Source organism: Camelus ferus, chromosome 34, assembly GCF_009834535.1.
Source record: "Camelus ferus isolate YT-003-E chromosome 34, BCGSAC_Cfer_1.0, whole genome shotgun sequence".
NCBI lineage: Eukaryota > Metazoa > Chordata > Mammalia > Artiodactyla > Camelidae > Camelus > Camelus ferus.
In genome coordinates, this window is record NC_045729.1 from 1,710,522 (window position 1) to 1,998,879 (window position 288,358).

Here is a 288,358-nt window from a genome sequence, read left to right on the forward strand (position 1 = left end):
TATCTGCTTTTAAAATCTTTGGCTAAGTAAGTAAGTATTTAACAAATTCTAGAAGTTGTAGCTCCAGCTAACTTTGAGATGCTTTAAAGGAACCCTGAGTCATCTTAGATATTAAATTAACTAGGATTATTTGGTACGTTAAGTTAATTAGTCATAATTTTAGTAATTGCAAACAAGTCTATTTATCGATTACAGGTGTTCATGCCTTTTGACTCTTTTGTCATTATAGGCAGTTGAACTGCTGTTACAAAGGTGCTTCACCTTTAAGAAGATTCATCGGAAGTCTACAGAAACAGGTTACAACAGTTGTATGTCAGATGATGGCCATGCGAGGATTCCAGCACATACTGCCCTCTGACGCAAAAACAAAAAGCTCTCCCACCCCTGGGGCCCTGAGAATAGGCACTCAGAGATTTTTACTCCCTGATGTGCAGGGTCAACGCCCCTACTCAGCCCTGAAATAGTTTTGTAAGACAGACTGTGCCCACTCTGCACCTCCATGAGATTATGAGAGTAAAACCTGTGGGAGGGGGGTGGATGAGACAGGAGGGAAGGGGGCAGGGCATGGTCATTCAAGGAATGACACAGCAATTAACACAAGGATGGTGGAAGATTCAACTCCCAGGAGGCCTTGAGGCTCAAGACAGCGGGAGATTTGACTTCCAGTAGACCTTGAGCCTCATTATACACTCATTGTTATATATTAACATGATAAATGACACTCCCACAGGTGCCATGAGAGGTTTGAGGCTTACCATAAAAGGTTAAAGAGTGGGTGTGGGGGGGCCAATTCCTGGGAATCCCAGCCCCTTCCCCAAGGTAGTTGGAATGGTCCTCCCATTTGTTGTCATGTGAAGCTACCGAGCCCATAAAAACTGGCCACACCACACCTTACCGCCTCTCGCTCCCTCGTCTTCAGAGACGGCCCACTCTCTGTCTGTGGAACGTGTACCTACTTTTACTTTAACCTAAGCTCCCAATTCCCACACTCGTGGCCTTTGTCTTGCCTTCTGGAACAGCCTGCACTCTATGTAGTATATGTAGCTCTCTAAATAAATCTATCTTTACTCAAAAAAAAAAAAAAAAAAAAGACTGCGCTTTTAAAAAAGAGTCAATCTCTTAAATATACATATTACAGAATTTTCTGGTGAGATGACATGACATCTGACCGTTGATTTCCAATAATCTAGTGTAGTGGGGATGGGGACAGTGGGGTTATAAATGAAACAAGATTGGCCATAAATTGATAAATGTTGGACCCAGGTAGTCAATACATGGGCGCGCATTATTCCACTCTTTCTACTTTGTGTACGTTTGGAAATTGCTATAATAAAAAGTTTGAGTTCAATATTTATCCAATGTTTGGAGAGTGCAGTTGTTCAGAAAAAGGACACACAGGACACAAGACTAAATTGTTTTCTATATTTCACTTGCTTTAGGTCTTTTTTATTTTTTTTCTTAAACGGATTCTGTGAAATTGTGCATTTGAACACGAATATAAAAAGCAGTGTGTATTTATCTACAATCTTTACAGAAGCTTCTGGGTACCTCCTATACACTTCCAATTATAGCAATGAAAGTAAATAATCCCCCCTAATTTGGTCTTAACACTCAGCTGCTGTCACATTAATTGCTACCTTTGTGTAGCTGCTGCCCGCCTGTAGCCAGAGATAACATTTTAAAATACATTACTAGACAAGACAGACATTTTAGTGTCTAAATTCAGACGTTAACTTAGCAAGTTTTCCATTTTTCAGTAATTAAATTTTTTAGGTTAAAGATTTAAAATCCTGTCATTGACTTTGTTCTTTATTACGATCTGGGCATATTTTGCCTTAGAGGACTCTCTAGAACTCACTTTTTCCCCCTTCTTCAATCACCTTTATTTTTAAATATTTTTAGAAATTTGCAACTCTCACATTTTTGAAGTATCTGAAACAACTAAAATTGTCTAATATCTGCCTTGTGTGTGTGTGTGTTTGGCATCAAAAGAAAACGTTTTTATTTTGACTGCATATATTTAGAAATGCTACATGACAAACACTATCTTAAAACAAGGAAGATGAAGAAGAAATTACAAAACAGGAGATGGTGGTTGCAAAATCTCAAAATTTTCTAATCAATGAATTTAGCACTGAACTACTCTTAGGAATTTAGCACAAACTATAAATTAAGGATAAGGTAATAGAAATAATATGTAGTTTGAATGGGGTGTCTTGCTTAAGTTTTTTCAGTTTCTTTTTTTCCCATTTTTTACCATTTTTTTTGTTTGGTTTTGGTTTTTGTTTTTTGTTTTTTGTTTTTGCGCTTAGGTTTTCAAACCAACCAAAATTTATTCAGGTCAATATCCAGCAGTTACTTCTACATTGTAAACAGTAGCCAAATGTACAGAGAATTCTCATTGTCTCGAAAATCTCTACCAGGACAAATTTAGAGGATGCCTTAGGTCATAGTGGGCATTCAATTTCAACCAAAATACAACACTATAGACAGTAGTCCTAGGGGTTTCAATGGGGAAATTAGTTAATTACGAGATCCACGTTTAAATGCGGCTACCATTGGGTTATAACGCTCTACTAGCTGGAGTCGCTGACTGTGGCACCGATGTGGAACCAGGACAAACTAGGGAGAGCTGGGTGGGGGAGTCCTCCCCAGACGCGCGTGTGGTGCGGTGGTTGCGGGGGTCAGAGCCGGGAGCTGGGAGCTGAGTCATCCCTGCAGGTGGCCCCGGAGCCCTGAGCCCTCAAGGGGACTCCCTCCTCCTTGCTAGGAGCCCGATGCCCGATGCCCCCCACCTCCGGCCCCCGAGAGCGGCGGGCGGGGCAGCGGGAGCGCCAGAGCCCCGCGGGAAGGGCCCGGGGTCTCCCTGGACCCGCGGCGCCTGCCTGTGGCGCTGGTTGCCCTCCCTGAGCTCCTGGAGCTTTCTCTCCACCCCCACCGCCGCCATCCAGCTCGCCTGGGCTCTCTTCTCAAGGAAGAGGATCTCCTTCAGGTGACGGGGAGGGTTTTCCTCCAGGTGCTGGCCCAGGGCCTCGGCCATCTCCTCATAGGTGCTGCGGATCTGCTGCGTGGAGGCCACCTGTCCACTGGCGGCGGCCAGCTTCCTCTCCAGCTCTGAGCAGCGCGCTTCCTCCTCGCGCCACTTCTCCTGAAGCTGCGTTAAGTGACCCACGTGGACTCTGGGCAGCATCTGGAGCCTCTGGCGCGGCTACCGGATGTCACTGTGGAGCTGGGCGTTCTCCCACCGCAGACCTGCCTCCCCGGCCGGCAGACTGGCTGTTTGTCCCACGAGCTCTTCACTCATCCACTTTTCTTCCCCTGCTTGTCTGGCTCTTCCTTGAGGCTCCAGCTCAGGACCTGGACGGGACACTCCGATGTCACCCTGGACCCGCATTAGGTCACCTTCTGGACCGAGGGACCGATGGGGGGGGGGGCGCTGTGCTGCCCCTGCTGGCCTCTAGCGCTGCCGTCTTCCCCCCTCCCCCCAGCAATGTCCCAGGGGCCCAGGCGGGGGGGGGGGGCGGGGGGGGAGGCCCTCAGCAGGCGCTCAGCCAGGGACTCCAGCTGGCTGACCTTGTCCTGCAGGGCCCACTCCCTTCGGCGTTTGCCTCCTCCAGGCTTTCTTTCTCCTCCTCCTTCTCCTGGACTCGCTGCTTCCAGGTTGCGATTTCCCGGGCCAGCAGCTCTGGCCTTTCTGGAACAAGAGGCATTCCTTCAGGCCCTCCCTTCCTCTCCGCTGGGGCTGCTCCCCCGTGCTCTCTGGTGCCTGGAGGCTGGGTGTCTCAGCGGTCACTTGGGAGCGCTAAGGAGGTGGGCTCCTCCGAGCCTTTTCTAAAAAGTCCGCAGTGCCCTGAGAGGATGACCTGCTCAGGCTGGTGCTCAGAGCTGACACACACACACACAGTTTGTAAGAGTGGAGGACTGGCCTCCCCGCCGGGCGGCCTGCCGGCTCCCTCAGCCTGGGTCATGGGTCCAGCTGTCTTAGCCTCTTGTCCAGGGGCTTCATTGCTGGAAGAGCACCCCTCGCCTGGAATCTTCTCACTTTGGGAAGTGTGCCATCTCTTTATTATCAAGAGCAGCCCTGCCGCACACACCAGGGTCCCCCAGGGAAAGAGAAAGGTCAGGCTTTCCCAAACCAGCAGCAGAACACCCCACAGGTGCTCCACCATCAGCGGAGAATGCGGGCCTGGGGGCAGGGAGCAGGCCCTCCATGGCTTCCAGGGCCCCACAGCTCTGCCTCTGAGGCCAGGTCCTCTTGGCCACAACTGACCACTCAGAACCCTGCGGGTGTTCCATCTCCAGGTATAAACAGGTCCCTGAAGATGGGGGCTGACCAAATTTGGGCCAAGGGAGGGGAGGCCAGCCAGGTTCCAAGAAATGGTTCCCCCAACTTGGCTCTGGAGTTAGAGTGATGTCCCTTCTCCAGGCACTGGGGGAGAGGGAAGGGCTGATCCCAGCCTGGAGCTGGGCCACTCTGGCCCCCGCCTGGCCCCACAGGAAACCCAGGGGGTCAGAGAAGGGCCAGGCCAGGACCTTATCTGTGCACAAGGCAGGTCGGAGCCAAGTGGGGGGGCCCTGTCCCTGGGTGGGGGCCAGTTCTCCTGAGTGAAGGCAGAACTCATTTTTTTACCCAACACTGTTGAAAAGGTAGCTCCCCAATATTTTAACATTTCTAGTTACAAATTATATATATAATAAATATATCTCCCTATTTAGGGATATAGAATCTTAAGCTATAAGAATATCTTAAGATATTCTTGGGGGAAGGGTAGAGTAGAGTGCATGCTTAGCATGTGTGAGGTTCTAGGTTCAATCCCCAGTACCTCCTCTAAGAATAAATAAATATGTAAACTTAATTACCTCCCCCCCAACACACAAAAAAAGGATAGATAAACTTAAAAAAAAAAAGGATATTCTTACCACCAACCCCACCCCCCACCCCCTCCCCGGATGACCATGTGAAGACATAACTTGAACATGGCTGTCTGCAAACCAGGAAATGGGCTCTCCCCAGATGCCTAATCTGCCGGTACCTTGATCTTGGCTCTCTCAGCCTTCAGAACTGTGAGAAGTAAATTTCTGTTGTTTAAACCTCCCAGTCTATGATAATCTGCAGATGCAGCCTGAACTGAGGCAAGGAGTTTGGTGTTTTATAAGCCTAGAGAGCAATCTTGTGAAGTGATAATAAGTTAGGCAAACTTAGCTCTTAACTAAATTTAAGGACAAAACAGCTAAAGACAAAGTTGAAGTTATTTTGTCCATTTCAAACCATGAAGAAATGGGAGTATCTATCAATTTAAAATGTGTTGTTTCATGCTTCTGGCTCCTCGCTACTAGATAATGCTCCTTCCTCCTCTTAGTTAATAACATGCATATCTAAAATTAAGCCTCTTGTGTTGCCTTGGATTCTGTTACTTTAAATAGGCACCCGCCAGATTATAATTTTTACTTGTTTGAAGATTGTTGGAGTCTGATATTAATTTCTTTCCTGCCAAAAAAATCACAATGGGCAAGCTGGAAGTCAGAAACAATTATTCAGGATAGTACAATTAAATTGGCTTTTCTCCCGGCATCTTTCTTGTTACCTTTAATTATCACTGGAGCCTGAAGTTCAAGGAAATAGTCATAGGAGAAGAATTCTTAAAAAAAAAAAAAAAAAGAGAGAGAGAGAAAGAGAGAGACCATAGTTTTCCTAAAACATATTAGGTACTTTCCACAGTATATTCCAAAAACTATTACGTAACGTAAAACTGCTCCCTAGAAATGATGGAGGGGGTTATACACTTGAAGGGTAACAGATGCTTAGAAGCAACTAAGGTGAATAAACATCCTGAAATTTCTTCCTATGATTTCAAGCCTAATTCAATGATGAGATTATGTCTAAATTGCCAAGCTTAAAATAATTGCCTCATGAATAGTCATATTGATTATGACTGAAAAACACAGAGGGTCTGTGTTCTATTTTTAGTTTAGATGTATGCTCTCTGTTGAGGAAGCTGAGGGATGCATTTAGTCAATTTTCTGAAAGAATAAACTGATGTGTGGATGTGAGGAAAGAGAAAACATTTCCTGACCTCCATAAGCTCTCAGCCACACAAGCCGGAGAGAAAAGACTTATGTATCTGAATTACTTAATACTGCAATACTAAATTGTATGGGGCTAATTACAAGTGCCTCTGAATTCAGAGTGGGAGAGAACAGATGAGTGAGATTTCTGTGATTTAATAAAAAGAGGCAATAGAAATTGTATGTGAGGTCTGGGACTGAGACCTCAGGTTTAAATTCTGGCATGTGGTAAGGGTCTAAAGATGCTGGATCCAAAATATACCCAAATCAAGATCAGTAGTTTTATTTAGTGGGCTCTTCAGTTCCGTGCTTTCAACCGTGATTTTTATGGTTGAAACTGAGGAAGATGACAAATTTATAACATGGAATTGAGTTCATCACTGAATAGCCAAATTAAATGTTTTTGATGACTGCAATTTATACGTACATAAACATATATACTTTGCTACATTTTGACATTTTATAGTTACTTATATTTTAAAAAATTTTTATTGAAGTGTAGTTGATTTACAATGTTAGTTTCAGATGTTATAGTTAACTTATATTCTTTTTTATTTTTTATTCTTTTTAGTTAACTTATATTCTCAAGACTATTTTGGATCTCATGTGCAATATTATAAATCTATAGGACATTTTGATATGTCACTAGAATGCTGCCTGGCATATAGTAGGCACTCAATAAGAATTGTTGAATAATAAATGAATTATCAACATTCATACTCCATTACGCATGCATGTACATAAATGCATATATGAATATATCTATAGTTATTCAAATCAGTCTTAAGAATAAGTCAATAAAACAGTTACAAGTTTGAGTTATTTATATAAGAATAACTATAATTCACAATGTTGGTAGTCTTTTCTTACAGAAAAATACACATATGCACTTAAAAAGGAAAGGTTTTTGAATTACAAAAAAATTGATGCTTTTGTAAAATTTTTTTAGCAATTTATAAATTTCACATTTAGAGTGATGAAAAATAAAGTGGAAGCCTTTCATATTTTTAAGTACAAACATGTATATATGGTTTGTTTTTAATACAAATAGGATCATATTATATATTTTTCTTTCATGATTTTTTTATTCAACTGTATATTAGATAAATTTTTTCCATCAGTGAAGCCTCATTCTTAGCATTATATCACATAGATGTATCAGAATTTATATAACTATTTCCTTTTTATAGAAATAAGGTTGTTTCCATTTTTTTAATATAATGAACAATGTTTCAGGGAATATCATTGTACATGTATCCTTTGCTTGTCTATTTTGTAGGAGAGATTCTGAGAAGCAGACTTGATGAACCAAAATTTACCAGTGTTCTAAGTTTTGATGGCAAATCTGCATCTTAATCACTATTCTTACATTCTCAGTCTTGGTTTAGTGAGAAGGAACCCATCCAAACAAGGAAACTATGCCCTACAGATGACTGCTAAGTTACCTTCCTCATCCTATGGGCCCTGATTCTCAGTGGGGAGCCTGCCCTAGCTGCCAAAGTCTCTGGTGGCTGATCATTGTCGCCTCCTTAAGCAGAGACAGCTCTGGGATTTTCCCCAGATCATAGAATTATATGTTCTTTCCTTCTAGATTTCGAATATGCATTTTTCTTAAATTGGGAGAGATCTATCACCGTCCTTATCTTGGGAGCATACTTTTAGCTGCAAGTAAAAGAAAATAACTCAAACTGGCTGAAACAATACAAGGAACGTATTGGCTCACAGTAACTGACAAATTCGATGCTGGGCAGACCTCTTGTGTGATGTGATCCAGAGTTTAGGATATAATCTGCTTTTCAGGGTTTCTTGTGGCTCTGCCCTCCACGGTACATCGGCTTCATCCTGGGCCTGGCTTTCCTTGTAGGACTATCAACAATTCTGCATACTTCCTTCATTACATCCAAGATGAGAAGAGGGTGTTCCTTCTTCCGACCATTGAATGAAGATCCCGAGCCTCACACTAATTAGACCAGCTTAGGACAACTGTCCGTCTCTGAATGATTAACCCTTAAGAGGGAGGTAGGGTCACAAAGCCTCGTCCTAGAGGTAGCAGTAAGGCCAATCCCACCCAAACATCAGTGCTACACAATACAGGGAGGGGAATGGATTCTGGTTAAACAAACACTCCTTAGGGAGGAACCTCTTTTCCTCTTGCAGCCTGTTTCCCTGCGGAGGGAAGTCTACTACTGTAACACTCATGGTCCCTCCTTTACCCCTTGCTTACTATTCTCCTAAATGGTGGGTAGCTAAGTCTGATACTCACGATCCTCAATTCTCCACTGAACGCAGCTAATCTAATTAAAGGTTGCAAGTGTTGAAGATTCAGCGATTTTCTTCCTACCTGGAGTTACATGAGACTAGGGCACTAGGGTAAATGTAGATGCTCTACAGGCTCAAAAATTCCCTTCTGTGTGTCTGACCTGGGGGAAGATTTTTGAACACAAAATGCAATTTACCAATAGTTGAAAAAAAAATAAGCTTATGACTTTTTAATATAGTTTTGCTATTGCTTCAAGACATAGATAAGGTACAATTAGCTATTATAGGTTTATGTATTTATATTTATACAGAGATCTTGAAAACATATACAGGATTACAGCTTCCCTTCTCTTTCGAATTTGGGGCTGGGTGGGTGTCTATAGTGGGCTTTATACCTTTTTGTCTGGGGTAGCCTGAAGGGTTTGCCTGATCCTTTCTACTGATAGTCTCCAGGCCAAATCACACACATATGTGCACTTTTGCTACAAGTGCCAGAATCCCAATTTAAATTAGCTTAGGTGAAAAAATTCAAACTCATGATGAGAATAGAGGATGCTTGCTCCGTTTGTCGTCTCTGTCCTGAATGTCAGCCTCATTCTTCTCTCTCCCTGCAGGCTGTCTCTCTTCACACAACAGAAGCATGACCACTGCTATCTCCTGAGGTTTTCAGCTTACAGCGTTGGCCTCCTGCAAAGACACCACCTCAAATCCCTGGGTCCCAGGTCCAAGACCACCCGGAAATTGCTTATTGGTCCAGCTCGGGCTGCAAGCCTTTTTCTAGACCAATCAACTGTTTTGGGAGGAGGGAGAGGTGTGTGTGTGTGAAGTTGTATCATATCATTGTAGCTGCTTGGAGAACAATTTGGATGGAATGAAAGGAAGGGCGTTCTCAGAAGTAAGAGGCAATCCTGAGAAAACAAGTACACGTGGATCTACTACACTATTATTGGGGAAAAAGTGTGAAAGAATAGGACTAGATGGTGAACAGGAGCTAATGCTGGGTATTTTATGTGCAGTAAAGGAAGAAAAGAAGGTCTGGAGATTTCATTGAGAGCATAAGGAAACATTCATGTGAAACCTTAGATAAGACAAACAGACATACTCAAAATGCTGACAAATGTTATGACTTATTTACTTTCAAATTCAGTAAAAAAAAATAGATGAAACAAAAATGGCAAAGAGAAAACCTCCCCCAAACAAAAAACTAGGTGATGGGCATATAGGTGTTCATTATTCTAGTCTTTCTGCATGTTTGAAAATGTTCATTATAAAAAGAAAAAAAAAGAACCAAATTCTGAAGTGGATCTCTGAGAAGAATTCGTAAGCGGCACAGAAGGGAAAGATTAATTAACTCAAGTGAAGCGATTGCACAGATTTATAGACATCAGAACTGAAAAAGGCCTTAAGATATCCTGCAATCCAGACTTGTAGACTTTGCTCCTGGTCCTGGTTTGGGTAAGTCACTGAAATTCGGTGGGACTTAAAACATTGCAAAATCAAAGTGCTGGCTTAGCTGATTTCAAATATTCTGTGTTCAACTCACTGAGACCTAGCTAAGACTAGCTATCAGTTATTACAAAGGTAGGTAGAAGAGTCTAAGAGAGTCACCCCCACTGGCCTGGCATTCAAAGCTCTTCATGCTCTGACTTCAACTGAACTACTGTCCTCTACATACGTTTATACCCCAGTCATTTCTTCTGTGTCTGGAATGTTTTCCTTTTCATCTCTTCCTGAGGAACTCGTCTTCCTCTTGCAAGGTCATCTCAAATATTACTACTTTCACGATCTCTTACTGGATTCTCTAAGAAAATTGGACCCTCACTTTGGTATTTTAATTATTTTTGGAAAATATTTTCCTTCCTACTAGGCTGTGCCCTCCTGATGAAGAGGGACCATGTCTATTAGTTTCATATTCTCAAAACATTAGCATCATGACTTACATAAAAGAGATTTTTGATAATATTGGACTTGTTGTAAAAGGTAGAAACAGACTGATGCAAAATTGTGAGTTGGCTGTTTTGCTACCAAGCTCTTACTGGCATAAACTAATCCTTTTTTGAAATTTTTTTTTACCAGTGAGTTATAGTCAGTTTACAATGTTGTGTCAATTTCTGGTGTACAGCACAGTTCTTCAGTCATACATGAATATACATATATTTATTTTCATATTTTTTTGCCTTGTATTGTTTGTTTTATGAAGGGGAGGTAATTAGGTTTCTTCATTAATTTCTGCTTGGAGGAGGTACTGGGGATTGAACCCAGGATCTCTTGGGTGCCGAGCATGTGCTCTACCGCTTGCGCTATACTCTTCCCCCAAACGAACCCTTTTTTGGAAACTAATGCTGAGGAATATGATTACTGATTTTCCAAATAACTTTTTGTTATGGTAAGATTTTCTCAGAAAGCTAAAACCCTGGCAGAAGGAAATACCACTCAAGATTCTCTTTTGTTGGACTTGTGATTATTTGGTTTTGTGCTATTTAGAGGTTAAAGTTGGGATGATTGTTTCCACTGCAGGTTCCCAGTCAGGCAGCTTATGTACAGTGGAATGACAGCGGAATGGAAGGCAATTCTCTAAGTATTTGAGCAATGATCTGCTGCCTCTGAAGGGCTCTCTGGTAAAACCTCCAACAGAGGGCATGATTTACGCTTGGGAAGGCTGAGCCTTGCCAGGGTCTGCTGCCTGCAGGATGCACAGGAATGAGGACCTGACTGTGCACTGTTACCCTAGTGGCACATCATATGGTGACTCTGACTACTGGTAAAATGTGGTCCAATGATCAGCTGGGGCTCTGAATAGTTACTTTAGCAATTCCCTTCTCACTTGGTTGTATGTGTGGATGGCACAGTGGAGGTGAAGGATGGTACAGACAAGGGTTGTCTTAGCATGGCAATGGGCATATGATCTCTCCCCTCCTCAACACAATTTAAATATTTTGGAAGATTTCTTTTAAGTCATTTTTGTTCACTGAGCTAATTCATTTCTATGTCATTATTTTAGAGGAAAACATGTATGCAATGATACATAGTTAATTCCTGTTTATCCTTTCAACTTCTGTTTGATTGCAGCTTAATGTGAAATATACCTACGCAGTGCCATTCTGAAGCGGTAATTAGGAACATACCCAGGTATTTTCAAATTAGACTTTAATCTTGTAATGTGTGACTCTTCTCTTGAAAGCTTTAGGGAAGATTTTAGAGATTTTGTCTATTTTGAGGAAATGTACATAACACAATTGAATGCATTCTGTTTGGGCTTCTTTCTATTTTTTCATCTTAAAAACACTAAATGTAGGGCTTACAAGCTCCTAAGTCAGTTACTTTTCTTTTCTTTTCTTTTTTTCATTGTAGTCAGTTTACAATGTTGTGTCAATTTCTAGTGTACAGTGTAATAGTTCAGTTATACATACATATATTCATTTTCATAATCTTTTTCATTATAGGTTATTACAACATATTGAATATAGTTCTCTGTGCTCTACAGCAGACACTTGTTGTTTATCTGAGGTAAGCCTTCAGCTGAACAGGGACACCGCAAACAGCCCACTCTCTTAGAAAGCACCTAAGTCAGTTACTTTTCAAAGGAACAAAAAGTGAAATGTCCCTTGGCTAGGGCAAACAGTAAATGAGTTTTCTGCTGTGCTTTGTTTTATTAGTCTAGAATCTAACATTCTGTAAGGAGCCACCACCAAAGATGAGGGAAACACGTACACATCCTGTCACTCCCTCTCCTCATTAGTGTAATTGTTTTACACATTTCAGTGCTCTATGAGAAAAAGCAGTAATTGTAGTAATAGCAAATTAGCATATGTTCATAAATATGTTACTAGATATCAGAGTTTCTGAGTTTTCCTAGTAGCATCAACAATTTGTTACTACCTGGATAACCATCCTTCTTTCGTTTACTCAAGAAATATAAATTGAGGGACTAGGTGGGACCAGGGTTCTGTTAGATGCTAGAAATAGGATGAACCAAGAGTGTGACTCCAGCTCGGTGGAGCTCACAATTCAGCTAAGAAGACAGACAAAGAAGAAGTCCTCATAAAAGTTTTGAGGGAAAAGTGCAGGGTGCAATGGGAGATAAAGGTCAATTACCCAGGCTGCGGCTCACTATGACTTTTTTTTTTTTTTTTTGATTCTTGTTACATTTCAAACTTGAAAGTAAGGATGCAAGATATAGTAAATATCTTACAGGAAGCTCATTAGTCAGTCAAATAATTGAGGTTCGTTCTCTCAGTCCATCTGCCTGGAAGGATTGCTTGTGTGTCCACCAGAGGTGTTCAAGATGCACCCTCCTCCCCGCCCCCTTACGCCCAAATCCGGAAAGAAGAGAGTAGGGAGTGGTGTGGAAGGGATGACAACGTGGAGGGGGGGATGGATTCATTTTTTCACCTTTCAAAGGAGTAGGAACTAGTTGGTGAGCTCGTTCTTGAAGAAAGGTCAGAGGAAAGAGAAGCGTAAGAAAGCCTTGTGAAGAGCAGAGTTCAGGGTCTAATTCCTGTTGCCTTATCATCCTCCAGTTGTACCTGCAGGGAGAGCTGATAACGTCAAATGAGTTCAGAGCTGGGGAACTGGAGCGCCTTGGCTTCTTTACGCTGACCTGGAAAATGTCAGGATAAATTACGGAATGGGTTGTTTAGGGGAGGTTGGCAATTGTAGTCCTTTTAGAAGTCTCAAAGCTTTGTGGATATTGAGGGGTTTTGTTTTGGTTTTTGTCCCTCCTCACTATTGAGTTGGCGCCAATTCACTGAGGAAGGATGGCTTGTAAATGGGGCTGAGAGCTGAGGGGAAGGAGTCAAGGACTAGGATCTTACAATGAGATAGGCATCTGCACTTGTTACAGTTCAAAATATGCTGATGGTCCAGACCGTTGTGGGAAATAATTTCAGAGCGGCCGTTAACCTTCCCCCAAACTGCATTTCTTTCTTCCGTCCTTTCTTTTTTCTTTCTTCTTTTTTGTTTAAATTAGGGTAGGTAGCATCCAGTTTAGAAGACAGAATCCCGCTCTGCAGCTAAGCCTCTCGCTGGGTGGCGCAGGCCCGGAGGCGTGTGTGTGGGGTCGCCCCTGCGCCGCAGTCCCGGCCGCCGGGCACGGATCCCGCCCGCGCCCCTCGCTCCCTCCGACCCGCTGGGCGCTCGTGCGCGCGCGCACCGCCGAAACGCGCGCCCCCGCCCCCCGCGAGCGCGCGCCCGCCCTCCCCGCGCTCCCACAGCCCGAGCGCCGCTCAGCTGACCGGCGGGCGCCAGACGCCGCGGCTCCCAGCTCGCGAGCGCAGCTGCGGCGGCGCGGGCCCCTCACGGCGACACTCCCCCCTGCGCGCCCCTCCCCCACGCGGCACCGGGATCCCGACCGGCTGGGCGCGAGCCCGCGGCCGCTGCCCCGGCGCCGAGCGAGGAGCGAGGCTGCGGCGACCAGCGGCGGCTGCGCGGCCATGGGCGCACCCGGGTCGCCCTAGGACGGGCGCGCAGAGACCGGAGCCGGAGCGGCAGCCTCGGCAGCGGGCCCTCCCGGGCGGCGGCGGCGGCGGCGGCGGCGGCTGCTGGAGCAGCGCGGCCGGGATGAGCGGGAGCGGCGCGGCGCCCGGCCCGGGCTCGGGCTCCTCCCCGGCCGCCTGCCGCTTCGCGCACTACTTCGTGCTGTGCGGGATCGACGCGGACAGCGGGCTGGAGCCCGACGAGCTGGCGGGTAAGGCCGGGCTGCGGTGGCGCGGGGCTCCCCTCAGGGACGCGGGGGGCGCTGCGGGGACGCGCGGGAGGCGGGGTGCGGGCTCCAGACAAAGTCAGCTCCTGGCGGCGCCCGCTCTCCGGCCGGCGGGGCTCTCGGGCGGAGATTTAATGACATTGTTATTTATTCTGCGTGCAGGGTGCGCTGCTGAGCCCGCGGGCGGCCGCCGGAGGCTGCCGCCTGGCGGGCGCGGGGTTATTAATAACGGGCGCGGGGGCAGGGGCGGGGGCGGCCCCTGAGGGCACAGCCCCCGCCCGGCGCGCCGGCCCCCTCGCCCGCAGCTGCCGGCGGAGGCGGCCCGTGAGTCACCGGGCGCGTTAACTCCCGGCCTCGCTGCGCTCCCGCCGCTCCCGCCCCCCCCCCACCCTCCGCCCGGGCCGCTAAGTTTCAGCCCCTGCACGTGACGCGGCGCCCCCGGCCCCCTCGGGGAGGGGGCGTCGGAGACCGCGGGGTCCGCGCCCACCCAGGCGGCGGTGGCCGGCTGGGCGGGCGCCGGGCGGGAGGCTGGTTGGACTTCATCCTTGACTGTCGCCGGGCTGCGCCGCCGCCCGCCTCGGGTTCTGCGATGACGGTCGAGTCACCTTTTGGAATCCTGTCGATTTGGCAGTGTCACGGGAGCAGGCGAGGATCTTTGAACGCTCGGGACCGGGCACGACGCTTTGTTGGCGCTGCCTGCGCTGCCCCCGAGTTTAAGTAGTTGGATATTTCCCCTCGGTTGGGTGCGCCGTGTGTTGCTGCCTGGGTTTTCCCGGAGGGGCTTCGGTCCGTGCTCTTGACTCATTTGATGGCGCAGTGCGGGGCTGAGCTGGGGAACCGACGCTGCAAAGAGGGGGCCGCTCAAGGATGGTGGTGGAGGGGGCGGGGGCGGGCGCGCAGTGTCGGGAGGAGGCCCCGAGAAACCTCTGATTTTATTTTTCACGCATTTTCTTTCTCCTTGCCTTCTTGGGATCTGAACCTGGATTTTTTTTTTTTATGGGTGAGACAAGTGACATCTACCGCTTGAACTTTATCTGTGTCACTTGTAAACACTTAGGTCATAGCCTTTCGGAACAGCTTCTTTTGGACATAGCATTCTTTCTTGATTGCACCAATGTGTATTTTTTTTCCCTTTCCTTTTTGGAGGTGGGGCACTGGGAAGAATGTGTTAAATAATAGTCAATAAACAACAACCGTTCAGCTTTAAGATACAGTACCCATCAGCCCACCTCTTAGCTAAGTGAGTATCTTAAGTCAGCCGCACAGCAAAACATTTTCAACAAAACCTGTGAATCTGTTTTTTTTGGAAGAGAGGGATGAGTACTGGGTTTTTCTGTATGTGTAATTATATAATCATACTGTTTTTTTCAGTTAAGATTTCATGTACATAATAAGAATGGCTATGTGAAGGGTCAATGAAGTTAAAAAATGTTTGCAGAGAGATTTGGGAACATTCCTTTTTTGGGATCGGTGAAGGGATTATTTTATTTTTCTAGAATTCCTTTTTCCTTAAACATTTCCCTAACCATTTGTGGCACTGGGTCACTTGGAGACCTTCTGTCAGTGGCGACCGATGACAGGGAAAAGCCTGTATTTTTTTTTTTTTTTCTTTTTCGTCTCATCTATCTGCCTAGTAAAGCTGGAACAACACCTGTAGGTGTGGCCTGGGACTCTTTGGGCATAGTGTAAATGGCTTTAACAAAATTAAACAGTAGAACATTTTTAATGCATTTTTTAGACGCAAACTGGCTTATTTTGCAATGCAGTGTGTGTGTGGGTGATTGTTTGGGACTTCTGCTCATACTTGGTGTTTTGAGGTAACAGTATCGCCTGATAATACTTAATTAAATCATTCATTCATTCATTCAGTAGATAGTTTTGGAAGCCTTTGAATGTAGATTGTGTCCTAGGCACTGGAAACAGCTGTAAACAAAGCAGTCAAAAATCCCTGCCATCATAGAGCTTCCATTCTAGTGTAAACAAGTCATAAAAATATATAGCTTGCCAGAGGTTGAAAAGTGCTGTGAGGAAAAATAAAGCAGGGAAATGCGGGTAGAACAGTGCTGGCAGAATGGTGGGATTGGTGGGGTTATGATTTTAATAAGATGGCTAGGGAAGACCTCACTGATAAGGTAATATTTGAACAGAACCCTAAAGCAGGTGAGGAAGCAAGCCATGTGGATGGTCTCAGGGGACAGCATTGCAGGCGGAGGAAACAGGACATACAAAGCCCTGGGGTGGGAGAGTACCTTGTTTTGCAGGTAACAGCAAGTGAGGGGGAGATTGGCAGATACAATCATTGAGAAAGGGTAGGGGAGATTCTCTGGGGCCTCATAGACAATTGTGAGACTTCTACTGAAAACTGCTGAAAGGTTTTGAGTAACGTAATGATGAGATCTGATATATCCTCTAAAAAGATGGCTGTGGTTGCCAGGTTGACTAGGCTATATTGGGGCGAGAATAGAGAGACCAGATAGGAGGCTCTTTTTCACTATTTGAGGTGAGAGTTGGTGGCTTGAACCAAGGCAGTAGCAGTGGTTAGAAGCTTGATCTATTTTGAAGGGAGAGACAGCAGGACTTGGTGATGGGTTGGATATGGTATTCACATTCAAAGAAAGTGATGGAAGATGACTTCAAGCTTTTCTGTGGAAACAATGATAAGCATCTCAGTTTACTGAAATTGGCAGACTGATGGAGAAGTTGGCTGGAGAAGATGAGTTCAGCTTTGGACGTGTTAAGTTTGAGGTGCCCATTAGACATTCAGATGGAGATAATCAAGTAGGCAAGACATCTCTCAGGGGTGTAAATTGATTTTTAGATACAAATTGGAAGCCATGAAATTGGGTGACATCACCCAGGGAGTGAGTGTAGATAGAAAAGAGAAAAAGGCTCAAGGATTGAGTCCTTGAGAGATTCCAACATTCAGAGGTGGGGAGGATGAGGAGAAAACCCAGGAGATTAACAAGTGTGCTCATTGAGAAGAGAGGAAAACAAGAGAATGTTGTATCATATTTCCAACTAATAGTCTTCTTAACTTTGTCCACAGAGCTACATTTGGGGATCCGGAAACAAGGCTAATGAGTTAGGCAAATTAATCAGAAGGTTGTTTCTGTTTTGACGCATTAATTTCAAAATTAATGATAGTTAAGTTTCTGTTTTACTTCTTTAGAACTGATCTATTTTTATCACAGTTTCTTACCAAGTTGTCACCTTGCCGGTAGGTCTTAATTGTCTTCTGTTAAAGCAATTGGTAGAATTTATGTTTATTGACCTTTTTCTTAACATATGCATATTCCTAGAATTCACACTCTGCAGGTGGTGGGACATTGGTATCAAAATGAGGACACAGACTGTCTGATGAAGTAAGAGACAGACTGAGACCTTATGGGAAATGAGACTTTGTGATAAAGTTACCAGGGCTTTAGAGTGTTTTTTAGATGCTTCTCCAGTAAGGCCCTGCTTTACCAGCAATGGTAGACTTCTTTCATTTCAAATAGGTCTTTGAAGTATATATAAATTTAAAAATATTTTCAAATGGAGGACCTAGAAATTTGACGGAGATGTCTCCACATGCTGATACACCGGTGTTGTCTATTGGCCTTCCTCTACCACATCTTAGCCGTTGTGCTGCTAAGTATGTTCTCCTACTCACTGTGTGTTTTCAAGATGCACTTTATCCATAAACAGAAGTATCCCCATAAACAGAAGTAGCCCTTAAATGTTAAAGCAGAAATATATAAATTTCCTTTAATGTTAAAGATATGAAACGGTTTCAAACTGATTATTTCGTAAAGGAGAAAGGAGATATAAACAGAAGTAAGCCATTGGAATTAGTTGATGTGAATGGATGCCGGTGACATTTTGAAATTTTCCTTTTTGCCTCTCATTTCCTTTAAGCCCTAGTTGTAGGAATTAATATGGATTGATTTACAGCAACAAATCTTTCAGGCAATGGAAAAATAAAGGATGTAATTAGAGCTTTATTTAAGTGACATAAATATGCAAGCTCCCCAAAGGGGAGAGTGATCTTTACCTCCTTCTTTCCTTATAGTCCTTGGTGTTTAATAAGTGGATGAATATAGAGTTTACTGCACAGACCTTTGTTTGGAGATCTTCCTTGGTGCCTCCAGCTATTTATTTTTAGCTTGGATTGGTTTCCAAAAGAGCTTAGAGGCAGTGGAGACCATGGTCTAAAGTCACATGTAAAGCTTGGTTGAGACTGAGGGTGCCATGCCAAGATAGTGCTGGAAGGGGCCGTAGACTTCATTAACAGTGAAGACACCAAAGTCGAGAGATTTAAGGGCCGTCTCAGAGGTCACATTGGACCAACGCAGACACTGGACGAGCCTGGCTGCTCGAGTACTCGATGCTCCATAGTTATTTTACTTAAGCTCAGAAAAAAGATGCACTTGTTTGAGTTCAGCAAGCATTTCGGGCTTGCCCTTAATCTAGACTGAATGTCACAGTCAAGACTGTGCTAAAGCAGGTGTTTCAGAAACCATGGCCAGGTGTCCAGGCGTGGCTGGGGTAGGGGCTGCCCTGACCTGGCCACCTTTGGTAGTGCCTCAGTCGTTAGCTTTGTTGGCATCTCTGGGCTGCAGTAGATGATGTTTGGGAGTTTGGAAGCTCTGGCCTGCTGACTCGGGGGCTGGGGAAGGAATAATACAAGGATCAGCCTCCATTCTGAGGGGCCAGAGAAGTTTCAAGGTCTAGTTGCTGTGGTATAGTGATAATTTGATTTTAAAACTCCGCTGGGGAAAAACTCTTTATAGGGAAATTGGCCTAACAGGGAGGGCAGCTGGGCTCCTGTGGTGACCCCAGGGCTCAGGCATCTGCTTGGTGGGTAAATGCAGAATGTGCCAGCATTAGGGAGCTCAGAAGCCCAGAGAAGGTGGGGAGGATAGACAGTGAGGGGAGGAGGGAAGGATGGAAGTGTCTTTGGAGGAGGAGAAAATAGGAGAAAGGGAAAGAAAGGGGATGGGAAGAGGGAGAGGAGGCCGGAGGATCAGAGTGCACGTAAGTGATGCCCACTGCTGAGGTGTGAGGCCTGATGGTGCTCAGATGCCTGCGTTTATCCCTTGGTTTGTATTTCCACTGCTGGTCACAGATACTATGGGAGTAATAAAAATAAATGTCTGGAATACAGTGCATTGTTAGTCATATTCTCCATGAAACTCCATATGGAAGAAAACACTTTCCTCTTCTATAATTTATCAGCAGGTAGAGGCAGTTCCTACAGGAGGTACTTAAATCAACTATACTTCAGGTTTTTTTAAAAAGGTGCTTTAAGGAGACATGTGCCCCATGTCCAGATCCTTAACCTTTTTTTTTAAGCATTTGTGCTGCTGAAGCGAGAACAAGATCCGTGGGCATTTTTGATTGATAACGACCTAAGTTTTGTTTGTGATAAAGCCATAAGTAGCCATTACACTTTGGATTAATTATTCAATGTTGAATGCTTAGCAGTGTGTCAGGTTGAGGAGTATGTAGCTGACAGTCACTGTTCTGAAGGAATCCACAATGAAGCAGCAGTAATGAAATAGCCAGCATTTATTCAGTACTTTATGTGTGCCGAGCACTGTGCTAAATGGTGCATAATTATTACCTCATTTAATCCTGACAACAACTGTAGGAGGTGGCTCTATTTTCTCTATTTTATAGATGAGGAAACTGAGGCTAGATAGAGGGTTTAAGAACGCTACCTAAGTTCCTATAAGAAGTGAGAAACCTGGGTCAAAAGTCTATGTGACATGACCCATCCATGCCAATAACCACTACATTTGCTGTCTCCTTAGCAGCATACACTGCGTTGTGCAGATGATAAATCTGCAGTGGAGGGACCCTACACGGATAACCTTGTGATCAAATGGGATTATCTTTTAACCCCTCTATACAGGAAAGCTATTAAGAGGGAGATGACTGGTCTTTATGACCTCACGTGGGTTGTCTCTTCTTAATTGGCAACAGTGATGCAGCGGCTTGCTTGCTTTCATTCATTCATCAAAAAATTAGAAGAGTATGTATTTCATGTTACTTTTGCTGTTATTAATGAATATTTATAATGATATTAGTATGTAAATATAAGGCATTTACTACATAAATAAAAGTGCCACGTTCAAAAAAATTTTTAAAGCTTTTTGTTGCTAGGATTTTATCATCTACCTTTCTTAGCATAAATTACTTGTTCTTAGATAAGTTCACAGTGTTTAGAAAGAATGTTGGTTGCTTGTGGAACCATGGCTGGCGGGGCAGTCAGTGCAGTTGTTAGAGCTTCCTGGCCCCTAGGCTCAGACGGAAGGGGTGAGGGTGCTGGCTGAGGTCTCTCCTTAAGGGTATTTATGAATTCCATTCATGAGGGCTCCACCCTCATGACCTAAGCACTTCCCAGAGGCCTCCCATCCAGATACCATCACATTGGGGATTAAATTTCAACATGGGGATTTTAGGGGGGGCACAAATAGTCTCTTCACCCTGGTTGGCAGAGTTATTCACGATCTGCTCTGTGCCTGCCTTTCCTACCTTTCCTGTTACGTTGGTTTTCTTGTGTTTTTTATGTGTGTGTGTGTGTGCGCGTGTAGGTTCTTAAACACAGTGAACTTCTTGTCTCATGGCCTGTTCATCTACTGTTCTCTGCCTTGAATCCTTTTCCCCTAGGCCAGCATCGTCTATTATAACTGTAATATGAAACACATTTGTAGTTTTAAATTTTCTACTAGCCACGTTTAAAAAGGTAAACAAGTGATATTAATTTTAATGATGTGTTTTACTTATATATCTAGGATATTGTTTCAACATATAATCAACATAAAAATTGTTAATGAGATAATTTCACATTTTTTTTCTTCAAAGAAAAAAAATCTTCAAGATCCAGTGTGTATTTTCTGCTTACAGCACATTTCAGTCTGGACTAGCCACATTTCAGGGTTTTGGTGGCCACATGTGACAAGTGGCTACCCTGTTGGCACTGGAGCCCTGCATCTTTGCAAGATTGGCTTTTCCTTGTTCAGATCTTTGTACAAGTGTTACCTCCCCAGAGCGTCTTGCTAGACCACCTTGTATAAAGTAGTGTCCTTCCTCGGGCTGCCTGCCGCCCCCTGCGGTTCGCCCTGCTTTATTTTCCTCACAGCACTTACTGGTACCTGACAGTGTGTTGTAAATGCATTTGCTGGCTTTTCCTTTTTAATGTCAGTCTTCCCCATTAGATTGTTGGCTCCTAGAGAGCAGGACCTTGTCTCTCTTGTTTAGTACTGTACACCCTGCGACTGAAATAGTGCCTGGCCCAAACAGATTGTTTGAATAAATGAAAGATAATTTGAGATGGACAAATATAGGACATTTCCTTTCGTTACCAACAATAAAAGTTAGTATAATTGGTGTATGTGTGGGTTTTCTTTTTTTAATTGAAGTATAGTCAGTTTACAATGTTGCATCAGTTTCTCGTGTACAGCATAATAGTGCAGTCATACATACATCTATTTGTTTTCATATTCCTTCTCATTGTAGGTTCCTGCAGAATATTGAATATAGTTCCCTGTGCTATACAGTATAAACTTGTTTATGTGTGTTGTTTTTAATCTGTGAAGTGGAAAGTAGAGTTCTTTTTTAAAAGGTAGGCTTGAAATTGATGAAGAAGCAATACAATGGATGAATAATTAATTTTAAAAAAGATATATGTCAGCTTTGTGGAAAACTGCTAAAATTTCTTATGTCTATAATGTTTATTAGCCTATTCCTCCCCTCTTGAAATAAGCTATGTAAATAGATAAATAAAATTAATAATCTTTTTTTTTAAACACCAATTTTATGCAAGCAAGCATACAGGTACCAGCAAGGCTTTGATTTTTTTTTTTTTAAGCAGACAACATGTCTTATTTATTTATAAACTAGTGCGATGCCATGGGCACATAAATGGTGGGTAGTGTTCATGAAGTTTCAGAAGGTAGCTTCAGGTGTGGATTTAGAGGAATATCTTAGGAAGTTGCATTCAGTTTCCTTCTTTGTGGGCATCCACAGCAGTTTTGGGCATGGTCAGCCACGACAGTTCTCTTTGTTTTATAAAGTTTAATCCTTTGTATTTTTCCCCATTTGTACTTTGTCTTTATTGTACCTTGTATGATATTCTGTTCTGCCTGAGGCTTGATTTTTTAAGATAGCTCCATATAATAATCTCTTAGCCAGAGATTCCAAAAATTTTCAGTATGAGACTGTCTTCCACATTACTTTTTAAACAGAATACAAAGATAGCTGTTTTAGTGTGAGCAGCTAAGAAATGAGAATTCTAGGAATAGAAATGGAAGTATTTTATGTGCTGCTGAGACAGTACATCATAAGGCTAGAAAACTAGGAAACACTTGCCTTCTCCTTCATTCCTGTGCCTTTCCCAAGAATCGATGATTTTTACTGACTTTACTCTAAATTAAATATTGTGACTATTTTAATTAACATGGATTTCTTGAGTTAATACCTTCTATTTTTCTTTTATAAACTTGTATACATCACTGGTGCATTATTCAAATAATGCTTTTTAAAAACAACTTTCCAAGATATATGCTAGCACTATTACGTCAAAAGTAACTCCAGGAAATCACCTTTATATGATGAAGCTATGAAAATAGCTAACATTTATTGGGTCATGAACTGTGATTGGTGATTTATAAACATTATATTTAATCCTCACAATAACTTTTTAAAAAATGTTATTTATTTGTTTTTTGGGGGGAAGGAGGTAATTAGGTTTATTTATTTATTGTGTTTAGAGGAGGTACTGGGAATTGAACCAAGGACCTTGTGCATGCTAAACACGTGCTCTGCCACTTAAGCTGTACCCTTCCCCAATCGTCACAATAACTTGAAGGTATTACTCTCATCACTTTACAGGTGAAGAGGCTGAGAATCAGTGAGTTGTTACTCAAAGTCACAGAGACAATGAAGGCCAAGGCTGGAATTGCATCCCAGTGACTCTCTCTCACCACTGCCGTGCTGCCCTTCCATGTCCTCCAGACCAGCTGTCCTCAGCTGCTGGGGGGTGACACATTAGTGGGCCTGCCAGTTGTGAGCTGGGTCATAAAGTAATTATTAACAGTGGTTGAAGTACTGAGGTTGTAAATGATACGTATGTTTAAGTAAGTGGAAGTGAATTCAAGGTCTTCCCTCTAATGAGGTCACTCTTACTGCCATTCCTATGTGCTTTTTTTTTGGGTGGGAGAGGAAGAAGCGGCACTGGACGCAGCAAATTAGTAACTGTGGAGAGCCCCGCACGCAGTGGGAAAGCTGCCTCGTTGATGCTCCTGCTGAGCTAGTTCCTGACGAGCTGTCAGTACTTTCAGATTCATATTCTCTTAGGAAGACTGTTGCAAAAGGAGTCTGTTTGCTTCCCTTCCCTGTAGATTAAAAAAACAAATTTGTTCCAAGTCCAAGGACACACTTAGGAGTATGTTTTTACAGCACTCAACGCTGATCTGGATTGTTTCTAAATACTCTTATCAGTTATAAAATGTGATGGTCTTTAGGAAAGAGCTTTTAAACTGTAGAAAACAATAAAAAAATACGAGGTAGAACTGTAATTTTAGGGAATTTAAGTTCAATCCTGCTGTGGACTAGCAGGCCGAATCCTTAGATACAGCTTGTGGACCTCTAGGTTTTAAGCTGTGAAACTTAGTTGAAAGATAGCTTAAGTACTTGGTTTTCTAGATCCCAGAAGCCTTGTGATGAAAATCTATCTGTTTGGCATAATTTTCTCCTGCCCAGACTTAGAGAATCCAGGCTTTGAAGATCATGTTTTGTCACCCTTTCTGTCTTCCTCTTTTCTGCCACCCTCCTACTGTCATTTATTTAACACAGAAAATTATTGTCTAGTTTGAGGGAACATTCATGTAGCAGTGATGTCTAAGTTAAGTTCCCAGGAGCCTGGCCCAAGTTTGCTCATAGACCAGAGTTTTGTACCTTTTTTTCCCCTAGTGCCTTCTTCAGAGATCACCCTTATTTTCACCTTAGGCCTCATGAAACCACCTCCTGTTGCTCTTTTGGTCGTCTTTTCCCCTATAACAACCTGGAGAAGAAGAAATTTTTTTTTAGCAAAAATTTTCAATGTCTTAATTATTGTTAATAATCTCATAGTGAAGAAATTCAAAGGTTCAACTGAGTATTTCTGTTACCTCCATCCCCAGCAGAAGGAGGGAAGGATTTCTTATTTCCCACAGCTTTTTTAGGTTTCATGCTTTCTGTTTCTAGAATCCCTTCAGTTTCCTTCCTTTTCCATCTCTCATAGTCCTTTGGGAAAACAGGGACAATCTGCCAGATCAACAATATTCTTTTTATATATTAAAGTTACATTATTTTTTTCGTCTTGTCGATCAGGACTGAAATAGCAGGGCCAGATTGTCTCCCCCCCGGGCAGATGAGACATGAACTGTTTTGAGGGGAGCGAGCATCCCATGCTCTTATATAACTCTCTGACATGGGAGTCGTCCCTGTCGTAAGAATCAGCACCAGCATATCAGCTGGAATTCCATGAGAATGAGATACTGACTTTAATAAGAATGGTTGGAGCAGTAGGAATTCAGGACTGATTACAGGTTTAAAGCCTGCAGATGGTTCACTTCTGGGACCACAGCGTTTTGTTTTATTTTCTTCACTTTAAGTTTAACGCTAATTTTGAAGGAAATTTAAATGGCTGGGGTAACAAGATAACAGATTGTTTAAAAATGTTTCCCCATCTCCTGTCTCAAGGGTATTCTTTTTCTTAATAAATAAACTTTTGTCCGGATTTCAAAATATTCTGGCTCAGCTCCAGGGAAATGGGCTTTGAGACTTGACTCCGTTTGCTTTGTGTCATTGTTCACGAGAACAATGACTGTGATTTCACAGTTTTTAAAACACAAGCATTGGTATGACTGAGGTGGTTATGCCAAAGTGGGTTATTTTGTTTAGCTGTTCTCACTCCTGTCTGGCAGCGCGTATCTTCCATTGGCAGCCCTGGCTCCAGTTTGATTTTAAATACATACATGGAAGCCGTGTGGGCTCGAATGTAGAATCTTGTGTGTTCCTCATAGGGAAGGGCCGACAGGCCTTGTTTACTGTGAACCCCTTGTAAACCATCTCGTCCCTGGTGGAAAGGGCCAGCGGGGAGAGAGTTAAAGTCTGCGTGTGTGGCAGGTGGAAGGTGGTGGAAAAGAGAAAATTAAAACCACACCTGTTATTCCAAAATCCCCATTTCCTGATCTCCCCCTTACCCTTTTCTGTATGGAACACAGATTTTATGGTTAGAGTGTGAGAAATGGCACAGAGCTATCCAGACGAAGACCCTAGACCCTGGAGCCTCCCCTCCCCCCCCGATTTCACTGTGCTAGAGGGGTCATTTCAGAGCCACCTGTACAAATGTCACCCCTGCTGGAAGTTTAAGAGAATATTCTGTTCACTCTTCCCTGGAATGAAATCTCTAGATAAGAGTCAAAATGTAGCTTTTTGTGAATGTAGCCATAAGACTGAGAAGTGCATATATTTTGTTGAATCATTAGCGGGCAGAGGCCTCGATGTGAAATGTCTGTTGACATGTATGCACATTTAGTATTTATTTCTGTGCCCCAGTGAACTCTGTTGAATAGATCAGGTGACAGCTTTTATGCGAAAGTCAGTCTTTGAGGGACAGCTGAAGCATTGGTGTGTTACGTGTGTTAGAGAGACTGGTGTTTTTTTTCAATCTAGGGGAAAGAAGTAACTTCTTAAATTCCTTACTCTTAAAAATAAATTCTTTCATAAAATTTAGATTTGCTTTGGGACTTAAAGGAAATGCTTGTATTACTTTAGCGAGCATGACTGGATAGTTTTTGAAGGACTTCTGAAATAATGAGATACAGCCTCTTCTCAAGGGTGGGAACTGTTTTGCACCCTGTCCCCCTGGTCCCTGACCTCTGCCTTTTGACCCTGCTGCTTTGTTATGAGATTATGGGCCTTTGAGCTTTTCTCCAGTTGACCCAGGTTTCCTTACACAGCAACATAAAGCTTTAAGCTTCCTTAAAACATGTTCTTAGAATTGAGGAGAACATTCACATTTAATTGTGGGCAGGAGTTTTGTAAATGATTTTTTCTTTAAAAAATCAGTTTTTTCTGTCCAGGGTGTGTGTATATTTTCTAATAGGAACTTTAAAGTTTTGTGGGTGTGTGTATGACTAAACATGTTTTTTCCTTTGGAGTAAAGTGTCACAAAGTAATGGTGCTTACTTAGGGAGAGACTTAAAATTCGAGCTTTCTAGGATAAGGGAACCCAAGAGAGTCCCAACTGTTTGCTCCACATTGTCTCTTTAGGTACGAGAAGTTAAAAGTCTGTATTCAGAGGGTGTTTTGCAAGAGCAACCAACAAATGGAATGTTTTCAGAGAGAGTCAATTCTTTAACCTGCTTATCTTACAATAAACACTTTTTAGACACCTTACCAGCTGCCCAAAATAGAGTGGGAAGAAAATCAGGGGCAGACGAAAGGAGGGGAACACATTTAGTTTTGCTTCTTATTTGTAGTTTTGTTTTTGAAAGAGGGTAAAATTAGTATCAAAAATAAAGTCTCGTGGATTACTTATATATTTTATTATTGTTTTGCATACTGTCTTCAAGTTTATCCAGAAAACTAAGCATTTGCTGTATTTCAGACATTTAGTAGGTACTTTCTGAGGAGTGTCTGTTTTACACTGTCAGAAAGGTTTATAATAATGAAGCTTTTGGACTTTGGTTTACAGGGTACTTTCCCGCTATTGAATATTCCATAAGAAGTGTGCATAAATAAAATAATTGACTCGAAATAATAGAAGGCAATAAATGCTTTTTTAAAAAATATGTGGCTTTTAAACTATAAAAGTATCATATGCTCAGTTTAAAAACTGAAGGATACAAGATTATATTAAAGAAAAAAATCATCTGTTATCCCAAAGGGATGGAATTTAAAATGAAAGTAGAAGTTCTGATTTCTGGTCACTAGTTAGAAGCCAGAGTGACCATTTTCCTGAGGTTAAGTGAGCTGGGCAGTAGTCTGGGAAACACAGTAAGATTTTCTTTTGTCCAAGTAATTGCCACTGATTGAGGATAAGACAGCTGTGGAGATCTCCGTGAAGAACTGTTGGCTGAAAGAGTGAATGAATAAATAAAATGGAGTTGTCTACCTCAGGTGTTTACTTTGAGGGATAGGAGTTAAATGCTTAATACTTGTTACACATGTGTTTCTAAACCCGAATCCTCTAGATGATCAGTAATTAAAGTGAAATGGGAAAAGAAAGAGTAGTTTTGAATCTTAGGAGTTTAACACCAAAATAACATTGAAATTTTTTTTTCTATTATGGAAAAAGGAAAGCATTGGTGACAAATGAGATGGGAAGACAGGAGAGACTGGTAAGCGAAAAAGGCAGTTCAGTGACAAATGAGATAAACTCTTGATCTCCATCTTACTGGGAATCCAATTTATTCATAGTCACATAGGAGAATGGAAATGCATTTAGATGGCATAATAAACCTCTGATGGAAAATCTGATTGTCTCCTGGGAGAGTATTTTAGGGAGGCTGAGTCTAGGAGCCCCAGCAGATCTGACACTTGTCCCTGGCAGCTCCCTTCCTGTGTCCCTCGAGGGGCTGTGTAAACATTCCAGGAGCAGGGCTGGCACTGGCTGCAGAGTGCCAACAGTTTCCCTTTTCATGTGGCGGGGTAGTAAGAACAGGGACAATCTTTTGATTGTCTTGCAGTGTTTTGGCTGTTGGTGTCTTTAGATCCTTTCTGTAAATTGCTTTCCTCCTAAAAGACACTTTCCTCCTAAAAGAGTTTCATTTGTTTAAACCAACCAACCAAAAACCTTATGATACCAAAGAAGGGATGTTTGTCATAGTAACTGGAAAAACTTATACAAGAACAGATGTGCTTTTCATTTCCCTTGAACCTGTCAATTTACTGCCATGAATATAACTTCTGTTAGTCATGACAGTGCATTCTAACAATTCTTTGAGTAAATGAGGCAAAACACTTTTTCCGAAAAAAAAAAAAAAAGTGTTTTAAAGGGGGTGGGCGGGCAGGGAGTGAGGACTCTAGTTAGTTCTTATTTGGAGAGTTATTACTTGCATTTTTGTTTCTGTTTAAGTTTTTTTTTTTATTTTTTTTTTAGCATGGATTGATTGAGATGAATTTTAGTTGCTCTAAGTACTGTGACTAGCAGTGGTTCTTTAAAAAGTTTTTTGAGAATATTAACACGTTCACAAGGGGAAGTAGAGGAGCAAGCCAGGGGGAAGTGGGATTTATTTATGCCTAGGTCTCTGCTCCCATTTTTTGTTTCTAGAGTTGGGTGTATACTTCAGACACTTAAAAGAGATACGTAGACTAGGTTCCTTTAAGCATTTCGTGAAGTAGAGATGAGTTGAACCTGGCTTTTGGACGATTTTTCTGTCAGTTAGAATACTTGTGATTATAGGTGAGAGAGGACCTAAGAAATGAAGGAATTTGGCTGGTTTACATGTAGCAGTTTTCTGGGGCATGGGCTGATCAGGTATAGTTTAAACAGAGCTCTCGCTCCGGTTCACAGCAGTTCTTTACCGTCCATCTCTCCCCAGTGCTGACTTCCGTTCAGTTTGGCTTCCTTCACATTTGCACATCACACTTTCCCTAGAGGAGATTTGACTTTCCTCTTCCACTCGCCACTTATGCCTGAAACAAGAATCTGGATCTTTGCTGTGACCAGGTCACAATTCCACGAGGCCATCCTTGAACCACTGTTGTGGCCAAGGAAAATGGGGTTACACTGGCTGTTCAGAGACCAGTTTGGGATGCAGACCACAGGGCTGCCTCACAATGGAGGGTGGGGGAGTGGGTACTGGAAAGCGGCCTCTCCGAATGCGTGACTGTGAAGACAGGACAGAGCCCCTCCGAGGTCTCGAGCACGGGAATGGCGCGCTCCAGGCTGTGCTCTGGGGATACCACTCTGGATGCGTGGTGTAGGATGAAATCAAACTGGGAAGAGCCTACAAGTGGGGAGACCAAGTAAGAGATTGTTCTCCAAAACAAACGGGAGGGGAAGGGCCTGAATTAGGATAGCGGCAGTGGGAGTAAAGAAGCCAGGATGGGTACAAGAGGTGGATAGACATTGGATGAACTGAACTTAGCAACTTTAGTGTATGTGAGGTCAAAGGGGAGATGGGATGCACAGGACTGAGATTTTCGGCCCAGGCAACAAGAATATATGATAGTGTCACTCAGAAGGAAGGAACACAGGAGGAAATAAGTTTCAGAGGATGGAGGTGAGTTCAGTTTTGAATTTGTGGTAGTGATGGTGCTGATAGGCCTTTTTTTTCCTTTCTAGCAGGAAAGACTAAAACCCCTTTCTCCACATCTTACTGTAATAGTAGTGATTAACTACGTTAAAGCACGTGTGTGCGAGCAGGTAGTGAAACTGGAGCTCGGATTCAAGGCTTCCCAGAATTCAGTGATCTTCCCATAATGCCACACTTACCTCTTTTATAACACATGCAATTCTTTCTCCCCCTTTTCCCTCCCTCTCTCCTTTCCTTTCTCCCTTCCTTTTACTTTTAAGGGAACCAAGAACATGTGCATGTTAATTTAAGTCTGTGTTTTTAAACATGAAATATAAAAATAACCGTAATTAAAAATATGGAAACTGTCCGTTACACAAGCTGAGAAACTTGTTTTTGAATTGGGATAATTTGTTGGGCATTAATTAGGAAATAATTTATGTTTCTTCTGCAGTGCTTCAGCTTGTAGTCAGAGTGCACACTTTTCGTGGCAGGCTTTAGTAGAGCATTTAGCGTGCGTCTGTATGCTTCAGCTATGAGGCAGCGAACCATATGCTCCATAAACTCTTTGGCATTTGTACAGCAAACAACTGCCTAACCAGTCTGACTGTCTGCACGTGCTTGCCGTGGGTTCTCGGCACGCCCACCCAGAAAGCTGAGGTCCTCTGGTACTGCTCCAGGACTGTGCCTGCCCGTTGGCTGAAAACACGTGTACAGTGCACACTGTAGTGGGATGTAACTGTTCAGGAAACAGTTAGCTACTACCTTCATTAACATAATCGATTGAATTAAACCTCAGGCACTTTGGTGAGATTAAACGCCTTAAAGGTGTTGCTGAAACTCTCCTTTAGACATTAAAAGACAGTCCCTAGAATTGTGTCCTTTTTTTTTTTTAACTGACAGCGAATTCTCTCCATTATTTTTAAAATTCATGTGGTATCATTTTTCAGAAGATAAAAAAATATTATTTAAAAAAATGTGTCCCATTCCTTTCCCCAGCGATCCAGTTCCTCTCCCAGGCCACAATCAGTTACCACTTCCTTGTGCGTATGTCAGAGGTACTCTCTGTGTTCCGTGACACGTTTCTTATAAATCTCAGAGCATACTCTTACTTTGATCTTTGATAGAATTCTCTTACCCATGTTACTGCCCTTTTACCTCACTTTATTTCATAATATTAATGATAAAGCTATTGCTCAAGTTGTATTTTTTATTGCATATAGCACGTCAGGTACAAACCCAGTTTGCAGTTGGCAGTCACATTCAGATATGTTAAATGAATCTTCTGAGTTGGCATTGCTAGTGATAGAACCAGAAGAGAGAGTCTCCTGGGTCCAAATTCAGGCCCTTTTCCCTGCAGAGGAACTTAACCATTCTCAAGTGTAGAAGAGTCCACCCCTTTAATCTGATGGAAAGCAGGGCACTTATACTTAAAAAGAGCAATAATAAACCCATTCAACTTAAATCACATTCTGAATGAAAACAAGACAAACTTTGGGCCATTTTACACATGAGAGTTACAGATTTTGTCGGTTACCCGCCTGTTTAAGGAATAGATTATCTACACGTGCGAGCATACCTTACCTTATTGCGCTTCCCTTTACTGCGTTTTTTTACCCTGCGCCCAGCAAGTCTTTCGCTCACTTTGTGTCTCTGTGTCACATTTAGTAATTCTTGAAATATTTCAGACTTTTTCATTATTATTATATGTGTTTTGGTTGATCTGTGATCAGTGATCTTTGATGTTACTATTGTAATTGTTTCCAGGGCGCCACGAACCAAGCCCATATAAGATGGAACTTAATGGATAAATGTTGTGTGTTCTGGCTGCTCTCCCGACTGGCTGTTCCATGTCTCTCTCTCTCCTGGGGCCTCCCTACTTCTTGAGACACAACAATATTGAAATTAGGCCGGTTAAAACCCTATGATGGTCCTTAAGCATTCACGGGAAAGGAAGAGTCACACCTCTCCTGCTTTAAATCAAAAGCTAGGAGTGATTAAGCTTAGTGAGGAAGGCGTGTCAAAAACCGAAAGGCAGAAAGCTAGGCCTGTGGAGCCAAACAGTTGGCCAAGTTGTGAGTACAAAGGAAGAGTTCTTGAGGGAAATTATAAGTGCTGCTCCAGTGAACGCATGATTGGTAAGAAAGCAAAGCAGCCTTATTGCTGACATGGAGAATGTTGTAGTGGTCCGGATAGAAGATCAGACCAGCCACGATGCTCCCTCAGGCCAAAGCCTAACCCAGAGCAAGGCCTAACTCTCTTCAGTTCCATGGAGGCTGAGAGAGGTGAGGAAGCTGCAGGAGGTAAGGTGGAAGCCAACAGGGGTTGGCTCATGGGGCTTAAGGAAAGTAGCTATTTCCATAACACAGAAGTGAAGGAGCAGGTGCTGACGGGCAAGCGTCAGCCGCGTAGCCAGAAGCTCTGGCTCAGCTTGTCGGTGAAGGTGGCCACACTGAACAGCAGATTTGCAGTGTAGAGGAAATGCCCTTCTATTGGAAGAAGATGCCATGTAGGACTTTCATAGTTAGAGAGAAGTCAGTGTCTAGCTTCAAAGGATGGCATGACTCTTGTTAGTGACTAACACAGCTGGTGACTTGAAATTGAAACTAGTACTCATTTACATTCTGAAAGTCCTAGGACTCTTAAGAATTGTGCTAAATTTACTCTGCCTGTGCCCTCTAAATGGAACAACAAAGCCTGGGTGACAGCACATCGGTTTACAGCATAGTTTACTGAATATTTTAAGTCTATTGTTGAGACCTGCTCAGAAAAAAAGATTCCTTTTACAATATTACTGCTCATTGACAATGCACCTGGTCACCCAAGGGCTCTGATGGAGATGGACAGTAAGATTAATGTTGTTTTCATGTCTGCTAACACAGCATCCATTCTGTAGCCCATGGATCAAGGAGTCATTTTGACATTCAAGTCTTCTTTTTTAAGAAATTATTATATATATTATGTGTTATCATTATAAGACTATAGCTGCCATAAGTAGCAGTTCTTCTGCTGGATCTGGATAAAGTCAACTGAAAAACTTTCTGGAGAGGATTCACCATTCTAGACGCCAGTAAGAACATTTGTAATTCATGGAAAGAGATCAGAATATCAACATTCACAGGAGTTTGAAAGAAGTTGATTCCAACGCTCATGGATGACTTGATGTGGTAGAAATAGCAAGAGGACTTGAATTAGAAGTGGAGCCTGAAGATGTGCCTGAACTGCTGCAATCTCATGATGAAACTTGAAGGGATGAGGAGCTGCTTCTTACGGAAGAGCAAAGAAGGTGGTTTCTGGAGATGAAATCTGCTCCTGGGGAAGATGCTGTGAAGACTGTTGAAATGACAACAAAGGAGTTAGAATGTTACATCAACTTAGTTGATAATGCAGCAGGGTTTGAGAGGAGTGACTCCAATTTTGAAAGTATTCCGCTGTGGGTAAAACGTAATCAAACAGCGTTGCACGCTACCAAGAAACTGTTCACGATTCGGCAGACTTCATTGTTGTTTTATTTAAAGAAATTGCCACAGCCACCCCAAGCTTCAGCAACCACAGTCAGCAGTCATCCACATTGAGGGAAGACCCTCCACCGAAGCAGAAAGCAAAAGATTCTGAGGACTCAGATGATGCATACCGTTTTTTTTTAGCAATAAAGTATTTTTATTTTTAAAATTTTCTATCTTTATATACTTTTTAGCGGTTACTTTCCATTTATAGTTATTACAAAATCTTGGCTATATCCCCCATGTTGTATAATACATTCTTAAGCCTATCTTACACCCAGTAGTTTAAACTTCCCACTCCCTTGTCCCTATATTGTTCCCCACCCCCACACTCTGGTTCTCTCTGTATGTGTGAGTCTCCTGCTTTTTTTGATATTCACTAGTTTGTTGTAGTTTTTAGATGCCACATATAAGTGATACCATGCAGTAACTGTCTTTCTCTGTCTTATTTCACTTAGCGTAATGCCCTCTAAGTCCATCCATGTTGCCACAAATGGCAAGATTTCATTCTTATTTATGGCTGAGTAGTAGTTTAGATATAGATATAGATGTAGATACCATATGTTCTTTGTCATTCATCTGTTGATGGGCACTTAGGTTGCTTCCATGTCTTGGCAATTGTAAATAATGCTGCTGTGAACATTGGGGTGCATGTATCTTTTCAAATTAGTGTTTTTGTTTTGGATATATACCCAGCAGTGGAATTGCTGGGTCATATGGTAGTTCTATTTTTAGTTCTTTGAAAAACCTCCGTACTGTTTTCCACAGTGGCTGCACCAATTTACATTCCCACCAACAGTGTACGAGGATTCCCTTTTCTCTGCATCCTCACCAACATTTGTTGTTTGTAGACTTTTTGATGATAGCCATTCTGACAGGTGTGAGGATATCTCCTTGTGCTTTTGGTTTGCATTTCCCTGATGATTAGCAGTATTGGCCATCTTTTGGTGTGTCTGTTGGCCATCTGCATTTCCTCTTTGGAAAAATGTCTTTCAGTTCTTCTGCCCATTTTTAATCAGGTTTTTTTTTTTTTTTTGATGTTGAGTTGTGTGAGCTGTTTATATATGTTGGATATTGATCTCTTGTCCGTCATATCATTTGCAAATCTTTTCTTCCATTCAGTAGGTTTTCTTTTCATTTTGTCTGTGGTTTCCTTTGCTGTGCAAAAGCTTTTAAGTTTAATTAGGTACCATTTATTTATTTTTGCTTTTATTTCCTTTACTTCAGGTGATGGATCTAAAAAAATATTGCTGTGGTTTATGTCAAAGAGTGTTCTATATTTTTCTCCAGGAGTTTTATAGTATTTGGTCTTACCTTTATGTCTTTAATCCATTTTGAGCTTATTTTCGTATATGGTGTTAGAGAGTGTTCTAACTTCATTCTTTTACATGTAGCTGTCCAGTTTTCTCAGTACCACTTATTGAACGGACTGTCTTTTCTCTGTGGTATATATTCTTGCCCCCTTTGTTATAGATTAATTGACCATAAGTGTGTGGGTTTATTTTTGGGTTTTCTATCCTGTTCCATTGATCTATGTCTGTTTTTGTGCCAGTACCATGCTGTTTTGATTACTGTAGCTCTGTAGTATAGCCTGAAGCCAGGGAGCGTGATTCCTCTAGCTCCGTTCTTCTTTCTCAAGGTTGTTTTGACTATTTGGGGTCTTTTGTGTTTCCATCCAAATTTTAAAATTACTGGGTGTAGTTTTGTGAAAAATGCCGTTGGTATTTTGACAGGAATTGCATTGAATCTGTAGATTTACTTGGGTAGTATGGTCATTTTAACAATATTGATTCTTCCAGCAATAAAGTGTTTTTAAATTAAGGAATATACTTTTTAAAATTTAGGCATAATGCTATTGTAAACTTAGTGGACAATATATAGGATAGTGTAGACGTAACTTTTATATATGGTGGGAAACCAAAACATCTGTATGACTCACTTCAATGTGATATTACCTTTATTGCTGCTGGTCTGGAACTGAACCCACAGTATCCCTGAGATACATGCCTGTAATTGACTAAAGGCACCCACTTAAGCAAGGCATATACGTTGGTAAAAAGGGCTCAACAACATGAATGTAAAAGGACTCAACAGATATAGTCCTTTCGGGGGGGGGGGTTAGTTAGGTTTGTTTGTTTGTTTATTTATTTATTTATTTTATGGAGGAACTGGGGGTTGAACCCAGGACCTTGTGCATGCTAGGCATACGCTCTACCACTGAGCTGTACCCTCCCCCCCTTTCTTTTTAATAGGTAGTTGAAAATCATCAACAAGTGTAACTGTACGTGTTGCATTAGTGAAAATTTTACTTAAAAAAAACCTATTATCTAAAGAAGTACAGAGCATATGTTTTGGTTTAATTAACCTTTTTCTTTGGTAAGATACTGTTCTACAAATTATGTGACATCACCTTGACTTTATGGAGTCTTGGTATGCTAAGTGGAAGTTTTGATTGATTATGGTAGTTAAGTAGGAAATTATCCAGTGTAGGGTATGTTTTGTTTTGTCTGCTTAGAAAAACAAACAAACAAGAAAACCTCTTTAGTATGAAAAGTTTCAAATATGTGTAAAAGAGAATAGTATAATGAACCTTCACGTGCCTGTCAACTTACCAGCTCACTGCCATGCTATTTCATCTTCATCTGCCTCCCTCTTTACTCCTACCTACCACTACAGAATTACTTTGAAACATACCAGATTTTATGTCATTACTACCATAATATTGTAGACTATTCCTCTAAAGATAAGTACTCTTTTATGGACACTTTAATGAGTTTTGATTTTCTGTTTAATCTTCTGATCCCAGTTACAAGCAAATTATGTAAGAATAAACAGTGTGAAATGTCTTATTAACCAAATTCAATAATTAAATCAAGAAGTACATTTTGTATGTGCTTTTAACATTTTTAAAGTTATGTTGACATAGATTTTATGAAAGTAGTTAATTATTAAAAGCATCAGTGTTATTCCAGCTTAGAAATTTAGACCTTTTTTGCTCGTCTTCTTCCACTTTTTTTTTTGAGGTATTATATTGAGGTATAAAATTTACAGTATTATATGTGTTTCAGGTGTATGACATAGTGAGTCACAAGTTTTAAAGATTATGTCCCATTTACAGTTATTATAACATACTGGGCATATATCTTGTGCTGTATAGTAAAAGACTCTTAACACCTTCTTACAAGCAAGCTGTCAGTAGGGCTGCTTAATTGTATTAGTTAACTTACTGTGGAACAAATTATCCTAAAATTTAGCACTGAAAACAAGTGTTGATTGTATTGCACACCTTCTGAGGGTCAAGAATTCCAGGAGCCGCTTAGCTAGGTGGGTCTGGCTCAGGCTTTCTCTTACAAGGTTGCAGTCAAGCTGCTGGCAGGGGCTGCAGTCACCGCAGGGCCCAGGCCAACTGCTTCTAAACTCATTTGTGCGGCTGTTAGCAGGTCTCTTGTTTCTCACCACTTGGGCTTCATGTAGGCTGCCTGTATGTCCTAATTAAACGGCTGCTGGCTTCCCTCAGAGCAAGTGATGAGAGAGAGACAGACAGACAGACAAACGGGTGGAGAGGTGGGTGGCCCATGATGGACTCTGCAGTTTTCTGTAAGATAATTTCAGAAGTGGCATACCATCATTTTTGCCTTGTGTTCCTGGACCCACAGTCCAGGCCTGGGTCTCTGTGCGAGCGGACTTGACAAGGTTGTGCGTGTCGAAGGGCAGAGATCTCTGAGCCGTCTTGCAGGCTGGCTGCCACAGTGATTCTGGCGATAGGAAAGCTTTTAAATCTCTGATATAGGTAGGACTTAAAACCTTCAGCAATGACTTTAAATAGAGTATGTCCAGGCTGCGGTAGTGTGCGGGAATTGGAAGCAGTCTGTATTTGAAGGGAATGATAGTACCTGCTGTTGCCGCGGCAGGGTTTGAGTGTGGGCTCTGAAGCGGGTTGTCTCTGCCAGTGACTTAAATTCTCTTTGCCTCGTAGTATTAGTTCTCTAACTTCTCTTGGGATTTGCTGATCAGGTGCTTTGGAACAGTGCCTGGCACATAGTGCGCACTCGAATGCTATTTGTAATTTTAATTTTTATTGTTAAAGGGAGCTGAGTGAGCTCAGCGCTTCTGTGTCGGGACCGCAGGGCGGGACGCTGGGAGGCGAGTCGGGAGGGGGCGGGGCCGGCGTGCTCGGGAGGGACTGCCCCCCCCCCCCCCCCCGCGCGCCCAGGCGGAGCTGGTCTGTGCTGGTGTCTGCGAACCCTTGGCGATGAGTGTCTACTTCGTTTAGAAAAGAGTGGTTAGCTTTTGTAGCACTTCCTTTGTCCATTTTTGCTTCAGTCATAACACCTGGACTCACGCTTCAGCCTCAGCAGTACGGGACTCACAGATGTTCTTCTCTTTCCTTTAAAATTAAAAAAAAAAATCCCACTTTGAAAGAGAAACAGTGGTGGTATTGCTCTTTAAAAAAAGAAAAGAGAAAGGAAAATGAAAAAAGAAAGAATGTAAAGGGTGATAGTGGAAGGGAACTGAAAAGTGCTTGATAAATTATGTAAGGAAGCATTTGGCTTTGGTCAGAAATTGAGTTGTTAGCCAGCTGCAAGCAAACCCATCTGGCACACTTTTTCATTATTCTTCTGAAATATTCATGGGCTCCAACAGTCCCTGCCTTGTTTCCATTAAATCCTCGCATATTCTCGTCTTCAGTAGCCAATCTGGAGTCGCACTGGGGTCGCCCTGGTTTTGTTTCCTTGTTGCTGTGGATGTAATCAATAAAGAATAGAAATTCAAGGGAAAGTTTGTGTATACTCCAATTCTCTTGAAAAATAAGCTGTGAAACAAATTAAATAATGTAGGACTTGAGCAAAGTAATCACTATGGTTCATTATGCTTAAAAATATCTGTGATACTCTGAGGATCTCTGAATTATGAATCTCTTTTGATCACTGGGCAGTACCCTTCATTTTCATTAAAGAAATTTTATTTTTGATTTAGAGAACATGTGATTAGTATGGCAAACTTAAAAGACTTTATTTCTAAGAGACATTTGCATGTTATTAATTTCTCAGATCTCTTGAAATAATTTAGAGTGCAGATAAGAGAGATGAAAAGGAATCCTTATATTTTAAAGTTAACTTTGTTATTGAGGTATAGTTGATTTTCAGTATTAGTTTCAGGTATACAACATAGTGATTCAGTATTTCTATATATTATTCTCCATTTAAAGTTGTTACAAATTAATGGCTCTATTTCCCTGTGCTGTATACTGTATCTTTGTTGCTTATCTATTTTATACATCATAGTTTGTATCTCTTAATCCCAAACCTTTATCTTGCCCCTTCCCCCTTCTCTCTCCCCACTGGTAACCACTAGTTTGTTCTATCAGTGACTCTGTTTCTGTTTTGTTATATATACTTGTTTGTTTTATTTTTTAGATTCCACAGATAAATTATAATAACATAGAATATGTTTTCATCTGACTAAGCATAATACTCTAGATTCATCCATGTTGTCACAGATGGCAAATTTTCATTCTTTTTTTATGGTTGAGTAATATTTCTGTGTGTGTTTGTGTGTGTGTGACATCATCTTTATTCATTCATGTGTTGATAGGTTTCTTCCATATCTTGGTTATTGTAAATAATGCTACTATGAACACTGGGATGTGTATATCTTTTCAAATTAGTGTTTTTTTGTTTTTTTTTGCTTTTTTGGATATATACCCAGGAATGAAATTGCTGGATCATATAGTAGTTCTGTTTTTAATTTTTTGAGGAACTTCCATAGTTTTCCCACAGTGACTGCACCAGTTTACATTCTTACCAACAGTATACCCTTTTCCCTTTTCTCCACATTCTTTACATTTGTTATCTTTGTCTTTTTTTTGACAACAGCTATTCTGACAGGTGTGGGGTGATGTCTCATTGTGGTTTTAATTTGTATCTCCCTGATGGTTAATAATGTTTGGCATCTTTTCATGTACCTGTTGGCTATCTGTGTCTGGAAAAATGTCAGTTCAGTTATTCTGCCCATTTTTAAATTGCGTTTTGGGGGAGTTGTTAGTTTTTTTGTTTTTTGTCTTTTTGCTATTGTAAGAGGTTTTTTTTAAAAAAAAAATTTGTGTATGTATATATTTTGGACATTAGCCCCTTATCAGATGCATGACTTGTATATATTTTCTCCCATTCAGTAGCTCGCTTTTTTATTTTGTTGATGGTTTCTTTTGCTGTGCAGAAGATTTTTGGTACAGTATAGTCCCACTTACTTTTTGCTGCTTTTGCTTTTGGTGTTATATTAAAAAAAACATTACCAAGACCTATGTCAGGGAGCTTACTGCCTATGTTTTCTTCTGGGAGTTTTATGGTTTCAGGTCTAATGTTCAAGTCTTTAATCCACTTGAGTTACTTTTTGTGTATGGTGTGAGATAGTGATTGAATTTTATGCTTTTGCATGTGGCTGTCCAGTTTTCCCAACATGATTTATTGACAAGACTGTCCTTTCCCCATTGTATATTCTTGGCTCCTTTGCTGTAAGTTAATTGACCCTTGATGTGTGAATTTGTTTCTGTGCACTCTGTTCTGTTCCATTGATCTATATGTCTTTTTAAATGTTGTTCCCATACTGTTTTATTTACTATAGTTTCACAGTATAGTTTGAAATCAAGGTATGTGATGCCTCCAGCTTTGTTCTTCAGTCTCAAGATTGCTTTTGCTATTCAGATTTTTTTTTTTTTGTGGTTCTGTACACATTTTGGAGTTATTTGTTTTATTTCTTTGAAAAATACCATTGGAATTTTGATAGAGATTGCATTGTTGAGTTTGTAGGTTGCTTTAGGTAGTAATCACATTTTAACAGTGTTTATCCTTCCAATCCATAAGCGTGGAATTCATGTCCATTTATGTCATCTTTAGTTTCCTTCATTAATACCTTGAAGTTTTGTGTATACAGGTCTTCCACTTTGTTGTTCTTTTTGATGCAGGTGCAGATGGGATCGTATTCTTTATTTCTCTCTGACAGTTTGTTATTAGTGTGTGGAACTGCAGAAAATTTGGGGTATTGGTTCTGTATCCTTCAACTTTACTGAGTTTGTTTATTAGTTCTAAGAGAATTTTGATGGAGTCCTCAGGGTTTTCTATACATACCTACTTCTTTTTTAAGAAGAAGCTTTGCCACTATTTAGGAATGTCTTCAACATTCAAATACGATTTTCTTCCGTTAGCTACCTGTTTTACATGGGAAAAAATCCTCGTATGTATTTTTAAGGGAGGATGGCAGTTTGTGTTCATACCAACTGCTGAGATTTTACCTAGTTGAGTGATAGAGTAAGATTTTAAAAAGAGTGGGGTCAGTCCTTTCATTTTTGTAGATTAATGTTGTGACAGCAGTGTTGAGAAATAGGGGCTGTGTACATCACAGATTTGTATGGTATGGATTTTAATGTTTGTCTAATCTTCCCTTGGTTTCTCTTCTTTTAGCTTTGCTCCTTTGTCGCTCTGATCTTGCAAGATGAAACATAATGGCTTTATTGGGGTCAATGCTTCCCAGAAACCTGGCTGGCTTTGCTGATCAGTAGGACCCATTTGCCACCTTTTAAACAAAGGATTTGAAGGCCTTGCAGGCTGCCCACCTGTCTTAGGAAGCTTTGTGCAGCTAACGTGCACAAAGAAGTTTCACTTAGAGACAGAAGGAAGCCTCTTCTACATAAGTATTTAGAATTTGTGGGAAAAGTTTCTAGGCAAATACATAAAGTGGCATTTAGTTTTGTGCTATATTCCAAGTCACCTGCTTTTGTTTCCATGCGTTAGGAAGAGATGAGTTGGACAGAATTGGAGGTCTTGTCACTGAAGTAATTCAACTAAAGTTATTGGAGAGCAGCTTTTTTAGAGTAGAAAGGAATTAGTTGCTTTTATCTATTATTTTCATTCATTTTATTTTTCCTGTAAAATTGCTGTTGTTACCTGGATCATGTACAACTACAAGCTATTTATTTCTTTAAAATTGGATTTGTCCTCCAGGGAGTGATTCTGTAGTATAAAGTGTGTGTACTCTTTACCTGGGGATACTTAATTTGCCATTTTTATTTGTTAGGTAGACTTCTGGGCCTAACGAGGTGGGGCTGGCCACATGTGTTAACATTATTTCTAAGCATATCTTTCTGCCTCCCAGACTTGAAGCTACTTGAGGAAAGCAGTTTAGCATAGCAGTTAAGTGCCTGGGTACTGCAGTTTAAAGTGCCCGAGAGTAAATCCCAGCTCTGCCGCTTGCTAGTTTTGCCTCTTAAATTTTCTAAGCTTTACTTTATCATCTCTAAAACAGAGACACATTTAACCAGTAAAGTTGTTGGATTAATGAATGAGCTAATACGCAGTGTCTGGGGTACAAAGGAAATAATAAATATAACCTATTTTTCACCTTTATAATCCCTCAGCACCAAATATAGTGCCATGCACACAATAGATGCTCAGTGTACATTTGTTGAATGGGAAAGTTTCCAGAATGTATAGTCACTGTCAATATAATTGGTGAATACGTTTAAAAGAAAAAAATGCTCACGTGTTTGATATTTGTACCTCATTTTGGCTGTAGTCAGTGCACTGAAGGCAGTATCAGCTCCTGTCACAGGCCTGACACATATTAGAATTAATTGTTGATTTTTCACTTGCCCTTGAAGTGGCACGTTTTTCTGTTTGTCACTTTATGGTATGCTAAACAGATTGGAGCTTTAGGTGTCCTTTTTGAAAACAAACTCTAAATTCAGCAAGTTAGATGATGGCTAATCAGATTTCAAAATGATGATGAGAATTTTTCGTTTGTTTTTGAAGCTGAGCATGTCAGGTGAGCCTCTTTTCATAAAGACAAACTGTTACAGGTATACGGAGCAGAAATTTTTATTTAATTTATTTGCATATACCTGGCATTGGGATATATTTCACGGCTGTTTGTCTTTTGCCATGTGTGGGTAAGGAGTTGGCTTTGGTTGTCTAGTGACTTCAAGGAGCCCTAAGGAGCCTGGAGGAGTAAACAGCAGGATGAATCACGGGAGAGAAGGGCCAGAAGCGTCAGATCATGAAGGGCCTTATATCATTAAAAGGACTTCTAACCCTGAGATAAAGAGCCATGGCAGGGTTTGAACAGAAGAGAGACCTCTGACTTAGTTTTAAAAGGATCATTCTGGGAGCTGTAGGAAGACTGTAGATTCAAGGCTGAAAGCAGGGAGCTCTGTTGGAAAGCCTGATCTAGTTAAGGGATGGTGGCAGCTCAGGATACTTGGGGAGATATGATCAGTTTCTGGGTATACTGGGAAGATTAAAGCAATAGGATTTCATTACCAAATGGTGGGGTATGAAAGAAGGGGAGGAATCCAGAACAATGCCAAAGGTTTTGACTGGAGCAGCTTGAAAAGTGGAGCTGCTGCCAGCTTCAGTGGGGAAGACTGGGTTGCATAGGTTGAAGGAGGCACGGTGCAGATCAGGAATTCATTTCTGGACATAATGAGTTTGAGATGCTTATTAGATATCTTGGTCAAGTGTGCTGTTAAATGTATAAGTTTGGAGTTAGAAAAGACTGAGCTGGAATTATAAATTATGCATGCATTTAAATCCTCGAGACTGGACAAGGTTTCCAAGGGAGAGAATTGTAGACAGAGAAGAAAGGGGGAGAAGATAGCTCACAGGGCGAGACTGGATCAGTAAGCACATTTAGAACATTTTAGGGAAGAATCATGAGTAGCTTTTAAAGGATAGAATAGTAAATAAGGATGGCAGCTGTAGTCAGAGTATCTCTTTTTTCTTTCCCAGTTTCCTCTTACAAAATTCTTAAAATTCTTCCTTTGGTAGTAAGCGCAAGGTCAGAGTGAACACACAGCTGACCCTCTTCCTAGTGGATTAACATCTTTTGATTGTGTTCTTTTCACTATTTCATTGATGTTCTTAACTCCTTGATTAAACTTCAAGTATTTAATTGCTCAACAGATATTAATAAATCCTGTCAGAGTCTTACATTTCCATTATACTTTCATTAAGCTGAGCAGTGAAACAGAATGTAGGTGGAGTATCGTCGCTGCTGACTGCTAACAAAATATAGGCAGGATATCCTCACTGCTGTAATTAATATATTAACATTATAAATTTTGAAAATGACCAGTTGTTGGACATAGTAGGTTTAGAATTTTTTTCTTGTGCTTTAACTCCTTGCCTGAGATAATGCCAAAGTATTTGTGTTTTAACAAGTTTGTATGCTTAAGTAGTACATCCCACTGAATGATAGAAAGTAGCTGATCTAGCTGACGGAAAATTCTTACCGATACTTTCAGTTAGTTGAATGGAGCCGATTCTGAGCTATAATGTGGCTTAGGAGACCATATCCTTTCTTCTCTCTTCCGTTCGGTGGCCCAGCTCTTGAGCTTGCCTTTGGCTTTGTTGAGGAGAAGTGGCTTACAGTTTGCCATCAGTTCATTTCCTCTACTAGTGAAAAGGTTCAGTGAGAGCAACTTGGAGACCGGATCATCTTCCCTTCCCTCAGCAATAAGGATTGTCTGTCGTTACTGGGATGGTAGAGAGTTTGCTTTTCATTTTTCACCTGTCATTAAAACTTCTTTTGCAAATGACATATTTACCACTGAATGAGGCACGGGTGGTGATGGGATGACTGATATGTGAAAGGACGGGTATATTTGTTTTTTCCTCCACACAGAAAATGCTTCAACAGTGCTGGTTAAGTTGGCAGTTGAGTCTTAAATCACTCCGAATGAGGGATGAAATTATGTTAGTTGCATTTGTTAATAAAAATCAATGTCAAACTATATTCATGGGGTTTCTAGTTTAAAGAACCAGAGTTTCAAGTCCTAAAATGAACTTTCAATTGCTAAATGGATGTGTAGTCAATTCTTTGTCATTAGATTGATTGGTTTGGGGGTTTTATTACTGTAATTAAGACAGTCCTTTCGGGGGAGGGAAACAAAGGGGAGTTGATTGAGAGAACTGTGCAAAATGTGTTTTTCTCAATCAGTCCGGATATTTTTCTTGCTTTATTTGTGGAGTCATCGGTTCAGAGAAGTTTTAATAAAATGCCCAATTTTCTTTGCAAAGTCAGAATAAACCTTGAGAGTAAAAGCTTGTGACACTCGGATACAGATTAAAGACTAGGAAAGGGAGTTGTTTGGATCTAGCATGTAAAATTAGGAGTTCTCGGGAAAACTTTCTGTTTGACCCTGGAGGTCTGTAAGTCTCCATAGATCTAAGAGCTGGGGTTCAGTTTTCTTATTTTGCTGTTCCTTCAGTTTCAGTGCAGTCATCTTTGACGAGAACTCATGTCACTGTGAAGCACTAACATTGCAAGTGCCTTTTGTTCCAAGCCCAGGAAAGAGAAAAAAAAGGAGGGACAGGGGAGCTCTGATGCATACTGATACATCATACACGAGGAAATTTAGAACTGCCCTCTGTGAGCAACTGCTGAAAATAACAGTAAAACTTTGCGATAAACTTCCATATTACTTTAGAATGGGCTCAGTGTCTGAGGATGGCCGGAGTCACATTATCGTGACAGCGAGCTCCTAAGACTGGTCTGTGTGGTTGGTTTTGCTTGGTGGGGGTGGTGGACCCAAGAGCAGCTTCCCCTGCGCTGCTGCGCTGCGGTGGAAGTGGTGAGCATCTCTCAGGTTGCACAGTGTTCCCACCAACAGCTCTTTTCTCATTTCTCCTTTTCCCTGTCCTCTGAAAGACCTGAAGGGGAGTAGACAGGTTGGGAGGGTTTTTTTTGCTTTTATCATTTCTTCCATTACTAAACTTCCTTATTTACCCTAAGCCTTGAATTTGTACTTCTACTTTTTGCCTTAAAAAAAATGAATATAATTGTATTTTTAAGCTGATTGTGAATTTATTATACATGATTTTGTAGAAAACTCAAGCAGTACTGGAAAATTTAAAGGAAGTAAAAATGAACAGCAGCTCAACTACTGAGAGGTAACTACTAATACAGTTTATGGGACTTCAAATCACTACTTTCTATACGTGAAGATACAACATATAATAAGTAATTTATATTTATTTAATATTAATATGTATGATTTAAATGTTTTATTTAATATATTTTAATAATTACAATATGATTTCACAATATACAAACACAATCTTAACCTTTTAAAACTCAATAATATGTTTCGGAGGTGATTTTTTGTTTTTGGAGGTGATTTCATTTTTTGGGCCGGGCCTGAGGTTCTACGTTTGGAGCTACAATATCCTTTTAATAGCAGAATATCATGTACTTTATGTTGCAACCTTATTTATTTACATATTGTCTTCCAGTAGGTTCTCAGTTATTTTGAAATCTTTATTTATAAACAGTATTGCACAGAACTTCCTAATAGGAAGATCTCTGCGCACATTTTAAATTATTTGTTCAGGTCACATTCCTGAGGCGGACCTGCTGGGTCCAGCGGCATACGTATTTTATTTTTTAAAGCATGTTGCCAAACTGCCCTCCATGAAGGCTGTACTGGCTGACTCTACCAGTATTCTTGAAGGAATATAACTGATTTTGACACTTTTTTTTTATCCTCCACTGTTTATTTTGTTGAATAAAACACACCCCACTGAAAGTTTCAGAATCCCTTTATTCTGTAAATGGTAGCTTTCTTCATAGTGTCCTGCAAAGCTGCTCGAATTTCCAGGTGTCATAAAGTTCCCTTCTGAAAATTGAGTGGCCTCACAGAAGCCAATATGACCAAAAAGATTAAAAAAAAAACCACAGATACCATAATTAAAGTAGGATTTGCCTTTTAAAATAATTTTAATAATCTTAGCAATCACTTTAATACTGTGAATCTTCATTCACAATTTTACTTAAAAATTCTAATTTCTTTTCTTAGAATCAAGGGGAAAAGGCAGTGCCTTTTAAGTGTAACAAGGAGACTTGGTTATCATTGCTGATGGGAATGGATGGTCCATTTTAACTCATTTCTGAACTTTCTTACTGAAGCCACAGTTAGAAAATGAGCTTGGTTTTCTGTTCTGTGCTCATCGGGCCTGGACTGAAAGGCACAAGTGTTCAGCTGCGCCCAATAATATATTCTCTGCATGAGGAGATTACAGTGTTGACCTTTGGAAAAATACGTAGCCATTAATTAATTAAATTGGTCCCCTTGAAGGCACTCTTGCTGAGAAGGTCTATCCTTTTACCCAAAGAAGAAAGAGGTTTGATTAATTTGCAGATTCTACTACAGCATATTATATAGTATTTGGGGAAATGTCAGGCTCTCATGAATTTTAAAAAAAATTATTATATGGGAAATTCACTTACTTGTTAATTGAATTAGTTTCCAGAAGGATGTGAAAACCTCAGAGGGTCTTGTAATGGGAATCAGGTTTGTTAAGAGACAGTATGTCATGTAAGGAAAAAAACCCGGACTCAGACTCAGGTACTCTGGGTTTTACTCCTGTTGGGAGACTCACTTGCCTGCTCTAGGCCTCTGTTTTCTTAGCTGAACAGAGTTGGTTCAGCTGCTCTTGGCAGACTTTAATGCACATGCCTGTCCCCGGGGGACAGAGACTGGTTAAGTAGGTCTGGGCCAGGCCTGAGGTTCTGCGTTTGGAATGAGCTCCTGGGTGATACCAGTGCTGCTGGCCCAAGTACCACAGTTTGAATGCCCAGGAATTAGATGATATCTGTGTTTCCTTCTAGCTCCAAAAGTCTGATTCTAACTGAAGCTGTACTAGACATTAAGCTTAATATCTTAACATTTAAAATATTTTTTAATATTGTTAGGTTTAAGTGAAAGATTAAGTGTCTTTACAAACTTTTAAGTTTGCTAGCTAGAAATTTTCTTTTGATCTTTTGTAAGATTTGTTTCAAACTATTGTTTAAAGTATCCAATATTCATTCCCTCCCTTACAAAGTTTGGGGGCGGGGAATAGACAAAATAAGAATAGCAAAATATTGAATGTTGAAGCTGGGTGATGGGTACATAAGGGTTCGTTATACTTTTCCCTTGTGCTCTATCCTTCGATGAATGTTTGAAAATGTATTTAAGAAAAAAAAAGAGGTCAACTAATCTTCGCCAAAGGAGGCAAGAATATACAATGAAATAAAGACGGTCTCTTCAGCAAATGGTGTTGGGAAGACTGGACAGCAGGATGTAAAGCAGTGAAGCTAGAACACTCCCTTACACCATACACAAAAATAAACTCAAAATGGATCAAAGATTTAAACATAAGACAAGATACAATAAACCTCCTAGAGGAAAATATAGGCAAAACAGTATCTGGCATACATCTCAAAAATGTTCTCCTAGAACGGTCTACTCAAGCAATAGAAATAAAAGCAAGAATAAACAAATGGGACCTAATGAAACTCACAAGCTTCTGCACAGCAAAGGAAACCATAAGTAAAACAAAACGACAACCTACCGAATGGGAGAAAAGTTTTGCAAATGAAACCGACAAAGGCTTGATCTCCAGAGTATATGAGCAGCTAATACAACTTAATAAGAAAAAAATAAACAGCCCAATCCAAAAATGGACAGAAGACCTAAACAAGCAATTCTCCAAGGAAGACATACAAATGATCAATAGGCACATGAAAAAATGCTCAATATCACCAATTATCAGAGAAATGCAAATCAAAACTACAATGAGGTATCACTTCACACCAGTCAGAATAGCCATCATTCAAAAATCCACAAATGACAAATGCTGGAGAGGCTGTGGGGAAAAGGGAACCCTCCTTCACTGCTGGTGGGAATGCAATTTGGTGCAGCCACTGTGGAAAACAGTATGGAGATTCCTCAAAAGACTAGGAATAGACTTACCATATGACCCAGGAATCCTGCTCCTGGGCATATATCCAGAAGGAAACCTACTTCAGGATGACACCTGCACCCCAGTGTTCATAGCAGCATTATTTACAATAGCCAAGACATGGAGACAGCCTAAATGTCCATCAACAGATGACTGGGTAAAGAAGATGTGGTATATTTATACAATGGAATACTACTCAGCCATAAAAACCGACAACATAATGCCATTTGCAGCAACATGGATGCTCCTGGAGAATGTCATTCTAAGTGAAGTAAGCCAGAAAGAGAAAGAAAAATACCATGTGAGATCGCTCATATGTGGAATCTAAAAAAAACAAACACAAAGCATAAATACAAAACAGAAATAGACTCACAGACATAGAATACAAACTTGTGGTTGCCAAGGGGGCGGGGGGTGGGAAGAGATAGACTGGGATTTCAAAATTGTAGAATAGATAAACAAAATTATACTGTATAGCACAGGGAAATATATACAAGATCTTATGGTAGCTCACAGAGAAAAAAATGTGACAATATATATATGTTCATGTATAACTGAAAAATTGTGCTCTACACTGGAATTTGACACAAAATTGTAAAATGATTATAAATCAATAAAAAATGTTAAAAAGAAAAAAGAAAGAAAAGTAAAGCACAAAAATAAATGAGTTTGCCAGGGTCAGACTGACGTTATATATGTGTACGTACGTATAGCTTCAGGCGCTGGTTCCTCAGTGCTGACTGGTTTGATGGGAAGCAGCGTGGCAGTGACCTGAGAGCAACCTCTGAAGGAAAGAGGCACAGTGGCTAATGAAGCACGTTTGCTGGAAAGAGAAGCTCAGAGCTGCCATTCTCTGTGTGCGAGTCTCAGGCTGTTTGTTTCTGTTAAACATTGCAAATGTGTCTCTGCCAACTAAACTTGAATGTGTTAGTGTGATATTTTTGGAAATTCACATTGCAAACTGTAAACTCAAAATAGATTTTGGTTGCTGTTGTTGAATGTGTCAATCAAATATTGACATTTTTAATAGGATGAAAGATACTTAAATTAGTATACAGGAAGTACACATTCAATAAATGTTTTCCCCTATTCCAGGGGCTTTTAAGATGTGGGGTTGTAATGTTGCTTTTAAATCTAGAATGGTTTTATACTCTGAGCAATAAAAACTTGATTTCCACAAAGTGTGTATTTTTCAGGGAGGAGTTGAAAATGAAATGAAGAAAGAATATAAGAGAGCTTTGTTTTCGTAATTATTTGGGGAAACGATCAGAAAGTGGTTTTAGAATGATACCCTGTTTAGGAAGTAACGTTTTGATATGGGATAAACAAATTAACTCTAATATAAAGCTAACTTATCTAGGTTTGTTACTATGTAGGTCATATATATAATTTATAATTTGAGAGTAAATATTTTAAAAGCACAAATTAATGCTAAGCTATTAACAAAAACTGTAAAACAAAAATAAAAGGTTTTAGAAGTATAAACGCCAGCCACAACCATTGTCAGCATTTCACTATATTTCCTTTCTGGTTTTAATGTGATTTTGTATAGTTTTTCTCCTACATAAAACATCCTTTTATCTTGTTTTTTCACTGAACATTGTAAAATATGCACTTTTCATTATTACATAGTTTTTTATACATACAACCTGAGTAAAGTAACTGTGTCAGGTCTGGCTGAAGACCTTCGTGGCCCCCAATGGGGAGTCTAGAAGGATCTTTCTGTGTCGATTTGTTTTTAGGCTAGGTCTAGGTTGTCTGTTATGGTGAGTGAAATGGAGACAGGAAGTCATATTCTGTTGGAGAGATCTAGGCAGTTGCAGGGTCCATTTGATATTTGAGTTTTGAACTGACTGAGATTCTTACATTCATCCCCGAAAGAAAGTAGTCCAGACCAGTGACAGCTCCGATGCCAGGATTCAGGACTTTGGAGACTTGTGAGGGAAGTCACACTTCTAACTCAGGATAATTAGGATGTGATACTGGTAGTTCTTGTCAGTCCAGGGAGTTCAAGTCTCAGCAAAAGGACAAAGCAAAACAAAAAATACGTATATACATACATGGATTAAGTGAGCTAATACAAATAAAGTGCTAAGATCAGTTCTTACCTCATAGAGTGTAAATGTTAGGTATTGTGAAAAGAACTGAAGAGACTTCAAGTCGACTTCTACGTTTAATATTAAAAGTAGTAGGTGCTTTTTAACAAGAAAGTGTGGATGTCTTTGAACACTGAATAAGCTGAACCAAGTTGAAAATAATGATTAAACCTGTTTCTGCCTCTCCTTCACTTTCATGGTTTACCCATTTTACGGAGGACCTTCCTCGGTTTTACCTATTTCTCTAATTTAAAAGCCTTTTTTAGATGCCTGGATTAAAATGGGAGGTGAATCTTGGCTGATTATTAGGAGCACGGGGAATTAGTTAATACCCTCACTGGTAACTGAGAGTAGCAACTTAAATTTCAGGTCCCAGGCTTGTGTTCCTCTAAGGTTTAAAGTTTTCAGAAGTAAATGTACTTGTTCTTTTAACGAAATTTCATCACGTCTGAATAGGATTTGAACCTGACACATTTCCTTTATCAAAGTAATTGCTTTTAAAGGTGTGTATTCTGTTTTCAAAATTCAGTAATTTTTCAATTCTGACACATTCAATTTGTGGTTTATTTTGATTTCCAGATCTTTAGCAGTGTTAATTTTCAAACCTGAAAGTCTTAAACTATATTGAGATCATGGACCTCATTGAAAATGTAATAAAATGTTTGAACCTTCTTTCTAGAAAAAGGTTTGTATGTTCAAAATGTTGTATACAATGTGAGACTTTACACAGATATTCTGAAACTTACCCATATATTGTTTTAAAATTAAAAACTGTTGCTCCTTCTTAGCTGTATTACTAGTCTGTTTCCATTTAGTTAGTGTCTCATTTCATTGTATTCAATTTCATTAAAATTGAAGTACAATTTTATAGTGTTTATTTGCATAACACAGAAGTTCTAGACCCTCTGCTTGGAATCAGTAATAAAATTGAGGAGGAGCAGTGGTGCTAACTGGGTTTTTGGAGGGTGCAGAATTCAAAGCAATGACTGCTGATAAGGCAGACACAGCTTGCTTGTCTTATACACTATATATGTGTATATGCACACACACTTTGTTTTACTTTTTAAAATGTAGTGTAAGAGATTCTAAATAAAAGTTGACATAATTTTGTATGGGACATTTTTAAAAGATATTTTCTTAAGTGATGGTTTTTAATTTTTTTTTTTAGTAGGACTTGGAATGCTATATAGCAGTATATATTGTAAATTTTGGGGGAACCAGAAAATATTCCAAGACATTTAAGTAATCTGGGCTTCCTTCAGTGGATCTGGTTTCCTTAAAGAAATGCTAATAGCTCCGTCGAACCTTAGGATGACTGAGGCTATAAAATTTTCTTTAGTTCTTTTCTGCCCTGGTGTGTACCGCTTAGTGGTTTTATAGGTGCTGTCACAACCTTCTCCCTTGGTGATCTAGTCCAGTATCGTGACTTTAATATGATCCTATATTAGCACTCTATTGATTAAATTGATTAAATGTTTAGTTTGTGTCTCTAGCTCAGACTTTCATCCTGAAATCCAGACTTAGCTGCCTTTTAAATGTCCCCATTTTGAATTAGCATCTCAAAATCAATATGTCCAAAACTAGAATTCTGTTATTTCCCCTAAAATGTAATTTTCCCCTCTCAGTTAATGATAAGTCAAACCATCTCTCAAAAGCCCTGGAGTCATTCTTGATTCCTCTTTCTCTCATACTCCACACTCTGTTTAGTCCATCAGTAACTGTTGCCTCAGTCTTCAAAATATATCCAGAATTGAACCACATTTCACTAACTCCACTGCTGCCGCCTTGGTTAGAGATACTGTCATCTCTTGCCTGGATTACAGTTTCTGCAGTCTTTTGCTTCTTCCTTTGCCCAGTCTAATGTATACTTAAAATTGTTTTCCCTGCAAATTCTTATTTTGAAAAATATCAAATCTACAGAAAATTTGAAAGAATAGTACAATAAACACCCATTAATCCTTCCTGCTGGATTCACTTGTTGGTAACATTTTGCTACATTTGCATATTATCTGATACGTGTTCTCTCTTTCTCTCCATATATATATAGCAAAAACATATACTTTCAAATTATATGTTTTTGCTATACAATTTGAAAGTAAGTTACATGTATTATGACAGTTCATCAGTTCATATGATTCTTTCAACATATAACCCCTGAGAACAAAGATATAATCCTGTAACTGCAATCCTAATATCACACCTAAGAAAATTAATGTTAATTCAGTATCATCTAATGTCTAAGAAATGTCTTTTATGCCTTTCCCTTCTGTAGTAGGCTGAATAATAGCCCTCTAAAATATCAGATCCTAATTCCTGGAACCTAAATGTTACCTTATTTGGAAAAAGTCTTTTTGCAGATTTGATTAAATTCAGGATTTTGAGAGGGAGAGATTATCCTGGATTGTGGACACTTTCACATGTGTCCCTATAAGAGGGAAGCAGAGAGAGATTTCAAACACACACACACACACACACACACGATGTAAAGACAGACAGACACACACACACACACGCACACGATGTGAAGACAGAAGCAGATATTGCAGTGATAACAGCCAATAAGCCGGGGCATGGCAGCGGCCACCAGAAGCAAGGAGCAGATTTTCCTCTCGGGCCCCCAGAGGGAGTGCGGTCCTGCCGCAGCTTGCTTTCAGCCCAGTCATACTGCTGTCTGGATTCCGGCCTACAAGCACCACAAGGCAGAAATCTGTGTGTTTTGCTCACAGATTCATCCTGTGATCTTATGTTCCTAGCAGGTACATAATACTTGTTGAATAAACATGAAAGAGCTTTAGGTCAATGTTTGTAACTTCACTTTACTCCACAATAGAGAGTCTGCCTAAAAAAACAATAACAAAACACCTTATTTTGAAATAACTTCCGACTTGCAGAAGAGTTTCTGAGGCAGTGCAGGGTTTCTGTACACCCTTCACCCAGCTTTCCAGTTGTTAACATCCCGCATAACATGGTACATTTATTAAAACTTAAGAAATTAACATTAGGATAATGCTACTAACTAAACTCTACTTGTATTTCACTGATTTTTTCCACTACTCTCCTCTTTCTGTTCCTCTGGCCACTCCAGGAAGCACGCATTGCATTTGGTATGTCTCTTTAGTGCGCTCTAATCTATGGAGAGACTGATTAGAAAAGACTGTACTCTTTCCCAGGAATACTACCTGTACAAATTACCGTAAAACACTGCAACTTATGCATCATTTGAACAAGTGGCTATTTTGAGGGATAGAAAGATAGTAAAACTCAGGAGCACCAGAATATGTAGCCACAGGGCATCGTTGAACTCAAGGCAAGAGGATTGTGCGATTTGACAGTATTTTCTGTGTTCGATGCAGAGTATATATATATATATGTGTGTGTTTAGTGCATTCTCTTCTGCCATCAAAACTTCCCACCCCATCCATGTTATCATTTGAAGAGGTGAATCCTAGAATGGCACTTAACCATTTGTAACTTTTTAATAGGTAAATTTGACTCAATATATTTAACTTCTTTCATATAATCTGCCTGCGTCACTCTTTGAGGGTAATTAATTCTGTTGTACAGTAAAGGTATATTGAATATCTATTCTGTGTAATGCACTGCGTTAAGTCTTGGGAAAATGAGTGCAAAGAATAAATTTTTTACCATTCAGAAGCTTGAGTTCTAATATAGGTAATATATAACTAATAATAATAACTGGTTTGACAGTGTAGAGGAAATTATTTTTGCTGGGTAAGGAAGAAATAGGGGAGGGTCATATTTGAACTTGCCCTTAATTAAAACACGCTTAGATTTTTAAAAACAGCTTAATTGAGATGTAATTCACATAGCCTACATATACCAAACATACTATTTAAAGCAAACAATTCAGTGGCTTTTTAGTATATTCACAGAGTTATGAAGCTGTAAGCACAAATCAGCTTTAGAACATTTTCATGATCCTAAAAAGAAACCCCGTATCTGTGTTGACTCCCTGTTTTCCCCTCCTCTCAGCTCCTGGCAACTGCAAATCTACTTTCTATCTCTATGGATTTGCCTATTTGGACATTTCATATAAATGAAATTATACAATATATATCTGACTTCTAGCATAATATTTTCAAAGTTTATCATGTTATAGTACATATCAATACTTCATTCCTTTATATTGCCAAATATTACTCCATTGTACTGGAAATGCTGTATTTTTTTTTTTTTTCTGTTCATCAGTTAATGGATATTTGGCTGTGTCTCCTTTCTGGCTACTATGAATAATGCTGCTGTGAATATCATGTGGACGTATATTTTCAGTAATCTTGGGTTGATGAGACTGGGGATGGAATTGCTGGGTTGAGGAGCTGTCAGACTATTTTCTAAGGCAGCTGTACCATTTTACATTCCCACCAGCAGTGTATGAGGATTCCAGTTTCTCCACATCCTAGCCAACATGTGTTCCTGGTTTTTAATTTTTTTTTTACTTTAGCCTAATCCTACTGAGTGTGAAGTAGCATCTCGTTGAGGTTTCGATTTGCATTTTCCTAATGATGAATGATGCTGAGTATCTTTTCATATGCTTATTGGCCATTTGTAGATCTTCTTTTGAGGTATATAATTTTAATAGATGAAGAAAGGAGAAGGGAAGGGAGCATTTCAGCCTAAGAAAATAGGGACAAAGGGCTGAGAAATCAGTAAAACCAGAGAGTAGGGTCTCTAGAGGAAGAGAGTGAGAGAGGACTGGAAAATTCAGAGATGCTTGGGTCTCTAAGTTTATTTTCTGATGAGTCAGGTCACACTGTCCTCTGCTTGTCTTAAGCTTACATTGCTCGAATTTCAAGGATATTCCTTCTTTTGTAAATGTCAGAGAGTGTTGTGGCTAGCTCATTTGATTGACTCATCCAACCTTAAATAAATTATTGAGAGCCTACTTCAGTCCAGTCATTCCAGGCCTCAGTTAGTGAGAGGGGGTGCATCACTGAGCAAAAACAGGCAAGGTCCTTGCTTTTCATGGAGTTTACTTTCTAGCAGGGGTGATTTTTGTAATCAATAAAAAACTGCCTGTTAGAGACTGCCTTTATCCAGCGTTTCTAGGCTCGGTAAACAAATCCAGGTCTGCTGTGTTCATGCTGGTGCTGATTTTGTTGGCTTGGGTCACAGCCCCTTTCAGCTTTCACCTTTTCAGACCTAAGTTTTCATCTTTAATCATCCCTTATGCAGCAGCATCCTGAAATCCCTGTCGGCTTCCTTGTTTCTCTTTTTGGGACTATTGCAGTTGAAATTTTTTTCAGCTGTAGTTGATACCAATTAATCAGAAAGTCTGTTGAAATATAAAGGAAAATTACATGAATATCTTAAATATTTTCTCTTAAAACATACATATGTGTATTTCATAAATGTTTTGTTGTAGGACCAAAGGCCTTCTTTTGAATAAGGATCTGCTGACTATAATTTTTTGTGCTGTTTCTTACATAAACCCCACATGTAATGAATCATCTATGATTTTTAATTTCTATTTCTTTACAGTAGAGTGAGAATTCAAAACCATTTCAAAGAAATCTGAATGTGAAATCCTACTAGATTTTAATGATTTTACACTCTAGACCAGTATTTCTTTACCTAATTAGACAGCTTTGTTATATTTTAGTAACTTACCTATGTACATATTCAGCTTCATTTTCATAGGAATTACCAGTCTTTTCACAGTCATACTTCCAGGTTTACTTAATAATTAAATTTTGAGTTCAGTATCATGCACAACTGCAGAAAACAGATTGGAATGGCTGTGGCAAGCACATTCAGGTACAGAAGGCAGACGTGCTACTGGCCATGAGCGTTTTTGGTTGCTGTGAACATCACCATTGTGCTTTACAGGAGAAACAGTGTTAGTTCAGTTGAGGTAACTGATTAAGGAGAATTGGTTAAGATGGCTGCTTCCATATGCCCCAAGTTAAGTGCTCTTCAGTGCTGTCTTCAAGCACTCTGTAGAGACCTTTTATAAACTTCATTCACTGCTCTAGAGTCATCTACTTGTTCATTTTATGGGATTTCATAGTCATTGAGGGCAAGGGTATACCCTCTTGTTATATTTACAGTTCCTAGTATATTCTTGACATGTAATTATATATTCACTTTAAAAAAAAATTGACTGCAAGCTCAGTATAACCAATAATATGACAAGGCTGTCAAAAAAAAAAAAAAGTTGTGTGACTCCTAGGTTGCATTAGTTGTATGTAGTGTTCAGAATAGGTCCACTTTGTTCATATTGTTTTGAACTAGGGTGATAGATTTTAAGATACGTATTGACTAACTTGAGCACGTTCCTCAAAATGTTAATTCAGTGAGACTGAGACCATGTCTATTTCACTCTGTTTCTCTGGTACCTACAACATAGGATATTAATGCCTGGCAAACCACAGGTATTCAGTGCCTTTTAAAATTTTTTAAATTACCGAATCCAGGGAATAGAGAATAGATTGGTGATGTTTCTTTATTGTTTTTTGAGGGATGGTAAGATGAATAGGGTGTGCTTCCTTAGAAGAGAAATTACTGAATATATCAACCAGTTCTTAAAATTTGAGGCTTGATCATGCAGCAGAAAATATGGACCTCAGTAGATCTACAGACCTGAGCTAGGATTAGAGAGTGTAAGGTATAGGAAAGCAGATTGCATCTTAAAAACTTTTTTCTAAGTATCAGGACTTAAAAAAAAAAAGAATGTATTACTTCATGTGATCACTGGAACAGAAGTTTAACAACTTACTTCAGGGATGTAAAAAAATAAATTTTGTGTGAAATGTGTTTATCTGGACCTAATACAGGCCCTGTGATCTTGTTTCAAGTCTTCTATGGCATTAATTTCCTTTATCAGTCATTTGTCTTCTAAGTTAAATAGGTCTTATGGTCTTAAGGAGAAACAAATGACTTGTTTCCCCATTTAATTTTTAAGTTTTTACTGTGTCTTATTACAGTAAAAAGAATTTTTAGTGGTGTTCATGTCATCCAGAAATCGTGATGGATTGGCATCTGAAAATCAGATTTTGAATAGTCCCAGTTGTCGGCTTTATTAGTGTTACAGATGGTTGTGTGAATTAATCTGGCATCAGATTGCCTGGTGATACCATAACGTTTGTTAATTTGATGGGTGCAGTAGTCAGTGCGCTTCTCCATATAATATGTGATGAATCTGCATATTAAATGAGTAAGTTCTCTGAGATAGTACTACAGAAGTCTGGATTTTTTTTTCTTTTGAACTTGCATATTTTAGAAAGTAGTAAAGCAATGAATGGAAATACAAATTTCTGTGAGGGAGAACTAGTTTGGCAGGAGAAAGACAGTACATTTTATGTCAAATGAAGAATCTGAAGTGGTAGTGATAGCCATCTACCCAGATCGAAATGTGGATTTTTTTTTTCATTTTTGCAGCCTCATAGCACTGATAACACTTAGCAGAGTATCTTCTTCATATAAACTATCCAATAAATATTTGTTAAGAGTTTGGAAAATCCAGGAGAGAAACAAGATGGCGGAGTAGAAGGACGCTTGTAGCTCCCCTTCTCCCACAAATACATCAAAACTCACATCTGCGGACCCACTCAGCCAACCAGAGCACCTGCCAAACTCCAACAGAACATCGCCCTCTTCGAAAGACAAAGACGCCAAAAATCTGGTAGGAAAAAAGAAAGAAGAGAAAGCAAAACAGTGCGGACCGATGCCACGGGGAGGGAGCGGCAAAGGAGGACTGGTGCTCGTTTGCTGGGTCTTCCTTCTCCAACGGAGAGGCTCAGGTCTGCCCCGAGCACCCCTTGACTGACAGAACTGAGTTAAACAGGCACAAAGGGTCCCCGTGACACCCAACCCGAGACGCGAGCCGGCAGTTGGGGCCGGGGCAGGCAGCCTGAGCCGGGCAGAGGACTGGGGCGGCTGCACTGAGACAGCCCTGGGGGACTGTAGGGGGCTGCGCGCCATGGCTGGGAGGGGATACGGAGCAGAACAACCTTGGTCCTCCATAAATTGCAAAAAAAGCAAAGCAACACAGCTGGTGTGCCCTGGGGGGAGGGGTGCCATAGCCTTTGTCTCCTCAGACCCACGGCACCGTTACTGGCACTTCTCGCAAGAAGAGAGGTGGGGAGCAGCCACAGCCGCCATATTCTCTTGTGCACAGTGCCCGGCCGGGGGTTGAATCCGCATCAGGGGCTCCGCAACCTCCTAGGCAGGACTGAGACTTGTTTACAGCTAGAGGCAGATAGGATCTTTCTGCCCCAGTACCTCAGAGAACTCGCGCCACCAAGACAAACGAGCTGAGATTTGGCACAGAGCAGGGGTGGGGCTGTTCCGTGGTCTTCCCCAAGCTCGCCTTTGGAGTGCCGACCTGAGACGGAGTGGGCAGCTGCACAGAGCAGCGGAGCAACTGGCGCCGGGAGAGGTCGGGCAGCAACCCGCCTTACTGGCAGGAACGCAGCACCTGAGCACGGTGCTGGGAGGGGGCTCAATACGCCCACCTGCCTCCCCTGAGTGCAGCATCTGACTGCGGCATCAGGAGGGGGAGTGACCCGCCCATCCACTGGGTAAGAGCTCAGCACCTGACCCAGTGTTGGGAGGCGGGGTGATCTGCTAGCTGACAGCTGCTGGGAGCAGCACAGACGAGGGCACCAACAGAGGGCCTCTGGAAACAGCAAGATGAGTTCACGAAACAGTGCGAAGACACAAAGACCTCTCGATAAAATCATTAAGAGCGCACTGTCTCTGGGAGAACTAAATAACTGATACTCCTTAAGCCACAGTGCCAGAGAGATATGAGCAATATGAAGAAGCAGAGGAACCACTCCCAATTAAAAGATCAAGAGAAATCCCCTGAAAGCACGATCAAGGAAAAAGACATTGATGGCCTACTAGATCAAGATTTCAAAAAAGGAGTAGTCAAAGTACTGAAGGAACTAAAAGAAATAGTGTTTAGAGATATAAAATATGTCAAAAATGAAATAGAAGCTATAAAGAAGAACCAAGTAGAATTAGTAAACTCATTTGCTGAGATGAGAGCTGACCTAAAGGCTGTACAAAGCAGGATAGAAAATGCAGAGGAACGAATAAGTGACCTAGAAGACAGGACAACAGAAAGCACCCAATCAGAACAGCTGAGAGGAAAACAAATAAAAAACAATGAAAACAATATAAGGGACCTATGGGATAATATAAAGTGTGCCAATCTACGCACAATAGGGGTTCCAGAAGGGGACGAAAGAACAAAGGGGATTGAAAAGGTCTTTGAAGAAATCATGACTGAAAACTTCCTAAACCTAAAGGAATCGGACGGATATCCAAGTATAGGAGGCTCAGAGGGTCCCAAAAAGGATGAACCCAAACAGACCCATACCAAGACATAGCATAATCAAGATGGCCAGAGTCAAGGATAAAGAAATGATCCTAAAGGCAGCAAGAGAAAAACAAAGAATGAGTTACAAGGGAGCCGCCATAAGGCTCTCAGCTGATTTCTCTATACAAACTTTACAGGCCAGAAGGGAGTGGCAAGATATATTTAAAGTCCTGAAAGAAAAAAAAGATGCAGCCTAGGATACTCTACCCAGCAAGGCTATCCTTTAGAACAAAAGAAGAGATAAAGAATTTCACAGACAAGCAAAAACTTAAAGAGTTTAGCAACACTAAACCCATGCTAAAAGGAATATTGACAGGTCTACTCTAAGTAGAAAAGAAGCAGGATGCTACAAAAATGAGAAACTCGTAACTGGAAAGGAGATAACTGTCGTGAATTACAAAAAGAATAAACACAAAACTGTAAATGAAGACAACTAAATCATTAAGGGGAGGGGAGGGTATAGCTCAGTGGCAGAGCGTGTGCCCCTCATGCTGTGAGGTCCTGGGTTCAATCCCCACTATACCTCCCTCAAAAAGTATAAATAAATAAATAAACCTAATTACCTCCCCCCATCAAAAATAAACCTAAGAAAAGAAAGAGTGGGAGAGGGAAGCAAGGAAAGCCATTACAGAAAACAGTATGGAGATTCCTCAAAAGATTAGGAATAGACTTACCATTTGACCCAGGAATCCTGCTCCTGGGCTTATATCCAGAAGGAACCCTACTTCAAAGTGACACCTGCACCCCAATGTTCATAGCAGCACTGTTTACAATAGCCAAGACATGGAAACAGCCTAAATGTCCATTGACAGATGACTGAATAAAGAAGCTGTGGTATATTTATACAATGGAATACTATTCAGCCATAAAAACTGACAACATAACACCATTTGCAGCAACATGGATGTTCCTGGAGAATGTCATTCTAAGTGAAGTAAGCCAGAAAGAGAAAGAAAAATACCATAGGAGATCGCTCATATGTGGAATCTAAAAAAACAAAAAACAAAAAAACAAAACATAAATACAAAACAGAAACAGACTCATAGACATAGAATACAAACTTGTGGTTGCAAAGAGGGTGGGAGGTGGGAAGGGACAGACTGGGATTTTAAAATGCAGAATAGATAAACAAGATTATACTGTATAGCACATGGAAATATATACAAGATCTTGTGGTAGCTCATAGCGAAAAAAATGTGACAATGAATATATATATGTTCATGTATAACTGAAAAATTGTGCTCTACACTGGAATGTGATACAACATTGTAAAATGACTATTACTCAATCAAAAAATGTAAAAAAAATTAAAATAATAAATAAATAAATAAAAATTAAAAAGAAATTTAAAAGTTTGGAAAATCCCTTGAGTCTTCAAAAAACCAGTCACACATTTGAGGAATTTTTTCTTGTTCTACAGAAAGTTAATAAACCAAGAATATTTGGGTCCAAATATGAAAGTTATTAAATTATATTGTTAATTTATTCTTATGTAGGGGAGGGTGTAGCTCAAGTGGTAGAGCACATGCTTAGCGTGCACAAGGTCCTGGGTTTGATCCCTAGTACCTTCTCTAAAAATAAATAAACCTAATTACCTCCTCCTCCAAAAATAAAAAAATAGTAATTTATTCTTAACGTCCACAGGGCTTAATTAATGATGCTCTATTCATTTATTCCAAACTTATGATACATAGCTATAAAAATAATTTTCCTTTTTGCCTAACTTCCAAAAAACTTACTTCCTCTGCTTTCTTCAGATGGACTTCTTCCAGTTTTGCTGTAAAGGCAGTTGTGGGGTATTCCTTTTTGAACTGTACCCATTCTCTTGATGTCGACAATAACACTTTTCACATGTATGTGAAAGATTCACATATATTCACATGTATGTGGCCAAAGGAACAAGTCTATGTTTTCTAAAAGGCCTAGAGAACATGTAGCGGGTACCTCTGCTGTTGCCCTTTGTATTGGTCATGTTTACGATTTACTGGAAGATGGTGGTTCCAACTGACAGAACCTTAGATTAGTTCTTGAACATCACATGGAATCTTTTGTTGGGTTTCTTTCACTCAACGAAGTGTCACTGAGATTTATCCATGTTGCTGTGTGCATCGTGGTTTATTGCTTTTTATTACTGAGTTGTTTTCCATTGAATGTGTGTATACGACAGTTTGTATATCCTTTTGCTTGTTGGTGGACATTTGAGTTGTTTCCAGTTTTTTGCTGTTGTGAGTAAAGCTGACATTCTTGTACAAATAATTTTGTGGATATATGCTTTCTTAGGAGTAGAACTGTCAGTGTGTGGGCTAGGTATAAAACTCCCCAACAGTTTTCTAAAGAGGTTTCTTTACCATTTTATACTCCCACTAACAAGGCATGAGTTCCAGTTGGTCAAGATCCTCACCGACACTTGGTATTGGCATTGTAAAGCTTTTAAATTTTGATCATTCTAGTGGGTGTGAGGTGGTGTCTCATTGTGGTTTTAATGTGTCTTTTACCTGGTGACTAAAGATGCTGAGCATTTTTTCATTTGCTTATTGGCTTTTTGTATGTATCATAGTTATTCCCTTGTTCGGATGTTTTGTTCATTCTTTAGAAATGGGTTGTTTGTCTTTTATTACTATTATACTTTATATACCTCAAACTTTTTTCAGTGTGTTGTGTCATGTCTAAAACAAAGTTAGTAGGGATGATATATTATTGTCCTGATTGTGATTTTAAAGCTGATGCTTCAAAGCTTTCCTATCATCATCATCATTTTTTAATTGAAGTATAGTTGATTTACAGTGTTGTTAGCTCCTGGTGTACAGCAAAATCATTCCGTTGTACAAATATATGCATATATATATACACACACACACACTTTCTCATTATAGGCCATCACAAGACGTTGAATATAGTTCCCTGTGCTATACAGTAAGACCCTGTTGTTTAAGTATTTTATATATAGTAGCTTGTATCTGCTAATTCCAAATTCCTAGTTTATCTCTCCCCTCCTTTCCCCTTTGATAACCGTAAGTTTGTTGTCTATGTCTGTGAGTCTTTCTGTTTTGTAAGTAAGTTCATTTGTATCATACTTTAGATTCCACATGTAAGTGATATCGTGTGGTATTTGTCTTCATCTGTCTTTTTAAATTATTGATTATAAGAATTCTTACATATACTGGTGACCAATCCTTTGTCAGATATAAGGACTTCTGGTTTTGAAAATTAGAAAAATATTCAGTTTAAAGGTTTCGAGATCCTTTGGGGATCAAAGTCATTTTATTATTGGCAAAAATTCAATTCCATTTCTAAACCTAGGGTTCTAGAAGAAAATTAGTTAGGGAGTATGTGGGATTTTCTGTTATCTATTGCTGTGTGACAAACTATTCTACCACTGATTTGTTATTTATGACACCCTTGGTCAGCTAGGCAGGTCTCTGTTTCACATGGGGTCATTGATCTGGGTGGATGTCCAGCATGGCTTCTCTCATGTGACTTGGGTGGCTGTAATGGCTAGTGGCCAGGTGGGCCTCTCCCATTTCTGCATGTCAGTTCTCATTTTTATTCAGTAGTTTGGCCCAAGTTGCTTTATGTGATGGCTAGATTCTAAGAGAGAAAAAGCGGGAGCTGTCAGGGCACTTCAGGACTGGGCCCAGAACTGGCACAGTGGCACTTCAGTCACGCTCACAGGACCCGCCCAGATTCAAGATGGGGAAGGTGGAAGAGGCAGCGTGCACACATACAGGGAAGGGGAGAATTTTTGGTGGCCATCTTTTTGGTGACATTTTATTACAGTGGAGATGTTTAGAATTTCCTAATAAAAGATGATTTCATTAAATATATAATTTGTAAGTTATTCCTATATTTATTTTTCAGTATCTTTCTAGTTCTTTTTTTATTCCGTGTGTTTGTTTATCCCTCACTGCATACATTCTGCTACCAGTATTTCTAAGACACAACTCAAAATTGGAGATGATTAAAAAAAAAGGCTCAGTAGTTTTCACTTAAAAGACAACGGGAGGTTTGCTGAGCTGTTACAGTTGTTAATTGGGATTCGTTTCCTTTAATGTGCTAGAAAGGATGTTATGATGTCACTTCACTGATGAACAAAATGAGTCTAATCACATCCTGGGAGCCAAGTATTCTGACCTTATAATCTCTTGTCTTGGAGCCCCTCACATCAGTCTTAGGGTTCAAGATCTAACCCCAGAGAAAATGACAGGGCCAAGTGTGTCCTGTGCACACAGTGAAGGGAGGTAGGATGGCTGTGGTAATCCTGCAGTATTTTTCTTGTTATATACTTTTTCGTTTTCAGAAATTGAGATAAAATTCCCATGGCATAAAGTTAACCATTGGCCATCTTAAAGTGTACGATTTAGTGGCAGTTAGTATATTCACAATGTTACATGTCTCCTCATGTACTTTTTAAAGGAATGGTTTATTTTCAGGGAAATGAAGAAAATAAAATTATGGCAAAACGCACTACATAAGCTGTCCAAATATTAGCTCACAAAGAACGCTTCTTTGGTGGAGTGGATTAAGAGATGCGCTGGGGCCACTGCATTCCCACTGCAGTGCCAGTGTCCGGTCAGCAGCAGCGTGGCCCGAGCATTCTCCTCGCCTCCTGCCAGCCCCCCAGGTCCTCCAGAAGTGCAAGACTAGGTCAGTTTTACCTTGCCCTCCCCCTCCTGGAGATGGCGAGCGGTCTCAGGGAACTGCCACATTGGTCCCCTCATCCCAGGGCTTGGGGGCTTCACAGACCCGTTCCATGTCTGAGAGCAGCTCTTCCCCTGGGAGCAGGGACTGTGGGCCTGCGCTAACCTCTCCTGGTGCCTTTCTATGCCTGCAGAATGACGGCACACAGGTTGTCCTGAGGGCTGAGGCCTCTGCAGTAGACTTGAAATTGTAGGCTACTTACCGGCCCTGCTCCCCCACCCCTCCCAAAGTGGAAAGGTATTTAGCTATTTTTGTCGTTGTTGCTTTACTGGGATCAGGTAAGAACTGAACAGATGTAGTAAGTCATTAGAGATCTAAAGATGTTGTAAAAATTTTGCTATAGTCTCCCTTACATACCTACAATAGTCTCAAGAATTAACTGTCACCCACCTTGACCTAAAAAGGGGTGGAGGGATGGGTGAAGCAGGAGACCTATCCGTGAGGAAAGAGAAATACTTTGGCCAGAAGAACTGATCATTCCAACAGCCATCTTAATGATGAGACTGGCGTAGGCTGGAATACAGCAAGAGGGTTAAAGGGAGAGAACCTCCTTAGGTGGTGGTGTCCCAGCGATTTTTTTTTAAGAATATGTTGGAAAAGCAGTGCTGGGGATTATTGGGCAGACCAGGAATAATGTTTGTAACCTTACTAATTAAAATTTAATACCGGTCATAACTTACTTGATATTTCCTTCATCTATGAAATGGAGACCTGCCTAACTCCCTGAGGAAAGTACATTTAGGGCTGCTGAGTACAACAAATTTCAGTTCCCAATAAGGTCATGATATCTTAATAAGTTTTTGGAAGTAATTTGACCCTGATTTCAGCTTTAATGATCACAGTAGAGCCAGACTCTCATAAGATTTGACTCCAAATGCACAGCATGATGGATGCAGAGGAAGGGAGCTGAGAGGGGTGCATCTGATGTTCCCTGGCGGGAAGTGGGGAGCCGTCCCCTGCGAACGTGTCACTGAACTGGGAGCAGATTTCTAAGTTGGCAGAGGTTGAGGGGAGGATGTCTCGTGTCGAGTGGAAGTATTTGGAAAGGCAGAAATGGGGTAAGAATGAGATGGCAGGTACTTTACCGTAGCTAACGTGGGACAGAAGAGGAAAAGTCACAAGTAGGGCTGGAGAGGTGTCAGGGGCCAGATAGAAGTTCGCAGTATAAGCTAAGGAATTTGGATCTTTATTCAGCCTTAAAGGGCCGCTGAAGGATTTTGAGCAGAGGATTGTAATGATCAGACTAGCACGTTAGACTATTGAGATCATTTTGGCAACAGTGTAGAGGCCAGATTGACAAGGAGGCCAGTTAGGAGTCTCCCAGTGCTCTGGGCAAGAGACCCTGATACCTAAACTAAGGCAACCCTTATGATGAATTGAAAGAGAGACCAACTTCAGTAATGGAATGCTGTGCTGCTGAGTACGGGAGCCACTTGGCCACACTGGCTACTGAGCATTTGAAACTTGACTGTTCCAAAATGCTATGTGCTGCAGGTGCAAATACACAGCAGATCTCAAAGACTTGGTATCTCAGTAAAATGTGAATTGATTAAAAGTTGAAGCAATATTTTGAATACATTGGGTTAAATAAAATATATCATCACAATTAACTTTTTTCCTGTTCTTTTTTTTTTTTTTTTTACTATTTTAAGACTGGCTACTAGAAAATTTTAAATTACATATGTGGCTCGCGTTATATTTTTACTTTTTTCCTTGCTGACTGAATTTATTTCAGTTCAGTTGCTTGCCTAACTTATGCTAGCTGTTTGATTAGAAAGTAGTTGATTTTAATTCATAGTAGGTGTCTGGAAACTGTGATAATGTAAAATTGTTTTCATATATTTAGGAAATAAGGTTGATAAGTTCTGTAAGACTGTATTTTTATTAATAAATTAATTTTATTTTTATTAATAAGACTTTCAACGCAGAGTATCTGCAGGAAGCTGGCTTTTGCAGATGAGGTCAGAATGCATTTTGAAATCCATAGTTGGATAACATTTATTCACTCTTCTGCAAATAAATTATTTCTGCAATGAAGTACCAAAGCTGGTGCATGGATGAGACTGGTCTAGAGAAGAAGTTTATTTGAAAAACATTTTTTGAGACTTTTTAGGTGTTGTCTGAACACTCTAGAATTTTTTTTTTTTTTGCCATGTTCCAATTGACAAAGGCCAAGAAATGTCCTCACAGGTAACAGACACTCCTAGCAAACAGGGATGACTGTTGTATCAAAAACACTGTCTACTGGTGGGTACAGAGTTTCTTTTTGAAGTGATGGAATGTTGTAGAATTAGATAATGGTGATGGTTGTACAAGTCAGTGAATAAACCCCAAACCATGGAATTGTATACTTTAAAAGGGTGAATGTGAGGGTATATGAAATATATCTCAGTAAAGCTGTTATAAAAAAACCCCTCAGTCTTTACATGCGCATCTGTTGCAGTTACTTATTTCCTAGTCATTTAATGAGAATTATGTGAGCAGACACAGAAAAAGCAACCATATGTTCAAAAATTATCTGTGATCAGACAAAAATGGTCTGCCCCTTTTTGGCTTCTGTACCAACCCCACAGATCTGGTGGTATGTTCGGAAGCCTAGCAGCCTTCTTTGGTGGGTACTTGTGAAGTTATTAAGCAGTGTTTATCTAGCTTAAAGGATTGAAAGATTGAGTATACTTCATTCTCATTCATATTCTAGTACAAAATGAATGTGATACACTGAGAGGTGTAGACTGAATCCAGCGCATGAGTAGAAAAAAATAATACTCCAATATTTGATCATTTGATGTTGAGGAATTCTTAAAGGTTTTAGACTAAGTTGGAGTTGGTTTATATCTATTCTGGATCTCAGGCACGTCTCCTGTTTCTTTTTTCTCGGCTCATCCTGTGGAGAACCATGCCATCTAACTCACTAGGTACCCAGAGGACAGCCATGCAGTGCTTTCAGCCACAGAGACTGGCAAAGGATGCATTTACTGTTTCTTTCCCATTTGCTACCATCTGAAGCAAGATTTTCTGGCTAGTCACCGAGCACCGATCATCCCAGAAAGGAAGAACTACACTGGATTTGGTGCATCTCTCTTCTCTCCATATCCTCTTTCCAAGTCAACTCGACAGAAGTGCCAAGGCACAGAAGGAAGCTGAGCCCTGGTTTATCTGTCAGAAGCAGAGCTCCTCGCGTAGATTTGTACACAGCTGCTGCGCTTGTCCTAATCCCTTCCCTGAGCAGCCTTGTTACCGCGGCCTCGCTCCAGGGCCGCTCAGCAACCCTTCTGACACAGGTTTAATGCTGATTAGTCCCCAAACAATTCTAGGGCAGAGCTCCCTGCCAGGATGAAGAGTGAACAGAATTGGTTTGCACACAGGCCAGCTGCAGTTGCTGCGGCTGGAGTCTGCCAAGCGCGGATCCGTTTTCTTGTTTGCCAAGATGAGGTTAAATTAGCACAGCGTGAAGCAAAATGGGTAAAAAAGAGAAGAGAAAAAATTGAAAACTGGCTATGCTAGTTGAGTAGGATGCAGTGAGTGTGGAATTCAGGTGATTTTTAGTTTGAACAGGTAAGGTGGTATACTGTACTAAAAGCTGACTAAAAGTCACTCAAAAGATTCGCTTACTCTAAGTGATGAAGGGCATAGATGGGCTGTATAGTCTTTTAAAGACTATTCAAGTCTAGCATGTTATGAATTACTCATTTCCGAAGAAGTTATTTTCTAAAAAATTTGCAGAGCCATCTCTGGTAGACGGATCCTGCAGCCTGGATGAGGAAGTGAGATGAACTATGTCATGAGAGCCCTGAACCCAAGAGGTCTCTGACTTCCAGAGCCACAGTTTATCGGGTCCTTTCCCCTTCCTTTCGTGCAGAGCCAGCCCAGAGATCCTCTCCTGGGAACCCAGGCTTCTCACCCCAGTCTCAAGGCCAAGTTGAGAGAAGGACCCCCTCCTTCCCCCCACAGGGGCAGAGTAATTAGCTGAGGGTCAGAAGGAGAGATACAGGAAGAGGAAAGAAAAGGCAAATACAGAGAAGCCAGTATGAGACAGAAAGGCACAGTGACGTCTCCTCTGACTCCCAGGCTGTGTGTTTTGCCCCCTAGTCCTGCATCAGCTGAGAATTTGAGAGCTCCCGATCCTCTCCCCGCTCTGACTGTCCCAGATCCCTGTCCTGGGTCATTAGGTATTTTACCCCTGCTAGTTTAGAGCTGGGAGATGGGGAGACTTTACCACCTTATAACATTGTTTCTATGGGAAATGAACTGTCTGAATACAACCATTAATGAGATTAAGGCTATCAAACTGCAGCTTGTGTGGTTAGAGATCCTTCTTTCCCAACTGTGCACTTCTTTTTAAAATTAATTAATTATTTATTTTAAGTTTTTATGTGTGTGTGTGTATATATATATATATATATATATATGTGTGTGTGTGTGTGTGTGTGTGTGTGTGTGTGTGTGTGTATGCTGAAAGAAAACTTTGTGGCAGACAGCAAGTATAAAAGTTGGTTAATTTGAGAGAGCACAGTACATAACGGTGAACAATTAGTAATTTCTGTGTGGCTGGAGTACAGAATACAAAGGATATGGAAAATCCTGCAGAAAGAGTTAAGATATAAGCAGTCAAGATTGTGAAAATTTTGAAGCTTTATTAAGGAATTCGAGATTTAACCTTAGGATAATGAAGCTCTGTTGGAGGGTTTTGAAGAGTAGTAATACCAGATTTGTATTTAGAAAGATTTTTTGGCTGCATCATGGAGTTGGTGAGGGGTAAGCCTGGAGGCAGAACAGTGATGACATTTATAATAGTTCAGGTGGGAGATGGCATTGGATTGGACTAGAGCAGTGACAGTGGAGATGGAGAGAACTGGGTAGGTTTATTGGCTGTGGGTAATAAGAGTCAAAGATGACCCTAGCTGTCCGGCTTGAGCCACTGGGTGGATAGTCACACCACTCACTGAGCTAGAGAAATGACCACTTAGGACTTCAGGAGTGGGTCCCAGGATGGCTGTACCGCTTTGCATTACCACCAGCAGCTTATGAGAGTTCTGTCTCTTTGCGCACTCAGTCAGCATTGGTATAGTCAGTTTTGTCAACCTCAGACATTCTGATAGGCGGGCAGAGGTTGGGGTGCAATTTTCATAGTTGGTCTTTTAGTCCTACCGTCATACTTTTTTACATCTGACTATACAGAAGCATTAGCTTTCTCCTGATATTTCTCTTCAAATTAGCATTAAAAAAAGAATGTTTGCTTTTTCCCATATGAATAACTGTTAAAAAATGTTTAAATAGCTCTTCACTTATTACATTAAAATACAGTTCCTTATCTCTTTGCTTTCTTATTACTAATAGCTTTTAAGCTACATACTATTGGTGTTAAGCTATGTTCCGTTGATATTGTCTCACGTTCGATTGCTTTTGTTTAAGTTTTTTTATTCTCGTTTTCCATTCTTCAAAGTCATTTTTGCTTTTATGTTTGTTTGTGTTTCTTTGTTCATAAAGCTTTTTTTGTTTCTGTTACATTATGTAGTTTTGTACCAATGGCTAGAAGCAGATCGTCATGGCAAGAGCCAAGATGCTACAAATACGACTTCAGGTAAAAATAAAAACAAAATTTGAGGTGTTAGAAATTATTATTTTAATTCACCCCAAGCCTATCACAATTGTTTCGTTATTCAGTTTTTTTAGGCAAAAAAAAAAAAAATAGGTATTATATTTCTGTTCTGTCATTTGCATCTTAATTTTTGTAAAGACCTCATTTACATCAAAGCCTTGAAAAAAATTATTCATTAGTCTTTAAGCTCTCTTGGCAGATATGTCCTATTTTCTTGGGAGAAAAGGCTTAATTGCAGCTTCAGTTTAGTAGGAGGTTACTTGGCAATATTATTTGGAATTAAGTCTACATGTAGTTGTCATGGGAAATATTAATATTTGCACAAACTCATAATCCTTGTTTATTTCAGGATAATGTTTAAAAGGCAGATTTTAAGTTAAGTAAAGGATATTATATAATTTCCATTTCCTGGGAATCCATATTCTTAGGCTGATTCAGTTTTCTTCCTAAGTCCCAGCAGTAAATTACAAGTTAGAGGTTTATAAAATGTGAGTTCAAAATGCAAAGATTAGGTTGTTCCCCTGTCTCACATCTCCGAAAGGCATCTCCAAGATTCTCTTTTTTGACTGGTACTGGTAGAAGTAGCTGCATCCACTCACTGCTAAATCCTTAACAGTGTTATCAGAATTTCTACTTAGTTCTTCTCTAAATTTTCTTCAAAATAATATTTGCCAAGACAGCTGTGTATATAGCAATGATCTTCCCCCCTTTTAAAGCAGCCTAATAAGTGGTGGTGGCGGTGGCAGTGGTGGTGATGATGATGATGGTGGTGGCTCTGTTTTTCTTTTGTTAGATTTATATTTCTGTTTCGTGGGTTTTTGTCTTTGTGAAATCCTTTCTCTGTGGAGGTGGTTTCCCTTCTCTCTCTCCTGGTTGATTCGTTGTGCCTCAGGAGGGTGCGGTGTTCTGTAGTTAACAGAACCATTGTGTTGAAAATGGCACTGTCATGACTTTCCTGACTTACCTTCTGTCCCATTAATAACTTGATATATGAATGAAGATAACGTTACTATTTTAAGCAAACGCAGGCAGGAATTCACTAAAAGGTAAGTGTTGCAGGGAGTTATATCCTGCGTCATGTGCTATTTCTTCTGCCCCTGCAGTATTTCACGTTTCACTTACATTTATGAATGATAGAGTAACCATTTTTGGTATCCGAGGGTGGGCGAAGAGGAGTGTCTTGATGGCTGGGTGTAATCTGAGGATATCCTGCTGCTGTGTCACTAGCACAGTATGCAGCATAAACCTTAGAACCAGGAGAGAATGTCTGTTTTGCTTTTTCCTTTGACTTAAAGTGAAGTGAGAAGTAACCTATTTTTTTTTAACGAAGAAATGAATAATCTAAAAATTCTTAGTATTGCATGAGAATCTAGTATCAACTTAAAGATACCATTTACCTTTCCTGAAATCTACCATGCTGAACTCGGACTCCTTTCATCAGATACAGTGACCCATGGATTGTTTCACATTTTCCATTGACTTTTCAATGTTCATATGTTCATATGCCCTAGAAGCATGGTGCAGAAATTGATAGGCTTTCCTTAGAGGGGGGTGCCTTTGACAGTTTCTCTTCTAGAAGTGGAAGCTCTGTACTCGATCTGATTCTTAGAAGATGAGAGTATGGGGTAGAAAGATAAAGGGATGAAGTGCTTTCCTGAAGAAGTAAGGGGCATCCAAAGGAAAATGATCATTGGCCAAGGACTTAAATTAGAAGTAATAGGTTAGCTGCTGCAGCAAATCTATTTAAATTACGTGCTTTCATTCAGAAAAGCTCCTGTGTATTTTATATTGCAGTCTCCAGCAAGATTTTGCATTGTGACTTTTCCCTTCTTCTGTGATCTGTTAAATTTTGCACTGAAAGGTGTTTTAGTACCCATCCTTTGTATTTTTCCCAGAGATGGGAACTGAGTTAACTAGATGTCAAAGTGTGACTCATGAGTTGCTCTATGATATTTTCACTTGCACAAATACCAGTAAGTGGCATTTATCTCTTAATACAGCAGCTCGTGTTTTGCACTTGATTAGAATTTAAAAAGTAGAAAAAACAGCAGAGAGAATGATATTGCTCCTAAGATCTTCTTCTTTTTATTTAACATTTTTTATTGAGTTATAGTCATTTTACAATGTTGTATCAAATTCCAGGGTAGAGCACAGTTTTTCAGTTATACATGAACATACATGTATTGTCACATTTTTTTTTTCGCTGTGAGCTACCACAAGATCTTGTACTCCTAAGATCTTTCTAATTTCTCAATCTCAGCCTTTTGACACTGAGAATTTAAGATCCAGCCACATTAAAATATTTTATGAAAGTAAGGCATTTGGGGGTAACAGATCTCATGGGAGTTAATTTAGTCAAGGAGATAAGGAACTGAATTGACAGTTATTACTGGATTTTCTTACATATAATCATCAGAAAAAAAAGCCTACTTTTACCTTTCCAGAATTTTAACAGGTGGGGGACGAATTTGACTTAGAATAGCTTGTTTCTTTTCAGAGGTTAGTGTGTTTAATGTGTTCTGTCTACTAAACAAGGCAACTTGATAATGATGTCTCTGGTTCCGTTAATTCTATTATTTGTAAAAGCATGGAGCTGCAGTCACGTTTAACAGAGATTGTTGTGGGAATTCAAGCAAAGTTGCCTCCTTTGGGCACTGCAGCATTGGGTCTACTATCCATGTACAAAATTTGGGGATCTCAAGAAGTACAGTTAGCTGAATTCAGGATGTTTCTTTAGTGAATTAAATGTTTTTAAATAGATTTTTTTAATCACCGCATACTGAAATGAGGACAGTAATTAGGTTACAGCACGGATTGGTTTAGCACACCTTGATTTTTAGTATCATTTGTCTAGCCAGGATTTTAAAGTTCAGATTCTGAAATTTTAAATGCGTATCTCTTATTAACAGTTCCTGTCCGGTTGTCCACTGAAATATAATAGCTCAGACTGTTAGAGATAGAAATGGAATCAGGTTTCAACATTATCAATCAGTTTGTCTACAAAATAAAAATAAAACTATGACGTGCTTTTGAGAACGTTCTAGATATTAACTAATTATTAATTATCTGTTGTAGGTGAAAATTTTGACCAGAGTCCTTTGAGAAGAACATTCAAATCCAAAGTTCTGGCCCACTACCCTCAGAATATAGAATGGAACCCTTTTGATCAAGATGCAGTAAACATGGTATGTGTTTACTCTTTTCCTCTTCAGCCTACTTTTTATTTTACGGTGACAGTAGTGACTATATTTTGAACTTCTACATTATTTCATTTAACTCTTTAAACATTTTTGTAAGGTAATATTATCCTCATTTTACAGATGCAGAAAGTGAAGCTCAGAGAGGCTAAGCAACTTGCTTGTGGTACCCAGAGCTCATAAGTGTACACGACAGACCCTCAAAGCCCATTTTCTTTCCCTGCTATTAAGCTGTGTGGTGAATTTGTGCTAATTAGTACACAGATCCTTTGATAAACAGTGATGTTATTTTGTTTGCCTGGAGAGGAGGAGCCTGGTGGAAGGAGCATGGTTACAGGTTTCATGCTTCAAGGCCTGTTGTATGATGGGGCTGTGCTTTATCATGCTCACAGAGGTGAGAAAGGACCTTCAGTGCATCATTTAGACATTAGTAGGAATTTGTTTATAAGGAATTTGAAATGTAATGAGTTACCAGTGGTGATTGTAAGTCCCTTTAGAGGTTCTTAGAAATGACAGTAGATCATAATTTTCAGGTCATTTAGGAAGGATCGTGCTTAGAAGCCTGAATAATATTTTGTACCTCCATGTACTCTGTGATTACAAAAATGAGGGGGCCTCAAAGTGAGCAGGTCAGAGGTCAGGCATGGCAGGCACAGAAAGGATTAAAGGTGGACTGAGACACTGGTACGTGAGGCTCTTTTTGAGTGTTTTAAAGGTAGAGCCACAAGGCCCCATTATGGTGTGATACTAAGGGAAGAAAATTAATACGCAGTAGACGCCTGCTGGATACTTCCTGTATGTTACTTTCACATCCATGCTTACGTGTGCCCAGTGAGAATTCTTACCCACGTTTTACAGAGGTGAAGGTACTTGCCCAGAGTTGTACAGGAAGTCCCAGAGGTTAAATATGGATCATGTTTACTCTCTAGCTTTTTTCCCAAGTGCATGCTGCCTTCCCCAAGGAGACTATATAATCTGGTTTTGGCCTGTGCCGGAATGATACGAGTCACATTAGACCCTGTGTGATGTTCTGTATCACAGCAAACCCGCTGCAGTCTGGGCATGCTCCAAGGGGGGAGTATCATGGTACTTCCTGTGAGGGCGGATGCCTAAGGCACTTGGCTCTTAGACTTTGATTCTTTGCAGAGCACAGTGTAGTTATTTTTTCTAAACTGTTAGCCAGTGTGCAACAATATACCCCAAATAATCAGAGATGCCGTTTTCCGGGAAGTTAGCCCTGTGGGGCCCAGCCTCGTACTTTGGATACGAAGTAGAACACAGCGGTCAGGTACGTTGGTGAGAGTTGGAGGAGCCGCCAGCAAGCTTCTGACTAAAATAGTCAGCACATAGCAGTGACAAAAAATAATTTATCAGCTGCTTATGCCAGCAAATTAATGGAAAGATATTAAAGAGAAGAGGATCTAAATGAAGCAATGGGAAAATGGAGAAGAATGTAAATAGATTATAAAACTTAATCTTATTTAATTAGTAAGATATTTCAAAGTATAAATTGTCCTGTGAGGAATCAGAATGGTGTGCAAAACTAGATTCTTACTACAATATGAATCCATAGTCATTTGGAACAAAATGCCATATTTGATATATTTTATCTCTTTTAATCATTTGGATGGATTAATAGTAAGCTATCTGTGATAGCTTTTGCCTCTTTCTGCATAACATTCATACTTAAAGCTTCCTTGATCTGTCTTTGATATTTTCTTTACCTGTTGTCTGTGAGTTATTTTGTACGAGCAGAAAGTTTCCCTCCGAGGAATAAACACGCAGGCTTGTGTTTTGACGCTTAAGCACCATACAGCATTTTATTTATTGCTGCAAATCTAAACAGTTTTGCTTAGTACTCCTTGAAAATCTCTGAAAAGCATCCCGTTAAACTAGTCTGCATTTGGGTCATAGATTTACTGCCCTTAATTTCCTCTTTGATTTATTAGTAAGTGCATTTGTATGAAGCTATAATTTATTCCCACCTAAAGGTATAAGGCTTTGTCCTTGCCTTTAGCAAAACCCTATTCCAGTAAGTTACCACCTTCTGTAATGTCAGTCATTCCTCTAACAAAGTGGAACTTTGAATAAGGTTCATTAATTTCACACAAATGAAGTACCCCAAAGCAATGCAATTTGTTAAATAAAAAAAATTCTTGTGTATGAGCGCAATGCACATGTATTAGAACATAGATATGTGACATTAGAAATTGTTTCTGAATTAATTACTTTTACATCTCTTTTGGTTGTGGATTCAGAAATTTTTGTGGGGAAAAAAATGGAAGTATCATAAAACAGAACAGAACAACAATCATAAACTTACCACCCAGAACTAACACATGTCAACATTTGACAAAGTTGCTTCAGATCCATACCTTTCCTCTTAAAATCAACAAAGCATTGCACATGGAGCTGAAGCTCCCCTGTCTCCCTCCACCCCGATTTCAGATTCCTTTAAGGAAATCTGCATATTGGCATCCATGACTGTCTATGTAAGTAAGGTTCTGGTAGAGATCCTTCAGAATGTAGTGAATCTAGGATAACTTGTTAGGAAGAAAATATAGTCAGTATCTTTTTAAGCAAGTTCTGTGAAGTCTAGAGTTTCTAGTTTGGTCATATGTCCTAAATGAAACATCTGATATATGTTATTTCAGGTAATTACAAGCATAATAACTATTATATAGCTCTTTATAATCTATAAAACCCAGAGTTTACAGTTTACTGTTTACTTCGATCACAGAGAAGGGTGGAGTGGAATGATGACCAGAGAGTAAAACATAAAAGATTGGCTGAAAAAAACCTGTTCAGATTCATCTTGCAAAACTCAGAGGAAAAAGAGCACCGTATACTTATTACAAACTAAGCAAGTGTTTGAATTTGAAATGGGTGACCCTCAGTTACATCCACAGAGTTGATATTAGAATGAAAGTAAGCCCTCGTTTTGCCCCAGCTGTAAGTTCGTGCCTCACAGTAAAACCTAGGAAAGGGGCTTCGATCCAGCTGTTCCTGAGAGAGCCTGTTTGTTTTGTTAGCATCGTAGATAGACTGTTACACTGGCATCTCAAACCCAGCATTTCCAAAACTGAACCCACCGTCTTCCCACCAGTCTTGGTCAGAGTGGTGCAGCCATCTTCCTGGCTGCCTAAGCCAAAAATCTAGCATCATCCTTGAAGGTTCCCACCTTCTCTCCCCTCTCCCATAAGCAGTCAGTTATCTGTCTTCTCTCTGCTTCTGCTCACCCACCTTAGGCCAAAGCACCAGGCGCGCCCCCGGACTCCTGCAGTGACTGTCTAACTGGTCTCCTCTCCTGCCCTGTCCGTTCTTCACTCTGGAGCTTCTGCTTCTGCATTTGCCTCACTCCCTAGGGGGCTCTTCCACTTGCCCTCCTCCTGGTGAATTCTTCATGTTGACCCTCTGGGTTTCACTTTAAACATGTCCTCAGAGGGGCCGTCCCTGACCATCGCCCTCCATCCCTCCATCACCCTTCCAACATTCAGTCAGGTCCCCGTAGGTTCTCTTGGCACCTTGTACCTTTGTGTAGCACTATCATATTTGGAATGAATTGATTAATTATGTAGCGTCTCCTGCTATAATGTAAGTACCAGTTAGGACAGGAACACTCTCTCATGCATTGCATATCCCTAGCTTTGCACATGGCAGAGGTTCGAATCATTGATAAATGAGGGAATGTATGCTTGCTTACAGGACTTCCCTGTCCCATCTTTGTGTATTCAGGTGTCACCTCCACTGCACAACCATCTGTAAAGCAGGAATTGTTAGATGTTCTCTCTTCTCTATTCCTGCAGCACCTTGAACACACTCTTTAGCAGTAGTGATCACATTATATTGTAAGTGTTGGCTTATCTCTCTCTCTTTCTATTTGGCTGTGAGCTCCCTAAAATATGGGACTATTTTCTTATTTGTCTTTTGAATTACCAAGATCTAATACAACAAATGATGTAAAATAAATGTTTATTAAAAAAGAAGGAAGGAAGGGTAAACTGAGCAACTCATTGGAAGGTTTTTGAATACCTTTTGTTTGTATAGTAAGAGAGAAGGAATGGGAGTCATAGATAGAACTATAGAAAATAGAAAAAAGAGTTGTTAAAATTCTAGCCAGACTGCCTGAAAGAGCCCAGAGAGGTAATAAGGACATTTGGTCTCTCAAGTCAGGAGTCAGGAGATGTACACAGCGTTATGGGCTCACTTTGCTAGCGTAATCTGATTGCCAGCGACAATCTGATCAGCAGTGACCACTCTAAATTTTTAGCTGTTGTGGGAGAGTCCGATGGGGAGAGGATTGTTAGCAAACAACAGTATTAAGGGATAACAAGATGTCGTTGAATGCCATGGTGAGCACGTCTTGATTTATAGCTTAAGATTATAAAAATAAACTTCAATGCATGCGATTCTCACTTTTAAAAATGAAAAAACAATAGCATTTTCCAATTTATGGTTCCTGGATTAGAAATAGAATTCTTACTTTTTTTGATTTGTAGGAAGAGAATTTAAGAATTCTTACATCTGTTATCTGTAGCATAGAAAGTTATTCTTCATGTTGAGCACAACTTTTGGCAAGCTCTTTCTGTAAATGTTTGAATGCGTGCTAAAGAAAGCTACAGACCCTTAAGGGAATATTTGGCAGGTGTTCAAAAACAGTTTGAGCTGTAATTTTGTGGTTTATGATGTCAGGAACGCCTGTCAATTAAACTAAGTCTTTATGTTGACTTTGGAGGTCACTGTCTCTGTAGTGCCTGCTTGATGTAAAAAGAGAACTAAAGGCTGGGTCAGGAGGTGAGCTCTGTCTGATCCTGTACCTCAAGCTGTAGTTTCTGATTTTCTTGTTCATTCATTCATTCATTCATTCAACAAACACTTAGTGTGCCTTGCACTGTGCTATGCAAGTTTGAGCTTAGCCTGGAGCAAGTCTATTCAAATCATCCTTCCTGCAACCTTCATTGATTATAGGAAGTATGTCAGATGAGTTTTCATTCATAATATCAGCAGAAGATCTTATTGACTTGTTCTGATGAAAGCAGCCTTAATGTGAAGGCATAATTTTGCAAATCCCCTGCCATAGCCTTTTATTCCCAAGATTAGGAAGAAGCAGGTTTTGTCCTTAGCAAATCCAGGCATTCATGGATTTATCATAAGATAAATCTGTATTTTATTCTGCCCAAATATACACAGTAATTTAATTCTTGTCAACATGCATATATAATAACAATTAAGTAAAGCTACCTTCACTCTTTCCGAGTCTCATATTAAGTGATATGAAATATAAAGTCGTTTTCATTGGGTTACTTATGCTGAGCTTCACAGTTTTTGCTTTTCAGCTTTATCAACATTGATTATGGCCCCAAATAGTATATTGTTCCACGTGTGGTCCTCTTGAACGGTTAGGGCTGTTACTAGTCCTTGCATAGTTTGCAATCTAGAGCTCAAACAAAACTAGAGAATCCACTAATGTTTGTCAGTATACATATGTTTACTGTGGTGCAAGATTTTAGTTGCTTCATTCAATACAGACTTTCTAGAGAAGTGACATTTCAATGGCAATTACAGGATGAAAACACCATTTTTTACAGAAAGGTACAGGAAGGTAATATTCACATGGAGACTTGCAGGAAGTAAAGGAGTTTTTTGGTATCTGTAGCCACATGACAGACCATCCCAATGTTACTTAAGTTGTGTGAAACACAGACTGGCAGGTTTTTCCACAAAGGACCAGAGAGTAAATAGTTGAGCGTTGTGGGCCTTACAGTTTCTGTCGCAGTGAAGGGCAAAAGCAGCCATGGCCAGTGCTTAAACGGATGGGCATGATTGGGGGAGGACAGCTCAGTGGTAGAGTGCATGCTTAGCACGCACAAGGTCCTAGGTTCAATTCCTAGTACTTCATCAAATAAATAAACTTAATTACCTCCCCCCTCCAAAAAAAAAAGGATGGGCGTGATTGTGTTCCAATAAAATTTTATTTGCAAAAGCATGTGGCAGATTGGCTTTGGCCTAGGGACTGTAGTCTCTGAATTTAAAACAGCAAAATTATTATTTTGCTTACAGACCTGCAATTTGTGTGAAGTTTACGGGGGAGCCCCACTCTGCTCTGTGAGGTGTCAGGGTGGTGCAGAAGCTGAGGACTGGGAGCTCTGCGGCCCGCTCACGCAGGGCCTGTCTTCTGGGCTAGAAACGTAGCTGGGGCTGCCTCTGTGGTCCCACCACGAGGTGGGTCTAGGACAGCAGCTTCAGGTTAGCCAGACCTCTTACATGCTGGCTCAGGGTTCTCAGGGTGTGTGACCAGAGGGGCACGGGGAGGCTGTATTGCCTTTTTTTATAAAGCCTTGCCTCAAAAGTCACTCACTGTCACTTGCTACTTCTGTTGCATTTTTCTTGACGAGGCCGGGGCTGGGCAGGATCATGGCCCTTAGGTCAAATACAGTTGACTGCCCATTTTATAAATAAAGTCTTACTGGAACAAAGTCATGCTCATTCCTCATGTTGTCAGTGGCTGCTTTCACGCCACAGTGGTAGAGCCGAGCGGAGTAGTTGTGACTAAGACTGGCTGGCCGGAGATGTTTATCACCTGATGCTTCACAAAGCAGACCTGTGGGGCCCGGGTGTAGGCGCTGTGAGCAGGCCCCCAGCTTCTCGGTGGGAGAGTGGCAAGGTTCTGGAAGAGCACGTGACACTAGAAATTTTTTTGAAGCCATTTTTTAAGAAAATACAGCCTTCCACTGGGAATAAACAGTGTGGGTCGAGGAAGCTAGTTCCAGCCAGGAGGAAGAGCGGATTGCAGCAAGAGGTTGATAGGTGTGCTCGCAGAACAGCAGTGTGGCCGGTGGTGCTGGAGCAGAGCTGAAGAGCAGCGGGGGATGCGGGCAGAGAAGTTGCTGGGGCCACGTCAGGGGGTGCCTCCCAGGGACCTTTCAGGGTAACGATTTCAGCTGTTAGCAAAATGAAAGACCACAGGAGGGTTTTGGGAAGAATGGCAAGATCTAACATACATTTTAAGGATGACTTTGGCTACCATACGGGGGAGCAGATACAGGCGACAAGGACAAAGGCAGGGAGACTGGTTAGGAGGATAGTAGTAGTCATCCAGGCGAGAGAAGAATGTGGCTTAGATTAGAGTAGTAAGAGTTGTAAGATAGGAAGAAGTCATTTGCTTCTGAATGTGTTTTTGAAAGTAGAACTGATGATCTTTGTTGATGGACTGGATGATGCGGTGAGAGAGAGGAGCACCAGAGAAAACTCTAAGACTTGGAGCAGCCCTTCTACCTCCTTGGAACCCCTGTGAAAGCCACCACCCTTGCATGCCTGAAGGCTCATGTCTTAAGAGGCACATCTGTTTCTGTAAAAGCCCTTCAGAGGCTTCCCCTTGTCCTCCTCAGACGCCTGGCATGACTCACCGGGGCCCTTCACAGTCTCGTCTCTAATGTCTCCTGCGCTCTCTCTCACGGCCCCCACCACGAATGGGTTTCAGTCCCTCCAGACTGCGTATTCCCTCTTCTGGGCTTTTGCACGTGTCCCCTCTGCCTTCTCCTTATCTCACGAGCACCTGTACTTATCCTCAGGTTTCCACTTGGACGTCCTTTATTTTGCCCCCAGTAGCTCCCTCCTTTCTCATTTATGTCCCCCTGCTGTGTCTTTCCCGCAGCAGCCTGTATTCACTCTGTCACAGCACTTCCCCTACTTTATGATTTTTAATCATCCGTCATCCTTACCGGACTGGAAGCTCCAGGGGAGCGGGAGCTGTGTCTCTCTCACCATTATCCCACCGTCACAGGGCCTCGCTCAGAAAGACACTTAGTAAGTGCTTGTTCACGGTTTGGAGGAAGGACATGTAACTTTTAAAGTGAATTACAGTTTCTTGGTAATCTGGATTTGGGAGAACTTCTAAATTTTACTCCTGATCAACTGTTAAATCTGGAAGAAAAAAAAGAAAAAGAAAAATGTAATATAGTAATGTATGGTAAAATTATTTCTATGCAGAAAGCATATTGTAATACTAAAGGAGAAAGAAATAGTAAGAAAATTAATAATGATTATGAATTACAAGTTCTGTTTTCCTTAGTCCATTTCAAGTTTTCTGTAATTTATTTTATTTCTTTTATTTAAAGTGTTTGAAGGAATCAATTCTAATTTCTTATGCCTTTTAAGTACCTTAAATATAACATTTTTAACTCTTCATGTAATTATGTAATTTTATTGCCAAGTTTGACTCAATCCTGGGTAGTTCCCAAGACCAAAGGCATAATCTCTACTGGAAATAATCTAAAATGTCTTGTTTCTACTCTGCTGCTACAGTCAATAAAAAGTCATTCCAATTTTCAAAGTTTATTTTTCTGATAGAGTATCATATCATTCAAAATAGCAAAAATGATGCTAATTTTATTATTCTGTGTTTAACTTTTTTCCATTTATCAAATGAGCCTTCACCTGTTTACATATTCCTCTGAAACATTATCATTACTCCCAAAATAGTCCTTAAATATGAAATATTTATAAAGTGCCCTTGCATATTTTGTCTTCAAGTCATCGATGCAGCAAATGTCACGGATAAAGAGACTGAGACTTAGAGACGTTAGGTGACTTGCCGGAGGTCCCAGGCCCAGGTGGAGGCTCGCAGACATTTCTTTCTGGTCTGAAGTTGTTTGTGTGCGCGTTCTGAAGCTTGTGCTCTCTTTCCCCTCCAGCTATGCATGCCTAAAGGGCTGTCGTTCAGAACACAAACTGACAATAAAGATCCCCAGTTCCACTCATTTATAATCACCCGGGAAGACGGTTCTCGCACCTACGGTTTCGTTCTCACCTTCTATGAAGAAGTCACAAGCAAGCAGATCTGCACGGCGATGCAGACGCTGTACCAGATGCACAACGCGGAGCACTACAGCAGCGTGTACGCCTCGTCGTCCTGCAGCATGGACTCGCTGGCCAGCAGCGCTGACGAGGGCGACACCACTTCCCTTTTGAAACTCCAGCGATACAACTCCTATGACATCAGCAGAGACACCCTGTATGTTTCCAAAAGTATCTGTTTGATCACACCACTGCCTTTCATGCAGGCCTGCAAGAAATTCCTTATCCAGCTCTACAAGGCCGTTACCTCACAGCAGCCACCACCCCTGCCGCTGGAGAGCTACATCCATAATATTCTCTACGAGGTGCCCCTTCCACCTCCAGGGAGATCGCTGAAGTTTTACGGTGTTTATGAACCCATCATCTGCCAGAGGCCGGGGCCCAGTGAGCTCCCCCTCTCCGATTACCCTCTGCGGGAGGCCTTTGAGCTCCTGGGGCTGGAGAACCTGGTGCAGGTGTTCACCTGTGTTCTCTTAGAGATGCAGATCCTTCTCTACTCACAAGGTAGGTCTGCCCTAGACTTGAGGTCTCCCCACAGCAGGTACTTATGCTCCAGCTACTGTATTTCCACGGGGTATATTATTCAAACCAAGTAATTCGTGGTCAGAAGTCTGTTCTGTTCTGTGTGAAAGGAGTGGGTTTGGGCAGGACCAGAGGCTGAGGGGTTACTTCTCTTTGGGCGGCAGTGGCTGTGGAGGGAAAAGGGAAGGAATATAAAAGCGTTGACTTGGATAACTTGAGTGTGTCTATTTTTTAATGGAAAAAGCCATTTTTTCCCCTGATAATACATAATCATCATAAACGAAACATTTGTTTTTATAGTGAAACTGAGAGAATCCTCTACCTACCAGGAACATGTAGACTTCTTATTTTTTTTACAGATTAGTAAAGGTTCACATCAAAACTCAGCTGATATTGGAAAGGGACACACAGAATGTTGACTCTGCAGCTCCCTAAGGCAGTTGGCTTTGGATCTCTGCCTGCGGGTAATTTCACGTTTAGCGGGAGAAGGGGCACAGACAGGCGTGTGGAACAGGCACGATTCTCCGAGGTCCAGCAGTCCCACTAAAGTTACGTAGTAGGGCTTTTCTGTTTGTTTTTTAATCCCAGAAGGAAATGATCTTTGTGATATTTTTCATTCAAAATTATCCCAAAACACCCTTAAGAAACCAACACAATTTGAGTTTTATTTTACTAGCGCATCCACTGTGACTCACGTTGAGTCTAGACTGGAGTACTGGTTCCAGCCTGAAAACGAGTTTGCAGAGCAGATAGAGATGTCTTAATGGACAGTGGATTGAAGGACAATGTAAAACGGTACCTGTGCACTGATGGGTCGTTTGAGAAATGTGGCGCTGATATTTGGGCTAGTGTTCTGCTACCTTGCGTTTAGGCTGGCAGAATAGTGCGGTCTCCTGACTGCTGCTGTCAGGCTGTGTTACCAGTTTCCTTTTTTTTTTTTTTTTTCTATTTTAAATTATAAATGGGGCTGAGCCAAGCAGGCTATATTTGTACTTCCCCATCTTGTGTGTGTGTTGACACTGTTTGTGTGTTGACAGCCCTTCACGAGGTTGTATTTTCTTCAGTTTATCCTACATAATGTTGTCTGATAATGTGTTCCAGCGTCTCAGTTTTGTTGTTAGGAGTTCTTGTCTAATGACTAATCTAAATTCTTTCCTAAATTCTCACTCACTTTCCCTCGCTTTCTTAGTGCAGGTTATTACCTGCAGGTCGCTCTTTTGTATCTGAAATATTTAACTTTAAGTAATTCTCTTTTCCTTTCCATGTCTTTCTTTCTTGCTTTTTTCCCTGAAGTGGGTAGGGGTCAGAGAGTTGCTGGGAGGGGCAGGGGCCTGGAGGTTAATAACCCTCAGGTGTAACAGCTTATTAGTAAAAATAATTTTAGATCCTACATTTACAAGGGATCTTTCTGGTCATTGAGTTCTGTTTCCTTATGTTCTGCCTAGAGAAGCAATTTGGGCCAGAAAGAATATTGGTGTTTGGAGTGGTAACAGTCATGAGTTCACATCTCTGTTCTGTCACTTACTAACTGTAGCCATGAACAAGTTAGTAATTTTCCTGAGTGTCAGTTCATCTTTCCGGGGGTAACAGATTTTTTCCTTCCTCTCTCACTGATTTATTGTGAAAGTTAAATAAGAAAGCCTGCACACGGTACTTAGGGCACCATTGCTGACTGAATGACAGCCCATGTTGTTGTGATTGTGATTTGCTTTATTAGTCCTACATTAGCCCTCTGTAAGTTAAGCAGATCTTAAGTTGTGAGGGTCCAGCATATTACCGCGTTTAAAGTATAACCTTGTTAAACAGTCAAGGCATTTGTTTCAGGGTTGAGAACGTAATACATGTTCTCTGACACTAAATGTCATGCTTTTTAAAGGAAAAAAACCCCTTCATTATCACACTTCCTGTTTTAAGTAGCACTGTATGTCTCACTGCTTGGTCTGTCCTGAGCTGTTTTATCTTTCTGCTCCGTTTGATTAGCTTATCCCATTTGGTTTATGGAGTCTGTTGAAAAGTTAGAGTTAATTAACATCTACCTACTTATTTCAGTTTCAAGTTAATGAGTATTTATGAGCATGTTTTGTACTCACATGAGTAGTTTTTGGTAACTTGGTCTTATGCCAAGAACAAGAGTGAATCCTGAGATTGCAGAACGCTACATATGTTTTCTTAAGTGTCATACAAAAAAAAAAAAAAAAAAAAGCGCCCCATGAAGTAATTTTCTAACCATTCATGGAAATCACTTTATATTAGGAATTATACTACTAAAATGCCTTATGCACTTTGGATTTTCTCCCCCTACATTTAATCCTCTCATCAGTGAGTTACTACGGGCCATGCTTTTATGAAGGAGGAAATGGAGGCTCAGGGAAGCTTAGTAACATACACAGGATCACACAGCTATTAGGTAATGGGGTAGAGCTGAGAACAGGCTCGGATCAGTCTTTCTCCAGAGCAACCACACGTTAACACACGTGGACAGCACAGTTATCCACATGTTAACTGTAGAGGGCACTGCACTTAACCTCTCCTTCTCTGTCTCAATATTTATTTTTAAATTATAAATTCACCTCTGAAGGTCTTTTGTAAAGGTACCATGTTAAATAATTGTAGAGTATCTGTGTAAATGCAGATTTTAACAGTGACAATATCTCTTCTGTTAGAAAAAGACATTTCATTTAAATGACTGAAATAAGAGAGCTGTTATGTTGATTTGTACTCTGGTGCCCTTCTTCATTTTTCCTGACTGTGTTCAGGGGTTTTAATAACATCTGATATTTCATTTTTTGTTCACTGACGCCATAAAATTTAAAAACATTTGCCTTGAACAATTACCATGAAAACCCAAAGCGAATCAAAATAGTTGAATTTCAGTGATAAAAATGTCCTTCTAAACTGATTAAAAATTCTGGTCCACAGCCCATTTAAAGCGATCCAATCTGTTATTCAGAGAATGTGTACATCACAGTCACTTTGCAGTGGTAACTAGCTAGAAATTTTAAGTAGAGAATGAACCCAAGAGGTAAAGGCTCTTTTCTAGGACCCCAGGTCAGAAAAGAACACTGTTCTTTTGCCGCCGAGAAATACCTGGAGCAAGACAGTGGGAGTATTGGAGTCTGATCATCTGTTCAAAGGAATAGGGGAGGAATAAAAGAGAGGAATTTAAACACCAGCCTCTGACTGTTGGTACCAGTAATTAAAGTCTCAGGAATATTTTGGGGCCTTGCTTACCTCCTTTGTTCACAATGGAAATAAGCAGTTACCCACAGCCCACGCTGCACACCTGCCTGTGGGCCTTCACAGTACTCCTTGCCTTCCTCTCCCTCTGCAAGTTGTGCATGAATTAACCTTGTCAGAAGGCAGGAGCTGCTTGAAGTTTTCTTGAAGAAGTTGGAAACCTAAACACAGGTTGCTAGTCATGCTAACACAGGTTGCTAAACATTCTAACTTGTTGGTTATGGAATTTATAAATTATAAAAGCAAATTTGATATTTTGATGGCAGAAGGTGGGTTCCCATGACCTGACCTATATCCTAAGAGCGTTAGAAATTGAGCAGCTTAGGCCAGTGTTTTTATACTACTAGTTTTATTTTGTGATAAGCAAAAACTTAAATATTAAGACATATTTCTTAACAAGCTTTCATTATATATTCAAGACACGGATCCTTGGTCAGTTATATGAGTGGCACCTCTCTCCTTCCAATTTGTGGCCCTTTGTTTCCTTTTAGGGGTCTTTTGATGAATTAAGATACTCTTAATATTCATAAATTCCAATTTACTGATCTTTTAACTGATGACTGAACTTTCTATTCTATTTAAAAAATCCTTCTCTATTCTGAGTACATAAAAATAGTCTGCATTTTTTTCCTAAATGTTTTAAAGTTACATTTACTATTTAAGGCCTTTGTCTGCAAGAAATTGATTTTTGTTTATGTTGTGAGGAAGAGATCAAATTTAGTATTTTGGAAATATCTGTAACTGGTTGTTCTAGCACGAGGGACTGAATAGACCACTCTCCCTCCCTCTGATCTGCAGGCCATTTCTGTCATGGAAGTTCCTGTATGTGAAGGTCCTTTATATATTTCGGGGCTTTCCATTTCTTCTGCCAATTTTTCTGTCCCTGTAGTAAACCATGCTGTTGTGTGATTATTAAAGCTTTAAAGTAATGGTTTCTTATAGGGCAGTTCTCTTCACCACCTTCTTCTTATTAAAATTTCATTGAATCAAGTTTTGGGACAATTAACATATTTAGAATATTGAGTCTCCCTTTCATGAAAGTGAAATATCTCTGCATTTATAAGGTCTTTCTTTAACGTCTCTCAGTATAGTTTTGTAACAGTAAAGTAGATGGTAATGTGCAAATAATGACGGTTTTGTTAGTTCTCCTCCAGTCCTTGTCACCTTTCTTTCTCTTCCTTGCCATGCAGTACTAACGAGGCTCTCCCGTGCAACAGAGAACGGAGTGGACAACAGCAGGCATCTTTGTCTTTTTCCCGATGTTAAAAGGAATCCTTTTAATGTTTCAGTACTAAGTATAACATTTGCTCCAGTTCTCGGTAAATACCTTGTTACCAGGTTAAAGGAGTTTCCTTTTATTCCTAGTTTGTTCAGAGTTTTAAAAAAATCATGAATGCATGTTGTATTTTATTGAATGCTCTTTTTGCATCAAGTCAGATTGTGTTTTTCTCCTTTTAAATCATTTAATAAGGTGAAAAGTCTTCATTCCTCCCTGTTATTCCTGAGACAAGCCTGAGTTGGTCGTGGTGTATTACTGCCTTCCTGGGATGTTTAGTTTGCTTACATTTTGCTTAGAAGTTCTACATCTATGTTTTTATTGATTTGGCTTATAATTTTTGTTCCTTGTACCTCTTGCCTGGTTTTTGGTATTAAGATTATTCTAGCTTCATAGAATGAATTGGAAAGTATTCTATTTTTTTCTGGGAGATAAAGTAGAAGAGGATTGATTTAAGGTTGTAATTATTTGGTCTGTAACTATTTGAGGTAACTTGTCTGTAAACTGTTTGGCCTTGTTGGGAAGATCTTAAGTACCAGTTCAGTGTCTTTAATGGTTTATTTCGGATTGTTCTTTCTCCTCCCACTTCTCCCTCCCATTCCTCCCCTGTCATCGTTCTCATCACTGTCATCAGCATTAGCTGGAGACAGATATCACATATTTTTTATTATCCCACAGGCCGCCCCCCGGTCTTTGACCATGATCCCTTACAATAGCGAAAGAACCCCAGCAGTTCAACGCTGCTGGCACATTACTTGTCCCGTTCAGTCATTACCGGTTAGTTCAGTGTATCATCCTGTTGTATGAAAATGTCTCCCAGGGCCAGGCCACTGAGGTTTGCAGGCTTCCATTCCCTCTTGTCAGGGTCCAAAAGCAGCAATATATAGCTTCCCCCTTTCAAGGCTTCTGGTATAATTGAGCTGAGAGGCAATGTCATCTTTTGCTCTGAGCCCCTTTCAAGGTGTTAATGTAATATTGGATTTCTCTTATTACATAATCACTTATTCATTTCTTTATCCTTAGCCACTGTTCCTCTTTCTTTCCATTTATACCCAGACTTCCCCTCCTTTGGAAGGGACGTTGGGTCTGGCCGTGGTGCTGGTTCAGATTGCAGGCAGCAATGCCAGTGTAGCAGGTATCTGCCCCTCAGTCCACTAGCATTCATACCGGGCTCAGGTTCCGAAGTACAGAGCTGCTGGGCTGTTCTGCCTCACTGTTCACCCTAGTTTTGCTGGATGGGGTGAAGGCACAGTCCACCCCATCGGGCTCTTAGGAATTCTGAAATAGAGATTTAAAAATAGAGTTTCAGTTTCTTGGGACTCATCCCTGCTCCTGGCACTTGTAACTGTAGTCCTGGTCCTCCGTCAAGTAGGAGAAAGACAGCTGAATTGATGTAGGGAAGAAAATAAAAAGTGTACTGACATACCAGCATCCTTCCTCCTTGGGAAAAAGTGTAATCATGCCAGCATCCATCTCTATTCCCCTTTCCCTGGACCCACCGGAAGAGCAGAAGTATCTGTCTAGTGGGGACCCGCCCTCGGGGCCCCAGTGTTGAGTGTGAGCACACGCTCATGAAGGCGTGTAAGTCAGCCCCGTGTGCCTTTGTGTCACCCATTTGAGACAACAGATGTTTCAACTGCCTCTTGTAATTCTCTATTGAACCATCACTATGAGGATGACAAGCAACGTCGTGTGTCCATCTGATGTGGCATCTCTTCTCCCACTGCCGGACACCATGTGCCATGAGTGTGTTGTGTCCCTTAACCTGAAGATGCGCGACTTGGCGGCCCACAGTGGTAGGGTACCTTCCGTTCCAGGCCTCTGGTAGTATTTTAAGCATTTGCATCTCCTGCCTCGTATGCAAAGCCCAGTGCGAAGGTCTGTTCCTGGTAGGGCCCATTCACAGCCCCCCAGCCGGGGCTGCTGGCATCTCTCCAGGGCAGCCTCCTTGCCTGCTGCATGTCTACAGTAGGGCGTTCCCCCTTGGGGGTCCTCCCCACAGCCGTCTACAGCCTCTGTCTCTCTTGCTGGCAGACAAAACAATTCTTGTTGGCAGTTTGTGCCTCAGAGCGTGTAAAGGTGTTGTGTCTAGATTCAGCCCATCTCCGCATTCCTGCAGCGCCCCCGTCTCCACTCGTTTCATGGACCCAACTGCACTTCACAGGAGTGCACGAAAAAGGAGTCCACTTGGTGGTTACAGTCACTTCCCAAACCTGGAAGGGGGTTCTTCTGTCGGGCATCAACACACTCTATTTTAATGTGGCCCGTAAATTCCCAGGGTGATTTCCATATGACTGCACTCCATACAGGCATGCTGCTAATAGTCCAGTTTTCCACTATCCCTGAGTCCATAAAAACCCAAGCGTATGGTCTTTTCCCATGGTTCAGTGCCTCCCTCACTGCTAGAGCAGCACACAGGTCAGCCCACCGAGCCCATCTGGGTTTACCTTTTTTGATCAGAGTGGTCGCCGTTCACCTTGGAACTGTCATCCATAAACCAAGCAGCTCTTTGTTGGTCAGTTGACAGGAGTCTAGACTGTCCAAGTGACAGTAAATTCTGGCAGCTCCTCACTGAGTTCCAGAGTCAGTCCTCTGGGAAAAGAGGCTCCTGGTGGTATCTCCTCCTTGCCTTCTCCTTGTAACAAGATCTTGTGTAAACAGTGTCCATTTTGTCAGGGAGCTCTTCTGTGCACTGCCTTCTTCATTAGAGTGTCTTTCTGACATCACCCAAGACATCATGGGTTTCTTGGGTTTCAGAGTTATTTTATGTCTTTCAGTGATAGGGGCAGTTTAGACTAACGTCCGATGGCAGGCTAGGAATGGCCTCTAAAATGGAAATTCTCTAGGCCAGCATCCCAGTGGTTGTCACTGAGAGGTGCTCACAGGCTTTTGCTGTAGCCCCAGTCTGTGCGCCACATAGAGCTTTGTACAGTCTGTTGTACAGGCGCCAGCTTCTGGTCTACAACGCAGCGTGGGCTCGAGCAGTCTTACTCCCGTTTAGCGTGTCCAGTTAACATCAAGGGCCGTTGACATGCCTTCTGTTTTACTTCGGGGGGGGGTTCCCCATTTAGACATACTATTTATTCCCATAAACCATTCGGGTAAGCCTGTTTAAACATTCCAGTTTTCACCCAAACTTCCACCTTAATCCAGTCAGTCTTAACATTTCTGATTTTCTCTCAGTCTGTGCGTAGCCTGTGTTAAGACTTCACCAGCAGGTTTTGGTGTCACAGAGCATGAGGCCCCATCCAAGTGAAGGAGTCCAGAAAGCTCTCTTCTCCGCCCCTTGACCATTTTAGCCAGCAGCTGGTTGAGCGAAGAGACCCTGGTCCTTCTGGCAGTCTTTATCTTGATGAATCTGCCTGACCGCTGCCCCAGGTGATTTCAGGTCTGGTTTCTCATAATCATTGCTTTTCCTGTGTCTTAAATTCCTCCAAACTGGGTAAATAGGCCCTTAAATGTAGGGGGACCAGCAGGAGCCCCTTTGATCCACCCAGTCTCAGATAGTGCTGCGTTAAGACCTTTGTTTCATCCCCATCAGTGTCCGTTTTATGCATCCCATTTCTTAATAACCATCCAGATGTCCATCCTGCTAGGATGGGTCCCTTGACACTCTCCTTTCTTTTTCCTCTTTTCCACCCCTATCAATATTTGCTTTATTCACCCAGTTCCTTAATAGCTGTTTAAAAATTTCCACCCTGCCGAGACCAGTCTCTTGACTCTTTCCTCTGCCCCCCCCCACATTTGCTTTTTAATTAATATAATGTCTTTATTAACATCTGTTAAAATTCATGAGGGGAAGCTGAGACTGGCTTCTCTGACTGTAGGGTTACGTGGGTTGCTGATGCAAGAGGGGCCCACGGTACTTACCATGACCTGGGGATTGGCCTCTTTGGTTGTGAATATCCCGATTATCATAATGCCAGCCCCACAAGGCTTGCATATGAACACTGTCAGTGCCTTCACCTGGGGTGTCCCGCTTAACTTTTATAGGGGAAGTCGGGCAGTCCCCCTTCTTAGTGTAAACAGACTTTACAGGAGCTTTTGTCCAGTGCACCAGGCTGGCTGTTCCCTCGGGAACAACCCGCTGTGTGTCTGGATCATGAAGAGCCATCTGTGATTGTCCCGTAGCTGTGGGTCCTGCCACTCTGCAGCATTTAACAGTGGGGATCCTGCTCCTAAATTTCTCTGTTGGTCCTTGTTAGTAAAGCTTCCTCAGAATACCAGTTTACCAAACGAGACAGCTCCTTCATACTGAGCGCCCGGTCTCGGTAGTTTCTTGGTTTTGCCCTTCCCACACGCCACGTGGACTTTGGTGTGCTTTGTTGTCCCCGAATAGTTTTTCCCTTTGGAGGCAGCTCTGAAGCCAGTTGGCCCAGCATCAGAGTCTGACCCAGCACCCTCTTAACTTCATTTTAGCTATTACAGGTAACAGTAATCAAGGGATTGTCTATTTCACTGTTTCTCATTGGTTTGCATTTCTTTACGCATCTATCGAAACAACTCCCCAGGAGTTGGATCCATCAATAAAGTCCATCGATAACTTTTACCTTCAGTAGCTTATCTCAGCATAGCTGCTGCTCTACACCATGGCTGACCGTACAGCCACCAAGGAATCAAAGGTTCCTCATCCCCTGCCCTTTGATCCTTTCTCTTCCTAAACCACATGCTTCTATGAGGCTGGGTCATTCTGTTGAATCCTATGTTTTCTGACACCAAATGAGAGCTTCTTTCCTCCCAGACACCTGTCAGATCTGATACCGACGATTCAGTCCACTCCTGACACTAACTGCCTGGAGTTAACATCGGATTCCACAGGCTTCTGGGCTTGGTTTATGCAAGACTGCCCTCACTTCACACACCAGCCACAAGCAGGGTGCCAGGCTACTTCCCACAGCGCCCTTTCAGGCTCCATGATTCGCTGAAACGACTCACCGAGCTCAGGAAAGCACTGTACCTGTTGTCACCATTTACTATAAAGGAAGCAACTCAGGAACAGTCAAGTGGAAGACACGTTTAGGAGGAGGTATGTGGGGGGGATACAGAGCTCCCATGCCCCTCCAGGCACAGCTCCCTCCCAGCACCTCAGCATGTTCACCAACCTAGAAATGCCTGTTTCTTCTTGTATCAGTTTTTGTTCATTTCTGTTTTCTCTAGGAGTAATTTTCTTAACTTTCAGATTATTGACATAAAGTCTTAATACTTCCTTCTTAATCTCTGCTGTATTTGTCGTTTGTCCCCCTTTTCTTCCCTAATACTTTTATTTGTGCCTTCTCTCTTTTTCTCTTTATTTTTTTTCCATAAAATGTGTCAATTATATTATTCTTTTTAAAGAACTAACTTTTACCTTTGTTTATACTCTATTGTATCCTTTGTTTTCTGTTTTATTAATTTCTGCTTTTGTTTCTTACTTCCTTTGGGCTCATTATTTGACACCCTACCTTCACCCCCAAATATTAGCATTTGAGTCTTGTGTTAGTTGCATCCCACAAGTCTTGGTATCTGATATTTTCATTATTCAGTTCTAAGAATTAAACATTTTTTATTTATTTTGACTATTTGTTTTGCTTTTCTTCCTCTTTTTTTTCTTTTTTGCCTTCTTTTGAAATAATTGAAATGTTTTCTCTCATTTCCTTTTTTTTTTTTCCATTTAATTGGTGTAGATGACATTTGCTCTGTTTCTCTTTCTTAATGGTAAATTTTGAGATTTTTAACATGAACAGTTAGTCGTATTAATCAGAATCTTTAAAATACAGATACTCTAAAAATGCTTTGACGCCAATCACCCCCATCATGGCTTACTTACTACAGTTGGTCAGAATTTTGATGTTCCTAAGATTAGGTATTTTTCTTTTATATGCTTGCTTTGTTTAAACTGACTCATAATTGCCATTTTTTGAAAATTCACTTTTCATTTTGAACCTTAGGTATTTCTTCTGGGATCAGTCTCCTCCTTCCTGAAGTATATCCTTAGAAGTTCCTTAAATGAGGTGGCATTCTCTATTAGATTTTGTTCATCTGACAGTGTTTTTATTTTGTCCTTGTTTTTAAAAGATGGTTTCATTGGATATTAAATTGTAGGTTATAAGTTTTTTCCCTCCACTATCTGTCAGCACATTGTGTTCTACTGTCTTCTGGTTTCTCCTGTAGCCATTGAGAAGTCATCTGTCACAACCTTCCTGATTGTCCTTCCTTGACCAGAAGTCTTTTTTCCGTCTGGCTGTATGTATGATTTTCTGTTTGTCTTTGGTGTCCTGAATTTTGACTGTGATTTATCTAGATGAGAGTTTCTTTATTTGTGCTGCTTGTGATTCATTGTGTTTCCTGAAACTTAGGGTTAATATATTTCACCAGTTTTGGAAAATTCTCAGCCATCTTTCTATATTTTACTTCCATCTGTCTTTTTTTTTTTTTATCCTCCTGAAACTTTAATTAAATGTATTAATCTGTCTTATCAGTCATCTATATCTCTCAACCTTTTTTTCTGTCTCTTTGTCCCTATGCTTTATGCTGGTTGATTTATCTCCCAGCTTATTAATTCTCTTTTTACCCATGTTTAATCCAGTTAACCCTTCCTTTGATGTTTTAATTTCAGTGGTCCTATAAATAGTCTTACTCCTAATTCTTCCTTTAATTTCTTTAAACGTATTAACATACATATTTTATATTCTTTCTCAGATAAATTTAGTATCTCATGAGTTGAGAATTGAGGGTTTATTCCTTCAAGAAGGGTTTGTATTTTCTTTAACCAGGCACCCGAAGTCACTGGCAACACAGGTTTGTTTTAAATTAAAAGTCTCACCTTAGTCTTTCTTTGGGCCACACAGATGGCACGAGAGCCCCAAACATTCCTGAGAACTAGCCAGTAGATACGAGTTTGCAGGGATGCTTTTTTTCTCCCTTCTGCCCAGGATCAGGGCCAGGACAGACAACTTTCTTTCCCTGGCAGTACAGATTTTTTTGTTGTACCATTTTGTTTTTGTTTTTTCGTTTCTTGATCTCTTTTCCCTGAGGTTGTTGCCCTTTTTGGTTCTAGCTTTATACAAGAGGATCTACCATCTGAATTCCAGCCCTTCTTGGACTTTGTTCCTCAACATACACAAAAGTAAAACCGAAGCTCCAGTAAAACGCCCCAGAGACAGCCAGACTCTTCTGCTTTATGACACTGGACTCCTGTTGCCATTTTGTTCCTGGCCTCCCATGACTTCCCTTATTTTCTTTAAATTCATATAATCACATATTGTGTGTTTTACAGTTTTTTTTTTTAATTTAAAAAATTTTTAAATTGAAGTCTAGTCAGTTTACAATTTGTCAATTTCTGGCATACAGCATAATGTTTCAGTCACACATACACATACATATATTCATTTTCATATTCTTTTTCATTATAGGTTACTACAGGATATTGAATATAGTTCCTTTACAGTTATTTTATTTAGCATTTTTAGGTTAGTTTAGGAGCCCTAGTCCACAACACTGCAATAAATAGAACTTTTTAAAAAAGATCACTAAACTAAAATTAAAATGAACAGATTGGTTGTGACAGTTATTGTAGAGTATAACAACTGCTAGGCATGTTACTGTAACTATTAAAAATGTAAAATAGGAAAACAATCCAGATCTTTTTTCTCTTTTACCGACTATATTTAACCACCATTAAGTAATTTCAGTACATAGTATGTACTTAAATACTATGTTTTTGTTTTAACCTCTGTTGAAGCAGTAAGAGATACTGTTTTCACAGGTCCTTATGAGTGTTAGAAAATTATATCTTTATGAATGTATAGATATGCATATATTTATATGGAACTATATTTTTATTTAAAATTATAAATTAAGTAAGACCTGTTAATATAGAAAACAATTCTCAGTGAATATATAGTTCATTACCTATTTTGCAAGCCTATTTGACTTTGAAACATATGTATACTTTTTAAAAACATCATCTTATGTTAAATAAAAAATTCTTCTGAGGGAGAGAGTATAACTCAAGTGGTAGAGTGTATGTTTAGCATACACAGGGTCCTGGGTTCAATCCTCTAAAAGTAAATAATATGGAAGTAAACCCAATTACCTCCCCCTCCAAAAGAAAAATAAAACAAAACAAAAAATAAATTTAAAAAAAAAATCCTTTTCAAGTCAGATTCAAATTATTTGTTCTCATAGATTATCCATTCTGGGATGATTACTCTTTGCACAGATTATTTCCATATATATTAGATTCAGCAAGTTTTAAAATTGTGGTAAGAAAAAAAAACAGATAAAATTTACCATCTTAACTATTGCTTAGTGAAAAGTTCTGTAGCATTAACTATATTCACTGTTGTGCAGCCAATCCCCAGAGCTTTTTCATCTTGCAAAACTGAAACTCTCTACCCAGTAAACCCACTCCTCTCAGCCCCTTCCTGACAACCGCCATTGTGGGTCTAGTTCTATGAATTGACTAGATACCTCATGTAAGCGGAATTAAACGATGTTTATCTTTTCGTGACTGGCTTATTTCACTTAGCATAATGGCCTGAAGGTTCACCCATGTTGTAGCAGGTGTTAGGATTTCCTTCCTTTTTAAGACTCAGTAAAACATTCCATTGTGTACATATACCACATTTTGTTTATCCACTCACGCATTGATGGACAAAAGGTTGCTTCCACCTTTTGACTCCTGTGAATAATGGTACTCCAAACATAGATGTGCAAGTTTGTCTCCAGGACCCTCCTTTCAGTTCTTTTGGGCATGTATGCAGAAGTGGGATTTTAGCAAGTTTTTAGTACCTGACTGCTTCCTGATGCTACCAAACATATGTTGGTTTTCCGTGTTAATAATATAGATCCGCTTTTAATGGCTTCATATTAAATTATATAACTGGCCATAAATCTAGCCCTTTTGTTATATCCTTAGGGTATTACAGACAATGTACTGGTTATACATGACACTTTATACATATGCATCCATGTACATATGTTTTTGTATATTTATGTGATAAATTGCTGAGTTAGATTCTGTGTTTAATTAGGTCTTTAATAGATATTGCCAAGTGGAAAGCCCTACCAATTTACGCTACCTTTATAAAGCAATGCATGAGAATATCGTTTCCTCCACACCTTTGCTATGATTTTCTTTTTTAATCTTTGTCAATCTGATAAGCAAATGTAGCTCACTTTTCACCCATCATTGAGGGTGATTTTTTAAATATTTTTTTTTGGTCAAAATAAAGTTTATTATGAAAACAGGTTGGCATGAGGACAGAAAAGTACATTTAGGTTGGCTCAAGTGAAGTTGTGCAGCTCCTTCAAAGACATTGGTGACATACTCACCGAGGCAAGAGTCAGGTTCTCTGTTGTTAGGGCATCCTTGGCAATACCTGAGATGAATTTCTGGAGCTAAGGAGATGAGCTGAATTATGCCTGGGTCCAAGGCCTCAAAGCCAGCCTAGCTCAGTTAGTAACCAGTCAGTGACTTCTGGCTGCATCAGGATGTTCAGCAGGGCTGTGCTGGACACCGCCGTCCTCACACCTCCACTGGCAGTGCTGCGCGGTGCGTGAACCCCATTAGGCGTGGCCTTTTCCTGGGGCATTGCACCACCAGCCAGCACTGGACCTGCCCCGTGTCACTCAGCCATCTCCTTAGCCTGCAGTGTGTGTCCTATGCCCCCAGACACAGCTCAGCCCCAGGCCCCTTGATTGCCCTGTGGGGCTGACCTGATTCTCCACAGTGATGCTGGTGGACAGGGCCCAAGACCAGGGCATGAGACGCTGGCAGCCAGGCCATCTCACAGTCTGTGCCTGTGCCACTGTCAGGCAAGCTTTTGAGGGTACGTTTTATCGTATAACATAATCAAGTGTAACAGCCTTAGACGTTAACATATTCACTTCTCAGTACACATGTGTTGACCCCTCACTGTGTAGTAGGCCCTGTACCAAGTGCCGGAAATGCTGAGATTTCCAAGTATAGTCATTGCTTTCCAGCAGAAGATGGTTGGTCGGGGAGAGAGGGGAGACACACAAACAGGTAATTATAATAGAATTTTGATAGTTTTAGTGAGATGTGTAATTGCTGTGATGGAAACAGAGACGGGGCACTGTGGAAGCACGTGGAAGGGACTCCACATAAAAAAGCTCTCCGAAGGCACTGTTGCCTAAGGAGAAAGTGGAACTTAGCCAGGTGCTGCAAGGGTAAGGGACATTCTGGGCAGGGAAAACGGTGTACAGAGGCACAGGGACCTGTGAAAACATGTCACATTCAGTGAATGAATTGCAAGCAGATGATTTGGCTGTATTTGCGGTAGTAAGAAAGGGCCAAATTACGAAAAGCCTCATATGCCATGCTGAGGCCTGTCTTAAATGTGAAGGTAACTTATTTTACACAATCATCACTTTGAGTACCAAAGAAAAAGGAATTTTCCTAAACTATTTGAATTTTTAAAAGCGTGCTTAAAAAAGAAAGCTACCTTTTATTTCTTGATTCAGTTAAAAAGAATTGTCTTGTTACTGCTAAGTAACTGCATGATGAAAAAGTGTGTGGCATTTTGGCCAATCTTGAGAAAGCAGGACTGGAAAGGAGCGCAGACACAGAGCTCCCCCAGCAAGTGGGCAGAGTTGTGGCGAAGGGAGAACGGGCCGTGTGGCTCCGTCTTTCAGTGTCTAGTAGAAGAGGGGAAAACATGTAACCTATTTTCACTTCCCATGCAAAGTTTTCCATAATCAAAGCAAGAAAATAGCCCAAGAAGCTAGTTGCCATTACTTAAAGAATTTGTGGGTTTTTTGTTTTCTTTTTTTTTTGAGATGGAACATTTTCCCCATCAACAGTAAATAAGGTAGCCAAGCTGCTAGGGATTTGATTTGATTTGACTGCTTAAGATCCTCTGCCTTTCAGCATGGATCCAATCTGGAGACAGATGAAACCATACAGTAAACAGAGGAATGTAATAGGAAGAATTATTAGGGACAGGAACTATAAAGACATGAAGGAAACTATAAAGGGTACCCTAGGAAGGACAGACTTGGAAGGGGGGCCCGTTTCCCAAGGCTGAGGTTCATATGTCATTGAAGAAAGTGTGGTTGCAGCTCATTGGCTGGTGGAAGTCAGTGGGTTGCCTGGGCCAGAGCAGAGCTGATGCTCGGTCACTGGGCAAGCAGAAGACAAACCTCGCAGGTACACGTGTGCTGTGGCTGGCGAGCAGGCACACAGGAGTTGTCAGGGAGCCGCTGGGACTGAGATCGGAGTGTGCGGTGTGTGTGTGTTGGAGGGCCCAGTCCCTGAGACCGCCCACTCTGGCATGTGGCCGGGGGAGTGTACCCTGAGATGTCTTCCTGTATCCGCCCCACTCATCAGCCGTGCAGCAGGAGCAAGAACACCCCAAACACTGCGCGTTGCCCTCTGCGCTCCACCCCCGGGAACAGGCGCCCCTCCCTCCTGCGGCGTCTCTCCAGCGTCCTCTGCTGGCAGACCTTAACGGTGTGTGCGCTTTAGCAGAGCATGCGTAGGGTCCAGTCCACTTCCTAGACCACCTACGGGGTGAATTTGGACCTCACTGACATAGGATCTGACTGCGTAAAACCCCGAGCCTTTCACCTGCATCTGGCTTGTAATTGAGAAAGAAAAAAGCAGCCTCTGACACCCAGGAGCTTAGCTAGCCCTCACAGCGAGGCCTCCCTGTCGCTGCAGCTGGACGGGCTGCTCACAGCTGAGCCATGCTGTTCTCCTGTGGATCATAAATGGCCTCACAGGTCCATGCACTCCAAGCAGGGTCACGGTGTAGCCCGCAAAGTACCAACCAGCCGCCTCCTAAATTAGTAACTGCCTCCTCACTTCCTTACCAGTTACAGCTTTCTGACCTCCCCATACATCAGATTTATTGAGGTACCCAGTCATAGAATTGCCCTGATTTCTGACAGCATCCAGTCCAAAGCAAATCTTCACTTTCACTACTTGCCCAAAATTATCCAAACAAAGCCCAAATCCTATAATAGGCCCTCTCCAAACCCTCTTGTAAGTCGTCCCACCGTTCCCTGGGTGCAGGCTCTCTCCCTCTGCACTAGTAATAAACCCAGCTTGTTCAAATTCAGGTGTGTTCCTGGGGTTCCTGACCGAAGAGCATTGGCAGGATAAATAATTATCAAGTATTTCTTAATCAAATGAATCTTCTCACTCCTTTTTCTTATGAAATTATTCTCAAGTCAGGTATTTTCAAGTTGGAGGTGGGTAAGGAATTGGAGGAAGACTATCCCCCTACTTTAAATTATTTACTATTATGTGGTTTTTTTCCCCTCCCATTTAGTGTTGCAAAAACTGTAATTCTTTTTTAAAATCTAGTTTTTAGTTTAGTTTTGTTTTTTAAGAAACTGTGTCAGAAACATTGACCTCTTATTAAGGAAGTGATTGTCCTAGAAAATTAATCTTTAATTAACAGTACTACCCCCCTCAAAGAAAACCCTGATAATAGTTTATTTTATGGAATTTTATTTAATTCCATAGAAACCTCCAGTAAAACTAATATCTGTTTTTAAAATTTAGCAAATATAGACAAGAGCAGTCAAGTTATATCTGTGCTGACACATCTACATAGAGTACACACTGTACATTTTGAATACAGTCAAGTCATGAAATATTCAAATGAAATTACGTTTTTCTTTCTTTCTCTTATTTTCAACGAGCTGTGTTCCTTGGAGTGAAACGTGGAATTCGGCTTTCTCGTGGGCTGACGTCGTGTTTTCATTCTCTAGTCAACTTCCATAAAGCTGTGGAAACTTCCTGAGAGTCCTTTCCCACTCTGAAGGACCTGTGTCATATTTCGCCGTTAAAGTCTCTACATTTTTAATATAGAGGAGGGGAAAAAGAATTAAAGTGATTTTTTTTTTTTCTAAACAGTAGTTCTGATCCTTATAAGGTCTACTTATCCGTAGTTGGAATGAGTCATTTGGTAACAATTCTCTGTGTAATGAACAGTATCTATGGCTTAGTAAATAGGTATTTGAGTTTTGTTTATAATGTGCCTGGGCATGCACATAACTAACTGAATACATGGATATCCAGGAAATGTGATTTTTGAGTGAATAGCTTCTTGTTTGAGTAGTTACCCTTTTCTTCTACTGAAAAATTTGGGGTTCTTTAATCTCATGCGGGCAAAATCTAATCAAGTCTGTTGAAGTTGTGGATACCCACCAAAATCATATAGTCTTATCCCACTAATTTATTTATTTATTCAAAACTATTTTTGAGCATCTGTTATGTGCCAAATACTGTGCTAAGTGCTGAGGTTACAACAATAAAAACGAGGCCAGTCCTTGAGTAAAATGGATGGCCACACAGCAGAATCTTAAGGACGCTTCCCTGGATTCGGTCTTTTTATAGAATCTTAAGTATGTGCCCTCCTCCTTTTTTTCATGCATTTTGTTCTAGGACTCTGTTGCAATAAGAAAAGTGTTAACACTCAGTAGCGTCTGTAAATTTTGGTCAGCCCTGGCTATGAGCTAGGCCCTTTGCTTTGTGGGCAAAGTAAGATAAAACAGATAGCATTCTGCCCTCAGGGAGCCCACAGTGGAGGAGAGAGCCCTTGAGGCAAGCGCCCATAACGGGTCCTGTCCTAGTGCAGAGCTGCGGTTGATTCTGACCATGCCGCGGGTTCTAAACCTGGGGCATTGGACAGGTTTCAGGGCTTTCGGGTCAGCTTCCCCATCCTCAGCCCGCTTTGATGAAAGCGCCCCCTCTCCCGCGGCTCGGACACCTGCCTGACCGCTAGCAGAGCGGTAGGTAGCTGATGACCTGCTCTTTTTCACCATCCCTCCTGTCCCTCACCCCCTCAGCTGCACATGTACCAGCTGCCTTGGCCCGGATTCTTCTCTGGGCCTCTGCTGGTCTCATGTGTGTGTCCGTGTCTTCCCCCATGTCCTGTATCCCCGCATCCCCACCTCAGCTCTTTGGGTCAGCTCTTTGCATTCGTGTGACTGAGCCCATCCCCCAAGCCGCCTGGTATTTGTTTTTTAGAAGTGTTCCTGTAAACAGGTTTTCATCTAAAATTCAAGTCTTAATAATGAGTCAAATAAAGAAAATTTTAAGTACACTTGGGCTGTAGATAGCTGATGATTCATGACCAAAATCCCATTGTTAAAAAAAAAAAAATCCCATTGTAGACTATTAAAGGCAGTCATTAACAAATTACAAAACAACACAAGAAAAAAATTTTAATTGACAACATCCTATTTTTGATTGTCAGATGTTCTTTGAGTTTGATGCAAACCAAGTAGCATTGGTTCGTTTCCCTTAACCTTGGGATTAACATATACATACTACTGTATATAATACAGACAAATAACAAGGACCTGCTGTACAGCTCAGGGAACCATATCTGATACCTTGTACTAGCCTATAATGCAAAAGAATCTGAAAAAGAATATATATATGTGTGTATGTGTGTGTGTATATATGTATGTATGTGTAACAGGATCACTTTGCTGTACACCTGAAACTAACACAACATTGTACGTTAACTCTACTTCAATTAAAAAGTTAATTAAAAAATAAGTAAAAATAAAAAATAAAAAGACTCCCCTGACGTCTTTCTCCCTCAGATTTTACTGTATTTGTACACAGTAAATTCTGTGAATTATTACAATTCCACGATACTGTTCTCTTTAATTCTCAAATCCAAAAGAATTCTAAAAACCAAACATTATTTTTGTAACTCATTTATTGGCAAAATCAGAACTGAGCCAAAGTGACCCTATTTAAATTCTCTGGTTATCTGCCCTACTGGGACATTCATATAGTTTGCTGCAGAAATATTGATGTGTTTGACTACTGGGTGCTGGCCTGGATATTTCAAGTATGTGATTTATGCACAATATTATTACCTTTCTAAATTTAAAGAAAAAAAATCTGAATTCTGAAGTATGTCTGCCTGCAGGGGTTTAAACGGGGACTATAGACATACGTATGTAGAAGTTTCCATGGCAGAGTGGTTTAAGAGGGCACTTTATTTGTGATGGATGTTAACCGTACTTGTTGTAATCACTTTGCAGTATGTACGTGTGTCAGATCACCCTGTTGTACACCTAACTAATTCAGTATTATATGTCAATTACATTTCAATAAAACTGGAGGGGGAAAAGAGGGCACTTTAATATTTTGGACAGTTTTGAGTTTTGATAAGTTAGTTATGTAAACAAAATACAACAACAACGAAAAACAACCTTTAATTCTCTGGTAGCTTTCACTTTGTCCCTAGATTTGAGTTGGAGGTTAGGGAGTGTGAGTATCAATGCATGTGTCTGTTGATTCCTCATACCCACAAAGTGAAGGCTAAAATAAATAGAGTCAGTATAACTGTAGGCTGTAGCCTTGAGTATTTATACAAGAAAAAGCCTCTGAATTGAGGATTGTGTAAATATGCATGTATACAAAAAGTGATCAGTAGCAGTATTCTTACACATTTTCAGTGGGAGAAGTGCCAAGAGCAATTTTACTAGTTTTTGTTCCCTTCACTTTTTAAGGGAACGTAAGTTTACATACCAGTGTTTTCAGAAGCAAAGAGTTTGATGGTGAGTTTGATTCCTCACCTACCCATGCCCGCTTACAACCATTCAAATGAAACCATTTAGCTCTTTAATTGTGTGGGGATAGAGCTGACTTCTTTTCTGCGTGGTCATAAACATTTGATTTATTTATGAGCCCAGGAATCGTGTTCTGGAAGTTGATATTCTCAAGCTGAATGCAGTGACTACGTTTTGACTTGGAATCTTCCCCTCTGGTTTTCTTTGTTGTTGTTGTTCTGTGCAGATTATCAGCGCCTGATGACGGTGGCCGAAGGCATCACCACACTTCTGTTCCCATTTCAGTGGCAGCATGTTTATGTGCCCATCCTGCCTGCTTCTCTGCTGCATTTTCTTGACGCTCCTGTCCCTTATCTGATGGGCCTTCAGTCAAAAGAAGGAACTGACCGTTCTAAGCTAGAACTTCCTCAAGAGGTAAAACTTACGATGAATCATGAAAAGTTTGCTGTTTGCCGATTTAGGTCAGGGCTGCTTCTGTTAGATAGCATTGTCACTGTCCAACTGAGTCTCTGGCTGTTCCGAATCTCCAAGTAGGTGTCGGGCAGTGGCTCAGCCGCAGAACGTGATCCTGACTCCTAATGGTTATGGTCATTCATTAAACATGGCTCAGAGCAGGACAGTGGCCAGTTTTCACAGCCATAAATTTGTGAAGATGGAGCGATAGATGAGTATTATCAAGTTGCTTTATTCTCACTACATTTCATTTCTTTTCTCCTATTCATGTTAAAATTTTGCTTTTAAGTGGTACAGCCCAGCTTTAACATCCTTTAAATTCATTGTATTAATTGAGTTGAATTTGATTCTTGACCTCTGAAATGAGAAGTATCCTGTTTCAGCAAGATAGGGATCATGGAAATATTAAATACCTTAGTAGCTTTTGTAAGTAGTGGTAAGGCTAGTTACCAACTTTCTCTAAATGTCAGCTTGGCTAGGTTGTTGAGATAAAAATTCTAACCCTTAGCTTTTAGGCCACCTTAAATTGACTATTTTTTGTTTTGGTTTGGTTTGGTTTTTTGACCTTCGGTAGCCCCGGTTTATTAAAGCACGTGCCTAGCAGTCTTCTCCTGTGCCTTCTGTGTGTTGTTTGTTCAAATGCTGTTTCAGAAGAAAATGAACAGGAATTCCTGAAAGCATTTTGAATCTAATTTTTAGCTGTTGTTGATGGTACTCGGAACCGAAATGTAAAGCCATTGAATGAACTATTGATGAGAGCGCCAGTGGCCTGTTGAAAACGTAGCATGGTTAATTGCACTATAGTATTAACCACTTAATTAGCGCCTTTCTTAATAAAATCTTTCATGCTGTTCTTCACTTTTATTTGTTCTTATTTCCCATAGAGATTCTCATTTTAATAAGTGAATTTAAAATAACACAGTGAGCCACAGCCATTACACCCAGTAAATGATTCCTGTAATCATCCATTGCTTGCTTTATTCTAATGAATATTTCCCTACCAAAATTAACATTTTTGTTCAGGGGTAGATAGCTTGATTCAGATCATATAAAATACACATGCAAACTGTCTTGCTCTTTTTGAGTGTGTGAACATTCTCTGCTTCTGTCTGCCTCCTGCACCTCTTTTTTCTAATACCTCAGCTCTCATGTTTTCTCTTTTATTAATCTGAGTATCTTGTTGGTTCAAAGAAGTAAGTCCTTTAAATTTTCAGGGAAAAAGGAATAGACTAGCCAAATGCATTTTGTTTTAAAGACTTAAACAGTGACATGTTTTAGTTTCCTGTTGAGTATCTGATCTCTATTTGTATGTTAATTAAATGACATTTGCTTGGATGCATAAATATTACCTTCCCATTTTTTACACGAGTAGTGATTGTTGGGAATTTCTGAATGCCACCTTGACGTATTTGCTGTCAGGGAATCTTTCTGTCTCTAGGTCTGTGTGTATCCTCTGACTCTGAAGATAAACAAACTTAAAAATTCTGAAAGCTCTTAGAGCAATGTCTGTGATTTTCTAATTTTTCATTCACTAAATCAACATCGTTTAATAAATATATATACTCATCTGTTCCTAGAGTAGAATAGTACAAAGCAACCTGAATTAGCTGTGAAAACAGCAGTGCTTCTGCACAGAAAGCATACATCGGTGCCTGACTGTCAGAAGAAAAGGCTAACAGCGCGTCACTTTGCTCTGGCGTCATTTTACAATGAGATAATCTACTCCACATAATTTGGGGGAGGAAGTGGTTATAAAAATAGCCATTTAAAAAAAATGACTAGTAATACTCACCCCCACCACTGTCCCTAAAAGCAGTAAAATAAAATAGTAGCTAAAAATAGTGAGAGAGGGTTTCTTAGAATCGTTGTGAAAATGGTAAGTTCATGAAATGATTATTTTAACAAGGCATGATTTTAGTTGTTAGCTAATGTAGCTATAATTAGACTACCATTAGACTTACAATTAACCACCCCCTCACTTGCTCCATGATTGCAAAATGACAGGCACAGGTAGCCGTTTGTTACACGGTTTTGGGAAGGGGGGTGAGCGTGATGGTGGAAGGGTATCGCCCCAAGGACTGGTTGCACAGACTGATACACCTCACCTCCTACCATTCTTGCTCTCTTTACAGCAAATGGTGGATGAAAAAATCAAGAGAGAAAGTGAAACAATTGCTTTTGCTACTTTTTGTCATGTTTTACTCTAAAATGCTATGGAAACATTACGTATTGTCCTCTGGCCTCCCTCTCTGCCAGCTTAGCTTCAGCTGTTGAGAAACCAGAACCCTCCCCAGACGTAGAGAGCTGCCCTGGTCTCACATTCTGGATTCTTCTTCCTCTTACCAGCATTTTTAAGGTTCCACAAATGACCATTTCTCCGAGCCTTATTCATTCATTCAGCAAATGGTTGTCTCACACACCACTGGGAGACGTCTAGATAAAGAAATCACATTTAACAGCTGATTTCTCCTTTCCAAAATAAGACATTTACAAATATCAGTAACACAGCCTGAAAAAAAAAAGTTAGTAAGAGGAATGAAAGAACTAAGAATATATACAGAGGAACTCAAAAAATGCCTCTAGCATAGGGACACGTAAGAAGGCTTCATCGCAGGAGAAATGATTAAGTGTCACATCTTTGCTCCCTTGCTTTTGAGGGAATGTTTGTTTTGCTTTGGAGTGATTACATATTATGAAGGCTTCTGGGCAGTGTTGATCAGTAAAAATACAGAACTCTTTAGTCCTAAAACAACATAAGATTGAGATGTTGAGTATATTTTTCATTCTTGAGCTTTTTAAAATATTTTTTTAATTGAATGATATTAAAAGCAAGAAAGTGCCTTATCAGAATACCCTATTGTATAGAGTTCTTATCTGTTTTAGGAAAAGGGCTTTTGGGGGTTTTCTTCAATAAATTTTTATAACACAAGTTCACAGTTCCTATTTCTACATTTTGATAATCAAAGCCCCAGTTGGGGCCCTTCCAGGCCAACATAGGAGGGCAGGAGAGACTGGTGGGAACAGGACGACAGGCGGGTAGCTGTGGTGCTGGAACACCCGCCTCGCTCTGCATTTTCTGTGCAGCCGTGATGACATGAGCGTAACAAGCTTTGAAATTTCCCCAAATGTATCATTTCCTCTTTTCACAGGGGGAGGAGACGGGTAAGGGGTAGCAGGAAGGCATTAACGAAGGAGGCAGTACCAAATGTAAGTGGTGCGAGGTTGCTGGTTAACATTTAGATGAGCAAGTTAAGGAATTTTTTTCTTCTGTTTTTAAAGATATTGAATCATCCATTTGAATTATGGTGACCTAGTTTCTCCCTTTAAGCCTTTCAATATATTCTAGTTTCTAGCGACTGTGAAAACATATATAAAGATGTGGGTTTAAATAAAGCTGTAAGTAGCACTACTGTCTTCAGCAAGATGTGACTTGCTCTTAACTTTATTTAGAGAAAACCACTGACATTGGCGATGAGGCATAATGGAGGGAAAAAATCCCTTAAAGCTGCTAGAACAGGTGTCAGGAAGTCACCTACCTACTTGGGCCCCAGCTTCTTCATCTGCAGGGTTAAAAGTTTGGATTCAAAGGCTATTTTAGGCTTGAAGAATCACTGCTGATTCTCTGGTTTTGGATGGGGGAGAACCTTGGGTTTTTTCCAAGCTTAACTTGGAACTTTGCTCTATACTTGCTCATCGGCACCGAATCTAAAGAACAGGGATCAAGAGAAGAGTAATGGGCCCCGTTGTCTGCCCTCCTCTGCTCACCTCACCTTGGCCTTCAGGCTCGGAGAGCAGTGTGACTTCTCTCCTTGCTGACCTGGCGGGTACGGCTGGGGAGTGGGGAGACCAGGAACCCGGGGGTGAGGCTTCCTGTTCTGCTGTCTTCACCCCATGCCTTATGCTCAGCTACTAGAGCAGTCAGGGTCAGTTCTGTGCGGTGGGCGACCTTTGCCCTGACAACCTTGTTCCAGTTAAGACGCCATGAACAGTAAAGGTAAAATACTGTTTTTGAGTATATACTATAATCAGGTACCCGAGGGATAATCAGAATTTTATCTAGGTACTTAGTCTCTTGAATTTTCTGTATCTACTTGGAAGATATTTAAAAGTCTTTTTAGGGTGTGGGTGATAGCTCTGTGGTAGAGCACGTGTTTAGCATGCATGGGGTCCTGAGTTTAATCCCCATTATCGCCATTAAAAAAATAAATGAATGAATGAATAAATAAGTAAATTATTAATTAATTAAAAATACAATAAAAATTTAAAAACTATTTTTATTCAAAATCTAGAGAATAAGCAATCTCAAAAAAAGTTTTCTCTTATATCTGCCTCTTCTTTTCTTTGACTCAAAAATATTCAAGTGAACTCTTAATTATCCAAGGGTTAATCATTTTATCGTTCTCAAAGCACTGGCCTCCACCACTGTTCTCTGCTTCCTACTGTTTGTCTAATGACTTCTGAAAGGCTTTTACTGTCTGAGAGGTTGAAGCTGATGGTGGATAAAGTAAAAATGTGTGGCTTTTCTGTGAACTGGACTGCTCTTTGCCAGTTTCATTGAATTTTGAGGTACTATAGCTATTAAGTTTTAGCAGTGATTGTTAATTCTTAATTATAAATGATGCTAGAGCAGCGGAATGGCATAGGAAGTTCAAGCTCGGTGAGCATTTTATTTTACCTCGTGCCTTTGAATCTGCACTTTGACCTTTTAGGAAGGGACTCCATATATTACAGAATCATGTCCAGATTACAATAAACTGATGAGAACCAGGGAAAATTATTCCTATATATTAAATATGTATGTATAATAGATTTCCTCACTTAGGGAGAAATGCTGGCAACAGAGATTTATTTTTAAAGAATATAATACTCTTACCCTTGAGAAGGTTAAGGTAGAAGGCAGCACAACCTGTGACTTTGTTTATAATAGTGGGCAAGAATATTTTAGAACATAAGATTCTGTTACTTTAAAACCTTTGTGTTTCTTTCTTTCTTTTTTTTTTTTTTTCGCTTTCAGGCGAATTTGTGTTTTGTGGATATTGACAACCATTTTATTGAGTTGCCTGAGGAATTCCCGCAGTTCCCCAATAAAGTGGATTTTATCCAGGAACTGTCTGAAGTTCTTCTTCAGTTCGGGATCCCCCCTGAGGGCAGCCTGCACTGCAGTGAGAGCGCCACCAAGCTGAAGAACCTGGTCCTCAAAGACCTGGTCAACGACAAGAAGAATGGCAACGTCCCCGCGAGCAGCATCAGCGTGTACGAGCTGCTGAGGGGCAACGAGACCATCGCCCGCCTCCAGGCCCTGGCCCAGAGGACCGGTGTCGCCGTGGGGCAGGTGGACCTCTCGGCCTCTCTGGGTGAGAAAGAAAAGGACGTGAAACTGCAGTGCGAGGAGGCAGAGCTGAGGGACTACCAGCTCAACGTGCAGCTCCGAGAGGTCTTTGCCAACCGCTTCACGCAGATGTTTGCAGATTATGAAGCGTTTGTGATCCAGACCGCCCAGGACATGGAGTCGTGGCTGACCAACCGGGAGCAGATGCAGAACTTTGACAAAGTAAAAGAACCAGAGTTTCCCTTCCTACGGCTCTTAGTGGGCTGCATGTTGCAGATTTTGTTAACTTCTTTTTAGTACAGATTTTTTCCTCTCCCTTCCCATTAAGAACTTTTCTTGTGGGGAGGGAAGTAGCTCAGTGGTGGGACCCATGCTTAGCATGCGTGAGGTCCTGAGTTCAATCTCCAGTACCTCTATTAAACCCCTCCCCCCAAAAAAGCTTTTCTTTACTAGTATTTAATACTAAATTTAAAAATTTCACAGGAAAATAAACTAGTTCCTTAAGTTTCTCACTGAATTATGTATTAACTTGCCTTTAACCTCATTTTAAGATTTTCTGTACTTTGAAGATGCTTGAATTATAGAAACTCTTAAATTTCACATGTCTTTCAAATCTGTTAACACAGTCTGACCTTGTAAGAGATTTCTTTACCCATAGTTTAGGATCAAGTCTAGTTAAATGAGGCTAATTTCTTTTCTAATAAATCCTTATTCTTATATTTTGTCTTTGTCCTATAATGAAATCACAACCTGTCCATGTAAAGATAACAGTTTAGTTTTAAAAGGTAAATTTTTATCTCATTTTAGGATCAAAAGAGAAAGAAAATGAATAAATTAGATTTTATGACTTTAAGGCTCTGTGCCAAAGTTTTTGGAATGGGAAGGCAGAAAATGACACCATCTTTTGGTTGTCCTGCTGAACTTGAAGCTTCTTTCTAAGGTCTGCTGTGGAGTATTCTTCTGCCAGTTTCCTTGACATATTCACCATATTTTCGTTCAAATAGAAGCACTTAAGGGTGTGCACTAACTCCTTCAGGTCTCTAGGGGATAGTTCAGTCCCTTGCTTCTGTGAATGCCGAGGCATGATACTGCTGTTGGAATGAATCATGGCTTTTTGCTAAGTGGTATCTTTGTGTCATGGAAGACGTCTCAGAAGGGCTGATATGTTCTAGGAGTCTAATCTACAATCTTGGCGTATCTGACAAATAAATGTTAATGAAATATTTTTGTGAAGGTAGGCAGTATAAAAGATTATTTTCTGATGTCGTGAGATTTTTTTAGATGAGTTATATAAACTGCATTGAACAGTTAAGTTCTGATGCACTTTATGTTTGAGAAAACGTATTTAATTCAGAAGCCTGCAGTCTGCTCTGAGGTTCCTTTCTCGTTGAGCTCAACCGTTTTCCCACATTGTTTTCCTGGCCAGCTTGGAGCTAATCTGTGTATACTCAGGATTTATCCTTGGAGCAATTCAAATTCTTATCTAAATCGAGCACTGGTACTTTCTTCTTTCTTAATCTTTATGTAGCTTCAAACTATAAATTGAATTCTTTTTATATAACCCCTAGAGAAATGAAAGTTTTGTGTTGGATTCCAGAAGGCTTCTAATCATCTCATTTTTCACTAGGACAATTTACAGGACTACCGCGTACTCGTCCTGGAGACAAGTCTTTGCTGACCTAAGTGTTGTAGCCCACAAGGACCTGAATAGCAAAAGCCAGACATTTGGTCCATTTAGGAAGAAAGGCTGTTTGCTGTATGAAAAGTAAAATTGATATTTATCTGTAAAATATCTTTTGAAGAGGTGAACTGATTTCCGGAAACTACTGTGAACCTTTCTGTGGCTCTTTGGGTTTATGTAGCTGCATCTGAACTATGGAGGCACTTAAATTGAATGAATGGATTTCAGTAAGGAGCTTTTTAAAGGCTTCCTAAATTTTAGAATGAAAAGTGAATATGCTAGGAGGGAGCTAATGAGTATTAAGGAGAGTAGCCTTGTATCAGAACTTCCCCTTCCCCTTTCCCCTCTGGCTTCCCCTCACCGCACCTTCTCAAAAGGGTGGGAAGCAGAACCAGCCCAGCAGCTGAAACAGTGATCCGAATTTCAGGTACTGTCACACTGTGACTAGAATCCCTCTACACACATGGACCTGAAGAACCAAAGGCAAAAAAAGAAACCTTTGAATCAGAGCCTGATTACAGTTTACCAGACTGTTCCAGGCAGCAGACAAGCTGGTACCAGGAACATGTGGCTGGTGGTACATGTTTCCCAAAGGCTTCGCTTGCTTTGGATGGTTTTTCAGGCAACGCTTTTTTTAGTTGTTAAGGCCCAGACTATTCTGTCAGCACAGATCTGGATGAAGTGTGATCTTGGATTAACACTCATCCATCAGTCTCTAATTGTGGGGGCCTAAGAAGAACTTGAAGAACAAAAAGACTTCACCCATAAGCACAAAGTCCATGTTGTTGGTGTTTTAAGGTTACTGCTGATGTGTATATGGATATGTCACTGTTGAATCAGTCAGTCATTTACTGCCTTGTAACGTGAAGGTATTTGGCAGAGGCTGGGGACAGAGAGAAGAAATTACAGCTCACTGGGGAAAGGGGTCAAATTTAACGGTAAGCGAAGAGGATGATTGACGATCATGTAGCAACTGATCCACCGTCTCTCATTAATGGTGCCCTCTTTTCTACATAATGGCCGTGAGGACCAGAATGTAAATCGGTTTTGAAAGGTAGGATCAGTGCTAAAGACCTAAGTGACCTAAATTCTATGAATTTAGAAGAAAGGAAAGGAAAGCAGATTTTTAAATTTTTAAAGCTTCCGTTTTGTGTGTTATAAGACGAAAAAGGAATGATGACAGCAACAGATAATTGTTGGATTTATCACGCAGTCCTGAGATGGTCTCATTGCACTAATAATCTCCTAATTATCTCATTACAGGCTTCCTTTCTGTCTGACCAGCCTGAGCCTTACCTGCCATTTCTTTCACGCTTCATTGAAACACAGATGTTTGCCACCTTTATTGATAATAAAATCATGTCTCAGTGGGAAGAGAAAGATCCTTTGCTTCGAGTCTTTGACTCTCGGATCGAGAAGATAAGACTGTATAACGTAAGGGCCCCCACCTTGAGGACGTCTATGTATCAGAAGTGCGGCACTTTAAAAGAAGCAGGTACATTTGTCGTGCCTTTTGAGATTAACTGGAAAGCCATGATCATTTCTCTTGACGCTCTGTTGGCCTGATAAAGCACAGAATTAACCCCCAGTCTTAGACTTCATGGTTGATCCTTGTACTGTATCCGGAGATGCTTTCTGTAGTTTTAGTTCCCTTCTCTTCTGTGAGCTGATGTCTGTCTGTCTTCTGCTTCACATTCCTCTTCCCTCAGAAGAAGAAAAACAATACAGTTGAAGCAGCTGAATGGAATATAACTATAAGGTTGCTGTGATTTGTGTCTTATTCTCTTTACTGCCATAATGGAAAAAGGTTCATTTCTGTCTTGCTGTTTATTTTGCTTTTTTGCTTATTTACCTCTTCTCTCTTCATCCAAGGAAAGAGAAGTATTAACCTCAAGTAGTCAATTTGAATTGCTGCCTAATTTGCATGACCAAAACAGTATATTTACTTTAGTGGTGCCATTCATTAAAAAGCTTCATTAATTGAAATTAAATCTCTAGATTCTTGTATTCAAATTAGAGGCTCCCCACCCCCTGACACTAGTTTCTCCCTCTGAGAATTATGAGTCTTGGCCAATCTTGTCCGGCAGTGCAAGAGTCCATTACATAAATAATCATGTTAATAGTCAGTGTTTCCTGAGTACCTGCTCTGTGCTGGACAACATCCCAGCTGTCTCGTGTGCATTTTTGCATTTGACCTTAATAATGAGGGGGTGTGGACACGGTTTATTGTTTGTTTCGCAACTGTCTTCATCTTACGGTTGAGCAGACAGAGAGGTCACTTGCTTGTGGTTCCATTGCTAGTGGCCGGTGGGGGCCTTTGTTATTGTTGTGACGTGATGCCCTGCACGGGGAAGGCCTGCTCGCACCCTGCGGACCCCTGGCAGGTGCTGTGACCTATGCTTGTAGATGAATTGAAACCCTGCAGGGGCGCATGGTGCCCGGACCTGCCCTGGGCATGTATAAACTTAGTGTCTAGCCCTGAAAAAAAAGAGTTTCAACCCGGATTTGACTGATTCTAGCACCTGAAGTCTTACTACCATGTCAGCTGTTCCTGCAATCAACATGTGAAATGTACCAATCCACACTGTCTTTACACACTTACACCTGGTTCCCAGCTCTTTGCCAGATAAACTGGTATCTGTCCCTTGAGAGCCCTTTCTTTCCCTCCAAATGTAGGAGCTATTTGAAAGCAATTTTTTGTCTGGAGCAAAAAGAGGCAGCAAATGTGGGTTTTCTTTTCTCTGCCCGTGTTGCTTGCCTTTCTCACTTTATTGTACGCAGATCAGATTACAGGAGCGGCGATGCTGTAGACGTAGCGTATTTTAGGGAAAGAAGTACATAAGTGCTACCACGTGTGCTGCCTTAGAGGTCTCTGATACTTGCTGAAACATCGTCGTGTCGTGCCCCAGCTGTGAGGGTAGGTCCTGGGAGCCCCTTCGGGAAGTGACAGTTGCCTCTGTGTTTTGGAAATTGAGGGAGCAGAGAGAATGAAATTGGCTGCGCCTGTTCAGAGAATAGTATGACTTTCAGTGCTTTGATAGCCATGTAAATAGTATAATGTCTTGTTGAGCAAATTTTATTCCTCCCTTCCTGACAGAATTTTTTAAATGGAGCTAAGCACTGATTGCTCTATTTGCATCCTTCTAGAAAATCTTTTCAATTAAAACAGATTTTCTGTCAGCCCCTCAGAGTTTGGTACTCCTGCTGTCATCACAGAAATTATATAATACTCTTGAAAATGTACCATTATAGATGTAACATATGAAAAAGACAGTAGGCTAAATTAGGAATAGTCCCCCTGGAACTTACTCTGTCAAAGACTTCTTTAAGAAGTGAAGAGAGGCAGTTGGCTGTGACTGTGCGTGTCCCCCATAAACCGTGAGGTGGTTTCTTTTATCGGGTAAAATTGTCTCCTCCCCACCCCTCACCCCCAACAAAAACTACAGAGATTGGGATTTTGTTGTTGACATTGGGTTTGATTGTGTATCACTTCTTTTGTCCTTCATTGTTTTGCTTTTGTTTCTGTTTTGCCTCCAACTAAGACGACTTTTGACTTGCAGGTGCGCTGCGCAGACAGAGGCGCTCTGCCGCTGGCCTTGTTGCCCCAGAACCCCATGATTTCTGTGCAGAAAGACCACAAGTTGATAGTAACGCAGAGCTTTTTATTTTTTTATTCCCTACCGGTCACAGAAAATGAGTTTTGGCACAAACCCTTGAAAGTCTAACAACAGGCCCATGAGCTCTAAAAGCAGGCATTTAGTAATTTCTGAATGTTCGGGGTTCACTGTTGGTACAATCGCTGAAAGTAGCATTGCATCGTGCTCCCTGTGGCGGTCCTATAAACCCTAGATTGCTAATTGTGTATCATGATTTTTGTTTTTCACAAAGCTTCCTAACTGAAAGAGAGTAACTCAGTATCAGAAGGATTTCTCTGTCATTTTAAATCCAGTGGAAAAACTGAAGCTCCTTTCCCCCCTTTTTGCTTTTGTGAGGACAGAAGCACTCATTGGCAGAAATGGAATTTTGTCTTTTTCATGGAACATAAAATTGTGGTATTTCATGGAATATAAAATTGGCAGGGACTTTAGAGAATTGCATGCTATGTATGAATCTAAGGATGATTTGCCTAAACCATCTGTTAACTTTGTTTCATGTTAGGAAGCATTGAGAGTATAGATACGGTTTTGGAGAGTCAGGGGGCATCACTGAAAATTAAATACCATTTCACATTAAAACATGGCATCCTTTTGCCCAGCCAAGAACATATGGACTGTGATTCAAGAGAAGTTACTAGTTACACATTAAAAATAAAATGAAATTCAAAAAAGTTTTGGATAAATTCATGTGAGTTATGAAGAAACATTATGGAAACTTAAAGTAGATGTCTAACATTTTGAAGTTTAAAGTTGTAGAGGGTGCTAGTGCCTTCTGCACACATCCCTTAATGCTGCAGACACAAACAACCGGCCGGGGGCACATCCATCTCATGTAAGATGGTGTCAAGCAGATTCTTTTGACAGGAGTGGAGTATGTCATGGCCAGATCCCTCACCTCCCAAAAAAGAATCTTTTTTAGAACACATATGGGGATAACCAACAGTATTTAATCTGCCGGTATCAGATGGGGCAAAATAAACTGACCCTCTGAAATAGTTACAAAAATACCTTTTTGCTTCTCTGAAATCCCGAGATTGGCAGTCCCTGCAGCGTGCCCTGTTCATCAAACAACCACACTTCCTGTGGCTTCTTCCCTGTGGTAATCGTCTCTAGGCAGGAGATGCGAGGCTAGTCTTGCTTCACAAGTATTATATTTTCTCCTGAAAATTCAATTGATAAAAACACTTAAAATCAGATTTTAATTTTTTTAACCAGAGAAATTGTTCACTGTTTTCCTGGGTCTCTGAAACATCTTTTAACTTTAAGTGGTTTTAAAATAGAAGAGTAATTCCTACCTTTTATCTCTGGCCTGTTTTATTCTTCAAAAGGCAGTTTCTTATCCTCTGGACATTTTCTAAATGCCTACTTATTTTGTTTTTCTCTGCGTTACCCCTTTCGATCTAATAAACACTCCTAAATGACTCCTGCTAATGAGAATGTGACTGTTGCTGACAGTGAGGTAATAACCTTTACACAGTCCCTTGTTTTACAAATGGAGAATCATGAATATTTAATGGGTCTTTGCACAAAGAAATAAAGTAACATATGGCTACAATGCTTGCTTTTTCCTTCCCTTCACTTGTCTTTTAGCTCAAGGAGAGTATTTTATTGGCCATCATATTTTAAATGTACTGAGAACCACATTTTCATTAAGAATACTGAATTTCTCACTTAAGGGAAACTGTTTCACTAAATTATAGATTTTTCTTTAACCCCACTGTCTTGCTTTTAACAAATGCAGAAAATACCAGGAAAATTAATTGTCTAGTATTTACTTAAAATTAACCTTTTTATACATATGTTGTACTGATTCCTGATGAGCTTTTGTAAAAATCTATTTCAGACTATCAGAAGGATTGAGTTTCTTGCCACTGCATGAGTGGAGGAAGCTAAACTTTTTAAGGTTTAGCCAGTGAAATGTCTCTAATGTGTTATAAATTTAATTTATAGCGCAATCAATTGAACAGCGACTGATGAAAATGGATCACACTGCAATCCACCCACATCTACTCGACATGAAAATTGGTCAAGGCAAATATGAGCAAGGATTCTTTCCAAAGTTACAGTCTGATGTCTTGGCAACAGGACCAACCAATAATAAGTAAGCACGTTCTTCACTTGAGTGGGTGGTGGAAGGAACAGAGGAAGGGTGCCGTGCTCTGCGCCTCTCACGGGGTGTGTGTAACCGCTGAACATTTTATCAATCTCATTACTTTCTTCAAAGACCAAATTAATCCATTTGAAATATTAATTGACACTCTACAAATATTTGACTTTAAATTCCATCGTGTAAGAAAATCCATAGAATAGATTTTTTTTTTCTAAGTAGTGTGCACTTGGGAATGGTTTCACTGTAAATAACTGTGTCTGATTATAATGCTTACACTGAATTAGAAAATTTGTACTTTCACTGCCTCTGTGTTAGTTTCCTAGGACTGCTGCAACAGAGCACTGTGAACTTGGTGGCTTAAAATACCAGGAATTTATTCTTTCACAGTTCTGGAGGCTGGGAAGTCCAAAATCAAGGTGCTGGCAGGGCTATGCTCCCTTCAAGGCCTCCAGGAGAGGCCTTGCCTCTTCCACCTTCTGGTAGCCCCAGGCGTTCTTTGGCTTATAGTAGATTAACTCCAGTGTCTGCCTCTGACTACACATGGCTACCATCCCTCTATGTCTGTGTCCACAATTCTCTCTTCTTTAAGGACACCAGTTATGTTGGATTAGGGCCCACGCCAACAACCTCATCTTAATTTGATTACATCTGCAAAGACCCTGTTTCCAAGTAAGGTCACGTTCACAGGTTAAGGCTTCAGCATATCTTTTAGGGACTTGCAGTTCAGCCCATGGCACCATCTTTGTACTTTTAAGTATGAAGTACAGAAATTACAAAACAACCAAAAATAAAAAGGTGTCAACCCTATCATTCTTTATGGTAGATGATTTCATTCAGAAAATATCTGAATATGTTTAAAATTGAAAACAGTTATTCGGGCCTAGGGGAATTCTTGATTTTAGGTGAATTCAGGTGTTTTATTAACAAGTTGATAATAAAGAAGGATTTTACAAAAAAAAAAAAAAAAGAACTGTTAAGAGAGTATTAACGAATGGGGAATATGGTAAGTTGGAAAAAAGGCTTTAGACTAGAAATTGGCGGTTGGGGAATTTCGTTCATTCCTGACCACTGACCAGCTTGGGATCTTTGGACAAGTCGGAATCACTTGCCTCTTTCCTCATCTGAAAACACTCTTAACATTTTACAGCATCTGTGATCTTACTAAAGAGGCTCAGAGAAGGAAAAAAGGGAAAAGCCAGTCAGTGGCGAAGAAGTGGAATAGAAAACCCATTAGAGACTGGGCGCACGACGTGGAAGTGGCGTTCAGCCACCAGAACTGTCAGAAGGCAAGCAGAGACGCAGCAAGGGGAACAGGGCAGTTGGGCTTGTGCCTTTTAACCTAAGTGGCCGAAGCTGAAGTATAATCTGCAGGTTCTTGAAAGGTCGCTTAAAAATATGTTTTTGTTCTGATGATCTGCTGAGCTGTATGTTGCAAAATTTTTGGTCCTTCTTTACTTCCCAAGACACATCATGATTTTATTGGTCAGGAAAAAAGAAAGCATAGTAAATTATCATATAGGATGGTAACACTTGGTGTAATTTAATAAGCACTGTACTAAGCTAAATATTTGCTATTTGTAGTTTCTTGGGGTGCATATATATATATGATAATATTTGTATATCCTTGTGTTTGCACTATTAATGTCCTGTTTTTAATAATCTGAAAGGAATGAAACCTTTACCGTTTTCCCAGCTGAAGGTGTTTCTTTAAATATGTTTCTGAAATGTGCCAGAATTATTGATTCATTTAGGCTCTCCATGTGAGAAAACTACGTGATAGCAAACACAGCAAAGGAAAACAAACGGTGGGTGTGAATTAAGGAAAGCAGTTATAGTGCTATGTATGCAGTAATATATTCCATGGCTGTTTCTTTTCCTCTGGAGCCTTGGACAGGCGTACCTTGGAGATACTGGGGGTTTGGTTCCAGACTACCACAGTAAAGCGAATATCACAACAAAGCAAGAATGTTTTGGTTTCCTAGGGCATGTATAAGTTATATTTACACTATGCTATTGTGTGTTCAGTGTGCAGTAGCATTATGTCTGAAAAAAACACAAATATATGTATCTTAATTAAAAATACTTCATTGCTAAAAAAATGCTAGCCATCATCTGACCACACGGGGTTGCCACAGACTTTGAAACTGTAAAAAATACAGTATTTTCAAAGTCCAGTAAAACAAGTTATGGTTGTATTTATCATTATAAACATCCACCCCCCTTTCAGATCTCAGTCAAAAAATTTGGAAGCCTTCATCACTACTTTATTTATAGTAATTATTATCCACCTTTGTAGATGTGGAGGTCGCACTGCTCATGTTACTAAGCTGGTCTGCACTGGCTTCTGTGTCGACTGCCTTCAATCCATCAGTCACTGGTCCTTATTACAAGCACATCCCTATATATCAAACATGTATTGTTTTACCCATTTTATGAATGAGGCTCAGAGACAGTCAGCAACGTGTTTCAGGGTCACGTAGTAGAAGTGGTCAAACCTAGGTATGCTGGTCCGGGGGCCCAGGCGCTTAACCATTATCCTCGTATACTGCGTGGCTCTGTCACTGTAATACAGAGGTGACTCGTGTCTTTGTTACTTTTGGAGTTGGATGTTTTGCTTTGGTAGCCCCCAAGAAATTTTGAATAACCTAAAATATTGAGCATAAGGGAGTTTAGCAACAGCTTGTCTTACTGATCTAATGAGGTGTTTCAGAATGAAAAGAGCCCTCAGGTGCCTCCCTTTGGGCTCACACTGGGCTGTTAAGAAGGGTGGACCCAAAAGGAGATAGACTAATAGTACTCTGAGAAGCAAGATACATTCCCAGGCACTATATTCCCTCTTGAAGAGCCACATGAAGCAAGGATTGGGATCCAACAGCCTAACCTGAAGTGATGCCCTTGTCATATGTTGGTAGGAGTCTGAGCTTGGGTTCGTGGCAGAGTTAGGATGAGAACCCAGGTGTCTTACTCCTGGAAGCATGTTCATTCATAAAGACTGGGGGGCTCTGGAATATCTTCAGTGCCAGCATCCTTTTACGTATTTGGAAAGGGAGCGCTGTGCAGTAAAGTAAATGAGTTGTGGATTTGTTAAAAAAAAAAAAAAACTTTATTTGATTGAACTCTTTTATTTAAATAGGTTGTTTCAACTTTAACGAAGACAGCGAAGGAGGAGGATTCACTAGAAAGGTGGAAAAGTTATGTGTTCAGAATGAAATCTTGCCCTCCTGTAGATGGTGCAGCCGTTTATACTAAACTCTTAGGGAGGAAGGTCGTAGGGAGATTTTAATATGCTGCTTACGAGGACAGAAGTGAATAGCTAATGGCCGAAAATTTTACCTTACTTACTTTAACTTGCAGGGTTTCACCCTCTGTTGAAGAGCTATCCTTGCTTTTATAAACACTGAACTCAAAATGTGCTAAGAAATATTGACCAGTATGGGGATTCAGACTTTCCAGAAGACTGTCCTAGATACAGTGTTCTGTTTTTGAGAAGTGGATGAGAGTTTTTCACCAGAATAGACTAGTCATCAGTTTATTCATTTTTTCTTATGTTTGTAAAATATCCTGATTTTTCACCTCACTTGGATATGAGTAGACTATTCATTTAAATAGTTTTTATTTCCTTTTGGTAGCATTAGAATGCTCATTCATTCATTTGGCAAATATTTACGGAAGCCCTACCATACGTGAGGCACTGTCTTGTTCATTGGGAGTTGATGAATGAAATAACAAAAATCCCTTTTTTGGTTTAATTTGAAACAAACAAAAACTTAATGTGTAAAGTAAGTAATCTGTCAGAAAGTGGTAAGGTTTGTGAGGAAAAATAAAGCAGGGAAAGAAAGTCAGGAGTGCTTAGGAGGGAAGATTTTAATTTTAAAATCTTACTGCCATATTTTATTGCTTTTAATCATACATATAATCTCAAGTTTTCCCATTTCCACACAGAACCCCAAGCATTATATTTTCAGATAGGTTGTAGTCTGAAAGAGAAAAGATCTCAGAACTAATTTCAGGGTAAAGGGATTTATGATCCTGCCTGTGCACATGGTTGATCAGCTGTTAGAATTTCATATGCTGCTTACAAAGCAAAAGCAAAGAAGCAATCTTTAGTATTTCAACAATTGTGATCACCTTTGGTAAAATCATGCTTAGTGAAGAAGTTTAATGGTGCAAAGGATAAATTATTTATTTAACATAGACCAGGAATGTGTGGACTTGATAGTAATTTTCTCAAGCAGATGCTCATTTCCCTGTTTTGAAAATAAAATGAAACCGGGCATTTTGTTTCACAGACTGAGTTGCTAGTTACATCATGTAAGTTAATATCTATCCTTGTCTTTTGTGCTTTCCACTTTCGCTGCCAAGAGAAAGCAGCCCTGTGTATTCATCCTATTTCTTTCCTTTATTCCTTATATAAGTTTGTTAGCTGGTGTTTATAATCACCATATTCACATTTTTACTGCTTATTTGAATCTCTCTGCCCAGTAAGCCTGATTTTTTAAATCCCTGAACAAATTTCACTATCTTACACCGACAGTTTTTTGCAGGGCTGTTTCCAAGGCCTCCGGGTCTTTGTACGTTGTGTCATTTATATTTGACTCTTCCTCTTTACTGATTATGTAAGTTCATCAACTGGTGTTTGTATTTTGCTTCAGAATTGTTAAAGAAAAGAAACATTCATGACACTTGTTGAAGATGGTAAGACAGAATTTATTCAAGGAAGCGGGGGCAGGGGGCGCCTTTATTCAAGGTGTAGGGACCATTGCAGTGGGGTCTTGCAGAAGAGGGAGAGATTGGAGTCCAGTCTGAGTACTGCACGGGCAAGTGGGAATTTATCACCAAGGAGCAGAGTGGAGTCAGTGGATAGAAATCACTAAGAGGAAGCATCATGGGTAAGAGGAGAATCTGACCAAACTGACTAACAGGATTCTTGCCAAAGGCAGGCCTGGGTGATCAGACATCCCCTGGGGGATGGTGGCGAGTCTAAAACCTTATCAGATACCCAGAATGATCATATAACAAGAGGGAAGATGGTTTCTGCTAAAATGTCTTAGCAATGTTCTCAGTAAAGCTAGATTTTACAAAGAAATGCACAGATGAGCTTAGGAAAGGTCAGGATTCTTGACTAAAGTTTGGTCAAGCAAAGAATCTTTGTCAGTGTCTTGATATGCTTTTTTTCTGGGTCTTCCTTTTCAGGCACCTCAGCTCTCTGAATCCTTTTTACAGTCTCATACTGATCTTTTGCTATAGGGACATTTCCAGGGGTGCTACCTCAAAGATCCATCACTAGATCTTTACACACTTTTTTCTCTGATACAAATGTATTCTTTTTTTTTTTTAAACTATTTTAAGAGGGCTACCTTCCTTTGCTACCATTTTTATCATATTCGTTTAAATAGCAGACTGAAATGAGATGATTCATCAGTTTGAAACCAAAGGCATGTGTAAGTTATTTTAAAAGCAACAAAAGAAGCAGCATTCCTATTTTAGGCTTTCGTAAGTTAGATACTTCATTAATAAAAAAATTAAAAATAGCATATTGTCAGTAATGCAGTACTGACTGGCAAAAGTCTGAATTCATTTCTTAACTTGTGTATAGCTCTGTGCTGTCAAGGATATACTCCAGAGTAAATATTCCTGGAATAGTGCAATGAATTACACAGTCATAGGGATGGTAAGTCAAGACCTGAGAAATCTTTTTAAATAGTTTGATATATGAGTAAAACACAGATGGGACACTCTTTGACATAAATCATAGTAGTATTTTTTGGCTCTGTCTCCTAAAACAAAGGAAATAAAAGCAAAAATAAACAAACGGGACCTAATTAAACAAAATAGCTTTTGCATAGCAAAAGAAGCCATCAACAAAACAAAAAGATAACTTACTGAATGGGAAAAAATATTTGCAAATGATACGACCAATAAGGAGTTTAATAGCCAAAATATATAAACAGCTCATACAACTCAACGTCAGAAAAATAAACAACCTACTTAAAAAATGGGCAGAAGACCGGAATAGACATTTTTCCAAAGAAGACATACAGATTGCCAACAGGCACATGAAAAGACGCTCAACATCGTTAATCATCAGACAAATGCAAATTAAAACCACAGTGAAGTACCACCTTACACTTGTCGAAATGGCCTCCATCAAAAAGACTGAATAAATGTTGGTGAGGGAGTGGAGAAAGGGGATCCCTCATACACTATTGGTGGGAATGTAAATCAGGGCGGTCATTATGGAAGACAGTATGAAGTTCCTCAAAAAACTAAAAATAGAACTGTCATATGACCCAGCAGTTCCACTTCTGGGTATTTAGCTGAAAAAAAAAAACCCCACTAATTTGAAAAGATATATGCACCCCAGTGTTCATAGCAGCATTATTTACAATTGCCAAGATACAGAAATAGGAAGCAACCTAAGTGTCCATCAGAAGACGAATGGATAAAGAAGATATGAGATATATATAAGTACACATATAAAAATATATTTATGTACATACATACATACACACAATGGAATATTACTCAGCCATAAAAAAGAGTGAAATCTTGCCATTTGCAACAACATGAATGTACTTGGAGTGTATCATGTTAAGTGAAATAAGTCAGAGAAAGACAAAAACCATATGATATCAGTTATACATGGATTATGAAAAAATAAAACAAATTAGTGAATGTAAAAAAACAAAAACAGACTCAAAGATATAGAGAACTAGTGGTTACCAGTGGGGATTAAGAAGTACAAACTATTATGTATAAAATAAATACATTGCAGCACAGGGAATGTAGCCAGCATTTTATAATAACTATGAATGGAATATAACCTTTCAAAATTGTGAATCTGAATCACTTTTGTTGGACACCTGAAACCTATGTAATATTGTACGTCAACTATACCTCAGTTTAAAAAAATAAAAATAAAACCACTCATAATGCCATCACCATGAGATGTTAATATTTGGTGTCATGCCCTTCTGTTGTATCATTGTGTAGATCCTGGCATGTGTTTATGTCCAGTTGTTGGTTTTTTTTTTTTTTTACAAAATTAGGAAATTGTTTTTACAATGTTGTGTCTTGCTTTTTCATTCATTATTTTATCATGAACACACTTTCACGTTATTGATAGTCCTAGTAACTCAATTTTTTAAAATGACTATATGATCTTTCGTTGTATAGCACCCCCTACTGTTGAACATTTAGGTTGTTTTGAGCACATTTACTTGATTCTCAGTAACTGTCGGTTTTAAGATTTGCTATTCAAAAGCTTTTTGAAAAAAGTATGCATTAAACGTGTATGGCATAGAAGATTCATCCTAGTTTCAGGAGCATTTAAAAGCCAAAATGGTGAGTCTTTAGAATAAAAGAAACACAGAATTGGTTATTGCATATATGCTGTGATGAACATCTATAAACCTAAATGTTAGATTGTATCTTTGATTACATTTATTTAGGGTGTATTTATAGAGTAAGATGGCTGGCAGACATGATGCCAGCTCCTCAGGAGTTTGTGTTAGAGAGGATTGTACACAAAATAGAGATAAGTACTATAGCACACTGAGGTAGGTGCTATAATTGGAGTGTGTAAGAGGGGTAGCTAATTTAGATTTGGAGGGATCATAGGACACTGTGTGTGTGGCCTCTGAAGCTGTCTGAAAGATGAACAGAAGTGGGCGAGATCTTCATCTTCAAAGGCTCGAAAGTGAGAGAGCTTATCCCCGAACACTGAGGTTGCTGAAGGTAACGAGTTTTAAGGTAGGAAGAGTGATCAGCAGAGAGCGTAAGCTCAGAATTGAGTAATAGCCATCGGATTGGCAGTTAGGGCTCTGAATGGCTTCATTAAGAGCATTTTCAGGGAAAGAAGCTGATTTGAGATAAAGATTCAAAGATAAGTAAGTAGAAGCCTTACCCCTCAACTTTTCTTAAGAATCTTGTATGAGAAGAGTAAAGAAGCAGATTTACGTGCAGCTAGACAGGGTCAAGGGAGAGGCCAGCGTACTTGCAAGCTGAAGGGCAATACTTAGTTGAGAGGGGAATGGAGATGGGGCACAGGAAGTGACCGAGTGGAGCAGGTCAGGGACCCTGGTGGAAGAAACAGTCTTGAGTTGCGGCCAATATACTTTATACTTGAGGGTTAGAAGAAAGATGAGGGGGTCAGTGTGTGCGCATCATTTAAGTAAAGGGCAGGAAGAGGGAGGCAGGGCTGGGTCATAGTTGAGTGGAGGCACTTGAGGATCAAGTGAAAGACTTGGAATAGTCTTTGAGGGGGATTGAGGGGGTGTTGAGAAAAGGCAGGTAAAGTGATTCATGGTAGTCAGTCACGAGGGAAATCAAGAACTAATGGACGTGGATGTGAGAAAGGGAAGGGACAGGGTTCTCTCCATCCAGGGTTTGGGGCTCTGTTGGGCGGGGAAGGTGGAAAGGGGTGGGTCATTACAGAGGATACGGTGCAGTTTTTAACCTCAGTTTTAAAAGAGCATTGATTTGTGGTGATAGTTGGACATCTCTATGAATATACCAGAACCCCCTGAATTGGATGCTTTAAATGGGTGAATTTGGTATCTGGATTACGTCTCAATAAAGCTGTTACATATATGTTTTTTAAAGAATTGATTGAAAATAAATATTGTTGGTCTTTGGGTTTGAACAGCACATTCTTTCTGTTTTGAAGGTGAGTGATGATCATACTTTTTTTTGCCGGGTGGTTTGTTTTAACCTACACCTTCTGCCTTTTCAGCCGCTGGGTAAGTCGGAGCGCCACCGCACAGCGCAGGAAGGACCGCCTTCGCCAACATTCCGAGCACGTCGGGCTGGACAACGAGCTGAGGGAGGTAAGTGGGCTGCCTCCCCTGATGCCTTCATGCGAGAGCTGTGAGCTAGGCTTCCTCAGCCCGGCAGGTGTCATTGTGTAGATTCTTTTGTGTTCTTCTAAAAATGTCGTTCAGTTATATTTTAAAATAGTAATCCTCTTGTACTGACTTACAGCTGAAAATACCCTTTCTTCCACTTTTGTAATTTTAATACATCTTAAGACTCTAAAACAAGTCTCCCTGTGTACCATGAGTAAAAACTAAGCTTAGGATAAATTTTTGGTCAGTGTTTCCTCTGGGGAAAAAAAATTTATAAGAAGCGTAGACTTTCTAATTTTCAAGTATAATTTAAACTTTGTAAGTAAAGATGTATTTGCCTGTGCTTTGTCCTTGGCTTGCTGACACCATTTCTTAAAGTGCTTTTAAATTGTTTTAAAGTAAGATCCATGTGCTTTATTTGTACTACTTGGGAATAGTTACATATTTGAATGATGGTAAATAATTTTAAATTATTTCTTGTGATCAAAAGCAAATGCAATCAGAAGATCTGTTAACTCTTTTCTAAACTCAAATGGGTAGAAATAAAGCAGAAACATCATTCCAAATACATACTGCTTTTTGTGGATGTGTTCATACATGTATGATTTTTAAACATTTTTTGAGAGCTGAGGCATAGCCTGTCTACTGCTTTTCTTTGAGCTACTGTAATTCGTTTCTCCCTTCCCTCCTGCTGTGACTTTATCATATGCATGCCTGTTTTGCTTGTCTCTTTCTCCCCATCCTTTTCTTTTTTGCTTTTCTGTCATTGGCACCTCTCCATCCTCTTAGCCTTCCGGGGAGCTTGTGGTCTGTCAGAACTCCATGGCGTTCTGGGAGTGGGATCAGGGCCCACCTCCTCCTGCACGACTTCCTAAAAAATCCTTCTCTGAGTGCTGCCTGGTATGTTCTCTGCCTGAAGGTGCTTTGCAGATGTTCCTGAATCTTGTCTTTGGTGTTCCTTGAATTATCCACATGCGTGATACACGTAGCTCTAGAATGCCTCACATCACCTCGTGACGTGAACTCTTGGCTCTCCACTGCCTTCTGTGATTGGTACCTTCTCGTGGTGGTGTGTGCTAACAAGAGTAATTCTATCCTGTTGGCAGGTAAAACCGATCATCTGAATCCCTAATCAGTGGTATTTTGTGGGGGTGGGGGCAGTAGGGGGACTAGATTTAGCATATTGTTTTTCTTCCAGATGGGGAATATATTAAATATTCAAATTTTCTTTTATTTAAGCATTTTGCAAAAATGTAGAAGTGACTCACTTTCAAACAGCTTTCCTCTTGCTGGGTTTTATCTCCACAGTGTTTTAACTTACCCTCCCTTATCCTGGTCTGTATTGTACATGGTCAGAAAATCAAATCATCAATATAGGATTTTAATGCTAAGAGGAGCATTTGAGGTAACTGTCCAACTTGACATGATTTAACTGAAATCCAGGAGGCTTGTCCACAGGTAAATGGACACACAGAGGCAAGGCTAGGCCCACAGGCCAGGCCTCCTGCCTCCAGGCAGGAACTCTTCCCCGTAACCCTGCACACTGTCCTGCCCTGAACAGCTGCTCACCCGAGGGCCAGAGTAACAGGACTCCTGACTGTCTTTTTTCCCCGTTGTGACACATTAGCCTAAACTTACTTAACTCTGCAGTGGTCTTCTCCTCACAAGCTCAGCGCCAGGTAGGGGGGTAGGGTGTTTATTAGAGAATTCACAGAAGGCCTGTACTGAGGAGCAGTTAGTTCCATGTTTATTGAATAATACAATATATCTCATACACTGTTGCTACTGGTTTGGTTTTTTTGGCTAGAAATGAAGAAGAGCATAGTGGAAATCTCAGAAGAAACCCTGGGTGACTTCCCTTTGTAGGGAAATGGACTTTATTATAAAAGCACTTCTTGTGAAAGGTTTCTCTTTCTTCTCCATTTTTCATCCTAAAATACACCTTTTCCCCCAAAGAAAATCGCATGTTTGTCATCAGCTGTTTGCTGTAAAGGCACTGCTCTGCTTCACAGTGTGCAGGGGCAGCCTCACCTCGGGCTGTGAGGAGGGGTCTCACGCCACCCCCACATCCGTTCTGTGCACGTCCGTGGACTGTGGCTCACTCTGTGGCTTCAACAGCGATGCTCAGAAGGCGACGTCACACACGGCCCTGTGGAGTTCACTGTTGGTTAATACCGTGCCCGCCCCACGTGTGCTGGGTGGACTGGGGAATATGGCCACTCAGTGGACAGCCCTTTTCTCTTGCTTTCATTTATAAAAAAAGAACATAAATTTTAAACATAAAAATTTTAATGCAATTATTGGTTTTTTAAAATCTAATTATTCCGAGGGGGAGGGAATAACTCAGTGGTAGAGTGCGTGCTTAGCATGCACGAGGTCCTGGGTTCACGCCCCAGGACCTCCATTAATTAATTAATTAATTAAATCTAATTATCACCCCCCCCAATTTTTTTTAAACCTACTTATTCATTTATTTCAGAGAAAGGAGAAATACTAGAGGCTTCTTCCTAGCCGCCTGCCGTCAGGTCACGTGTTCCTCACTTCTTTCTTTCTAGCCAGTGTGTTTCGTCCTAAGCCAAGTTTGATACCGATCCCTTCTTGAGAACTGAGTCTTACGGTGGTTCTCTCTGCGTTGGCACAAGTCCTAAAGCTGGAGGAATTGCGGCCAGGGGAGAAACAGAATGCTTTTAACATTTAACAGTTAACCAGCCTTTTTATCTCTGATTTGTAGTGTTCTAAATAGCCTTAGTACCAACCTGAAAAGGTAGGAAATGCAGGTGTTAACAATCTCCCATAGGATCTCTGTCTTATGTCTTAGGTTTGGTTTTTCTGAAACTTCTCATTTCCTGCTTTTATTTATTTGAAAACCGCCCTTCAGGACGTTTCGCTAGACCTTGTCACACTTCATTTCCCCAGTGGTGATAGTGGACTCTCGTCTTCTCTCCTTTATTGACCCCCTAAAAAAAAATTTGAAGCAGAAGGAAGTATGCACAACTGTTATGGCAACTGAATGCTTGCAGAGTTCATTTAATTTTTAAATCTGTCCTTAAAATAATTGCACTGGAAAGGAGACAGATTAGTTGCTGCTGCCTTTCGTCAGGAGGGCTGGGAAGGAGAAGGTAAATGGATCGGTTGAATCCCTAATTGGCAGGGTTTTTAACAAATTGTACCAGATTTAGCAGGTTATTTTTCTTCCAAAGGGGAAATATATTAAATGTGCAAACTCCCTTTTATTTAAAGAATGCAAAGAATTTTACACATCTTTCTTTTATGACATCAAATTCTCCCCTTAGCATAGTAAAGATAGATTTTTCACATATGTGTCTGTGGGAGGACGTGCTGGCTTACAGTCTCTCTTTCTCCAACAAACTGCTGGTTTTACTATATAATTTAGAGCAATTATTCTCTAAATACGGCCCTGAGACACTTAGACCTTTCGGAGACTCTGCCCTGGGGTCCTAATGCAAACATAAGGTGTCTAGATACGCTTTTGCAGGTGCCGTAGGTAGGAGGCACGGCAGCTGTCCTGCGCTAATTACGTGTAGTCATGTTTTTCCTGGAAGTTTGCTAACCAGAGCTCAGCAGCAGTGGACTGGGTGTCTGTGGTCCTCTCTGAGCCATCAGTGTCTCCTAAAATAGTATGACATTTCCACTTTCTCTTGATTGTGGAACATGACAAGGGTGGGGGATGTAGCAAACACGTCTCGGAAACAAGCCATCTTCCTGCATTTGGAGCTCGTGGTCGTTTTCAGAGTGATCTCATAGCCTTTCTTGTGAGGTATGTGGGCACGTTTCATGCTGCTTTTATAAATAAGCAAACACGTCTGAGGTCATGAGATTAACTGCAACCGTTCTCCAGAGCTCCTGATTTTACTGTTGTGACTTGATTAGAGCAAAGGATGGGGTTGGAGAACACTGCCTACAAGGCAAGAGGCACGCTCAAGTTTCTTGGTCTGTGAGGCGATGAGTGGAGGAAACCAGTGGTCTGAGCATCACTGGGTTCCTGGAGAAGCTTGGGTTTGTTATCCAGACACCCCTGTTTTTCCATCCCAGCTGTGATCCTGACAACCACCCCCTTGAGGATCCCCAATAAAAAGACTAAACTAGATGAAACCCCATCTCATTTTGAGTGAGTTTTGACTTGGCGTGGTTTCCGTCCCCCTCGGTGTCACAGGGCTGACAGCAGAGGGGGTGCGAGTGCCCTCTGCCTTCCCGTGCGCTAAACCTGGAACTGCTGTTGCACAGATACACTCACGGCCTTTTTTGCATCTTGTTCCTGCACTTGTTTGTAAGGGTTAAGTAGGTCAGAAGAATGCTTGATGTTTATGCATTAAAAATACTCTTTTAATTTTTAGAAATACATGCAAGAGGCACGAAGTTTAGGAAAAAGCCTAAGACAACCCAAACTGTCAGACCTCTCTCCTGCAGTGATTGCACAGACCAACTGGAAATTTGTAGAAGGCTTATTAAAAGAATGTAGAATGAAGGTACGTATTGCTCACCAATGCAGGACCGCGTCCTTTCACAGTCACTCCGTGTGTGAAGCTGAGATGAGCTGAGCCAGCCCTGACCTGAGCCTGTAGCTTGCCTCGAAGTACGCTCTTCCTGGAGCGTGGCCCTCCGTGGCTGCACCATTGCCCCTGCAGTCGGTGACGCGGGAGCCCGCCACAGGTTTCCTCACCTTTCAGCCGTCGCTGTCTGCCTCTCCAGCATAAACAAATGCTAAGCCAGTCAGAAGTGTCAGGGACATTGTCACCTTATGTGAAAGACAACACATTTTTTGTTTGTGTCTCTTTGTGCACACGTGTAGACCCTTACCTGTGCACATACGCGTGTGTGTGTACCCAGAAGGAAGGCCTCTTAGCTGTGTTACAGGTTTGTCTGGATTACACACGAGTCTGCTCTTAGACATCTTTGTTTATCAGAGGTAACAGGACATACTGACAAAACTCAGAGCATCATTTTAGCCAATAGTTTCATTCATTTGACAGTGGTTTCTTGAGTACCTTCTCTGTGTGTTCAGTAAATGCGCTGTTTGAGCATCAGCATGCAGCGCTGAACCAGGCAGAGAGGCCCTTGCGTTGCCTAAAGGAACTAGGTTCTCTCTCTCTTTACATTTTGTAAGGGCAGCTAAGTCCGTTGTACCTTAACTTACTTGAAACTGATTTCCATTTCCTTTGCACGTTCGGTGCATACTCGTAGCAGAGAAGAGATAAAAGAGAAAAAGAGGAAGGAAAGAAAGAGGTCTGCTTCCCTCACAAGTGGGAGAATGCTGAAACAATTCAGAGCTGCCCCCTTGTATTGTGATTTTTGCCTAAGCGTGAATATCTTTAATTTGCTGAGATGAAGGGCGAGTGGTTGTGGCAGGATGGGGTTTCAGGTTCTTACTGTACATTTTCTGCATCTGGTGTAATTCCCCTGTATCTCTCACATTAGTAATCTGAAAATTGATGTACGTAAGCATGTACATGGGGATATTTTAAAACCGCATCAGAGTCTCTCTAGTGAGCCTCTATTTCTGTGACAAAATAGTAGAAGTATACAATGATATTCCAGTTAGTCGACCACAGAGTTAAGACCTTTTCCCTGGGTGATTCAGCCTCTGCAGTTGGAAGTATAATGAAGGGAACCCAGGCCTCCTGGTCCAGGAGTTGACTTGGCTTTGGCCTCACTGCTGGGCGGGTAGCACTTATGACCACACGTGATGTTTTCAGACAAAACGCATGTTGGTGGAGAAGATGGGACACGAAGCAGTGGAGCTGGGCCATGGAGAAGCGAACATAACCGGCCTGGAGGAGAACACCCTGATCGCCAGCCTCTGTGACCTCCTGGAAAGGATATGGAGCCACGGTTTGCAGGTCAAGCAGGTAACAGCCTCAAGGGGCCCTTGGGAGCCCAGTTAAGGAAAGTAACAAAGAGAAAAAGACACCATCCAAATTAAAGGCTACACTCCTTTGTCGCAGGATGACTGGAAATACGCCACAGGTATTTTCATTCCAGAAAAAGAAAGCAGAACCCATGATTAGCAGGCAGTTCGGGGCTCTTACCTGGTAAACAGGAAAGGATAAAACAGCACCCTCCCTGCAGAGGCTGTCCCCTGTCGATTCCATTAAGCGTCTGCTTTCGTCACCGTTTGGGGAAGAAACCCATTAGCGGGAATTAACAGTTCTTTGCCGTTTGAAGTTACCTGGTTATTCACAGTGGAAAAATCAGGCGATTTCTTCGCTTTTGTGCTTCTAGTCTCTCTTTCCGTTCTTTTTTTTTTTTTTTTTTTATCCTATTGTGTGCATGTGACTTTCTTCCTGCCCTTTTCTCTTTCTCCTCTTGCCCCAGTGTTCTCCCCTCGTGGCTACTGCATATATCCAGGCATATTTGCGGACCCGAATATGTCCTGTGCTGCTAGACCCTTTAACTCCACGGTTACTAGCGTGGCCAGCGTAGACAGCCCGGGTTACATACCGCTAAGTGATGGCTGAGCTGAGGTCGGGCGTCTCCGTGCCGGCGCTTCTGGCTTTAGCTTAGCTGCCCTTCTCAGGCTGTTGCCAGTCTTCTCAGGGAGGCAGAGGATGACCCTCACTACACATGGCCTGAGATGCTCAGAATGCCACACAGCTCGGAATGGGTGAACTTGGGTCCCCCAACTTCAAAATAGCCATTTCAGTTGTGAACAGTTTTGGTGAGAAGTTATTTTCTGATGAATTATTTCTTATAAAATGAAAAAATGTGCATACCTTGTACTTTCAGGGGAAGTCGGCTTTGTGGTCACATTTAATTCAGTTTCAGGACAGAGAAGAGAAACAGGAGCACCTTGCAGAATCGCCAGGTGAGAATTCATGGGCTTGATTGTTTCCACATCTCTGGCAGCAATGGACCACGTGAAGAATCAGTACCTCCTGGCTTTGCCTCCACCTCGTCTCTCACGTTGAAAGTCGCCCCGTCTTGCCAGTAGTGGGGTAAAGCAGAAGGAGCAATATTATTCCCTAGCTTTGAGACCTGGGGAAAGTTCCTTGATCTCTCTGACCTACAGCTTCCTCTTCCCCAAGATAGGGAAGCCAATATTAGCCATGCCGAGGCTGTGAAGTTGATCGAGTCAGAAAACATTCGAAAACCCCAGTGAAGTGTAAAGAATCCTACAAGTGGTGTTCCTTACTCTCATCAGTACAAGGCTGTGCTGTACACTGATTTTTTTTTTCTTAAATAAAAGTTTATCACACCATTAATCTTTCAGGGGAGAAAACATACACGTGTGTCTCCAAAATCTTCAGAAATCAGATTTTTTTTTCCTTCAGTTTATAACAAGACATCATGCTAGTGTGGCATGATTCTTTAGCCAGTTAGAGTTTTATAGGTTTCCTAGATGGTCTGCCTGTTGTATATTTTTCATAACAAGGAGCTTGTTTTTCTTTATGCAAAATAATCATCTATTTCACAGAAAGTAGAAGTAACAGTGGAAAGCTAGTAGAGAGAAATGTTTTATACTGAATCAGTTATTTGGGAACAGTTTCTAAAATTATGGATGACTTTAAACATTGAAAAATATTTTTTAAAAATTAAGTTAAAAAAAACCCTCACAAGCCGACTGCCTTCTAAAGAAATAAAGCATTAAGTGTAATTGAAGCACCCTATTTCTATTCCCCTCACTGCCCCTAGAGGGCAGCACTACCCTAAGTGTGGTGTTTATGGTTGGAAACCTAGTTTTTCAATGTATCCACTGAGACAGCTAAGGATACGAATTTGATGCTAGATTACCCAGGAGCCCCTCTAAATAGAATGTCAAGGTTCTTATGTCCCAGGATGTAACTGTACTTATGAAGATTGAGATCAAGTTTAAAAGCATCCTCTAGTGTCCACCTCCTTTCTCTCTTTCTCTGTTGAAAAACTAACAATGCATTGGTGTATCTCCTGAAACTTACCACTGTCATTTACTTGTGTTTGTTGAGAATTTAGCTGTTTAAATCTTAAGACCATAACTAAAGTAGCCCGCCCTAATTAGAACAAATAAATTCCTAGGAAGAAATAACAGTTCGTAGGATGAAATGTTGGAAAGCCAGGCTCAGTTAAGCAGGGAGGTGGAAGCATTTGACTCTGTGCCAGATTGGCACGTGAGAATGTCCAGCTGTTAGAGTAGCTACCAGGCAGCACCAGCAAGTCCATGGCTTTGAATGGTCAAATGTTGGGCGGTGAAGCTAGAGACCAGAGACCCAGCCATTTGCAGGGCCCTTCGATCAGTCAGTAGTGGCACCAGTGAAACTCGAAGTCAAGGCTCAGAAGTATGGAACGTGTCAAAGCCTCATGCAGTCACTGTGCTGCACTGGCAAATAACGAAGGGCCAGAGATCTAAGAACAAACACGAGCTAAACAGTTGTAGATCCTGAGGAGGATTAACGTAAGCTGTGTAGCTTTTGAAATCAAATGTATTGTCTGTTTGGAGGGGTGGATTTGATAAATATTGCTCTAACACTTCTGATGATTCAGCCCATGGAGCTAGGACTTAAAAATATGACAGTGTGAAATGTATATGAAAACATCAGTTTAAAAATAAAGTAGTTCATTATTGAGAAACAATGTGTTCTAATTACACGGAAATTAGCAGTTCATTGGCTTTCGTGATTTTAAATCTGGGTGTTTGGTTTCTTCCCCAAAAAATGCTTTTTGTTTGCCAAAGCTTCTCAGCCTCCTAATTACCAGCAGTAAACAGTCTGCATCTTCATACTAAGGAAAGTGCCTCCGTCCTTAGAGATTCACGGAGGGTTTGAACGCAGCTCTTATTAGCATTGAACCAGGATGAGATTAAATGATAGATTGTTGTTTCAGAAGCGGCACTAAACAGGAATCAGACATTTTAAGGGTTGCAGAGGAAGCGAAAAGGTCTATCTTAGCAAGAGGACCATAGCAGGGTAGACTGTCTTTAATTGTTTTAATAGATTTTATTTTTAGAGCAGTTTTAGGTTCATAGCAATATTGAGCAGACGGTACAGACATTTCCCCTATACCCTCTGCCCCCACACGTGCGTAGCCTCCCTCGTTATCCTCTTCCTCCACCAGAGCAGTCCATTCAGTGGATGAACCGCACGGACAGATACCACCCTAAGCCCATAGTTTACATGAGGGTCCACTGTTGGTGTGTTGTGCGTACTGTGGGTTTAGACAAATGTATGTTACTGACATGGAGCCACCATTACAGGATCACACAGAACCGCTTCACTGCCCTAATAATCATGTGTTCCACCTGTTCGTCCCTCCCTCTCCCCTCCCCTGGGGCAACCACTGATCTGCTTACTGTCTCCATAGTTTTGCCTTATCCGGAATCTCATACAGTTCAAGTCCTACAGTATGTGGCCTTTTCAGGTTGGCTTCTTTCACTTGCTGATACGCACTGAAGTTTCCCCTATGTCTTTTAAAACTGTCTTGATTTTGATCTAATCAGATTTTGGCCACGTCAGCATGCCTGGCAGTTAGAAGTCCTATTAGAGACGGGATCTCAGAATGTGGTTGATTCTAGAAAGAGGACTCTTCCTGACACATCACCCCAAAATTTCTACCTTTAAAAATGTTGACCAGCCTAGACAAAGTATTGTTCTCAAACCTTGCATCCTCAGACGGGGTTCCACTAAACTTTAAATGGAATTTTTCAAACAGCTGGCAGGGGTGGGGTAGGGTGCAGAGGGAGTGGAAGCCCTGCTTTCAAGTGGTGGTTCTGGATCTAGCCAGGAATTTGCAGTCACTTTTCAAACATCTTATCTTCATCAGAAGTTTTCTTTTAATAACGTACTGGCCAATAGACTATAGATGGTTTTATAAAAATAATACATGGATCCCCTGCCTCTGAAAACTTGTCCATGCAGTATCTCTGATTCAGGCAACTGTACCAAGGGAATTCCTGTGGCTAAGTGGTAAATCCATGAGTGTTTGTATTGAAGGAGAAAGTGGCCTATCACATTTGAGTATAGCGAATTAAGAAATACTATAGAAATATACATTTAAATAGTTCATAAAATTTCCTTGTGGCCAGAGTAGACTTCATGGAGACTTTCTTAGATTGTAGATCTATATGTGAAAAGTATGGCCTCACTCCTTAACCCCTGATCTGCACTTTGTTCACAGTTTTCTAACCTTTCCTCCAAACTTAATAATGACCTACAAAAAAATGGATTTCCTGGGGCTGCCATTATAGAGGACCGCAAGCTGGGTGACTCAAACAACACATGCTGTTGCAGATGTGCTGGGGGTTAGGACTTCAGCCTCTTTTTGTTGACAGCTGGTTCAGTGTTATCATCCAACTGTCCCATCGGCAGATTTTTCATAAATCTGTGTCTCCAGCCCTAGTTCCCAGACATCCGTAGCCCACTGGGACCTCAAACTCAGCACATCCCAAAACAAGCTCTTTATCTTGGCACCTCTCCCTCTTCCTGTCCCCGTCAGGCTTTCTCCCTTCTTCTCTCTGTTTTCCTTAATGACATGAATACCTTTGTCTCAGTCAAACTATAAGCCAGAAAGCATCCTTAAGATAACAACCCACTGGACATGACAGCAGAACACTCTGCCCCTTTTAATTAATGGATATGATTGGGCAGGTTTCTCTTTGAGCCTCAGTTTCTTCATTTGCAAAATTGAGATTAAAAAAATTTAAAAGAAAGTTATAATTATGGGATAGTATATATTAAAACAGTTTATATTCATACTTAGTATCAACAGTGTGTCTGGGGGGAGGGAATATTCAGAAAAGATTTCAGAGGCAAAATTAAAGCTTAAATTCATTTTAGTTGTGGTTTTTTGTTTTTGTTTTTGTTTTGAGAACTTAACTTTGAGCCAGTCACTTTGCTGTTTGAATAAGGTAGGTACCGTGACTGGCCCCAGTTTTCAGCTGAGAAAACAGACCATAGAAAAGTTAAATGACAGTGTGCTTTTAAGTTCTTTCGGGGTTTGAGAAAGCCACGTTCTTAAACGTTAACATTAAGTGCTATTCTTAATCTAAAGTGATAACTAGGCTATAAACAGGGAGAAAGATGCCGAAGCGACAAAGGATACACTGAAGACTTCAACAGACTGCACGGAGACGTGGAAGTACATCGCGTGTTTAAGGAGCATTGATCAGCGGAGGGTGGCTGGAATACAGGATTCCAAAAGAGGATTCCCAGAGTGTGCTTAGACCTGTGGCCACGCTCACTGGGGATGCTCCGCGTCTTTAAACGTCAGACTCCTCCTTTATGAAGTCTCCTGCCTGTTCTCTGCCCCCTGAGGCGTGATTCCTTCTTATTGTCCTGTTTCCCTTTAACCAAGTCGCTGATGTTGGCCTCAGCTCCTTTCTCCTGCCTCGTGGTCTTGTTCTTTTTCTCTTCTCAACCACTTGTGTGGCCACCTTTCATGCTAATCGTCTGGGGTGTCGCGGCATTCTCCGAGGTATTTCCCCTTCTCCCCAAAAAGAGGAGTGTTCTTTCACTAATGACACTCACGTGGTGATCGGCTCAGAGAGGAGGGTGAACACAGCACAATCCCCTGCCACGTGTCAGCCCAGCTCCTTTCACCAGGTGCAAAAACGTGCAGATCCTAGTCCACCGAGGGGTCCCCTGTCTGTCTGCCCTCAGTGCCGGCTTCATGTGTGTTTGTGTTCCAGTATCGTATCCTGGCCCCCCAAAGCAGAATGGATCTGAAGACTGAGAAAATGCAGGTTTAATACACAGCAAAAGCCCACATCCTAAATCCTCGTTGTGTTGATATATTTACCAAGTGTGATGTTGCGATTTAGCTTTCATTTACAGATAGGAAAATGGAAATAAAAAGGCACACACACACACACACACACACACACACACACACAAGAAATAAAAGGGCACAAAACTCCGTGGCATCTCATTTAAAGTGGCACTGAGCACTCCAGCAACAACATGTTAGCCAATAATTGATTGCTTGGCCGTTGCTATATAAGAGAAAAATCTCTCCTCCTTTTATAAATGTTAACTGTTCAAGCTTCGTAAGCGCATGACTCATGGACATTACACTTCCAAACATCCGTTTAGATTACTCACTGCACGTACTGTGGTTGGGATTCTGAACCTTGAAGTAGAAACTTACCAGACTGAAGCATCCAAACCCTTAGCTTTTCCTTTATAAACATTCTTTCAGAGTAGAGGGGAAATTGTATGATGTTCATGAGCCCAGAAGTGATGCATGTGCTTCATAGGTTAATTTACAGACACTGCTTTCATGTAATTATTCAGAGCTATTAGAGTGATAGCTTTAGAAAATGACTGGCCTTTCTGGCCAGAATGTGCACACATTATCTTATTTGGTAAGTGGGCTTTTATGACTCATTTAAAATTTTCAAATAGAGCCCCAGACCAACTAGAAAGGAAAGGACTGGTTTACTGTATTGATAAAGCAGGAACATTTCGGGGAACAGAGTTGAGCTTTTCTGTCTTTAAAATGTGTTCATATCAAAGTAATTTCAGAGTATTTATTTATGGAATGTGAATCATGCAGATTTTTTTTTAAGTCCTTACTGTTCTTTTTCTAATACTTTGCTGATATTTTTCTAGTTGCCCTTGGACCAGAAAGAAGAAAATCTGACTCAGGAGTCATGTTGCCAACACTCAGGGTCTCTCTTATCCAGGACATGAGGTATTTGTTACATGTGCTAGCATATGGTGATAACTTTGAAATATTTATGGCTTTCTTTTAAGTGGCTCAAATAATTGTGGCTGTGGTATTTCTTGCTTATGTATTCTAAAGAAAACTTTTTTAATAATCTTGTTTATTTTACTTTTATACTATTATATTTTTTCCTGACATTAAATCCAAAGGCAGAATGCCACTGTGAAGAGTTTTAAAGCATCCCTAAGTTATTTTTATAATTTCTTTTGTTCCATTTTTTAAAATCTCCTTAAATTCCTGCTGCCCAAGATACAGACCGAAAAATCTGCAAATGATGGCAGGTTACTTAGCAGAAAAAATACTGTTGGGTAGATTTAGTTTGAAGCAAATGCAGATCTGAGAATTATCACCAGTCATTCTGGTGTTAGAAATCATTAGACGGCATCAAAATACCTACAACAGATTTACTGAATGAGGAAGGCAGGGCTTTTTTCTTTTAAACATTTTGAGTACAATACTTAGTCAGCTCTTAAAATGCGTGGGTTTAAAGTGAAAGTTACACATTTTTAACACTTGAAACTTCTGTGCTGGGCTTTATGAATATCAGTTACTGGTGTTTATCTGATTTGTCGGACGCTTACCACTGAAAAGCGTAGCTTTTTACGAGCGGCATCATAGTACAGCAGTGACACGTCCTGGCTTCACACTAGCTGTGTGGTCTTTGGCACTTTGGGTAACTTCTCTTTGCGTCAGTTTTTCCATGTCTCAGAGAATAAAACAGTTATCTGTCTCATGAGAATTAAATGAGTTAGTCCATCACAGTCAAAAGTTTCAAGAAGCACTGGGCTCCTAGTAAGAGTCTGGAAAATGTTGGGTTTGGCATCTGAGTCTGTGACTGTTCTTAGGTCTTAAATGCCCTGTTCCTTGACAGGTGGCATGTAGTTGCCCTCATGTGGCTTATGGCTCCTTTTGATGGTCAGCATGAGATGAGTAGTTGTAACTATGAGGGGAAAACGGGCTCCAGCTCTCTTAATGGAAACACAAAACCACACGAGTTCTTGGTGGCCATCACTCTAAGGTGATGATTGTTAAAAGCTTTTCAGCGGTGACCTCGGGCCAGACTACTGAAGCCTAACTAGGACATGGTCACATCACACAAAGCTGCCCTGCTCCTTCCCGCTCCCTGCGTGCTTCCTTTTGTCTCCTTCATGCTGCTGGCTGTTTGTGGGGGGGTGAACTCCCTTCACTTTGTAAGAGGCAGTACAGTGCGCTGGTCACGCCCTCAGGCTGTGGAACCGGCCCACAAGGGTTGATACTTTAGCTCTGCCACTTACTAGTTTCTGTAAAATGGGGATGAGTAGTGTTCTCTCAAATTTTGGGTGGAAATATTCAATGAATTAATAAATATAAAGCCCCCCAAATAGGCCTGGAAATAAATGTATGTATATGAACTCATGCATACACATACATCTGTATTTATCTCTGTTTCTGTGTTTACTTACATGTGTATATGTATTTTTATCCACGTACACACCATCACATTTTTAAACCGTAAGCTCACAATGCCATCTCTGATTCAGTGCAGTACCACGAGGATCACTCTCGCTTTCTTCCTTATTTGTAATTTTTTTCCCTCCAACCGTGAGAAACCTGGCTCTCATTATCTGCAATGTGTTCAGTTATTTGCACACCCTGTAAGGTAGTGTCAGGATTGCTACCCCACGGGCCTCCTGTGAGGAACGAGGGTCAGTACTGAGCACGGTGTTGTGCCCAGCTTCAGTTTTCTTTGTCATTAACCTCTTCAGTATCCAGTCAAAGTACTGCTCTCCACAAGTTAGATTGGTTCTTTTTTTCTCCTGTCCCCTCCATGTGGCTTTATTATTCACTTGTAATAGTGTTAGGTTTATTTGTTAGTTTGTGTTTCATTTTGGGTTCCCTCCACATCCTGATGATTTTTTTTTTTAATTTTTAAAAATTCTTTTTAATTTTTTATTTATTTTTGTGGGCGGAGGTAATTAGGTTTATTTACTTATTTATGTTTAGAGGAGGTACTGGGTTCAATTCCCAGTACCCAGTACCTCGTGCATGCTAAGCATGTGCTCTACAACTTGAGCTATACCCTCCCCCCTCCCCCCAGGGGTTTTTGTCTTGGGTTTTGTTTATATACAGTAAAATTCATTCTCTCCTGGCGTGTGGTTCTGTACGTTTTCACAGACACACAGTCGTGATACAGAACAGTTCCGTGGCCCCGCCGTGCTGCTCCTTCTGCATCAGCCCCCCTCCCCGTTTCCCGCCCTTGGCAATCACTCGTGTTTGCAAGCTCTTTCCACTGAGAGGGCCTAGAAGCAGTGATACCCCAGTAACAGTGAGCACACCTAGTTTCTGCATTTTATAGTATTTTACAATATTTTTGTAAGTCAAATAATTTTTTTAATATATAAATTTTTATTAATACATAACATTAATATATTAATAGCAACATCTTAATATATAAACACTTTTATATATAAATTTATATATATAAGCTGTCTACTCCCACATAGCTATAATAATAACAGCCCTGAAACATTTCCTTTGTACCAGGCCTGGTTATATATAGACACAATGTTTTTTTAACCAAGCCTCCTACAAAGTTAAAGTATCAAGGTTCTTATTATTATAGCCATGCGGGGGTGGACGGCTTGCTGTCTAGGGCTGTGATTCTTGGTAGAGCTGTCTGTCACCTCTTCTGCTGAATGTGAGATCAGAAGGCTGTGACCTCTCTAGTCTAAGCCCCTAGAACGTCTCACCTAGATGGCATCGTGGTCCGCACAGTTCAGTGCTTGCCCTTCTCTAACGCACCCTCCCCACGGGTGACATGGTGATTCTAGAATAAAGTGCAGATCACTTGCCCTGACTGGCAGAGGCTGCTTGATCTGACCCCTGTCTAACCGCAGCGTTAATTCCTGTCACTCTCCTTGCCACTTCCTTGTTCCCTCCGGCACACCAGGCTTGTTTCCTGCCTTCTTTACCTGTTCCTTTCCCCGTAGAATCTCCACAGCCCAGGCTCCTCCTTGTCATTTGCATCTTAGTTGCGATATCACTTCCTCCAAGAAGCCATCCCTGACCACCTGGTCTAAAACAGCCACCCAGTCACTCTCTTTCAAATTCCCCTGTTTTAATTCTTCCTATAATAGCACTTATTTGCTTATTGGTTTGTCTAGTGCTATTCATAAGCTTCATGAGAGAAGGGAGTCTTATCTAACATGTGGAACTGTTGAATTGCTAGTAAGTGTTAAGAGAGACTGGCACGTAATTGTTGTTCAACTAATAACTGTTGAATGAAGAATTGGCCATATTTTAAGCTATGTGTGTGTGTGTGTTTATCTAACATTTTTATATATATCCTTATAGCCAAACTGCTGTTGAATTATATCGGTTACAGTTTTGAAGGTTTAGAAAAGTGTTGATGGCTGAGATACTTTTTACTGATCAGCTTAGAGTGTGGAGGAAACTTGAGAAGCCATGTTGCTTAGCTTCTTCCTTTTATAGATGTGGAAAGTTAGGTGCAGGCAGAGTAAGTCTAAAACCATACAGCCAGTTAACAGCAGAAATGAAACGAGAACTAAGGTTTCCTGTGATAGTTCAGGTCTCTTCCTAACTAGACGCAGGTTCTCAGCCTTTGCCATGTCACCAGAAAAAATGCCAGATGCGACGAGGCACAGACAAGTCGCCAGTAGTGCATGGTGCACGTCAGCCTGCATGTACTGCAGTGTCACTTTGGAGAATCTGTATTTGTTCAACTTGTTAATCTGTCTTTGTTAAGTTGAGGATACTCAACTTAAAAATTGATGTCCTGTGACTTCTCACTTAAGTGTTACTGTGGCTTTCAATTTTCAGACTTTTTGTGAAAGAGACCTCTGAGGACCCTAAAGTGATGTTTTGGCCAAATGATGGGTGCTTTTAATAAAACTTGATTGGTTGACTGCTTTCAAAAGGTGTTCAGTGAGGTAGAAAGGCATTGCCGAGAAGAGACAAGCCGACTTCCTAGGGGTTTTCCCTATTATAGAAAATTTCAAACATACAGCAAAGTCAGAAGATTTTATAGTGAAATGCATCCATATACCCACAGCCTAGATTCTACCACTGACATTTTTCTATGGCTTTTTAAAAAACTGAGATGTATACATATATATGTATATGTATATCACATAGAATTTATATATCATATATATATATCACATAAAATTTGCCATTTTAACCATTTTTATGTATACGATCAGCGGCATTAAGTACATTCGCATTGTAATGCAACCATACCAGTGTCCATCTCCAGATCCGATGATCATTCCAAACTGAGACTGTGCCCATAAAACAGTAGCTCCTCAAGCCCCTGGCAGCCACTATTCTGTTTTTGGTTACTATGAACTTGACCATTCTAGGTACCTTCGCATAAGCAGAATTGTGCCTTTTGCGTCTAGTTCGTTTCACTCAGCGTGTTTTTGAAGTTCATCCATGTTACAGCATGTATCAGAATTCCCTTCCCTTGTAAGGCTGAGTAGGATTTCAGTGTATGTGTATACATTTTGCTTGTCAGTTCATCCACCAGTGGACATCGGGGTGGTTTCCACTTTTTGGCTGCTGTGAAAAGTACTTCTATGAACGTGAACATATAGACATCTTTTTGAGCCCCTGCTTTCAGTTCTTTGGGGTATGTACGCAGAAGTGGAATTGCTTGATCGTATAGTAAATCTATGTTTAGTCTTTTGAGAAACCATCATACTGTTTTCCACAGTGGCTGCCACCATTTTTCCCACAAGTAGTACACAAGGGCTCCAGTTTCTTCACATCCTCCCAACACTTGTTGTTTTCTGCTCTTTTTGACAGTAGCCATCCTGCTGGGTCTGAGCTCCCAGTTTCTTGCGGCTGCAGAGCAGCGCTCTTTCCAGGTCTTCGTAGACCTTGTGCTGGAGTCATCAGCTTTATCAGATCGGAAACCAAATCATTAGTAAAAAACTGTAATGAGACGCTAAGATAGTCCTACTAACCAAGAGACTTACCTCAAATGCCTGAGAAAGATGGGGAGGTAACAGGCTGGACTTGGGTCATCTGTCCGTTCTTGTCCAGTCGTCTGTGACCAGGTTAGGGCGTGGTCACAGGAAGCCAGTGAAACCAGTTCATTATTTCCTTACCCAGAGGACTTGATTATTTCTTCACTGACGCAGGCAGGCTCTGCCTGGAAGCTAGATCATAATCAGAAGGCTGCTGGTGTCCTCAGGAGCAGAGATGTGGAAGCTGACCACTCAGCTCCACGCCACTGGTCCTCACGCTCAGGGGGCTGAGGGCATCTCGGGAAAGCCCCGCGGAAACATTCTGCCTCTTCAAGATGACTTTCTACATATGGCTATTCTTATTCATGATATGTCTGCCCCTCAGCCCACAGGCTTATTTCTGTTCCCAGGTACTTCTTTGTGATCCCTAATCTCTACCTAGTTGATGTGGATGTTTTTCCTTAGAGAAAACACCCAGGTGTAATATTCTAAAGTTTGATTTCTTTCAATATGAACAATTAAACAAAACTTGTTTCCTCAAGATTAGATGGCATAGATCTTCTTTTTTTTTTTTTTTTTTGATGGGTTTGTTTTCTGTCCATTTTTTAAATTAAAAACAATTTTAATAGACTTTATTCCTTTAGAGCAGTTTCAGGTTCACAACAGAACTGAGCAGAAAATACAGAGAGCCTGCACACAGCCCTCCCCACCCACACATACATACTCCCCTCCCCTCAGCGTCCCTCGTCAGTGTGGCATGTTTGGTACAATCGATGAACCAACATGGGCACGTTATTATCAACCACAGTCCATAGTTTACGCTAGGGTTTAGGAGGCATTAATCTTTGAGTTCGTGCTCTCTGTTGGGCACATGCCTCTGTCAGTACCTTCTGTCTCCCAAATTTCTCTCTTGAGGCAAAGACATTGGCAGTTTGGAGACTTCTGAGTCCTCATAGTTGCCAGGAGTCTTGGTACCAGATTGCTCAACAGCTGGCATGAGTCCAGGACAGACACATCTACAGGCTGTCCCCGTGTCTTGGTATCTCTGACAGCTCCCTGGACCTTCATAGATGCCAAGTATCACCAAGCTGCCAGTTCTAGAAGGATTTTTTTCTTTCAAACAGAAAGGCTTGGGACAGTGAATAATTGTATAGATTATCTACATATAAAAGAGGAGTATTATCATGCTGTTACCATCAGTATCAGTTTCTTTCCAGAGTAGCTGTGTATGTATCATCTAGCTATTCAAACAGACCTTTATTCTCGAGGACTTTTTTGGGGGGTTGGGGAGGAGATTAGGTTTATTTTTTTATCTTTTAAAATGGAGGTACTGAACCCAAGACCTCACGCATGCTAAGCGTGCTCTACCCTGGGCTATACCCTACACCGGGCTATACCCTGGGCTATACACTCTACACTGGGCCATACCCTCCCCCCAGACCTTTATTCGTAATAACAAAATGTAATTAATGATCAAGGGCATAAAACATTACATGGTGGGGGAAATTGTGTAAATATGGAAACAAATGAACAGAATGAGTGGATTTTAGAAATATGCTATTTACATACGGAAATGAGAATAAATTACTTGAGGGTAAATTAACTAATCACCTTACCTTTTAATAAAAATGTGTGCGTATGTGCTTGTGAGCATCTGGCTCTTATTCTATGCTAAAGTAAGTGATTGTGATTGATTTTGTTACCCTGGGTAGGAATATTTTGAGGAGTTTCTATGACTATGGAGTGTGAGCTGAAATTGAAATTGGCTAATTCCTTAATTTCTCTAGTAAATATTATTGGGCTTCATTGGTGATACACTGAAGTAAGCACCAGTTCTGGACTCAGAAAACACGAATTCAAAGATAGTGGCAGCCATTCTTAGAGATCCTTTGGTTTTAGGGCACGGAAGCCCATTCAAAGTAGTTTCAGCAGAAAGGAGGATTTACTGGAACTGTATGAGGGCATTTTCCAGAATCCAGGCACCGGGGACTGTGGCCGGATTGGAAGCAGCCTTGTCCCGGGTCGCTCTCTCCATCTCACTAGAAGCAAATTCCCTGCTTTTCCTTTCACGTCTGCTGCTTCTCCTCCCTCTCCCTCTTTCCCTCCTTTTCTCCTTTACTGTGCACATGCTCACGCAAGCCCTAGCCTTAACATCCTTTCTTATTTTTAAGCATTCAGCAAAAACTAACTTGGTTTTCCAGTGTACTAATGCCCGGTTTCTGAGAGAAAATCTGACTGACCCAGCTTAGATCAGGCAAGTGCTGCTCGTGCACTGAGTTCTAGCTGAGGGATTAGGAGCACGGGACCGTCAGTCGTGGTGACACCTGCAGTCGCGTCTCCTGGGTCTTCTGGGTCTTCTGGGTCTGTAGAAGGAGAGCGTCTCCAAGAATGTGAGTACCAGGAAGCAGTGATGGTAGAAAAAGGGTGGCATCTCTTAAATAATATGTACTATTTCTGTGACCTTGGGTGGGACACTTAGTCTCAGTGAACCTGTGTTCTTATTTTTCAAGTGAAATAAATGATGGCCTCCCTTTCACTATTTATTGTGACAGTCAGGTAAGACAAACTATATGAAACTTAGCAAGCTTGGTAGCCGGGTTAGAAACAAATCAAATCAGTAAGTTACTTAAACCATACCGTGTGTGCTTTTCTGAGAATTAACAGGATCTGTTTTAGAAGTAACACTTGTATAGTACTGTGTTGAATACCATTATAATTACCTATAATAAATTATTCCAATTAAAAATAGGTTCAAATGGTATAACTACATGGAAAATTTTTAATAGACTTAGATTAAAGTTTAATAACACAACACATTTAAATTGTTTCAAAGCATAAAATTAGATACAGAGTTGCAAAGCAACAGTTTTTTGAGTTCTCATGTATGCTGGGCCCCCTAGGGTACACAGAAGGATGCAAGGCTTCTGAGAAGTACTGGGCTCCTTGTTCTCAGGGCGCTTTCGTCAAGCTGAGAAAAGTGTACACCAAGGGAAAATGATAAAAGTAATAGCACATGACACATGCAAATAAGATTAGAATTTCAGAAATATGTGAGGCCAAGGATAGTGGGGCCTTGAACGCAAGGCTGAGCAGTTCATGCTCTACCCTGTGAGCTCTTGAAGGTTCTGGAACAAAGGAGAATTATATTAAGAGGCAGTCTTTTAGGCAGAGTAATTTCCCTGGTGCCCATGAACAAGGGGCTTGAGAAGAGTCTAGTGGCCTCATCTCCCGACTCCAGTGCCTTCTGCCAAAAGAAAAAAGTACAAATAATTTTATGATGAGAATTGCTGATAGCCACCTAAATACAATGTTTCACTTTGTGTTTTCCAATTCTCCCCATTTTCCTTCAACATGCATTGTTTTTTGAATTATCATTATTTCCCACTTTGTCATTCTTCACCTACCATGTCTCCAGATACTTGTTTAAGGCCAACATAAAACTAATTCCACTAGATTTTACTGTTTTAGAGTAAGACTAATATTTAGGGGGAGATGATACAAAGTAAGCACTTACCAAACCTCAGACTGATTTTCAGTGGCTGCGCTGAATCCAGTTGGTATTCCTGGATCACGGGAGCGCTAACCTGGCGCTGCATTCACGGCGGGGCTGGCGTCGGGGGGGTGGAGGGTGTAAATAAACACTGCGGTACTTTAAGTGGTGACTGCCTGAGCATTTCCCCCTTGCTGCTTTGAGTCAGCTGTGTCACATTGGGGCAGTGTCAGCCGGCTTGAGGAGCGGCCAGTGCTAGGCTCACTCCCGAGGTGCCCGCGTGGGTGGTCCAGCGCCCCCAGTGCCACCGCCACCAGAGCCAGGGTCTGAGCGGGGCTTGCCTGACCCCACTTTTCTCCACCTATGACCATGTGTAATGGTATCAGCCCTTTAAAGGTAAAATTAAGTCTGTCAGAATGTCTGACATTCTTAGAGGTGAGGTCGGCTAACACAAAAATGGCAACACAGTTTTCTTTCATCTCCTCATTCTGACTTGTTCTGAAGCCCCCTCTTTATGCCTCACCTGTTTGATGTGGTAATGCTTTACATGCATTCTGTTTATCACGAGCGTTTGATCAGACGGGAGAGAGGCTGCCCCAGACCCAAGCCCCAGCCGAGCCGCAGGCAGCCTCGATCAGCCCGCTAGGGGAGGGTCCCTGACCAGGCTGCCTGTTAGGGCGGGGTTGACCTGAGCAGGAGACCTCTGCGAGGGGGCAGGGCTGCAGAGGCATGGCCTACAAATGGGGTCGGGGTGGGTGGGGTGTGCCCCCACTGTGGAAGTGGAGCCCTTCTGCCCCCGCCCGCGAGAAAGCCGCACTAGCAGCGGGGTGGGGCCGGGGATGGGGACGCAGGCACACAGTGCCGAGCTGCACATTGACTCACGAGGCATCTCACGAGGCATCTGGGACACGGAACAGCGGCAGCAGAGACAAGAGGTGATCGAGCAGCCGGTGCAGAGAGCATCATGGCAGAGCAGGTGTGTCTGAGCCGGACCCAGGTATGTGGGATCCTGCGGGAAGAGCCGTACCAAAGTGATGCCGTCCATCAGTCTGATACACACACGTCATCATCATGGGCGCGTCCAGCACCCTGGCCTGGTGGTTATTCCGGGATGGCCTTCTGCTGGAGGATGCCTTCATACTGGGCTCTGCCCGCTCCCACCTCACAGTGGCCGACATCCACAAGCGGAGCGAGCTACCCGAGAGGGGAAGCCCAAGCTGGGAGAGTTCTTGGCCTGCAGCTTCTACGTGGCTGGCCAGTGCGATGCTGCGGCCTCCTGCGAGCGTCTCAGCAGCCACATAATTGCCCTCCAGCAGGGTCCACAGGCCAGCCGCCTCTTCTGCCTGGCCTTGCCCCCCGCAGTCTGTGAAGCCGTCACCAAGAACATTCCTGAGACCTGCATGAGTCCCTTAGGCTGGAACCGTGTCAGTGTGGAGAAGCCGTCTGGGAGGGACCTGCAGAGTTCCAGCTGGCAGTCCAGCCACATTACCTCCCTGTTTCGGGAGGACCAAATCTACCACATGGAGCACCAACTGGGCAAGGTGATGGTCCAGAACCTCATGGTGCTGAGGTTTGCCAGCAGGATCTTCAGCCCCATCTGGAATCGTGACAGCATCGCCTACGTCATCCTCACCTTCAAGGAGCCCTTCGGCACTGAAGGCCAGGGGAGCTACTTCGATGAATTTGGGATCATCTGGGACGTGATGCAGAATCATGCCTGCAGGTGCTGTGTCTGGTGACCATGGAGAAGCCCGCCTCTGCTGACTCAGGTGACATCTCTGAAGAGAAGGTCAGGGTGTTGAAACACATCTCCAGAGGCGCAGGCGAGCAATGTGGTCTTGGGCCAGTATTTGGGGAACCCTAGTGGAGAAGGTGAGGCTACCAAAGGGTACCTGGAAGACCCCATGGTGCCCCGTGGGTCCACAGCTGCCACCTCTGCGGCTGTTGTCCTTCATGTGGGGAACGAGAGGTGGAACGGGGTGCCCTTGATCCTGCGCTGTGGCAGAGCCGTGAACAAGCACGAGGCCGAGGTGCGTCTGCAGTTCCGGGACGTGGCGGGTGACATCTTCCAGCAGGAGCGCAAGCGCAGCGAGCTGGCAGTCTGCGTGCAGCCCGACGAGGCCGTGCACGCCAGGACGGTGACCAGGAAGCCCAGCACGTTCTTCAGCCCCGAGGAGTCGGAGCTGGACCTGACCTGCAGCAACAGATACCAGGAGTGAAGCTCCCCGATGCGTGTGAGCGCCCCATCCTGGACGTGTGCTGTGGGAGCCGGTGCACTTTGTGCGCAGCGACGAGCTCCGCCGGCCTGGTGCATCTTCACGCCGCTGCTACACTGGACCGACCAGGAGAAGCCCCGGGCTGTCCCCTGCATGTACGGCAGCCGCGGCCCCGCAGAGGGCTTCCAGTATGAGCTGAACCCCACAAGCTCTGAGCCCTCAGCGCCTGGCCCCCACCCCAACCCCTCTTGGCTCGGCCTCTCTGCCCTGCCCACCATATGACCCCCACTTAGGGAGGATGTCAGAAGCATAAATCTCAGCCTCACCTTCTCGGCCCGTCTCAGGCCACCCCGCCCTGCTGCTGCCCCGAGCCCAGCTACATTCCTCACCACTGAGCACCCAAGACTGGGTGGCCGCCACAGGACTGAGACTCGAACAGAGGGAAGGTGAAGAGTGTCTCTGCCATCCACCCTGGCTCCTTCCAGAGTTCTGGAGTCCAGGAGGACAGGGAGGGGAAGGCCTCAGTGGGCCAGTGGCCAGCACACACCCCTGTGGCTGTGGGCAAGCCCCTCAGAACTCGGGAGGAAGGGGCCGGGCGGGTCTGCAGCAGCCTCAGTGCCACCTGACATTCCTGGTCACCCACTGGAAGGGACCTCCGGGCTGCCCAGCAAACCCCCATGTCTTGGGTTCCTCAAATGACCCCCATCCCACTGGAAAAGTAGAAGCAGCAGGTGGGATGCCCCACCCCAGTCCCCTGCAATAAAGTCTACAAACAAGGGGGAAAAAAGAGTGTTTGATCGTATATCAGCACCCTGGACGGAGGGCCTGCATCTTTACATCCAGGGATTTAGACAGAGGGAGGGAGGGAGAAGAAAAAGGAGAGAAGGAAAAAGAAAGAAAGAAAGGATGTGTGTGTGTGTGTGACAACATGGGCGGACCTAGAGGCATTATCCTAAGTGAAATAAGCCAGACAAGCACGGCGTGATTTCACTTTTATGTGGAGTCTGAAAAACAAAGCTAATGAACAAACACAATCAAATAGAAACAGTCATAAATACAGAGAACAAACAGGTGATTGCTGGAGGGGAGGGCGTTGGGAGACAGAGAAGTGAGGGAGATTAAGAGCTACTAACTTTCAGTTACAAAATAAATCAGTCACAGGTATGAAATGTACAATGTGAGGAATGTAGTCAATAACTATGTAATATCTTTGGTGACAGATAACAACTGAGACTTACTGTGGTGATCATTTCGGAATGTATGGAAATATCGAATCACTATTTTGTGTAGCAGGAACTAAGTGTTGTGGGTCAATTACACTTCAAAAACAAACAAACTCATAGAAAAAGAGATCAGATTTGTGGCTACCAGAGACGGAAGTTGGGGAGGTGGGGTGAGGGGGAATTGTATGAAGGCTGTCAAAAGGTACAGACTTCTAGTTTTAAGGTAAATAAGTAGTAGAGGTGTAATATACACGATGATAAAGCTAACACTGCCGTATATTATAATTGAAGGTTGTTAAGAGAGTAAATGCTGAGAGTTCTTACCACAAGGGAAAAAATGTCTATTTCTTTAATGTTGCATCTGCATGAGATGATGGATGTTCACTAAACCTATTGTGATCATCATTTCATGATGCATATAAGTCAAATCATTATGTCGTGTACCTTAAACTTACACAATGCTGTATGTCAGTTATATCAGTAAAACGGTGGGGGGAGGATATGTGTGTATTTTACAGGGAGGATATTCTTTATTCTGAATGCTTGGACTCATCAGAGAAAAGGGTTCGTTGCACAATGTATTACAGCTCGGATGAGTCATTCTGCACATGAAAAAAAATCAAAGGACAGGGTCATGGGTCCCGGAAACAGAGGCTTTTCAGTGACTCCCTGTCGTGGGTCTGTGATCACGCTGTTCCTTATGCTTGCCCTTCCTGCCCAGCCCTCCTTTCCCCTTAGGAGGGGAAACATTCAGGAAGATAAATTCAGGCCCGCTGGGTATGGCATCGACTTCTCACAGAATGCCGGTTTCTGCGAATGTATAACATTCATTTGGAGGTTGACTGCACAGTTTTTCTGTGGCCTCACAATTTCCTAAGTCTTTCAAATGTTTAAGAATTTTGAACTGATCAGTGCAGTACAGCTTGTCTCCTGATGCCATAGAAAGTGAGATTTCCTATTTTCCACATGTTGTCGTGGCCTAGGGTGGTAGCAGGTATTAGGCAAACTATAGAACAGTTATTTTGTACTGCTTTCGTTTTCTTGATGGTCAGGAATAACCACGTGCCAGTCACAGGTACCTACAAGCCTGAAACGAGAACATGATAAAACCCGGAAGAGTAAACGAATGTTAAACGCTTTATGTGAGGGTGTTGCCTGTGCACTTGTGTTGTGATGGTCATTCTGATGTGGGACTGATTTCTTGGTTCAGATGGAACACCTGAAGGTTTAATCAGCATAAATTGTGTGTTGCTGTTGCTTCCTCTAAGCATAAGATAGCCTTTCTGTGCACAGCACTGTAATTCCCTCAGTTCTTGGCCAGTTCGAGGTTAGCCTTAGGATTTACATCTTTGCTGTTCTGCTGTTCTCTAGGCATGTTCAGAACATGAGTGAGATCAAGACTGATGTCGGACGAGCGCGGGCGTGGATCAGGTTGTCCTTAGAGAAGAAGCTCCTGTCCCAGCACCTGAAGCAGCTGCTCTCTGACCAGCTGCTCACGAAGTAAGGGGCTGCCTCCGGGGGCGTGTCTGTTTCCCTGACCTGTGTGCTTACACACAGACCGCACAGGCTGGCCTGCCGGCTGCTTCAGCATGCATTCCTGACTCCTGTGCACATGTACTCTTTCTTTCCAACAGGCACGTGCTTCAGAAACTCCTGTGTCGTGACCTCATGTTTGATTATATATCTAGGAGGGTACAGATTTCACAGCCAAGGGCCACATTGCACCACTCCAATCAGAAAAAAAAGAAAGCTAAATAGTCCCACAGGCTGACAGTAACATCCAAAAGATGGATTGAATTTATGTCAACCTTATATTGTAAACACCACAACAAAACTGGAGTAGCAAAAAAGAAAAAAAAAGTCCACAGTAAAGGGCTTCTCTGAGAGTCTGAGTCTTACCGATACCTGCATTTAGTAGTTTAGAGCCAGGAAATCAATCAAGTGCGTCTTAGTGCGTTGTTAACTGTTTTGATAGCTCCTCTTTACCCCAACAAGAAACCTGGGCTGAAATGCATCATCCAGGTACTAAGTACATTAGAGCTAATTTGAAGGCTGAGGACTTTGGGTTCCTTCCCTAGAGCAGAGATACGCAGAGAATGCAGCAGAGTCCCCACACATGACAGTCTGTTGGAATCCCACCATGGTAACTCAATTCTTTTCATGATTTCGCATTTGTACATATCGCCATTGGGTTACTGACCCCTGGAACATTTTTAGGATGAGTCTTAATGTCCAAAGAGTGGGTTTGCTGAAGAGTACATGTGAAGTGTAGTCTGTGAACCTGGCCTTGTTCTCCTAAAACTGAGTGCTCTCCCCACACCTTACCCCGCCCATAAGTCATTTTCCTTTTGTGGCCAAAGTACAAAGAAGAAAATGATAGTCATTTAAAGTCCTACTTCACGAAGGTGACTGCTGAGTATTTCACACGTTTTCTTCTATGCGTGTTCCCTTAGTTAAGATTATACTATATTTGCAAATATTTAGCTTAATATTATATCATAAACATGTTCTATATCATAAGGGTTTATTTAACCTCTGAAATTGGAACGCCTGTGTTCAAATACTGCCTTTACTATTCGTTGTTTGAATGGCCGTAGGCAAGATACTTAACATCACTGCATCTGTTTTCCTCATCTGTAAAAGGAGGATGCTAACAGACTTACCTCACATGTGGTCACGAGGATTAAATATATTAATAAGTATAAAATACTTGGGGAAACCCGTGAATGTAAACGCGTAACGAAAACTGCTTATTTTGGGGAGTAGTAGTTGTGTAATTGTTAAAACTCTTCATAAGCTTTATTTTTAACGGGTGTACCGTAATATATTTTTACTTTTACAAATAATATCCAGGTGGACATTGTGAGTAAATCTTTGCCCACGTTTCATATTATATCCTTAGGACTGAGTCCTAAAAGTAAAATTAATGAGTCAAAGGGTGTGATTGGTTTAAAATAATTGTTACCAACAAATTGCTTTGCTGAAGTTTTCAGTTTCACTTTCTACTGTTTGTTGCCACCCTTGACCCCCACAGCTCCATCAGCGCTGGGTATCACTGTTAAATCTTTATTACTTTGATAGTGGGTCACGGGAGGCTTTTTCATTAATTACCAAGTAGGTTAAAAATGTATTGTTACCTGTACGTTCATTTTTGTGAATTGCCTGTTCTTCCTGGATTAAAGTTTCTACCTGTAGTTTGTCTAAGTGGTGGTGTTTACTTTTAGCGGAAGCCATAATGAAAAATCTGTTATTTTGTGCTTGTCTTACCCTTTCCTAGGAAGCTTTATAAACGTTATGCTTTTCTGCGTTGTGAAGAAGAAAGAGAGCAGTTTCTTTACCATCTTCTTTCCCTCAATGCTGTGGACTACTTCTGCTTCACCAGCGTGTTCACCACTATCAGTAAGTCTGGAGAATTGACTCTGAAGTGAAGAGTTGCTCAGATGACTCATGGAATGTGAGTTTGTATTTTTAAAGTGAGACATGCCATAGCGCAGTGAGACACTGTGCCACCCCAGTCCCCACCCTCCCCAGACCTCCTCAGGAGTGAAGGCTGTATCCCAGCGCCAGAAGTGCTGCAGAAAGACGGGTCCTCGTCCGTCAGCACCTGCAGGGAGTGTCTCACCAAAGAACACTACCTTGCCTGAGGCTGGCCCTCCTGCCAGAGCCCACCCGCATCCCCGGCTGATCTACGGGCTGTCCCGGAGCTCACTGTGGGCTCAGCTGAGGGCTTGCAGCGTCAGACTCGGCATCTGCCCCAGCGCATCCCGCTTTCTTCCTCACATGTTAACCCCAGGAGCAGCATTCTGCACGCTGATTTCTCAGAGTCTGCTTCCCAGGAAACCCAGTCTGCGGTGGGAAATGGGATGGAGCAGTGTTTTATCAAATATTCCAATATCTTATCTGAAACACATAAATTCAAAGAATCAGCATATGATAATGATAAACTTGCAGAACTGAACTTCATTAAACTTTGATGATTCAGACTTTAGGATCTTGCTGGTTGTTGTAGGTTTATAGAGAGAGGAAACGCTGATTGGAGGTGTGTTTTTGTTAAACTGAATTGCAGCATTTATTCTTTTCACCACTACTAATTCTTATTTGCAGTGGGTCCCCTTCCCCACTTCGGCGAATTTTGACTTGTATCAGTTAGGAGTTGTGCTCAGCTGCAAATATCAGAAACTTGGAAAACAACGGTTTAAACCAGGTAGTTTTATGTTTCTTACGCAATGAGGAGTCTTGAAGTAGGCGGTCCCCAGCATCATCTCAGACCCAGGCTCTTCGACAGTTACCAGTGTGTGGTGATTGCTTCTGGGTCACAAGATGGCTTTTCTCGGTCCACCTTCCAGCCCAAAGAAGGAAGGCATGCCAAGGCAGAACAGTCAGAATCTGTGCCAGAAAAACATAGTTTTTCTGAAAAATATCACTGATTTTTCACTGGACAGAATTGTGTAGGTTTTGGCCTTCTAAGTCTCTGAAGGAGGCAGAGAAGGAAAAACAGAGTTGGAATGGCTATTGGGCAGACCTGAAATATCTGTCTATCTAATGTTAGTTTATTAGAAGCTGAGGTGCGCTGTACAGTTTTGAAAGAGAAGAAATAGCAGAGTTAGGAATCCTGAGGCCGCCCCATATCTGCAGACTGCTCTCCATCTGAGTAACTCTTCCAGTCAGAGGAATTGAAACACTTCATGAAAGAAATATCCTGGGTTCAGTAATATTAGTCCTTTTCTACTTTACGAAATCACTGTTGTGCATCTGTGGGCCCTTTGCAGCCGCAGAACCGCTGACCCTAAACAGGCCTTTTTCTGCAGCTTTTCTAATCCTGTCAGTGAAAGAAATGAGAGAGGTCTTTGGTGCCTAAAATAATGTCTTGCACAAATCTCTTCTGCTTTCAGTTTCAGAAACCATTTGATTCCCATGATTACTAAACCATGAAAGTGTGGCCTCCCCTCAGACATTTTCCTTCCCTTCAGCCAAAATAAAAGGACAGAAAGGGAGGTTTTTTCACCCAATGGAAAGAAAGTCGTACGTGTGAAGTTAGGGAGATGAGCCATTTATCCCTTGCCTTTTGCGCCTCTGACATCTCACTGAAACACGAGCTCACACTGTGAGGCTGTATCTGAGCACCTTGCCTGGTGAGTGTACCTGGGAGCTCTTGCAAGGAGAGCTGCTTATAGCCGTCTCGTGACTGAATGAGCAGAAATCCCGAGAACACCAACCAAAATATTGATTCTCCCTTGCTTTAAAAAAAAGAAAAACATGGCTCTGAAGGATAAAGATGCGCTCATGTGTTTGCAGCATCCCCATTTTTTAAAGGAAAATGGAGGTTTGTGTAATGCCTAACTGGTTTCCACCTTTGAGCCAAGGACGGTGGTGGGACAGCGACATCTAGTGGTGTGCCTGTTGAAGAGCCTTCGGAAGGAGAGTTCACACACATCCCTCTCCGCATCCTGATTCTTTCTCTGGGGCTCCTCTCGCTCATGAGTCACCTTAATAGCTTTCCAAGTTGCGGTTCATGTTAACGTCCAGACTGGAGCTGCCCTTGTTTGTTATTCTTGGCTTTGCATATTGAGCTGTAAAAAATGGGAAAGTTCTGAAGTGTAGAGCTTTAAAGCGTTGCCCAGAAAACCAGTAATGAGAGGAGACTGTCCAAGAAGTCGGCTACCCCCTTTTTTTAATATGAAACCATGCCAGTTGCCATACTCATTTATACTAAATTTGGGGACAAAATTAATTCAAACATTAAAGCAATGAAAATACTGTACAGCACAGTCAGTGTTTATGCCCTCAGGTTTTCTGGTGCTGATGCCTGAGATTGTTTATAAATGTGGTGGTGCTAAGCATGCCGTGCACACACGGTGATATATACGCCGTGGAAACCACCAGAGGTATTGGGACCTGGGCTTATTATAAACTGGACCCCCTCTTTCTAGACGGGGAGGTTACGATTTCATCTTTTTGTTTAAGAACATCTGGACAGATCATTAAAAAGCAAATTACCCACGAAAGCCACCAGAGTTCTTAACATATATTTGTTTTGTTATCAAGAGGATTTTATTGTAATTTTGCCTTAATTTCAGCGTTTTTCTTTCAGTGATCCCATATAGAGCAGTGATCATTCCCATCAAAAAGCTGAGCAACGCGATCATCACGTCGAACCCCTGGATCTGTGTGTCAGGAGAACTGGGAGACACAGGAGTGATGCAGATTCCCAAAAACCTCCTCGAAATGACCTTTGAAGTAGGTTCAGCTGATGCCTTTCTTTGTGCAAATTTTTATACATGGCTCTACACAGCGATGCCAGTTCATTTTTCCATGACTCAAATGATATAAAGGAGTAATTAAGCATACAGGATCATTTCGGGGATTTTTTTATACCTAAAGTTGTCCAGAACACGTTAATTTGTTTTATATTTTTATTGTTATTATTTTAATTGTTTATTGGATCTGTTTTTCTACTTGGAATGATGGACTTTTGGGCTTTGCCAGGTCCTTTTCCATAATTCCTGGTGCCTAGCACAGAACCTGCCAAGTAGGGAACATTCAAATAAATGTTTTCCCCAGCCTTGTTCTCTCCCAGACTGTAAATTTGCCCTGCCTGAACCTCGACAGAGGACAGGCGACAGCTATTCATGCTTTTGGCATTTAGACCACACAGTGACATTTATAAAGTGATTTTGTAAAAAAATGCCTTTCACTATGGTAGTCAGTCTTCAGGTCTTACCTGGTGAAGTATTCCTGTGCTTTTGAGCCCACATGTGGGTTGATTCTGGCGTGCAAGGAGAGGACAAATACTTGCCCTTGTTTTAGGAGGGAAGTGGTACTAACTGAATGTCCTGCTCTCAAGTTCCATGGGGTCTATGAATAGCAGTTTCCACGCAGAGTCATCGCACTGCCCGAGAGCTTATTTTGGTGATGTCTGTCCAGTGGGCTTACAGCCTTCTGTGTGTAAATGATTAAAATCCTTGACTTTCCTTTGACTACCAAGTATGGTACATAAATTGCATTGTAAGTTCCATCATTGTTGTTCCCCAACTCTCACATCTGCCTCTTTCCATCTCTGCTGCCACAACTAATTCAGAACGCCATCCTCCCCTCCCTAGATGGCTGTGAGGCCTTCTCACCGTGATGCAGAGAAGCGAGGGGCTTTGAGAACTCATAGCTCGGGTGCTCCCAGCCATACATGGTCAGCTGGGGTCTGTGATCTTTTATCAGGATTTAAAAATCAGGATTTATTTGACATTTATTTTCACTATTCCTGTTCCCATCACTCTTTTTTGTACTTGTCCACACAGGGTCAGGAAACACCTTGATAACTATGCTGCTTTTTTTTTTTACAATAGCTTCAAAGACTTCTAGATGAGGCGTGAGGTCAGTTCTGCCTTAGTATTTTATTAGAAGCAGAAAAATAGTCATGTTGATGATTTTTTTTATCTATAATTGTTTTTCTGACCTCTCTGTAACTAAATCTAAATAGCATTGTTTTCCCACTTCTTGAAACTCTTCTCATCCTTTAAAGGCACAAGTCACTGACTGATGTTTCTGGGTTCCACAGTTAGAAATTATTGTTCCTTTCCCAGTGTCTCCTAGCACCTGTTACATCTCTAGTCTGGGACGTTGTGCAGGCCCCCTCATTTGATAGTTAATTGTATGTCTCATCTCATTAGAAGGGATATAGTAAATGTGAATATTTTTCTCTAGTGCACAGCAGAACACCTTATGCAGAGTGGGTCCTCTATATTTGTTAAATTGGATAGAACCACGGGGCCACTGCTAAAGCTGAGAGGTAGCGGGGAGGGGTCAGGTATGAGTAACCTGTGGTCCTGTCCCTGCAGTGCCAGAACCTGGGGAAGCTGACTACTGTTCAGATTGGTCACGATAACTCAGGACTGTTGGCCAAATGGCTAGTGGATTGTGTCATGGTCAGAAACGAAATCACAGGACATACGTACAGGTAAGCAGATGTCTGGGGAGCTCAGAATTCTTTAAGACTCTTTAGAAAAGGTTTGAGAATTGTTTTCATTCTAAAGCTTTGCCACTGCTTTCTGAATTTTAGTTTAGTTTTTGGGGTGCTTTTGTTTTTGTCTGTGTAGTAACAACATTTTGTCATTTTGTTACAAATACAAAATTGCCCAAAAACTACTTTAAGGAAAACTGATTGTTTTTGCTGCTAATGCTTAGTTCACAAATGTTGAAAAAGATGGATGTAACTCTGACAGAAAAAAAGAAGCCTAAAATAAGGTTGGTAAGAGGAAAGTTTCCTTCACACGCTCCCGATTTCAGCCAGCACCCCTCTTTGGGAACAGTCTCCTCTTGTCTCCTGTAACTTAACTCCTACATTAATCTCTAGTTAGAAGATAATCTTACTAGAACTAACCACAGAATTTTAATATACATGAGGTATGAGAAAACAGTGAAGAATTATTTTAACTTGTTAAAATAACAATTTATGGCTATATTAAGAGAGAATGTCTCTTTTTTTTAAGATTCATACTGAAATGATTAGAAGTAAAATGTCCTGATGTGTGTAATTTACTTTATTTTGGAGGCGGGGGGAGGTAATTAGGTTGGTTTGTTTATTTTTAGAGCAGGTGCTGGGGATTGAACCCAGGACCTCGTGCGTGCTGAGCTTGGGCTCTACCACCTGAGCTACACCCTCCCCCCATGTGTGTAATTTACTTCAAAATACTTTTAACAAAAAATAAAAATGAAGCATATGGCAGAATATTAGGAATATGGGTATCTGTTCTACTATTCTATATATTTTTTTTTAGGTTTTTTTGTGGGGGTAATTAGGTTTATTTATTTATTTACTTTTTTAAGAGGACTGGGGATTGAACCCGGGACCTCGTGCATGCTAAGCGTGCGCTCTACCACTTTGAGCTATACCTTCCCCCCCTTTCTATATGTTTGAAAGTTTTCATAACGAAAAAAAAAAAAAAACAACCCGCAGGCTCTGAAATGATGGCCTTCACCCATGGTGCCATTTTAAAATTTCTGGTTAAATCTAGGAAGGTATTGGTGATTCCAAAGTTTGCTCCTGTCTTGCCAGGTTCCCATGCGGGCGGTGGCTGGGGAAAGGCATCGATGATGGGAGCCTGGAGAGAATTCTCATCGGGGAGCTGATGGCATCCGCACCAGACGAGGATCTGGTGAAGCAGTGCCGGACTCCGCCGCAGCAGAAGTCACCCACCACGGCCAGGAGACTAAGCGTCACCTCGCTGACAGGGAGAGCCACCAGTAAATCTGTTTTCTCATTTTCCTGTGTGTCTCACAGGTTGCAGGCATCTTGTGGCCATTTCTCGGGAATCTGAATTATAGTAAGGAGATTAGAAGGAAGAAAGCTGAGGAAAATTAATTTGGGAGAAGGGACTTTAACAGTGGGGAAAGAAAAAAGGGGAAAAAAATAAGGCAAGACATTAACAAAAAATTAAAAGCCTGAAGAATTTAGGTGCTAAAATCCAAAGCAAACTCCATGCTCTGTTTTATTTAAGCTTTGGAAGTTTGAAAAAGTGATATTTTGCTTGAAACTTAAAGGAGAAATAAAGACAGTTACATATGCCAGTACTTTCACATCTAGTTAGACAGAACCCTTTATTCTAAGAGGAATTCTAAAAATTCCTCTCCCCACCCCACCCCCCGACTTCCTGTAGAAGTGATAAAACAAAACACTGCAAAAAAAAAAAAAAAAGTGAATTCTGTGTTTAGGATACTATATTCACACGCTATTTTTTAATAGTACAGTGAACTTCTAATTTATACTAATGTGGTCTTTATTCGGCTGAATAATGTCTCTTAAGGGTATCAGATTTTAATCCCTGAAATCCCTAAATGTGACGTGATTTAGAAAACGGATCTTTGCAAATATAATTAAACCAAGGATCTTGAGATGGGGAGATCATCCTGGATTATCCAGGTGGGCCCTACATGCAGTCACATGTATTCTTAGAAGAGGGATGCAAAAGGGAGTTAGACGCACAGAGAAGACAACAGACGGATGGAGGTGGAGACTGGAGTGATGCGGCCACAAGCCAAAGCCGAAGCCAAGGTGTGCTGGGGCGCCCGGAGCTTGACGAGGCAAGGAGCAGCTCTTCCGTTGAGCCTCCAGGGGAAGTGCAGCCCTGCCCACACCTTGATTTCTGCCCCATGATATCCATTACTGACTTCTGGCCTCCAGAACTCTGGGAGAATAAATATCTGCTTTTCTAAGTCAGCAAACTTGTGGTAATCCACTGTAGGAACCACAAAAAAACTAGTAAGAGACAGTATGATCTAGTGAAAAATCCCAGAAGGTTATCAGTGAAGTGGTTTTATTTCACCTTACAAGCAATAACCATAAGTAGGTCATGCAGGTACCTGAGAGGCCTTAGTTTGCCAACAAAGCAGTTTCCTTACATGTTGTTATTCCATATCCATTTGTTGGTGCATGGTGATATATTAACTATTAAAATGATGTAGTCTACAAGTCTCTCTTATTCTTTCTCAAATTATTCCCTTTATTCCTAATTCCTTTCTGCCTTCACAAGTAAGCTTCCCACCACACACTAGAACAGCTAAAATTTAAAAGACTGATAAATATGAAAAGGAATATATATATACATGTATGACTGAAACCTTGTGCTGTTTCACCAGAAATAGACACAACATTGTAAACTGACTATATTTCGATTAAAAAAGAGGAAAGAATTGATTCTAAAAGACTGATAATACCAAATATGGGTGAGGCTAGAGAACAGTGGAATGCCCCTACTCTGCCAGTGGGAATGCAACAGAAAAACAGTTTGGTAATTTTTTATAAAGATATACGTAGACTGACCATCCAGTTGACCCTGCAGTCCCACTCTAGATAGGTACCCAAGAGAAATGGACACGCATGTCCATCCTGAGACTCGGACTCAGGGGTTCCTAGCAGCTGCAGTCCTAATAACCAAAGTGGAAGCAGCACCGGTGTCCCCCAGCTGGTGAGGAGAGAAGCAGGTTGTGGTGTATCTAGTCAATGGGGTACTACTCAGCAGTGCTGGTTTTTTAATAATTCCTTTTAATTCTTCTTTTTTAAAATTGAAGTACAGTTTACAATGTTGTGTCAGTAGCTGGTGGACAGCATAATAGTTCAGTCATACATATACATACATACATTCATTTCCATATTCTTTTTCATTATAGGTGACTACAAGATATTGAATATAGCTCCCTGTGCTGTACAGTAGAAACTTGTTGTTTATCTATCTTGTGTATAGTAGTTAGTATCTGTAAATCTCAAATTCCCAATTTATCCCTTCCCACCCCTTCCCCCACTGGTAGCCATAAGTTTGTTTTCTATGTCTGTGAGTCTGCTTCTGTTTTATAAATTAGTTAATCTGTCTTTTTTTTAGATTCCACGTATAAGTGATATCCTGTGGTATATTTCTTTCTCTTTCTGGCTTACTTCATTTAAAATGACAATTTCCAGGTCTGTCCATATGGCTGCAAATGGCATTATTTTATTCTTTTTTATGGCTGAGTAGTATTCCATTGTATAAATATACCACAACTTCTTTATCCAGTCATCTGTCAATGGACATTTAGGTTGTTTCCGTGTCCTGGCTATTGTAACTAGTTTCAGCAGTGCTGTTGATTCATCTAAAAACATGGATGAATCTCAGAAGCATTATGCCAAGTGAGAGAAAGCAGACACAAAGGACCAGATACTGTAGGATTCTATCTATATTAAATTCTAGAGAGACAGTATAGTAATGATGGAGAACAGATCAGCAGTTGCCAGGGGTTGAGAGCTGGAGAAGGGGAGTGACTGACTGAAAAGGGGTGCTGGGGAGCCTTCTGGGTTGATGGAAATTTTTTATGTTGATTGTGGTAGTGGTAACATGTCTGTACATCTGCCAAAATTCATCAAGTTACACACTTAGAGTCAGTGAATTTATTGTATGTAATACTTTAATTATGCTGATTTAAAATTAAAAAGTAGATTTCAGTTCCATCCTTTCAAATTTTTACAACTTCTGAATCAGTTCAGTTTCATGGGATATTAATGTTTCAAGAGGCCTTATCCTCCATTTTCGGTCATATATTCATTACTTAATAAGCAGAAAACCTTAAATAATATGAAACTCAAGATGGGTAACTTGGAATTTTTTCACAGTGTGTGTGTGCAAGGTGATATTTAAAGAACTAAACATTTTAAATCAGCTTCCAAATACTGCTGATGAGTTCAGGGTTCTTTTGAAATGAATAAAAACTTTCAAAATAGATCTTCATGTTTAAAAGAGAAAATGTTCAGAGAAAGGTGAAAGTAAAAAAAAAAAAAAAAAATTACTCGGAGCTGAAGAGGACACAGTATCAGTCCTACAATCATAAGAGGTTTCCATTTTAACAATTTTTATTCATGTAGAAAAAACATACTTGAGTTTTACCTGAAAGTGTTTTCTGCAAGAAACCCTCCAGCAGTATGAATTCAAAGATTCTTAAATTCTAGAATGGACAGTTTATCTTTTATAGTGTGACATACAAGTTTGATTTAAAAGTTAATCACTGCAAGAAAATCCCAAATGTTTAAATCTTCTCATCACTGGATGATACCTATGTACCACCTTTTTTCTTTTCCTCCTTTCTCTCTCTTTTTTAAAATCATTCTTGGGGTTTGGGAGGCAGAGGTGCTTTAGATTCCGTTCAGACAGCCCACCCAGCTCTCCCCCAGGAGCGGGGCCTCGGGGAGCAAGTGCTGGCCGGGAGGGTGCGGCGGCGCCCAGGGGGGCTGACTAGCCAGAAAGAAGCAGCTCTGGGCTTCCGGCAGGGTGTCCCCACGTACCTGGCATCTTCCCTTTACTGTAAACACAACTGCAGAACAGATTCCAGGTGAGATGTGCAGAGCTCCAGAAGTCTTGGTCTGTGCCCACTAAGGGACTTGGAGGTGGCAGGAGAAGGGGGTACCTGAGGAATGGTGCTGTGGGGCCCGCCTCACTCCTTAGATCTGGGGACTTGCTAGCACTTGGTGACAGGCACCATTCCCAGTAATTTATACCTAATAATCTCATTCACTTTTCTCAGTGGCCCATGAGGCGTGTATTTTCCTGGTTTCAGGTGGAAGAAACTCAAACTCAGAAGAAGTTAGACATGTGACCAAGGGTATGGATCGCAAGTGGTGGGGCTGGGACTGGAATGCTGGGATCTGGATTCTTTGCCAGTGTACCTGTCACTTGGCCAGACTGGCTGAGGCAGTCTGAGGGGGGCCGCTGACAGGCCGGCCTGCTCTGGTGGAGTGTTTTCTGCACCGGCAGGCACAGCTGATGTCCGGCAGTGCTTCGGTTTATTTCCTGGCCATGAGAACTCAGTCACCATTCACTATTTTTCAGAACCAAATGCTGGACAGATCCAGGAAGGCATTGGAGAAGCTGTGAACAATATTGTGAAACATTTTCACAAACCTGAAAAAGAGGTATGATGGGCTGTGAAACAATATGGTGGGATTTGTAAAGCTGCTTTTATACGTGATACAGAAGGCAATAAAGGGTGCTTTAATTTTCATTTGTAAGCTTCCTAATAGCTGCAAAAATCTGCTTCATAGCTACCCTTAGCATTTGTTCCTCTAGTGTTTTCTTTTTCTTTTAAACTGGGGGGGGGGGAGGTGGGTAATTAGATATGTTTGTGTATTTAGTTAGTTATTTTAGTGGAGGCACTGGGGGTTGAACCCAGGACCTCGTGCATGCTAAGCACGCGCTCTACCACTGAGCTACACCTGCCCCCTTGTAGTGTTTTTCTTAATCACGGACACAGGAGCTTACCTCCGGCACTGCGTGTTCCGCCCCACAGAGAGGAAGCCTCACCGTGCTGCTCTGTGGGGAGAGTGGCCTGGTCGCAGCTCTGGAGCAGGTCTTCCACCACGGCTTCAAATCGGCTCGCATCTTTCACAAGAACGTCTTCATCTGGGACTTCATAGGTAAATTAAAGCAGGTGTACTTTGTTATCAGGTCATCGAAGTGCTTCTTGGAAAATTAAAGACCCAGGAATTTGAGTGAGTGAGGGTTAGTGGTAAGGGTGTGTGTTTTTAAAAGTAAATATCAAATAAGCAGTATCGTGCTTTTCATTCAATCAGCAAATATGTGTGTGTCCACAGTGTTCTAAACACTATTCCAGATGCTCAAAATACACATCCAGATAAACATAAAACACAAAGATTCCCATTGTTGGCAGACTTATAGTCTGGTAGGGACAAACACACAAAAACATAGCAAGTACGCAGTTCATCTAATATGTTGGAAAGTCACCGTTGATCAGAGGAAAAATAGAGCAAGGAGAAGGGGAACGGAGTGGGAGTGGGGCGTTTGTAGGCTTTGTTGACAAGGTAACATTTGATCGAAGACTTTAAGGAAGTGAGCCTCCTGAAAAAGGGAAGGAGGGCACTCGGGGCTGAGAGCTGCCCCGGCAGGGACCCAGGGTGGGAGCGTGCTTGGCCTTCCACAAAGTAGGAAGGAGGTGAGCACGACGAACAGCGTGCGGGAGAGAGAGGGGAGTTTACCGCCGGAGCCGGGCTGTGGAGTGCTTCTGGCCCTTTGGAAGCCCTCTGGTCTTCATCCTGAATGGAATGGGAAGTCATTGGAAGGCTTGGAGCCAAGGAGTGATATGATATAATTTATGTTTTAATAGGAATACTTTATGTCCATGCTGTCCGATAGGGTACCCACTAGCCACGTGTGGCTATTTAAATTGACTTCCTCTAAATTAAACTTAAAATTCACTTCCTTAGTCACACCGGCCCTGCGAGTGGCCATAGACGTGGCCCTTGCGGATGGAGAACATTTCCATCATCACGGAGAGCTCAGCCGGCGTGTGCTGCTCTAGCTCGCTAAACTTTGTGCTCTTTATTTTCGTATGCAGCTCGTCCACCATCCCCACTTTATTTAACAAGAGTGATTATTACCATTTTGTGTTTTGTAAATAAGGCCTAGATGAAGTAGTTGATTTTTATCCAATTTAGAATTCTTAGGCAAAGGAAGGAAGGTTGACAAAGCTAGGCTCCCTGGGGGTGGGGGGGTGAGGTTGGTTTTGGGGGGAGGTTGCGGGAGTTTTTTTGGAATACCTAGAATCTTATTGCTCCTGCTTCCAGTATGTGTATACACAGCCCTTCATCAGATTTACTGAATCCGTTCCATTTCGAGGATTTTGTTGCAAAGTGTTAGCCAGCCATTCTGTAGCTAGAACAGAGGGCACCGTCTCAGTGGCTACCATGTCTCCTGCTTACTCCTAGAAGGCTCCAGTCTGAACAGACAGGTCCATGTTTATTTTTTTCTTTGCTGTAAGTTGCCACTTCTTGAAGGTATTCAAAAGAGAGTAAACTTTCCAGCCCTCTGGAATGCAGTCTAGACTGGAAAGTAAGCTCCTGGAAGCGTACTGTTCTACCATGAAACATGGGCCTCTAGAATTTATTGTGAAACCAGTGATAAGGGAGTGGGAAAGGTTTTGGTTTCAGGACTGGCCATAAGGCAAAACGTCCTTAGTGTTTCCATAGTAAACTAAGTGATTCATCTTTCCGTATATGAAGTACTGATGTGTCTTGTGCTGTGATTCTGACTTCCTTCCCCAGAGAGAGCAGTCGCTTACTTTGAAACCACTGACCAGATTCTAGACAATGAAGATGATGTCCTCATTCAGAAATCATCCTGGAAAACCTTCTGCCACTATGTGAATGCGATTAACACTGCCCCCAGGAGCATTGGGAAGGACGGCAAATTCCAGACTCTAGTTTGCCTTGGAACACGGTATAAAGCCAGTGCTTGACGTTCTTTGTCGTGTGTTGAACAGACGTTTAGAAGGGATGGTACCCGATCACGCCTCTTCCAGGCTCTCCCGTGGGTTTCTTTCATTCCACGTTTAATGAGACACTGTTCATTGGGTACTTGCTATGTGTGGGGCACTTTGCTAAGTACTTTAGGTACATTATCTCCTTTATTCCTCCTGTCTCTTCACCACCGCCACTACATGAAGTGGCAAGGGATAGCCCCATTGTATGGATGAGAAAATAGAAGAGGCACAGGTACACTAACAGACTTTCTCAAGGTCACACAGCTAGAAAGAGGCAGAGCCAAGACTGATACCCAGTCTCACACCGGAGCCCAGAGCTCTGAACCATGACAAAGCACCGGCACCGGAGGAAGGCACATAGGTAATAGGTAGACTGGTAGATAATTAGACACACCAGCACATACACAAGTGTATTTACTATAGACAGCTTGTATAGTGTGGGAAGGCCACCACATTGCTTGAAATTAATGACATTGTGGAATTCTTACTATCTAAATAATTCTTAGTATGGAAAGCTTTCTTTAAGACAATTTCCTACCCCTTTTTTTTAAAGATGGCACAGGAGCTGTACAATCCATTCATTTTAAAACAGCTCTCAGAATGGTAAGAAACACACAGACCTTCAGAAGATTTTTTTTTAAGTTATCTGTGCAGTGTTTGTTTTCTTCTAAACCCCTGGTTCCCCAGCGAGAGGTTTGCGGCGGCCTGGTGGCGGCTGCCCGTGCCGCAGCGGCGTGGTGAGAGGGGCGCAGTGAGGATGTCTTAGCTGCCTAGTGACAGAAAACTGGTGTCAGTGTAACCAGGAGACACCGAAGACTGAGATTGTCTTCCTGAACAACTGGTTTTTCGAACTAAGTTTGGTATTTCTTCTTAGTAAAAGGGGCCCAATTTCAGCTGTGCTGTGTACCGTTCCTTTTGAACATGATCCTTATCTCCTTTTATCTCTTTACAGTTCTGATTTATTAGAGCAGTGCAGCCCCTCTTTGGGCTTATAAAATCTGCTTAATGCTTTTCTGCTTTGATTTGGTTCCTTACCTTGTTATGTTGCATAAGTTTTTTTTAAAAAATGCTAGTCCCTACAATGTAATGGAGTCTTCCTTCCCAAAAGGTCAGTATACTTTGGCATGCCTTGCCACAGATGTCTGAATAACATCCCTGTAAAAAAAAAGGAGTACAAAATGACATTCTGCGTCTTTTTTCAGAGTGGTGGAGTCAGAATAGAGAATTTCGTCAGTGCATGTAAATCTTTATGCCCAGCTTGTCCCAACCCTGGCGAGCTTCCCCGTTAGCTCACACTGTCTCATTGCTGTGTCTTCATAACCGGTGATTATCCAGCTCCTCGACTTTGCCTTCCTCTCTGGTGACCTCAGAGCGTGGCTAGACTTGCCCCGTCCGGCCCCCCAGCTCCCCGCTGAAAGCCCCAGGGTGTGTGCCTGGTTGTGCAGCGTGGGCAGCCGCACTCAGGACGCTCGGGTCTGTTTGGGTTGCAGGGACCGGCTGCTGCCACAGTGGATCCCGTTGTTGGCCGAGTGCCCTGCCATCACCCGAATGTACGAGGAGAGCGCCCTCCTGAGGGACCGCATGACAGTCAACTCCCTCATCCGCATCCTGCAGACCATCCAGGACTTCACCATAGTCTTAGAAGGCTCACTCATCAAAGGAGTGGACGTGTAGCCCGATTAGCCAGAACCTCTCAGTCCAGATCCCTCGTTCCTGAACCTTCCCCAGCCGTGGGGACCGAGTTGGACTTGTCTGATGAGGCAGTGAGTCATTGCAGGGGGCAACACACCGCATCCCCCAATCTGACCAGTCCTCCCACTGCAGACAAGGCGAAGTGCTGTATTGTAGTTCATTTGAACCTGGAATTTAGTATAAAATAGAGTATTTTCATGTGTTAGATGTCTGTAAATACGCTCTCTTCTCTAAGAAATTCTATTACTCTGATAAGATACTTTTCTTAGGTTGAATATTCCTGTGACTTAAAACAAGTAGCTTAAGAGTATTGGGAGCTGCGGGGGGGGGGAGAGTGGTGCTAGTCAGGAAGAAGCCAGTAAACGTGTAAATAGAGTGCAACCCAGTGGGGCTCTTTTTCCCTCCAGGTACCACAAGGAACCCAGAACGCATTTTGTTGTGTCGCAGCCGCCCGCCTGTCCCGGCGTCTGCACCTTTGTATTGTGAATGTAAACAGCTTTACCCACCGTATGGGGTAGCGGGCCTCACTTGTATCGCTCAAGTTTCAGATGGTTTCACACACTTGAAGTGAGTCACTTCTCCAGTCTTTTGGAAAATTTTCCATTTCCATTTTCAGATTTTTTTTCACAAGATGAAGGTATAATTCAAATACTTTAAACACTGGGCCCCAGGAGCTTGGCTTGAACTGGACCGAGAACACACAAAGCCCTGAGAAGTGTGTTAAATTGTGGGATTATAACTTCTTTACACTTCTGGAAAGATTAGCCTGGGCGAACTTCATTCTTGGCATTTTTATTCTTGTTATTTGAGGTCCTTTGGGGAGATGTGAGTTTTCAGAGTGTTGGCCACATGGTCCTAAGGACTGCAAGCAGCAGTCTGATTCTGCCATTTTAATTTGGCCACCTCCACTCTGGAGCAGCCCCGTACCTCGTAAGGACGACCACAGCCCAGCCTTTGTTAGGTCCCACTCGGCCGGCTCCCTCCATCCCCCGCCCCCCGTGCCCATCCCCCCTCAGGAAGTGGAAAGAATGTCTAAGAAGGAGGCGGGCTCTGCGTGGCCTGGAATGTTTTTGTGAAAGTATTTGTTGACCATGATAATGCAAATAAGAGAAGAAGAGGGCGAGAACGGACCCTTCCCGGGTGTCTCAGGGCCGGCCCTTCGTAAGCAGGGCCGACAGCGTAAAGCCGCTGGCCGGGAAGGTGGAAGCCGGTGCGGCGCGGGCTGGCCAGAGGGGAGCAAAACTGGAGGCAGCGGTTTCGAAAGACCAAGCGTGGTGACTTTCCCATTTGGTGTTTTAGAAGGAAGTGAAATGAACGTGGTGGCAGCTCTTTACCTTTAGTCTTCATCTCGCTGTCGGTCCCGTGAGTCTCATTGGGCATTTGCGCGTCGTCAGCAGCCAGATTGCCTCGGCAGAGTCCCGCACTTTATTCCCGGTTGTGGCCGAGAAGCAAAGCCATGGCCTCTCAGGGCCCTTGCGTGACCCGAGGGCCCTGGGCTTCAGCCAACAGTGTTGTTTCCCTTTTCTCCTGGAGGAGGAAACTAATGAGGCAAGTGCCTCCTTCCCTCTGTCAAACGGGTGTTCAGCCAAGGCGCACCCCCTTCAATGCCTGCCTGAGCACTTGAGGAGGGAAGGGCAGTGGAAGGCATGGGGGGGGGAGGGTAAAGACGGTCCAGGTGACCAGCGTAGACCAGACATTTGTTTGCCTGCAGCAAAAGTATGTCTCCGGCGGTGCAGCTCTTCCAGGGACACGGGAAGTCTGTGGCTGGAGGCATCCGGAAGCTGTCACAACAGGCCCTTGCTGTTTCAGTGCTCAGAAACCAGAGCGTGATCCAGGCTGGGGTTTTGTTCTCACCACCTCTTCCACAAGGCCATGCTTCTGACCCGCGCTGGGCAAACAGGGATGGCGCAGGTTAGCAGGCTGGAGTTGAGTCGCGCAGCCTTGCCCTCTCACTTTACAGATGGGCACACTTGCGGATCAGAGAGATTGAATACTACCCCACCCCTGGTCAGTGACAACACAGGGTCTGGATTCCATGCTTTTTCATTACACCAGGCTGCGTGGGGCTGACCTCCAAGGCATTCATATGAATAGTCTTTCTACCCTTGCATTTTTATTCATCTGCATATACAGGTGAGGACGTAAGGATTAATATTCATGATAATGGATTCCCCTCAAGTTACAGAGAATTAGACCTGTTACAAAAACTGGGAGCAAAATTGGGTTGGGGGCCTGTGAATGAAACCATTACTTTAAAAAGTAAAACTTCCCACGGAGAGTCACACCTAAAAGTTTCATGCCTCTTTCTGTAGTCGGACCATAGCAGTGAGGTCGCGAATTTCAAAAGGAAGGGTCACACCAGCACTGACACATCCTCTGGGGTGCCAGGCCCCTGACAGGGTCACTTAGGGTTCCACGTGCGTGCCCGGTGATCCTGCCAGTGCTCCAAACGCCCGGGGACCACTGAGCTGCCTGAGGGACCCGCAGCCCATTCTTCTGAATATTGTCAGTGATGGTAAATGTTGGCCTCTCAGAAGAAATTTAACAACAACAAAAAAAGTCATTAGGATCCAAGCTGATGAAGGAACAGGATACTTAAGCAGAGTTTGAGTTCACGTAAGAAACGCAATTCTAATGAAGTAAGACTTAGTTCTTACATGGCTCTGAGCCAATACCAAAATATTTTGAGCAGGACAGTAGCAGAATCCTTAGAATAAATTTACATATAAATGTACGTAGCCTTCCAAACTGACTTTTGAAAGTGATTCAGAGGTATATTTTCTGCTGTGTTTATTTTTTAAATTAATATGTTGCTTTATCATCATACCTCAAAGTTAAAGTACATAAAAATCAATTTTGTAATTGACTTTTTTTCCCCCTCAGAATAAATTAAAAGTAATGCCTAGAATCATTAATTAGTATTTTCACATAATAATAACTTAAGAAGAAATTGTTTTAAAATTAAGTTGCCAGAAGTATTAACCTCTTGAAACATTTATTTTCCAAGTGTTTTTCTGCTAATCTCAACCTTGTGACACGGTGGCATTCCACCGATGTTGGTATTACGTGTGAGACCCTAGAGCTGGGCTCTGGTTGAGGGCTCATTAGCGCCTTAAAAATGACCAAGGCTCAGTGGAGTAGTATAAAGGTGGGTGGAGAGAATACAGTATAAACCAGGAGAAGACAGGACGCTGAGAACAAAGAGTAAGGCCGCCCAGCCTCCCCCATCCTCTTTCCCACTGGGGGCAAGAATTCGATGGAAGAAACCTAAAGCTGGCAAAAGTTTGTGATTTCCCTCTAAAATTTATTTTAAATAATTTCACACATTTTTGTACCTTTTTGTAACCCTGCTGTATTTACTTTAACATGGCTTTTTAAGAAATCGTTTAAATGAACTTCTGTCACACTGTATGAATGATACAGGGGAAATACTGAATTGCTCCTACTTCCTTTTTTGGCAATAAAGCACTGATGTATGCAAGTGTAAGTAAATGAGAGTAGACCGTACATGACACTGTGTGTGTGGTGTATGCTGACACCTCTGAGATGCTCTGAAACGAGGCAACAGACCAGGACCTCGGATTCCCCAGGGAAGCATTTATTTGACAGCATTGGGCGTGTAGCTCTTAATAAGGAAATAGCTTCTTTCTGCTAAGAATTACGATTTTTTTTCAGTAGATTTTCATTTTGAGAACTGTGAGTATTTTCTCTGTGAGGTTTACAGAAACTAGCGTATCCTTTTCACTATTCAAAAGGACAATCTGAACCTTAGCTATTTATATTTCAGTATTAACACACCTTCATTGATTGAGAATGGAGTCTTGAGATCTTATCTCTACTTTTATAAAGTGAATCCTATTTCCAAGTCATGTCATTTGAAGTCTGTGTTTCTTATGTAAGTATTTGTTACATCACCATTTAGTGTAAGAGGAGACGGAAACAAACAATAAGCCACTAGGTCTCTTAATCCTGTTAGAATACATTTATAAATCTCTTGAATCAAACTGATTTCCAAGCTTTTTGAAGAGGGTGCCAATGGAATGTGATCAGAATAATCCAAGGACAGCCTCATCCTTCCAGATCTTACTAGACCTGATTGTCCTCTCAAGGACAAGATAAAGATTGCCTCCAGAAAGGTACCGCACTGAGCAATTAACAGCAGAGTGAAAAAAAAGTCAAAAAAATTTCTTCTCATTTGAAGGAATCCAAGGTATCCTTGGGTTATGTGGGAGGGAATAATGCTTGACTCAGTTATTTAAATCTATTTCTGTGGCTTCAGTCTTTATTTTGAATACCAGACAGATCTTGTTAACAGTAGAGAGGTAATGGTAAGAGTTCCTGTTGTCAATCAACTGAGGGTGTAAAACAAGTAGAAAAAATCCTCTGTGTTACACTTGAACCATGTATAAATGTATCTTGTGTATCTTTTTTTTAATGAGCATTTCTGCATTTAAATTATATTGTTTTTCTTTGTATTGTTAACAAAATGCATCAGAACTGGATTTTTTTTTCCTCATCCGAACATAATTAAAATTTAAAGAGTATTGTGATATCAAGCACTTTAACATACGTATCAGAGAAACTGAGGTGGGTTTTTCAGGTTTTGGAGTACATTTAAATATGACTTTTCATGCTTTGTTCTTTACAAATAAAACTGTGGGGTTGATACTTTGTTTTGTTTCATTATTATAGAATCTTACACTGAGTAGTTCATGGGCCAGTGACTCAGAAAGTGGAGCACTTACATGGGGAGAGATAAAGCTACATAAAACCATTTGGAGCCAGCATAGCTCAGGGGGGTGGGAAGAGACAGACTGGGAGTTCAAACTGCAGAATAGATAAACAAGATTATACTGTACAGCACAGGGAAATATATATACAAGATCTTGTGGTAACTCAGCGAAAAAAAATGTGACAAGGAATATATATACATTCATATATATATGTATGTTCATGTATAACTGAAAAACTGCGCTCTACACTGGAAATTGACACAACATTGTAAACTGACTATAACTCAATAAAAAATGTTTAAAAGAAAAAAAAAGGAAACAGCATATACCTCAGTGGTAGAGCACATGCTTAGCATGCATGAGGTCCTACACTCGATCCCCAGTACCTCCGTCAAATATAAATAAGTAAATATAACTAATTACCTCATCTCTCCCCCCCAAAATTTTTAAAAATTAAAAAAAAAATACATAAAACCATTATGCAGTAGAAACAACCTGCTGGGCAACTGGTTATCCAGAAGGAGTTAAAAAAAAAATTGAACCCTACCTCATACTATACAGAAAACTCAATTCTTAAATGTAAAAGGCAAACAAAAATTTTAGAAGAAAATGTAGAATGTGTTTATGAACTTGGGAAAGGGAAGTATTTCTTAAACAAGACACTCAGAAATAACTAGCATTGTAGTCCACGGTAAAAAAGAGAAAGCAGATTCACTGATTCTGCACTGTATGTTAAGCGCTACTCGAGGTTGTGGGCATACAGCAATTTAAACACACACATCAAATTCCTGCTCCAAATCAAGAGACAGAAACCACATAGCAATTCAAAGAGAGATGGTTTAAAGAACTAAGAATTCTCCAGAGAAACAGAACCAACAGGATGTGTGTGTGTGTGTGTGTGTGTGTGTATTGGGAGAGATTCATCTTAAGGAATTGGCTCACACACTTGTGGAGCTTTGGTAAATCCAAAATCTGCAGCGTTGGCTGATGGGCTGGAGACTCAGGGAAAGAGTTGTAGTTCAAGTTCAAAAACAGCTGACTGGCAGGATTCCTTCTTGCTCAGAAGAGGTCAGTCTCTGCTCTAGTAAGATCTTCAACTGATTGGATGAGGCCCACCCATGTTATGGAGTGTAATCTGCTTTACCACCAATGTAAATGTTAATCTCATCCAAAAAACACCTTCACAGAAACATCCAGAAATGTGATTAAATTGCTGGGCACTACAGCCCAGCCAAGTTGACACGTAAAAAAGCCACAGACTACTGTAATAAGAAATGGAATGGTGGAATATTTGCTACTAAGCAATAAAAAGAACTCTAAAGAATACAAGACTAGCATACATAGGGAGCAGCCACTAACCCTAGGGCTGAGGCAAGGCAAACCCAAAAGAGCCCCCTCCCCCTTAGGCTGAGAGTCAGACTTAACAGAGAGGGCACAGCCATGGCCCACTGGAGGGCAAAGAAGTTTACTGAGCTGCTGTACCTGTGCACTTGTTTGGAATCTGCTCTCAGGTGCCAGGAAAACATCCTTGGGAGGTGGCATATCCCAGAACTTGCTGGGAAGCCACTAGACAGGGTGCCGGGGAAGCCGTCCATGGGAGAGGTGCTATGCCAGTAAAACTCACCCAGCTTCTGAGTACGACAAAAGTCAGGAGCTGTGTGCCGCAGGAGCCCACGGAGGGGAGCACAGCCGAACCAGGAAGAGAAGCACCCTCCTCCAGTGCCTCTCCGGTGCATTCTGTTGACAAAGGTGAACACTGTGCCAGCTGGCAAAGGAGAAACGGCAATGAGGGTCTGGCTCCATTGTTGCAGAGTAGGTAATAAAGAGTAGATTTGGAGCTGAGAGGTGATACATTGATAACTGCCCCAAACAGTGTATAGTTCCTTATATCCAGTTGAGGAGGAAACAAAGGAGGGGAGTGGGAAAATGCAGGAGGAAGGTGCAAAGATCGAGAGCAAATGTCTCCAAACTCTATGAGGCAATGGTTTAGAGGAGACAATGTCTGCCATGTTCGCTTGAACCTGGTCCAGATACATACAGTTTTCATCGCTGCCCTTTAAATTTTTTTTTTAATTTTTTGAGAGGTTTTTTTTTTTTAGGGGAGGGGAGTAATTAGTTTTAATATTTTTATTTATTTATTTTTTAACACAGGTATTGGTGGATGAACCCAGGAACTTGTGCATGCTAAGCATATGCTCTACCACTGAACTATACCCTCCCCTCCTTGCCCTTTAAACTGTTGAATGATTGCAGCTACTAAGGTCGGGAGGCTTTTACAGTCTTAAGAGAAAGACCTCAGTGGCAGCAATGAAGGTGGTGAAAAGTGTTGGGTACTGGGTATGTTTTGAAGCTAAAGCCAGAGAATTTCCTGATGGACTGAATGCAGGGGATGAGCAAAAGAAGAGTCAAAAATGACTCCAAGGATTTGGAGCTGAACAACTGGGAAAAGCGAAGCTAGAATTTCCACTAAACTGAGATAAGTAAGGATGTGGTGAGAATGGGCTTTGAAGATAGATCAGGAGTTCAGTTTTGGACATGTTAAATTTCAAACACTGATTAGACATCCAAGTGGAAATGGTCAACAGGAAATTGAGTGTCTGAGTCTGGATTCTGTGAGCGATTGGACTTCTGATATGAATTTGAGAGCTGCTTGGCATATATAGATGGAATTCAGTGTTACAACACTGGATGAAAACACAAAGTCTGTTGTTAAATAATCTCTCGAAACTTTAATTTTAATTCCACAATATGGATGTGGCATGATTTACTGTTTGACATTTAGATGACTCCCAGTGTTTCACTATTCTGAACAATTCTATAATGAACAAACGTCCTTGCTTTGTGAGAAATTAACGTTTTTGTAGTCAAAGGCAAATGTGGACAACTCCATGTGATTCAACCTAACATTTTTTATCATATTTTTAGTTCTTTATCCTGATGTGTGCTATACTTTGATTAAAATAGATACTGTAACCTAAATGGAGCAACTAATCTCTGGGCAGCAAAGCCTAAAAATAAATCAGTCTAGTCAGAGCCAGCGTGTGGGCCAGATGTTCCCTAGACTCCAATACAGCAGAACCCCAAGGTCTATCTTTCACCTACCCGTAACTTGTGTTCTTAAATGTTCCAAAACTTTTCCTTGATTTTTTACTTACATTCTGTTAAAAAAGAACAGAGCTTCAAAATGCACAGAAACAAAAATTGATGGAAACAATAAGAAATAGATAAAGTCTCAGTAATAGTAGTATAAAATACTCCTTTCTCAATAATTGATGGAGTAAATAGGAAATCAATAGAGACACAGAGGATTTGGACCAACTTGACCTAATTGATATTATTAGAATGCTTTTATCCAATAACAGCAGAATGCAAATTCTTCCCAAACAGACAAAGAATGTTTACCAAGATTGACCATATTAGGGGCCATAAAACAAGTGTCAGATTTTTAAAAATTCAACTCATGCAAAGTATGTTCTCTGGCCACAAGGGTCAAAAACTGAATCAAAAGTGAAAGTAGAAAGTATTTTGAACTGAATGAAAACAAAAAATATCAAAATTTGTGGGATGCATCTAAGGCAGCTTTTTTTTAAATTTTATTTTTTGGTGGAGAGGTAATTAGATTTTTTCATTTATGTATTTTAATGGAGCTACTGGGGATTGAACTCAGGACCTCCTGCATGCTAAACTTGGGCTCTACCACTTGAGCTATATCCTCCCCCTCAATGCAGCTCTTAAAGAGAAGTTAGGAGCACTGATCAGCTACTATATTAGAAAAAGAGCCTCAACTCAATGATCTATTCTTCTACCTTTAGAAAGTTTAAAAAAAAAAAGAAGAAGAAAGATTAGAGCAGAGATAAATGAAATAGAACACAGAAAAAAAAAACCCCAATAAAATCAGAAGGTGATTCTTTGGAACTCAATAAAACTGATAAACCTCTAGCTGGATTGATTAGAAGGGGAAAAAGACACAAATCGCTACATCAGGAATGAAAGAGATGACATAAATACAGATTCTATGAATATTAAAAGGATAAAAAGGAATATTATGAATATCTTTTTGGCAATATGATTCACAGCGTAGATGAAATAGGTAAGTTTCTCAAAGACATTAACTAGAAAGTTTACTTAAGAAGGAATAGATAAACTAAACAGCCTATGTCTGTTTTAAAAAATTGAATTTGTTATTCAATTTGGATTGAATAGTTAACTTTCTCATAAGGAAAACTCCAGACCCAGAATTCCCTCCAGGTGAATTCTATCCAAAATTTAAGGAAGAAATAATGAAAATTCCATACCAACTCTTCAGAAAATTGAACAAGGATGTGTTACTTGCTAGGACTGCCATAACGAAGTACTAAAGTTAATTTCTTCACAATTCTGGAGGCTAGAAGTCCGAGATCAAGGTGTCAGCGGGACTGGTTTCTTCTGAGGCCTCTCTCCTCAGCTGGTCGAAGGCCATCTTCTTGTTGTCTTCATATGGTCTTCTCTCAGTGCCCGTCTGTGTCCTAATTTCCTTTTCTTATAAAGATACCAATCATATTGGATTAGGGCCAACCCTAATGACTTCATTTTAACTTAATCTTTAAAGACTTTATCTCCAACTACAGTCACATTCTGAGGTACCGGAGGTTATGACTTTAACATATGAATTTTGAGAGGACATAATTCAGCCTCCAATTCCTGATACCAATACCAGACAAAGAACTTAGAAGAAACAAAAATACAGACCAACAAATTTAATGAACACTGATGCAAAAATTCTTAACAAAATGTTATCAATTCAAATGCAGTGATAAAAATTATGTCATGTTTAATTGGGGTCTATCAAGGAAAGCAAGGTTGTTTTAACATTCAAAAATTAAAAAGCAAGCAATATAATTCACCACACTTACAGACTAAAAAAATCTCAGTAGATGCAAAAAATTTTTTTGACAGATTCTAATATTCATTCATAGTTTAGAAAAAAACTCAGCAGACTTTCTCACCTCAGATATACTATGTTCATGGGTCAGAAATTACTGAAAGGCAGCTGCAAAAATCTTACAGCTAAAATCATCCTTTATGGAGAAAGACTGAGTGCTTCCCCCATAAGATCAAGAACAAGGCAAGAATATATGCTTTTAACACTGTACTACAGTTTCTAGCCAATGCAATAAGACATGAAGAAGAAAGGCATAAAGATTGGAAGGAAGAAGTAAAACTGTCTTTATTCACAGGCGACATGATTGGCCATGTAGAAAATCCTATGGAATTTACTAAAAAGTTAACTATCCTAATATGTGAGCTTAGCAAGGTTGCAGGATACAGAGTCAATGCACAGAAATCAGTTGACTTTCTGTATGCAATAGCATTGCAAGTCTGAAATACTTGGGGATAAGTTTGACCAAAAATGTGTAAGATTTGCTCACTGAAAAACCACTGAGGCAAATTAAAGAAGTCCTAAATACGTGGAGAAATATAGTGTGATCACAGGTCAGAAAATTCAATGTTATTAAGATGTGAATTCTCCCCAAATTGATCTATAGAGTCAATGCAATCCCATTCAAAATCCCAGCAGTCTTTTTTGTAGAGCTTAACAAATTAATCCTAAATGTGAATGGAAATGCAAAGGCCCTAGAAGAGCCTAAAGACTCTGAAAAAGATAAACAAGCTTGAGGATTAATATTACTTGACTTCAATACTTAAAGCTACAATGATTAACGCAGTGTGGGGAAACTGAGGTAAAAACAGACAAATAGGGCAACTGAACTGAATAAAGAGTCTGGTAATAGACCCACACATATGATCAATTGCTCAACAAAATTTCGAAGGTTATTAATTGTCAAAAAGGTTAGTCTTTTCGGTGAATAGTTCTGGAACAACTGAATAGCCACATGCAAAAGAAATGAAGTTTGATCCACACCTCACACCATATACAAAAAATTAACTCAAAATGGATCATAGATATAAATGGGAATCCTAAAATTAAAAAATTTTGAAAGAAAACACAGGGTAAATAACCTTGAGTTAGGCAAAGATTTCTTACATATGACAAAAGATACAGTCCATAAAAAAATGGATAAATTGGGTGTCATAAACATTAAGAATGTATATATGTTTTGTTTCAAGTTTCAGATATTTATTAACCAGTGTAAATCCCAACTCAACACACCAGCAGGATTTCACACATGTAGAGGGGAAATAATTCCTGGTTGAGCATAAAATTGTTGGTTTCTGGAAGACCTTCATTCTAAGCAGCTTTGTAGTCAAGCATTTTGTTTAGAAGTCTGGACCCTCTTTCTTCAGTTTGCTGTAATATATATTCACTGAGTAGAACTTATGTTGATCATTGGGATCCAGTTTCTTCTGGGTTCTGGATGATTCTTTCTGATCCAACATATTGAACAATGCCAGACTCAAAACATACAGTGCTGCTCCAATACCTCGGGCTCCAATAAATACGAAGAGAGAAAGCAAGCTTGTATCTTCTTGGCCTAGCCGAGGATCTAGTGGAGACTACTGGGGCAAAGGTCCCTGGTCTGAAAGGAGAGAACAGATCTCCAGGCCCCAGACTAAGTAGACTCTGCCAAAATGTACATTCTTTGAAAGATAAACTTAGAAGAATGCAAAGATAAGCAGCCGACTGGGAGAAAATATTAGCAAATCGTGTATCTGACAATATCCGCCATCTATAAAGAACTCTCAGAGTGCAATAAAATTGTTTCCCCACAACCAAAAACGGCAAATGATCTGAAAGGACACGTCACCAAAGAGGACGCATGGATATCAAAAAGCACACAAAAAGACGCTCAGCACCACTAGTTACCTCAGAAATGCAAATTAAAATGAGATACAACCACAGGGAGCTGAGCAGGGCTAAAATCAAGAGAACTGACTGTATCAAATATTGGTGAGAGCAACTGGAGTTCTCACATTCTGCTGATGGGACTGTCAAATGGCACAGCTACTGTGGAAAAGAGTTTAACAGTTTCTTTAAAAGTCTGCCCTACACCGACCATATGATCCAGCCATTCTACTCCTGGGTAATTAACTACTGAAGAGAAATAAAAGCACACGTCTACACCAAGAGTTGTACGTGAATGTTGATCACAGTTTTATTTGTAATAGCCAAAAACTGGAATCAGCCCAACCGGCACTGACAGATGAGTGGATAATTTGTGATTTTATCCATACAATGAAATACTGCTCAGGAATTAACAGGAGTAAACCATTGATGGATGCAACAAGCATAGATTTAAACTATTCTTAGTTTAAAAAGCAAGGCAGGGGGAGGGTATAGCTCAATGGTTAGAGTGCCCGCTCGGTACAAGGCCCTGGGTCCAATCCCCAGTACCTCCATTAAGATAACTAAGTAAATAAATAAAAACCTAATTCCCCTCCCCTCAAAAAAAAAAAAAAAAAAAAGCCAGGCAAAAAATGAATACATACTGTAAGATTCCATTTGTGTAAAATCAAACAGAACTACAAATAATCTGTAGTGTCTGACAGAAGAAAAATCAGTTGCTGCTTGGAGATGGGGGCTGGGAGGGTGAGGAGACAGAGAAACAAGGAAGCTTTGGGGGCGACAGATATATTCATAATCTTAATTGTGGTGATAGTTTCACAAGCAGATACTCAAGTCAAAACTTATCAAAATTACTTAAAAGTGTGTAAAATTGGGGGAAGGGTATAGCTCAGTGGTAGAGCGCATGCCTAGCATACAGGAGGTCCTGGGTTCAATCCCCAGTACCTCCATCAAAGATTTAAACAAACAAAAAAAGTATGTAAAATTGGTTAAATGTCAATGACACCTCAAGTCTAAATAAAATTAAAAAAAAAAACTTAACTGGAAAGTTGAGAAGACACACACTGTAATTAAAATGGGGAGAAAAGGGAAAAATCCAAGAGGGGAGGGTATAGCACAGTGGGTAGAGCACATGCTTAGCATGCACAAGGTCCTGGGTTCAATCCCCAGTACTGCCTCTAAAAATAAATAAACAAACCTAATTACTTCCCCACCAAAAAAAAGTGGGGGGAGGGATTCACTAACTTGATTTACTAATCATTCCCTTGCACCTCATTCTATAGGCTTCTTAGTACCATCACCTGCTTATCCACAAGCACTTCAGGCACCCTAAGATGCTGTACACCATATGCCAAGGACCCGAAGCCACTCAGATAAATCTGGACAAATCCAACAAGCACTCCGCATGAACCACAGGCACGTCACCGCAGACACAGCTTCAGAGAAAGCCAGTCTGCGGGCGCTTGTAGGTTTCCACGCACGCCACTGTGACTCTTTAAACTCCTTCCCTTAAAACCCTTGCTTGGCCGTGGCTATTAATCCCAAACTATTATATAACGATCCTACCCAAACCTAATCCAACCCGGCCCCCCTTCCCCACGGAAGGTCTGCCTCAGACCCGTCTTCAAAACCTCAGTAAATATCCAGTCTCTGCCCTTTGCCCGCTGATCGGTTACTAAGACTCTGTCAAGGTAAAGGTCTCCCTTCCTGGGCAAGCAATAAACAGAATGTTTTGATGATCATTCAGGAAGCCAGTGTTCAACATTATTGATCTTCTGAGTTATTTTAGTAATCTTTGCCCATTCATTTTTAATGTGAGTTCTTGGGTTTGATGCATAGTTTGAAAACATCTTTGAGCTATTCTTTTGCTCCATATGATATAAATATTTTCTCACTTCCCTTTTAATTTGGTGTTTTCTGTTGCACAGAAGTTTTAAGCTTTCAATTGTTTAAAGTCACTAACCTGTTCCTAAAAATACAAAACAAAACAGCTTCTGGTGCCATATTACCTGGGTTCAAACCTCTACTTCTTATTAGCTGAAGACCCTTGTTTATCACTTAACTCTCTGTGACCCTGGCTTCCTCATCTGCCTCCCCATGGGAGTGTAAGCTCCCCAGAGAAGGCATTTTATTTTATTTTATTTTTTTATTTTGTGCAGGGGGGAGGCAATTAGATTTATGTATTTATTTGATTTTTCAGTGGAGGCACTGTGGATTGAACCGCGGACTTCGGGCATGCTAGGCATGCACTCTACCACCCTCCCCCAAAGAAGGCATTTTTGACTGTTTTGTTAACTGCTGGATCCCCAGCTCTGGGAACAGTCCCTGATGCATAGACAGTGCTTAGTAAATATTTATTAAATGAATGAATCTACAAAACCAGAACAGCAATCTTATTTATCTCATAAGGTTGTTAAAATCCTTGTAAATTTTGGTCTAGAACAATGCCTGGCACAGTCAGAGCACAAGAAATGTCAGCTGCCCCCCACCCCCTCCTGCCTCTTTCTAAAGTCTTACCTGAGTACCACCTCCCTTCCCTGTTGTGTGCACACATCAAGGCAGCCCGTCAGTGACCCGGTGATGAGTGCGCGGTTTGGTAAAAGAATTTACCAGCGATTAAGTACGGGAATAGAAAGGAGTTTTCTAGGGTGCGCTGTCATAGACAGCAGCGGGCCACACAGACGAGGGTCCCCATGTGAGCCCTGAGGGCTGGTTGTTGGGGTCTTCTATAAGGTCCAGTCTCAAGGTGCCTGATCGGCTTGTGCACAAGTTTCTGATTGGTTGCAGGTGAGGTAAGAAGTTTAGGGTCTGTTGTGGGGGGAGGTTTGTGACTCTGATAAGTTGGGCTGAAACAGGCCAGCCTCAACATTGTGAGATTAAGCATTACCTAGGGCTATTTGTCAGGGCAAACACGCCCAGGAAAGAATGTACTCTATCTGTTAAGGGATCACAGGCCGGCCTCTGAGAGCCCAGACGTGGCCGTCCTCTGGGAACTGGAAGGCTGTCAGTGGGCCCAACATTTCTGCCTCCCTCTTCCACTCACAGGATTTGCACCGCCTTAGTGACCCACTTGTCACTTGGCGTTCTTAACCTTTGGGCAGCTGTAAGCCCCTTGGAGAACCCAAGCAAAGCTAGGAGCACTCTCCCCGGAAAAACACACTTATGCACATGCCCGTAACCTTTTCTGTACAATTTCAAGGAGCTCACAGAACCCTGACCCTAGACCATCTTTTCAGATTCCTGAGTTAAATGGACGTTAATGTCAAAGACTTCTCACTTCGCAGCAGCAAACCTCAGCAGGTTACAAATAATTTCTCAGAGCAGTTTTTAACTGCAAAGGTCAAAGTCCAAACTGAGCTCCTCCGAGTTGCAAATCACTCTCTCCCTGAAGGAGAGGACTGTTCCTTCCTGACCACCCTTTCAGAGCCGACCTTTCACCCTGATGGGGAAGGGCGGTGTGGGGAAGGGGGCTCTAAATGGAAGCAGGGGCTCCAGTGGAGGCTAAGATCATCTGCAAACTTTGGGAACCCTGTTTATTTATCTCAGTCTCCCAGCTGGCAATCAACAAACCCATATTACAGTGATGATCCGAGTTCCTGTCTCCTGCAGCAGGAAAGGGGGGTACAATGGGAGACCGTCCCACCCACCTTTCAGGAAAAGAGGAAGGCTGGCCAGTTGGACCTGGTGACCAGCCCTGCGGCTTCCTATGAATTCTATAACCTTCCTCAGCCTCCGTTTTGCCTTAAGAAGGGGACTAGCAGAATGAGCTTCATACTTTTGTAAGTGATGTAAGTAAGTCGCCTAGGCACTGTTTTGCACCTAGAAGCACCCAGTGCTTGTCAGCTGTTATTTCTTACTATTAAAAAGCAACTCTAAGGAAGCACGTTGCCCGCTGGCCAAAGCCGCGGGCTTGGAGTCGACTCAGGGGGAAGGGGGCAGAGGGCAGGGAGCCGGCCTGGGGTGGGCCTGCGGCGCTTCCCAACTCCCCGGGAGCCGCCGGCCCTCCTGGCTTCTGCTACTTTCGCCCTCCTTCTAGCGAGATGGGCCTTCGCCTTTTTAAACTGCCGGACTCCGCGCGACAGAAATGCGCAGGTCCCCCGGGGGTCGCAGCCCCTGCCGCTCCTCCCTTCAGCCGCAGGCTACCCCCCCTACCCCACCCCCCCAGACTGAGGACGGTTCTGCGCTGGAGTCTGAGAGGGTGGGACTCCCAGAACCTAAAGATGGGTCCAGCCCTTTCTTCCTTCACTCTGATTAGAAACAGTCCCAGAGGTGACGTGATTTGCCCGAAGTCGGGCGACTTCCTGGAACTGGAAACCAATCGGAAGCCTTGCACGTCGGCGCCCTTTCCGCTGCTATCAGGTTACCTTCGGAGCCCGCGGACCCGCTTCTGAAAAGGAATGACGAGGTCGCCGGGGGAGAGCCCCTGAAGGAGGAATTAGTCGCATTGGTAACAGCTAATGGCAGGGGATGAGGGAGTGCGCGCTGACGCCGTGTGCAGCCGGCTTCCCCCGCCCACCGCGAACAATTTTCATATCGTTGTAGGAGATCATGAATTTTAGTGGGTGCGTCTTCCAGCGGGGGCTGGGAACTTACCTGTTTTGTTTACCCAGCTGAGTGCCTAAAGCAGAGTAGGGTGCTAATAAAATACCTGCCTTGTGGATGACTGTGAGGCCCCATATGCCCCATTCCGTCCTAGAGAAGTGGGGAGACTGGGGGAGCCAACCCCACCTGGGAGGCACTTAAGCCCTTCCCAGTTTTTCTCAATTATGGCTTTGTAATGAATATTCTTTGTTCATAAATCCTTGACTGCATCTCTTGATTATTTCCTTAGGATATTTTCCTAGAAGGGGGATTACTATGAAGGGCACGCAGATACTTAAAGCGCTGGCTTCACAGCCCCTCCCGCTGAGCAGGAATGAGTCAGCCTCCCAGCAGGCTGGCCCAGCCTGGGCATTAGCAGGCTTCATTTTATTTTGCACCCTCTCGATAAAACAAAAATAGTATTTTGTTTGCATCTCTTTGTCGACTAATTAGATGGAGGTGGAACAAATGTTAAAGAAACCATCTAAGAGAAATCCTGCGTGAGCCAGGAGGCCCCTGAGATGAGGCACATTCTGCCCAGTAAAGGGAAACCTAAGGGCACCTATTGTTTGGAGCCATTTGACCTGAAGTTGTCAACATCTGAGCCTTGCCACAGCGGCTTCCCCTGAGCCAGCGAGGGGGAGCTGTGACTTAGGAGTTTCCCTCTGTTTGTTATATTCGTTTCCTAATGAGCAGTTAATGTTATAAAACGAGTGAAAAACGAGGATACACTTTTTTAAATTGAAGTATAGTCAGTTACAATGTGTCAATTTCTGATGTGCAGCACAATGTCCCGGTCATGCATGTACATACATTCATTTTCATATTCTTTTTCAATAAAGCTTATTACAAGATATTGAATATAGTTCCCTGTTCTATACGGAAGAAATCTGGGGTCTTTTTTTTTATATATAGTGGTTAACATTTGCAAACTCCCAAATTTATCCCTTCCCATCCCCTTTCCCCGGAGTGTATTTATCTTTAAGGACAGCAAGAAAAGGTAGAAATGGGAAAACTGTTTCAACTTAAAGTCCTGGAGAAGGGGGAGGGGTGAGTGGTGAACTTTGAAAGATATTTCCAGAAGATAGGAGATAAGTCCCTGGGCGGGAAGGGGTGGTGGTGAGGTAGATGCTGCCAGTCTGGAGGGGCCCGAGGTGGCCTCTGGAGGCTTCGGACATGAGAGGCTGCTGTTTGGTTGTGGAGCTTAGAAGGCCAGGGTCCCCGAGGACCTGGAGGGGGCTTTTAATGGACTTTTGAGGCTCCGAGTTAAACTGCCAGGGACAAAGGAAAGTGGTAAGGAAGTGGTGGCAGAGGAGCAGCTGAGAAGGGAGCTTCCAGTTTTTCCCGGAGAAGAGGCGACAGTGAGCTGGGGAGGCTTCCCTGGCTTATGAAACAATGAGGCATTCTCACTCCATCAGAGCCAGGAGCTGGTCCCCAGCTCTGCAGATATCCACCCGGTTCTCCTACAAACCATACCCAGAAGGATAACTGGTTTACGAATGTTTACAGACAGTTTTATTTACTAATCTAGTTCTCATTTACTCTCAAGTAAGTTTATAGTCCTAATTACTATCATCAGCATTTTCTTGATAATAAACATACAGGATGTGTTTTATAGTTGTTGTTTTTTCACTTTGTGGGGGAGTTCATTTTCTTGACTGCTTTAAATTTCCTCCTAGCATCTTAAATTTAACAATCAGCTCACAGCTCAGCAATCTATGAATTTTTCTGCCACTTTAATTCTTCTTAAAAGGGCTTAAGCCAAATATGAACCAGTAGTTCTGAGAAGTTCAAATGAGTGATTTAAAAATCTTGTCACACTTCAAAATCTCTTGGTGGCTTTAAAAAAAGAAAATGACGGTTGTCCCTGTTTCCCTTCTGGGAGACTAGTTTTACAGGGCTGGGACTTACCCTGCAACTGGTATTTTTGAAAAGCCTTCCAGGTGATTCTTAAATTGTTGCTAAAAGACCAGTTTTGGAGAACTGATGTCTGAATGCTTATCTATTTTACTTGTTCTTTGATGGAATTTGGAAATGGCAGTTTTAACTATTATTTTTAAATAATGCCTTTTCGTACAAATCATAATTTCTCTAAACCTGTACCTTTTTAATTTTAATTGAAGTGTAGTCAGTTTGCAATGTGTCAATTTCTGGTGTACAGCATAATGCTTCAGCCATACATATACACACATATATTCATATTCTTTTTCATTATAGATTACTGCAAGATATTGAATATAGTTCCCTGTGCTATACAGTAGAAACTTGTTGTTTATCTATTTTATATACAATAGTTACTATCTGCAAATCTCGAGCTCCCAATTTATCCCTTCCCACCCCCTTTCCCCTCTGGTAACCGTAAGTTTGTTTTCTATGTCTGTGAGTCTGTTTCTATTTTGTTAATAAGTTAATTTGTCCTTTTTTAAGATTCCACATCTAAGTGATATCATATGTTTTTCTTTCTCTTTCTGGCTTAACTTATAAAAATATTAAATAACACTTTGCATTTCTGGAAAATATTCCTTTTCACCTCCCTCCCCACCCACCCCAGGCTTCAGCTTGCTGGGCTTTCCAGTCCTCACCTGACACTCTCACTACCCAGTGTTCTCTCTGGTTCCCGGAACTTCCTGGTTTTCTTCTCCGGCAGCATATTGTGGGCTTTCTTTCGTGACTGACAATTGGCTTTTCTTCCTGTACTGTCTTTCAAAGCGCTGTTGCTGCTCAGGGTGTCCTGGAAACTCTGGCAGCCATGTGATCCACTCCCACAGGTGGCATCTGGCTCCTTACGATTCTGTAATCTACATCTCTCATTGTTTCTCTGGGGAGCTCTCCCGATCTCCACATTTCACCTGCCTGCTGAGCATTACTCTTGGATGTCCCCCGAAGCACCTCAGACTCAATATTTCTCAAATATTAAACTCCTAGCCACGTGTGTCCTCTGTGTTTCATATCTCAGAGGCAAGCTATTCGAGCCAGAAGCCTGGGGGTGACCTATTCATCCATTTAAAGCCACTGTTCTAGGCACTGGGGAAACCAGAGACCCTGTTGAGCATGTGTTCTAGAAGGGGACAGCGACAATGAGCGGTCAGTCCCTAAACCTCCTGGATTCCTGCTCCTTCGTATCCCTGGACTCTTGTCTCTTCAGTCACTTAGTTCAGAATCCCCCTAATGGTCTCCCTTTTCTCTCCTGCCTCCTCCAATCCATTCTCCCCACAGCAGTGTGATCTTTCTAAAGACAGATCTTAAATTTCAGCCTCCAGCTTTAAACCCTCCATCCCTTCAGAATAAGGGCCACCTGCACAAATCTGGGTTAAAAGGTTTTACACCCTCTGGGCCCTGCTGGTCTCTCTACCACACGTCTCCACCCGGGCCAAACACTGAGTTCCCGCTGCAGCTCACCTCACTGGCCCCCCACGCACCCCTGCCTCCTAGTTTGCGGTGCCCTGAAGTGTGAGCTGGGTTTGCCGATGTGATTGTGGAGAATAGAATAAGGCAGAAGCGATTGGTCACTCCTGACACTTGGCTGCTTTCTAGGGGTGGGGGATGGGGTGGGGTCTCCCTCCCAGTCCCCGGCTCTGCAGGAAGCCAGCTGCCCAGGTGGGACGCCCTGTGATGGCACCACGTGACAAGAACAGAGGGGAGGCCTCTAGCCCCCAGCCCAGGTGGAACCGACTCCTCTCAGCAACGCCACGAGGGATCTGGGAGCCAGGTCCTCACCGGTTGTTAAGCCTGATGTCTGGGCAGCCTCAGGAGACAGCCTAACTGCCACCTCTCGGAAGTCCTTCCGCCGGGAGGCTCCGGCTCAGCCACGCCTGGATTCCTGAGCCAAAGAATCCGTGAGGTAATAAACGCTTGTTGTTTTAAGCAGCCCGGGTTTTGTTCGTTTGTTACACAGAAATAGGTAACTCTGGGTGCTTGCCCCTCCTCCACTCAAGTGTCCTTCCGAGTTCTGGTTTCCACCCGTCAGTCGCAGCACTTGGTCCTTAGTGACGGATGTGTCCCTGTCTCTGCAGGCAGGATGGGGAAATCTAGGAGAGAAGAAAGTCCCATTATTTTCCTCGTGGAGACTCTGAACCCCCGCCCTGCTCTGATTACAGCTGTGCGCGCCCGCAGTGTCGGTGACCGCGGCCCCGAAGCCCAGGCGCAGCCCCGGAAGAGGCTCGTGCAGCCAGAACCAAGCCGCCCCCCAGCCTCCCCGGGCGCAGCGGGAGCCCCCCACCCCGCCCCGGACACCCCGGATGCTGTGGGCGCCCTGCCCTCTGCTCCGGGCGACAGTGGAGTCACTCCCTGCTCTCTCACACTCACCCCGGGGCTGCACTTTCGTGGGGTTTCTGAATGGCAGGCGGGGAGGCAGCGCCTCCCAGGACTGAGCCTCCCGCCTTTGGACTGCCCAGTGCCTCCAGCCAACCCAGCTGTCGTGGTGGCGAGTCCCCGCAAAAAGCAAAACTAAACAAAACGAAAAAAAACACGAGCCCAGAGGGCTTCTTGCTGCTTTCATTTTCTGGTGACTAAATCCACCGGGCGCTCACCCCTAACCCTGAGATCCGAGCATGCTTCGTGGAGCCTGGGAGCACCCCTCACCCTCTCGGGACGGGGAACAGCACCGTCCCGCAGGCCCCTGCCCTTGGCTAGACCGTCTTCCCAGTGGCCTGCAAGGCTGGCAACTCCCCCAGTCCCCACCCCCTAACCGCGCGGCCAAGCTGCCAGCGTTGCTTTTGTGCCCAAGCAGGATGAATGAATGTTTGAGACAGCCTGGCGATGAACACACCTGTCTAGTTAAGAATAAAGGCTTCTAACCAGCCTTGCACCCCTGGTGGGTGCTTCCCTCCCCGGCCCTACGCCGCAATCCCAGCAGCTTCCCTGCGGGCCCTCCCTCCTGCCGTGGCCTCCTGCTCCTGCTCTCTGTTGCTAAGAAGGCTGTGCCCATCGTCTGTGCTCAGGGCAGTGCGATCCCGGGAGGGACATGGGTTTGAGGGCACAGATCTGCCTTTAAGTCTGAGTTCTGCCATTTATGATATTTGATCCTGGTTATTTTCCCCGCCACCTAAGCCTCATCCTCTGATGGGGTCTGTTAATAAGCAGTTCCCCAACCCCCAATCTCAGCTTCTGAGATTCAATTAAATAAACTGCAAATATGACGCCACATGGCATTGTAGTCGTAAGTGTTCTGTAACTGCTTCTCGTGTGTTTTAAAGGGGCCTTAACCATCCCTGGAATTTTTCCTTGGACATATATGAAGCTAAAGAAGATTTTTGGTGTCTAGTTGAAGAAGTGCCACATCAGGTTTTTCGTTTGTGTTTTTTGGCAGGAGATGGAGTAGAAGGTTGAGGGGTTCGGGGACCGCTGTTTCACTGGGTTTTAATCTGACTCTTCCATCTGCGGTTCGGGGGCAATGCTGTAGAAACAGCTGCTCGAATGCCAGAGAAAGGGATATGCCTGAACCTGCCGCTGACTCCCAGGTGGTAAAGTGTTTTTCGTGTTTGTTTTCAGGCCTCCGTGCCTGGGCTTGGCCCTGTCGCAGGTGAAAGGGAAGGGCCCTGTCACTGTCACCGAGAGCACGCAGAACACGGGGCGCACACAGTGCCTGCGTTCTGCCATTAGCAGCAGGTATACAGACTCAATTTCCAGATCAGTAAACATTTGACTTCAAGAATTAAGTGCTTCCAGGCGGGGGAGGGCATAGCTCAGTGGTAGAGCACATACCTAGCATGCATGGAGGTCCTGGGTTCAATCCCCAGCACCTCCATGAATAAATTAAATAAATAAGTAAACCTAATTACCCCCTCCCGTGCAAAAAAAAAAAAAAAAAAAAGAAAGATTGCCTGCACCAACTTTCTTTTCATTACTCACAGTGGGTAGGATATCGAGTCAGGGACTTCAGTGGTCTTTTCAAATCAGTCCAGTTTACGTTCTAGTGTGTGTCTAGACTCCACACGTGATCACAAAAGGAGCCAGACACGTTGGGTTGAGATTTTTAGATATCTAAATCAACTTCTATACCCACAGAAAATTCATTGTAACAATTCAGCTTTTTCTCAACAATGTGAAAAATTACCATAGTTTAGTAAACTTAGGTTTAATCAACAATGGATCAAAATTGAGGTTTGAAGTCTCCATACTACTTCTTCAATAACTTAAACAGGAAGGAGAAGTATAAAAAGAGATTTTAACAGTGGGAGAGGTAATTTGGCATTTTTGTATAAAGTCAACACTTCAAGGAGTTCTCCAAGGGGCATCTACTTCCAGCAAGTCTCTAACAACTATGTCTGAGCTTGCTCTCCCCCGGAGCCCCTTCGAGTTGTTTGCCATTTAAAATGATAAATATTAGTCATTACCTATAATAACTGGTAAGACACTTAAAGCAAAATAAAGATGTCAGGGAAGGAGGCTGACAGCGTTTGACTGGTTGCTCAGACTGGAATACATTACTTTATTTAGGTCATAATGCCCCGCTTTGAAGAGCCCCAAACTCCCTATTCTGGAGGCAATCACTCAGGCTCTTCACGGTGGGAGCTAACAGTAACTAAACTCCTAAGAGACTGATGTGTGAAACCAGCTGCCAACTTGTAGTTTCACAGAAATACAAAGCCAAGAGCAGATGGTCAGCCCCGTCTCCCTTATGGGAATAGGTGTGAACAAGTTAAACCCGGGTAACAGAAGCCAGAGACCAGGAGCTGGAGGTCAGGATCTTAGCGTCAGGAAGAGCCCTTCACTATTGTGATAGGTGCAAATTCAGGTTACAAAACAGTATGCACAGTGTAAGCCCAGCGTTGTTTAAAGGTAAAAATAAACCTGGAGAAACAGACATTGTCATGTTATAATAGCAGTTATAGTCTCTGGATCATGGCTTTGAGCAATTTTGCCTTTTCTTTTCCTTATCTCCACTTCAAATTTTTTCAACAGAGGTAATAATGAGTTCCTTTTGAGGAAAGAAAATAAAGGATAAATTAAAAGTCCAACATTAGAGACTTTGTTAAGTAAATCGTGAAAATCTATGTGGAATGTCAGGCTGTCATTAAATATCCCGTTGTAGAAGAGTTTTTAATGCTTGAGGAAGTAGCAGTTTGTATTTATAAGGAGCTTACTACAGGGTAGGCGCCGTTCCGAGTGCTTCACGTGTCTGAACTCATTTAATTCTGTACCAAGCTTCCAAGGAAGCTGAGGCAGAGGAACGCCAAGAAACACGGCCATGGTCACACAGCTGATCCCAAAGTCAGTTTCCTTTTCCCTAAAACGAGTCCCTTCCTAACATTATTAGCTCATCAGGTTGATCTTCAGATTAAAAGAGATAACGAATATAATCCAGTGTCCGGAATGGAGGTCAGCGACCTTCAGCCCACAGGCCAAATCTAACCCTGCCACCTGGTTTTTGTACGATCTAAGAATTATTTTCAGTTTTAAATAATTGGAAAAAAGTCAGGAGAATAATATTTCATGACCCATGAAAATTACATGAAATTCAAACATAAGTGTCCAAAAATAAAGCTTTATGGGGACTCTGCCGAGCTCATTCATTTCTGCATTGTCTGTGGACGCCTTCCTGCTGCCCTGGGATGCATAGCTGAGACAGTGCATGAACCGCAAAGCTGACAGTATTTACCATCTGACCCTTAATAGAAGTTTGCCAAAAGCCCCAGTTGAGGTCTAGCGCTGGTTGTAATAGTTACATGAAGAAAGGCTCGTCTTCATCAGTTAAAGCAGTGGTCTCCCACTCGCCCTTCTCCAGCTCTCTTCCAACCCTGCTCACCTTCACAATTGTGGCTAATTCTGCAGCCAAGTAGGTGGGCAGTTTATGTTTTCAAGTGTGTACCATGTCTTACATGTTTGTGTTTACTTGGACATCTTATTTCATTTCCACAACAGTTCTATGGCAGTGCTATTATGACCCCAGTTTTACAGGTGAAAATTGAGGCCGATAAAAACATAGGTGGTGTCGACTGAAATAAATGCGCAGCCTATAAGTTGAGAGTTATGTTTTATTTGGCGGGAGGACTCAAGCCGGGATGACAGCCCCTCAGATGACTCTGAGGGACTGCTCCAAAGAGGTAGGGGAGGAGCTAGTGTATATATAGGAGCTTTACAACACAGACCAGGTAGTTGGAACAATAAAAGATTACTTGTTATCTAAAGAAAGCCAGGCATCTCAAGTTAAAGAATTTAGTGCTTTTCTATGCATGGGAGGAAGCAAACATTTGGGCTCATTGAATTCATTCCTTTGACAAGCACCTAGCTATCTAGGGCCAGTATCCTGTCCTTTCTTATTCTGAGTCCCCTCGGAGTGCACCACTATGAGCCGTTGCAGAGGCTGGGCTGCGGGCCTGTCCTTACTGGGGGGTGGGGCAGCCACTGATGACTTGATGGCTTCAGCATTCTTTGTTTACTGATACGGTTTGCAGTATTCTTCGTTCACAGTAGTTTGCTGAAAATGATATCATTTGGGAAGTGGAAGTAGTACCAGTTTTCTGGAGCGGACTCAGTAAGTATTCTTAACATACACGCTGCCTCCCTGCTCCTCTCTTGCTGTTTCACATGCTTTGTTTAGGGGGAGGGTACAGCTCAGTGGTGGAGCACATGCCTAGCACGCACAAGGTCCTGGGTTCAATCCCTAGTACCTCCAAGGGGAAAAAAAAGACAAGTAAATCTAATTACTGCCACCTCCCAAAAAAACCTCATATGCTTTGTTTATTCTGTGACCATTGGTCACTTCCTTTTTGTGGTGGGTACCCAGAGTTCACACAGAAATCAAACCCACTGCCTACCAAGAGGAGTAGCTAATTCTCTGATCGGGTACAAGCTAATCTCAATGACTCCTTTCACTCCTAGGTGACATTAAACCCAGTGCATTTTAACCCTATTCTGGAACCGACATTGCTGCCCTTGTTGAGGGACTGTTGGTGGACGTTCTCGGTGGAGGTGAGTGCAGTGACAGGTTGATGGGGATTTCTGTTTGGACAGGTGTGACTCCACTAAAACCACACAATGTAGACTTTCACGGTTCCACAGGGCACTTGTGTAATCTTGTATGTGCTCATTTTTACAAAGTCAAAGAGGCTTTTCCTTTGTCCTTTTATGTGTGAGTTGTTGCCTCATGCTTGCTGGGAGTGCCAACTCATAGCAAATGGAAGACCCCAAAATAAGCTGAAAGTCAATGGCACAGGGTTTACTTACGCCAAGTTCATTAGGAAACCTTGGTGGGATTTGCTTTTTCTTCTTTCACGTAGAAGCTGAGCTAATTCTGTCTTTATTTTTCATAGTCCACTTTAGGTGGTTACTTCAATTCAGTCTTTTCCCCTCTGGGCACAGTTAATTTCTCCTACACTGAGCCCTCCCCATGTGGCCACTCAGGGGCCAGGACAAGCCAAGGGGAAGAGGGTGTGCTGGGTTCCTTGCCAGCGCTGGCTTGGAAGTGACGTTGTGCAGTGACTCTGGACACTGCTCAGTGCCCCTGTGGAAGTAGGTACAGCACCTCTGGGGGCCCAGACCCAGTCAAAGGTGTCATATAAGTTTGCCGCTTTCTTGGAAGAGCAAGTTTTAAATAGTTCATGATTATAAAGAAACTCATTAGGAAAAGTGCATTTTACCTCCTTTTCTGTCATCATTATAATAGAGGATTCAATCAACTTTAATTTATTCAGCCAGTTGCCTATGGAAGCTGCTTCGTTTGTTTGGTTTTGTTTTTGTGAAATCTCTTGTCACCTGAGTTCCCAGCGTCAGTGCGCGAACCCTGCCCTCCTGTCAGAGCCACGGCAGACAAAGGCCACTGACACAGAGTTTCCACGATGAGGACGGCAGAATGTCTATTAACGGGTCGGTTGTCTGTGAATTACAGCCAAGATATTTGCCCAGCATATGGCACAAGGTGATCACGTTGTAAAAGCATCTCATTGGAAGCCAAGCATCCATGCACGCAGACAGATGCTTATAATTACTTAGTGGTATAAAAAAATTGTGCCTAAGGACAAATAGTCTGGGGAATCTGATGCCACTACTAAATTACAGCAGAGTTAATCTGTTGGGAGCATTTTACTTTTCATAGGATAAAAATAAATTAGAAAATCAGAGCAGCTTTTAGGGATAAAGTGGAAAAACAGCCTCGTTTAGATCTAATCCTCAGTTAGGACTAAGGGGCAGGGTCCATGGGCGGGAAAGAGTGTTATGAGCAGAGTCCATTTTATCCATGAAGACAATTCAATGGAAGGGAACAGGGTAATGCCATGGAGGCAGGTGTCACCTGGCCTCCTGACAGCCCCTCCTGACTGGCCCGAGAGGTTTGGCTTTCGCCTTTCCCGATTCCGAATCTTTAATTAGCAGTCCCAAGTTAACAGGACTCAGACACTAACTCACTAACAAGGCTCAAAGACAGGAATGTCTAAAACAGAATGCCAAGTGATTCATTTCCAGCGAGAGACAGAATGGCCCAGCCTAACAGTTGAGTCCGCCTAGTCAAAATACTCTCTCCTGGTCAGAGAGAGGTCCGCGGCTGTGTGTTCCCGTGACAGCCAAAGCGCGCGTGGCTGTGCGCCTTGGGGGACCGTGGCTGCAGGGTAGAGGGAGAGCAATGGGCAGAGCGGAGCAGGCGTGATGGTAAAGGCACCAGATTCTCCTTCCAGACTCATAGACTAGGTTTTGGACACCCACAGGGAGTGAGGTCTAGTCAGGCTGGTGAGAAGGTGTAGGGAGGTTTCATGAGAAATTATATGTGAGTCTCAGCCCAGGAGGCAAAAGGCCGTTCAGAGTTGGGAAAGGGCTGTGCATTAGTGTTCAAAGGCTGCTTTGGCAAAGTATCACAAACTGGGCGGCTTAAAATGGCTATTCTCTCACTGCTCTGGAGGCTCACATTTCAAAATCAAAGCATCAGCAGGGTTGGTTCCTTCTGAGGGCACTGAGGGAGACTCTGCTCATGCCTCTTCCCTAGTGTCCGGGGACAGGTGGCAGTCCTCGGTATTCCTGGGAGTGTAGACACATCACTCCATTCTCCGCCTCCGTCTTCACAGGGGGTTATCCCTCGTAAAGGCTGTCTCCTTAAACAGGGACCCCTCCTACACTATTGGCGGGAATGTAGTTTGGTGCAGCCATTATGGAAAACAGTATGGAGATTCCTCAAAAAAATAAAAATAGACTTACCATATGACCCAGCAATCCCACTCTTGGGCATATATCTGGAGGGAACTCTAACTTTAAAAGATTCATGTACCCCAATGTTCATAGCAGCACTTTATACAATAGCCAAGACATGGAAGTAACCTAAATGTCCATAGACAGACGACTGGATAAAGAAGCTCTGGTATATTTACACAGTGGAATACTACTCAGCCATAAAAAAGAATAAAATAATGCCATTTGCAGCAACATGGAAGGAGCTGGAGATCATCATTCTAAGTGAAGTAAGCTGGAAAGAGAAAGAAAAATATTCGTAATATCATTCATAGGTGGAATCTTAAAAAAAAAAGAGAGAGAGAGAAAAGAAAAAAGAAGACCCTAATGAATTTATCTACAAGACAGAAACAGACTCACAGACATAGTAAACAAACTTATGGTTATCGGGGGGGAAGGGGCTGGGAAGGGATAAATTGAGACTTTGAGATTTGCAAATATTAACTACTATATATAAAATAGATAGATAACAGAATTCTTCTGTACAGCACAGGTAACTATATTCAGTATCTTGTAGTAACCTAGAATGAAAAAGAATATGAAAACGAATATTTGTATGTATATGTATGACTGAAGCACTATGCTGTACACCAGAAACTGATACATTGCAACTGACTATACTTGAATTAAAAAAAAAAGATTGTCTCCTTGATCAACCTCTAGTCAGGCTTCTTTGAACTCTCTTCTCAATGGAAGCTCGCCCTTTGGAGGTCCCTGTCCTTTATGTCTCCCAATTTTAGCCAAAATTCCCCACCCTTGACATTGGCTCACACCTGGGTCCGATTTAGATCATCATCCTCTTCCATCCCCCAGGTAACACCTGATCAACCTGCCTGCCTTCAGCAAGAATCCCATTAGGTTAGTTTAACCAGCAATCTCTCCTTACCCCTGCTGTCTCCTCTTAGTAATATTCCATCCAATGACCCCCCCGACTCTGCTCTCTGACTATAAATTTCCCATTTTTCCTTGTATGCAAAGTCGAGCCCAAACTCTCTTCCCTACTGCAAAACCCAATTGGAGTGGTCTCTCTACCTATCATGACGGTACCTTGAACAAAATCTCCCTTGTCACTTTTTAATATGCCATGAATAATTTTTTTCTTGTAAGGGCACCAGTTATATTAGACTAATGGCTCACAGTACTCCAGTGTGACACCATCTTAACTACGGTTGAACTTTAGACAACATGGGTTTCAACTGCACAGATCTACTTACGTGCAATTTTTTTTCTGTAAATACCTACTATAGTACTACGTAATCTGTGGTTGATTGACTCTGCAGACGTGGAACCGAGGATATGGAGGGAGAGCATAAAGTTATACGCAGGTTTTCAACCGAGTGATGATTAGTGCCCCTACTCCCCAACCCCACCCATTGTTCAAGGTCAACTGTAAGTACAACTGCAATGGCCTTACTTCTAAATCAGGTCACATTCTGAGGTGCTGGGATTTAGGACTTCAACATGTCTTTGGGGGGAACACAATTCAACCCATAACAGGCAGCCTCACTCTTTCTGCATGGAACATAGTATAGTGAACAATCTTTTTTTTTTTTTTAACAGACTTTATTTTTTTAGGGCAATTTCAGGTTTACAGCAGAATTGAGCAGAAAATACAGAGTTTGCACACAGCCCTCCCCACCCACACATACATGCTCCCCTACCCTCAACATCCCTCATCCGTGTGGCATATTTGGTACAATTGATGAACCAACAAGGACACATTATTATCAACCGAAGTCCACAGTTTACATTAGGGTTCAGCATAGTGAACGTTCTAATGTTGCCTTATACACTCTTTTTTTTTTTACTTTTTGAAATTGAAGTACAGTCAGTTTACAATGTTGTGTTAATTTATGTGCAGCATAATGATACATATATTCTTTTTCATATTCTTTTTTTAAATTTTATTTATTATTTATTTTGGGGGGCGGTAATTAGATTTATTTATTTTTAATGGAGATACTGGGGATTGAACCCAGGACCTCATGCCTGCTAAGCATGCAATCTACCACTGAGCTACACCCTCCCCCTCATACTCTTTTTATTATAGGCTATTACAAGATATTGACTTTAGTTCCCTGAGCTATACAGCAGGACCTTGTGGTTTATCTGTTTGGCCTCATAAACTCTTATTCCTCCTTCTGGCAGTGCACCTCCCTCTCCCTGTCTTAGGAGAGACTCCCCCACTGCTCCAAAAGTGAGATTCCACACCCTTGGTCACACAAGACTGAGATGTCACCCAAGTAGGGCCCATAGCTAGTCAACTAAGACCCTCTCCTCAGATTTTTCTAAGTAGAGCTGAAAGGGGAAAGCTCTTCCTCCCTGGCATTCGGGACTTGGGCATGAAATTCTAGACCTGCCGTGGCTCTGTCCCCCAAAATGTGGAGAGAGCTTGTCTGCAGTTGGAGAAAATGAAGCCAACAGAAGGGATGGAGCCCAGTTGAGGGGCAGAGAGCCAGAGACTGGTGGCTCGGAGGTCCCTGCTTCCAGCTTTCCCCAGGGCTCAGCCCTGGCTCTTCCAGGGTGATGAGAACTAATCAAGCCTCCTTTGTGCTCAAATTCATTTGAGTTGAGATCTATCACTTGGAACGAAAAGAGTCCTAGGAGATAGATAAGCACAGAGAAGACAAAAGAGACAGAGCACTGATTGGATCCTTGAGGCCTGCGCCATCTGAGAAAGCTCTGGGGAGGGCCCCTGGGAAGCATAACATCCTCCCAGAGGAGCAGAGCTGGGTGGAGAAGAAAAGGGGACCCTGAGAAGTACTTGGGGACACTTTGGGGGCTGAGGCATGTGGCTCTGCAGGGGAGCCACCAAATCAGCTTGGTGTTAAAGCTTAACTGGACTTGATTGTGACCCTGTGACCCCTGATGATATTGGCATTAAGAAGGAGAAGACTGGCTGGCAAGCCTAGAATGCGAGCAAGGGGAATCTACATGAGCTGTGTGACTTAACTGTTCACTGGCATCAGGCTCCGGTGTCTGATTTCATAGTAGAACATGTCTGTCAGAGGTGAATGTATTCATTCAACAGATATTTACTAGGAGCTGTATGGCTCAGGCACTTTGGTCAGGATGAGTATATCATGATAGACAAAAGACGTGTGATTTCCACTCCTATGGAGCACTCAGCCTATGGAGAAAAAAGATACTCAATAGATAAATATCCCTGTAAACATATGATTACTTTTTAAGATGTATTTTATTGAAGTATAGTCAGTTACAATGTGTCAATTTCTGGTGTACATCACAATGTTTCAGTCATACATATACATATATATATATTTGTTTTCATATTCTTTTTCATTATAGGTTATACAAGATGTGAATATAGTTCCCTGTGCTATACAGAAGAAATTTGTTTTACTATTTTATAAATAGTAGTTAATTAGTAGTTAATGTTTGCAAATCTCAAACTTCCAATTTATCCCTTCCCAATCCCTTCCCCCCAGCCCCTCGTAACCATCAGTTTGTTTACTGTGTCTATGAATGTTTCTGTCTTATAGATAAGTTCACTAGTGTCTTTTTTCTTTTTTTCTTCTTTTTTAGATGCCACATATGAGTCATATCATATGGTATTTTTCTTTGTCTTTCTGGCTTACTTCGAATGACAATCTCCAGCTCCATCCATGTTGCTGCAAATGGCATTATTTTATTTTTTTATGGCTGAGTAGTATTCCACTGTATAGATATACCAGAACTTCTTTATCCAATCATCTGTCGACGGACATTTAGGTTGTTTCCATGTCTTGGCTATTGTAAATAGTGCTGCTATGAACATTGGGGTGCATGTATCTATTTGAGTTAGAGTTCCCTATGAATATATGCCCAGGAGTGGGATTGCTGGATCATATGGTAAAGTCTATTTTTAGTTTTTTGAGGAATCTCAAACTATATAATTACAAAATGGTAGTAGATGTGAAGGAAAAGTTACGAGAATTGTGAGGGACCTATTTTACATTGGAAAGCCAAGAACCATCTCTCTGAAGAGAGATTATTGAAACTTGAAGGTGAGTAGAAGTTAGCCAGGCCACAGGATGGGGAGGGGGTGGTAAGGCAAGGCAGTAGAAGGGAGGAGAATCCAAGCTCAGGAAATAGTGTGTGCAAAGGCCCTGCAGCCAGAAAGAGCTTGACAAGTGTTGCCCCATAAGGGGAAGGGAAAAGAACCCAGTTCTTGTCTTACACAAAAGTGAAGAATTCAGATGGGAGATGGAAGTGTTGCATGTGAAAGATTTTTAAAGTTGTATTTAGCAAAGGGAAATTACACCCCCTAGAACAGGAGATGGGCTGATCCAAGGGCAGCTAGCAGTGGTCTTTGTTTGTCCCTTCTCTTATACCCTCGCTTAGAGGTGGTCTCTGGATTGGCTGAGGGCTCTTGCCCCTGGAGTGCTCAGTCATACTCATCCCCTCTTGCACGTATCCTTACCTATGACACACACAGAAAAATCCACTGGGCAGTGGGCTAAACTGCAGTGCTAATTACATTGCAATGAGCACTGGATCATGTCCAGTTAGGTCCTTGTCAGTTGCAGCCATTGGGTTCTAGCCGGTTTCTTCCTGGCACTCATTTAGAGGAAGCAAAGCCTCTTTATGCTGAAAGCAGGCACACATCTTTCAGACCATCCTCCCTCTCTTCCACCTGTCTGCCCGGTGCCCCCACTTATCTAACTACCTAAAACAAGAAATGAAAGAGAAGCATGGCTGAAGAATAATTAGGACTGGCACAGTGTGGCTTGAAAAAAGCCCAGAGAGATGGACAAAGGCCTGATGTAAGGATTCCAGATTCTGTCCTAACTGCAATGGAAGCCACTGAAGAATTTTAATTAATGTTCCAAATTACCTTTGAAGAAAGGGAAGCAATTGAAGAAGGACAAGAGAGAAAAAGACCAGTAAGGAGGTTATTTGCAATCATTCAGTCGAGAGAAGATAATAGCTGGGGCCAGTGGTGGCAGAGACGTTATTTAAGGTATCTGCTGAAGGGAGGGAAGTATATATAGCTCAGTGGTAGAGCACCTGCTTAGCATACACAAGTCCTGGGTTCAATCCCCAGTACCTTCCTCTAAAAATAAATAATTAAGTAGACCTAATTATCTCACCCCCCAAAAAAAAAAATTAAAAATAAGATACATATTGAAGGTAGAAATGGTTGTGTTGGGCCTGGTGTGGATGTGGGAGGGGACTTTCAGGTCATTGGCTTGAACTTTTGGTGGTTGGTAGTTCCATTAACTGAGCTGGAAAATAATGAAGAAGGATGTTGCAAGAAGGGCAAGGAAGATCAAAGAGTGATCTTGGTTTTAACACATTAGGTCTAAGATACCAATAGGACTTCCAAATGGAGATGTTAAATACTAGTCGGATATGTGAGTATATAACAGAGCTGGGCTGGTGGTAGAAATCTGTGATTCACTGGGAAAAAAAAAATCAGAAGAGTTGAGAATGCCTAGAACAGAGAAGAGAACAAGAAAAGAGGAGGGGATAGAGACTGAGATTGAAGGAACTCCTTGCACTGAGTTGTTGGGTACAAGCCAATATCTTAACAAACAAAATGAAAAGGCAAGACCGGGCAGGCAGCAGAAGAACCAAGGGAATGTAGTGTCACAGATTCCAAAAAGAGAGGGTTATGCGGAGCCACTCATCACACATATCGATTGCTGAGCATTCCAGTCGGACGAGCTTGAAAGGTGTTTATTGAATGTGGTGGTCTCATCAAGGCCTTCCTCAATGGAGTAGCTGGGGCATAAGCTAGACAGGAATGGGCTGAAGGGTCAATGGGAGTCGGACAGTGGGGTCAGGAAGACGTGTAGACAGTGCTTTCAAAACCTCTGTTTACCACGGAGAACAGAGAAATGACACAGTGACCAAAAAGGAGATGTAGGGTCAAGAGGGGTAGGACTTAAACAAGGGAGATACTGGAGCATATCTGGATGCAAATGGGAATAATTCCAACCGAGCAGGAGGATAAAGACATACAGGAGGTACTAGACAGAGTCCTGAAGTGGCTTCAGAGGACGCACTCTCCTCCGGACAGGGCTAAGGCGGGTAACACCAGCCTCCAGCTTCGCTCTGCTTTGGTCGCTGACCAACAATCTTCCCTCCTCACCCCACTCCTTCTAGCTGACATAAGAATGCTTCATTTAGAATATATGTATGTATATGCATGACTGGGACATTGTGCTGTACACCAGAAATTGACACATTGTAACTGACTGTACTTCAGTTACAAAATATGTAAGTTAAAAAAAAAAAGAATGTTTCATTTATGTGAACATTTTCATTTTCATTTAACTGTGACTCAGAGTTTTAAAGATGATAGTATATACCGTGCCCATTCTATTGTGTTTTTTTTAATTGAAGTATAGTCAGTTACAATGTGTCAATTTCTCATGCCATTGTGTTTTGATTTTATAGTTAATTCTCTGGGAAGAATTTCCATCTTTCTTAGATACTACATTCACGAGATATTTTCTGTCCCAACGTACCAACTCTATCCCATTGGTGATTGCCTGGATGGTGATTGAAACACCTAGTAAAATTTATCCTTGCCCCAAAGTATCATTTAGTAAGAACCAATAATAATTAACTCAAGTATAGGCGTTACCTTTAATAAGCATCTTAATTTCACAGATGTTACCTCCTTTCATCTTTATAAGAATGCCGAAGTCGGTTTTGTTATTATCCCCATTTAGAAAAGAAGAAACTGAAACCAGGAGATGTTACATGATTTGCAAGGTTAGAGAGCCAATAAATGGCAGATCCTGCATAGTCTAAACCCAAAATTTCAAGAAAATTTCACATGTAGCTTCATTGCCCTTGAGATTGATGTAGTCCATGAGATAATCACAGATGTTCTGACAACACTGCTCAGCTGTGAGCCTCTAAGAGCAGGAGTAAGGGGCGGGAATGGAAGCGGAAAAGCACACATTTGATGTTCAGCTCTGAAAGACCCTCCTGAGTGCCCTGAATCCAGCATCTGGGAATCTTTCACAGGTAACCGTCATTCCACAGAATTCAGCCCATGTCCTCCCAAGTTAAAATGAGACAGAAGCAATGTGGCTCCTGGGGACAATCGGACTGGAATCACGCATGTATTAGCTGCAATTAACCAGGAACAGGCTTATTACTTTTCATGTTCCAGCACACAAAGTGAAGGGCGGAATAAAGATTTCCCACAACTTAATTTTCTGAGAATGGCGTCTGAAGTTGGGATGAGATAATGGATATGAAATCCTCTTGAAAGTGGTCCAGCCACATGGCTGTGTGATGCCTTATTGGCGGTGGTGGAAGGGAACCGGCAGCTCGCGGTATTATCCCAGGGCTCAGGACCTAGTGAGCCAGCGACCCTACCTCCTATAGGAGGTGATGGAAGCTACGGTGCCCCCCTGCATTCCCCCCAGCTGTCATGCTCCATTTATTGACTGGCCCGTCACTCTTCCATCACACCAAAGAGATTAAAAATGGAAGATGGACAGTGTCCTTTGGAAGCTGTAATGGGAGTTCAGAAGCCCAAATAGATTCTCCCTAGTCTGTACTAAGTAAATAAATTGGAGGAGGGCATAGCTCAGTGGTAGAGTGCGTGCTTAGCACACTCCAGGTCCTGGGTTCGATCCCCAGGAATTCCGTTAATAAATAAACAAATAAACCTAATTACCACTCCCCAAAACAAACAAATGTTTTGGGAAATATCCACCATGTAGTTAAACTGTAGGACTCCTCTGCACTCACTTAGTGATAGACAAACTAAGAAAAGCCATTCTTTCCTCAGAAAATTTTCCTGTATAAGAAGGTAAAATGATGGGGGGGGGTGGTAAAATGATTTGGATTCAAAAGGATCAGGGTACAGTCACTTACTAGAGATGAGGTCAGACTTGGTTTCTCACACGCTCATTTTGCTTGGTGATAAAATCATACTGCTTAGCTCACAGGAAGAGGGGGAACTAAAGAGATAAAGGAGGTAGAACACAGTCGATCAAGTGCCCAGGGCTTTGCGTGATCGCCGTGGGCCTGCTGCTGAAAGAGGAAAGTAGACTCATAGACACCCCGGGGAAAGTCTGAGAAATCAAGTAAGTTTTGAAAACGGCTATTCCAACTATTTACTATAGCCAAGACATGGAGACAGCCCAGATGTCCATCGACAGGTGACTGGATAAAGAAGATGCGGTACATATATACAACGGAACACTACTCAGCCATGAAAAAGAACAAAATAATGCCATTTGCAGCAATATGGATGGACCCGGAGATCGTCATTCTAAGTAGGCTGGAAAGAGAAAGAAAAATGCCATAAGACATCATTTATATGAGGAATCTAAAAGGTAATAACAATAATAATAAGGACACAAATGAACTAATTATTGTTTTGATTTCTTGAATATGCGTCAGCACATCTGACTCTCCTTTATGACTGGATCACCGCATTCTGTTGATTCTTATTTTGTGGTTGGCTTTACTCCTTTGATAACTATGTAAGTTTAAAAAGTTTAAGATCTATCTGTTCTTAGAAACAATAATTAGTACATATATGTAAACTAGAAAAAATGTGCAGTGTACTGTATACACGTACTTACATGCAATATAAAGTGTATTGCAGTTGAACTGTAATAATTCTACCTAATAAAACTGAAAAAGGAAAAAAAAAGGTATAAATTAAAAATAAATTTAAGAAAAAGCAAAAGGAAAACAGCTGCTCCAGAGCGGAGGATGTGCTGATCTGGGGAACAAGGCAGTGGTGGGGGTGCCGGAGGCTTGGTGCCCTAGGGGCCGTGGAAAGGGGTCAGCTGGTTTAGTCAGATTTGGACCGGAGGCTAGAACACTCGTGTCATTTCTGACACAGGAAATAAAGTCTGTCACATTGGCTTCTAAGTTCAAGGTCTTAATTCACTTTGGAGAGTGAGAAGCATTTTGCAGCTACATTCACTGCTTGGTTCTATGCTCTTCCCCGAACTCCTATGCTGATTTCATTTCTCAGAACCTGTTTATCAAGACTCAAGACTAATGCCTGTGCCGTGGGCTTGTCTGGAGAAAACAGAGCCATTAATGATCGTTAACATATTAATTGCAGAAAGTGCTTCTTTAAGTTTCTGTTGGCAACAAGTTACCAGTCTAACAGAGTAAGTGATGTGCGTCCAGACTCAATTTAAAACCTGGCCAGGCAGGGCTTTTCATCTCCATGCTTCAGGTTTTTGTCATTACAGTTGCCAAAACGCCAAGCTTATAATTTATAAGTGGCACCCGTGTGTCACTTCGAAAGAAACCCAAAACTAAAAATAGAAATGAAACTCAGGAAAACACCAAGCCAAATGAACGACTCTAGTGTCTGCAGAAAGCTTGCAAACTGTGCTCCGGGTTACATTTCAATTGATTAAAGCAAGTGCATTGACCACCCGGTGGGCCACTGCTCAGAGGAAAGTGACAATCCCCTCCAGTTTCGGGAAATGTTCTCACATCTTTTCTTGCTCTTTTTTTCCACAGGGTAAGAAGAAGTCTGACTGATGATTCAATTCTTAGGTAACAGAGTGCTCTTTCTGTAACAGCCAAGGCAATACTTTCACAGGGGCTACTTTCACCTGAAGCATCACACACACAGGGCCAAGGTCATTGATCATCCCTCTTCGGCCTTTGTGACATTGCCACACAGTGCCTCCCTGGCCCCAGGAGGTTGTGTGTGTGCCATGGTTCAGGGCAGGACAAGAGTGAGAGAGAAACCATGGGTAGAACAAGAGTACTCGTTGTCCAGGGTCGGAGGGAAGTGAGGATAGTTTCGAACTACTGTGTGTAAAACCTTGGACCTGTGAATGAAAAACATCAGTAAACAAAGAACTCTGAAGTCATCAAGTCATCAGCAGCTGCCCCACCCCCCAGTGAGGACAGGCCTGCAGCCCGGCCTCTGCAGCCGCTCACAGTGGTGCCCTCTGAGGGGACTCAGAATAAGAAAGGACAGGATACTGGCCCTAGATAGCTAGGTGCTTGTCAAAGGAATGAATTCAGTGAGCCCAAATGTTTGCTTCCTCTCATACATAGAAAAACACTAAATTCTTTAACTTGAGATGCCTGGTTTTCTTTAGATAACAAGTAATCTTTTATTGTTCCAACTACCTGGTCTTTGTTGTAAAGCTCCTACATGCCCTGGCTCCTCCCCTACCTCTTCGGAGCAGCCCCTCAGAGCCACCTGAGAGGCTGTCATCCCGGCTCAAGTCCTCCTGCCAAAGAAAACATACCTCTCAACTTATAGGCTGTGCATTTATTTCAGTTGACAGACCTCACCCCCTACCTGCCATATTCCAGCCAATCACCAAATCCTGCTAATGTTTTCCTAATTTTGGGGGGGACATGATCCATTCTTCCTTTTCCTGAGTGATGGTTTTATGTGTCAACTTGGTTAGGCTATGGTACCCAGCTATTTATTCAAACACTAATCTAAGTGTGGGTTACTCTGAAGGTATTTTATAGATGTGGTTAACATCTACAATTAATTGACTCTAAGTAAAGGAGATTGTCTTGTTAATGTGAGGGGCCTCATACAATCATTTGAAAGTGTTGGGGAGGAAAAACTTTTCCTCTACCCTCTTAGTGTAGGTGCATGGGAGCTGCAAATTAAACTGACAAAGCTCGGTGAACATGAAAAAAAAACAAGACAGAGTTTATTTACCCATGCAGTGTGTGTATATCAGAACCCTTGGAGTAATTCAAAGGGGTGGTTAGAATTTGGGGTTTCTATACCATCTTAACAGGTGAAGGGAAGGGAGAGAAAGGCACTTACAGGAAAACATTTATCATTGTAAAGATAGATGGATTTTCATGAGAATAAACAGGAGATAAGAAAGTTTGTGATAATATTTGTCTATTCAGGTATGAGTAGTCTTTCTGGCTCCTTGAGGGCCATAAAAAAATCTCCCCTGTAAAAAGGATAACTTTTTTTTCACATTTTCCCTTCTGGGAATACATCTGCATCGAAGAAGAATTTATGGCAGCCCGATTTCTCAGAAGTTGCTGCTTTCAGTCAGATGAGGGGAGCTCTGAGAAGGATTTTTTTCTCTGTCTGTTGAATCTCCAATGTCTCCAGCTTAAGATAATCTTTCCACCAATTCGGGGTTCTGAGTGGGTCCCCACAAAAGACTTTAAGAGCAAAAATGGAGGTTTCCCAGAGAGGAGAATTCTGTCTCTAGCCTGCTGGCCCGCCCAACAGATTTCAGACTTGTCAGCCCCCACAAATGAGTGAGCGAGCTCCTTAAAATAAATCTCTTGATACGCATATATTGGTTCTGTTTCTCAGGAGAGCCCTGAGAGGCGCACAATGCCACTATCCCTAATCAAGGATCTCATCGTCTAATATTTGGACTATTGAAAACTTAACTAGTCTCCCTATTTGAAATGTTTCTTGTAGGGAGGGTACAGCTCAAGTGGTAGAGCTCATGCTTAGCATGCACAAGGTCCTGGATTCAATCCCCAGTACCTCCTCTAAAAATAGGTAAATAAACCTAATTACCTCCCTCCCCCAGCCAAAAAAAAAAAAAAAAAAAAAAAAGACTGAAGTGTTTCTCTGCTCCAGAATCTTACACATCAACTTTAAGCTTACTTTTCTTTTGTTGCTCCCCCAAGCCTGCAGGACGCAGCCCACCTCCTTGAGGAGGCAATCAATGCCCTTAGCATTTGGCGTACCCCCTCCCCACCAACCCTGAATTCAGCCTCATTTTCCAGCACTCGTTTTGTTTGAGAAACTAGTCTCCTGGTTCCTGGGTGTGCTGTGGGCATCATCAGCTTCTCCCTATCTGCATTTTTCATCACCATTTCCCCATTCCCTCATCTTTGTTTATTCACGTCCTCCCCTTCCTCCAGGGTCCAGGTTTTCTGACAAATCTTCTTTCACTGCTTGTACTAGTTTCCTATTTCTGCTGTCACAAATTAGCACAAAAGTAGTAGCTTAAAACAACACAAATCTATTCTCTTATAGTACTGGAAGTCAGAGGTCAAGAATCAGTATCACTGGACTAAAGTCAAGATGTCAGCAGGGCCAGTTTCTTCTGGAGGCTCTGAGAGGAATCTCTTACCTTGCCTTTCTCAGTTTCTAGCAGCCGCCTCTGTTCCTTGACTTGTGGCCCCTTCATCTGTCTTCAAAGTACATCACTCCAATTTCTGCTTCTATCGTTGTCAAATGGACTTCCTTCCCTCTTACAGTAAAACCTCCCTATGTCTCTCTCTTATCAGGACACCTGTGGTGACATTTACTCCCCCTTATAATCCAGGATAATCTCCCCATCTCAAAATTCTTTTTTGTTTTTAATGTTTTCATTAATATTTAACTGATAGTGTTTATTTTAAGATCAAATCTTAAAAATTTTTTAACACTTTTACTGTCTTATGATTCGTGTAAACTACACATATTTCAGATGCATAATTTGGTGAATTTTGACAGATGTATATATACATCCATGAAAACACCACCACGATCGTGACACCTAACATTTCCATCACTCCCCAAGAGATGCAAATTTCAAACTCCCAATTTATCCCTTCCCACCCCTTTTACCCCCCAGTAGCCATAAGTTTGTTCTCTATGTCTGTGAGTCTGCTTCTGTTTTGTAGATTACTTTATTTGTGTCACCTTTTTAAAGATTCTACATATAAGCAATATCATATGTTATTTTTCTTTCTCTTTCTGGCTCACTTCACTTAGAATGACAATCTCCAGGTCCATCCATGTTGCAGCAAAAGGCCTTATTTTATCATTTTTTATGGCCGAGTAGTATTCCATTGTATAAATATACCACAGCTTCTTTATCCAGTCATCTGTCGATGGACATTTAGGCTGTTTCCATGTCTTGACTGTTGTAAATAGTGCTGCTGTGAACATTGGGGTGTACGTTTCTGTTCAAATTGTATTTTTCTCCAGCCATATGCCCAGGAGTGGGATTGCTGGGTCACAGGGTAAGTATATTTTTAGTTTTTTAAGGCACCTCCATTTACTCTCATCTACAAACTCCGTTTTGCCACTAAGGTAACAGTCATAGGTTCTGTGGATCAGAACATCCTTGAGGGCCATTATCCAGCCTAACACTCTGCCCCATCTTTCTTACTTCCTTAATGTCAGCCAGCAAATGGTTAATTGTTTAAACTCTCTCTCCAACATCTTCTACATCTCTCTTTGCATTCATGTCTTCTCTCCCATGTATCCAGTGAGCCACTGTCTCCAGAACACCTGAGTCCATCCAAGGGGGAGTAATTAGCCAAGTACAGATCATCACCATTACAATTTCATGTTGTCCGATCTCAGCTGAGCCCCCAACTCCCCTCAGCAACCTCTTCATTTGTCCTTTGAAAGCACTCTCTTCCATTCCACTCAGCAGTGGTTCCCTCACAATTCTCTATCCATTTAGACCCTTGATTTTCCCTCTTAAAAAGACAAACTTGCTTCCCTTTCGTTGAGAAAATCAAGGTCACCAAACAACAGATATTTGACCTTCTCTCACTCCTAAAAACGCAGCTTCGTTTTCCACCATGGCTGCATGCTTCCCAGGAGTTTCAGAGGATGAGAGATCCTTCTGCTCTGGACCAACTCATCCACCAACCCCCTAATCACCCCCACCCCCAGCACTGGCTCTAGTCTCCTCTGTGTTCTTTTCCCCAGGACCTTGTTTTATCAGACATGCTCTCTCTTTGGCTGCAGTGTCTTCCTCTCAACTCACTCTTTTCATTTTTGCAACAAATATTTACTGAGTACCTACCCTGCCGCATAAAATGCAATCCTGGGTCTCAGCCTGCGAGTGTGGTCAAGTTGCTCATGCACTAAAACACGACAAAACAGATACACAGAAAACTGTCCTTGAACTTCCGTTCCTCTCTGGCCTCAGCTTGCTCTCTCTCCCTTCCTCAGATCAGATCTGTTCATCTTTCCCACTAAACCTGTTCACTTCCCAGTTTTCTCCATCTTGGTTCATGTGCCCATCATCCAACTTAAAACATAAGACGCATTCTAGGCTTCACGCTCTCCTTCGTATACATTTAGTAAATAACCGAGTACTTATTTTCCCGCCTTGAAATCTCCCAGTCTGTCCTCTTCAGTTAGTTCATGTATATCCAATTGTGGCCCTTGATGATATTTTGCCTAAATTATAGCGCGACAATCGTAAGTGGTCAGCCAGCCTCCAGTCTGATCCCTCCACACAGTGCCTAGAGTTAGATATTTAAAAACATGAGTCTAATTATGTCATTTTCCTCTTTAGATGCTTTTAACAGCTCCATCGCCTACAGCTCAGTCCAAGCTGTTTATTAGCATGCTCCCAGGCCCTCCGTGACCCGACCAGACTTATCCTCCGTAGATCCTGACCACACACTTGACACTGTAATAATTCTGCGTCTTCCTTAAGCATGGCATGCTTTCTCCCGCTTAAGAGCGTTTGTTTATGCTGTTACTGCAACGTGGAAAGCCCTGCCTGTGTTCGTTCCCCCGTCAACCTCACCTTCATCCTTCCAGATCTACGGAAGCAGCATATTTTTCCAAGCCGTCTCTGAACACCAGACTGTGCTAAATATTCCAGCTTTGTGTGCCCTTAGTACCTTGTACAAACTCTACCAGGTTATGCTTAAATTTATCTATTTACCTATCTGGTGTCTTTACAAACTCCTTAAGGGTACAGACCGTGTGAACTCACGCAGCAATAATGGTTGAGTATATTTCATTTAATACAGAATTTGTATTACTTTGAGTGTTTGGGTATTTACTTTTTTGGGTTTTTTTGTTGTTGTTGTTTTTTAAATTTATTTATTTTTATTTTTTGGAGGGGAGGTAACTAAGTTTACTTATTTGTTTATTTTTCAGATGGGGTACTGGGGATTGAACCCAGGACTTCGTGCATGCTATGCATGCATTCTACTGCTTGAGCTATACCCTGCCCCCTTACTTTTTTTTTTAATTGAAGTATGGTCAGTTTACAATGTTGTGTCAGTCCCTGGTGTACAGCATAATAGTTCAGTCATAAATATACATACACATATTTGTTTTCATATTCTTTTTCATTATAGGTCACTATAGGATATTGAATATAGTTCCCTGCACTATACAGAAGAAATTGGTTGTTTATTTTATATATAATAGTTAGTATCTGCAAATCTTGAACTCTCAATTTATCCCTTCCCACCCCTTCCCCCCTTTGGTAACCATAAGTTTGTTCTCTATGTCTGTGAGTCTGTCTCTGTTTTGTAAATAAGTTAATTTGTCTTTTTTTTAGATTCCACATATGAGTGATATCATATGGTATTTTCCTTTCTCTTTCTGGCTCGCTTCACTTAGAATGACACTCCCCAGGTCCATCCATGTTGCTGCAAGTTATTTGCTCTTTATGTAACTGTTTTGTCTCCCTTGTGAGGCTGGAAGCCCATTAAAAGGAGGAAGTATATTTCATGATACTGTGTATCCTTATCATACAGCAGATTAAGTTCATAACGATACTTGTTGTCGATTATTCTTGTGAACATTATGAGAAACAACTCAAACGTATACTCTACTCATTGTGGGTCAGCTCTCTCATCCCTACATAATAAGAGCAGCCCATTTCAGGTAAAATCTAATTACAACAGATTCCAACAAGATTTCTAAATTTATACTAATAGTTAATATAAAAGATTCATTTTATATCTTTTATCTTTAATTGACAAAAGTGAGGGGGGAGGGTATAGCTCAAGTGGTAGAGTGCATGCACAAGGTCCTGGGTTCAATCCCCAGTACCTCCTCCAAAAAATAAATAATTAGACCTAATTACCTTCCCTTCAAAATAAAAAAAAAAAGCTCTCAAAAGTGAAGTATCAGTTAATACTACACACACAATTTTTTTGTTATTATAAAAGTATCCAGTAAACAGTCAGCAATATCAACAAAATCGGGCTCCTTTTTAAAATTAAATTTTATTATTGTTTTTTATGGAGACACTGAGGCTTGAACTCAGGACCTCGTGCATGCTCAGCAAACACCCTACCACTGAGCTCTACCCCCATCCCTGGCTATACCCCCTGTGAAAATTGGGCTCCCCTGATAGGTAATTCCTCAGGTAAGGAACAGTATATTTTACGCTGCATATGTAGTCAGTCCTGTTCAGCCACATTCTTGCTGTGGTCCTCCGGAAGTCCCCTTCCCTGTCCCAGATAAATTCATCCTTTTTCAAAGCACTGCCAGCATGACTAGTCCTCTTTTGCTATCTTACAAGTTCAAGGGAATTCAGAGGAGCCAAGACAAACTTTTATTTTTGGTTGTAAAAATCTTTTTAGTTTCTGTTTGGTCCATGGCTTGGGAGAGGGTTCCAGGGTGGTTAAAAAGCTGCCTAGTGGCTCATGAGAGAGTCTTTAGGCAGAAGCTCTGACACCAGGAGGGGTAGGCCGAGGGGCTTCTCAAAGGCTGCTGGGCTCTGTTCCAGAGGCTCCTAGTGGTGCATGAAGGTGAGCCTTTTGAAGAGGTGCTGGCCAAGGCCAGCCTGGGGGCTGCCAGCCTGCAGAGTTGAGTTAGGTGGTGGCCATCTTCTTGATGAGTTTCACCTCATCATCTAGGAAGTGTCTCTCCAGGGAGTCACAGAGATGGAGGTCTGCATGGTCAGAACCCAGGCCACGCAGATCCAAAAGGCCCGGTGCTGCTTCTTCTCCATGAGTGTGGTGGCTTCCATAGTGACCTAGGTTTACCCCTACTCATCTTCTGCTTGTCTTGGAAAAGGGATCCGCCTTTTTCTCCTGGTTTTGCATCTTCAAGAGATTGTGCTTCTCCTTGGTCAATTCATGGAAAAAGTGGGCCACACCCTCCAGAGCCACATGTTGCATCAAAACAGAAGCCCAGAGGTTGATGACAGCCTCCAACTCGGTGGAATAATTCTGACAAATCTGGGAGCTTGTGATTAACTGGCAATAAGGAGCGAAGCTCAAAAAGTGGTGTTGGGGGTGGGAGGGCATAGCTCAGTGGTAGAGCACATGGTTAGCATGCACGAGGTCCTGGGTTCAATCCCCAGTACCTCCATTAGACTAAGTAAATAAGCCTAATTACCTCCCACTAGAAACACAACAAAACAAAACGTGGTGTTGGCTGGTCCCAGAGGCCGAGGATGGCTGAGTGGTTGGTTCCAAAGGTGGCGACTGAAAAAGAGGTTGAAGGGTGGTAGAAGCCTGGAAGAAGGGCAGCCTTGGGTCTGTTCTGTCCAAACACTGTTGAAGCAAGAGACAGATCTGTGGGACCTGCCATGAAGGCAAGCTCTTTATTCTTTCCCATACAGCATAAACATTCTGTGGTTTGGTTTTGTTTGCTTTTTGCAGCGGAGGTAGTTGGGTTTTATATATTTCTTTATTTCTGGAGGAGGTGCTGGGTATTGAACCCAGGAACTTGTGTATGCCAGGCATGCACTTTACTACTGAGCTATACCTTCCCCTTAGCATAAGCGTTTCAATGCAAGTGTGATCTCGATAAAATAAGCTTTCTTTGAAAGGAAAACAAAAAGCAGGGCTACCATCACAGGGAACGACCTAATAAGCCCGTTCTCCTCATTCCTTATGGCTGTTTCCATGTTAGCATGTGAGGTGTGTTTGAGCACACCTTTGTACCCTAATGGTCTCCTCTCTTAACCTCAGGGTCTGCTATCTCCCTAGAGCTTCCATCACCTGATCTTCACAGTGTTCCTATCATCCAATTATTTGGACTTTTATTCTTATAGAGGTGTCTCTGATTCTGCATTTGGATTTACAAAAATCATTAATGGTTATGAGTAAATTAACACATATTATTAGATATCTATTAGGCACTGTGGAAATTCAAAGATGAATCAGGTTTGGATGTGCTTAGCAATCCTCATCAGAATGACCTATGCAGGTTTTTAATATGCAGTTAACCAGGCATCAACTGCAGAAATTCTGATTCCATTGGTCTGTGGCCTGAACACCTTTTAAAAGTTAACACATCTAGGGAGGAGGTTATAGCTCAGTGGCAGAGTGCCTGCTTAGCATGCAAGAAGTCCTGGGTTCAATCCCCAGTTCCTCCATTAAAATAAATGAATAAATAAACCTAGTTACCTCTTCCCCCCACAAAAAGCAAACAAAATAAAAGTTAACACATTTGTTGATACCAAAGTCAGACAAAGACACTACAAGAAAACTACAGACCAGCATCCCTTATGAATGTTGATGCAAAAATCCTCAACAAAATTCTAGCAAAACAAATTCAGCAACTATTATATACCATGACCAAGTGGGATTTATTCCTGGAAGGCAAGGATAGTTCAATATACAAACCCTCCCAACTATATGATCATCTCAATTGATGCAGAAAAAGCATTCAGGAAAAGTCAACACTCTTGCATGATAAAAAACACCCAACAAACTAGGAATAGAAGCAAACTGCCTCAACATAATCAAAGCCACGTATGAAACACCCACAGTGAACATCACAGTGATGAAACACTGACAGTTTTCCCTCTGAGATTAGGAACAAGGCAAAGACGCTCACTTTTACCACTTCCCTTCAAGGTAGCTCTGGAAGTTCTGCCCAGAGTAAATAGGCAAGAAAAATAAATAGAAAACATTCAAATAGGAAAGGAAAAACCATCTCTTTTTGCAGGTATAGGGTAGAAAAACATTTCCTTCAACCCTCTTATCCCTGGCTGTATCGGAAAATTAAATGTACACAAATAGATTAACAGGAGAAAAGGATACAGATTTATTTGTTTTACATGAACAAGACCTTTCATAAGGAAATGAAGACTCAAAGAAACAGTTAAGCTTGAGGTTTTTTTATTCCAGATTTGATGACAAATAGAGAGTGGTAAAGAAATATGATAAGTCAAAGGGTATGAGGGAAGTGTAGCAAACTGAAGGGAACTTAGCAAGGCCTGTTTGTCTGGATTCTTCTTGTTGTCCCTTTATCTTTGGAGATAAGGATGCTCTTTTCCTCTGGGTAAAGGGAGGACATTTCTCACATGAGAGTTTTATGACCTGTTTCAGGGAAGAAGGGTTGGGGGGAAGATCAGAATGACTTTCCTGCTTCTGCCATTTTCTCAAACACCTTTAGCTTAAAATATCCAATATGCCAAGGTGCCTTAGTTTGGAGTAGCAGGTTTTGAATCAGATCACAGATGATATGATCTTATATGTAGAAAACCCTAAAGAGTCCACAAAAAGGACTGTTAAAATTAATAAATGAATTCAGCAAAGTAGCAGTATACAAAATTAACCCACAAAAGTCAGTTGCATCTCTATACACTAAAAATGAAAAATCTAAAAATGAAATCATGAAAATAATTCCATTTACAATAGTATCAAAAAGAATAAAATACTTAGGAATGAACCAGTGGAGGAAAGACTTGTACAATAAAAACTGCAAAACACTGCTGAAAGAAATAAAAGAAGATGTAAATGAATGGAAATATATCCCATGTTCCTGGATTAGATGACTTAATATTGCTGAGATGTTAAGTCTACCTAAAGTGACCTACAAATTTAAATGCAATCCCTATAAAAATGCCAAAGTTTTTTTTTCAGAAAGAGAAAAACCCATCCCCAAATTTATGTGAAATCATAAAGGACCCTGAAAAGCCAAATAATCTTGAAAAAGAACAAAGCTGGAGGACTCATATGTCCTGATTTCAGAACTTACTACAAAGCTGTAGTAATCAAAACAGTGTGGTAGTGGCATAAAGACAGACATATAGACCCATGAAAAAGAGTTAAGAGCCCAGAAAAAAATCCATGCATATATGGTCAAATGATTTTTGACAAGAGTGCCAAGACCATTCACTGAGGAAAGGACAACCTTTGCAGCAAATGGTGCTGGGAAAAATGGATATCCACATGTAAAAGAGTGAAGTTGGACCTTCCCTAACGCCATACACAAAAATTAACTCAAGAAGGATCAAAGACAGATGTAATACTTAAAATTACAAAATTCTTAGATGAAAACATAGGACAGAAGTTTCACGACATTGGATTTAGCAATGAATTCTTGGATATGACACCAAGGCACATAGGCACAGGTAACAAAACCAAAAATAGCCAAATTGGACTTCATACAAATTAAATCATTTTCTGCATCAGAAGACAATGTCAACAAATAAGAAGATGATCCAAAGAATGGGAGAAGCCATTTGCACATCATATATAAAGGATTAATATCTAGTATATAAAGCGAACTACCTAAATTCAACAACAACAACAAAACAACCTGATTCAAAAATGGGCAAAGAACTTAAACAGACATTCTTCCAAAGAAGATATACAAATGGCCAATCAGCATATGAAAAGATGCTCAGCAGCGCTAATCTTCAGGGAAACACAGATCAAAACTACAATGGGATACCGCCTCATACCTGTTCGAATAGCTACTATCAAAAAGACAGAAAATAACAAATATTGGTGAGGATGTGGAGAAATTGGAACACTTGTGTACTGTTGGTGGAAATGTAAAATGGTGTAATGCCTGTGGAAAACAGTATGGTGTTTTCTTAAAAAAAAAAAAAATAGAATTGCCACATGATTCAGTAATTTTACTTCTGGGTATATACCCAAAAGAATTGAAAAGAGGGTATTGAAGAGATATTTGTTCACCCATGTTCATAGCAGCTTCATCTGAAAATTTTTTGAAATTTATTTTTGTTATTGTTTTTGTTTTGGAGGGAGGTAATTTGGTTTGTTTATTCACTTATTTATTTTAATGAAGGTAGTGGGGATTGAACCCAGGACCTCATGCATGCTAAGCATGCACTCTACCACTGAGCTGTACCCACCCCACCTTCATTCACAATTGTTAAAACATGGAAGCAACCCATGATGGGTGAATGGATAAGCAAAAGGTGGTATATACATACAGTGGAATATTATTCAGCCTGAAAAAGGAAGAAAATTCTGACACATGCTACAACATGAACGAATCTTGAGGACGTTATGCTAAGTGAAATAAACCAGTCACAAAATGAGAAACACTGAATGATTCCACTTATATGAAACACATACAGTAGTCAAAATCATAGAGACAAGGAAGTAGGATGGTGGTTGCCAGGAACTGTGAGAAAGGGATTATGAAGAGTTTCTGTTTAAGGGATATAGAATTTCCATTTTATGAGATGAAAAGGGTTGAGATGGATGGTAGTGATGATAGATGGTAGATGGATGGTAGAAAATCAAACAAGCTTTCTAGCTTCAGTTTCTAACATTTTTCTAGCCCTATCAGGTTAAAATACTAAACAAATAAAGATCAGCTGCTTGAAAAATATATTATCTGAATCACAAGGAAATGAAATCAACAGCAAGTGATAGAAACCAATGTATTTAATACCATTGAACTATATACTTAAAATGGTTAAGATGATAAACTTTATGTTATGTATACTTTACCACAATTTTAAAAATTGGGGAAAAAATGTTCATAGGTGATTTTCATGCCCTCTAAGGATGGAAACTATTAGATTTATCTTTCGTCATATTGACACACAAGACTGTATGAAAATAACAGAAATATAAAGCAGAAACTGATGTGTGCCTTAAGATACACTGACAACTGGGGGGAAAGGGGTGGGAAGGGATACATTGGGAGTTCAAGATTTGCAAATATTAACTACTATAAATAAAACAGACACAAACAAATTTCTTCTGTACAGCACAGGGAACTATATTCAATATCTTGTAGTAATCTATAGTAAAAAAGAATATGAAAACGAATATCTATGTATATATGTGACTGAAACATTATGCTGTACACCAGAAATTGACACATCATAACTGACTATACTTCAATTAAAAAAAAAAGATAGACTAACAGTGTTAGAGGACTTCAGAGGAGGAAAATACTACTTCTTGTCTGAGAAATCAGGGAGCAGTCCATGGAAGGGTAAAGTGGAAGGAATCCACAACTTGGACTCAAGAGACCCGGTTTCCTCTTTCACCTCCATCACTCACTATGACACAGGAGACACTGAACAAGCCTCGAAACTGTTAAGGCCTACTTTTTTAACACGCAAAAAAAGAAAACAAAAGGGAGAAAGACTCACACGTATGCCACAGAATTATTGTGAAGATTTTAAACAATGAAGAGAGAGGAAACATGTGGAAGCGCATAGAGTAATGAGAGATCTGCAGCTGGCAACCAATAAATGGTGTTTGTCTGAACCTGAGCCAGCATTTGAGTCAGGCCTTGAAGGATGGGTGGGATTTAAACATTCAGAGATGAGAGCGAAGATGATTCCAGGTAGAAGGGAAAAAGGAGCACTTTTATGGGCTGCACGGATATATTGCCATTTATACGGGCGTACCATAAAAAACATTTTTGGAAGCTTTCAAATCAAACCAGATACAGACCTTGGGTTCAAGAGGCCAGCAGTTACTCGGTCATTCATTTGTTAAACTACACGGACACTTTTTCTTTTAGTAATATTTCTTGTATTCCTAATGTGCTACAGGTGTTTTAGTGGGTGTTTTTCCACCTTAAAATCTTTTATAAGTAATTGATGTCCATAGAAGCTCAAAAAAGAAAAAATTATATAAACTAAAAAGCACACCTCCCACCTTCTTTCTCAGTCCTATCCTCCTCAGAGGTAACTGCGATGAGCACTGTCGTACATCTCCTTGCAATCACTTTTTATGCATATACAAGCACGTTATATTAATATTATATATATATACATATTCCTTTTTTCCCCTCAGATGAAATCATACTTTACCTACTGTTCTGGAAATTGCCTTTTATCTGCTTTAAAAAGAAAGCTAGTTTCTTTCTATGTTAGTATGCATAAAGTAAACTCATTCTTTGTAAAAGCAGCATAGAATTCCATTTTATCTATATTTCATCATTTATTTAATCTATTACTGATTGGTGGACATGTGGGTTATATTCATTATGATAATACTGGTATGAATGTTCTTAGATATATCTGTGTGCCCCGTGTGAATACATGTTATGGGAAATTCCTACAAGTGGAATCAAACAGAAGTTTTACATTTCAGTAGATAATGTTAAATTGGTGTCTTAATGGAATGAATAATTTATACTCCCAATAAAACATTATGAGAGTTTCTGTTTTCCTACATGACCATCAACCCTAGATATTATCCAACAAATTTATTTACAATCAAATCTAGACAAAAAGTAGTTGATTTTATTTACATTGAAATTATTAATTAAGTTATAAAACTAAAAAATAAATGATCTTAATTCAAAATGTAGAATAGATAAACAAGATTATACTGTATAGCACAGGTAAGTATATACAAGATCTTATGGTAGCTCACAGAAGAAAAAATGTGACAATGAATATATATATGTTCATGCATACTTGAAAAATTGGACTCTATACTGGAATCTGAAACAACGTTGTAAAATTATTATAAATCAATAAAAAACATTAAAAAAATCTTATTATAAAGTATGACTAAAGTTCAGCATCTTTCCAAGTGCTTATTTCCATTTATGTGTCTTTGGGTGAATTAACTTTTTATATTCTTTACTCATATTAAGAAATTATCTTTATTTTGCAAAACGTTTTCAGTTTGATTTATTTCTTTGACACCATATTTTCCGCCTTGTGTGGATTTTTAAATTTTATGTAGTTAAATTTGTTAATCTTTCAAGACTTTTGAGTTCACTCACTCCAGGATTAAAAAATTAGTTGATATGAATTTTTAATTTCAACCTTTCATTGTAACATTCTTTTAAAATAATATTCATGATATATGACAGAAATAGGGAAAAGTTTATAAATTTTCTCTTTGATTATGTCACATCAATTGTGGTAAAAGTTAACAGGAATATGTTTTGTTTATGTTCAGTTTTTCCAAATCAAGAGTTTAGACAACAATACTTAATTATTTTAAACATGAAATTTATTCTAGCATGAGTGACAATTTTTTTGACTTGAAGAAATGACACAGGTAAAATTTTAAAGAATACATTAAAAAGAATTTTTTTTTTAATTGAAGTAAAGTCAGTTTACAATGTTGTGTCATTTTATCGGAAAGAGTGTCAAAGATCTTGGAGTCCTCTATTCTCTTCCACAAAGTCTTATTTTGTAAATCATTAGTTTAAATGTAGATTACATTATTGGCGTCACAGTAGTGTTTTAGTTGTCAACAATTGAGTTTTAACATCCTTTCTTATTTTCAACAAGCCTGAGGATATGTTTTAATTCTATTCTTGTAAAGAAATTTTAATTATGTTCATATGCTCAGCCTTACCTGCTAGGAAGACAGAATGTCATACATTTTACTCCCTGTTGATACAATGTTCTCTAACCTTTGCCACAGATGCAGCAGGGTGATACATCGATCGAGTGTTTCATTTGCACTGCCTTTATGTGTATTTCCATTTCTGGAACACTAAAGCACTGCGAAATTAACAATATATCTAGATAAACCATTGTATCATCTGAAACCTTAGCTGACCTAAGCTATGAGATTGCATTCTATTTTTTAAAATTTGTGTACAAAAACTGAAATTTTTCAAAATAAATATTTAAAAGTTTAACAAATTAACCTTCAGCAAAATATCAAATTCTTCTAGATTCATAGATATTTTATCCCCAAAGTTCTCAGACATGGCAACCCAGCCTGTTTCTTTGACTTTCCTGTATTATGTGCCTACTTGTTCACTTGTTCATCTGTTGGTGACACGGCATGTTTGCCTTCAGTAATGATTTGAATAATTAGAACAGGGGCTCTTCCAGGAAGTGGATTCTATGGCTAGGGGATCAATTTCTTATCAACATTTAGAAAAATAAATTTTCACAGAAGAAACATACATTGATTAAACCAATTGTAATCTAATCATGGGGGTCAGTCTCTGGAGTGTCTTCACTTTTGTGGTGCAACGACTACCAACTCAGTACAGATGCTTCCAAATCCATAGGGCTTACGTCCTGGTTTCTCTTAGTCTCCAGCACCTGACACAATCTTGTCTCCCAAACCAGATTCATGCACGACTTTTATTCAATCCAAGTCATGATTCTTTTAGTCATGTCTTTGCCCACCACCCCAAGTACTTGGCTGTCTTTAAGAACTTATTCCTGAAGTTACCACTGGTTCCACACCCTTTCCACCCTCCAGTTCTAATTCTGCTGATAATCCAACTTCGCCTCTTCAAAGATGCTTTCTCTTACCTCCATATTAGCTCAGATCCCCTTGCCGTACATGATTAGGCTCCTAGAACGTTTTCCTTTTCTTTCTCACTGTTTGTAATTAAATCTGTGTGGTTATTCGGAATGCTTGCCTCCTGCATTTCATGAGAGACTGTTTCTGCATTGCTCATCATTTTATTGTCAGAGCCCTGGCAGTTAATAGATACTCAGTAAGTATTTGTTCAATGAATGAATTCATGTCCAAGCTCCAATCCCATTCTCTCCAAAATGACATTCCTACTGTCTCCAGCAACAGTGGAGATCCCTCTCCTGAACTTAATGCTCCTGTTGTTAATGACACTCATTTATCGCATGGAATCATAGGTTCATAGAATTCAGTAGGTGTTTAGAGGTAGCACGCTCTACATTGTAAATCATGTAACTCACTGAAATAAAATTCTTGGTTTTATTTTTGTGAATATTATTACTAATGATCCGGGAATTGGCTTCTGAAGTATTCTGAACCATCCTTGGACTATTCATATGTTTAGAAATATTGCAGGTATTTAGCAATAAATTCTTGTGACTTTTAAGACTAATTTGGTTCCTAAGCGTAACAGAACAAGCTCATTCACTCTTCTAATGATGATTCTTCAGATAGTTAAAGGACTGCTCTCTTGCTCAATCAAAACATAGCCCCTCCCTCAATTACTGCTTTTATCCTGTGGTTTCCAGACTCTTTCATCATCCTCTTTTACTCTCCTGTGAACTCATTCTAGTTTGTCAATGCCCTTCTTAAAATAAAATTACTTTTGTTACCGGTGATTTTATTGTTTTGAAGCGTGCCATTCAAATGTCCTAAGACAGTATTATTAAGACTTAAAATTTCTATAAATTCTAAGAATAAATAAAATATTTCTAAGAATAAATTTGTGACAATTCTTCAAGTCTTTAAGTTCAGAAATTTGAAACGTTAATTTTGATTAAGTAATAAATACCTTTTTCTGGCAGCTGTCAACGGTTGCTGGAGGATTGCTTAGATCACATAACCAATTCTATACTTACAGCTTAAAATTATCTGACTTGCTCTGACCACTTGCTAGTTGAACTTCAAAAGGATTTAAACAAATAAGTAACAAAATGCTATGCTTGTTTTGGAGTGAGGAAAAGGTTTAGTCTTACAGCTATTACCTGCTAAGGAACCAAACCCAATGTTTAATAATAATAATCAGCTCTTTCCTGGGCCCAACAAAAATGTTTTGATGTGGTTCATACCAGCCTCTAGTGAGGGTATCAGTCTTCATTTAAAAAACAATCATTAGTTTGAGCTGGCATTGCAATCCTTTCTAAATTGCTGATAATATCCATTACCAAGCACAAATTGTCCTTTTCAGTTCTTTACATATAATTTATCCTACATTTCAGGATTATAATAAATTGTAAAGCTGCTGACAATAGTTGAGCCTCAAAACAAGGCAAGAAATGCTCCAGAAGAAAAAGTAGCAAATAAAATAATACAGAAATAAATTAGAAGAGGTGAGGGGCTTCAGCCCCTCCCTACTTTTGAAATGGTTTTACTATCTGGCTCATTAATGTCTGCTAAATGATGAAAGCATTTGAGCAATAGAAATAATTCTACAACATATTGTAAGCAAGATAGCTTAACCAAAATATCTGGCAATTTATTTTCAATTTCAATTTTTACTACATTTGTAATTTCAGTATTTTTGAGAACACAGTATGAGTTCAGAATAGCACTACAGATATTTAAAATACTCAAAAATTTTACTAACATGGAGTAATTCAATCTCATAATCTAAATTTGTATGTTACAAATTACCTATCTTTTTCTTTCTTTCTTTCTTTCTTTCTTTCTTTCTCTTATAAGGAAAATTTCACTTGGGCTATTTAGGTAATAGAATGTTAAAGTGTCCATAAATGAAGTGATTGCCCTGGATAGAGGCAGCTATAACAACATGTTCAAGCAATGAAATGAACAAAAGAACCTTTGGAATGCACCTGGTTGTTCAAAAACAGCAGGTGGTTTTTGTTTTTTTTGTTTTTTTAAGACTCTAAGGAACTCAAATTCCTCTTTAAGGATTTTGTTGCTACCTTTCTTACAAAAATTGCCCATAATACTTCTTGACCTCTACTTTGAGAGTAGAGGAAGTCTTGTTGTATGGTGTTAGCTCAGTAGCTCTGACATTTCCATACACTTTCTTACCTGAACAGTATATCTCAAATATTGTAATTCCTGCATTGCTTGCACATTTGGACCTATTCCATCCCTGGATTACAATATATATTCTTTGTTTTTTGTATTGAGGTATAGTTGAACAACATGGTGATTCAATAGTTTTATAGATTATACACCATTTTAAGTTACTACAAAATAATGACTTATAATACATATCCTTTACATAAACTTTCAAGAGAAAAGGCATTCAAGGTACGTATTTATATTTTATACACTTTATACTTATATAAAAATACAGATACATCCTGTAAACAATAATTGAATTTTGAAATATATTACTATACTTGCAATTTCCATACTTTCAAAAACATATGCTAATGTGAAATTATTTCTGCTTTACTTATTATGATAAGGACAAGCATCATATCAATTAAGGTGATCACTGTAACTTCCAAATGTGTTTTAGGTTAATACAAAAATTCTAAACCAAAGTAAAGCTCTTTTTATTTGAGATTAATCTATAATAAATTTCAAAATGCCCAGTGATTTTATTATTTCACAAGCAATTATTCAGAATTCAATATGCACTGTGCATTGTTTTAGGCACTGAAGTACAAAAATGAATACAACATGAAATTCTTGCCCTTAGGGAGCTCACATTTTAGTGAGAGGTGTCAGTTCTTTTCTCCTTTGCAGGTATTTAATATGTAGTTTTCATATACAGTTAGAGAAATAGTATGCTACAGAACCTAAAGAAAAAAGAAGCAATAGTTGAAGACTTCAGAAATGGGCTTGTCTTGTACGTTTTAGGAATTAGTTGTTGCTTTAAATTAGCATTTCAGAAGTATCTATTTAAGTCCATATTGTTGACACTACAGTGAAAGCAGTGAAACTTGTCAGCAGATGATTACGTTTTATGGTTGATGTCTACACTACTGTATCTTGTGACGAATATCAAGTTTCTGGGAAAAACATCCTCCCTCTCACTTCCCTCTATCATTAAATCAGGGTGTCAGCCTGTTGGTGTTAGATGTGTTCTCAGAATAAAGGTGTATCACAATCTTTTTTTTTCTTCTTCCATTTTTCACTTATCAAGCTGAGAAGAGTTACTTCAGTTTTTCAGGCTTTATTTTTTTCCCCTCCCGGGGCAAGAAGCGCTTACATTGTTGCTTTATTATATATTCCACAAGGGAAAGTCTCCCCTTCACTGGCTACTTTTTCAATTCCCAAGACCACCAGTTAGTGGCATTATTTCTGGGTGAGTGGAACACCCTTAACCAGGAGCTGGAGGTGGTAAGCACGTCCCTAGATTACTGGTTTCCCACTGACCAGTCTTTTGGAAAGCGACACCGTTCCCACGGAAATTAACAACCATTCAACTTGGACAGGCTTGAAATCTTAAGGCCGAAATGGAGGGAAAAAAAGGGGGGGGGGGGATTGTTATGGTTGGGTTACTATTTGAGGAGGGCAGACAGGGAGTTAGTGAATTGGATAGGGTGTCAAAATGGGACTTTATTAAACGACTCATTAAAACTGCATGAAAACCTCTGCTGACCCCAGATAATTAAAAAAGAAAAAAAGGTTCAAAACCCATTTTCAAACAAAATTTAGGAAACGCTGGAGACGTATAAGTTCATTCTGGGCGCTTGCAAGACCACCTCCCCTGGCCAGAAACTGAGCATAGGTGAGAATTTTGCAAAAACAGGCTTCAAAACTATTTTCAACCCGAAACAGTGTGCCCGAAGGGCTCCAGAGTGGAAAGCAACTCTCGCAGCCGAGCGTTCTCCCTGGGCTGCTAACCTTTCCGCCTTTCCCATCCCGCCACTCCCCCTCGGCCCGGCCTCCAGCCAGGGGGCGTTTGTTTACGTGACGTCAGCCGTAGTAAGCAGTCCCCGCCCCCGTTTCCCTCTGGCCGCCGCGTTTCCCGCGCCGCGGCGCTTCTCCCCTTAAAAGGACAATAGAAGCCTCGGGAGCGCGCGCGGCCGCCGGGCCTTCTCCCCTCCCAGCCCTCGACGCGCGCGCGCCCGTATGCAAATAAGTTCGATTCAGGAGAATTTTGTACAGGGAGCCGCGCGTGCGCAGAGGGAAAGCGGAATCTACACCTTCCCCGCCTGCGGTAGCAACTGCAGAACTATAGGAGACAATCTTTCTAGACAAGGCAGTTGAGGCGGAGGGAGCGACTGGAGAGGGGGGGTTGGCTTGGCGTGCACTCCGCACCTCGGGGACGTTACTGCGCGTGGAACGGCTGCTTTTGGAAGGTGAGTGACCCTGGCCCTTACGGTGGTGCAAAACTGTCTCACGAGGCTTTGATTTCAGAGCGGCTTTTTTTCTCTTTTCACCTCCCCCAGCCGTTCCACAGACACACTCACACACGTTTATACACACACACACAGGAAGTTTTGTCTTGGAGATGGCATTGCTGGGAGCGCTGTTTTCGTGGTCTTCAGACCCCAGATTCTTTTGTATCCGGTTGTTGAGTGTGTCCTTCTTAATTGGGGAGGGGATTTCAGGCAAACCGAAAGTCTTGGGGAGGGGGAAGTGAGAGCAGTGAGGAGTCGCCGGAGTTGAAGGACCCACGCTGAAGGTGACAATGACTTTTCTCAGCCGCAGTGTTCTCTGGCGAAAAGGAGCCCGGTGGCCGAAAGGCCCGAGAGAAAACGACTCGCTGGCGACTGCGGAGGGGCCCCGGGTCGGTGCACCCGCGTGGGCGCGCGCCCGGGAGGGGCCGGGCGCCGTTGTTGGACCTCGTGGTTTAGTTTCTTGCGGCCCCTCGCGCGTGTTGTGATGAGGGTGGACAATGAACGCCCCTCGCTCGAAAACTAAGTTGCCGTCTCCTTGCGAGCCGGCGGGCCGAGGGGGTTTAAATCGGCTTTTGGGGTCGGTGCCGGCGTGGCCGGGGTGCACGCGGGTGGCGTTGTCCGCCCAACTCCGGAGGGATGCGGATGCGACAATGAGCAACACGCGGCCGCTCGGCAGCCGCCCCGGCTCGCAGACGCCTCTCCCGGGCCGCGCCCAGGCAGCGCGGGCGTCCGGGGCGGCGAGGGGGGGGTCCTGTGGAGCCTCAAGTTTGGTTCGCAATTTGTTCACCTGTAGCGGAGATGTGGGCGCCGAGGCGCTCTCGAGGGCGGCCGTGTGCGGCTTAAGATGGCCAGTCGGAGCCAAGTTGACTTGGGGATGGAGGCGGCGGCGTTGTCTGCGGCCGAGTGCGCGAACTCGGGAGGGCACTGCTTTTTGTGCCGAGCGTGACAGACCACGTGCTGGGGCCGCGACCCTGGTTGGGTTGGAGGTCCGGCTGAGCGTCTGGATCGCGGTCAGCCGGGAGATGCGGGCTGTCGGGGCCGGCCGGCAGGACAATGTGACTTGATGATGGCGTCTTGCCAGTTTAAAAAGCAGAGTGAAAGTCGCCAACTCTCGGCCGGTGCGGGGCGGGGAATCCGGGCGTTTCTCATCAAGGACATTGCAAAACTTTGATTAAACGGGCCTGCTGCTAGGGGTGGACTGCAGGGCCGGCTCTGGACTCTCGGGGCGCGGGTCCCGACCCTTCCCATGGGCGATCGTCAAGTGTCTCCCCCTGAGCAACAACCCCACGTCCCCGATGCTGCACGTAGGCAGCGCCCGGCTGGACAGAAAACAAAGAGCTGCATGTGCGGGTGCGGGCAGGGCCGGCGCTGGGGGCGGCCGCCGGGCGGAGGGCCGTGCGGGCCGCGCCCCCCGAAGTTCGAGCGAGTTTCGGGAGGGGCTTTTGTCTGTCGGCCCCTCGCGGGAAAACTTTGGCGGCGCTACTTGTGCGCGGAGCGGAGCCGGTGCGCGGGGAGGCGGCGTGCTTCCGCGCGGCGGGCGACCGAGGAGCGGCAGTCGGGGCCCAGGGCGCTGGAGCCGGGGCGCCGGGTGCCGCGACGCCGAGGGCCCCGGAGAGCGCGGCCGCGGCCGCTCGGCCCGCTCCCCGGGGCCGGAGCCTGCGTCTGGGAGGTCTGTGGATCCGCCTTTGAAGTCGAACTGTTGCCATGTTTGAATTACGTCAGGGCAAAGCCATGAGGAGGAACAAGCCCCGGCAGCGCGGCGTGCGGGAGGCGCGGCCTGCGGGAGGCGCCGGGCCGGCCGGGTGGGCGGGCGCGGGGCCCGTTGTTCCGGCGCAGGTGAGGGAGGCGGCGGCGGCGAGGGACGCGCTCCCCTCCCGCCGCCCTCGCCCGGGCGGGCAGCCCTCCGCGGGAACTTTCCTCCCGCCCCCGGCCGCAGCCCCGGGGAGTAGTTCTGTCTGCCGCCCGGGCACCTCGGCCGCCGCCGCCGCCGCCGCGTGCCCGAGGGGGGAGCGCCGCCTGGGGCGGCCGCGGAGGACCGGGCGGGACGGGGAGGCGTTCTGCTGCTTTCGGGGAAACCGACGAGCGCCCCTCCCCCGCCGCCGAGCCGCGGCCCGCGCGCTCGAGGGGCCCCGGCCCCGACGACACCCGAAAAACCACCGCAGGGAAGTTTCGGGGCTCCCGTTGTCCTACAAAGGGAAGTGAGGACCGTGGGCGAACCGTGCGTGCAGCCCTTTTCTTTGTGTGTGTACGTGTGGGAGGGGGGCCGGGAGGGGCGAGGGCTGTTTTGGTGGGAGGGTGGCTTGTTGGGGGTGGGTGGGTAGGGCGGTGCAGAGTTTGTTCTCGCAACTCTGACCCTAGTGGGTTTCTTTGTTTTTATTTTCTCCTTCTAACCTTCGATTACTGCAGGCACTCGGAAGCCCAGGAATGACTGTTTAGCCGGACGTGGACCCTGTGCGAGATAGTTTCACCCCAGCACTCCTTCCCCCACGCACTCCTCACTCACGTTGTCCTAAGAAAGATTAAGAAGCCCCCCAACCCCCATTTTTCTTCTAATAATTAAAAAAAAAAAAAGAATTTGACCTTGTCATTAAACGTACTCTGAAAGCACCTGTTTTTGAACTGGGGTTTGCCGGACTCGAAAAGCCTTTTAATAATTTGTACGTTGCAAAACCGACCACGTTAGTTAGTTGCTCAATCTAAATTAAATTGTGCGAGTTAGTTTCTGGTGGAGTTGCAGAAAAGCCTGGTGGCATTTAAAGTATTTATATAATGACTTGGGGAAGGGGGATCTTGCTTGGTCCTGGAGGTAACGCTTGCCCAGTGTTCACTGCCTTATCGCTGGACGACGTTGAAGAAGCTAGCACATAGGAGTTAGGCCTTTCTTGGAGATTTTCTCTGGGGGCTGGGGAGGAAGTTGCTCAGGAGGATGACAGGGTAAGGGCTAGCTAGCCCTGCTAGCTGCTTCAGAGTTCCTGTGAACTGGGGTTGACCTTCTGGTTACCCCTCTTAGATTTTCTTTTCAAGCTAACTTTTTTTTTTTCGGTATGTGGCCCCAGGCATAGCTCAGAAATTATGCTGGTTTGACACATGGGTGCTTCTTTGGTATTTGGGGTTTGCCTGCAGTCTAGACATTCGATAAGCAGCACCACGTCCATTGCTTCTTTCCTGATTTCTCCTGCATTTGGATCATGTTTAAGGGTTGGAATCTAAAAGTGGTCATTACCGAAAAATAATATCCTTAGATGCCACGCCCACACAAACCAAAAAAATCCATACAAATTGAAATCAGTTTTGTGCTTTCATTCTTTTGTTTTTAAATAAACAATTTTTCCTAAGTTTTGGTTGACCAAATTACAAATGTCTAAAGGCTACCAATATTAGTAACAGTACATTTCTGAAGTGGAACAGAAAGAACTTTTCAAGAGAATGAGAAACTTTGGGTTTAATAACTTTATGGCTTCCCTTTGGGCAGTTATTTCTCTGGATCATGTATTTAAAATGCATATGAGATGCTTTGCAAATACACTGGGAGATTCTTTGAGTTGTTTTTCTTAAGTAGTATTTGATAGCTGAGTTACAGCTAGGACTTCAGTATCCTGGAAAACTTCAAATAAAATATATAGAGCTTAATGGTTTTGTTTTAAAGATCAGATGATATATGTAGTGGAGATTCGGTTTATCCAGGTAGAGTTGAGAGTGGGACACACAGACAGGTCTCCGCTGCCTTTCCTTTTTGCATGACTTTTGCAGAAGTTTGGAGATAAAAGTGCCATAGGTAGTATATTTTATATTCTAGAACCTTGGTGGGTCTCAGGGCTGCTGTCGCACAGCATTATTAATTCTGTAGATGTGGAACCTGGATGATCCATTTTTTTCCCCCAGAATTGTAATCAGGTCCTGGGAAAACTGGGCTCATGGGGCTCAAACACAGACAGATTTATGTCAGAAAATCAATTTGAGAATGGTTTTCCCCATTTCACTGGGGAAGGAATAAGCTTATTTGAAATCTAAACCAACTTCATAAGTCATTACAAAGACAAATTAATTTACCATACCAGGCATATAATAGGTTGCTTTAAAAATATGACATTTTCTTTTTTTTTCCTTAAGTGATGCTAGTAATATAATCGGCTGAGAAGGAAGGGAATATACTTGTTGAGGCACTAGGTTAGTTGTTCAGAGGTCTGTGGGGTTGAAATGCCTAGGATCCAAAGCTGTGATCATCTTCAGTAAGTCATTAGCTTTGTGGTCCAATTTTCTCACCTGCCAAATAGCCACAAAAATACCTAGTTCATAGAGGATGTAAATAAGCAAGTAATGTGCTTGATACGTACTGGCTGCTGTTGTCTCACAACTTTGGGAAGTAGACATTTTACAGAAGACAAAACTGAGGCCTGGGTCAGTTTTCTCGCTGGAGGAAATATTTAGTAAATGATGAGTGGAAAGAATGAGTGTTTTTGGTCCCCTTCCCCACCTTCAGAAACTAATGGTTCTGGGAAGACACGGCCTTCAATTCCTGTTTGCTTATCCAATTCTCATTCAACCACCTGACATCAAAAAGTGCTGTGGAAATCTAGAAAATGCCCATTTTTCCCCTGATTTCTCTTGCTCACAAGAGTGCCCTGGATTTGCCACACTTCGCTTTTGACTCTTGGGGGTTCTGAATTGAAAATACTGTTATCTTTTGGTTCTTCAATTTCTCTTATAATTGAATCTGCAACTGAGGTTTTCTGTATTGTGGATATTCTGGAAATGTAACTTAATTGCAAACAAAGGAGTTTATTTTCAAGGGAGGGAAGTTTTTTGTACTAGAAATACAGAAGTCACAGGCACATTTGCTATTACATATTCAAGTACAAAAGTTGCAGTTGAACTAAAATAATTCATTTCTAGCTTCATATTTAGTTGTTTCCACCTACTATAAATTTGATCTGGCTCAATGTTATTTTAATTTGGTTGATGTTAATGTATGCCGAGTTTAAATAGCTCTCATTTTGAGATTCATTTCTCCCCATGCTATTCTCCTAATCTCTTCCTCCCCACGTGCCTGCTTAAATTCATCAAGGGATATTTTTTTTTCTGCCAATTGTTATGAAAGCATTGACTTGTTTACTATTAATCTTTCCTAATTAAAGTAATTCATTTGGTTCCCGTTTCCTGGAAATGTTTAAGACTCACATTTTTTTTCCTACAAAAGTCTACGGGCTAAACATTAAAGAGAAAAATGACATTCGAAACATCAGATTTTTAATACACATTCTTATTGGGGACGTCACTTCTGTTCCATGCCCTTAAATAGACTTACTGTTCACCTCTACTTTGACTACCCCACTCTTAGCAAGTTCCATCTGGTTCTGTGTACTGTGTACAGTCAGCACCTGGTTGTAATATAAGACTTAGTTCCTGCCCTGCAACAGTTAAGTACCTGAAATCTTGTGTTTGGTAGGTGTTCTCCGAAAGGTATGGAAAGGTTTTGTAAAAAGATACAATTCTTAAAGAATTTCCCACGTTAAGGGGATGGAAGAGAAATCATCTTGGACAGAAGTAGTAGCTTAAGTAGAGATGTGGCTAGTTATTAACGTTGGCTTGACACTCCTGAAATAATCAGAATTCTAAGTTAAGAGCAGCTGGTAGGCTGGACCAGATCTGGAAGAGCTTTGAATGTCTGGCAAAGGAGTTTTAGATATTACCCAGAAGCCAGTGTTGGTATCTTGGAAGGGATGTTAATACTTGAACTTTAAGAAGATAACCACCTGTTTGAAGGATGCAAGGAAGTCAGTTATGAGGCTCTGACTGGAGTTCAGACACCATGATGAAGGACAGACAGGCAACAGGGATGGAAGGGACACGAACCAGAGAAGTGACACCAGAGAAGTGACGGAAAAAGCAGACTCCCTAAGGACTTGATGGTGGGCGTGGTGGTGACCATGCAGAGGATGAGAAGGGAGAGCCCAGATTTTTTGTGGAACTGTATGGATAATAATAAAGGTAGTTGAACCGGGAAGAGCATTTTTAGAAGAGAAGGTCGCAGAGTCAGTTTAGGGCATGTAAAATCTAGGGCTGCCAGTCCTTGGACGGTGCTTCAGAGAGCTTAAGGGACACTCTGGAGGTTTGGATTGGACCAGGTGCCTGCTTTCCTAACATTTTTGTCAAGCTGGAAAATGGGAGAACACCTTCCCAGAAAGGAATAATGGTCTGGTTTCATGAATTTAAAGTCTCTCTGAAAGTGCTAAGTTCCTCTTTTCCCACAGACCTGGTCTTAAAAGAAAACCTTCAGAAATCAGGCTTCTCCCTTCATTTTAATTTGTTGGGTGTGTCTTGGGACAAACTGTTTCTCGAATGTGCAAGTCTTATAAATTCAAGGAAACACACGAGGTATGCACACTGATATTTTCATACTTTTGCTTTGCAGCCTCCCTGGCAAGTAGAAGGGAGATTCCACCCTAATATTACAGAGAGACAAAGTAAGAAGTGACTTCCTATTCAGTTGTGAAGACAGAAGCAGAAATAGACTGCAACTTGACTCATTATAGTGTCTTTTTCACCACACTCACAATAGTTACATTACCTGGTAGTCCATCCCTTAAAAGCAGATAAATACTATTTCCCCAACCTTTAAGGCTCTCATCCACTGGAATCATTCTTAATCTGGAATTGGGGTACCGAGCAATTTTTGTTTTAACACTATCAAAATGGGAGGACTTAACTGTTTTTTTTTTACATTATCTTAAACTCAGAGGCTTGGATTTGTGATTTGTATTTTTAACCTGTGCTATTTCAGCTGAAGAGTTATTTCCGAGTTTGACCCCTTTCCTGTAGGAGGAGTCCTAGGTTCAGTGTGGGTCCCATAGGCGGCACAGTTATAAATACTTTTACCGCATAATTTCTCATAGGCTGGTTCCATGTCTGGAGAAGCTATAGGCAAACAGGTAGGAGTCCACACCACCCCTTTCTCGGGCAAGTTTAAATTTTTAAATTTCACTTTGAAAAGTGAATAAATGAAGTAAATGCAGAACCTTGGGTGCTGGGATGTGGGTATCCACTAGAAGCAGGTAAGAGGAGCTAGTAACTTTAATCGCTCCCTGGCTTTCCTGCTGCGCTGCAGAAACACGACTTCTTGTGGGGGATACTGCAAACAAGTGTCCTAGCAGCGGGCGAACACAAATCACCCAGTCCTCTGTGACCCTTTGTGAAGAGTGTTGCTCCAGTTACACTGTTAGTGTTTGCTGGATCCTGTCCTTAACTGGTGATTACAGATAGCATACCATCGACGAAAGCGGTGTCGAGGGCGGCGTTACCAGCGACAGGCGCTGGACGCTGCTCCTAGCTTTTCATCACCAAGTGTTTTCTCGTGTTTATTTCTCCTCCTTTCCCATCATCCTGCCATTTAAAGTTCAGCTTTAAAGAATGCATCTCTTTTACTTCAAAGTTGTCTTTGGTTGCTTGGTTCCTTTTGTCTTTGTTTACCACTGCTTCCTTCCCACTTTACAAATCTTTTGCCTGTCTCTCCTCTGCAGTTTCCTTCCCATTCTGCTCCATGTCTGTTCTGATCTTATTAGTCTATTCTGTACTCTCCTGTGGGATGTGTTTCCTAGTGTGTATCTCGTCATCTCTGTGTCTTCGAGGAAGTTAGTGTAAACTCTCTGGGTTTTTTTCAGATTCCTCTTTAGTTAAGGTATGTGATGATAATTAAAGTTTTGGGTTGTGGTTCTCTTGATTAAAAAAAATAGTATATAGAAAGGGGTAAAGTAAGGGGGAGGCATAGCTCAGTGGTAGGGCACAAGCCCAGCATGCATGAGGTCTTGGGTTCAATTCCCAGTACCTCCATAATAAATAAATAAACCTAATTACCTCTCCCCAAAAAAGGGAATAAATTAAAAGTAAGCTTCCTTCATTCTTGCACCCCCCAGAGGCAACTACTAGTTACTAGTTTTTAAAAATCTGTTTTAAAAAGCCAGTTTGTGTTATTTAAGGTCTCATTTTAAAAACAGACTATGGGGTGATACTGTGTAACTGTTACTCAGTGTGCTGTTTCACAGAACAAGCTATCTTGGACAGTTTCCTCCCTGCACATATAGATCTGCTGCATTCTTTTTAAGAGCTGAGGGGGTGTCCTGTAGTATGAAGACACAATAATTTAACCAGCCTGATAATCCATAGACATTTATGTAGCTTCCAATATCTTGTGTATTTTTTTTTAAAGGTCTAGAACATTTGTTTTTAGAAAGAAAAAGTGATGATTGGAAGCTATAGAGTTTTGGTCTGTTGAAAACTGAGAACACTCTAATTTCGGAGTGTTTTGATCTGAGAAATTGTATCCCTGATTTGTGCATATCAGAATTTCACTTGCCAAGATGGCACACACAAGTTGTGAAGGTAACAACTGATTTATCACTCTTGGCATACTTCATACTTACTTCTCTCTCAGTCTTCCTCTGTCTAGTCCATCCAGTGACATTTTGAGTTTTGAAAGGTATTTTTGAATGTAAGAAAGCCTTTACTACCCAGAAGGGATCTAGAAGGTGGAACTGGGGAGGTTAGTACATCGAGGGGACTGTTGGTGTCCTTCGAAGCATAGCAGCTAAGGTAACCCTGATAGATGTTACATTTATCATAATAACAACCCTCTCTCTTTTCTTAAATGTTAAGTCACAGCCTTGAAAGATTTGAAATACAAGAAAAAAAGTACTCTGCAGAATTAAGTTCTTCATCCCACTGTCTTCTAATTCCGTATTAAAAAGGACACTGAAAGCCCTAAATTTTGCATTTCTCTTCTCGTACTGTTTCTTGGTTGGATCTTGAAAATCAAGTATTTGGTATTACGAAGAGATCATCTTTAAGCTTAGAATTATTTATCAGAAAACTTTTCTTAAATAGTATCTCTTTAGTATTGTCTATTGCTGTGAAGATTTCTTTCCCATTTGTATTACATTGCACTTGGTAAGCACGCTTTATGTGTGTTGAATTAGTGCAATAAGACATCACCCCTGCTCTTTGGCTTCATATATCTCATTAGATTACATTAGAATTGGCCCTTTCATATTTTTGATAAATACAGTGGTTACTTTACCCTCTCCTTGTCTCAACACTAAAGTTGAGACGTTAACACTCCCATCCTTTCACTGACCGATCCTTGAATTTACATGAAATTTATAGCTTTGGAATAGAAGAAGCCCCAATAAATCAGTCAAAACAAATGTTTAGAATTGATTGTTGCATTTTAAAAATTCACTTTTTTGTTGTCTGTGTATGCAAATTTTGTTCCTGTAATTACAGTTACTTCTCTTAGGGCTTTTGCTGACTTAGTTATTAACTTTAATCTTTTTAACTTTGAGGGATCAAATTGGACAGAACAGTACTTTCAGCATGATTGATTTGTCTTTAACTGTTACAAAAATTTGTGGCTGTTTGTCTGACAGCAGACAAAGAAACGTCAGTGAAAGTGCTTTATACAACGAAGGGCTATACCAATGACAGCTGTTTAAAGAAGTGTAATCAACACATTTATTGAGCACATATTGCGTGATTGGCGCTATCCTAGATGCTGAGATGACAAAGATGAATAAGGACAGGAGAACTCCCAACCCAGTCTATTTTTATTTTTAACAACAAGCCTATTGAGATAGGATTCACACGCCATAAAATTCACTGTTTTAAAGTGTATAATTCGTGGCTTTTAGAACTTAAAAGAGTTTTGCAACCATCACCACTGTCTAATTTTAGAAGACAAACGACAGTTTTTAATCAGCATGTTAAGTCTTTGCTGATTTTTGCCTTTATCTCAAAGCTATTTTTTTTCCCTGCTTTTTTCAAACATGCGGTAAGTGTGAGCGTTTGGGGTCCACACTCATGTGTAACTAACTGTTCATCAATTAGGGAGCAGCATTAGCTTCCTCCTATTAAAACAGTGCTAAGTGATGTGACGTCTATAAGAATAGATGTAGCAATCACAAAGAATTTGAACAAATGAAATAGATTGTTCTAGGGGGGAGGGTACAGCTCAAGTGGTAGAGCGCATGCTTAGCATGCACAAGGTCCTGCTTTCAATCCCCAGTACCTCCTCCAAAAATAAATAAACCTAATTACCTTCCCCACATCCTGTCAAAATAAATAATTAAATAAAAATAAATAGATTGTTCTGGAGGAATTATTTAACATTGCGGAAATATGGGAGTAGGAAAGAAGTATTTTCTAAATTGAAATATAGTTGATTCACTATTGTATGAGTTTTGTACAACACAGTGATTCAGTATTTTTATAGGAAAGAAGTAAAGAACCACCCAGCTTGTTGAAATAACAGAAATCCCAAGCTTAAAATCAAATTGTGCCATGTTCCACCGCCCACATCTTCTCAACATACATAAAGTAACTTGGTTTCAGAGCCATTTTGTGTTCTTGGTCTTTTGTCAGAGATTAAGTAGGATTGTGTTTTTGTTTTTGTTTTTGTTTTTTAAACAGTGGATCTGTAGATTTTGTGAAAATACTTTCAGTTAATCTCGGGGCTCCCCAAAACTCAAAATGGTTAAAACAACCACAGCTTAACTGGGTTGCTGTAAACAAAGCCCAGAATGAAACCCCTGTGTATTTGCTGCAGATTCCCAGGTGCCTCTCAAGTGCAGGAATAAGCTCAGAAAACATTTAATAGGTTTATTAAGTAACCATCCATTAAAAGGCTCATGCGCGCCTTGTGTGTTGCATCAGGACGAGTCATGCCTCCTCCCTGCGTTTAGCACTGCCCAGAAGAGGGTGACCCCTAGGACTTAAGGATCCTTCTCAGATGTGTAGGCAGAAGAATTTTGTCAGGACAAAGATCAGAGAGCTACGTAAAACATTGTCAGGCAGAGGACGTCAGGCTGTTGTATTTTGCCTGGTGTCTAAGAAGAACATCCCTCAAGAATGGATTGTTTCTTGGGTGTTATTTCTTGGGTGAGTTTTGTGGAGATCCCTACCAACGACGGAGAAATCACACTGAAGGTGAACACTGGATTCACAACAGCTGCCGATGAAAAGGGAAAACCTCAGTGTTAGCTCTTGCCCTCGTATTCTGGAACAGCTTGACACGAACCATGGCTTCTTGGTCAATTCCAGCCTCGGGTGAAGGCAGTTCGTATCTTGGGGATGATCTGAATTCTGGATAGTTTTGTTGCCATGTTTATTTGTTGGGGGAGAAGGGGATTGTAAGCGTGGAGATAGGAATCTGTCTGTTGTAACAGGATTTGGTCTGTGTGTTAATGGATGAACTGGCCTTTCTTGCCGTGCGTGCTTCCTTCGTCCGTCCTCGCTGAGAAGGGAGGCCGAGTTTCCTAGAGCAGTTGATGAAGCTGGCGACTCTAAGACGAACTGTGGACTCTTGACCTTCTTGATGGTGATGGGGAGGGTGTTAGGGGAGTTTGCAGGGCCCACAGATTGGCGTAAGGAGTAGAAAGAGTTATATTACATTTCTGCCTCAAAACAGGAATACACAAATGAAAGCAGGAACTTCTACTTTCTGAGCATTTCTTCTTTTAAACTTTCTGTGAGCCTGTATCATTGGACACTGTTTTCCCCCAAGCATCACGTGACCACTTAGGCAATTTTCATTTTTCATGTAGGTTTATTGTTAGATTGGGAAAAAAAACAACTGCCTCGTATCACAGGCCCCGCTAGGCCTTTTCCTACTATATATAGGGCAGCTTCCTCGTTTTTTTACTTCCCCAAAAATGTCATTTAATGAAAACAACACCATCAACTAAGAGTATTTTCTTTTCTTGCTTTAACGATTCTTAAAGTAACTGTTGGTTTAGATTTAACTGTTGAGCTGTGTCAGTGCCTTCTGCCCCGCCCCATCTCCCTTTTGCCTGCCTCCCTCACCAACAGAAGCGTTAAACAACACTTGATGAACAATCACCGCTATTTAAAAGAGCTTAAAAGTCTTTAGCTAATTATTTGCTAAGAAAATACTTTTTTTAAAAGCAAGTTAAAAATCTTCTGTATTTCAGAATCCGTCAGTTATACACACACACACACACACACACACACACCCTGGATATTTGGTTATTTTTCTGAATCACTTTCATAAATACTTGCTCTGGGATGGCTAACCGGAATTGGAATGGAATGAGGTCAGGCAGGAGATCATCCAAAGACAAATACTGCAGTTTTTGTTCTACGCATATATTTGAGTGTATTTCTAAAAAGCCTTTTAAAAGGATGAGTACAAATCTAACTAATAATTTTCTCTTATTGATGCTTTATGTGATGCTTTTGTTACGGTTCGTAGTTGGACCCTTACACACACACATACGAATTTGTCCCTTGGAGTTTAGTTTCTGTATCTGTTGCCTTTTGCCCACTCCTCTTAGTCCAGATGTTCTGGTCAAGTTGGTCCTTGGTTTGGATAGTCTAAATTACTTCTAAGTTGTATATGTACTTCCAGCTGCATTTTGGCTGCATCCAGCCCTAGAGCTGTTTTTTCCTTCCTTGCTGGATGTTGAGATTTTTTTTGATCATGAGAATCAGTTTCTCTCGCTCTCCATTTCTTGAACATCTGCCCCCTCCTGTTACTGCTGTCAGGCACAGCACCTCAAGGAGGAGCTCCAGCTACCTCTGACAGCTGAAAGGCAGACCGACGGCCAGGCAGCGTGAGCTCCTTCATAATTTGTCTTCATGGTTTATGAAGTTATTATGCTTAAATCATAATCCTGGATTTTTGTGAATTTTACATCCTCCTTTCAGTAGTTTCAGTTCAGGGCCAAATTGCCTGCTTACGACTTACCATTTATCACAGAAGAAATCCCCTCTAATTTCCCACAGGGCAGAGTAGTGCAGGCTGATGTGTATTGAGCTTCTTGTGTGCTTAGTATCAAATAGTGGTCCTGCAGTAAATGCTTAAAACTTTCCAAGAGGGGTAATCACGGTAATGCAAAGGTGCAAAATAAAAGGGGGTGACTTAGCTTAAATTTTAGGATATTTAAGATTCCATTATTTCATAGGGGAGTGGGGAAGAGTTTGTATTTTCTGCTTAAAATGTTAACTTAAAAAAAAAAAGCCTCCATCCTGCAATTTTGAGAATGAGTGTTTGCCGGGAGGGTAGAAGGAGGTAGCAGGGAGACCTTGTGAAGTGAGCTGGTGCCAAGAGCCCAGATGCAGGAGGTCCTCCCCAGAGCCCTCCTGTCTAACACCAAGTTGCTGGGGGCGGGGTGGAGCAGAGAGTTCCCTTGTAATAGTTTCTGGTTGTAGCCCTCAGCAAAGCTGTGTCCATTCCCTTGGCTTTACAGACTCTTGCCGAGAAGGAAAGATGTTTGGTTTTCACAAGCCAAAGATGTACCGAAGTATAGAGGGCTGCTGCATCTGCAGAGCCAAGTCGTCCAGTTCCCGGTTCACGGACAGTAAACGCTATGAAAAGGACTTCCAGAGCTGCTTTGGGTAAGATCACCTGATGTTTGTACCACCTGTAGAGTAGAAAAGATCACAGTGTACAGAAGGATTTCTAGGCAAAGCGATCAGAGCAGTGTGCTAGTAATTAAAATCACTGATGTTCTTCTGGGATTTCAAAATTTGTAGATACTGACAGGCATATGAAGAAAAGATAAACAAGATTATACTGTGTAGCACAGGGAAATATATACAAGATCTTGTGGTAGCTCACAGCGAAAAAAAATGTGACAATGAATATACGTATGTTCATGTATAACTGAAAAATTGTGCTCTACACTGGAATTTGACACAACATTGTGAAATGACTGTAACTCAATAAAATATTTTAAAAAATCACTTATATTCTAATCTACAAGGCACTTGCTCTTAAAACAAATCAAACAGTATTGACAGCCTACCTTTTTCCAGATAATGAGGAGATACAAATTAATTGTGAAGCCCCCTTGTAAGCTAAAACCAAACATATCCTTTTGTTTTTAACTTGAGGATGTACAAAGAGATTTTTAAAAAAATTTTAACCTTATTTCTTCTAGTAGACGTCTTCCGCTAGTTAGCTCTCTGTCCTTTGCATTGTGTTTCTAAATTATAGAAATATATTTCACTCCAGTCTCCTGAGGATACTAACAGGACTCAATGTTCTGCCCTTAAACTTGTCAGGGTACAGTAGCTTTTATTTTATAATTTTGTTCTTTATTTATCTTCTGACAGTAAGCCTCTGTTTAATAGAGTGGAATATTTTTTTCCCAAGAAATACTTGGTTAAAATGAAATACTTAATGTTGAACCATTTCCCATGTTAGAAATTAATTTTACACTTTGTTTTTCTTATTAGAACATTTGTTATTGATCGTTAATCCTAGAATTTGTAGTTATTTTGAAGGTTGTCAAAGAGTCTTTACTAACCTTTCCTTTTAAAGTTACATTTTTCTCTTAATGTCTTTATTTCCAGTTGTATATATAATAAATGTTATTAGTATTTTTCTTATATGTATTTATAAAACAGGAAAAATGTAGTAAATGAAAAGTTCCTCAGAAATACAATTGAAAAATACCTTGGGAATTATAGATTTTTTCCCCCCTCTACAGATATAGTCTTTTTTTTTTTTTTTAAATTACAGTGCCTCTCTGGTTTTGTTTGCTGTGAAACTAGAATATCATGTCACATTTACTTGGGTGACATTTTATTGCTTACGAAATATCTACACATTTCAAGAAAGATTAATTGGACAGCGTTGTTTAAAACCATGGTGACCGGATCTTCTCTTGGTCTTAAGTTTTATTATCGTTTAATTTAAAAAAAAATTCTTTATTCTAAAAGGAGCAAATTGCAACACATGGTACTGGTTCATTGAATCTAAAGTTAGTTATATTTCTGAAATACACTACAGAAGCGATGGAGCTACATCACCCAGGGTGATTAGAATAACGTCTGTAAACTATAAATAGATAGTTTTTTCTAAAAGAAATGTATTTGCAGGCATTCTTTAATGTAAAGGAGACTAATAAAGGTTTGATTGCTTTCTTCTCAGGTTACACGAGACTCGTTCAGGGGACATCTGTAATGCCTGTGTCCTGCTTGTGAAAAGATGGAAGAAATTGCCCGCAGGATCAAAAAAAAACTGGAATCATGTGAGTTCATCTTTTGTCTTTCTCAGTTGTACCTCTGTTATATTTAAAGTAACATTAATTCCTCTCCTAATTTAGGAAATAATATGTTCTAGGATGAAAAAGTCTGAAAAGAATAAAGAAAAACACTAGTTGCTTCTCAGATATAATCACTTAACATTTTGGCATGTTTGGGAGCAAAATAGCTTGGCGTGGCGTTTCCCTGAGGCTGGATCCAATGTCTCCGTTTTGCAGATTCACAGAATACATTCCACATTTTAGGTTTAATCCAGAAATTCCTAGAGTGATTAGATGTGGTTCCTTTTTTCCTCTCTTAGGATAAACATTTATCCTAACTCATGTTGGTACTAATGAGCACATAGATTTGCAGTTGGAGCTGGATTTGAATCTTGTCTTTACCACTTACTAGCTGTGAACTTTGGGTGAGTGACATATATTGGGCAGATGCAAAGGTAATAGCTATCTCACAGAGCAGTTGTGAGAACTGAATGAGATAATTATATATAACACATAGTAATCACTCACATAGAAGCTATTGTTAATGCTCTGTATTTAAATCTAATCGAAATCAAACCGATACGTGAATGTGTGTTATTTGCATCTCACTTTACAGAGTCACTAGAAACCTTCAGAAAATATTTTCGATGATGAGAACAACACTGTTACATAGTATTTAATTTTTCCAAATCGCTGACTTTCAAAAGATTATGACATTTATACAAAATAATTGTTTTTAAGCAGGAAGACATTTATTCTTCACCTTTTTTCTTAGACTAGCCTTACTTACACTGTGCTTTGGTGACAGTGACGTTACTCTGATAGGTTTCTGTGGGTCTGTTAATTTATAAAAATGTGAGTTTTTCTTTCATGAATAAGATTATCTGGAGAAGATCCAAGTTAATGATTTTGACGGTGTTGTCCACTGTTTTACTAAAGGGTAGAAGTCTGCAAATAGTAAATGTGAATGAATACGTGAGAACTGGGACCACACGGGGCTAGACCAGTGGCCATCGTCCTCGCGTAGCTGAGCTCAGGGATGACGGTGCGCAGTAGAAAAAGCATAAAGCGCAGGTCTGAAAACCTGGTCCCCTCCCCCGCCCACCCTTGCCCATTTACTAGCTTAGTGAAATAGGGCAAAATGCATAGTTTAATAACTCTTGTTTTCCTTTACTCTAAAACTGGAGTAACAAAAAAGCCCCTTACTGCTTTGTGGTGAAAGTGAAATCAAAAAGTACATGAAAGCTTTGTTTTTTCCCTTTGGTTGTGGGGGAGGTAGTTAGGTTTACTTATTTTTAGAGGAGGCACTGGGGATCGAACCCAGGACCTTGTGTGTGCTAAGCATGTGCTCTACCACTTGAGCTACACCCTCCTCCCTGAAAGCTTTTTGTAAACTACACAATATCACTCTTGTACGCATGTTGGCTGTTGTTAGGCTTGGTTTTTTTTAAACTCCTTGGGTCATTTTCACCCCTTTACATTTGTATGTAAAGCTATATACATGCTTTTGTCTAGCAGACACCTGCTATTCCTTACTTCAAAGGAGAAAAAAAACCCTAGGTAAACTATTCTTTAATACCATGTGATGATTAAAACTGCACATGGGCTGTCAAACACTGAGTAGAAAACTGTGGTTCTCCAATTTGGCTCCTTCAAGTAAGCATTTGTCTGAACAAAGGGAATACAGGGGTGTCATTTTTTAAGTGGTATTAAATATTCAGTATTTTCTTCCAGGTGGTAGATGCAAGGGCAGGACCCAGTCTTAAGACTACACTGAAACCAAAGAAAGTGAAGACTCTATCTGGAAACAGGATAAAAAGCAACCAGATCAGTAAACTGCAGAAGGAATTTAAACGTCACAGTAAGTTTGGTGTTGAAATGTGGTTACTTAAGAATAGTCTTGTTTTTATTTTGTCTGAGGATGGCCTGTGGTATTATGTATGGATCATGTTTTCTTTTAATTGCTTTTTAAAAAAAAAAAAAAAAGAGTAGAAGACAGTGTTAACTTGGTAGAAGATGCGTTTTTCACTTTTGTTTACTTGATTTTTATACAGTAAGGAGATTGAGGCCTGAAGATCTGCCGAAAGGTGTATAAATGCTTAGTGGACAATCCAAGACCAAAGCCCAGGTTTTCTTTTCAGGAGAGTAACTTTAGAAACCATAACTCACATGTTGTGGTAAAGCCAGTCTAAGGACTTTCAGGTTTAAGGGGCTTGGTGTGTTGTGAGGGGGGTGATAGGATGGGAAAGGAATGACAAATTAATACCAAGTTCATTTACTCTTATAGGAAGTCATTGTGGGGAGGGTGCCTGTTCTGGTACTTCTGTATTTGGGAATTTAGATTTTGAAAAGGAAATCCACTGGCATATAATGCTATATTTGTGTGCTATGTTATGTAACATGTGCATCACCCTCCAGAGGGAGTCTGAGGCAGCACAATTGAATCAAACACGTTAGTATTTCTGCGGGAAACATGTAGGAGCATTCATATAGGTGGAATCAACTAACTGTAAATAAGCTAGTCAGGTTTGCCTACCTAATTATGGTTCAGGTCAGGCCAGATTTTGTGGTCCAGACCACACCCCTGTTCTCAGATAACTCATGTATGTTCCTCCCACTCTTTCCAGTGCCCTCCCTTTTACCTCGACCCTCCTGTGTATTTGGTGTCTCCCCCCAAACTGGGCTGACAAGTTGATTTGCAAACTAGGTTCCGGTTTCTCCATTCTTTGGCCATCAAATAAATCTTGTGCTGTTCCAGGCTTAGCATTGGTTTTGTTAGTGGCTGTATGAATCCAATTTGAAAAAGAACCTCTCGGGCTGAGACAGAGGGTCTTGGCCAAGCTAGGACCCCAGCATGGCTCAGGTTGACCAGTTCCAACATATGTACTGAGCACTTTAAATAGATAATTACCTTAATGATTCCCTTTTTTATAAATAATTTTAATTTGCTTATCATTAGTTTTTAACTATCTTTTTTTTTTTTTTTTCACTTTTTTTTTTAACCTCTCAAGTGGAAGTACTGGGGATTGAACCCAGGACCTCATGCATGCTAGGCATGTGACCTACCACTGAGTTATACCCCACCCCCCATGATTTCTGTTTTAGAGGTTAGGATAGGAAGTGCAAAGTAGTGATTTAACCTTGACCCAGATCACTTAGTAAGTGGTAGAGATGAATTTGACCTTGGGTTTGTCCAGCTTCAAAGCCCCAGGCTCTTTCTACAATACTGTCCTGCTCTCTGGGGAAGTGTAACCAACCCCAGACTCCAGAGTCTTCCCAAGTCTGCTACTTTGTGCTCTTGGTGTTACCAGTCCGTAGTTATTTTGGTAATATATTTAGTCTTCAGCTAAAATATTTTAATACGCTTAGAGTAAAATATTTAGGCAACATCAAATGTATTTTGATTAGACATGTTTCTTTCTTAAGCTATCACTGAGGGAAAAAACAAAAAGACTGATTCGACCCTTCGTTCTCGCTAGATGTTTTAATGAACATTTGGGAAATAGTAATTTTCTTCTATCACTTGAGGGTTAGAGGAATTGATATTCATATGTATATTCTTAGCTCCTCCCTTTAATTATAGGGAAAGTGATACCTGACTAGCTTTTGCCTTACCTAAGGGAATATAGTATGTCCAATGTAATTTTAGATTTTTGTGATAAAGCTGTGTTGTGGAGGGGTTCAAGACTGAAAATAAGTGGGTTTTGGAGACTGAGAGTAAAATAGAGTTTTACCAGGTACCTTGTGAATTGCTTTGTGCAGCATAGCAGTTTTTAGATATTTGAATTTTACATCACCCACTAGATGTTTTCCCTGCCTCTGGTTATGTATTTGCTTCCGTGCATCCTGCGCATACCTGACCTGTATTCCTCTTCCTGGGACATTCTTTGCTGTGTGGTGTGTACTGGAAAGGCAATGAACCCAGGGCTTGAAGACCTGGATTTGAGTTACAGTTCTTGATGCTTACAAGTATGTGACCCTGGTGTGGCTTAACATTTAACCACAATTTCCTAACCAGAGAAATGAGGATAACCAAGTAAAAAGGGGTTTTGTAAGACAAAACAAAATGAAATAAATTCCCATATCCATGTTAGGCATTCTTTTTGTCATTCTTCTTCCTAAAGTCTGCAATGATTTCTGGTTGCTATAGAATAAAATTGCAAATCCCTGGCAAATCTTTGGAGGCTCTATTTTAGGCAGTCAGTTGCCTTCGTGTATACAGGGTATTCTAATTCCACAACTTTGCTCATCACCCCTACTATCCAGCCACGCCTTTGTGCCTTTCCAAATCCTACCTAATTTTTTTTTAACGTATTAGCAAAAATCCATATATTGTATATACTACAGAACAGGATACAGGGGAAAAGATTATTTTTCCAAAAAAGGAATTCAGTACATTTGTGCTTCCTACCTAAGTTTTAAGATTTAAAAAATTTCAGTTCTTTGAAGAATTTCCACACCTACATTCCAGAAGAGTGTTTTCCCACTGTGTTTCTATATATAGTTAATGGTTTCCCAGGTATTAGATTACACCATATAAAATTACCATTTTTATAGGTAGAAATGGTCAGGTCAGGTAAGTGCACTTTCAAATGGGTCACAGATATTAAGTTACTTCCTAGGATAGTGAATTTCCGTCAGCAGCACAGAGCTGACTGCTGTCGCTGCTGAGTATAAGGGGAGGCTTTAAACATCCCAGTAGACGTATTCTTTTAAAGAACTGCTACTCTTGAGGATTTCATTTGGTTGTTTTCTTCATAAAGTTAAGCTATTCGCATATTGGAAGGAAATGAACATAATAACACGAATGGTGCTTTCCTTGTTTTAGATTATTTTAGCTTTAATGCTATTTGACGTGAAGTTTTATTAATAGAAAACACTCATGAGCTCTGTTCAAAAAAGCTTTCTTCAGTCTGTTTCTTCCCATGCGAGACAGGACAGCGGGTTTGGTGTCTAGAAAGTACTTAATAAATACTTGGTTGCTTCTCTGAATTGAAGGCTTGCTCTCTCCACCTGTCGTGGGAACGGGGAGGGAGTCTTTAGCTTAAGGTCAGACGTGTGGTGGGCCCAGTCCCTGTCACATTGCCGTTGCTGGGAACAGCAGTATGACAGCCTTACAGCACAGTGACTGTCAACCAAGAGATTTATCTTCTGGCTTGTAAACTTTTGTGATGTCTTCTGAGGGCAAAAACACTAAGCCATGTTTAGCTGTATCTGATGAAATGCCTGCATTTCTTATTAAATCAGAATCTATTGTTTTCCCTTTATAGGTAAGGTTTGTCTTTTTTTTTTTCCTTTGGTTGCTGTCAAGATTTTTTTTTCCTTTGTCTTTAGTTTCCAGGAGTTTAATTATAGTGTGTCTTGGCATTGATTTCTTTGAGTATATCCTGTTTGGGGTTTGCTTGGCTTCTTGAATCTATATACGTTTATGTTTCTTGCCAAATTTGGCAAGTTTTCAGCCATTATATTTCCTTGAGTACTTTTTCACCTCCGCCCTCTTTCTCCTCTTCTTCCAGGACTGCAATCACATGAATGTAGATTTTTTTGTTACAGTCACACAGGTCTCTAAGGCGCTGTTCGTTTGTTTTCTTGGTGTTGCGCAGGTTGGGTAACTTCTGTTGTTCTTGCTTCCAGCTCACCGACCATTTCCTCTGTCTCCTCCATTCTGCTGCTGAGTCTGTCCACTGAGCTTTTTATTTCATTTATTGTATTATTTTCAGTTTGGATTCCAGTTCCTTGATTCTTTTTTATAGCTGTTTTTTTTTTTTTTTTTATTAACTGAGGCTATTATTCAAGCTTATTTCAAGCTTGTTCATAATGGCTCATTGAAGCATTTTTGTCATGGCTACATCTCTGTCATCTTCGTTTAACAATATACTTGACTTTCCATTCAGTCTTGAGATCTTCCTGATTCTGGATACGATGTGATTTTTTAAAAAATTGAAACCTAGACATTTTAAAATTATGTTTTGGGACCCTGGGTCTGTTTAAACTGGCTGTTTTGGGGAACCCTTTTAAGAGGGAGAGTAGGGGAGGGGTGCCACCTTGTTACTGCCAGTGGTGTTGAAAGTCTTCCCCGCTCAGCGTCCTTTGGCATCTGCGTGGGAGGAGCTCCTGACTGCGGCTGGGTGGCGGTAGGTGGGAGCTAAGGCTCCCACGTGTGGGGGTGCTCTGGTTCCTGACTGGCCATGGTGAGAGCCCTGCCTCTTCAACAGGCTTCCACTGACACCACCCTGGTGGAGGTGTTCGGGGGGCCTCATAACACACTTGGGAGGATGGAAATCTAGGCTGCCCCTTGGCCTTAGCTGGGGTAAGTGGGGGTGGGGACCCAGTTTTTCTGTGGTGTTCGGCTGGAGTGGAGTGGTTATCATCTAATAAAGGTTTCCTATCTTGTTAGGCTGTCCCTTCCCTGGCCCCTTGGCTAGAGAGAGCAGGCTTTTGTTTGCTGTGTGTGTGCGTTTGCACCCGTTGGCATTTCTGAGTTGCTGGCTTTTTCATCTCCAAGACGGGGATTTACAGGGTACAAAGAAAACCTGTAAAAGCTAGGGCGCTCACCCCCACGTCCTTCCTTAAGTCGAGCTTCCTGGTGTTGCCAGCTCTCAGAGTCTGTAGTTTTGTTTGCGTGGTGTCCGTACGTATTTTTAGTTGTACTCACTATTAGCAGGAGGAATAGGGAAAAGTAGGTCTACTTCTGGAAGCTGAAGCCCTCGCTTGCTTTTAGAAACACTTTCGTGTTTTTAAATGTCAGTAGTGAATAGAAAATAAATTCTCTTTTTTCCTTTTTACTAACTCGTTCAAAGCGTTTTATGCTGAGGCTTAGTTGCAGTTGCATATGACGGAGTTTTAATTTGTTTCCTCTTTATTGCAGACTCCGATGCTCACAGTACCACCTCAAGTGCTTCTCCAGCTCAGTCTCCTTGCTACAGTAACCAGTCAGATGACGGCTCGGACACAGAGATGGCGTCCGGCTCGAACAGAACGCCCGTTTTTTCCTTTTTAGATCTCACATACTGGAAAAGGTAAGAGCAACAGAAAATATCCCTCTAACCAGCAAACCTTCCTAATTATAGGCAACGGTTTCCCACATCCTTAGCAATTAAATGGCATTTGGCAAACAGCTGGTGGCATATGTGGCTGGAGGTGGATTAGGCAAGAGTTGAGCTGAGAGTTGGGATTTTGTGTGTTTTTTCCTATTAAAAATTGATTTAAAATAAAAACTCCAGTAAGGAACCTAAATTCCCTGTAATTGAGCAGGGTAGGTATTCATTATGAACAACTCTCCCACTGAAAAAGTTAAAGGGTTAGAAATATATATATATTTTTTAAATGGCATTTTTTACAATGGCATTAAGAAATGGACAAGTTGATAAGGAATAATCAGAGGCCAAATGCTAAGTGAACGTGGGAACTCCCCCACCCCCCAGTCAAAAAAGAGATAACAGACTAGGAAAGAGAGAATATTTAAAAAGAAAGTGATGAAGGATTTTCTAGTTCACAGATTTGGGAAGACTCACAAATTAAAAATAAGGTAATAAGCAGTTATCTTGTGGATGATGGAAATTCACCCATAGACACGTCATAGTGAGCCTGTGGAACATGAAAGATAAAACAGATCTTAAGCAGTGAGAAAATAAAGACACTATTTTCAAAGGAACAACAAACAAGCGGAGTTCTCAGCATAAATAAAGGAGGCCAGAAAGCAATAGGTTAGTATCTTCAGTGGCCAAGAGATAATAACACTCAACCTGGAATTACATGTAGAGAGCAAAAAATATCTTTTGTAAACAAAGGCATAGGACTTTTCAACTAGAAAAAAAATACTGAGAGTTTGCTACCAAGTTGACTCAATAACGAAAATTGTACAGGCAGAAAAGAGATCCAAGGTTGAAATTCTGAGAAGGATAAATAAAGAAAGTAGCAAATATTTAGGTAAATTGAAACAGACACTGACTGCTTAAAATGACAATAGTTGTGGGAAGTTTAAAAAAATTACATGACAACAGTAACATAGAAGTCAAAGTAATAGAGTGATAGGAGTTAAAATGTCCTAACATCCTTTGCATTATTGAGAAAAAATGTGTTGAATAACTTTAGAATTTGATTAATTAACTGTGTGATCACTCAAAGAATAAAGATTAGAGTGTGAAACTTCAGAGAAGAAGGGAAGGGAAGAGAATTTTAAAATACACCTAGCAAAATAAAATGATAGTAGGAAACCTCCATATATTTGTAAATTAAGAAACCATGAGTCCAAGGAGAAGGTATGAGTTAGAGAATTCTTGTAAACTAGAAAACAACTGAAAAATATAACAAATCAAAACATGTGGTATGAAGTTAAAAAGGCAGATGGAAGAAAAGTTCTTAACCTTTAATGCTTCTTATAACAGAAAGATGAACAAGAAATGAACAGATATGCATCCAATATAAAGAAAAATAAAAGCAAGGAAATCCTCAAGATAGGAGTGGAAATAAATGAGGTAGAAAACAATACGAATGGATAGTATGAGTAAAGCCAAGAGTTGGTTCTTGAAAAAGACTTGACCAAAAAAGTTAGTAGTAGCTATGAAGTAGGTCAGGAAGAAGAGATGGTACCCGCCAGCATCTTGGACAAGACGAGGGAGGGTCCACTGTGGGATAGTATAAACATTATTATGCCAGTTTTTAATTTATTTATTATTTATTTTTAAATTTATTTTTATTTATTTATGTTTATTATTATAAAATTATTATGCCAATAAATTTGAACATATAGGTGAAGTAGATACATTAAAAAAAGAGTTTTTAACCAAAACTGTCTCAAGAAAAAAACAGAAAATCTGAACAGTCTCTTAATAAAGAAATGGATTCAGGCATCAGAAGTGTTCCCTCAAGAAAATCCCAGGCCTAGACAGACGGGTCCTACCAAACGTTGAAGAAACAAAGAAATCTAATCTTGCGCTGGCTTTTCCAGATGGTGGATAAAAGAGGGCATAGGCCCCAAGCGTTCCATGAGGCTAACGTAACTCTGATACCGAAACGGTATGTCATGACCAGGTTAGATTTACTCTAGGGGTGTGAGATTGTTTTAAGCATTAGAAAAGTAACTAATATAATTTGACAATTTCTAAAGGAGGGGAAAGATGCCCTTCGCCTTAGTGGTATATCAAAGTTGTTTAATAAATTTGAACTTTCCTTTAAGGTTTATAATAAAACCTTCAGCAAATAGACAGGAACCACATTGACACATAATTTGCGTTTTCAAGTTGTTCGTGTTCCCACTCCTATATCCCAGCAACATAACCCAGAACAAAGCTATAGACGTGTGCACTGATGTGTACGAGATGTTTGTAAAAGCAAAAACTGTCCCATCAGAAGGAGAGTGGGTGAATTGTGGTGTGTTCACATAGTGGGATACTGTATGTAAGTTAAAATGAAGTAAAACTCATCACTAACAATACGTATGTACCTCAGTTACTGTTGAGCAAAAATACTGCAGCGTACAGTGCAATTCCATGTATGTGTGTTCATATATTTTGATTACGAGTATGTATATATACGAGATAACTGAGCAGTATGTTTAAAGATGCATGCATGTCTATAAAGAAAGGAATGATAAATTAAAATTAAGGAGGCAAGAATGAGATGGGGTGGGGTGGGGCTGGAGAGAGGTTTCTACAGGGGGACTTCACAGGAAATAATAATCTTTCCCCCTAGAGTGTGTGACCCATGAGTAATTGGTTGTGTTGTCATTTTTAAAATGCTTTCATGTACAAGTGATGATATATGTGGATATATTTTTCATCTGCCCAGTATTAAAGCCATCAGCTGTATCAGGTGGCTGTTTTTCTTCAAGATTTGGTGATTTTTGGAGGAAACAGTTGACAGTTTGGGAGCAGCCTCTGAAACTGACTGCCGTGTCGGAGTGCCTCCTTCCCCCTTCATATTTATTGGAAATGATTCCAGTGTGAGATCGAGACGGCCTGGGCGACGCCCTTTCACTTGGAATGTGACGAGATGGTGGAAGTGAAACCTTTGGTCGTGCTGGGCAGATTTTTTGGTACTCCGACTTCTCTGCGTTACTCATCTCTTTCAGTCTGTCTCCATTGTTTCTTTCAGACAGAAGATCTGTTGTGGCATCATCTACAAAGGCCGTTTTGGGGAGGTCCTGATTGACACACACCTATTCAAGCCGTGCTGCAGTAATAAGAAGGCCGCCGCCGAGAAGCCGGCGGGGCCGGGGCCGGAGCCTCTGCCCATCTCCACGCAGGAGTGGTGACTGAGGTTCACGTAGAAGGGGAACAAAAAGCGATTTAAATTTTGGAAAACAAAGCAACAGAATGACCCTACTATTTTTTAACTTGGATCCCTGCTATTCTGCCAAAAGACGATTTCTAGAATAGTTTCGAGTGGGTTATTTTTCCTCCAGTTCCACAAACTCTGAAGCCAGTGTCTAGCTTACTGAAAGAAAAAAAAAAAAAGAAGGTGTACATAATATTTAAGATGCTGAGTATTTCATAGGAAAGCTGAATGCTGCTGTAAAGTGCTCTTTAAGTCTTTTTTAAAATCCCCTTCTAATGAATGGAATTAGGGGAATTTCAGGGGACAGAGATGGGATTTGTTGTATGATAAACGTATGTAGTTTTAGTCTTTCTATATTGAGAAGCAGTGGTTGGGGCATTTTTTAAGATGGCTGGCTACACTTGCTTTCCTTCATTATAATCAATTTGTCATAACTCAGTAAGATGGACTTGCCCCTAGAGGTAGTTGTTAATAATTTTGAAATGTTAAGGTCTTGTCAAGGTTCTGTTGATTCAAGCCTGTACTACTGAATACGAAGCAGGGCAGACTAAGCTCTCTGATGCAAATGTCTTGCAGGAGTAATTTCTAAGTCCACAGAGGAGACTTGACTGTATATGTTGCATCCTGTGTCACCTCCCTCCATTATTGATAGCTGATAAAGATTTTAATTTATATGAAACCTCTAAAGCAGAATCCAAGTTCCTCTTGGGGGAGACGTCAAGTCTTCAGGGTAGGCAATCCTACATGAATAGTACCAAAGCATTACCACGTGGTAGAGAACACGCACTCAGTACAACTGGTAGATTATCTGACACATTTTATGTGCAAGTCTTCAGGATGGCACAGACGGAAAAACAAAGGTTAATGCTTCTTGGGGCATGTCTCTTAGAGGGCTTGCAAGTGTGTAAATACTTTGTGTTACATGACTGGTGACTTCATTGAAAATCTGCACAATTCAGTTCTAGCTCTGGATTACTTCAGTTGACCTTTGTGAAGGTTTTATCTGTGTAGAATGGTTGTTTGACTTGTTTTGACCAGTTAGGGTTTGGGTGGGTGTTTTTTTTTTTTTTTTCCTCCATTCTGTATTAAAGTAAAATTCTACTAAAAGAAGAGGGGGTGTGTGTCAATGCTAAGTGGGCCGGTTTTGGTTTGGATTCTATTAGTCAGGCTTTCTGAACACTGTGGTGTTAGATGAGACATCCTAAATATATCTTCAGTTCTCAAATCGTCATTAAAAGCCTCTTACTTGAACCCAAACCAAAGTACTATCATTGCCTGTTTTCTACAAGTTCAGGAACAACAGATCACCAGTTCAGACTTCTCACTGGGAGGGAGGATCGTTCGCCTACCTTGTAATAATAATGCGACTCAGTGCTTTTTTTTTTTTAAAAAACTGGATTTGAAAGATTGGATCGTATACGTGACAATAAGGAGTGAGCCACTTTTTCTGGGCACCCTATAGTTTTATAGTTCTTAATTTAAACTTAAAATTTTATATTTCTTCCTTTTGGGAAAAAAAAAAACAAAACAAAACTCCAAGCTGCCGTATGCACAGACACAGTGAGTTGGGTCAGCGCTCCCACAGACTCTGAGGTGTATTACAAGAATCCCAGCCAACTAGCATCTTCCTCCTGAGTTATTTTGAAATGGTTTTTTTTTTTTTGTACATTTTGGCTGCAGTATTGGTGGTAGAATATACTATAATATGGATCATCTCTACTTCTGTATTTATTTATTTATTACTAGACCTCAACCACAGTCTTCTTTTCCCCTTTCCACCTCTCTTTGCCTGTAGGATGTACTGTATGTAGTCATGCACTTTGTATTAATATATTAGAAATCTACAAATCTGTTTTGTACTTTTTATACTGTTGGATACTTATAATCAAAACTTTTACTAGGGTATTGAATAAATTTAGTCTTATTAGAAAATAAAAGCAGCTGTTTTGTGGCTTTGTTTGAAAGGTGTTCTTAGGTAAGAAGAAGTAATATTTTTGGTGCTCACAGATACTCAGTGTAAGCCCTTAGTCTCGTGACAAGCCCTGAAGGAGAGAAGCCCTCTTTACTGAGAAATACAGTCTTTAAAATACAGATCCTCCTCTGCCTTCCTCAGTGGGGTTCCATCCCAGTAAACCAAGTTGAAAATATTGTTAAATCACAAACACATTTAATACATCATAACTTAGCCGAGCCTGCCTTAAAGGTTCTCAGAACATTTACATTAACTTACAGTTGGCAAAATCATCTAACACGAAGCTTGGTTTATAATAAAGTGTTGACTGCTTCATGGAATTTACTGAGAACTGTACTGAAAGTGAAAACCAGAGTGGCTGTAAGTGTCTGGGAAGCTGACCCTGCAATCGCGGGCGTGGCTGACTCGAGCTGTGGCTTGCTGTGGCCCCCTGCTGCTGCTGCCCGGGAGAATATCGTACTGTGTTGCTAGCCCGGGAAAAGATCAAAATTCAAAGTCCGGTTTCTTCTGAATGCATATCACTTTTGCACGATTGTAAGTCGGAGATTGGCTGTAAAAGACATTTTAACTGATGTGCACAGTAACCTGGTGAATTAGGTGATTTTAACAGTGAAGGATGGGACGTCTCCAGTGATTTAATGTCTAATATGGCTTTTTATTACTATCTATGGACATAGTGGGAAGCATCATTGAGGCTTTAAAGAAACTATTAAAAAGTGGTTATAGAGAAAGGGGAGTTTTGGCATTGGGGTCAGACCTGAGATCTCTAATTCCTGGCTGTGCCCCCTTATTAGCTATTTGAGTCATTTGACCGTTCTGAGTCTCCAAACTTCTGTAAAATATATTACTTTACAGAATTATTTACTTCATCAATTTATGAGGAATCGAAAAAGATAATTCATATCAAAAGCTGTATATCACCTAGGAAAGGTAAATCCTGTGGCTTAAATTGATCTCGGTTTCCATCCAGGTGCAGTGTGGCTGGGTCCTCTGCTCAGGATCTGAAGGCTACAGCAGGTGTTAAATTGTTGGCATTCTCATCAGGTGACTAGGGAATTACCCACTCCAAACCTGTTCAGATTGTTGGCAGAATTCATCCATTCCCTGTGGCTGTGGGACGGAGAACCCAGACTTCCTGGCTGGAGGGACCCCTTAGTTCCTTACCACCTGGGGTCTCCCAACTTGGTGCTCACCGTATCAAGCCAACAGATCTCGAGAGCCAGTTTGCTAGGGAGGCGAGTCATTTTGCCCACATTCAAGTGGAGAGGGTTACACGATCGACACCAGGAGCTGGGTGTGGGGTTGCGAGGGACACCGCAGAGTTTTGTCTGCCACACCACCTTTTTTTTTTCTAACTGAACTACTTGAAACTGGGCCTCTTCGCCCTGTGATACAAGCACTTTGTGTAGCAAGTGAAAAGAAAAACTGCTCCCCTGTTATGAAACACTTACCATAACAGGTAAGGCCTGCACCTTTAAACAGTGTTTAAACAACCTTGCAAAGTCGAAAGCAAGACAAAACCTGTTCACAGGTAGTGAGTGGAGGTGCAAAGCGGTCAGGCAACATAAAATCAGCTTTCCTGACTCGGAAGCCTTCGCTCTCCAAGCTGGACCCTGCCCCCACTACAGCAGTGGTCCCATCCTCCCCTGCATTGGGGTGGTTCCCTGGGGCTCTTCTGAAAGCTGGGAATCGGGTACGTTTCACCCTTGCAAGGAGGACGACCTTTACTCTGTCTAAGTCGGTGAATTGAATTTTGCTCATTTCGATGTTGAAAGTGCATATAATATGCTATCTTCTTCTGGAGAAGATAGTCTCCAGGAGATTTAGCAAAACAAATGGACCTTCTGAAAATAAATGAAGGTAGCCAGAACGAACTGCTCCCTCTGTAGGGGAGAATGGATGATACCTCTCGAACAGCATCCCTAAGCGCAGTTTCCCAATCCCTCAGATTTAGCATTGTGCTGCCGCGGCTATCATTTCTGTGTGATGTTCAGTGAACTAAGAAGGGAGGAGAAAGCCAAACCAGATCAAAGATAATTTCACAGGCTCGTGTTCGCAAAGAAAGGGATCTGAGGGTTCTAACAATTTCTCGAGCTATGGAGTTTGGTTACTCATTGTGATCATGAGAATGCTGTAGGTCTCAAGTATCTTGCACCCTGGTTAGAAACTGCTTGTTATTGTATGTCGAGCAGGGGGGTCTTGGACATACTGAGTTGCAGGCTTCAGAGAAAAAGAGCTTAATCTTTAGAGAGACTGAAGAGATTTTGGCAAAGCCTGTCTTTTGTCCCAGTGTCTGAAACGGAGGTGGGAGGGTGGAATAATTTACTGTTTTAGAACTTCAATTCTCTACACTTCTCTAGATTGCACTGTCTTTAACACCGTCCAGGTATTGATTTTTTTTGTAAGTGCAAGGAAGAGTGGTTGTTTTAGGTTTATACTTACATCTCAAAAATTAAGATTAAGTGGGGAAAGGTATAGCTCAAGTGGTAGAGTGCATGCTTAGCATGCATGAGGTCCCAGATTCAATCCCCAATACTTCCATTAAAAATTTAAAAAAAAAATAAATAAACCTAATTGCCCCCACTTCACACACACAAAAAGAAACTAAAAAAAAAAAATTAAGATTAAAAATCTCAAGATTCTTCAGCAAGTCACTGGTAGAGTTAAAATAGGAAACTGAATAATTACATCTTTTTTTTTTTTTTTTTTTTTGAAGGTAACAAGCCTATTCTTTGCCTCCCACCACCTTTACAATCCACTCCAGGGTTAATTTTGTCCCCACTACCCCAAGGATCACTGATGGATTTTTCTTGGGGAATTCCAAGGCCCTCATTTCCCTCAGCCAGCCTCTCAACAGTACTTGATACAATTAATAGTTTCTTTTTTGAAACATTCTTGGCTGATAGCACCACTGTTCTCAGCTTTCCTACTTCAGAGGCTCACTGGCCCAGGGTTCATCCTCAGCCCTCTTCCCAGACCATCTCCATTCCCACTGTCCCAAATACCATCAAAAATATGCAGGCATCCCCAAGTCTATCTCCAGAACTTGTTATTTATCAGGGTGCTGGCAGGCAAATAGATGGCTTACTGAAATTGGACAATTTGGGGAAAATTTGATAAAGGGACTTTTACAAAGCTATGCACGTGGTAGAGGGAAACCCCAAGGGAGAGTGCGGTTCTGGGCTGGCAACACTGGGGCTGGTAATGTCTGGGTGTAGCTACCACCTCTAGGTCTGGAAGGCTGAGGGAAGGGAGTAGTGAATGGAACCAGGAGACAGGCTAAGTGAAAAGGGTAGGAGGCGGGGGAGGGGGAGGCACAGGAGTAAACATTCCTGTCACTCTGCAGATCGGCCCACTCCATCATTAGTGCCTTCTCGCATACTGTTTGTTCCTTCTGACCCATTTCCCCACCATCCTATGGCCAAGGTTAACCGTCAGGTATCAGCTTAGGCACCAACTCAGGGAAGGCTTCCAGAATAACCAATACCCACCCAACACACACACACACACAGAACTTTATGCTAAGTAGGTTCCACGAAAGCAGGAACCATGCCTACTTTTCACCACCATAGCGCCCAGGGTCTAGCGCAGTGGTAATTAGTACACGAGGAGCACACCACAGATCTGTTAATTGACTGATTACCATTTTCTATTTTCATGTCATGTTCACAGAAGAGTTGAATTTATGCTAATGGTCTTGATGAATGTCAAGAATTAAAAAAAACATTTTGACTTTGAAAATGGTTAAATATGCAGAAAATTTGAAAGGCTGGAACAATAGTATAAACTTCCCCTAGATCCACCAGATATTAAATTTTGCCCCAAGCACTTGGATCTGTTTTGTTGAGTCATTTGAAAGTAAGTTGTGACAATGGGACACTTCATTACTGAATACTTAAGCGTTCAGTCTCCTAGGAAGAAGAACGTTCTATACCTGTCGGTGTGTCAGTGCAGTAACAACTGCTCAGTAATATCCGGTATGGTAGATCTGCACGGAGTAATTGCCCCTGTTGTCCCAATATGTCTTTAAAAGTTTTTTTCCTAATCTAGGATCTAGTCACAGTTCATACATACATTTGGTTATGTCTCTCTTCTTTCAATTTAATCAGGAACAGTCCTCCCTGCCTTTTTTTTCTTCATGACCTTGAATTTTTTTTTTTTTAGTGTATGTGGAATAGTTTTAATGAAGAGTTTCACATACAGTACCTTACATATAGAACAGTGTGTTCGCAAATTTAAATAATATCTGAATGTACAGTGGCATGTATTCTTATCAAAGGTAAGTCCAAGGTAACTGTCTATTGTTCTAAAATGCATTTATACGGATCGCTAGAACTGATAGGCGGAATGAGGCATAAAATAGTCAAGTGTTAAACGTCATCAATAGCCTCTTCTTAACAGTCATTTTTCCGCCTTTTTAAAAACGTTTCAAAACCTGTACGTACATTTTTAATTTTTCTTAAAAACAGTCTGTTAAAATGTAACTTCATGTTAATCACCAATTCTTATAGTCTGTAGTAATTAGACATGGGTAGATATAAACGTGTAGGTTATGTACATACGTATGCTCAGTGTCTGTTTCAAACATGCACACACTTTTTGAAGTATCCAAGTTGGTTTTCTGATGTCCTATATCCTGAAATTTTCTTGGTGTTTTCCTGGTAGATTTAGATCCCACTTCCTGGCAAGAATGTATGACAGAGGCTGTGGGATGCGTCTCCTCGTGCATCAGTAGAGGCACACCATGTCGAGGTGCCCGCTGTTGGTGATGCCAACATGATCACTTGGTTAAGATGATGACTGCCAGTTCTTTCCATTTCAAAGTACATTTTTTTCCCTTTGTAAATGAATAATCTGTGGGGTGAAACTGTGAAACTTTTAAAACAAACTTTCATTCAAATGTTCATTCAGCACCTATGTCCAAGACACTACTAAGTGTTCTAAATAGTCCTTTGACGCTTGAGAAGTCAGGTCATCCTCACATCCTTTGAGAATCCTAGCTCACTAAGGTGGTTGTGCTTCTTCTTGCCATTTAATTGCATTTGACTTTTATTTTCTTGATTTCTCTGGGGTTCCCATTCAGAAGTGAAGATGTGATGGATGGGAGGAGGGGTTACGTCTGGCACATGGCAAAGCAAAGTTGAAATGGGTCACAGAAGTCAACCTGGTTAACCTGGGTAGGGTTTTGTTAGGCTGGGCAGGAGAGACACCTTCCTCCATCGGCTCCGTCTTCCAAAACAGGATTATGACAGGTGGAGAAGAGCATTATCCACCCGTGAAACTTGCCTTATGCTTCACCAATATTGTTTTCTCTCATCTGTGGGTAAATATTAGCTCTGTATAGCGCTTATAGGTCATATAATAAATACTTCCCTAGGGGAAAAAAAAAAGGCCCAGGTTAATATCACTGCAGCCTAGATGAATAACTATGGAATTAGATCTTGAATTCAGATCTTGACTTTGGTACTTAGTGGCTTTATGATCTCTGATAAATTTTCTCCGGGCTCATTTCCTTCTCTGTAAACTGGAAGAAATCATAGCAAACTGAGCTGTAGTAAGAATAAAACGAGGAAGTACATGAAAAAGGGCCTGGCCAATAAGAGGTGCAGGGTGACATCGTTTGTTCTTTTTATCGCTGAGGTCTAATTGGATATGGTGGGAATGAAAACATTTTTTATTGTCCGTAATTATGTTGAACACAGGAAAGGTCGTAAACAGTTCACATTCAGACACCTACTCCTTCCAAAAAAAAAAAAAAAAAAAAATCACTAAAGCTTTCTTAAGTTTCAGTGCTTAAAGGAGAAAATGTATTCACTACAAGATGATTACGCTTTGGCAGCACATGAATCCCAGGATTGGGAAACTGTACAGAGGGCATGAAGCGATGCCAGATACAATTAAGCTGCACAAAAGTGCACTGAGATCCGGGGGGTGGCCAAGATAGGCTCTCAGGATGATTTTTGAAGGGTAAATTCTGGCTGTGCTTTACCAGTACAACATGCCTCAGCCTTAAGGTCCAACTTTCCAGTTTAAGCCAGCCTAGCCTCCTGGACCTCCAAGGGCACACACCGTGCACTCCCCACACCCCCAGGGGCAGTGGAGTGCACGATTTCAGGGGTGCTTTTGACTCTAGCAGCTTGAGACTCTGCTTCCTAAACTCCGTGAGATAGATTCCAGGTCTCTTTGTAACGTTTTCTCTTTCTCCCAAATAAGCCCGTGATGAGGGATGCTGGAGGGATCTCTTTGGCGGTTTCTGGAGCAACCTGGGGATATCAGTCTGTCAATGGTTAAAAGAATCTGTCCTGATTATGAATTAGAATTTTCATTTTCTTCTGAAGAACTAAAAGTGTTTCCTATATTCCCAGTTAATGATGAATTATTGAAGAGTCTGCCAGGTTAAACGAAACCCTTTGCGGCTGTTTTAATCAGCTTTTCTGTCCTGGCCACCTACCTTCCCTTATCATACGTTACTATATGAATGTCCACAAGGTGGTGCTAGTCAGTCACACACAATCCTCTGAGACTGTTTTTGAATTGTCCACTTTAGCGCCTTCATTTTACAGATGAAACCTACCTAATGGTCACCCAGTCCGTTAGTCGTAGAGGTGAAACTGGGGCTAATCCATTGTTTCATCCACAGTCATCTAAATAGTTACTTCAGCTTAAATGTAACCCTTAGAAACACATCTGAACTGGAGAATCTGTTTCTATTTCCTTTTGACCAAGACGATTTTAATCTTTGTCAAGAATTAAAAGCCAACCCTTACGGTTTTCCGCAGTTAATTTTAAGTGATCACAAAGGAGAAAGAAAGAAAACATACTCGTGTTCTCCTTCTCCAAATTCCCTGTCCCAGGGGACTGCCATCGTGGGTAAGCACATGCTGCTGGGGGAGTCCATTCGTGAATATTACAGATGCTGTGGCCATGGTCCTAAAGGTTTAGGGCAGCCTGGATGTCAGTCCAGCATAATTTAAGCTGATGCCGTACAGCTGAGCCCAGAAGTTACCTAGTCCCTCCTGAGAGCCTCTGACTGATCTGCTTAAGGCAGCATGTTCCCACTATCTGTATAAATGTGGTTTCCAAAGGAGTGTGTTGGTTCACTGGGGTGTACAAAGTAAAAATTAGTGCTCCTGTTTCTGTTTATTTTTCTCATTCTGTCTCTTACTTTTTTTTATTGAAGTATAATTGACATATAACATTGTATTAGTTTCTGGTGTAGAACATAATGATTTGATATTTGCATATATTGTGGAATGATCACCACAATAAGTCTAGTTAACATTCATCACCAACATGTAATTGTGGAATTTTTTTCTCGTGATGAGAACTTTTAAGATCTATTTTTCTCCTGTGTTTTTACGTTTTGTAATGTACATAATATTAGCACAGTGCTACATGTGCAGTATAAACATACAGAAGAAACATGTTGGTAGTGTATACGCATTTTTTTCACTAATTGGAGAGAGATCAAAAAGGTTTGGAGAGTTGTGTACACCCCTGTATGTATATTACGTGTTAATAAGACGTTTACTCTAAAATATTTGAAGATCCCTGCTTTAGAGACCAGATGGTGATGGAGAGTTAGGCATGGGGACTGTTTACTTTCAAGTCCAAGGGATCATTTTGGTGAAATAGCAGAGAAAGTGGGTTTACAGACCTTTCCTAAACTGGATGGGGAAGGAGGACTGACGCTGGCAGAGCTGGTTTATATTACATGCTTATCAAACAGTTGTTTCCTCTCCCACATTGTAATGTTTCCTCTCCTCTGCCTTGATAACTCCCTTGGGAATAAAATACTCAGTAAATGGTCACTTAATGCCTTCTCCTAAACCAGTTGGATTGGTTTAGAAGCCCTTTCCATGTGCTAACATAGCATCCTGTGTATGTATTTCTTACTGTCTATTTTCCACATCATCCATCATAGTTTTCTCAGCACTTCGTTCAGTGGCTGGTGTGCAGTAAGAACTCAACATTTATTACGTAGGTGACTGAATAAATTTCTGAAACTTTGCAATGTCTTTTTTTATTGCTAAATTATGGGATCACATTTGTTTTCCCTGAAACAATTTTTTTTTCTTTTTTTGGTTTCTACCGTCCACTAAGAACTTCTCCCAAAATGCTCTGGCTTGATTCTGTTCCAAGAGAAGCTCTTTCTGGACACTAACGAACTCATCTACAAAAAAAATAGACTCGCAGACATAGTGAACAATCTTATGGTCACTGGGGGAAAGGGGGTGAGAAGGGATAAATTTGGGAGCTTGAGATTTGCAAATGTTAACTACTATATACAAAAACAGATTAAAAAACAAATTTCTTCTGTATAGCACAAGAAACTATATTCAATATCTTGTAATATAACCTTTATTGTATCATGGGATATGCAGATGTTCAATTTTAGATGTTGGCAAATGATTTTCCTAAGTGTCCGTGCCATTTTGCACTCCGTTCGCAGTGTGTGAGTTCGGCTGCTCCACAACCTTGCCAACACCTGGTGCTCCGATATTTTCACTTCGGCCACCTGGCCACATTTTAATTTTAAGCCACTTATCCCTGATGATGGATCCATCAATTAAATACCTACCTTTCCATATGTTTGCTGGCCGTTCGTATACCCTCTTATGAAATGTCTGCAGTGTCCTTTGTCTTTTTCTATTGCGTTGTCTTTTTTGTTTTATCCTTACTGATTTCTAAGTGTTTTAGGGATGTGAGTCCTTGGATGGGTGTGTGTGTGTGTCTGTGTCTATACATATATTTACTGCAAATATCTTCTCCCACTCTGTAAGCTGCCTTTTAGATCTCTTAATGGCACCTTTTGAACACCTGTTCTTTTTTATTTTGTTTTGGGAGTGGGGTGGGGGGGTTAGGTTTATTTATTTTTTAGTGGAGGGACTAGGGATTGAACCCAGGACCTCATGCATGCTAGGCATTCACTCTACTACTGAGATATAACCTCCCCCCTTAAACACATGTTCTTAACTTTTATTTTGGGTGCTGTGTTGGAAGGTGTGTCTGGCTTGGTCAGCTTTGAAGGAACTGAGAACTGTTGAGTTTCATAGTGGTTTCTAATGCTTTCATATATATAACTCGGTTGAGAATTATTTTTTTTCCAGCTTTATTGAGGTGTAATTGACAAAATTGTAAAATAGTTAAAGTGTACAACGTGATGATTCGATATATATATATATATATCTGTATTGTGAAAGGATTTCACATTTAAGTGAATTAACACAGATGTTCTTAATTTTAATGCAGATTAACGTATCACCTTTTTCCTTTATGGTGAATGTTTTCATGTCCTCTTTAAAAAAATCTTTGCTACAAGGTATCCTTTCAGGTGGACTTTGTATCTAGTGGAAAAGGAGGCTTGCCATTGATGGGAAGTAGCAGAAAAAACCATACGTGGAATAGTCTCTTTCCAATCAAAGCAACTCAGAAAAGCAGCCTTGCTTGGGATTTATAGGGTATAAAATGAAACTACAAAGTGTGCGCTCAACAGAAAACACCGCCAGCTTGACTCTTACTGTAGTGCGTACGCCCAGGAGTAGTGCTGGGCACCTCAGAGAACTAAGATGCTTAATTTTTCACTCATCTGAGGGAGATAGCTTTTAGACCTCAGATACATTCAAAGCCCACATTTTAGCTGTTTCTTTCACATTGTGAGGGAACTGTGACTACTTGGTTAGATACAGGTTTCTTCTTTTATTAATTAAACATTATATGTGTTAGATGAGTAAGTTCACATGATTTTCCGTGATGGTGGATATTATCCTCCTGTTCTGTAGGACGCAATGGGTGTGTTAAACATGACCCTTTTACACCAGCACAAATAACCATAGCAAAGAAGCCAACCTTTCTGGCATTATAAGTTTAATTTTTTATTTTTTCATTTTTTAAGAGTTCCACATCTGTGGGTAATTTTTTGTTGTTGTTTTCTGTTTTTTTTTTTTTTTTTTTAAGTGGAGGCAATGGAGATTGAACACAGGACCTCGTGCATCCCAAGCATGTGCTCTACCACTGAGCTAGTACCCTGCCCCTCCAACCTTTCTGGCTTTAAAAATATATATTCTCATTGTAAAGATGATGGAACATTTTTTGAAACAAACTAAAAAGTCACTTGTGAATCCAACTCTCCACCCCTGGCCCCCAGGACAACGCCAGCCTTGGTCTTTTGTCTACCACTCTAGACCTCGGGGTCCAGGTCCGGTTCTTTCCAAGGAGTGGCTTACGTTCCATGGCTGCTCAAACACGTTTCCAAGTCAGCAGATAGAGGAAGAGTCAAGGAGGTTTTTTCCTTACAACTTTGTCAGCGCTGATGAACTACTGGCAGAAAGAAGAGATGGGAACTTCAGTGGTTTCTGTTTCGTAGCTCCAAGGAAAGAAAGTTTAGGGAAAGAAGAGGTACTCCACGTTTGGAAAATTCAAGAGTAAAGGAAAGTCTTCTTTTCTTAGATGAACAAGGATTGATACGCGTAAGTAGTTTCTGCAGGTTCTCATGTCTGTGAAGAGCCTCGTGGAGTCACCCTGCTCCTCCACGTCGTCATCTTCACGTAGAATTTTTAAAAAGAGATGAAACTTGCCCACAGTGATCCAGAAGTTAAGGTCCTAAATGAATTCTCCCAGCGATGGTTCTGACAAGCACCAAAGGCAATTAAAATAGTAGACGCAGCAGACAGAAATAGTGATGGCGAATGAGTTTCAGGCAGCGATCCAGTAATTTCTTGTTGTTGACTTTAGCCCTTTGCTTGCAAAGAAAACTAATATAATGCTCTGTTAGAGGCTGTGTTGTTGCCTCTTTCATCGCTGGTGATGGACCTGTGACTCGAATTAGAAATCCAACTTCGATTCAACTTAAATAATTAAGATTGTACGTAAGTTTTAGCTGCACAAAAGGAGTGTTGGTGAGGATTATGAAGAAACTAGAACCTTAATACATTGCTGGTGGGAAGGTAAAATGGCACACAGCCCTTGTGGAAAACAGTTTGGTGTTTCCTCAAAAAGTTAAACGTAGAGTTACCCCCTAACCCAGCAACTCCACCTCTAGGTATGCACCCCAGAGAAATGAAAACATATGCCCTCACAAAAACTTGTACAAAAATGTCCATAGCATCACTATTCATAATAAATCAAAAGGTAAAACAACCCAAATGCCCATCATCTGGTGAATGGATAAACAAAATGTTGTGTATTCATATAATTGCATATTATTCAGTCATAAAAGGAATGAAGATATATTGATACGTGCTGTAACATGCATGAATCTTGAAAACATTTTGCTCAGTGAAAGAAGCCAGACATGAAAGGCCACTTAGATTATAATTCCATTTATGTAAAATGTCCAGGATTTGTAAGCCCGTAGAGACAGTTGCTAGGGGAAGGGGGGTGGGGACTGGGAGTGACCACTAACAGGATGGGCTGTCTTTTTGGGTGATGGAAATGTTTTGGAACTGGTTATGGGGATGGTTCACAACCTTGTGAATATACTAAAAACTCCTGAATTGTACACTTCAACGTGCTTAAAATGGTAAATTTTGTTTTGTGAATTTCATCTCAAAAAATTACAAAAAAGATTTGGCTACAAGGGTGTTCCCTAAATTACTGTTTTTAATATGAAGAAAAAGAAGAAGAGAAAAAAAAAAATGTTCAACCAGGGGGTGTCCTTCGAATGACCTGTGCTGGTGCCCTATGTACACATTTGTAGAAATTAATTTATTAATGTGAAAAGATGTTCATGATATTGAGTAAAAAAACAGTTATATTTTACTATTTATTTACATATAATAATATTTACTATATATAAACATATATTTAATACTATATGTAATATATATTATATTTTAAATTATTATAGATTTAAAAATAAATATATAATTAAATATATAAGTATATTTAATAATATATTAAATAAAATATATTTTATATTTATAAATAAAATGTATTTAAAATTATATATTTAAAAATAAATATATATTTAAATATATAAGATATATATTTAATAATATATAATATTATTTTAATATTTAAGGAATGAGCCTATAGTTTGAAAAAATGACAAAACCAAAACCAAAATACACTAGGGAGTGAGAGACTGGAAGGGTATACACTATAACGTTAGCCCCAGGTGGCAGTTTTCTTCCTCTTTTTTTTTTTTTTTTTTTTTGCTTTCTGGTGTTCTCTGGTTTTCCCACAATTGCCTCCTTCCCATAGCAGATTATGGTGGAAGAACTAGCTGAGATGGAGGAGTCTCCATACTCTGAGAGCCTTGACTCTCTGGCTTGCCCTAAGCTGCATTTTCCTGAGTCCGAACAACATGAAAATGGAAAGGGAAGGAGAAAGCTCTCTAGGTAATAAAAAAATCGTTTTAGAAAATGTCATTAAGCAAATGGTACCTATAACCGCTAGACTGCCTGCTGCTTGCCTGTTTCCTCTGGTCCTTCATGCCTCCCTAGTGAAGGAGGTAAAAAAGACCAGTGTGTTGGCAATAAACTCCTCAAGGCAGCACCGGGGAGTGCTACTGTAACTCTGGGGCTCTGAGCAGTTTCCTGCAACTCCAGCTTTCAGTTGTTTAAAACTATGTTGTAAATTCTTCATCCACATTGAAACTTAACACCTTTGACTACTGCAGCCCAGAGATTTAACTGTTAAAAACAGCAACACCTTTTGATTGGGGAAGAAAGAAAAAGAAGGCTAAACACTTCTGGAATTTGGAATGTATTCTCCCACATCATTTTGCTTTTTATTTTATTTTATTTTATTTTATTATTTATTTATTTATTTTGGTGTTTCTTTTTAAAAAATTATTATTTTTAAATTTTTATCATTTTGCTTTTTAAAATGAAAACTTTTACATGATAGTCTTTTTGCATACTTTGCAGGCTTTAAAACTATATAAAAAGTTAATATAAAACAAGCATTTGATGATACATTGATGGAAGCTGAACATTTCTAAAAATGCTAATAAATGATAAACTGTCCACTTATCAGCCACAAGGAAAACAGGAGAAATTTACCAGCCCTTTTACTTGTGTAACTTCCAGGAATTTATGTAATCTCTGTGCTTTGCTTTTCTTTCTGATAAATGAGGATCATAATAAAACCTACCTCATTGTGACAGTCATGAGGAACAGCACTTGGATCTTCAAGAAAGGATTTGCTAGAGGGGAGGGTAGAGCACGTGCTTAGCATGCAGGAGGTCCTGGGTTCAATCCCCAGTACTTCCATTAAAATACATATGTATATATAAAAACAAATAAAAATAAAATCTATGTGATGCAACTAAAGCAGCCCTTAGAGGGAAATTTATAACATTAACTGGTTAAGTTAGAAAAGAAGAAAGATCTCAAGAAAGGACTTGCCGTTCAGCCCTAAAGAGTCAGTTGGCTTGTTAGCACCTTCAAGATCTACTTCAGATTTTGAGGTGACATCACAGTCATCTTGGGCATCCCTCAGCCAGTGGCTGAGCTCAGTGTGGGTACAGGCTTAGTCACTTCAGCGCAAGATGAGACTCCTCCAATGGGAAAACGTCGCTCCAGGTTTCCTGATGACCAAGACTTGGTCAGGCTGCAGCGCCATCTGAGGCTCACCCTGCCCAACCTGCTCACTCACCCTTCCCTCTATTTTTATTTTATTTTTTATTAAAAAAATTGTATTGAGTTATAGTCAGTTTACAATATTGTGTCCGTTTCTGGTGTACAGCACAATTTTTAAGTCATACATCAATATCCATATATTCATTTTCATTTTCTTTTCAACTGTGAGCTACTACAACATCTTATATATATTTCCCTGTGCTAAACAGTATACACTTGTTTATCTATTCTATATATACCAGTCAGTATCTACAAATCTTGAACTCCCAATCTATCCCTTCCCAACCCTCATTTTATTTTTTAAATTGAAGTTTAGTTGATTTACAATGTTGTGTTAATTTCTGGTGCACAGAATAGTAATTCAGTTATTTATATATATGTATATAAATATATATATATATACACATACACACAGTAATTCCGTATGTATGTATGTGTGTATATATGTATGTATATATATATGTGTGTGTGTGTGTATATGTGTATATATATACACACATATACATATTCCTTTTTATTTTCTTTTTCTCTCTTTTTTTGCCCTCCTGGGTGAATGGGTCCTGGGTGACTGGTCATCTGTGTCTCAGGCCACCATGTGCCACTGCACATTTCTTTCTTTCTTCCTTCCTTCCTTCCTTTCTTTATTTCCTAGCAACTTCCCCCTTTTTTTTGTACACTTGTTTTTCATTTGTTTTTTGTGGGGGGAGGTGATTAGGTTTATTTATTCATTTATTTTAGTGGAGGTGCTGGGGATGGAAGCCAGGACCTCCTGCATGCTAGGCATGCGCTCTACCACTGAGCTGTGCCCTCACCCATGTTGCCTTATTTCTTTTTGACTTATTTTCCTCCAGGACATAGACAGTAATGTATTCATTTTTATAACTTTCATAAATCTTACATAGTTCCTTATCAATTAAATATAAATATCTTATATCAAAAACAACATTTTAAATTAAACCAATAGTTTTACTAGAAAGATTGAGCTCAATGGAAGGGAAATCTCAGTCTGACATAGCAGCTTATTTCCAAAAGCAACAATAGAGGACTGGTCTCAGTGCACAATTGCTTTTCAAACTTCTGCCCAATGTCCCCTGGTCCAAAGCAAGTGACAAGGGTGGTCCAGGTCCACGAGGTGGGGAAATAGACTCTGCATCTTGATGGAAGATACTGCAATGAATTGATGGGCGCTCTTCCTTCTTGCTTTTTCCATATACTACAATGGTTTGAAGGTAAAGTGAAGCACATGACATTTTCTTTGCAGTTCATCAGTGGATCACACTGACGAAGCCCAACTGGACATATTCTGGGGCATATGGGCCTTTCCCTGCCATGCTGTCATACCTGGTCACTTTTTAAAATTGAAGTATATTTAGTTGACTTACAATGTTATATTTGCTTTAGGTATACAGCACTGTGATTTTTACACATTACAAAATGATCAGCATGACAAGTCCAGCTACCATCTGTCACTGCACAAAGTTATCACGGTGTCATTAACTATATACCTATACGTCACATCCCCATGACTCATTTGTTTTATAATTGGAAGTTGGTACATCTTAATCCCCTTCACCTAATTTTGCCACCTTGACCCTCCTCCCCTCTGGCAACCACCTGTTTGTTTGCTGTATCTATGAGTCTGTTTCGGTTTGTTATGTTTCTTCATTTTTAAAAATTCCACATATAAGTGAAATCATATGGCATTTTCCTTTGACTGACTTATTTCACTTAGCATAATACCTTCTAAGTCCATCCATATTGTGGCAAATTGCAAGATTTCATTCATTTTTAATGACTGAGTAATAGTCCATCATATATATACACCACAATTTCTTTATCTATTAACCTATTGATGGACACTTAGGCTGCTTCCATATTTTGGCTGTTATGAATAACGTTGCTGTGAACATTAGCAAGTGCATATATATTTTTGAATTAGTGTTCTTGTTTTCTTTGGAAAAATATCCAGAAGTGGAATTACTGGATCTTAAGGTAATTCTTTTTTTTTAATATATATATATATATTTAATATATATATATTTATTGAGGTATAGTCAGTTTACAATGTGTGTCAATTACAGCATAATGTTTCAGTCATACATGAACATACACACATTTGTTTTCATATTCTTTTTCACCATAGGTTACTGCAAGATACTGAATATAGTTCCCTGTACTATACAGTATGAACTTGTTGTTTATCTAGTTTATTTATCTTAGTATCTGCAAATCTCAAACTCCCAGTGTATCCCTTCCCACCCTCTTCTCCCCATGGTAGTTTTATTTTTACTCTTTTGAGGAACCTCCATACTGTTTTCACGGTGGTTGCACCAATTTACATTCCAGTAGTATACGAGGTTTCCCTTCCACACATCCTCACCAACATTTGTTATTTCTTGTCTTTTTGATAATAGCCACTCCTGCAGGTGTGAGGTGACACCCCGTTGCGGTTTGATTTGCATTTCCCTGATAAGTAGCCATAATGAGCAACTTTTCATTTCCAGTTGGTCATTTGTATATCTTCTTTGGAAAAATGTCTATTCAGAGCCTCTGCCCGTTTTTAAATTAGATTGTTTGGGTTTTTTTTTTTTTTTCCTATTGAGTTGTATGAGTTATTTATATTTTGATTATTAACCACTTATCAGATACATCATTTACAAATATCTTCCCCCAGTCAGTAGGCTGTTTTTTTTTTTTTCATTTTTTCATTTGTTGATGGTTTCCTTCTCTGTGCAAAAGCTTGATGGAGCGCCATTTGTTTTTTCTCGCTTTTGCTTCCCTGGCCTGAGGAGACAGGTCTACCTGGTTATTCTTTAACACAAAAGGGAAAGCTGGTCATTATATGGTTACATCAGACCAACCAGATAATTCAAGCATAAAAACAAAATCTCCTTTGAAACCTGAATGATTGGTTTTTCCATTACATCAACCAGATACCTTGTCAACTGCGCCCTTTGTTTTGAAGACATTAGATCTGCCATTTAAATTGCCGCCTCCTTCCTTTACCCCTACACTCATAACCATTGCTTCAGCCCTTGGGAAAACACCCAAATTTCCCTCTTTTCCTTGATTATGCACCCTCTGAAAGATTGCTTGGTCCTTTAAGTTCAGAATAAAACATTCGCTCATCTGGCAACACCTTTTAGTGTTTTTTTTTTTTTTTTTAATTAATAAGTGAAGTGGAAGATACATTATGGGTGCTGTGGTACTTGTTTGCTTCCCGTGGGAGAATTACTTACTTTTTGCAATACAACATGCCATGCTTTAACATTTGGCAAGAAATAATGAAAATGTATCCATCAACAAAGTTCCGCTGAGCACAACTGAGTAGCCGAGACACTTAGCCGGGCAAATCCAGCCGTAAGCGTTCTGAGCCAACTGAGCGCCGAACGCCTGGGATCTTGCCATGTGACCCCGCCGACCTGCAAGAGCTCACGTCCTTAAAGAACAAACAGATTACTTGCTTCTCATCAGGAGCCTTTAAGTCGGGATTTTCAAGGCTGCGCAATAAAACTTTAAAAAGAGCACAGTTAAAGTGGTAACCACTAGTCGAATAAGGAAAAGATTAAAAAAATCACTAATATGTCAGTGCTCTTAAGCAAATTCTGCCCGGGGTACACACACTCACACGCACGCGCGCGCACACAACACACACACAACTGGTTGCTCTTCTCAGTGAATGTTGTACAACCACACACCCTGGAAGAATTTGGCTGTGTTCAGTTCCAGTTAACAAAGGGCCTTTTTCAAATGTCTCAAGAGTGATTTAAATAGCTGGGAAGGGTGCTAATTAAGGACGTACGCTGGTTTATCAAGTGCATAACTGTGTGAAAGTGCTTTGTAAAGGCTACACAACATTCTAAAAACATTTGTTGTCATTCTTTTTATACTTGTGTACGTAATAAATGCACACAACCCATTATATTCCACCTTCCACAAAATGGTTTTGCAGTGTGTTGGGCTGAAAATGAAACCACTTTGGTAATGATCTCTCTAGATGAATGAATTTGTTTTTTTAAACGGAGGTCCTGGGGATTGAACCCAGGACCTCATGCATGCTCAGCATAAGCTCCACCACTGAGCTATTTCCCTCCTCTCCCGGATAAATGAATTTCAGAATTTTGTTTTCTGGTCACTAGAATCTAGACACAGTTCCCAACAGTATTTCTAGTTCCTTGAAAGGATTTTTTTCCCCTAATGATCTGCATGATGTACACTTATTTTGGAAAAAATTGAAAATGGAGAAAAGTCTGAAAAATAAAGTAGGTAACCACAATCCCGTCAGCTAGAGGTGGTAGTCATTCATATTTTAGTGTGTTTTCTTCTTGTCATTTTTCTATACATATAAATATATATAGAAAATTATGTACGTTTTACATGATCGTGTGATACTAAGTGTGAGGCAATATAGCATCGTGGTTAACACCGTCAGAAAATCTAGGTTTGAATTTTGGATCTTCCACTTCCTGACTGTGGCAATCTGGGCAATTTACCTATTACCACTGCAACTCAGCTTCCTTAGATGTCAAATGGAATAACCCTAGTGGTCTGCTTCGCAGGGTTATTGTGAGGGTTAAGTTAATTAATACATGCAAAGCACTTGGAGTAGTTCCTAGCGCACTATAAAGCTCGATAGTATAAGCCGTTTTTTATCACATAATACCAGGGCATAGGCATTTTTCAAAATAATTTAAAACATTCAATGAACATATGAATATCACAGTCCATTGGATAGACATGCCATAGTCTACTTACCCAGCTCCACTGTTCAATATTGTATTTCCAAACTGTTACGACTATAGATAGGATTTCAATGAATATCTTAAGGCCAAAAGTTTTGTCTGTATTTCAGATTATTTGATTAACTGAGATTCCTACAGGTAGACTCTGGTGACCAGCCTCCCGTGTGCTCCCCACGGGTCCCCCTCTTCTGGCAGTCTTGTCCTTGATTAAGTCCTCCCCATCCCCAACCCCACCCTAAATACATAGAGCTTCTTTGTTTACCCAATGGGATATTGCAAACACCATGAAGGTAGCTTCTCAGGCCAGGTCACTGACGTCATCATGGCTTCTTCCTCGTTCTCTCTCTGATGGGTCCCTCGCTCTGGCAAAGGCCAGCTGACACACAGTGAAGACACTTCAGCATCTCCACGAAGAGGTCCATGTGGTGAGGAGCTGAGGCCTCCTGCTGACTGCTATGTGAATGAGTCGTCTTAGAAGCAAGTCTTCCTGCTTCAGAAGAGCCTTCAGATAACTAAGGCCCTGGCCAACAGCATGAAAAACGCTGACCCAGAACCATTCAGCCCAAGCTGCTCTCAGCTTCCCCCCTGCAGAACCTACATGAGGCAATGAATGTATTGTCTATAGCGAACCCAGACGACAATATTGTATTATAATCATCAAGTTTGCTAAGAGGCTAGAACTTGATTATTCCAAGCTCTGAAAAGAAATGATAATTACGTAGCGTGACAGAGGTGCTCATTATTGCCGCAATTGGCGATCACATTACAATGTAAAAATGTATCAAATTAACATATATTGTACACCTTTAATTTACGCAATACTATATGTCAAATATATTTCAATAAAGAAAAGTTATTGTCCTACAAGCTGCTAAATTTGGATGTACTCTGTTATATAGCAATATATTGGTAATATGTAGACAAACTGGATTAAAAGGTAGAATATTTAAAGATGCTTGAGGGGGAGGGTATAGTCCAAGTGGTAGAGTGCATGCTTAGCATGCAGGAGGTCCTGGGTTCAATTCCCAGTACCTCCTCTAAAAATAAATAAACCTAATTACCTTCCCTGCTACTAAAATAAAATAAATACAGCAATAAACAAATAAAATATTAAAAAAAGATACTTGAAAGTATTAAATGGCTTTCCAGAAATGTTATACTGATCAACAGAAAAAGTAGGCATTTTGCCATTTAAAAATTTTGCTTTTATTTGATCTCTAGTGAGGCTAATATTGTATACTAATATTTTATATTAATTATTATATATTATAATTATATAATAACTGTTGTATATATATATTATTATATATTATATACTAATAACATATTTTGTATTAATTTTTTAAGGCAGTTTTTTTCCAGCAACTTTAGGTTCATAGCAAAATTGAGAGAAAGGAACAGAGATTTCCCACATACCCACTGTTTCCACATGTGCATAACCTCCCCCTTATCAACATTTCCCACCAGAGTGGTATGTTTTTTTACAACTGATGAACCTACGTTGATACCTCATAACCACCCAACGTCCATAGTTTACAATAAGTTTCATGCCTGGTGGTGTGCTAGGTTAATTTTTTCATGTGTCTTTTCCACTTGTATTTCCTCTTCTGGGAAATCTCTTTACATATGATTTGCTCAGTTTCCTATTAAGGTCTTTGTGTTTTCCTTAACAACTTGTATGAAATCTTTATGTGTAAAGGATGTTAACCATTTGTTAACTTTGTCATGTTTTCCACTGGTTATTCTTTTTTGGGTCTATGTTTGATGAAATGTAGATGTTCTAAGTTTTTATGCAGTCACATGGACTGTGGTATCTTTAATGTTTAAGCTTAGAAAGTCCTAATTTCTTACTCAAAGAGAAGATAAATGTTCATATTATAGCTTTTTATTTTGTTTTATATTTGAAACTTCAATTCATTTGAAATTTGTATTTTTATATCACCAGATACAGCTAATTTTAAAACACAATTTATTCAATAAATAGAATAATATTCCTCTTTCTTATTAATTAGTGGTTACTGTAAATTAAGTTTTTTAGATCTTGTGCCTGTTTCTTTGTTCTCTATTTCGCTGAAAAGCTCTTCTTGCATCAATATCATTCTGTTTTAATTATTGTGGTTAATAATATTTTAATAACTGGAAGGACTGTTTAGTAGAATGACCTTAAGAAGTATGACCTCATGGTCTCTCAAACCCACAGAGCTTTGCAGAATGCAATCAGATACCATGTAGAAACATTTAAGAGTTGGGTGGCCCTTCTCATAAGAATATGAAAGAGGGAAAAATTTCATCCAGATCAGGACTCTGTGGAGCTTGCTAGAAAAAACATTTTAACATTCTAAGAGCCAAAAAGATGAAAAATCCAATCAAGTGTTTTAGCAGCCTGGTGAGAGTTGCAGACTTCCCTGAGTAAACGGAAGAAAGAGGTCAGGATGTGACTCAAATGCAAGGATTTGAATGAGTTCTGCTGCATAAAAAAGTTTGGCCAATAAATTGGTTTGATATTTTTGTGTATCTTTGTCAAACTATGGAAAGTCTGAAACAATGCAACTTCAAAATTCACTGAGCTTGGAAAGCTTCTGCAAACATTCCTTTGATAACTTTTTATTTTTCCATTGTAAGTTTCAGGTTTTCTTTTGATTCAGTTCTGGCCGTTATACTTTCTGCTAATCATCTAATTTACTGAGATTTCTGTTTATCTGCATGATGTTTGTTATAAACAAGAATTTCCAGTATATTGCTCATTTCTTATTTTGTTTTTCTCTGCTGTGTGTGTGTGCATTGAATTTGACAGGAAGACGTTTGCATTCCCACCCCCCTCCCCAAACACCTGTTATTGGGTTTCTCAGTTTTACTTTCTTTTAATTATCCCGATTTTCTGTTTTCTTGGATTTATTTTAGGTATTCTAACTTATGAGTCAAATAGTTGAAAAAATTCTCTTTTAAGAAGGAAAGCATTTAAGGCTTAAGGCTATTTAACATTGAGTCTAGCTTGGTTACAACCCCGAAAGTTCTCTATGTAAAAAATTTTCGTTATTTTGTGAATAGTTTGATGTTATATCTGTTTTCCTCTTTGACTCAATGTTATTTTACTTAAAAAGATGAAGCCTTGACGAAGCAAATCGCTAATCTCTCTCTCTCCATTTATGTTTTAAAAAAGTGGAATAACTCTTTTTTGGCCTCTTCCTCCCTAAGAATAATTTTCCAAAATTATGCCAAAGAAGAATTTTAGGAAAACCAATAGGAATCATTGAATTTGAGTCATTTAGTTCACTTATTTGATGCTGCCCCCTCGTGCCCCACATCACACCAGCTGGCTTTGAGAATACAATTTTAAGCCGTTGCCACTGAATGAAACGTGTAAAGTGAAAGACTTAGGAAAAGGGATATTTTTGACACCAGCTGATTTGTGCTGCAAACACCTCGGATCTGGGACTCAAAGGCAGAAACGTAACGGACACAGCTGTTATCATTTGCTTAAAGCACAAAAGCAGCAGCACATACGATGTCGGGGAAAGGTACAGGTGGAGGTTATAGAACAAAAAGCCAGGAGAAGGAGGCGGCCACGTGATCATCGCCACCTGGAGGAAAGCAGCCGCGACCCCAGGCGTTGACCCCTCGCGCCTCCCCAGCGCTGGGCCCGGGGATGCACGCCTGCCGCTGGCCGGGAGCTCTGCTCCGGATCCGCCGTGGCCAGTTACCGCAGCGACCGGGGCAGGCCTCCCGGGGTCACAGGGACTCCGGGCGCCTTTAGACTGAGGCACAGCCGAGAGCTTTAATAGGTCCTCTGCTTCCTTTCCTGTATGGCTGCGCCAGGGTTTTAGGACTGGGAAAGGTCACTGCCCTGCTAAAGAAGAAGCTAGCAAAATCTCCGAAACACCTCCACCCTTAAGTACATAGGTCCTGTATCCTTGCTTCCGCCCCATCCCTGTTCAGCTCCCACCGCACAACCTGAAGGGAAGAATGAGGAGATGAGCCCCACAGAAACCACCATGGAAAAAAAAAAATGATGGGCCTGCCTCAGCCACAAGCTGGAGAAAGTGGCCAAGGTCTTCACAGTTCCCAAGGAAAGCTGCACCCTCCTCTGGCGCTCGGCGGGGTCCTGAGCCGTCCCACCTCCTAGAAGAGGCTTGGGTCATGGACCCAAAGCCCCTGACAGAGCCACGGAACCAGGAGAGAGGAGGCCTCAGCTCTATCGCTGTGGCCCTCATCCTGTGAGCACGTTGTTGTGAGAACTTGTGAAAGCCACGTACCCACCCTGGTCCTGGTTTTCATCATTTAAAAAAAGAGGATTTGGTTTGAGAATCTCTGAGGTCTCTTCCTCATCCAAAATCCTTGGTTAGGTTTTCAAGAGTTTGGTTCACGAACGCAGCCTGGGATCCTGCCCTTCCTTCCTGCCCATCCCAATGTCAAACTGGCCAACGTGCTCCAAAGGCTTTTTGCTTGTGAGGCACAAAGTTGAGTGCTTTGCATGCTTCCCTACACCGAAGACCTGCAAAGAATCTTAAGTTGTCTCCATTTTACAGATGAGGACAAGGAAGCTCCCAGAGGTTATGAAATTTATCCAGATCACACAGCTGGTAACCAATATAACTGAATTCAGACCCTTGTGAACCTGACTTCTGAGTCAAAGGCTTCTATTTTGCACCACATTTCAGTGGAGTCTTATTTCCTGCTTTCTTCTGGATTATTTTTAATCCTAATCGTTACCACGTCAAGAAACTAAAGCTGAGAAAGAGTAGAAAATTTTCATATTTTAGAAGTCAATGAAGTTTGAAGAAAGGAGGCAGAGAAGAGGCAACTGATATAATTCTGTTTGAGATAGTTCAGAAAAACAGCAAAAATACAAAGTTCCATGTGGAAAAATTTGGGAACTAGGTCCCCAGCCCACTCCAACCCCTCACTCCCAGTCCCTTTTTGAAAACAAGGGCTTTCTGTAGCTAATGTGCTGTTGAGGGCATGAAATCAACAGGATAAATCATGTTTCAACACAGTATTGCTACTGCCTTCGATTCTCAAATTTTTGCCTGGTTTTAATAAGTGAAATCAAATCTAGATATGCTACATTCCCTATAGTTCATCATGTTGGAGCTCCATTTATTACCAAATAATTTAAAAGTATCTCCAAATTAATGTATTTCTGGTTATTTCCTATACAAACTATGCTGTTACATTTCCTATACCAAATGCTCGTTTTGTAGGTCATAGAAGGTTACATTGGAGGGGAAGTTACGGATCATTAGAGTTGATTTTTTTCTTCCTAAACACAAAAAGTGACATCATGTCTGTGAATGCTCTAGAATTAGTGCACAGATATTTCAAATGTTCCAAAATGTTTGGAAAGAGAAAAGATTCTTATACTCACTTTAGACTTTTAAGGTCTAATCTTCTACCTTCAATTGAAATTATCTGAGTTTTAGAAATACACCCGTATTGACCATGCAGATAGATACACAATTAGTCTGAAATAAATTTAAACTCAGAAATTGAGGCTACGTGTGAATTTATTTGTAACTAGCTCCCTCTAGTGATAATTCATTAAAATTGCATAATTTATCTCTGAATCTCTGAACTGGTAAATTTTTTTGAGAGCAGTTTTAAATTTTTAAATTCTTGAATTTTATTCTCTACAGAATCCTGGATTATAGGTGAATAGATTTTTTTTGTTATCATAGGGCTTATTTTAGAAATTTAAGATGAAAAACAATCCAAAGACACACATAATAAACTCGCCATGTCTCAACACCATCATTTCAACTTTTTGGAGAAACAATAAAATTGATCTTCAAGATAAATCTCGCTGGATAAGTAAAATACTGACTGTTCTGGAGATGGCAAGAGAGTGTGGGGCCCAGTAGAATGATGGTGACGAGACTGCTACAGAATTCAGGCTGAAAAGAACAACCTTGCTCACAGTTTCCAATTGCTTATACTTGCTTTTTCATTTGATCTTCTGAGTGTTCTGTGAGCTAGGTATTATTCCCTTGTCTTGCAGGTCTGGAAACAGAATCAGGAAGTGAAGTGATGTGCCCAGGGCTGCAGAGCATCATGGATGCTGTGACGTGCCGCCCGGACTCCCCTCCGGGGCTGGGGTGCTTGTTCTTCCGGTGGCCGGGCTGGTTGTTGGCTGGGCTGCTCTCTGGAACTGTCTTCAGTGAAAAAAGACACTTTGCCCAAGGCTATGCTCCTTCCCCAGGGGCAGTGCACATTCAACCACTGCTTCACGAGGGGGACAAAGGCTTGTCCACCTTGCCTAAATCTGGGATGTGACAGAAGGGCCACCCCAGCTTCAGAGCTCCCGGTTGGATCTGCAACGAGCACGTTGCAGCTCAGCTGTACTTCCCTGATGGGTCTTTCGTCCCTCACTGCTCACAGGTGTTATTTCTGCAAAGACTCTCTGATAACCTCTGCACGGAAACCTCAGTGTCTCAGAGTCTGTCTCCTGGTGAAGCCAACCAATGTGGTCCTGAAACGGGATTTTGTTGCCTGTCCTGGCTGCCTGGAACAAAGACCCCATTGCAGGTAGCAGGGGGAGAGTTAATAGCCCCAGGCATGCAGATCCAGTGCTTTGGCTAAAACCTTCACAGGTGGTAAACTGAGATGGGATACTGGTGGGAGGCAACGCACTGGCAGGTGCAACATCTCAGGGGTTTGAGAGTTTCTGGGGAAAGGAAGTGAATATAAGAATTTGGGAAGCAGATGACTGCTGTTAGGAATTAGATGGCCCTGGAGAGAGACGGTGAAAGGCTGAGGGAGATTACTCACCAGTATAATGTGAAATGTGAAGCCAGAGTGCATCCTTGGCTGCATACAAAATTGATTCCCATCTCCTGCAGCCTGAAAGCAATGAACTGAAGACTTCTACATGGTGAGAGTGGCCAAACTGCGGAGAACGTTGAATTCTCAGCTCTAGCTGGTCTGCTGTTTCCAGGTCAGCACCCTGGTTTGGAAGGAGTGAGAGTCTGAGACGTTGGGTGGGCCGTTTGGGTGGATGCACTAAAACAACCCATGATTCTCTTTGACCCTCTGAACCTGAGAAGTGATTCACTCCTCCCTGTTAAGGGCTAGAGCCCCTTGTTTATTGGCAGATGATGTGGGGGATGCAGTCTTGCAAGGCAGGACCCGTGCCCTGCTCAGGCTGCATCTCTACCTCCTTTCTTGGCCATCAGACCCATAACTGGGGTTAAGTAACAGCATAACTCAGCTGGAGAAGTGCTGGGAGGAAGGGGCTCCGTTGGTGGTTGTAGGACCTGGTCAACGTGTCCCCTCAGGGGATTGGGGGTGTGTGTGTGTGGGGCTGGATGCTGAGGGTGCTGAATCAAGGGGCACGGGATGTAACTTTGGAAAAGGGAGAGAGCATTCTTGCCTGGTTTAGGACTCATGCCTCGGCAAGGGCCCCAGGAGACGGCGCTAATACACTGCGAGTGTGGCTGTTAGTCACTGGGGAAAGTCTCAGCTGCATCAAGTGAAGCAGAGCTGGAGGCACGGCCGTGGCCAGCGGACCTTGCGGTAGCTCTCGGTGAAAACCAATGTGCCAACGAAAATACGTATGTTCACGTATGACTGAAAATGTGTGCTGTACACTGGAAATTGACACAACATTGTAAACTGAGTAACTCAACAAAAAAAAAGCATGAACAAACAATTCAGAATAATCTATGAAAGGTGATATTTTTGTAGAGTGTGAACAATGTAAAACAATAAGTACCATGTCTTATTTAAGGATTCGTACGTATATAGGAGAAGTATGAAAATGTGCATAAAAACAATAAACATCCAAGCCAGAAGAAAAGTTTCAGGGGCTGGCAGGGCAATGCAATCAGGGAAGGAGAAACAGAAAAAAAATGAAAAAGAAAAGAAAAGAAATAAGGAATAAAACATCCAGAGGTGTGGGCCTGCTAGGGGATGACAGGACCCCCTAAATTAGGGAGCCCACTAAAGTGTGGGTTCTTGTCGCCAGCTGTGAAAGCATTTGCAGAGCAGAAGCAGAGGGACGGAGTGAAAACTGCATTTATTTCTCAAAAGAGGAAAAGGAAGGAAAGCGCTTGAGCAGGGAGCAGGGAGAGGGGCCCCGGCGGGGAGCCGTCAGCCAAGCCGGGCGGCAGGGACAGCTCCCGCCCGGGTCGGGCCGCGTGGACTTCTACAGGAGGCTTCCACCATCATGTCCTCCTTCCGGGCGTGATGGAGCCAATCAGTCCTTGTTCAAGTCCTCATATGGACTTTTCTGGTTGTCATGGCAACCGTCAACTGTCATGGCGCTGGTGGGTGTGTCACTTAGCAGCTAATACATCACAGGGAGCGTATAATGAGGCTCAGGGCCCCCTGGAAGTCATATCCTCCACCATCTTGGGCTTAGTTGGTTCTAACCAGTTCTTCTTTCTTCTCTGCAACTACCTCCTGGAGGCTTAGATAAGAGTACTTGGTTTCTATTTGAGGGAGCGGCCCGGGGTCTGATCCTGGGGGCAACGGCCTTGGTACCAGAAGGAAAGTTGCTTTTAACCAGAATGCCTGCAATCTGGTGGACCCAGTATCCCCCCTCCCCCCGAAAAATCTCGAAAATTCTGTTCAACCATGAAAGTCTTAAAGGAAAATGGAGGAGTAATCTCAGTTAATTGTTGAGATAGGAGGTCAGAGTCGTCACTGTCCCCCAGCGCCTGCAGGCTTGTCCTAACCAATGGCTTGAGCTGCTCTTCTGTGACTCAGGGAGGCCTAGGGGACATCAGTTTCTCTATAAACAAGAGGCAGAGGGTAGGGGCCACAGGGTCCTGCTCCCTTTCAGGCCTGCTAGACTGAAGGCACCACACAGACCAGGAAACCCCCAGCCACTGCGTTTCATGGGAGCCTAGAGGCCACTCCATTGACCTTAGTGATGACGCAGGCCTGGGGCTGCTGGTGGGAGACGCTGTCACAGGCCTGGGCTCCATGACTGGTCATGGGGGCAACAGGGTCCTGAAATAACAGAGGCCAGGTGGCTGAGCTCAACCGCCAGAAGCAGGTGGGTGCAATTACCCTAAGGAGCAGGGAGCACATTGGCTGTAAACACAAAGTGACCGGATATGGGTCAGGACCGCCTCCCCACCCCCAACCTCCACCTGAGGGTCACACCACATGGGCTCAGTATGGCTTGAAATTCCACTTTTTGTTTTAAATTCTAGGCTCCAATTCTTGTGTTTTGTTATTGTTACTGTATGTGTGTGGTTTTTTCTTTTTTCCTCAACCAGATCCAGTATCAGTTAAGCCGCAGTGCCCTACAGCATCTTACTAACTTCTCCCCTATGCATCTGAAACAGGGGCCACGCATTCTGCATTCTAGACTTGTCACTCAAATCATGCTGTGTTCTGAGGTTCAGATGAGGAACTCCAGCTGAGAAACGCTGCTGTCTACCTGTATCCTTAACTCTGATCCTTAACCTTTCCCAGCAAAGATTAATTCACCTTCATTCCTTAGGAGACTCAGGTTCCCCCCAGACCTCTTCAGGGGGATTTGGCCATTCTCACACACCTTCTGTTAGCCAAGCTCTGAACTGGGCTGTCATCTTTTCAACAGCTTACTTCTCTGTGCCCCAGGTGCCCTGGGGGTTTGTTCAAATTCAGTTCCCAAGTTCACTCAGCTGGTTTCTTGCGCCTCCTTGGCGAGCCCCTCCCCTTCTACTGGAAGGGGCTCCTCCCCTACATTTTGGAGCAGCTTGGGGCTCAGAGGTGGTCCTTCTTTTTCAGGTGCACCCTCTCCCTAGATGATCTTCTGCAGTTCTTGGATGCTGAACTAGAAATGCCACCCCAAAATATACCTCTTTGACAAAGAATTATTTTGAACTGAAGGCAATTAAGAAGCAGCAAATGCAAGAAAATCTCTCTCTACTCTCTCCCCTCCTGCCCAAAGGCAGGATATAAAATTTTCTTTACTGGAAATGATTCTAACTATATCATCCCAGACAGCAATAAGGAAGCAGCAAACAAGCCTCACTTTGTTCGTTTCCTTCCACGTACTTACCTTTCTACAGTTTGATGCTTTTGGAAGACTAAAACCACTTCCCTTTGTCTTACCATTTCTCTGCAGATTTTTTTGTTCTTTGTTGAAGTTGCTCTAGAAGCCAGAGTTCTAAGCCACCTCTTTGAGTTACTTTCCCCCTAACCTCTTTCATGTATATATGAGGCACACATGTTAATAATCTTCTGTTTGCTTTTCTCTTGTTAATCTGTCTTTTGTTACAGAGGCCACTGCTGGGAACTGAGAAAGGAAGAATGAAAAGGATTTTTATCTTCCCTACAGCACTGAGTGTCATCTTTATGTTGATTTCCCCCCAACCTCCAGGACGAACTATTACCCAGAACTCCAGATGGGTACATGCCACCTGAATGTCTAATTTCATCTCAGGCTTATGTGGTGAAAGGAGCAATCTTGATTTCTAACAAGACATTTTGGACATTTTCCTGCCTCATCTCCCCCTGGGGCTCAAGCTAAACACCTACAAGCCATCTTCTGTTTTCACCATCCAATTGTTCAGTAAATTCCATTGGTCCTGTTAGAGCAGGCAGAGAACTAGACATGAGCAGAGAAAGGGGGACACAGATCAAATGGCAGGAATTGGGCAGAAAGGAGGAGCACAAGCCAAATGCAGGCAAACATACAACATGGAAGCACCAGGGGTCTCTGGGAAGAGAAGGAAAAGCAGGAATCTTTGGGCTGATAAGGGGCCACACCTTTTGGCCTGGAGACCAACAAAGAAAGGTCAGAAAAGGCGGAATTTCCAGTGTCCAAATGTAAGCTTTTGCTCATTATGCCCTCATTTCTATAAAATTAGCCTTGCAGGTCAGAAGTCCCCATCATGCACGGACGCCATGACACCTCCGATCCAGACTAAATAAGGACAAAAATCCCTCCTCCTTTTGGGAAGGTGGAGTTGGGATGATAATCAGGAAATATGACCCCACGCCCTTCCCTCCCCAGTGAATATTCCGCCCTTTCATTTCTACACCCTGTGTAACCAACTTGCCGAAGAAACTCCGGGCAGCCGCCCACCTGAGCCTGCCCGCTCTCCCCTTGAGAGTGTACTGTCCATCCTTTAATAAATTTTCACTTTACTTTTTTAACCTCTAAGTCTTGTCTCTGAACTCTTTCTGGGACGGGACAAGAACCTGGAACACCAGTTGCATCCACCGGCAACAGTGCTGCCTCCAAAATACTTTCCTGTCATCCGCTTTTCTTCATCATCAGTGCTTCCACCACGTGGTCTAAAGTTTTATATCCCTCACCTGGAATATCAAGAGCATTTCCCTAATTTGTCTTTCTGCTTCACTCTTGTCTTCTTATGATCATTATTCCACCCAACAGCCACAAGGTGTAACTGTGACTAAGATTGGCACAAATGTGGTGAGGGTGCTGGAGCTCTGCTTCATGTCCTCTATTTGCTTCTCATCACACTTGAAATAACAGCTCAAGCTCCTCCAGTGACTTAGGTGATCTGGCCCCTTGCTTTCCTCTCTAATTCTGTTTCGTTATTCTGTATTGTTCTCTCCCTTGCTGGTAGCTCTAACCACACAGGTTTTCAACTCCCCCCTCCCTTGTTTTAAAATAACCCAAGCATATTTTTGCCTAGAGACCTTTAACTTTCTTTCTTTCCTTTTTTTTTTTTTTTTTAACATTTTTTATTGATTTATAATCATTTTACAATGTTGTGTCAAATTCCAGTGTAGAGCACAATTTTTCAGTTATACATGAACATGTATATATTCATTGTCACATTTTTTTCTCTGTGAGCTACCACAAGATCTTGTATATATTTCCCTGTGCTGTACAGTATAATCTTGTTTATCTGTTCTACAATTTTGAAATCCCCGTCTATCTCTTCCCATCCCCCACCCCCTTGGCAACCACAAGTTTATATTCTATGTCTGTGAGTCTATTTCTGTTTTGTATTTATGCTTTTTTTTTGTTTTTTTTTTTTAGATTCCACATATGAGCGATTTCATATGGTATTTTTTCTTTCTCTTTCTGGCTTACTTCACTTAGAATGACATTCTCCAGGAGCATCCATGTTGCTGCAAATGGCATTATGTTGTCGGTTTTTATGGCTGAGTAGTATTCCATTGTATAAATATACCACATCTTCTTTACCCAGTCACCTGTTGATGGACATTTAGGCTGTTTCCATGTCTCGGCTATTGTAAATAATGCTGCTATGAACATTGGGGTGCAGGTGTCATTTTGAAGTAGGGTCCCTTCTGGATATATGCCCAGGAGCGGGATTCCTGGGTCATATGGTAAGTGTATTCCTAGTCTTTTGAGGAATCTCCATACTGTTTTCCACAGTGGCTGCACCAAACTGCACTCCCACCAGCAGTGAAGGAGTGTTCCCTTTTCTCCACAGCCTCTCCAGCATTTGAGACCTTTAACTTTCTATTCCTGAAATACTCGTACTCAGATATTCATGTAGCTAGTTTATTTAGGGGAGGAGGAGTTGAGAAAAAAGAAGAATTAAGGATGATTTTTTTTTGGTAGGCTTTTGGTTTGACTGAAGTGAATGGATGGTAGTCCCCTTTACTGAGGTATATATACTGGGTAGGGAGGGATAAAAATTTTGAAATATCTATTATTTGCTTATGTTTATAGAGTGCTTGAGTACTGTATTAGTTATCTGTTGCTGTGTAACAAATTATCCCCAAACATAGGGCTTCAAGCAATATTTATTTTCTCACAGTATCTAGGGGGAGAGGACTCTGTGTCTTCTGATTCTGGGACTCACACAGCTCCAGGTGTCTCAGGACTCAGCCAGGAAGGGTCCTCTTCCCAGGGCTCCCCAGATGGTTCCTGGAAGAGTTCATTTTCTGGCAGGTGGTTGGACTGAATCTTTATTGCCTCGCAGACTCTTAGCCAGAGGCCTCCCTCAGTTCCTTGATGCCAGGCCTCTCCACAGAGCATTTCACAGTGTGGGAGCCGGTTTCATCAGAGAAAGTGCCAGAAAAGAGCACACTAGCAAGACAGACGTCAATCTTTGTAACCTAATCGCAGAAGTGATAGTCCATCATTTTGGCCATATTCTGTTTGTTTCTAGAAGCAAGTCATTAGATCCAGGCCACTTGAGGGGAAGGAATTACCACAAGGGTTGAATACCAAGAGTTGGGGACCATTGGGAGCTATGCGAGAAGCTGCCTACCACAGGCACGTAGGCACCATTGTAAATGCTTTACACATCCCAGTTCATCTAGTCCTTACAACACACCTGAAGCTAGACATGTGATGACTGTCTCCATTTCACAGATGAAGTGCCAAGTAGTCAAGTAACTTGCCGAGGCCACACAGCTGAAATCAGTGGGGTACAGGAGATTGACCCTAGGCTGTCTGGCTTCAGCACCTGTGTTCTCTTTTTTTAATGCTGCTTTTTAAAAAATTGAGATATAATTGACATGTAAAATCACTAGTTTCAGGTGCACAATATAATGATTCAATGTATGTATACACTGCGGAGTGATCTCCACAAGTCTAGCATCCATCATTACATCATCACATAGTTACAGATTTTTTTTTTTCTTGTGGTAAGAATTTTTAAGATCTTTTAGTAACTTTCAAATATACAATACAATGTTGTTAACTATAGTTGCCATGCTGTATATTACATCCCCAGGACTTCTTTATTTTATAACTGGAAGAATGTACCTTTTGACCATCTTCACCCATTTCACCCCCTACTCCCACTCCCCTATTCTGGCAAAAACAAACAAACAAACTCTTGTGTTTTTTTCTTTTATTTTGTTTTTTAGATTCCACCTATAAGTGAAATTTATCTTTCTCTATCTGACTTATTTCACTTAGCACAGTGTCCTCAAGGTCTATCCGTGTTGTCACAAATGGCAGAATTTCTTCCTTTCTTTTCCACATTAAAAGCTCTTTCTTTCTTTTTTTATGGCTGAATAATATTCCATTGTATATACATACCACACCAGTGTCTGTATTCTTAACTATTTGGCTATACTGCCTGAAATAGAGGTGTCAAGTAAGAGCTGGCTCCTGGACCTGTTGGGAGAGGGCTGGTTTGGCAAAAGAGATTCAGATGAAATTGACTAATTTGAGGATAAGAAACATAGTTGATTCCCAGTGTGAATGAAAAAAACTGCAGACCATATCAGTAAACAAGGAATGCTGAAACCATGAAGTCATCACTGCCGCCTCCCCCCAGTGAAGACAAGCCCGCAGCCCAGCCTCTGCAGCCACTCACAATGGTGCAACCCTGAGGGACTCAGAATAAGAAAGGACAGGACACTGGCCCTAGGTAGCTAGGTGCTTGTCAAAGGAATAAATTCAATGAGCCCAAATGTTTGCTTCCTCCCTATACACAGAAAAGTGCTAAATTCTTTAACTTGAGATGTCTGATTTTCTTTAGATAATGAGTAATCTTTTATTGTTCCTACTACCTGGTCTGTTTTGTAAAGCTCCTGTATATCCTGGCTCCTCTCCTACCTCTTTGGAGCAGTTCCTCAGAGCGATCTGAGGGGCTGTCATCCCGGCTCGAGTTCTCCCACCAAATAAAGCATAACTCTCAACTTTTAGGCTGCGCATTTATTTCAGTCGACACCAGTTTGTTTTTCTATAGTACCCAGACTCCTCCAGTGCCAAAGAGATGAGACAAAATACTTAAAGCTTTTCTCTGTATTTTTTTCTTCCTTTCTCTCTCAGTCCCTTCCTTCCTCCCTTCCTCCCTTCCACAAATACCCAGTCACTGCCAACTATGTGCTGAGGAAAATACTAGATCCTGCAGAATGTATTTTTAGCTTTCTAGATACAAAAGATGTATCACTTTGAGAAGTTTTTGAATAACCTGTAGTCCCTGAAGTCATCTACTTAACTGCCATGTATTTCTACTTGAACTGTCTTCCTATAAAAGGTACCACTATTAAGTGTGACGGTACTAGAAAGTAAGCAATTTGTAAGGCATGTGCACAAATTCTAACCTGGCTTACTCCTTTGGCTTCCTCTATTAATCTAAGCCATTCCTTAATTTAACATATGATGCTGAAAATAATTTTACAATATTTCCAATTAAGTTAATTTTCACATTGCTTTTATGTTCTTTGTCATCACATGTAGAATGATAAAATTCTGTTTTGCATATTATTAATGAATACGGAGCGTGTTTTTCCATTTGGGTCACTAATAGCTCCCTATTATCTAATTTCAGAAATGAGTTCAATACTTAATCTACAAATTATTCAGCAACCAGCTTCTCCCAATGAACCACAATTCAGTTAAGTTCCTAAGCCACGTGTTTCTACATTTGTATCAATCTGTAACAAGCCACAGCTCCATGGTCTACTTCAGCTAAGTAGGTTGGACAAAATTTAGAAGTTGATTAGCAAGAAATTTGACCCAGAACAAAGACAGGCCCTCATATAAATGAAGAAAAGATGAAATTACACAGTTTAGACCCACATTATTCAATCCCTAATTTATGGTTGGAGAAGATCATTTTGAAAAAATATATGTATTTTTTTAAATTGAAGTATGGTCAGTTACCATATGTCAATTTCCAGTGTAGAGCATACTGTTTCAGTCATATATATATTTATATATACATATTATTCATTTTCATATTCTTTTTCATTATAGGTTACTACAGGATATTGAATATAGTTCCCTGGCTATACAGAAGACACTTTTAAAATCTACTTTATATATAGTAGTTAGTATTTGCAAATGTTGAACTCCCAACTTATCCCTTCCCACCCGCTTCTCTCCCGCCCACCCCCACTCCCCGTAACCATAAGTTTCTTCACTATGTCTGTTAGTCTGTTTCTGTTTTGTAGACGAGTTCATTAGCGCGTTCTTTTTTCTTTTTCAGAGTCCGCATTTGAGTGATATCGTACGGTATTTTTGGAGAGGATCATTGAAGTGGCAGCCCTGCTTCTTATTTATAAAAGACTTTCAGATAATGGGAACAATAGTTGTTCTTTTTTTTTTTACTTTCTGCTGAATGTTTAGGTGATTACCAAGAAAAATCTGTTGTAAACAGCAGCCTATAGAGAGTATCAGGAGAGTAGTGCTGCCTGGGAGAATCTAACCAACTTCATTTTGAACAGGGTATGAGCTACGAAGTTGATTACACTGCTAGGAGATTCTGATAAAAGACAACTATTTCCAGGGGATAAATCTGAGAGACGCTCACAATAGCTCCATTTGAGCATTAAAAAAAAGTTGTCCTGTTGTTGCCATGGAAACATTCTGATGATTTGGAGGGCTGTGTGGGAGCTTTCTTGTCTATTAGAATTGTCAGAACTTCCTATACAAAAGTGCTCATTTTTATGTGACTAAAAGGTCAATTCAGATATTCTCCAAAGATACCGTCATCATGAATCAAATAAAATTAGCATACTAAAGGATTCACGTGTAATAGCTGAACGTGCTCTCTGGGTTGAAATCAGTCCATCAGACTGAGTTTATTAAACACTAAGAAGCTTAGCGTAAGTCTGGGTACCCTGGGGCTGCGGAACACCACACCCGCTGAACCCCGAGACCTACTGGGGAGCTTTGTCAAATAAACAAATTGGCCCGCGGTCCCAATTCTGAAGAGTCTCATTGGCAGGTTCTGGCACAAGCCTCCCGGGAATCTATTTTTATTTTTATTTTTAACCTCCCAGGTGATTCTAGCAATTAGTCAGAACTAGGAACTGTGCCTGCCGTGGTTGCCAAAGTCTGATCCCCGGACCTACAGCACCGGCATTGCCTGGGAACTACCCAGCTCTCTGAGAAATCGTGGACTCTGGAGATAACAGTCTTGGTTTAACAAGCCCTCCAGGTGATTCTGATGCCTGATAAACTGAGAGGATCTGGGCCTTTTCTCCAGACTAAGATCGATGCCCAAGTTCTTTCTTTGCTGCCGAACTAAGGGACTAGGACTTACCTTCTCTCCTTGGGTCCATGCCCACCACTCTGCCCCCTCTTCACCCTTAGCCCACCTGAAGGGGCACAGAGGGAAACGTGCTTCCTGACCCCACTTCCCTGCTGCTTGGGTAGGGGATAGGCAGAGAGAGGCCCCTTTATTTCCAAGGAAAACAGGAGGAGGATAACAAATAGTAAGCAATACAAGGAAATGGCAGATGTCCTGGGATTTAAAAAAAGCCTTTCTGTCCTGGTCCAGGGCCTTTTACCCTCCGTTTTTATTCCTGAATACGAAGGTCACACTCTCCTTATCTTCTCACTTCACTTTTAGCAAAGCCACATGACTCTTCACAGGAAGGCAAGGTCTAAAAAGAAAATAAAGCCAAGCAATAGACGGCCCCTTTCAGCATGAAAGTTTTCTCTTTACTTTTAATGGAAATCACTGGAAAACAAGTTTTGTTCAGTACGTTCTGGATTTTTCTAGATCACCTACTGTAGTTAGAATGATCATGAATGATCATATCCTACAACAAACTTTTAGGGGACCAAGAGACAGAAGCCAATCAAAGGTATTTCTGTTTCCCCCTTTATTCTCTAATTATCTTAAACATTGCTAGAGATTCCTCAAAAAGATATACATAGAATTACCTTATGACACAGCTATTCCCTGTCTAAGTGCGTACTCAAGAGAAATGAAAATATATGTACACACAGAAACTTTCATACAAATGCTAATGGCTGCATTATTCATAATAGCCAAAAGGTGGAAACAACCCAAATGCTTATCAGTGAATACATGCATACACAAATTGTGGTATTTACATACAATGAAATATAATTCAGTCATAAAAAGTGAGGACTTACTGATACATGGTACAACCTAGATAAACCTTGAAAACAGCATGGTAACAAAGAAGCTAGACACAAAAGGTCCCATACTGAACGATGCCTTTAATATGACTGGCTTCTGTCTCTTGGTTCCCTAAGATTTTGGTGCCCTGAAACGTTTTTCTCATTGTCCATTATAAAGAGTTAAAACTAGGTCTAAGATGAAGAGGATTAATGTTACTTTCAAATGATGCACCAAGGTTTGAAGGAGATATATTTAAAAATATGTATTAGGCAAGTAATAAAATTATAGATGAAAAACATTAAGAGATAAAGAAAAACATTTCATAATGATACAGGGAATATTTATCCAAGAAGGTATGATAGTTACGATGTTATGTGGAGCCAACCACAGATCGTCAATATACACAAATCCAAAGCAGGTGAGACCACAAGGGGAACAGACAAATCCACAGTCATAGAACAAGATTGTAAACCTCCTCCTCCCTCTTAGAGACACACATCATATTTGCGGAAAATTATTTTTTTGAGAATTCAATAAATAGAATAACAGGCTTCATCTGGTGGAGATATGGAAGAATCTGAGCCAAATACACTTTTTTCTTATAGGTAGTTCCTAAGCAATTGTTGGACACATTCTTGCAGCTGAAGCAGGTGGCTCAGCTAGTGTTACAGGAGTTGCTGGCCAGTGGGGCCACAGTGCTGGGCTTACTTCTAACTCCATCCACGTGCTGAATGACCGCTAAGGCCCTTGACCTCAGATTCCTCAGATTCCTTAGTAAAATTCACAGTTCTACTGAATTCAATTAATTAAGCAAGTACGCGCTGAGTATGCTTTGTATACATTGAGACTGAGCCAGTGCTGGGGGTAAAATGTTGACCCAGACGTCGTCTCTACCTTCAAGGAGCTCAGTTTAATGGCGCCGACAGACAGGGAGGGGGGGCTCTCTGCAGGGTCAAGTCCAGGTGCTTTGGAGCCCTCCTAGAAGAGCCTAGAAGACATTGTGGGCTAAGTGATGCCTCAGCTGAGACTTAAGCCTGATTGTGAGTGAGTCAGACAAAAAGGGAGGAGGGGAAAGCCTTCAGGCCAAGGGTCCAAAGTGGGCAAAGTCCCCTAAGTGAGGCGAGCTTAGCCAGTGCAGGGAACGGTTGTTCAGCATGGCTGGAGGACTGCATTCCAGTGAAAGAAAAAAGAGCAGTGAAAGTGCAGAGCGGCCCCCTCTGAAGGGCCCTGTGAGTTTTCTCATGAATTTGGGGCCTTATGCTAAGAGCAGTGGGGCCCTATTGGAAGATTTTAAATAAAGGATGGGGCAAGAGTGAAGACAAGAGAAGTGCGCTCACGGACATAGAAAACAAACTATGGTTACCAGAGGGGAAAGGAGGGGATAGGTTAGGAGTTTTGAGATTAATAGATACACATCACTATATATAAAATAGATAAAGGACAAGCCCTTACTGTATAGCACAGGGAACTATATTCACTTTCTTGTAATGAGCTGTAACAGAAAAGAGTCTGAAAAAAAAAGTATATGTATGTGTAACTGAATTGCTTTGCTGTACACTTGAAATTAACATTGCAAATCAGCTACACTTCAATAAAAAAAAGAATTAAAAAATAGGTAAATAAATATACACACAGACACACACACACACACAAGAATGAAGTTAAGAAGACCGGTCTGAGAGTGTTGCCATAAACTAGGTGAGAGGTGGGAGTGGGAAGGGATAAATTGGGAGTTCAAGATTTGCAAATATTAACTATTACATATAAAAATAGATAAAAAGCAAATTTCTCCTGTATAGCACAGGAACCTATATTCAATATCTTGTAGTAACCTATAATGAACAAGAATATGAAAATGAATATATGTATGTATATATGTGACTGAAACATTATGCTGTACACCAGAAATTGACACATTGTAATGGACTATATTTCAACTAAAAAAAACCAAAAAAACAGGTGAGAGGTGATGATGATGTAAGCTAATGTTGTGTGAGGAGGGAAGTAAAAAAAATGAATGGAATTGAATGATATTAAAGAGACAGGTTTTGGGGCTTTACTCTGTGTGTGTGTGTGTGTGTGTGTGTGTGTGTGTGTGTGTGTGTGTGTGTGTTAGGGGTGGAGACAATTGATCAAGAGTTGTCAGGGATGACTGGCAGGCTTC

At 41.3% G+C, this 288,358-nt stretch overlaps 2 protein-coding genes, 2 long non-coding RNA genes and 1 pseudogene across 10 annotated transcripts; 3 read left to right on the top strand and 2 right to left on the bottom strand.

Annotated features, from left to right (window-relative positions):
- The first annotated feature begins 13,578 nt into the window (after positions 1–13,578).
- On the top strand, positions 13,579–170,725 carry DENND5B (DENN domain containing 5B). 2 transcript variants are annotated; one of them, XM_032473248.1, is made up of 22 exons: positions 13,579–14,011; positions 69,231–69,296; positions 72,390–72,499; positions 81,205–81,871; positions 102,178–102,365; positions 107,419–107,955; positions 110,678–110,909; positions 115,021–115,171; positions 123,915–124,008; positions 128,382–128,513; positions 129,741–129,893; positions 130,771–130,849; positions 136,563–136,644; positions 149,948–150,076; positions 151,854–151,975; positions 154,668–154,813; positions 156,409–156,527; positions 157,626–157,813; positions 161,920–162,002; positions 162,377–162,503; positions 164,148–164,322; positions 165,856–170,725. In XM_032473248.1, the coding sequence occupies exons 1-22, from the start codon at positions 13,885–13,887 to the stop codon at positions 166,037–166,039; spliced, it is 3,891 nt and encodes a 1,296-aa protein (XP_032329139.1). In that variant the 5' UTR covers positions 13,579–13,884; the 3' UTR covers positions 166,040–170,725. The 2 variants fall into 2 exon arrangements, with proteins under 2 accessions (XP_032329139.1, XP_032329140.1); XM_032473249.1 differs by lacking the exon at positions 69,231–69,296.
- On the bottom strand, positions 22,739–24,988 carry LOC116661342. The gene is made up of 3 exons (XR_004317224.1): positions 24,181–24,988; positions 23,969–24,074; positions 22,739–23,406 (listed from the first exon to the last, which is right to left on the bottom strand). It is a non-coding gene; the product is annotated as an uncharacterized LOC116661342 (long non-coding RNA).
- Positions 31,127–35,472, bottom strand: LOC116661343. Its single transcript, XR_004317225.1, has 3 exons — positions 35,392–35,472; positions 31,555–31,557; positions 31,127–31,137 (listed from the first exon to the last, which is right to left on the bottom strand). It is a non-coding gene; the product is annotated as an uncharacterized LOC116661343 (long non-coding RNA).
- On the top strand, positions 145,311–148,174 carry LOC106730911 (annotated as a pseudogene).
- A 51,949-nt stretch (positions 170,726–222,674) lies between the features above and the next one.
- On the top strand, positions 222,675–250,108 carry SINHCAF (SIN3-HDAC complex associated factor). Of its 6 annotated transcripts, none has more exons than XM_006194060.3 (6): positions 222,675–222,813; positions 236,112–236,259; positions 237,800–237,899; positions 239,628–239,754; positions 244,762–244,912; positions 247,989–250,108. In XM_006194060.3, exons 2-6 carry the CDS (start codon positions 236,132–236,134, stop codon positions 248,146–248,148), a joined length of 666 nt encoding a protein of 221 aa, XP_006194122.1. In that variant the 5' UTR covers positions 222,675–222,813; positions 236,112–236,131; the 3' UTR covers positions 248,149–250,108. The 6 variants fall into 6 exon arrangements, with proteins under 6 accessions (XP_006194122.1, XP_032328745.1, XP_032328748.1 ...); XM_032472854.1 differs by lacking the exon at positions 222,675–222,813 and adding an exon at positions 224,031–224,205; XM_032472853.1 differs by lacking the exon at positions 222,675–222,813 and adding an exon at positions 224,612–225,049.
- The last annotated feature ends 38,250 nt before the right edge of the window (positions 250,109–288,358 follow it).

Bases quoted from the DNA above. Each gene is read 5' to 3' on its own strand.
- DENND5B (XM_032473248.1), top strand. From the start codon at position 13,885: ATGAGCGGGAGCGGCGCGGCGCCCGGCCCGGGCTCGGGCTCCTCCCCG. The intron at 128,514-129,740 runs GTACGTATTGCT...TGATGTTTTCAG, and splicing joins TAAAAGAATGTAGAATGAAG to ACAAAACGCATGTTGGTGGA. The intron at 162,504-164,147 runs GTAAATTAAAGC...TTCCTTCCCCAG, and splicing joins CTTCATCTGGGACTTCATAG to AGAGAGCAGTCGCTTACTTT.
- SINHCAF (XM_032472854.1), top strand. From the start codon at position 224,151: ATGCTGCACGTAGGCAGCGCCCGGCTGGACAGAAAACAAAGAGCTGCA. The intron at 224,206-236,111 runs GTGCGGGCAGGG...TTGGCTTTACAG, and splicing joins ACAAAGAGCTGCATGTGCGG to ACTCTTGCCGAGAAGGAAAG. The intron at 236,260-237,799 runs GTAAGATCACCT...CTTTCTTCTCAG, and splicing joins GACTTCCAGAGCTGCTTTGG to GTTACACGAGACTCGTTCAG.